Source organism: Python bivittatus, unplaced genomic scaffold (assembly GCF_059951505.1).
Source record: "Python bivittatus isolate LINGU-HERP-01145 unplaced genomic scaffold, Pbiv_v1 ctg000440_np1212, whole genome shotgun sequence".
Classification (NCBI taxonomy): Eukaryota; Metazoa; Chordata; class Lepidosauria; order Squamata; family Pythonidae; genus Python; species Python bivittatus.
In genome coordinates, this window is record NW_028277063.1 from 5,174,666 (window position 1) to 5,459,557 (window position 284,892).

At 42.2% G+C, this 284,892-nt stretch overlaps 10 protein-coding genes and 3 non-coding genes across 23 annotated transcripts; 3 read left to right on the forward strand and 10 right to left on the reverse strand.

Annotated features, from left to right (window-relative positions):
• Nucleotides 1-22,826: 22,826 nt before the first annotated feature.
• Nucleotides 22,827-47,575, reverse strand: BCAT2 (branched chain amino acid transaminase 2). Of its 2 annotated transcripts, XM_088142725.1 has the most exons (11): nucleotides 47,456-47,569; nucleotides 34,427-34,495; nucleotides 34,068-34,268; nucleotides 32,693-32,803; nucleotides 31,478-31,597; nucleotides 30,141-30,304; nucleotides 29,134-29,276; nucleotides 27,778-27,863; nucleotides 26,614-26,754; nucleotides 26,440-26,514; nucleotides 22,827-23,617 (listed from the first exon to the last, which is right to left on the reverse strand). In XM_088142725.1, the coding sequence occupies exons 1-11, from the start codon at nucleotides 47,492-47,494 to the stop codon at nucleotides 23,579-23,581; spliced, it is 1,188 nt and encodes a 395-aa protein (XP_087998851.1). In that variant the 5' UTR covers nucleotides 47,495-47,569; the 3' UTR covers nucleotides 22,827-23,578. The 2 variants fall into 2 exon arrangements, with proteins under 2 accessions (XP_087998851.1, XP_087998852.1); XM_088142726.1 differs by lacking the exon at nucleotides 34,068-34,268 and having other exon boundaries at nucleotides 47,456-47,575.
• A 3,798-nt stretch (nucleotides 47,576-51,373) lies between these two features.
• HSD17B14 (hydroxysteroid 17-beta dehydrogenase 14) lies at nucleotides 51,374-60,941 on the reverse strand. The gene is made up of 9 exons (XM_007442918.4): nucleotides 60,833-60,941; nucleotides 59,130-59,174; nucleotides 57,619-57,719; nucleotides 56,259-56,325; nucleotides 55,457-55,548; nucleotides 55,074-55,178; nucleotides 54,434-54,501; nucleotides 52,613-52,709; nucleotides 51,374-51,741 (listed from the first exon to the last, which is right to left on the reverse strand). Exons 1-9 carry the CDS (start codon nucleotides 60,918-60,920, stop codon nucleotides 51,577-51,579), a joined length of 828 nt encoding a protein of 275 aa, XP_007442980.1. The 5' UTR covers nucleotides 60,921-60,941; the 3' UTR covers nucleotides 51,374-51,576.
• Nucleotides 60,942-64,744: 3,803 nt separating this feature from the next.
• Nucleotides 64,745-121,129, reverse strand: PLEKHA4 (pleckstrin homology domain containing A4). Of its 4 annotated transcripts, none has more exons than XM_088142727.1 (22): nucleotides 120,259-121,129; nucleotides 95,015-95,123; nucleotides 90,930-91,040; nucleotides 89,702-89,774; nucleotides 88,075-88,175; nucleotides 86,626-86,741; nucleotides 85,969-86,229; nucleotides 85,261-85,825; nucleotides 84,777-84,854; nucleotides 83,971-84,072; nucleotides 82,310-82,378; nucleotides 80,946-81,026; nucleotides 79,884-80,033; nucleotides 78,845-78,943; nucleotides 77,884-77,986; nucleotides 77,061-77,143; nucleotides 75,319-75,414; nucleotides 75,082-75,226; nucleotides 72,153-72,205; nucleotides 70,685-70,846; nucleotides 69,964-70,129; nucleotides 64,745-67,674 (listed from the first exon to the last, which is right to left on the reverse strand). In XM_088142727.1, exons 2-22 carry the CDS (start codon nucleotides 95,096-95,098, stop codon nucleotides 67,076-67,078), a joined length of 3,297 nt encoding a protein of 1,098 aa, XP_087998853.1. In that variant the 5' UTR covers nucleotides 95,099-95,123; nucleotides 120,259-121,129; the 3' UTR covers nucleotides 64,745-67,075. The 4 variants fall into 4 exon arrangements, with proteins under 4 accessions (XP_087998853.1, XP_087998855.1, XP_087998854.1 ...); XM_088142729.1 differs by lacking the exon at nucleotides 120,259-121,129 and adding an exon at nucleotides 108,002-108,442; XM_088142728.1 differs by lacking the exon at nucleotides 120,259-121,129 and adding an exon at nucleotides 105,862-106,164.
• PPP1R15A (protein phosphatase 1 regulatory subunit 15A) lies at nucleotides 118,744-126,742 on the forward strand. Its single transcript, XM_007441585.3, has 3 exons — nucleotides 118,744-118,920; nucleotides 121,644-123,135; nucleotides 125,443-126,742. The coding sequence occupies exons 1-3, from the start codon at nucleotides 118,883-118,885 to the stop codon at nucleotides 125,722-125,724; spliced, it is 1,812 nt and encodes a 603-aa protein (XP_007441647.1). The 5' UTR covers nucleotides 118,744-118,882; the 3' UTR covers nucleotides 125,725-126,742.
• A 5,805-nt stretch (nucleotides 126,743-132,547) lies between these two features.
• Nucleotides 132,548-151,562, reverse strand: NUCB1 (nucleobindin 1). 3 transcript variants are annotated; one of them, XM_088142731.1, is made up of 13 exons: nucleotides 151,427-151,562; nucleotides 150,749-150,861; nucleotides 149,146-149,253; nucleotides 148,358-148,490; nucleotides 147,540-147,643; nucleotides 146,427-146,612; nucleotides 146,247-146,337; nucleotides 145,307-145,365; nucleotides 144,597-144,689; nucleotides 141,691-141,780; nucleotides 137,651-137,821; nucleotides 135,490-135,604; nucleotides 132,548-133,279 (listed from the first exon to the last, which is right to left on the reverse strand). In XM_088142731.1, the coding sequence occupies exons 2-13, from the start codon at nucleotides 150,848-150,850 to the stop codon at nucleotides 133,161-133,163; spliced, it is 1,371 nt and encodes a 456-aa protein (XP_087998857.1). In that variant the 5' UTR covers nucleotides 150,851-150,861; nucleotides 151,427-151,562; the 3' UTR covers nucleotides 132,548-133,160. The 3 variants fall into 3 exon arrangements, with proteins under 3 accessions (XP_087998857.1, XP_087998858.1, XP_087998860.1); XM_088142732.1 differs by lacking the exon at nucleotides 151,427-151,562 and adding an exon at nucleotides 151,284-151,420; XM_088142734.1 differs by lacking the exon at nucleotides 151,427-151,562 and adding an exon at nucleotides 151,262-151,401.
• Nucleotides 151,563-155,597: 4,035 nt separating this feature from the next.
• On the forward strand, nucleotides 155,598-180,145 carry TULP2 (TUB like protein 2). 2 transcript variants are annotated; one of them, XM_007431635.3, is made up of 16 exons: nucleotides 155,598-155,735; nucleotides 156,105-156,151; nucleotides 158,498-158,533; nucleotides 161,588-161,639; nucleotides 162,610-162,766; nucleotides 165,629-165,754; nucleotides 167,427-167,534; nucleotides 168,944-169,138; nucleotides 169,731-169,922; nucleotides 170,397-170,539; nucleotides 170,957-171,139; nucleotides 172,805-172,917; nucleotides 177,155-177,269; nucleotides 178,257-178,355; nucleotides 178,450-178,621; nucleotides 179,359-180,145. In XM_007431635.3, the coding sequence occupies exons 3-16, from the start codon at nucleotides 158,502-158,504 to the stop codon at nucleotides 179,490-179,492; spliced, it is 1,821 nt and encodes a 606-aa protein (XP_007431697.1). In that variant the 5' UTR covers nucleotides 155,598-155,735; nucleotides 156,105-156,151; nucleotides 158,498-158,501; the 3' UTR covers nucleotides 179,493-180,145. The 2 variants fall into 2 exon arrangements, with proteins under 2 accessions (XP_007431697.1, XP_025024627.1); XM_025168859.2 differs by having other exon boundaries at nucleotides 169,740-169,922.
• A 1,185-nt stretch (nucleotides 180,146-181,330) lies between these two features.
• On the forward strand, nucleotides 181,331-193,215 carry LOC103054661 (trans-1,2-dihydrobenzene-1,2-diol dehydrogenase-like). Its single transcript, XM_007431638.3, has 7 exons — nucleotides 181,331-181,579; nucleotides 186,199-186,310; nucleotides 187,162-187,325; nucleotides 189,966-190,218; nucleotides 190,343-190,467; nucleotides 191,857-192,007; nucleotides 193,103-193,215. The coding sequence occupies exons 1-7, from the start codon at nucleotides 181,394-181,396 to the stop codon at nucleotides 193,213-193,215; spliced, it is 1,104 nt and encodes a 367-aa protein (XP_007431700.2). The 5' UTR covers nucleotides 181,331-181,393.
• A 1,242-nt stretch (nucleotides 193,216-194,457) lies between these two features.
• On the reverse strand, nucleotides 194,458-201,727 carry RPL13A (ribosomal protein L13a). Its single transcript, XM_007431639.4, has 8 exons — nucleotides 201,624-201,727; nucleotides 200,316-200,388; nucleotides 199,368-199,433; nucleotides 196,865-196,966; nucleotides 196,261-196,346; nucleotides 195,997-196,056; nucleotides 194,976-195,098; nucleotides 194,458-194,591 (listed from the first exon to the last, which is right to left on the reverse strand). The coding sequence occupies exons 1-8, from the start codon at nucleotides 201,636-201,638 to the stop codon at nucleotides 194,505-194,507; spliced, it is 612 nt and encodes a 203-aa protein (XP_007431701.1). The 5' UTR covers nucleotides 201,639-201,727; the 3' UTR covers nucleotides 194,458-194,504.
• On the reverse strand, nucleotides 195,480-195,562 carry LOC112541050 (small nucleolar RNA Z195/SNORD33/SNORD32 family). Its single transcript, XR_003085085.1, has one exon. It is a non-coding gene; the product is annotated as a small nucleolar RNA Z195/SNORD33/SNORD32 family (small nucleolar RNA).
• LOC112541051 (small nucleolar RNA SNORD34) lies at nucleotides 196,132-196,207 on the reverse strand. The gene has a single exon (XR_003085086.1). It is a non-coding gene; the product is annotated as a small nucleolar RNA SNORD34 (small nucleolar RNA).
• LOC112541049 (small nucleolar RNA Z195/SNORD33/SNORD32 family) lies at nucleotides 197,803-197,886 on the reverse strand. Its single transcript, XR_003085084.1, has one exon. It is a non-coding gene; the product is annotated as a small nucleolar RNA Z195/SNORD33/SNORD32 family (small nucleolar RNA).
• Nucleotides 201,728-204,525: 2,798 nt separating the features above from the next.
• Nucleotides 204,526-212,827, reverse strand: LOC103055457 (trans-1,2-dihydrobenzene-1,2-diol dehydrogenase-like). Of its 4 annotated transcripts, none has more exons than XM_088142737.1 (9): nucleotides 212,563-212,827; nucleotides 211,830-211,986; nucleotides 211,329-211,383; nucleotides 210,732-210,843; nucleotides 208,489-208,652; nucleotides 207,898-208,150; nucleotides 206,413-206,537; nucleotides 204,920-205,070; nucleotides 204,526-204,746 (listed from the first exon to the last, which is right to left on the reverse strand). In XM_088142737.1, the coding sequence occupies exons 2-9, from the start codon at nucleotides 211,865-211,867 to the stop codon at nucleotides 204,637-204,639; spliced, it is 1,008 nt and encodes a 335-aa protein (XP_087998863.1). In that variant the 5' UTR covers nucleotides 211,868-211,986; nucleotides 212,563-212,827; the 3' UTR covers nucleotides 204,526-204,636. The 4 variants fall into 4 exon arrangements, with proteins under 4 accessions (XP_087998863.1, XP_087998862.1, XP_087998864.1 ...); XM_088142736.1 differs by lacking the exon at nucleotides 212,563-212,827 and adding an exon at nucleotides 212,105-212,256; XM_088142738.1 differs by lacking the exons at nucleotides 211,329-211,383; nucleotides 211,830-211,986.
• A 15,072-nt stretch (nucleotides 212,828-227,899) lies between these two features.
• Nucleotides 227,900-273,093, reverse strand: SLC17A7 (solute carrier family 17 member 7). The gene is made up of 12 exons (XM_088142539.1): nucleotides 273,032-273,093; nucleotides 242,002-242,254; nucleotides 241,193-241,311; nucleotides 239,844-239,958; nucleotides 237,977-238,064; nucleotides 237,064-237,150; nucleotides 236,456-236,598; nucleotides 235,818-235,967; nucleotides 235,193-235,325; nucleotides 233,929-234,039; nucleotides 231,377-231,504; nucleotides 227,900-228,244 (listed from the first exon to the last, which is right to left on the reverse strand). Exons 1-12 carry the CDS (start codon nucleotides 273,091-273,093, stop codon nucleotides 227,900-227,902), a joined length of 1,734 nt encoding a protein of 577 aa, XP_087998665.1.
• Nucleotides 273,094-284,892: the final 11,799 nt, after the last annotated feature.

Sequence of the window (284,892 nt, forward strand, 5' to 3'; positions counted from 1 at the left end):
TTGAGTCAATCCCGCTCCCGCCACACCAAACTGAGCTGGCTCCAACTTTGTTTGGGACTGTAGTTCCCAGAATCCCCATGGGGATTTTTAGAATCCTAGCCCCAAACCATGTGGAGGTGCCAGGCAGGGGAAGGATGCTGTCAAATATCTTTTTGAGAAATGGAGGGACAGGATGGAGAGGGAAATGCCTTGAACTTTTTGGAGAAAATGTGAACTTAAAAATCTAATTAAGAGTTAACTCTTCTTTGTGCTATATGGAAAGACAGCATAACCACCCTTTCTAACATGCATGATATGGAGAGAAGCTACTGAACATTAAGTATTAAATCTTGCTTTGTAAGAAACTTCTAATAATCATATTGGCCCACACATACATAGATACTGTAGATAATGAATCCATTAAGGCTGTTTATTATCCTGAAATGCTATAAATTCAAAAAGTAATAGAGCAATCCATTTTTTTACAAAATAGTTTTTGTATTTTGGGTTTTCCCAAGCACATATATTTTGTTTTATTAGAACTACTAAAAACTACACTTTTTAAACAATACATGTCCAGATGGGATCAACTGGGAAAGGCAAGGCTTTTCTTCCAGTATTAAGAAGTAAGTTATTACTATATTAATACTGCCTTTAAAATAATTTCTCTTCCCTTCTATTCACCAACTACATGAGTAGCTTTCATCCCAGCCACACTGTGGACTGATTCATGCTTCATGATAAGCCACAATGTGGTTGTTTCTGTTTTGCCTTAGTATGTTTGTAAACCCAGTCACTGAAATTTGTAAACCATGATTTATGGCTTAGCTTGGTATGGAAACCGATCCAATTATGCCTTGTTCAATAATGATTAACCAAAATGTGTGAACCCAGTCTGTGTGTCTTAAACTGGTGTGGCCTTCCAAGAGAGTCCTAGAAGAGCGGTCAAAGTTGGCAGGGGAGGAAGAAATATCAAGTATATTCGCTTCTTCTTGTTTTCTTTCTTTTTTTCAGCTCCACGGTGATGGCCAACCTGCACCCACTATACAAAAAACAAAACATAACAAATAAACAAACCCTTAGCTTAGAACTGTCTTTTGAGTATCAGATTTGAATTCAATATCCTTCCAATTCCTACCCCTTTCAGATACTGATCTCTAAATATCACCAGTATAATTTAGGACAGTACAGGAGAAAGGACAGTATAATTTAGGACAGTGATAGGAGAAAGATTCACTGTGCTGTCACTATTATGAAACCATTGGAAACCAGAAATCCTGGCTAATTTCCTGCAAACCACATGGAAATCTCTCAATAGATCCAGAATGATTTTTTTTTTCCTTTTTCCATCCCTGCCTTCAGTTAACCAGGTGACTACATTTAATGTATTTGTTTTATTTTAAGGCACCAACAGGGCCTGGTCTAGATCAGGACCATGGGAACATGCTTCTAACAAAACACACACACACCTGTCCGCACACTTCACATCACCTATCGACCCAGAGAAAAGTTGAAAATAAATAATCTTTTCTTCATAAAGGGTGGAATCAAAATAAGACCTTCTCAAAATGATGATGGCCAGTTTTGGACAATGTGTTTAAAGGATTCGAGGCTTTTCCCCACTGCTGAGCTGAAGTGGTCTCCAACCAGCCTTTAGTCCAGTGTTTCTCAACCCTGGCAACTTTAAGATACGTGGACTTCAACTTCCAGCATTCCCCAGCCAGCCATGCTGGCTGTGGAAATCTGGGAGTTGAAGTCCACATATCTTAACATTGCTAAGGTTGAGAAACACTGCTTTAGTCGATAGAAGACTATGTCAACATGGAATTTGCTGTCTTCTGCTCTCTGTTTCCTTTCACTGATGGTCACCTGCCTTTTCTGCAAGGTAAGGAGTGACAGAGCAAAACCAGCTTCATGTAACTTGATGCTACCTTTGGAGAGTGTTGTAATAATGACAGTTTTGTCATAATAAGGCCTTTGGATGGTGGCAGAGCTAAATTCAGCTTAAACCTGCCTTATTTGTGATTTCTGGGAATGAGATGAAGGCACAATTCATCATTTGCAGGATCCTCAGAAACAATAAGTTATTTTTCTCAGAACTAGCAGAATAATCCAGTCTCCAGACTCCACTGAACTTTTAAAGATCTCTAGATTGCTAGCATAAGAAAAATATTTTCATAAAAATAAACATTCTTTATTTATGTGCAGAATCTTTGGCCTACTTTTGCTGTGTGTTTTCTTCAAATAAACAAAAGTTTTCTTAAGAAATACTGTATAGCTACTCCAATGAGCTTATGCAAGCTGGTAAGTGTAGTGGAAACACAGTAGCAAAGGCCTGAAACAATTTCATTGGTAGGCTTGACATTTCTTAGGAACTAGCAAAGATTTAGTCCTGTGTCTACAATGAGCAAGTGTTACTAAATCTGTAAAAGGATGGATGGATGGATGGATGGATGGATGGATGGATGGATGGATGGATGGATAATGCACAAAACAGGAAGGAGAAAGAAGAAAATGCAGTTCTTTCTAACGTTTATTTCTAATTCTCTGTTACACATCCGTAATAAAAAAGGCGGAAGGGTCAAGGAAATGAATCAGGACTGGCCCCTCTGGAGATCCCTGTTCTGCTACTGGCATGATGCCAGCAAATGGTGCTGTCCTTATTTACAGTGTACAGGGTGTGTTAAGGGCAGGGATTGGTGAATTCTCCGGGTTCTGTTTTCCTCCCCTCCTATTGCCAGCCAGTGGGAAAACATCCACCAATCACTGATGAGAGGTGGGACTGAGAAAGGGGCAAGTTTTTACAAATGGCTAGATCAGTGGGCTTAGCCATCTATTAAAGCTTGCTCTAGCTAGCTTGGTGTAGCGGTTAAGACGCCAGGCTAGAAACCGGGAGACTGTGAGTTCTAGTCCTGCCTTAGGCACAAAGCCAGCTGGGTGACCTTGGGCCAGACAGTCTCTATTAGCCCTAGGAAGGAGGCAAGGCCAAATCACTTCCAAATTCTTGCTAAGAAAACTGCAGGGACTTGTCTAGGCAATTGCCAGGAGTCAACATTGATGTGAAGGCATGCACACACAAACACACACACACACACACACACACTAGTTTGCCATGAGTATTTCATATAGATGCTTCAAAGGGAGCCTAACTATCAGCTCTTCTGGAACACTGCTGTGAGAAAAATTATTCATTTTTATCACACTGCTAAGCTAGTGCCCAAAAGGTCTCCTGTTTGAATACACCACTTCAAAACACTTGTGCCAAACCAGAGCTGATTATAGGGCTCCTTTGGGGCTACAGGAGGGCTGCTCCATCCCTTGGGGTGATGCATTTGTGTTTTTATATTTCCATTATTAAGTCACAGTAGGCAGGAGGCAGGTAGGAGCGGTTGCGTGGGCACTGAAGCATTTCTTCCTGCAATGCTCAGAAAGTGGAATTTACACAAGAGTGGCACCTGATACAATATTATCCAGGAATGCTACTCCCAGCAGCCAAGTTAGCCTTTTATAACATTTCCAAGAAATAATTTAGCAAAAGATCTGTGGCATTTAATTCATCTTTCTATAAGAATCATAACTTGGGAAGTTGGGAGATATTTATACTTTTCTTATGGGGGGAGAGACAGGTGCTTCCGTTCCTTGAGAAATGTGGCTATTTCATGATAACCCAAAAGAAAACGATGAGAGAAAGCCAGTCATTGGATATTGGTACAAAAATCTGCTGGCCATGAGTGGCTTAGATTCTCCTTAAAAGGCAAGTAATGTTAGTATCATCCTTTTTTGCCTACCCTGCATTAGATCTTCATTGACTTCACTGCCTCCATCCACGCATGGATGGGAGATGGTTTGCATGGGGGAATCTATAGGATACATGGGCAACCTATGGGTCATGAGCCACATATGGCTGACCCCCAGCATTCCTTTGGTGCTGCCACAGTCCTCTAGAGTGGAGTGGACCAAAGATTTTCTCCTGATTCTTTTTATGCATTTTTCTTCTCTCTCTCTCTCTCTCTCTCTCTCTCTCTCTCTCTCTCTCTCTCTCTCTCTTTTCCATTTTGGACAATAAGGGAGGTGGCTAAGGTTTTTACAGAAGCACCCATTTTGTGCCATAAAACTCCCCCAAATCCAGGCTGTCATGGTGATGTTGCAATGACACCAGCTTTATCTTCAGGGAACCCCCAAGCTGAAAGTGCAACTCCCAAATACAAGAAAGCTGTCCATCCTTGCTTGTTCTCTAGACCAGTGTTTCTCAACCTTGGCAACTTGCAGATATGTGGACTTCAGCTCCCAGAATTCCCCAGCCAGCACTGCTCTAGATAAAGCTGAACCTGAACAAAGCCCGGCTGCTCCGGTCAGCATGGCTAATGGTGAGCAATGCAAATCATTTTAGTTCCCCAATTCCTGAAGGGCCACAGGTTCCCCATCTCTGTTGTAAGCTGTGCCAAATTAGACTGCCACTAAGCAATGGGAAACTGATGCCTTCTTAAATATTCTGAGAGCTATGCTGCCTGTGATATCCAAAGTCCCCTTAACAACCTATACAGGTAGTCCTCACTTAATGACCATTTGTTTAGCAACCATTCGAAGTTACAACAGTGCTGAACAAAAGGACTTACAACCAGTCCTCCCACTTACAACCATTGCAGCACCCCCATGATCACATGATCACAATCTGGGCACTTGGCAACCAGCTCACACTTACGATGGTTGCAGCATCCTGGGGTCACATGATCACTATTTGTGAACCTCCCAGCCAGCTTCTGGCAAGCAAAATCAATGGGGAACCACATGATTCACTTAATGGCCATGGTGATTCACTTAATGACCACTGCAAAAAAGGTTATAAAATCGGATGTGACTCGCTTAACAACCGCCCCACTTAACAACAAATTTCCTCATCCCTACTGTAGTCATTAAGTGAGGACTACCTGTATTTGAAAAGGTAATTCTGAGCTTCCTTACAGCATAGAAATGGTATCTTTCAGAGAGGGCAGAAGTTGCAAGCCTGTTATGCTCTTATCAAAGCGTCCCATTGATCTCAATAGGACATGCTTCTGAGCAAACATCAAAGAGCTGTATGCTGTTAGAAAGTTAATGATAAACCTCTTCTTTCACTTTCTCCCAGTAACCGCTTTCTGTACAGGAATCACATGCACATTGCTCGATACTTAGTCAGTTTCTGTTTTCTACTTAGGGTGGTGATGGAGGTTTTACATTACTTTTTTGTTTTTTGTTTTTTCTTGTTTCATCTTTCTTTATTGTGAAATTGGCTGTACAGTATTGCAATTCAGAAGAAGCAAAAAAAAAAAAGAGGAAATGAGTAAGAGGACAGTAAAAACAAAATTGGCACACAGGAGCTAACAAAGACGTATAAGGATGTTATGTTGCTTCCAGATGACGATGTAATTGTCCGATTATTCTACCTCATTCATCCTTCACTGTCTTCCATCTGTAATTCTCCCTTATCTTCTGACAACATCTTCCATCTTTTCACTTTCCAAAGATAATTTGTTAAGGAAGTTGAGAGAGAGAGAGAAAGAGAGAGAGAAGATGAGCTACACACAGTAGTCCTCTTACAAGCAATCTTCTATATGGATCACTTGGTTGAAAAGAAGAATGAATGAAGAATGACAGTTTCACCTTAAATGCTTACTGTAGAAAGCAGCATTTGTGAATATAACAGGGTGCTAAAGTAAGCAATTTAGGGGCAATTTAGAGCAGCCTCGTATTTATCATGTCACTTGGTAGACAGGGGTTATCGTGAATTTGTGCAGGCGAATAATTCCATGCAAGCCAGGCTGCCAAAGGAGGGAGAAATTTGGCTTCCGTACTGGTCAAAGAAGAAGGAAAACTGTCCTTTGCAATTAGCATGCAACTTTGTCCTTACACCTCTTGATTTTTTTCCATCTTAACCTGCAGAGGGGCCAGCAGCTGGCCTACCCATGGCCTATCCATGTAGAATGAGGAAAACTCCCCTCTTCTGCATTCAGCAGATGTAATGAGATCATTTTAGAACTTGGAGCTGATGCTCTTTTAGTAGTGGTTGCTTTGTAGATGGCTATCTGTATCATTGGACTTATTTCAAAATGTGGTCAATGCACCCTACTAATTTCAGAGGGCCCTCAGTTGAGCAGGACTGTGGCAGTCTGCCCAAAGTCCTTGTCTGACAGGCCACTGGCCAACAGGAGATACAGAAGCTGGTCTCTTAGCAAGGCTAGTACACCTTCTACAAGATGGTAACCCACAGTACCAGGACTGACTTGCAAGTTGCCCCTGTTCCCCTGTAAACATCCAAGCAAGCCAATCAAAGAATAAAGGGCAATAGAAAGAAATTGAATGGCAGATTACATGTCACAATGGAAATGCCAAATCTTTTGCAGGTTGTTGCTGAAACCACGTGGAGTAGTTGTACAAGAGATATTTTAAAATATAAGATGCCCAATCTCAACTTGTTGCTCACTTAGAAACCCTGCCTGTTTTTTATGTGGATTGGACCATCATAGCCACCATCTTGACTTTTTTGACCACACCCTGCAAACGTCAGCCGTGCTCATTAAAGAGAAATTAGGTTGTGTGAAATGTCCTACAAGGTGTGACTGACTGCCTGGATTCATACATTACACTAAACCACAATGTAGCTTTGCTTGATTTTGGCCTACTATACTACATGAATGCATCCAGTGTAATTTGTAAACCATGGTTTATACTTTGGTGTGACATGACAGAGAACCCAGTTACTCTCTGCTTCAGGGACAAGTAGGAGAAAAAACAAACAGAATGGTACCAAAAATAATCCAAAACATTCCATCTATTGCAGAGGATGGAACAGCAACCTTATATGTTATTTTGAATCATAGAATGATCTTCTAAGACAGGAATCTCAAACTGTGGTATTGTAACTCCCTAAAATGATAAATGCTTTTTTTTGACATGTCATGAATGATTCATTCACTGGAGTTAGGGTTGGCAGGAAATCATTACATTAAAAGTAAATCATTAAACTTTAAACTCTATATCATAGTGATTCTCAAACTTTGCAGTACTGTAATGCAACTGCCCACTGACTGCCAGTTTTGTGTAGGGGTTAAGGCACTGGGCTAGAAACTGGGGGACCATGAGTTCTAGTCCTGCCTTAGGCACAAAGCCAGCTGGGTGACCTTGGGCCAGTCATTCTCTGTCAGCCCTAGGAAGAAGGCAAGGACAAACCACTTCTGAAATCTTGCCAAGAAAACGGCAGGGACTTGTCCAGGCAGTTGCCAGGAGTCAACACTGACTGGAAGGAACCAAAATTTTTTTTAAAAAACTGCCCACTGGGATTTGCACAGACAAATCAAACAGCAAACCCCAGAACAGATTTTGAGGGGGTTTGTGCTGTGTCCACACGAGGCTGATTAGATTTAAAACAATTGCAGCCCTCTCTAAGTGGCTCTTGACCTTCCAGGGGCCCCCAATCCATCAGCTGAGCACCCAAGTTCTACATTTAGAGAGACAGAGACATGTGACCTGATCCTAGTTTGATCCTGTTTACTTGTGTAGACAAAATTGAGAAATTGGTGTGAGTTCTCGCCTCTTTATCTTATGTTCTCCTTAACCAATAGACCATGCTTCCTTCAGCTCAGAGGGATGTTCTATTTCAAAATGAACGGATGTGGCACTCACGAAAGATGCTGATCTCAACTTCATGGCATCCCAATGACTTCAGCAGAGTACAAAACCTCGTCAAGTCACGAATTGCGTTATGTATTTACCCAAACAATGCACTTGAAATTAAGGGGCTATGCCTGTAACATTTGTACTGGCCAGGCCAGGAACGATGGCAGTTTCTGTCAGATGATTTTAAACAAAGTGAAATGGGCCGCTAGTTACCTCTAAGAAATGTCTATGATCTAAACATGCTTGAAAATGTATGAATTGGGAGGACATCATGAGATGGAAGTTATTTCCTTTCTGGGAAGTGCTATCACTAATCCAGGAAAGGTGGTGTCTGGTTCCCAGGCTAAGGGAAAGGCAAAATGAAGAGAAAATGTGGCTAAGAATGTGAGCTGTCATCTAGTCCTTGATCCAAATTCAGCCATAGTGCTTTGTTTTTCAAATGGCTTCACCTACAATATTTGGGCTGCAAAAATCTAGATGATGATTATAAATTTTCAGTATCTCTTTGCTGTCATCCAACAGTTATCTGACTGTTCAGTTCAGTTACAGTAGGCCTAACCACTGTTTCCAGTCATTCATTCATTCATTCATTCATTCATTCATTCATTCATTCATTCATTCATTCATCAAGCTTGTGCCCCACCACAATTAAATGAACCTTGGTGGCATACATATAATATAAGACAAAACATCCACAATCTGATTAAAGCCCATCATAATCCCAACTGGAACTAGGGCATGAACCCCAAACTGGGATCATCAAAAACAACATCAAGTAAGGATAACAAATAGAAAGTAGGGAAAGAAAAAATAGAAGATGGTGCCATATATAAATTTAAGAGAATGCCCTCCAAAATAGTTCAACATTTTTCCTAAAAACCAGCAAGGGGAGGAGGTTATTTTGATCTTCATTGGGAGGCTATTCCAAAACACCAGTGCTGCCACAGAAAAGCAGATGTGTGGGACTATAAGTAGCTTCTCCATGGATGTTCTAATTGGTGGCATTGGTGCTGGTTGGAGTAGGCAGTCCTGTAGTTATCTGGGTACCAAGCTATGAAGTGCTTTGTAGGTCAAAACCAGCACCTTAAATTGTACCCAGAAACCAATTGACAACCAGTACAGGCTCTGCAAAATCGAGGTTATGGGTACCAGAAGCCAGTAAATACATGGGTGATTGCATTCAGGACTAGCTGCAGTTTCCAGGTAGTCTTTAAGGGCAGGCCCAAGTAAAGCACACTGCAGTAGTCTAACTGGGTTGTAATAAGGGCATGAGTTTTTGTAGTCCATTCCTCCTGCCCCAAGTAAGGCCACAACTGGTGCACCAGCTGAAACTGGGCATAGACTCCTCTGGCCATGGCTTCCACCTCCTCTTCAAGCAGGAGCCATGAGCCCAGACGGACCCCCAAGTTGTGAACCTGCTCCTTTATTGGTAATGTCTGCCCTGCAGGGGACAACGTTGGTGGCAACAGAGACCTGTATGTATCTACAGAAACTCCATCTTACTTGGGTTCAGCTTCAGCCTGTTTTCCCCCATCCTTACAACCTGCAGGCACTGGTAAAGCATCCCCCTTATGACCAGGGGTAGGGAAGTACAACCCCAAACTGTTGGAAAATCTCACCCAGCAGCTTCATATAGATGTTGAAGAGTAGGGAAGAGAAGAATCACCCCATATATCCAAGGTCATCTGGCTGATCTCTCCTCTCACCCCACCACTGAAACCAACCCCCGAGGAAGAAGCAGAACCATTGCACACCAGTGCCTCCAACCCCTGACCCCTGCAGGCATTCGAACAAGATACTATGATGTTCTATCTACATTAGCTGCCGTGCAAAAGGTGCATCAAAATAGTTTAATATAATTTCCTATCTGCTACAGGAATTCTCCTAGATTAGGGACAGGCAAGGATTTGCTGTGTGCATATTTGTGTGTGTTTTAACCACCATTGGGAGACAGATTCAAAACAGTGATCCAGGAGAAGGAGGGGGGGGCATTTTTAAAACTAAGGGACAAGAATACATTAGAACATCTGCTCTGCTCAGGAATTTGTTTTCAGAACCTGAGATGACCTCAAGCCACCCACACAAAATTCCACTCCTGGTTTTCTGACCCACAAGGAGAGGATGGGATTTATTTGGAAGGCACTAAATTGTGAAAATTGCCTGAAGTTTCCTTTTTGCTTTTAATGCAGGAAGCCCCAAAGTCTCCAGCAGGCTACTGGTTGAAGCAACTCCTTTTATATTCTATCACCTCACCTCCTCCTTCTCCTTGTGTAAATGGGGCCTAATAATTTCCTTTTATAAGGAATAGTTTGATGGTTTAATAATCTCTTTAATCCAACTGGGGAATCTTTTCTCTTTCAAGATCTGACTTGCCCATAGCCTAGTTGATCTGGGGCTCAAGGATGGGTAGTGCCACCGGTGTCAATGGGGAGGGGCATTAAGAACCCAAGATGGTGGCTGCCACCCATGTGATTGAATGTGCATCTTTTTTACACGCATTGCTTCAATCACATGGTCACAGCCATCACCTTGACTTGTTTGACCTCTCCTGCAGACAGCCCTGGGTGATGTTGAAGCCCAAATTGATGGAGGTAGATCTTCAAGGGTTCAGCACCGTGGCTTTTCTCTCTTCTTTCTCTTCATCGTTCTCTTCTCCAGCAGGCAGACATGGACAAATAGCTTTTGCCAGAAATCTGCTGTTTATTGAATCTAGGGCACAGGTCACATGAAACTAGGTTAAAGGAAGCAGATGGCCCACTCTTGGTCTGAAGCAAAAGGGGTCTTAAAAGGCTCCCAACCAGGTCCTTGTTAAGACTCTGGGCAGTCTGGGGACAGATGCTCTGTTTTCTACTCGCTTCATCCAAAGTTGCTGTAATTTTTTTCTTCATTGTTTTTTCAACACTGAAGTCAAAGGTCTAGTAAACAGAAGCATGTGGGCAAACTCAAATTACTGAAATAACATCTGGGATTATATTTTAATCCCATTTTGGGGATTGTTTGAGGTTGATAAAGCAGGGAAGATATTTCAGAAAGGAAAAAGATTTCATCAGACAGCCTGTGTTATATTATAGCAGCTTTTTTAGTCTTTAAAGGGCCATGTGGTTTTGGAGAGCTTCTCTTAAGCAACGAGCAGCCTGTGAAGAGAGGTGGAATTGTTTTGTTTAAAAAAGGGAGTTCAGAAATCAGGGTCCTCTTCCCACACACTGTTTCTTCTCGACCACAATCTCCGCTCTGTTTCAATGTTAGTCCCTGCCTCTTCTCTCACATTGTTGCTTCAGAGGGAGACCCATCCTTTTTCTCCACAACATCACCCAACTGCCAGATGTTTACACCCTGAAGTCTTAATGGAAGTGCAGTGAGAGACCCACTTCCATGTCCACAAACTTATGGGAAATATGAACAGAAAACCTAAAAATATTCCTCCCCACAAAACAGGGGAACTTTGGGTTAGCAGAAGATTTTCCCCAAACGCAGGTATCCAAGACTTGTGCGGGGCTAATAGGAACTATGGGTTCCAGAGCTGAGATGGAGTCAGGAGGCCTATACATTTAAGAAAGAAAGAAAATGTATTTGCCATAAATTAATCTGCCGTATGGATTTCCCCATTGGAAATATGTACAAAAACCTCTGATTTTTTTTGTCTTTACATATAAACAGTTAGATGATATCGTTAGGATTTTATGTCTATTTCATCTGAATTTGTTGATTTACTTGGTTAATCTGCAGAATTCTGGTCAGGAACCATAATAAAGAACTAATTATATAAAAAAATGGATTTTCTCTCTTCTTAACTGATTATTCTTCCAGCAACTTTGATATGTGCCCTTGAATTTAGGGGTAGGAAGAAGGAGTATATTTGGTCTAGACTGCTGCTCTATTCTCAGTAAGTGTCTCAGTCTTCAAAATCATTGTTTGGTGGACTGAAAATGCCCAACTTCCATCAATTACTTTCTCTTTAACTCAAACCATACACTAATACAACCAGGCCTCAGAGTGCTCTTGAACCAAACCAATATATAAGTGATCGTGTGTTTTTTCCTGAATTTGGCTTAACATCCAGAAAAACCACACAATCACTTAGCATGTGTGAGTGTGTGTATGAATCCAGCCCTTTGTTTCAACCATGGTTATATAAACTGTGGCTTGGTACAATGTCTGAGCAAAGACGAAGTCTTGTCTTTGGTGTCTTAAATGAGTAACAAATTAATAGCATAACTTTTTGCAGGCTTCATTAGTGTATGGATGGTGGCACATTTTAAGGGAGCTTATAAACAATCAGTTCATAAGGAAATGAGAAGCAGAAGATGCAATTATGATTACCTTATTAATAGTAGCCATTATTAAAACAATAATTGGGTGTTAACCCATGCTTCTAATAACAAACTGATTAGCACATGGAGTGTGATTTTTAAAAAAAACACCTTTGTCCCTATTCTAGCCATAGGTGAGAAAACTGAACCTTGCTGCTGAAGAGCTATTCTGCACTCAAATCGCTTTCTGAAAACTCCTTTCTGCAAAAATGGCCATTTTAAAGTAAGTCAGAAAAGGCACTTCAACACATAATTTTTGCTTTGCCACTCCTAGGCTTAACACAAAGACAGACTGGGCACTTTTCTCCACTCACAGGCTCGTGCATCTTGACACAGCAAACTGTTTGTTTGTGAAGCCTTGACAGGAGAAAACTGCAAGTCCCAGCTGAGGCAGAAGGAAGAAACCCTGCAGGAAATATCAGCCACATCCAGCAAACTGACAGCGACTGCATCAGATTAAGGGAAGAAGCTACGTTCAAGAAAACCCTCCCCACTCCACCCCCTTCTGTTTGGACTGGTGCTGAGCCTTTCTCTCCCAACCCGGAAGAGGGGAGTCAAGACTCCATAGCACAGGCAACCAGACTCTGCCCACGAGAAGTCATTCCCCAAAAAGCCAGGGGTGTTCCTGTTCAACTAAGAACAAACTTGGCTGTGAGAAATAGAAACAAAAATGAATTATGTAAAGCAAAAAAAAAATTGAGTTTGCATACAAAACAGGGAAGTGGCTAACATATAAATTATGAAAAGAAAAAGAAAAGAAAATGATACTGAAATTATAAGGAGGAGCTATTGTATTAATGGACAATGTGGCCATACAAAAAGCTTTTCATCAATGTTATTCCAATTTGTATAAAGTGACATCTTCTAGAGAAAATACTGTAGATGAATATCTAAAGAAACAAAATTTACAAGGGATTACAGAGGAACAGATACAGCTTATGAATGGACCTATGACAATAAGGGAAGTTTCCAAAGCTATAAAAAAGATTAAACTAGGAAAGTTGCCTGGTCCAGATGGATTATCAGGTTATTATAAATGATTTGAGGATGAACTTTTACAACCTTTACAAAACATGATGAACTCCATCCTACAGGGAGGAAAGAGGCCAGAGAGCTGGAAAGAAGCCATTAATACCCAAAGAGGGACAAAATCTGACTTTAACAAGAAACTGTAGGCTGATATCATTATGGAATAATGACTATGTTCACAACAATTCTAGCTGATAGACTGAAAATAATTTTGCAAGAATTTGTGCATGTGGATCAATGTGGGTTTTTCTCTAAAAGACAGTTAAAGGACAATATTAGAAATGTGTTGGACATTTTGGAATATTTGGAGCAACTTAATGAAAAACAAGCTGCATTAATCTTCTTAGATGCAGAGTAGGCCTTTGACAATTTAAACTGAGCTTTCTGGTTCAACGTTTTAGAAGGTATGAATTTTGGAGAAAACTTTATAAAATCAGTAAGATCGATTTACACTTCACAGAAAGCACAAATAATTGTTAATGGAGATCTAACAAAACCCTGTGAGATACAAAAAAGGAACAAGACAGGGATGCTCACTGTCTTCTCTCTTGTTTATTTTGGTTCTTGAAATACTGAGTAGAGATATAAGACAAGATGAGAGGACTATGGGAGTAAAGATCAAAAAAGAAACTTAGAAGTTAAGGGCTTTTGCAGATGACTTGGTTTGGGGAGATCCTTTAAAGGGCATTGAAATATTAATGGGCAAATTAAAAGATTTTGATGCATTAGCAGGTTTCAAGATTAATAAACAGAAGACAAAGATGTTAACAAAAAATGTGAAGGTAGAAGATCAAACAGAATTGATAAATAAAATGGATTTTAAGATTGAGAAGAAGGTATAATATCTGGATATCACTATGACACATATGAATTGTATGTTACTTCAAAATAACTATGATAAGACACGGAATGAAGTTAAAAAAAGACACGTTAAGATGGGAGAAATTCACAACTGTCATTGCTGGGGAGAATTTCTGGGATAAAAATAATGTCTTGCCTAGAATGATGTTTTTGTTTCAGACAATATCTATTTTGACAACTGATACACCATTTAAACAGTAGGAGAAGGATATATCTAAATTCGTGTGGCAGGGGGAAAAACCACGAGTTAAATATAAGGTGTTACAAGATGCAAAGGAAAGAGGAGGATTGAGTTTACCTGATTTGAAATTGTATTTTGCAGCTTGCTGTATGGTTTGGATGAAAGAGTGGGTTCTGCTGAGGAATAGAAGGCAGCTGGAGTTAGGAGGACATGACCTGAGATTGGTGGCTTGGATACTTGTCGTATGATAAAGTCAAGGTTAATGTGGATTTTAAAAATCTTTATGTTAGATGTGCCATATTGAGAATATGGAATAGGTATAAACCCAGGTTGTGCCCAAAAACACCTTTGTGGATCTCAGCACAAGAAGCATTTTATTGAAGAGAAACAACAGGCAAAGACAAATGGTTAACTTATCACAAGATACTAGAATTTTGTCAAGGGGAATGTAAAATAAAATCCTCTGAATAAGTGTAAGTATTTGAATCCAGAATTTTCTGTCTTTTTTACACATCCACCAAACACGATAAAATGTCCCTTCTTCCTGTTCACATTTCCAACATAAATTTGAAGCGCCTTTATACATTCTAGACAATTTCTCTCTTCTTTCCATAGTCTATCTTGTCTAATAGTCAAAACCATAAATATGCAACTGAAATCAGAGGTTTTTCTTTTGGAATTGATGGGCAAACAGTTGGAAAAAAGTTACGGAACTTTGTTTTTGTACATGATTACCGCGATGAGATTATTGTTTGCACAACAGTGGAAAGATTCGGCATTACCCACAATCGAGGAATGGTTGTTGAAGACGATGGAACTTGCTGAGATGGCTAAATTGACTTCTTTGATCAAAGACAATATCTACACTTACTGCTGACTGGAAATCCCTTATAGACTTTTTGCATGAAACAGAAAAAAAATGAACTCATTTATGGTTTTGATTATTAGACAACATAGACTATGGAAAGAAGAGAGTTATGTTGTAACCATAGAGTAAGAAGTAAATTTATAATTGTACTTATAAATGCTGTAAAGAAGATTGGAAGCCACTTCTTTGTATCTTCTTTCTTTCTTTTCTATTTTTCTTTTACTTTTTAAAATTTTTTTTGCACTTTTAGCTTTCTCTTTCTCTTTTCTTTTTCATACTTTATATTAGTTTATATTAGTTTTTATCTTCTTTTTAAAAAAATCTTTAATAAAAATTATAAATATATAAAAAATAACTAATTTTGCTACCATGGACTGAGAGTGCTGGAGATTATGCCAGAGCCAGAGAACTGGGTCTTCTCTTCTCCCCTTACGCTCCTTCTGCTGCTACAAGACCCATGGTGGGCAGGCCAAGAATGTAAAGTGGATGGAGCTGCTTTATCTGGATTGTGTGATGGGATGGGGGTGGAGTGTCTTCATTTTCTAAATGGTTAATCCTATTGTCAGACTTACCTTATGTTTTTCTTGCTTTCTGGCTCAAAATGGTGAGAAAGTTTTTTGCCAATTTTCAACAGGAAGGTCAGGGGAAGCTCCAGGGCCACAAAAATCAAAGCATCATGTAGATAAGTGCTACAGGTTGCTTACCCTATCATGGAATCAAGAAATATGCATTTAAATCAGAGAAAGTTTTGGAATTCTGGAGTTCATCTTGTCTTCCATCCAAAGTTTCTGGGTTAATTCTGCTTGGAGATGTTGGCATTCTTCCCCACTCTGGTGTCCTCCAAATGTGTTGGCCTGGAGGGATGATGAAATATGAAGTCACATTCATTAGAAGAGTAGATTGGAAAGGCAGCGGGTGCAAACATCCTGAACAGCAGCCTGATTCCCAGCTTTGCTTGAGCCACCCCTCAGTTTCCAGAAAGAGCATCACTTTCTCTTTCCAGTCCCAATAAAAAAAGACTTCACTTGTAAAAATGAGATCATCATCAAGTAGAAATATTTATGTTAGAAATAATTTATAACTCCATACCCAACCTTGCGCAAACAGGAAGAACATAGCTGCATGGACAAAATGTAGTGGAAAAGGAATTGCGAAGAGGAACCAAAAGAAACCAGGTGTTGCCATCTGGGCTTGTTTAAACCAGTTCTAACCAAAGGAAAAGTGGGATCTCAAAATTCCATCACACTTAGGGTCTTCTTTTCCCACTGCTGAGCTAAAGTGCCCTCCGCTCATCCTTGTGTCAGCAGAAAATTGATTATTGGATTGATTGATGGAATTGATCTTGATTGATTAATCTTGATTGATCAAGGGCCATGAGGACAAGACTGACTCTAAGCGACCACATGGATCAGTTCTCTTCAGAACTATCTGTCTTCAACCTGGTCCTCAAGTCTCTTACTGTCATGGCATTTGCTGCCCCCACCACTGATCCCTAACCTGCTGCTATTGCTTGTCTTTCAAATTGCTTTGCCAGTGTAAAGGATGGCAAAGCCCAAAAAGATGTTATGCAGCTGGCAACTGCCCTTGGATGATCTCACTCTATGGTACGAAAACACTACGGTAACACAGGTACAGCTATTGTAGACTTAAGGCAGTCTCACTTTTGGATGGGGGATGAGATGAGGGCTCTTGGGGACATGCAGAAACCAGGTGTTGCCAGGCACGCTTATGCCTTTTAAGGGGGCAGCCACAAGGTGGTAGCATATTGCTATACCCATGGTTGCCTCCTTAATTCAAATGCCTACATTCCACACGGGAGCCTAGGAAAAGATGTGGCTTCTTTTAGGAGCTGCTGACAAGTACATGAGCACATCCCCAATGCTTTCCTCGCTTTGGAACTAAATAGCTATACAGCTGTTATTTAACACAGTGTTTCTCAACCTCAGCAGTTTTAAGATGGATGGACTTCAACTCCCAGAATTCCCCAGGCCGCATGGGAATTGAGGTCTACCCATCTTAAAGCTGCCAAGGCTGAGAAACACTGCTCTAAGATGTATTCCTCGTTGGAGAAAAATGGAGTCAGTGCTTTTAAGTATTGACAGGTCACTCTGAGGGTTATAGTGTGTCTATGACATTTCTAACAGGGGTGTCTGCCAGAGGGGGGTCAGAAAAATCAAGATGGAGGCCATAAGCAGGTGATTGTAACCTCATCCATTTTTGTGCCCCACATACAAAAGGGATGGGGCTTCCACTGAGCAGTTATGGCCCCCATCTTGACTTTTTTGATTCCCTCTGCGGAAGCCCATGCTTCCTGTGCTATTTGTTGTTCTTTTTTTTACTCAAGGACTTAGCTCATACCACAAATGTAGGTTTACAGCTTTTCCTTTTGCACTAAAAGATCCTCTCTATCTGTTCTCACCTTTGCCCTCCTGTTTGTCCCCATTTTACTGATGGGAAAACTGAGGCTGCGATCCTGATACACCGACGAGTCCCAAAGTGGACATTCTTTGAAATCTAAGGGCTTTTATTTAGTAGGCAACATTTTTTTTTCCTGTTATGCTTTCACAGTGTTGCCGCCATTCAGTCCAGGGCACAAGATATTCTTAAGTCTCCAGCCCAAGAGTCAGGCCTAAGTTGTGCTTAGCAATACCAGTGTCAAAGTACAATCGTGCTCCCTCCCTTATTCTGACCCTATCCAAGGGCAATCTCAAGGTGTACAAAATCCACTGAAGCTTTGTCACCAATTACCTCTTTTGACTGCAGTGACTTGAAACAGAGGCAGGAGACCAACCAAGAGAACAGAAATTTCATGCTGGTACAAAATTCTGCCTATTCAAGGAGGAATGTAAAAAGCCTCATAATTCAGTCGTGGGTAAAGGACTCAAGTTTGACCCTCTTTCCCCAGCTCCCATGGTATTTGTAGAATCCCCACTGTGCAAAGAGGATTTCTAAAACTCAGTCTCCACACTGACACAACCAAGTGATCTATACTGTACATATTTGCAGTAAAGTAAATCAGAGATAACTTTTTCCACACACAGTCCCATGAAGACAAATAGGCGCCAACCTAAGTGTGACGTTGGTTGCAGCCTCTGCCCTATCTCTTTTTTTATATATAATATTTTATTAAAGTTTTAAAATTACAAAGTTAAAAGTTAGAAATGAAAAAGAAAATGAAAAATATAAATTATAAGAAAAGGAAAAAGAAAACACGAAATAAAGAAAAGAAAAAAGAAAGGAAAAATAGATAGCTTCCAATCTATCTCTGGTCTTAAGAATAATAAGAATGTCATAGGTGCTAGTTTTTAATGCATTTAGTAGGAATAATTCTTTGTCAAAACATATCCCATTACATTTATAATCTAATCTTCAAATCCCCATGTAAGCTTCGCCCCGCCTGCATTTTGCAAATAGTCCACCAATGGTTTCCATTCCTTAAGGTAATAATTATTTGATTTTTCTTTTAATAAACAAGTCAGTTTATCATTTTCTGCCATTCCCATCAGTTTTAGCAAACATTCTTGTATTGTCAGCATCTACCCTATCTCATTCTTCAGCAAACAGCTGTAGAAAGTGGACGGAGGGAAATCAATGACACCAGGGCAAACCAGCCACCTAGTTTGGTCTCCTGGGATGATCTGGAAAAATGACATTGGCTGAATACGAACACTTCTTTCTTTCAGCGTTGACTGGGGAAGAGGAATCCCTGTTGCAAGGCTGTTGGAGACAAATGTGAGTCCTGGGGAAGAAGGGGATCCAAATTCCTTAGTAAAGATTTTAAAAAGATCCCCCAAATCCAGCTGCTCTATCATGGTGCAACAGTTTGCCACCCATGGCGCCTTGCACCATTTGCCCCACAGTACGGCTGGGTCTATCCATTTTGCAGCTCAACCAGTGTGATTACATTTTAAATCCCACTCTTATTTCATTCAGGAAATTATTGAAGACCTGGTTGTTCTCCCAGGCTTTGGGGATTGGGTGACTGTGGAGACCTTTTTAAAATTCTTTTCTTTTCTTTTGGTTTTCTTTTCTTTTGGTTTTTTATTTTGCTCTTCTAGCTGTTGTATTCTTTTCATAGGCTGTTTTTTTTAATTGTAAGCCAGTCAGAGTCATTTAGGAGTTGGACAGCTTATAAATAAAATAAAATAATACAATTTAAAAAATAAAAATTGGATTATTCGTTCATTTCAGGTCTTGGGAGCCACCAATGCCTCTTCAGTGGCTCCCAAGGCAACTGCCCTTAGACAGGGCAGAGGGGGTTATGAGGAACTTGCTTAGATTGGTAGAGGACAAGATAAAAACGGATCCCTAAGGCCTTGTTAATCAGTGAAGAGTGTCTGGGTCATTTGTATATCATAAAAGGGAATGTCTCCTTCAGGTCAAGCTCACCTTCTGGTGACTTCATGATGGATACATGATTGCCAGGAATTTACATGGATACATCCATGTAAATTCCTGGCAATCGTTTGGCCTCAGTTGCCCTCTTAAGCAGTCCTCAAAGATTGCATTTTCTCATGCTTATGTTGTCTGTTAGTAGTAAGAGTGCATACTAAATTTTAACAGGGCTTATCATCAGCTCCATCAGTGACGTCACTTCCGGTTCCATACCAGAAGGGCCCCGATTGGCCAAAAATATGAATATTCATTTCTGTGACATCACTTCCTGTTTTCAGCCAATCAGAGGTCCTTCTGGTACGGAATTGGAAGTGATGTCACTGATGGAGCTGATGATAAGCCCTATAGAGTCTTACTACTTCTGGTCACCCAGTGGCAGTGTCCAGCCAACCTTCACTCATCTCAAATCTAAGCAGGGCCTGGTCATTTTAGGTAAGCTTCTGAAATGGATGTGATGCGAAGCACCATCTGAATTTCTTCAAAAGCAAGTCAAAGAGGCAGTTTTCTTGGAAAACATATATGCCCATGATCCATTATCAACAAACTAACTATAGACATGTCTATTCTGAGCATCTCTCCTCTCTCTCCAAGTTGTATCACTACCAATAGCTACCACAGAATTTCTTGGAAAACAGAAGTTTATTTCCTTGGTGATGGATGAACTTAAAATATCAGTGCCCCAACCCAGTGGAGATCTGTGTATGAACACAAGCTTTGACCGTGTACCCTGAATTGAAGATGAAAGACATAAATCGGTTATATATCCAACATGCTATTTTTCTGGCCCTCATCACTTTCAGATTCTATTACTGTTTTTCTGTAACAGAAGATGAGATCTGCAGGACACACAAAATCCTGTTCCTTTTACATAATTTCGAAATAATGCTTCCACTCAAACAAAAAATGAATGTTTACTTGGCTTTAATTCTTCCAACTTCTTTTTATCAAGAACTCTAAATTAAACCCTAATCCTACTGCAGAGAAATTCTAAAGCAAGTTTTCAGACATTTTTGAGTGGCTGACAAAGAACAATACCACATTTAAAACCTACACATGATGCTTCCGCATACGCCATTCTGTTCTGAAATCCCCTAACTCATTCTCAGAATTTTACACTAGGTTTAAACCAGGACTAGGCAGATGTTAGATCACAAGGTATTGGCAGATCTCTGGATGGTTTGATATAATTCAGGAAAGACACTTGATTTCTAATGAATGTAGAACAAAATGATTCTCTTCTGTCCTAAATTACTCTGCTGAAGGAAGGAAGGAGTCTTGGGGCAGCATAACCAAGAATGAATTTTAATGCGGAAGGACCATGATTGCTGTTTTGGTCTAAAGCATATTGCTGAACCCAGAATAAATGTATTATCTTGTGCATTTCAGGATGACAGATAATGAGCTTCTAATAATATTTAAAGAGTACTTCTTGCAGGTCAGCCTACATTTGGTCTCGGTATCAGCTCATCTTCCATGTATGAACTCTTACTTTTTTCCCATTACTCCTTTCATTATTTTTTTTTTTGCTTTCCAAAAAAAATTAAATAAATAAAACAAAACTCCAATGAGATAGGTGAGTTGGAGATATCTAGACATCTTTTTGATATCAAATGCTAAGAACCTTCTATCTACCCCCACCCCAGGTTTTACAGAATTCCGAAGTGCACCGAGTGTGCATCATATACTATGGGCTACGTGATTCACAATGATAGTAGTCTCACTTTTCTCTTTCTAGTATACGGTAGCATCCTTCTGGAGTTGAATTCTTAGGGGAGCCATCATCTCCACAAGTTGGGGTTGCAGCTTTACTCAGAGATCCCCAATGACATGATCCAAAAGCTTTCTGTTTCCCAATATTTGGGGACTGATTGTTGCACAGTGTGTAAAGGCCTTCTTAAAATGTACCCTCCAAATTAATCCTAAATGAAATGTCTATTTCCCATTTGAATTATGGAGCCTGTGCTGTAATACCAACTCTTAGTATGCACTCACTGGTCAAGAACATTCTTCAACAAAAACCTGCAGATTGAGAAGCTGGGGGCAACTGGATCTCTAGCCCAATGAAATCCCTTTTTTTAGAAAACATCACATTTTCTTTTTGTACTTCTCTTTTTGGATTACTTGAACAAGGTCACAGATTGACTCAGCCCAGCACATTTGGACTCACAGTCAGTAACTATATTCAAGACCAACTCACTACAGGTAATCCTCACTTAATGACCCTAATTGGGACCAGAATTTCCATCACTAATTGAAGTGGTTGTTAGGTGAAACATCACATGACTGTACTGCTTAGCAATGGCAGTTCTAGTAGTCCCTGTTGCAGTCATTTTGATCACATGATCACAGGGGCACTGCAGTGGTCATAACTTTGAGGACCAGTTGTAACTACCATTTGCTGAATGAATGGTCATTAAGCAAAGACTACCTGTAGTGTTATTTTTCTGAATACTGGTATTTAAGTTGTTAGTTGTATTATCACTTCCTTAGTTCAAAGGACCAAGTTTCAGCCGCCAGCTGATTGGAGATGCAGAGAGGCAGTGGGTGGTGTAACAAGTAGCCACTGACCAGTTAATATGATGCCGCAGTGTCCTCAGCAACCAGATATTTTATGTAAATAACAATGAGTTGTGATGTCACAGTGCAGCTTCCCCACTTATATATTTGTGTGTACTGCCACAATGTAAGTACAAAAAGAGCAGTTTTTGCATTGCAATGCTGCAACACACATTTGGCAATCTCTCCCCCCCACCCCTTTGCCCCCTCAGTAGATGCTCATGCTGGTGGTTCTCCACAGACCATTGGTGTTCCATGGACCGCTGCTGGAGATCACTATTGACCAGGAGGCAAACTGTTTCAAGGCCAGAACCAAGCGTTTAGCTGTTCTGGCGTGTTTTGACCTCCAAACAATCCTGTTTGGAGGTCAAAATGGCCATTTCAAATGAAACAATTGCAATACAACTGGATCACCTCTATGGCTATCAGACTTCTACACCCCACTAGGAAAAATGTTGTCCACCATCATCTCTAGCCCCCACACCACCACCACACCAAGCTTCTCTTTTGTGTTTTGTTCTAGACAGGTAGGACCCTTCCACAGCAAGTATTTAGCCTTAGCAACAGCCAGCCAATAATTTTATTTTCTAAAAATGCCTATGGACTCCTTCTAGGACCATTCCTGGAAAATGCTGGTACTGGAGGGTGGTGTTTTACTTTGCAGTATACCAATTTTCTATTTTTTTTTCTTAATTAAAAGGTCTAAAAACACATTAACAGTCAGACAGAGGAGACAGCTTAGCAGCTACCAAGGGAATGACCCTGGACACCATGCTGTGTTCCCCAGCTTTGTGGGATATGTAAATTACAACCCTAATGATAATGGAGGTACTTTTTTTGCTAGGACCCTCTAGTCCAGAGACGCTACGTTCAAATGATTGGCTCAGAGAATTCTGGGAGGCCATCACATGACTTAGAACTATCTGAAACGGCACTGCGTATAGGCATGGCTTGCTACGCTGAGCGAGGAAGTCAGAAATGGGTAGCAAGAGCCTTCTCCGAGATACAGTTTAATTTTAAATAGTTTTCTATCTTAAAAAGCCACCTGTGGCTCTCAAAACATAGTCCAACATTAGTTCTGAACATCTAAGGTTTCTTTTACCTATCCAGTGGATTTAACATAGAAAGTGAAGAGTCATAAATATTAAACAACAATTTCACACTTCTGGAAATTTGCAGTTTAAGATACAGGAACCCAAATTTAAAAATTTAGCCCCAACTGTGAAGATACCAAAATGAAAACTTTTATAAGAGCATTATGATTTTGAGTACATGTTTTTTTACATGTGCTTCTCTACATGAATCCAAGCAACTATTTTTTTTAAAAAAAAGGCAAACATGCACATGGAGTATAAGAGCTTTGCAGACACCCCACATTCAGATCCCCTCTCTTTCTCCCACTCTCTCTCAATATTGCACTTAAAAGCAAAAAGCAGCTGAGTTTTGGAGCTGAGAGAGAGAAGCAGAGGAAGCCACAATGTTCAAAGCTTCATTTCCCTCACAGACAGGTTTATCTGGAATTCTTCTGAGTCCGGGGCCTTCCTGACGCGGAGTGTTTCACAGCCATAAAGAGCCTGGGTTTATATCAGGGACATGTTAGTTCTCCCAAATCAGGCAGTCAGTCAGTCCAAATTCTGACAAAATGGAAGGCAAAATTGGAAAAGCTATAGAACCATATTATAAATATAACTGTGGCAAAGAGAGAAGCTGAACAGGAGCAGGAAAAGTGGAATCCCACAGTCTTCGTCAGATCGCCTGGGCCCAGTCACTGGCGATGCGTCCATACTGTGAAGAACCAAAAAATACAGTCAGACTGTGTTGTCACAGACTCCCAAAATACTGAGCAGAAGCAGGAGAGCTAATCAGAATTGCCTCCCCCACCTCACAAATTACAAGCAGTGACATGGGGAAAGGGCAATATTGTCATTTTCTCAGTGTGGGCCAGAATTTTTTTTTTTTCAAGAACCTGGATTACCATTGTTGGCATAATTGTTCTTTCCCCCACCTTTTTATTCCTTAATTTTCAACATGTGTTTCAGCTACTCATGAAGCTGAGCTCTTGGGAGGCTGGGTGCTATCTTACCCCCAGCATGTTTTGGAACAAATTCCTAAAAATTTGGGAAAAAGAAAATTAAGAACTACTATCCCATATACAGTAAGCCCAAAACTTTTCAAAGAATGCCCTTCTCGTCACTAGAAATCCCAGTTTTAGAGGGAATCATGTTTTGTACACGTAAGTCAAAAGACGTCGTTTGAAAACATTCAGCTTAGCGTTACAATCACCAGTTTAGGTAAGCAGGAGCAATGGTCACTCTGGTTTTTAAAATAAACCCAAAAAGTTCCTACTCTACAACAAATCCCTCATGATTTATAAAATCGGGCCTTATTCTCCATAACATCTGGGCACTAAATTAGGTCCCCGAAAGCCTAGAATGTAACTTTTCTCACTGTAGCCCTCTTAGGAATATAGACAACTGCCAGATTGGTCTTCTCCTACGGTGTGATCTTTTCCCCCACAACGGTTTCCAAAAGCCAGCTCAGCCACCCCGAGAGTTATGATGTGGCGGGATGAGGTGGGTGAACAGACAGACAGATAGACCAACAGATAGATAACCATGAGAGAATCAGCTGCAAGCACTATGCACTCATGTAATGCAAAGACCACCTTGGGCATCTCCAAGTCTTTTTATGCACATAGACCCCCTGAATGGCTTCAAGGAGCAGAAAACGAGCTGGCAAAAATGCAGAAGACTGATTTCCTCTAGTGCTGGAAAGATACCCCCTCTTTCTTCCTAGTCAGTTTGAGACAGAGGTGGTACCCTCATCTCAGGGAGGCAGAGGCAACAGTCCCTTTATTTCCCACTTTTCCAGGAGAAATAAATTTAGATTTGCAATTGTGCTTATTTAATGCATGTTATCAGTTTGGTGTAGTGGTCAAGGCATCAGGCTAGAAACCGGGAGACTGTGAGTTATAGTCCCGCTTTAGGCATGAGGCCAACTGGGTGACCTTGGGCCAGTCCCTCTCTCTCAGCCCTAGGAAGGAGGCGATGGCAAGCCACTTCTGAAACCTTGCCAAGAAAACCGCAGGGACTAGTCCAGGCAGTCGCCAGGAGTCAACGCTGACAAAAAGACAGGCATGCAAAAAGTCCATCACAAAGCTATTCTGCCCTCTTGTGGGCGGAACAGGGAAAGATGGGATAGGCAGAACCCTGCTTTTATCTCTAAGCTGTGGCCTGAAAATTAAAACTGATCTAGGATTGTGGATCAAATTAACTGAGTAGTAATTTTAATGAGAACTAACACAGTTTGCTGTTTATGAATCTGTATATTGGGATGGGTAACCTAACTTAGTCTGGAGCCCCCACTTTAGTACAGTGGTACCTCAGGTCACGAACGCTTCTGTTCACGAACAATTCGGGTCACGAACAGCACCGTTCGCAAAATTTTGCTTCCGTTCGCGAACTCCGTATCAGGTGACGAACAGGATCCGCGGCCATTTTCCCAGCCGTGACACGTGGTCGTGGCTTCCTGTAGGGAGGGGGACTCTCCCTCCAAGCAATAACCGCCTCCCCACCCACCTTCCTGTCCTCCACGCCAGAAGTCGCCTCGAGCAAGGTTAGCATTCTCTCTCTTCGTACTGCACTGTACTGTATTTTGTTTCATATTTTTGTGGTTTAAAAAAAAATACATATGGTTCAGAACGGATTAACCGTATTTACATTGAACCTTATGGGAAAATTTGATTCAGGTTGCGATCAAAATCGGTTGGCGGCCAAATTCGTAGGGGTCAGAACAGATTAACCGTATTTACATTGAACCTTATGGGAAAATTTGATTCGGGTCGCGACCAATTCGGGTTGCGACCAGAGTCGCGGAACGAATTAAGTTTGTGACCCAAGGTACCACTGTATTTTGATTTGGTATGTGTTTATATCTAAGTGTAGTATAAGATCTATTTTCCCCAGCACCACCCTGTGATGAGATGGGGTTGACTGGCCCAAAGTCTCCCAGTAAGCTTCGGTGGCTGAGAATGAACTAGAACCTGGGCCTCCCCACTCTAATACTTTAGTCACTACACCACACTGCTTGCAAAGAGAAAACAGAAGATGACTTCAATTGTGTAAAGTACATCAGCTATCCTCAGGATTGTCCCAGCCAGATGTCAGGTAACAGAACAGATGGGACACTCCAACAAAGAAGCATCCAGGACTGGAATGTTCACTTCCCTACTCACCAGTCCTGATCCTGCTTATTTTCTGAGCCCAAACAAGGTCAGCAAGGTGGTACCATTTGCTCTACACTTCCTTTTTCTGCCCTGCTAAGTGGCCACATAGAGCATAGCCAGAGATAGTGTGATGTCACTGGAATAGCCCATCCACCATCTCTAGAGTCAGCATTTAATTGTTTGTTTTTGACTGGCGATATGAGGAAAAAACAGGCAACTTTCACCTTGCCAAGGCTGAAATGCGACCAAATGCTGAAATCTGTACTTTTTCAAATGCAAACTGATGCAGAAAGAGGACAGAATGAAACTGGAAACGTGAAAAACCAAGCAAAAACAACCTGCCAGATTTGTTAAGTTTTCTGCCTGCTCCGGAGAGTTTTACCTGAATATCTGTCAGCTCCTTCAGAAATCGTTTTGCCATCTCAGGTCCGTTCTCCATTGTGGGGATATGATAATTCTGTTCCAAGAGAGACAGAAACCCAGTATGCATCCAGAAGGACAAAATAGGTGTAGGGAGACCAGAAAGGCCACACTGGGAGCGTTCCAGGACTCTCACCTTGCCCTGATAGAGAATTCTGTCCACAGGACACACAACGCAGGCTGTGCCCGAACCAAAGACCTCCTTCACCCTTTTCTCTTCCAAGCCTTTAATCAGGTCAGACATTGTGATTATTCTCTCTGAAACCTTGAATTCCCCCTGGGTGGAAAGAGAGACAAAGGTGTTTAAATCCTGCTCTCTGCTATTTTTTAAAATGCAACAGGACTGGATTTGGAGTCCAGTCCATCTATTTCAAGACCACTTCTTGGTTGCACTGCATAGGCACGGCATGTGAAAGACCTCAGAGTCCAGCCATTCTGTCTCCAAAGAGACAGAAAGACTGTCTAAAATCTCGGGGATTCACTGCCAGTCAAGGAAGACTAGGGACCAGTGGCTCCTGGAGTCTCCTCATCTTACACTGCCAATTTCGGTGGCAAGAAGGTTGAAAATCCATAGTAAAGCTTCCTACCGTGTTGAAAACATTTGAAAATTACCCTGTAAGGCCCACAATCAGTTTAATAAATTATTAGTATTGTTATTGTTATTCAACAATACAAAAAGGTAAGGGGAAAAAACCCATCCCACTAGAAGCATCAGTGGGGGGAGGGGGAAGAAGGCAGCGGTGACTCTGCGATCAAAGTCCCAGCCTTTTTTGCATGCTAAAAGTGGGCAGCACTTCAATTGCACAGGTGCAGCCACTACAGGTAGTCCTTGCTTAACGACCATTCATTTAGTGACCATTCAAAGTTATGGCAGCACTAAAAAGTGACTTATGACTGGCACCCGAAGTTATGACCTTCGCAGTGCCCCGCGGTCATATGATTGCGATCTGGGCGCTTGGCAACCAGCTCGCACTTATGACGGAGGAAGTGGAAATGGACAATCCCAGCCCTACTCCCTTTACAACATTGCCCATTACTATGGTCCTAAGTCACCCCACCAAAATGTGGAGTGTGATCATCTTCTTAACCTGGGATATGACATCAACACCCTCATTTTTAGCCACCAAGTTGTTCTCTCCCATCCCAACTCTCAGTTCATTCTTGAGTGCAAGAATGAATACAAAAAGAGAAATGTTACAAAAGAAAAAAGCACCAGTTACAATAAGGGGGTTGCAAACTCCCCACCCACAGTGGGATCAGTGGCAGAGCTACCCCATGCTTCTGCGTACTGAACGCTCACCCATTTGCGGGCCAAATCAAGAAGGCTTTGCCGGATCACACCAGGCAAGATAATTCCATTAAGCGGAGGGGTGACCAGCTCCATATCTGAAAATGGACATTACAGTTATACATATTCAAGGCTGGTTGTATGTCACAGTGCAGAAACATTTCTGAAATCCAAAAAGACAGAACAATCTGAGGGAAGAGAATGTAATTATAATTAAATCATGTCTGACAGACTCTTTAGAAAGCTGAATTGTATGTAAACTTAGTCCTATTTGGAGTTTATTTATCAAACTAAATGGCACAAAGTTGCCGTGGATAAATTCCATTGATTTCAACGTGTCAGTTCTACACTTAACTAAGCCTGGATCCAACCACTAGCCACATTCAGTGAGAGAAAAGCAACCAAAAATATATGTGTATTATTTTCATAAATGACAATGAGATAATATTTAATATACATTCTGTCAAACTTTCAAGAAGTTTAATTTTTTGGAACATGTAATACGGCAATACTTACATAATTTTTTTTTAAATTATTTAAAATTTCAGCATAGGCATGAATAAATAAAGCAAGCAAGCAAGCATGCATCTAGGGCTAAGGAATCCCATTTGACTAATGGGCCTGTTTTTCTTGATTAATCAGTTTTAATCTGCATACATTTTCATCTGAGAAACAAACAGGACCAAAGAAAAAACTCATATTCTTCCTGAAGCCTCCTGGTGCCATTAATGTCATGTTAAGAAGTGACATCCCTTTCTCTATGACACAAAAAAATAACATTGCTTGCCACTTGTCATTTTCAATATGTACTTGCACTGGATTTTAATTTAATGATTTTTGAAACCCACAAATCCAGAGAATGCATAGCTTGGATTCCAAGGTATTTTTTAAAAATTCACCGACATTGCCTCCTCTCCCTCTCCTCCTTCCTGCAATGGTGGATGCCTGCAGGAGAGTGGCAAGTGAAAAATACACATCATAACACAAACTTCGCCCCTTGCATGCAACAGCACAATGCAAATATGAAAGGACAGACCTTTGGTGGTGTATGTTTTGGTGACAACCATTTCATCACACTGGCATCATCGTAGTTAGGAACGGACGCCTGTGCCTGTGCACTACCCCCAAATAAATATATCCAGGAGATGAGAAGAAGAGACTGAACAATTTTGGACAGGAAGCTAAGACAAGGTTTGTTGGGTAAGTGAAGGAATTTCCTAACAGTAATTTATCTTAGGATCAAGGCACTGATATTTAATCAATGTTCTGATTGATTCAGCCCTGCAACAGCACCATGGTCCCATCAAAGCCCAAAAGCACAGAAGAACCCACCTGGACCCACTATCCCTCAGAGATAAAATTCCTTACCTCCCTGGTGGTCCTTCCAAAACATGAAAATGTTCATGGTCCCAACTTCAGTGATTTGGTGGTCGTCTCCATAGAGCCACAAAACCTGCTGACAACCCAGTTTGGCAGCCTCTGTTTGCACATATATGGTGGGGCCATAGTTGCTAAGGGTGACACAAGAGCAGGGCAAGACTCTGATCAGATAAAAAGGCAAAATGGATGCAAGGCCAGCCTGAAAGACTAGAAGGGAAAGAGGGAAGGGGCAACGGATGTATAATAAAGCACATCTCCAATTAAAACAAGGGCCTCTGCCTTGTTGAAAAGAGGCAGCCAATAAGGTTTCGCTAACTGCCCTGTTGAGCACTGAGTACTCCCCCAAACTCTTCTTCTCCCCAGATCCTTTCCTCCAGTCAAGGCCTCATTACTCTGTTCCTGCATATTTGGAAAACCTCTTTTCCAAATGCTTTTTTAAGTGTTAAAGCTGGGGTGGAACACCTATAGTCTGCCTGCGGCAATCCTCTTTTTTTTAACAGCATCCAGGGCCCTATAAGACTGAAATCTGTTGACAAATTGGCAATTTTCAGGGATGAACATTTTCCCCCGTTGAAAAAAAATAAAATAAGCTAAAGTATATACTATGCTTCTGCTAGGGTTAGGGAAACAACTGTGTTTTGAATAAGATGCGTACTCAGTTGTGACCCCATCCTCTCCAGTGTCATCATATCACAACTTCCCACAGTCCTCAGAGGCTTAAACAAAATTTAAAAAGAGAAAAAGTCCAACTCCTGACTGCAGGAAAATGTCCCATCCCTACAAAATAGGTTGGGCTAAAGTAGCCTTGCTCTACCAACATGCCTTCCAGAACTGTGTACTACAAATCCCAGAATTCCCTAGGCATTGCCAAGAATTCTAGGAGCTGAAGTTCACCCATCTGGAAAATGTCCGGTTTAGGGAAGTCTGAGTTAAACCGCCCAGCCCAAAGCAGCTTCATTCAGCCACTTAGGTTAAAACAGAAGCCCTAGACTTACCCGCCTACTTTGCAATAGCCAACGCCACCCTTCCAAGCACGGACAAACCGAGGATCAGCCAGGAGGGAAACAGGACTGAAGCTGCCAGTGGTAAAATAAGGGCCCACAGGGCCCAAGATCACAAACAGCAGTGCATGATTGGAAACGGCGACCCCCAAGGAAGGCTGCAGAGGGGAGAAAGTGAGAATGCTAGATGAGAGGCTAACAGGCAAAGAAGATCAGAAACAGCAGGCCTGTAAGGGGCAGCATCCGGCCAATTTTGTCTTGGTAGAGAAGCTAAGCAGGTGTGATGGAATGGAACTATGAAGGCCAAGCGCAGGGAGATAAACATTTTCTTAGCTCACCAGAACCGTGTGGGGGGAAACAAGAGGATGAGATTGACACCTCCCTGAGGAATTCACACTGTTGTGGCTGGAGGACTTTGGGAACTGGGGTTTTAGTCTGGGAAGATTCTTGCTAGAGGTTGTAGCTAATAAACATAGCTGGACAGAATTTACTTGGTCTTTTGGAGTTCCTTGGGCTAGGCCTGACAAGAATCTTCCCAGACTAAAACCCCAGTTCCCAAAGTCCTCCAGCCACAACAGTGTGAATTCCTCAGGGATGTGTCAATCTCATCCTCTTGTTCCTCTCACGCGGTTCTGGTGAGCTAAGAAAATGTTTATCTCCCTGCGCTTGGCCTTCATAGTTCCATTCCATCACAGCAGGCCTGCTGAGTGCTTGAGTGACAGACCACCAGGGCTACCTATAGGCCAGACTGAGAAGTTGAAAAAAATTGTGGAAGACTGCAGTGGCAAACTATTTCCATGCTATTGCCAAGAAAACTGGATGAACTTGACTTCAGCATCTCCAGAAACTGAGCTTGACTGAAAGGAGATTCAACTTTTTTTTTTTTTACACTACGGCTGCATTTCCACAACACACTTAACTAGGTCAAGTAAAAACATAGGGCCTGTATTCATATATGCTAATCTTGGTTAGTTTTAACTATGGCTAGTTTTTATTGCTTACAATGTGTGCACCCAGCCCATCTGAGTACATGGTTAAAACCCATAAAATGGCTCATTTAGTAATCAAATTAGTGAGCTAAACAAGCCAAGTCCCACAGAAGGAGAGTGAGAAATGGGAAACAGAAACACAAGCCTGATGACATTATTTCTGAGTCTATCACCTTGTTTTAATGAAATGTGGCTTTGCTAAGCAAAAGGATCAGATTTTGGAAATTAGAAGGAACAGAAACAAGGAAAAGGCAATATTTAGAAATGGCAACCTGTTTAAATCATTGTTATTTATGGAAATCCCAAGAGATCGGTGTTCCAGTCGGGAACACCAGTACCCACCTCGGTGCCAATGAAGATGGGGCGGATGTAGAGACTGGCCGTATTGGAGTGCGGGACCCAATCTTGGTCCACCCGGATCAGCTGCCGGATGCATTCAAGTAATTCAGACTGATCAAAGGCCTGCAAGAAGGAGATAAGCAAGAACATGATGTTCCTGCCATTTGTCACTGTACAGAGAATGAAGGGCCCTGTTGGGAACCTCAAAAGAATCTGGCTAGATCAGAGCAAAGCCCTATCTAATCTCTGGGATCCCTTCCCCAATGGAACCAGAGAGATACTTCTGGGAAACCCAGAAGCAAGACATGTAGCCATAAATGTCTTCTGCTCCTACCGCCCTGCAGCTCGCATTCAGAAGCATCTGATTCTGAAGGAAGCATGTGACCATCCTAGTTGATAGCAGAACACTGTTTTTCCCTCCCTCCCATAAGAAGCTACCAAGAAACTATTTCACCATCTACCTCAACCTGCCAGCTCTGAATCCAAGTGACTCCTCTCATCACCTGGTACATATCCCTGTTCACAGAAAATATCAAGGGATGTTAAAGCATTGGAAGCTGCCTCCTACTAAGCAAACCATGGAGCGTAATGGTATGTGGGAGTGACGTTGAAAGATGAGGGTAAGAGATGCTGCTTAGGGAGCGATCAGATAAAAGGGAGAGGAGCCCGCAGCTGCATAACGGACACAGAAAGCAACTAAAAAAGATTCACCCTAACTTATCAGGCAATAAATAGGGAGGGCGGGAGATTTGTACTTTCAGACTTCCAAGATTCTGTTAATGTAGCCTTACAATAAAGTAGAATTAGCTCATCTGGTCATGTTTCCTGTCTGGTCTACCTGGGAGGCTGACATAAGAGTCACCTTGATTAAGACTATGTCTCACACATGGCCCGCCTCTCCCCATTCACTTACCAACTGCCTGGTTGGAAATTATGGCAGCTGGAGGCCAACACAACTGGAGCATACTAAATTGGGACCTATTCCAGTTGGTCCTCCAGGGTTGCAGGGAGAGGCTTTTCCCAGTCTTTCTTGGAATATCTTGGGAGGGGACTCAAGTCTTTTTCTATGCCTGGCTACCCCCTACCACTGAACTCAGGTTCCGGTCTTTCAGTTTCACTGTTCCACAGATGGCCTCGGAAGAGGGATCATAGTTTAAGAGATAGCTGATCTTGGATTTAGGGCAAGAGAGAGAACAAGAGAGTGCTCCACAGACTCACAGGCAAGCAAGCTCGGTGAGAGGATCGTAACATGCGATCCATGTTCATCATGGGACGAAAAAGCCGGATGCGCTCATCTGAACCCCGGAAAGCTTTCATTCCTTCAAAAAGCTAGATAAGAAGAGGAGGAAGGGGATATAAGAAAGTAAAATGAATTATGTGGCAGATATAACCTACTGATACATGAGCTGGGCTTAAGGTTTAGCATGTTAATGAAACACAGTTGCTTACTTCATACAACACAGTACTGTGCTTATGTCCTAAGGCAGGGACGGACAATTTACATTTCCTCTCCAACCTATTTTGGCCAATCGCAGACCTCTCTCTGACCATGCAAACTGAGAATGTGCTTTTTTGCCACTTTGATCTTACAGGAAAAGAAAAACCAATTCCCAGCCTCATTTGCTTCATCATTTGCCCACTGTGGCTCTCAGGTTCCCCCCACCCCCCAATGTTAAATGCTTGGTTTAACATTCCTAGATCATCCTAAAATTATTTTGTTTTCCCATAACACTGAATCACAAACTAGGCAACTTCACTTTAGCCTAGCTGTCAGTTTTCAACTTTTGTGGATGCTGAGAACAGGCAGCAGGCTCAGAAAACTAAATGGATATGTCCATGAAGTCATCAGGAGTCAAGCTCATCTCCAAGATTTTACTCCTACTGATTTATGGAGTGCAGTGAGACTCTCCCTGTTAAACACTTGGATAATTCAAAATTAACATGTGAAGATACATACCTTCTTCCTAAATTCTAATGAGAGTAGAACTCAGGTATTTCCATCAATCAACAAAAATTTCTGGGACTTGAATCTTTATTCTGAGTTAACTTATAAAGAATAACAACTTGATCCAACAATGTAACCTAGCCTTTTCTCAATCTGGTAGTTTCCAGATGGACAGAAATGCAAAGAGTTGTGGTCCTCCTGCACCCAGATTAGGGAAGACTAACCTAACCCACCTTAATTCTGTCCCCTTTTCAAAAACGTCCTAACCACCAAACTTCTACTTTCAGTATTTCTCTCTGAGACTGGTTGAACACACCATGCTAAGCTTACTGAATTGTGTGAATCCAGCTTTTGTGGTTTGTAAACCACAGTCCATGGCTTAGTGCATGTATGAACAAAATCAGCTGTGGTTTAATTAATAACCCATGGCTTAGCACTGTATGAGGACTACCTCTAATCTGCCATACTCTCAGCTCTTTCTTTAACCCTGTGACCCTCCTCATCTGTCACTCACCTGGGCTCCATCCACTCTCCATCATCTCCCTGTTGTCTATCATTCATCAAGTCCTTACATAAGGACCCTCTCCAGCAAAGCAGATGGAGGAGGGAGGGTATGTATCTGTGACTCTTTAGATGGGAAACCATTACCTCCACTGAGTAATGCAGGGCTGAAGAGGCTGGGTGCAGAGAGAGGTTCTGGAAAGGTTTGATGTGTGGCTTTCCCCAGCCTTTTTCACTGTTCCACTCCACAGTGAGCATATGGTCAGTGAAATTTTTCCCAAAGACCAGCTTGCTAAAATCTGGTTTGGGCTTTAGATGCTTGTTCAGTTCAATCTGGAGATCTGAGGCCTGGAAGAAATGCAAGGTCATTCAGTCTACTTTTCCCCCTCAATGTCAAATTAAAAATTGAAAGTTACCACAAACATGTGTGTTTATATTCTACCCACATCTCCCCAACAAGGAATGGATTCCCAACATTGGGATGTCATGGTGTGAAATGTTCTCACCTTGAACGTGGTACTTAAAAATCTCCGAGGAGCAAGAAGTAGAACATCTCCAGCTTTTCCTCTCAAAACCTAGAAGGAAATAGGAAAAGGGCTAAGAATTTGAATGAACATCTGTCCCTGGAATAGGAAAAGAATCTTGCAGGTGTCCCTTTCTAACTCCTGTGGCTTCGCAGCTGTGTCTGAAAAATGTCTAAAGCAGATGTGCAAATATCTCTCTTGATGTGTTTGTTGATTAAGATAACCGAGGAGCTATTCCCATTTATAGGATCCTATCCCCTAGATGGGAAAGGAGCCATCCTAAAACCGAGCACATGCTTTGCAGCATGCAAGTGACCCTTAGACTGAAACCTCCTCCCAAATATCCAGTTAAAATTATTTATTTATTTATTCATCATATTTATGCGGCCGCCCATCTCACGAACCAGTGACCCTGGGTGCCGTACAAAAAACAATAAATATATACAAACAATTATTAATACTATTATTTAAAAAAACCTTTAAGATGGTAAAAGACATAAGCTAAAAAGAAAAATAAAAAAAAATTAGGTGAAGAGCAAGTATTAATTACACTGGAGTCATCTCAATATTTCACCAGTCTCCTGGGGTCCCCAGGCCTGATGGTACAACCAGGTCTTGAGGGACCTCCAGAAAGTTCAAAGGGATGAAGCCAGCCTCACCCTGGGGAGAAGAATGTTCCATAAAGCGGGGGCCATAGCAGAAAGGCCCACCGCCTAGGACCCGCCAAGTATAGTTCCCTAGTCAACGGGACCTGCAGCATGCCCTTTCTGCTGGATCTGGAAAGATGGGCAGATGTAATCAGGGAGAGGCGGTCGCTCAAATAACCCTATGATACCATGCCACATAGGGCTTTAAAGGTCAAAACTAGGACCTTGAGTTGGACCTGGAAACAGACTGGTAACCAATGCAGCTTGTGGAGTAGAGATGTAACATGTGTTCTTCTAGAAACACACATAACTGCCCATGTTGCTGCATTATGCACCAGCTGAAGCTTCTGGATATTCTTCAGGGGCAGCCCCATGTAGAGCGCATTACAGTAGTCCAACCGGGAGGTGACAAGGGCACGAGTGACCATGAGTAGAGCCCCTCAATCTAGGAATGGGCACAACTGATACACAACACAAAATTGAGCAAAGGCCCTCCTAGCCACAACTGCCACCCGCTCCTCAAGCAGGAGTCAAGAGTCTAGGAGAACCCCCAGATTGCACACAGGGTCATTTGGGGCAGTGCAACCCCCTCTAGCACCAAAGATGTTATAGTCCTAGAACCAGTGGGCCCCAAAATCCAAAGCCACTCAGCCTTGCCAGGGTTCAGTTGAAGCCTGTTTTTCCCCATCTAGAACCTCACAGCCTCCAGGCACCAGGATAAGAGATCCACAGCATCACTTAATTCACCAGGAGCAGAGATGTCTAATTGGGTATTATCAGTACACTGATGATTCCTCATCCCATGGCGACAGATGAGCACACTCAGTGGCCTCATGTAGATGTTAAATAGGAGCGGAGAGAACATTAACCCTTGCAGCACCCCACACAGTAGGGGCCAAGTGCAGGATCTCTCTCCTGCAATCACCACCAACTGGAAGCAACCCCAGAGAAAGGAAGCGAACCAGCAATACAGCACAGACCTGCCCACCCCCAATCCTCTGAATCGATCCAGAAGGATACCGTGGTTGATGGTATCGAAAGCCACAGAGAGGTCACGTAGGGCAAGGATGGATGCACAACCCCCATCCCACCCACATCAGAGATCATCCAAAAGTGTGATCGATGCCGTTTCTGTCCCAAACCCGGGTCTGAATCCTGACTGAAAAGGATCCAGATAATCTGCTTCATCCAGGGTTCTCTGAAGCTGTTGCACAGCCACCTTCCCAACTACCTTCCCCAAAAAGGGGAGATTAGATACGGGATGAAAATTGTCCAGTATAGTAGGATCCAGCAATGACTTGAGGAGGGGGCAAACCAAGGCCTCCTTAAGAGGTAATGGAACAACCCCCTCATTCAAAGAATTTACCACCACTAGAACCCACTCAGGCCGCCTTAACAAGCCAGGAGGGGCATGGATCTAAAGAGCAGGTGGCTGAGCTCACAGTCCTAAGGACCCTGTCCTCTTCACCAGGCCCAACAGGTTCAAACTGTTCCCAGACAACCAGGCAAGACTCCTCCCCAGGGATCTCCTCCAAACCTGTAACAAAGCCAGAGTCCAGCTGAGAGCAAATTCACGCAACTTTGTCTGACAAATGCTAAACAAATTCTTCTGTACGCCCCTGTAGGGGGTCCTCCAAGCCCCCTCTACCCAAGAGGGCACATGTCACCCGAAACAGGGCCGCAGGCAACTATCTGTGGATGCAATAAGGGCAGAGAAATAATGATGCTCTGCTTCCCTTACCACCACAAGATAGGCCTTAACAGAAGCTCTAACCTGTGTCTGTCAAGTCCCTTGTAGAATGCCAGCAACGCTCTAGACCAGTGCTTCCCAAACCTGGTTAAATTACCCAAAATTAGGTAAAAATGGTTTTTCTTTGGGTAACGACACATGAACCCATTATCCAATCACAACAGGGATATTTAAATAAGGACTTTCTAATAAGCGGTTTTGGGCGATGAAGAAAAAAGCTTGGAAAACACTGCTCTAAATGTCTCTTCTCTAGTTTCATCTCTCTTCACTCCTTCATGAACCACGGGGAGTGACAGGATCCCCGAGAGGAGAGAGGTTGCATAGGTGCAATCCGATCCAAATTATCTCGGACAGTTGGCTGGGAAAGACTGTTTTGCCCCCAAACTCTGAAGAAACATAGCTAGTCAGGATGGACACAGTGAGCAGATGGTCCAGTAGCTAAATTAAATCAGAATATTAAACAAAATGGCTAATCATCAATGCTGTTTCCGGACCCACGAACAAGCATTTGTGTCCAGTTATAATTTGAGAAGATCCTGATCAGTTTTAAATGGTTCCTAAAGGAAAATGCCAATGGACAGAGAATTGGTATATGTAGTTGAAATGTGGGGAAAAAGTAATCTGTTATATGTTTTCCTGTCCCGTTTGCCAGTTAACTAACATCACCCCATACACAAAAGCTCAACTATCACTTAGACATAAGGTAGTATTTATCCACTGTGATGAGAAAGATCCCAGCAGCTTTATTCGGTTTTCATTGATCCTCACCATGGATACTAATGATCAGTGTTTTATTTTCAAGTTTCAACCTCTCATGGTTTGTGATTAATTAATAAAGCTAATTAAATCATGGGTAATCACATGCAGTCCCATTTCTCCTTTTTGTAGCTCTTAGAGCCTTCACTGACCAAGATTGCTGAAACTAACCACACATTTTCCTGTCGTTTTGAGGTAGGAAGTATATGAAAACTATAGCTTTGGCCCTAAAACAGTCAAATTGTGGTTTAAAAGCACACAAACAAAAACCCTTCAAAGCTCCAGTCCCACCTACTTTCTAAAATGTTAAATGCAGCCCTTGGCTACCAATTGTTGCCCACCTAGTGTCAACAGGCCACTAGTCTGACTCAGAATCCTCCTGTGTTTAGATCAGCCTGACGGACCATACCAAAGCAGGTTTAATCTGTGCTGAGCTCAGTGGGCTTCCTCTTTCGCAAAGGAACTGGATTACAACCTCTTTCTTAAATTGTTACCAAGCTAAAGGAGAAACATCTCCAGACATTCCTGGGGGGGAAGAGGTAAGGACAATGTACATGCAGCAAGACCCTGATCTGCTAGGGCAGTGTTTTTCAAACTTGGCAACTTTAAGATGCATGGACTTCAACTCCCAGGATTCCCCACCCAGCATGTGCTAGTGCAACCGAATGCCACAAATTGGGAAGTCAACTGGTTTGACTCTGAGCCTTGCCATGTGTTCATTAGATGGCTCCTCCAGAATTGACTCTCAGCTTGGCCCTTCGCACATTTACAGTATGGAGGACGCTACTCCTCTATCTTAAAGGGTTGTTCTAAGGATTAGACATAGTAACCTTTGAGAGGTTAGTGTTGGCTCCCTTGAAAGCCGTCACGGATCCCCTGTTAGACCCACTGCAGTTTGCTTATCGTGGAAACAGGTCAGTGGATGATGCTGTTAATATGGCCCTTCACTATATTCTGCAACACCTTGAATTTCCGGAGTCTTACGCACGAGTTCTTTTTGTGGACTTCAGCTCAGCATTTCATACTATTATACCAGAAATTCTTTACAACAAACTGATCGGCTTACTGTGCCTGACCATACCTGTAGGTGGATAATCAGTTTCCTAAAGGTAGGAAACAACACGTGAGGTTAGGCAAAATTACATCCAGTACCCGGTTAATCAGTACAGGTGCCCCTCAGGGATGTGTGCTTTCCCCGCTGCTTTTCTCCCTTCATACCAATGACTGCATTTCAAAAGACTCTTCTGTTAAAGTCTTGAAATATGCGGATGATACAACTGTCATTGGTCTAATTCGAAATGGAAATGAGTCAGCATATAGACGGGAGGTTCAACAACTGGTCTTGTGGTGTGGTTGTAATAACTTGGAATTGAATACACTTAAAATGGTGTAGATGATTGTGGACTTTAGGAAGAATCCTTCTAATACTCCTCCCCTTACCATACTCAACAGCCCGGTATCAGTGGTACAGTCCTTCAAGTTCCTGGGTTCTCTACTTCCCAAGACCTGAAATGGACGCTTAACATTACAGCCATCATTAAAAAAGCACAGCAAAGGATGTTCTTCCTGCGGCTACTTAGGAAGTTTAAATTATCCCGGGAGCTCTTGGTACAGTTTTACAGGGGAATCATTGAGTCTGCTATCTGTTCCTCTATAACTGTCTGGTTTGATTCCGCAACCAAACAGGACAGACTCAGACTCCAACAGATAGTTAAGTCTGCAGAAAGGATCATTGCAACCCGCCTGCCTTCTATTGAAGAACTATATACTGTGAGGGTCAAAAGGAGGGCAGAGAGGATATCTGCAGACTCTTCTCATCCTGGATATAAACTGTTCCAACTTCTTCTTTCAGGACGGCGCCACAGAGCACCATATGTTAAAACATCTAGACATCGGAATAGTTTTTTCCCTTGTGCCATTGCTCTGTTAAACACTACATGACCTGATATGTACTGGACAGTGGCTTCTCCCTTTGGAAAAGTTATTTTACTGGGCAGTGTTATTGTTACTGTTTATTATTTTTCTGTTGCTATCCAAACGCACCGTTGATCTTGCTGTTCGTCACCGAAGACAAATTCCTTGTATATATTTTATACTTGGTCATTAAAGTATTTTGTATTTTGTATTTTTGTAGTATGAAATCCTTGAGATATCTTCAGACCTTAATAGATTACACATCTCTGATTTAACATATTCCCTGATCCCCCTTCATCCTGTCATTTCTGAGAACAATACAGCCTGGGCTCAAATCTAGCAAAACATAATACGGCAATTAAGCAGCAACATTTTGGTGACAACTGCACAATCTAAAAGACAGCAGTGACCCTTTAAAAATAAAAACTAAAGATAGACACCATGGCCTGGGCCAGAAGTGTTTCGTTTTAAGATGGTGCCCAAATTATCCTCAGACTGGTGTCTGACATTCCTCACCCTGGAGCACCATCATAGATAGTCCAAAGCATTCTTCCCCTAGCGAGAGCATTTGGGGAAGGGCCTCAAGTGAAGATCAAAGACATGGACAGATTAGGATCAGAAGAGATGCTTCTTTAGCCCAAGATTTGTTCTTCAGCTTTAAAAGAGAGTCCCAATTCAGAAGTGAACAGCCAGCCAGAGTAATGCCAGTGGCCCTCCCCGTACTGAGAATTGTAATTCCCAGAAGTTCCATCCAGGATGATAAAGGGCACAGAGGATGGACTTCAGCAATATCTGGAGGCTATGGGTTCCCCATCTCTGGTGTAATGCACACTGAGCACTTGCAAAAATCAAGTACTTACTCTTAAAAAGCACTACCACTATTATTCAATTTCCTGTATCTCCATCTAAAAAGACCACCAGAAATGGAAGAGATTTCCCCCCCACAAGGCACTGGGGAGGAGAGGGCTGTCAATAGAACAATTTAGAACCGGGAGTCACTCTGTGTAACACAATTATCTTCCTGTAGAATGAGTTATTCAGCTGAAATCTCTGCACGGATATAAACAAAACCCAACATCCAGCTCTTTTAAACAAACAACTTCAGTTAATGTGTAATCCACAAAGATAACAGAAGCTGAGGAACAAGAGGCTTATGGGAGAGCGGTGGGTGACATCTCATTCTAGTTCTGATGTGGGGAGGAGAGACTTTTGTCCAGTGCTGTATTATTTTTGCTGCCTTTGCTGTGATGGCAACCAGTGGCACAGTTTTCAGGACAGCAGCCTTTGCCAGTTTTCATCAGCAAGGCCTATGCACAAAGGGGGCAATTGACAAGTCAGGCGTGGGAACGCACTTCTGCGGAGGTGAGTCTCTGCCAATCGCAGGCCGAAGCAGATCCCTCCCCTTCGTCCTTTCGATCTTTTTTAAAATCTCACCAGGGTTGAACTTCAGCCCTGTTGAATCACAACTGACAAGAGAAGGGATACAAACTACGTGAGAAGGCTGCTGTGACAAGAATGTTCTTTTTTGGAAAAATAAAACTGCCGTTCTCGCTGGTGACGAAAACAGGGAAGATTTAAAGAGGTAAGTCTGCATGAATCTGGGAACAAGATAATTAATTGCCTTTTTCCTCCCACCTATTCCACCCCTCCCTTGATTGGGAATTGTGCAATTTGCTAGGCAGTGAGAAAGCAAGGAGCAGGGAGAGATTCGGTGCTTATGCGGAGAAAATGAAAAACGTTGCACTTTTACAGTATCTGCAGTGAATTCCTACAGCAATTAGGATTAATGGGGTTACAGGAGTTCCCAAAGTGGCTATGCTGGATGGAAATTCTGGGAGAAAGTATCCCAGTTCATCTAGAGGTCCTTTTATTGGAGCAGGATATATTCAAGATTTAAAGTAAAATGAGATCTACTCCCTCCTCTGTTGTTCCAAAAGAGGTGCAAAGATAGGATTCATACCCTATACTTAACTATGCTTTAACAGTTTCTTGAACAAGCCACAACTCACTGAGTTCACACATCACACGATGCTCTAAATGACAAGCCATGGCTTATAGGTCATAATGGTGGTGTGGACAAAGCTTGTGAAGACAACACCAAACAGTTTGCTGAGAGTAGTATGTGAACTCCACCTAAGTTGATGTCAACTACAAATCAGTTAAGCTGCTAAACCAAAAAAATGTGTTAAAGGTATCCTGGATTTTGACTGAATGCATTTATGATTTATTATGATGGATAGGCTGAAAGCAACTGACCAGGTTTATCTACTCAGCTTCCTAAACAAGTAGGGATTTGAACTCTGATCCCCGCCACTGGTGAGCAAAGTCCAGTCTTCTGCCTACAGTGTGGGAGATCAGGTTAGCCTGCAGCTGTGAGTGCCAGCCAAAGGAGCCATCACTTCTCAGAGCAAAGGCCACAGCCCTCCCTACTTCCCAGACTGCTGTTGCAGAGAAAAAATGGGAGGAGGAAGCACTATGTATGTTGCCTGAAAGAAACTCAAATAAACACAGTATAAACTCAAATCAACACACAAACCAACAGACATTAAGGACACTGAGGTGGGGCAGGAACTGCTGAGAAGCCACAATACCATTAATCATTCCATGCCACAATCAGGTCACCAATAAGGCAGCTGAAGAACACCTCCCCTGGAGCCCCCTGGAAGCTATCTGGATCCATTAACCTCTGGATCAACCAACCATCAGCTCAGTCAGAGATTCCAAAGGGTGGTCAACTGGTTGGTTAAGAGAGTTTCCCCTTGTTTTCTTGCCTAGCCTGTTCAACCTAGAGATGCCATGGGACTTTCCATAAGCAAGACAGGTATTATACCCCTGAGTTTTCCATGATGGGTATAGGGTTGCAGTTTGAAATCAGATGGAAGAGAAGGACATGGAAACCAAACCCCCTTATTTTTTAAGTAGGTTGTAGTTCTAGGACTTTAAACTTATAGGATGCCTGAAGGAACTTTCTTCCATGTTTTTCTTTGTGCTATATAAACATTATGCTACAATGGGTATCCACAGGGAGCCTTGGAAGCAACAGAGGCCACCAGAATGGTATATACCAGTGTTTCTCAACCTTGGCTGGCTAGGGAATTCTGGGAGTTGAAGTCCACCCATCTTAAAGTTGCCAAGGCTGCGAAACACTGGTATATACTGTACAATCCACTTCCCTTAAGCATTCAGAGTAGAGACAGAGAAATGTTATAGTATATCATGCCCTCATGTACAAGGTTGTACATGACTTCTACCCCCTCTCCCGGGGGGGGAGGGATGTCTCTATTTTTACACAGTGTCTATCCTGTGTGGTATTTTCAGTTACACTGACCACCAGGAGGCACCATGTTACTAATTTCATTCACGTTAGACAATTCCTAATACTGTAAGGATGAAACTCATGTGCCTCCTGCTGGTCAATGTAATTGCACACAATAGAGTTTTAAGAGCACTGCACCAACACAGACTCTAGATATCCAACAATGGATGGAAAGCATTTCTCCACTGAAATGGAAAATTTTAAAGCTATTGAACAGATTTTTAAAAATGTTGCAACCTCACATGTTGGATCCCCAGAGGATGAGTCTTCTCAAAAGGGAATGGGAGATTTTGCCAGCTAGTGGCAGATTTGAAAGGATGCAGAAAACCCTTTTAACAGTAGGGGGCAGCAAAGGCCAAGTGACACAGTAAATCTTCCATGCACAAAAGTATAATCTAGGCTCCATCTGCTTTGATGGCTTCAAACAACTACTCTCTTCCAGTTTACAGAAGGTTTGGATAGCCTGGAGGAAAATTAACTCCCTGCAGGTGATAAAGCAAATAGTTATCACAACCATGCCCAAAGTGTTTCCAAAGAGAAGTATTTTTTCTCTTTCTCTCTAAGCACAAGGACTAGAAAGTTGAGGTCAATTTTAAGATTCAAAATCTCACATTTTACCTGAATAGCAAACCTATTTACCTGTAGAATATCCTGCCCTTGGAAAAACCAAGGACAGGATCAGAAGGACTGACTAAACCAGTTTCTTTCCTCCCAAATTGGTATCTGGGATCACAGCCAGCAAGCAATGACATTTCCCCTTGCCTAAAGAAACTGCTCAGTTTGGAAATAAACCAGGTGCATTTGCAATGAGCTACAAAGATTTGCAATGAGCTAGAAAGAGTCTGCCTCGCCCTTCTGACAATCCATTACAATGGCAACAATATCAATGTCAAGAAGAGAACATGAGTATACAAGTAGGGACAGAGTTCTTGAAACATTCCAGCATGTACAGTTTGAGCCTAAGGAGCCTGAACTAAAATCCTACCTCAGCCATAGACACCCATCACTAAGAGTCGGCCTCAATTTGCTATCTGTAAAATGGTCTCTCAACCCTTTCGGGTTTACAATTTTGCTTGGGCGTTAGTAGCTGCTTCACTGGTGGCCTCTCCTCTCTCTCTCTCCAAATTCCTATCCTGCTTCAAACTACAGAGGACTTAGAGTTAATTAATCTGAGCTCCCAGGAAAATTCAGAATTCCTCAAGGGAAAGAGAAAGCAGAGAAATCATATCCCCAGGAAGAACCGTGCAGGCTGCTACCAGAGCCACGTGGCAGGGGACAGACCATCTTTACAATCCAGGTGAAATTCTATCCCTGGAGTATTCTGTCAGCCTCTAATTAAAGAGATTAGGAAGCAAACAGGAGATTATTAACAGCCCTGAGAGAGTGTGCTTAATGTCTTCTAGTAAACTAGACAGGTTGCCATCCGTCTCTTGGGGGCAAAATCTACAAATCCAGGTTAGATGGGGAGGTGGCTCAGAACCAATACAGCTCAAGTTGTTCTTGCACATATATCAATCTACCTGGCCAGATTCCCTCTTCCCTATTTTTCCTTCCAATTTTTTCTAACAAAGTTTAACCAGACCCCAGAATCATACTGTTCAGCTTTCCCTACAATTGTCTTATAATTCCCAGAAGTCCTAGCCAGCAGCTAATGCTTTCTATAGCAGTAAAGTAAGATTTGGCCACTAAATAGGCTCATGGAATCGACTTTGCTTTGTTACTAATATCCTAAACTCCACCAACCAGGGCCAGGTACGCATGGGTCATTCAAGGTGCTAGAACCAATACCCTAAACACCCCATGGGCTGTACAAGATGCAGGAACAGATACAGTTCTTACAAATCCAGGATTCTAATAGCCCAGTTTAGAAAACTATCTTTTTGTGCTTATTCAATAACTAAGAATCAGAACCTGATAGTAGTTGGTGGGGTTTTGTTTTTGATTTATCATATTATTAAGGAACGCAAGTAGTTCAATCAAGCATCCCCCCCCTTTTCCCATAATGCTCAACTTAGCATTGGGAGGCATTGTGGGAAATGTATAAAGATGATCAGACACAACTGCCGACTGCAACTTGGAGCATTCTTAGTTCAATTATGTGAGTTTGCCAAACCCACTGACAAAGGAGAAGGCTCACCCATTCACCCTAGCTTGGAGACAATCCTGTGAATTACTTCTCTTCCCATACCTCATGTAAAATAACCTGGGTTTCCTCTGCACAGGACTGAGAATTCTTGCTAAAAGCATACGTGTACTCCTGCAAGCAAACCACAAAGAATTGGGTTTGATGATCTAATACTAAGGAAAGAGGGTTTCCTAAGCTTGGCAGAGAGAGGTACCTCAGTAATAGTAGCTACCCTGATTCTTGGCCTTCAAAATTTTGGCCATAACTTTCTTTGCATTCCTGACAAGTAATTGATTTTCCTCCCCTTCTGTAGAAAGAATCCTGATCATGCCTCCTCACATAATCACCTTTATTCACCAGGAAGTTTCAGCTCTCCCAAGCTGAATGTCAAAAAGTCAAAGGTGAGGAAAGAAAAGAAATTGAAGGAACATGGTATTCCAGGTAAGCATACCACACAAGCTTAAAGTTAAAAAAAAGCACAATGCATATCATAGAAAGATTGCAGTCATGAAGGGTGGGCCAGGACCTCACCTGAGACAACAGGTCAGAAATTTACAAGAACGCAACAGCACTGGGAAAAGAACTGTTAGTCAACCTAGCACCTCCTGCAACTTTTATCAGCCCACCATGTCTAATGGGCAGGAGTTATAGGAACTGTAGTCACAAACATCTGGTGAGTACAGTACCAGGTTGACTTCAAAATTATCAAAACAACTTCTCCAGATGTTTTGCCCCTGATGTATACCCCTTAAATAAGTCTTCCCCAACTGATACCGTACAGCAGAATTGGGACTGAAGCTCTCAGAATTCCAAGCAGCATGAGCAAAGGCTTTGGGTTAACCCGTGCTTTCTGAAATTGGGTGTTATGGCATTTGCCATGAGTTTTGATGGGACTGCAAAATCCTGTTGGCTGGGAATTCTGGGGCTTACAGTGCCAATGGACCCAGAGAATGCCCTACTGGCCAAATCTACCTTCACTGAATCAGGAGAGTAAGATTATCTAAACTGCATCTTTATGGATAAGTGGTTTACCTTGAGAATAGACATGTCTCAGTTCAGCCTAAGAACTATTATTTGGCCCACCTGGGCTAGACACATGCATTGAAAGGAGGTAAAAAAAATATGTTTACAGATGGAGGGTGCTTTCTTTGAGAAATCCATACAGAAAAATTATGTCTTTATCTATTTTTTTCTTTAATGTGAGTTTAAGACTTTCTAGAAGAAAGTTCAGTTTTAGAAATCCCTCAAAATTGCCTGTACTGTAAATCAGACTTCCTCCCTAGGTCAAGCTGTTATATATCCAAAGAAATGAATAAATAATCCGTTATTTCCTCATAAACTTGACTACTGTAACTCTATTATCAAACCCACAGGAAGGTGTGTATCATTGTGACTCTTCATTGTTAGCATAAGAAACATAAAACTTGAAGAAGAATGTTTATTTTTTTTTCTTTATTCAGAACCTTTTACCCAGCTTCAAGGAAAAACTTCCTTAATGTTGCGTAAAGAAGTGAAGCCAGGAAAAAAACTGAGGGAAATAAGTATTTTTCCATTCTTAGATCTTCACTTTAGCCATTCTTAAGAGACTGAGAAGGAGGACTGTTTTTCAGAATTACTTAAGAGGATAAGAGTAAGAACATTTTGGAAAAAAAAAAATCTAACCTTGTCCTGGAAGAATTTTAAGCAGGATTGAGCTGAAGGGCTCCAATGAATGTAATTTAAAGGACTGCTATTTTAAGGAGAGGATGGGGAAATTCCACTGACTTAAAAGAAACAGTAAACTAGTATAAAAACCATCTGTCAAATCACAAATGAAAAATCCATTTGACAGGAGTATTTTTGGTGGGGAAAACTAATTCATGTAATTCCAGATGATACTCTGTCCCCATCATCCCCATCAGAGAAGCAAGCATATTCAGGGGTGCAAGTTCTAGATCTCCTTTTCAAGACTATAAAACTTTTCCTGGGTTGGGAGACAAAGAAGGATATTTTGTTCCCACCCTCATTCAGTCTAGCCAGAAGGTGCCTTTGAGAAGCAGCATGGCGGGAAACAGCGCATCTGAAAGAGATTTCTGTCTTGCTGGGCTGAGGGGAACTAGCTCATTTGGGGGGAAGGAGCCAAGGGGGCATCGAGGGCGAGTGGAGAGGAAGGGAGCCACGGGAGGGTTTTTGCGAGCTGGCAAGCCTAGCCCGGAGCTCCCCAGGGGAGGGCAAAATTGGGCCAGGGGAGGCAGGACATGGGCTTCCTGGAGGAGATGTAGAAAACGGCCCCACAGCTGGGAGGACATGAGGAATAACTGGGTGCCGCTTTGGGGACTGGAAGCAGAGGAAAAAAAGAAACCCAACGAGAGCAGATGAGCATTTGGGAAGGGAGGGGGCATTTTCTATCAGCAGCGTTTCCGCCCGGAGCGATTTATAACAGAACCGGAAGTGTCGCCCCCTCTCCTTTTATCGGAGCGGGGTGGAGGCCGTCCCCACCGCCGTTTCCTGTACCCCAACTTACCTGCCGTAAGCACCCCGGGACTCCCATGGTAACTGCCATGCTGTTGTTGTTGGGGCTGTGGTTTAATGGGGCAGGGCGGGGCCTGCAGGAAACCAGGCCCCAAAGGGTCCCGCCCCCGGCCCGCCTCTGGCCACGCCTCGGTTGGTCGCTCCCGGTGGCTGCTTCCAGCTTGGGGGGCGGGGGGTGTGGCTGGGGCGCAGCTTTGGGGATCTGGCTTCCGTTTTAGAAGAGTGCTGCTGAGCATGTACAGAGAATCTCACCTTCCCTCCCCCCTTTCTCTTTCTTCTTCCTTTTTTTTTTTTTTTTTGATGCCTTCTGGTCAAGGTTGACTCTGCCCGGACAAGCCCTTGGCAACATTTTTGGAAGTGGTTTGCCCTTGCCTCGTCCTTGCTAGGGCTGAGAGAGGGGGACTGGCCCAAGGTCACCCAGCTGGCTTTGTGTCTAAGGAGAACTCACAGCCTCCCGGTTTCTAGCCTGGTGCTTTAAGCACTGCACCAGCATGTAATCAATGCAGCGGCTCACAGCGTGGGATATTTCTGCGCCCCGCTGAGGATCTGCGCCAATTGTTCCCTGTTATGAATAAGCAAAAATGAATTAAAACGGCCGCGCTCCCTCCCGTATCCTGGAGAGTACCTAAGAGTTTGCTTTGGTATGCCCGCTTAATACCACGCCCTTGTCTGGAAGCTTGTAAGTAGAATAAATAAAAACTAGCCTATTGAAACGAGGCACAGATAATTTTAGCGGAGCAGATAATGGCCAGGATGGTGACATCGCAGATACAGGGAAAAACCAAAAAAGTGGCTGTCGCTGGGAGTTAGGAAGTGTCTTTGAGGGGCATGTACAAGGTAGTTTGTACATACGGATCTGTTAATTGCTTTGTTTTGTTTACTTGCACACGCATCTTTCTTGGCTCCCACCTCTTCCACATAGTCAAGTGGAGGGGGAGTCACAGCCAATCACACCCAGGTCCTCCATACACGCCCTTTAACACAGCCAATAACATGGCTGGCATATACACCCTTCAAGGAGCACATGTGTTTGCTTCTGCAAACTCTACATATGCAGAGCAAACAGCAGCTGCGCTGGCACCTGGCCAGTAGGTGAGGCACAAGCAGATAGAGAAACTCTGTATCTCATCTGGCTGTGCATTGTTATAGCATTTTACATGTTATAGCATTTCCAAAAACTTAGGACACGTGGAAGAGGAAATGGGAAAACATTGCACATACAGTTCCCATCTAGAATCAATGTAAGCTGGAAAATCTCAAAAGGAAGCCAAACCTATCACCTCTGGCTGGACGAAATACAACCACAAAATACTATTTTTTGTTAAAATGATCCTAGGTGGTTTTTCAAAAAAAAAAAAAATACATCCAGGAGAATCTGCTGAATTGTATGCCATTGAACAGAGGTGTGTGTGATGTCTCAAGTCTTGGTCTGGATTCTACTTAAATATTGGTTTGTTCAAAGTATAAATGATGAATTGGAAAGCTGGTATTTGATCAAGAACAACTGAATCTTCTGCTCTTTTCCACCCCTCTGTCAAAAAAAGTGGGGGGGGGATAATCACAACTGCACCCTTCCTTAAAAGGTGGTTATACTTCAAAAAATTGAAATCATCTACAAAAAGGATTTTGATCACTTACAAAGCATCCTATTTAAATGCTAAACTTTATCCACTGCCCTTGCTTTGTTATGTCCTTGAACAAATCATAACAAAATGCCAGACTCATTTGTTAAGTGGTAAAAGTTAACAAGCTCACATGACTGTTATGAGATAAAACAAGAGGAAGGCTAAAGGAATTTGAAGATACTAAAAATGCTTTTGAATTATTGTTTTTATTTTAAAAAGGGAAGTTCTGTTTCCAAGTTCTGTTTTCATTTGTTATACAACACTGCATACTTAAACCAAATGAAAAATTGCCATGAGGGAGGGAGCCTTTAAGAGAAATGGAGAAAGCAGGCAGAGACTATCTTTGAAAATTGCCTCATCTGGACTCTCTCACATGTCATCCATAGGACCTTTACCGTCATGAGCCCTTTGAGAAGAATCCCTGAAATATCCATTTAATTAATCTTCAACTTTTAAAAAAATAATTGTGTTTGTATTCAGGATTAGGGATATCAAAGTAAGTTACTTTGGCAAGGTTGGGATCCTAAAAGGTGGAATGATATTGACTGACTGACTGGATTTATATTGCACCTTTATTTTAGGAGTTCCTGTCTAATTTTCTCCCTGACAACCCTATGAGGTATTCCTGGCTAGGGAATTCTGGGAGTTGAAGTCCACACATCTTCACGTTGTCAAGGTTGAAGAACACTGCACCAAGATATCATATAATTCACACTCCCAGCATCTGTTTTTGATGCCAGGTCCTGACTAAAAAGTTTGCAAATGCAGTCACTAATATTTCTGGGTAGGGCTGTCAATCTCAAGGGAAATGTGATACCCTCCAGATGTTTTGGATATTCATTTCCAGAGACTTTGCCATTGTTCACGCTAGGTGGGCTAATGAGAAATAAGGTCCAAACACCCACAGATTGCTTATCCCTTCATTAGGCCAAGACAGTTGGGATCCAGCCCCTTCCCAAATTGAATAATCCTACTTTACAGGCCTGCTCGGAGAATTAAAGAGGAGGCTTTAATCAAATATTAAATTATTAAAGCCTAATATTTTTGGAGAAAGACAGGAACAAAATATTGATGGCAATCATACTAATTGTTTTGTTGCGTGCCAGCACCAGAACCAGCCAAGACAAATATAGGCCCCACTTCTTCTACATATTAATCCAGAGAAACAAGGGATGATAAGGCATTTCACGGTCAGTGATCAAAAGTTGCCAGTTAAACATTTTCATTCTAACAAAGGAAGCTTTTTTAAAAAAAAACAGATTTAGCCTCAAGGTCTAGTTTACCTTAGGCACAACTGTGTGAAAAACAGGTCTGTGCTGTTATCAAAGGTTTAATGTGGAATGTTCACTGGAACTGAACTTCAGAATCTGTTTGTATTGCCAAGGCCAGGACCTCTGCAGCCACTGTTCCCAGCCTGGTGCCCTCCTGCAGCCCTGGAAATGTGGTTATCAGAATTTGAGGTTGGGTGGGGGGGAGTCCTGGAAGTTGCAGTCTCTTTATCTGGAGGGCATCAAGTTGGGGAAAACTGATGAAAAGTAACATAAAGATGGGGTTTAAACTGATCTACCTTGGCAAAAGTCTTCAAGCTCAGAGTGAGCAACTCTGAACCGTTTTAATGTTTTGTGCCTCAGGAGGGTCTCAGATGGCATTGGCAGCGAGGTTGCAGATAACGTGGAGTTGAAATTTTCAGCCCAATTCTTAAGTTTGGGGGGATTCAGTAAAAACATGATTTAAGCTCCCAAAGTCTTAACTAATCTTACTCTGAGTTTTTCTTTTTTAACCTTCTCCCCAAAGTCACACTGCTAACAACTGCCATTTTGCTGTTGAACTTCAGGAGTGCAGTTTTGGGGTGCAGAGGAGTAAAATGGAGATAGAGGCTGAATCAGCACACAAGTTGGCAACTCTTTTAGCTCCATACTTCTCAGGAGTTTGAAGAGGTGCTGATTCCCCCTCCATTGCAATGTAGCTTTGCTGGGTTACTGTTTCAGCCCTGCACATAATTTCATGCATTCGCACACGCACACTTCCTTTCCCTCCCCTCAAGAGACCGGCTGCAAACTGCAGTGAAAAGTTGGTGAGCAGGAAGCAGATATTTTGGTTTCTTGCCATTATGGTTTCCTACTGGTTACGTCATGCCAATCAATAGGAAAAGTGGGTGGGCCTCCTGATTTCTGCAAGCCGGGTCTTTCCTGGCCAAGGATCAGCCGTTCCACCAATGAATGATTGTTGCCTACCGCACAACTGCTAAAGTCAAGGCAGAGAGCTTTCTGGAACGAGAAAAAGAGAAAGCCTCTTCATTTCTGTGGTGGATCAGAATTTATTAAAGCTTCAAAGGGCCACCAAGCTCTTATGATTACAGTATTTTTACCAGAACAAACCAATGCAGCAGGGTAACTGCTCCATTCAATTTCATGAAGCAAACAGAGCAGAACTCCTCCCAACTGCACTTTGCAATTGGCCAAAACTGTCCCATCTCAGAAGGCTCTTGCTAGCTGTCAAAATCAGAATTAGGGTCTTGGTGGCTCTTCCTCCCATAACCAAGTTCAGCTCCACCACTCAGGAAAAGGTTGATCCCGGTGCAAAACGTAGCATCAGAAGCAAGGTAGAGGGCAGCTTTTGCACACTCTGCTGGAGTCCCCATCCGTCCCATAAGCTACACACACAATAGAGAAGGGAAAGAGGGAAATCAGGACCCCGTATTCAGGGAGGCGCACACACTGCCCTGATACATGTATTCTGGGCTCCTGATTAAAAAGAAACATGATTCCAGCTCTTAAGGTTATAAGATGAGCTTATTATAGCTCAGTAACTCGAACAGGGGTCCCAGACATGGTGTCCACAGGCTCCAATATATCCACATATGCTTCTCTTTATAAGTACTAGAGTCTTTCTTTTAATTAAAAGTAAGTACATAAACTGCAAGCCGGCACTCTGAAAAGCCTCCAGCGTCACCTTTATTTCCAAGCATACCAAGGCACCACAAGAATGTTTAAAAAATAAAAATGATGTGTGGTTGCAGCCTGTAATTTGGTTTGGAAGCATGTCCCTTGCCCATTAAAGCCAAAAACAAAGGGAGGCCGAAGTTCAGGTTTTTGTTTCTGTTTCCTACCTCTCCATCCTTTGTAGAAGTTGGAGGAAGGCAGGTGGAACAGCTGTTGTTTTACTGCTCTATGACAGTATAGTTTTGTATTTTTATTTGGCTTTTGATAAATGGCTACAAACATGCCCCCCCCAAAAAAATTAGCTCCTCAGCCTAAAATGTTTGGGGCCCCTGAGCTAAAAAGCCAGGCTAAGGAAGAACCAGAGAGTCTCACAGAGCTTCTCCATGATAATGAAAGCAACAGCTAAATAGCTAGATGTATGCAGGAATCCTTAATGTGCACACTGCAAGAATCTTGCTGTTCTTGCTGCAAGAGCTTTGGTTGTATTTCCACAATGTTTATACATGGACCTCTGTACTATTATCTTATGTGTAGATCTGTACTGTCCAACCTTACAGTCCCATTTTCCCACAATGCACTTGCCTGAGCATCTTTGCCTTCCTTGATCATTGCCTCTGAATTGGCTGCCTGGCTTGCAAGCTTTTCCCATCCAGGAGTCCAAATATTGCTGGGTGAGATGCTAGAATTCCAATAGTTAAAGATGGTTGATGGGGAAAACATAGTGGAAGATCAAGCAAATTGATCCACTTTTATGTAAAAGTGCTTCGCCATTCTGTATTTTTATTTTTACAAATGTAACCTCATTAAATTAAATCAAAACTGCCTTAAATATGCTAGCTCAGAGGTTGGCAACACACCACCTATGGGTGTCAGGGCATCTATCACCTCCAAAAGTGCCATGTGCAAATTCTGAAAATAATTTAAAACACTTTTCAAAAAATCAAAAATAATTAAGAGGAATATCATGGGTCTGCCAAGTATCACACAGTATTGTAAATCTTACATTAGAATTATAAGATATCATGAGAATTCTGTGCATATTTATTTGGAAGCAAATTCTGCTGATTTACCCTCAAGTAGCTTAGCTGTGCCCCACTGGATCGGATATCTTGGCTGATGTGAAAAGCTAAATTGGTATTTAGTTAGTCCTTGGAGGGGAGACAACCAGGACATTCCTGTAAGCTAGATTTTTTTTTCTTCCTAGTGTTTTTCCTGCAGGTTGAAGGGTCCGCTTTTCTTGGATCAACCAAATATTGATCCATTGGTTGTGACAGGAATTGACTGCCGTCTCGTCGCCCAAGCCTGACATCATGGGCTGAGAGAAAGGGACTGGCCCAAAGTCACCCAGCCGGCTTTCATGCCTAAGGTGGGACCAGAACTCACATTCTCCCACTTTCTAGCCTGATGCCTTAACCACTAGACCAAACTGGCTCTCAGCCTGTAAGCTAGATTGGGGTAGTAAAAAGAAATACATTCTAGAAAAAGGAACTAGCAAACCACTTCTGTAATCTTCCCAGAAAAGGATATATCTCTAGGAATCAAGGAAGATTTTGTTCCATTGTTTAAAACAGGATCTATCTATCAGTCAGTCAGTCATCTCCAGGCAAAACATGGGGACGCAGTAGAACGCAGGAAGCTGGAAACAGAAACACCCAAGCCAGCTCAGGTCCCAACTTCTCTGACTATGCTTGATTTAGGGAAAACATTCTTATGAGCTGCTCCATACCCAGAAATTGTACCCAATGAAAGTTGCCCATTCCTGGATATCACAGTGATCATTCCAAGCCCACTTACAGACAACTGAAAACATCCTCTTCAGACTTCTGTGCTAAATGTGTAAAAAGTCAGAAATGAAGCAGATCTGGACAGTATGGATGGGACCAGGGAGCCTATGCCTGAATGGAGCTATTGATCTCCATTCTATATTGCTTTTCTATTTAGTCCCTGAATTCAATGGCATTTCCAGACCTATGTGTGAATACAACCTTGACCAGACATAGATGACTAAAGTAGGGGACAGCTGCCTTTTTTCTGGAAAAGGCTGCATCCCCTTGGAGTAATCTGTGGAGAGCTGCATTCCAGTTAGTGGGTGGATCAACCATTTTCTTTCCTTTCCACATCCTCTTTCTTTCTGCCTCTTATTTCTCCTTTCCCAAACACTGCTGACAAAGGGATATATTCTGCCAAACGTCTGATGCTAAGAGCTGCACAAAATCAGCAAGGGCTGCATGTGACCAGAGGGCTGCAGACTGCCCATCCCCCCCCCTAAATTACCCTACTCTAATGCTGTTCTGGGGGGGGAAATCATTTGTTGAACTCTGGAACTAAAATTCAACCAGGATGTTTATCACAAGACATTCTCCAAAGGCCATGTGCACGAACAATTGACAGCAACCATATTACCTGTTGACTCTAACGCCATATTGGCTCTCATCTATAGCCATAGCTTTAGTCATTGCAACCACAGCACCCTGCAAATTGAAGGCATTAAGAAGTTATTAAAGAATCAGCAGCTTGATCAAGCTACAACTTCTCTCCTATCAGGCCAGCTTTTCATATCATTATAATGATCGCCATGCTTTGCTTCCCCCTGCGGTGCAAGCTCCACAGAAGCAGGATCTGATAGAAAAGTTTATACTTTTTCTTGGTGACACTAGTAATGATCTTTAAATAGTTTCAGGAAACCCTCACCAATTTAACACTCATTTGCTGGTAAGCTGAAAATAAGAGCCCTTTAGCTAATTAAGGGGCTCTGCTTCTTAAAATGAATTTGCAGTAGCTGTTTGAATTCTAAGGCAATTTAAACTATAGGACAAAAAAGCTCCTCCACCCCACCCCACCGAAGGTGCTTCTGGCAGTTTAAACAAGATGACCAAATCAGAAAAATAAACCTAGCTGCTGCGTACAACTCTTGGGAGCTGCTCGATACAGAGGAATGAGCACATGTATTTTCACTGGCTGAGATGGTATGACTTGGCCGCTCTACATGGGGGCAGAATGGAAGGATGGACCTATGAGACCAGGACCTTTTGCTCTGGATTACCTTGGTTGCCACATACGGAACAGCTAACTTTTGTCCAAAGTGGCCAACGATACTTGCAACGTTAACGATGTTTCCTTTTGTTTTCCGGAGATGGGGCAGTGCAAACTGTTAACAGCAAAATGAAGAGACATGGTGAAAGAGAGTAGAGCTTCCTGCCCCTTTCACTTGCCCATTTCCTCATCATGGAGAATGTAGGTAGGTATCTAGGCAGGGAGGGAGGGAGGTCTGTATTGCTAGCTCCTCAAAACTCTGCATCAATCCTTGATCTATAACTTCAGGGTGAGAAAGGAGATGTAGACAATACCAGTGTGGTAAAAAGCAACCTTATATGCATCTGTGGCTCCTGTATGCATATACAGAAGTATATATGTCTGAAATGCTACCTTAGCCATTAAGAAACAGCTCACAACGTTGAGGTCCATGAGACTGCGGAACTCTTGTGCAGACACATCATCAATTCTTTGATCAGGAGGATCTGTTTGGCAGAGAAAAAGCAAAAGGATTTTGCATGGATCTATACAGACTGCCTTCCTGCCCGCTGGTGGATGTATTTTGCTTTTCTAGCATGGCTGGCTGGGGAATTCTGGGAGTTGAAGTCCACTCATCTTAAAGTGGCCAAGTTTGGACAACACTGACCTAGATCAATTTGTGTACCAAATAAAAGTCATGCTTAATCAACTTTGTAGTGTTATCCATACTGGTTCTCTTCCTTGTTTCTCCAAGGTGTAGGACTGGGACTGGGGAGATCTACATTCAAATCTCCTATTGACCACAGCTGACTGGGTAACTTTATACTAGTTATGCTCTCTGTCAATCCAACTATCTCTCAGGGTTGCTATGGGGATAAAATTAGAGGAAACTTTCACATATTGTGGCTTAAGCTCTCAGAGAAAAGGCAGGATATAGATACAGCAAACGAGCAGACAAACCCATTTTTTCAAGATATGCCAGATTTCAGTTTCCACCATCTGTGGCTGAAGGGGTGATGAAAGTTGTAATCTAACACACAGAGGTCTGCAAGGACTCAATGTCAGGAACTCAGTATCACTGATAAAGCACCCTCAAACAAGTTAGAAACAATTGACAAAGCCATTAAAATAAACAATATTGTCAGTATTACTGGGACGAGTAGCAGCATTTTAGATGGTTAGCTAGACAGACCCAATCATTTTGGAAATGACTCACGCCCACCAGCGTTGTTCACTAGGCAATCTAGCTGTCCGTACTGTTCTATAGTCAGCGACACCAACCTCTGTAGAGAAAGTACAGGGTAGAAAGAGATTTCAGGGATGTGGAAGGAGATCAAGAGGAGAATCACATTATCTGGTTCTTTAGGAACTTCTTGAACATCCAAGCCTGAGCATAAGCTTTTGTTATCAGTATGAGAAATGTGGACTGTTGCAGGTTACTATAGGAGTAATAATGGAAGGTAGATCAAAGGCAATTCTCCAAGGATGTGGCCTGAGAACCTGTGATACAACCATCTTCCTGAAGCTAAGTGGGTATGAGTCTGGTTAGTATTTGGATGGGAACCATGTGGGAATCCTGTAGATGATATTGATAGGTAGGTAGATAGATAAGTAGCTAGGTAGGTATCACATAAATGTATTTGCACAAAGTAAAGATTAAAGAAAAGTAAGGTAGGGATATACAATTAGTGAGAATGGGGAAAGGTTTGGCATGTTACTTATTCCTCCATAACTATTACTCAGAGGAGTGTTGTCCCCAAAGCTCTTTATAGGCAGGGAGTTGCTATTGTAACTTCAGAGCTACTGGTAACCACTAGTTCTATACATTTACCCAAGAATCAGGATAGTATAGATCAGTGTTTCTCAACCTCAGCAACTTTAAGAGGTCTGGACTTCAACTCCCAGAATGCCCCAGCCAGCATGCTGGCTAGGGAATTCTGGGAGTTGAAGTCCATACCTCTTAAAACTGCTGAGGTTGAGAAACACTGGTGTAGACAGTAGATACACATGGCCCTTTGAGCTGCTCCTGTGCTAGGTTTACCCACTGCACAAAGTCATAGTTTCTTTTAACTACAATTTGTTGAACAAGGTAGAAAAGTCTGATTTGCTCAGAATACTAAGCCAGAAGCCACAGTTTACAAACCACAATGGCTGAGTTTGCATTTCACGCTAAATCAAAACCAAATTAGTCACATGAAGTTTTAGTGCAATGTGTGAATCTAGCAGTTACCTTTCAACTTCTTTCAACTCAGCATTGTATCAGAAACAAATGCTGCACTGAAGGATCTGGGTGCGTTGGGGAGGTTGGGGTGGAATGCTTTGACAGTATGAACCAGAAGCGTTGGACTTCAATCTGAGAAGTTCCACTGCAGAAGTAAGAGGAGAAATGCAGAAGTTCAAGAAAAGCATAAGCTCTGGATATAGGAAAGAAGGCCATCCAGGAAGAAAAATGCACAAGGTAAGGAAGGTTAGAAAACAGATAACAGTTTGGGTTTAGCAAGGGAAAAGCCAATTTCAGAGATGGTATAGACGCTCCTCTGAAAAACAGCCACTTGCTTCTCTCAGTTCCAGCCTACCTTCATGTCTCCTTCACAGAGGACATCACAGAACACAAAGTGACCTTCTCCAGGTCCCCCACCTTCTGCAAGTTCCCTCTCAAGAACTTTTCCTCTTTCCCCTGCAAAGAGATGCAAAGTGGGCTCGGTGTTCCAATAGGGAAATGCAAGGGAAGAGTAGCCATTTTCTCCAAGTTCTTTATACCTGGTGTCTTTATCTGCCTCTCTAGTTCCAGCCATAGTCCAAGGGAGGTCACTCACACCTGAGAAACTGATTTCCACCAACCCCTGAAACAGTTTTCATACCAGGATTTGAAAACATGTGGCCCCGTAACTTCCATAAAAAAAAATCTGCTTTTAGAATACAGTAGGAACACTTCTAGTTATAAAAACAACAGAGTCCATTGGAGTTGGGTGGCTACAACAAATCTGAATAAATAAATAAAAATGGGAGCTGCTGGTATTGCTACATTGCCCCAGGATCTACTCATGAATGGCATTCTCAGACACAACCCATTGTGCTAAGGCTTGTCCATTTTAATGACAATTTACCCCTAAGTTCACACCACTGACAAGACACCTCACCAGACCGGTAAGCATAATTTCTGCTGTTGTTTTAATCCTGGAAAATTCACAGCCAAACAGTTCTACCTACTATTAGGACTAGCACAGCATTATGGAGTTAGAAAGGCCAATTAGGCTGCCACGGCTAATTGCCTACTTAAGGAAGGAAGGAGTTCAAACTACAGCAAGAGATAAAGGAGGGCTGAGAACTAACGCCAACAGTTAGTGCTAAGTGCAGATATCTCTTTCCCTCTTTTTTATCAATATCAATGTATTGTTCAAATCCAGAAATGGTTTAATTCAATAATAAAATTAAATATGTAGTCAGAACCTAAGCCAAAGTTATATTAGTGAGCCTTTGACGATAGGTCAGTGTGATCAATTCAGCATCATGCAGGATTAAACTGCTGCTCAGTTACAAAGGTCATGATTATATCCTTTGCTATTCCTTAGGAAGGATCACACATCCCTTTTTCCTAAATGAAAATCATCTCCTCAGAAAAATATTATATTGCTTTTGTAGCAAGCGGGCATGCCAGTGTTTTGGTGAGTGCTTTATTTTTCTGGCCAGATGCAGAAAATCTACAGGTTGATTTTTCTCATGTCTTCCATCTTTCTGCAAAGGTACACCTGTTGAATTTGTACTTCTAGCAGAGCCCAAGAAGTAGACACACTTATCTTCTTTCATCTAAAAATGAGAAAGAGTCTGACAGCAGCTTTTCAGGCTAATGGATCTTATTAAGCATAAGCTTCCATGAACTACAGCTCACTTCATCCGTGATGCATGGAGTTCATCATTCTTTCATCTACACATTTTTTTTCTTCTTCTTCCTTAAAGATTTCGTATCCTCCTACTATCCAAACCTGCATTTTCCTTTTAGTCAGTCAACCTGATTAGCTAAGTTGAGAGCAGGACTATAAATCATCAAGTAGAAAGCAAGGATAGTGACAGAGCTTCTAAGTCTCACCTTCTGATGCTGGTGCACAGAAGACCACTTTGGCTCCATGATGAACTGGAGAGGAAAGGAAACAGGGTAGAATATGTTCAAGAAAAACCCCAGTGGCTTAGTTCACAACATCAATTGATTAGGAATAGAGGAAAGTGACATAGCAAGTTATAATACAGATAGTCCTTGTTTAACAACCACAATAGGGACCAGAAAATTTGTTGTTAAGTGGGGCAGTTGTTAAGTGAGTCATGCCCGATTTTACAACCTTTTTTACAGTGGTCATTAAGCAAATCACATGGTAGTTAAGTGAATCATGCAGTCGTTAACCAAATCACGTGGTTCCCCATTGATTTTCCTTGCCAAAAGCTGGCTAGGTGGGTTGCAAATGACAATCATGTGACCCCAGGACACTGCAACGGTTGTGTGAGTTGGTTGCCAAGTGCCCAAATTGCGATCACGTGATCACGGGGGTGCTGCAACGGTTGTAAGTGCGAGGACCGGTTGTAAGTCCCTTTGTTTAGCACCAACAAATGGTTGTTAAGCGAGGACTACCTGTATTGGTTGCTCTCACCCAGTAGCAGCTTATGAACATGGGAAACTATTACAGGTTAGACTATTGGTCCATTAAGTCAATACGGCCTGGATCAACTGGCCATAGTTTCAAAAGGCGTATGTTTCATTACCTCCCAGGTAAGTGGCAGCACCTAACTGACCCTCACTGATCTTGAAAAATAAGCAGAGTAAGGTCTGATTATTATTTGGAAGGGAGATTACTAGGGAATCCCAAGACTTCGGGCTAGACTAGGATATTGGAAAACATCCCAGAAGGACATGGCAAGCCACTTCTGAGTTGATAACATGAAAACTACAAGTAATGTCCATTAGTCAGCAGGAGCGAAGGTTGACTCGAGAACCTTTCCCTTTATACATTTGATTAAAGTTAACCAAACCAATACAGTAATCATTAATTCCAAGCTGGGGAATTCTGGGAGTTGAAGTCCATGCAGCTTAAAGTTGCCAAGGTTGAGAAACACAGTACTACTAGTTAATCTTTGAACAGAGGGGCTCAAGCTAAGAAGGCTGAACTCAGTGTCAGACCCTGATATTTAGGAAAGGTACACATTCCAAAGTCACACAGTTCACACAAAATACTAAACCCTCTGATTTGGATTGGTTGGATTCACACCAAAACACCGATTACAACAGGGAACCTTATTTCAACCAAAATAAGACTCCTTCTTTTTCTTTTATAGCATCTTAAAGGCTAAGAAATTTATTATGGCAGAAACCTCTAGTTCAGTGTTTCTCAACTTTGGCGACTTCAAGATGTGTGGACTTCAGCTCCCAGAATTCCCAGCCTTGGCTGGCTGGGGAATTCTGGGAGTTGAAGTCCACACATCTTGAAGTCGCCAAGGTTGAGAAACACTGCTCTAGCTGAATGGCAACTCTGTTCAGGTGGCCTGTAGTCACCTGCTGACAATAAATGGGATTCTCTCGAACCTAGTGGTCTTTGCAGCGCAGACAATCATGCCTCTGAGCACGTACCAAGCTCACGTCTTTCACCTCAAATTTCGTCTAGACCCTCTCCAGTCTAACACTGGAGGACAAGGCTTCATGCCAGACGCTGCACTGAAGATCCGAAGACTTCCCTTTGTAAATCCTCCCTGCTCCTCTCCCCACTCCCCACCACCCACTCCACCTCCCGCCCTCCCTAATCTCACCAAATTCTCTCACGATGCCTTCGCCAATGCCGCTGGTACCCCCCGTTACTATGACGACCCTGCCCGGGTACCGCTGCCCACTTGCCATTCCAGCTGCGGTCGAAATCGCTCCTAGTTATCAAGTGATTTTGCTAATGGTTGGACACAAAGTATCAGCGACATGTGATTTCAACCCTTACGCATGCTCCTTCTCCTGCGGCATGCTGGGAAGTTGAGTCTTTTTGTTCTCTGCTGTTTTTAATGAGGGAAGTAAATTTATAATCATTCGCTCCCACGTTTGGAAGAGATTACTCCGAAGCAGTAAGTGAGAATTGGACTGCAGAAACCTCTCTTCTCTTCTCTTCTCTTCTCTTCTCTTCTCTTCTCTTCTCTTCTCTTCTCTTCTCTTCTCTTCTCTTCTCTTCTCTTCTCTTCTCTTCTCTTCTCTTCTCTTCTCTTCTCTTCTCTTCTCCTCTCCTCTCCTCTCCTCTCCTCTCCTCAATCATAGACCAAAGCAGAGTTAAATATAAAACGTCCAGCATGAAAGTCTCATTTACAGAAACCAAGCATGCCTAGATTGTTTCAGATTCAGCAGCTTCTAATAGCTGCTCTGTGGCCCAGAACCCGGCCACTTTCTGTTCCAGACCTTGTAGGAGGAGGGCCATGATAGTCTATGGTGCCAAGAAGTCAGAAGGAATCTGACAGCATCTTTTCCAACTAATGAATGTTAATAAAATAATAAAATTTGGTGGAAAAGATGCGACTAGACTCCTTCTGATTTTTTGCCACTTTTCATGAGTAGTGGCGGTTTAATAGGAAGCGCACCATTGCCTTTTTGAACCAGTCCTGATAATTTATTATTATTTATTAGATTTATATCCCACTTTGATTTTGTACAATTCTTAATGCTTGCTCCTCACATGGAACAGATGTGTAACGTCCTTTTCCCCTGCTATATCCCTTTGCCTTCGTCTCATCCCCAGCCCAGGAGGGCAACAGGCTTAAATCTGTTGGAGGCATCATCCTTCTCCACCCAACCAGAGGAAGGATCACCTGGTGTCCTACCTCCATTCTGCTGCCATTGGGTATATAGAAGGCTGAAATAATCAAAGGCCATTCCCTGTGAGACTCTGTACGTTTCCAGTGGCTCTGGAAAGTTCTGTGTCTACTGAGGGATGGGATGGGATGGGATGGGATGGGATGGGATGGGATGGGATGGGATGGGATGAGATGAGATGAGATGAGATGAGATGAGATGAGATGAGATGAGATGAGATGAGATGAGATGAGATGAGATGAGATGAGATGGCAGGCAGGCAGGCAGGCAGGCAGGCAGGCAGGCAGGCAGGCAGGATAAATGTTTGCCTTTTGTTTATCTTTTTCTCTCTCTTTGCTTATTCCTGCCTTTTGTCTCATTTTTGCCAATTAATTGTTTTGACATTTGCGGGCGTACAATAAATAAACATCAAGCTACGTCTCTTTGCTAGCTAGACTGAGTGGCCCACGCACTTGCTCTGATCTGGATATGGGAATTGACTGTGAATGTGCTGGGTTCAAACTAAGCCTGGAACTTATCCACAGAAATTGGGATAATTTTATCTCAACACAGTCTAAGGCAGTGTTTCTCAACCTTAGTGACTTTAAGATGTGTGGACTTCAGCTCCCAGAATTCCCAGCCTTGGCTGGCTGGGGAATTCTGGGAGTTGAAGTCCACACATCTTAAAGTCGCTAAGGTTGAGAAACACCGGTCTAAGGGCAGCCATTATTCTGGAGGAAAAAGAGATTACCGCCGCGATTGAGAAGAGAAGCAACAGATATGGATCAGCAACTTTCATGCGAGAATTGTTTTCTGTTGATTCCAGGGGGGTGGAGAACAATTCAGCTCAGCAGTAGGGAGAAGCCCGGAAGTGAAATCACAGCAAAAGTAGGATTCTTGAACTGCAGTCCGTAAACTGGGATATCACTCACAATGATTATTGTTTGCCTTGCCACTCGTTCTCATTTTTATGGTCATCTCTCTTTATTGCTTATGATTATAGATGCACTAATTTCGTTACATGTGCATTGATTAATATTAATGCAGGTTTTTTTAGATTTTTGATGTGCCTTTATTATTTTTATAAATAATTCAAGGCAGCGAACATGCCTAACGCTCCTTCCTCCTCCTATTTTCCCCACAACAACCCTGTGAGGTGAATTGGGCTGAGAGAGGGGGACTGGCCCAAAGTCACCCAGCCGCCTTTCATGCCTAAGATGGGACCAGAACGCAGAGTCTCCTGGTTTCTAGCCTGGGGCCTTCACCACTAAATGAAATGCAAATATTTTAGAGGATGAATGGAAAATTGCAGGAGGTAGTACAATGGACAAAGATGAGATCATGAAACTGGAAATAAAGAAGCTGTGTGGAGAAACAGGGTCAGCTGGAAAACTGAAAATCGGGACTGTTAGAAAGACTTTAGGCTGTCAAAAAAGATGAGTAGGAACCCTGAGATCTCTCACAGAATGTCTTGTTCTCTGTAAACTAATGAATTGGCTGAAAGTTCAAAGAATAGTGAATATGTTTTTGTAGGCACACATTGCTTTGCAGAAATAGTAGACTGTATGATGCAATTAGGAATATGGATCTGGAAATTATTTATCAAGACCTAAATAGTTGTGATTGACAGGGAAAATGAAGTGAATGATTGCAAGTTATAGACAAATGGCAAAAACAGATCAAGTGGAAATCTGATCAAATGTTTGTTAAAGATGGGGAGATGGAAAAAAATTAAACAAATATGGTAGAAAGGTATAGTGTGGGATCTGTTGTGAGGTAGTAATGTTTGTTAAGAGAACCAAAATGGCTGTTAAGATTCACTAGACGTTAAGCCCAACTTGAGACTTTACTTTTTAACCGAACAGATCTAATACAACTGATCAAAAATAGCAACGTAATGGGTCTGCCTAATCCTTTTCTCTAGTGATTCCTCTTTTTATCCTTTCAGTTAACAGGAATTGCTCCACAGAACTCTAGACACAGACAAATGCCTACAGCAGTGTCTCTCAACCATGGCCACTTTAAGCTGTATGGACTTCAACTCCCAGATTTCCCTAGCCAGCCATGCTGGCTGGGGAATTCTGGGAGTTGAAGTCCACACAGCTTAAAGCAGCCAAGGTTGAGAAACACTGGCCTACAGGATACATTGTCTTTTGTTCCTGGTGAAGTGTGTTTCAGTATTGCAGAAGCACATTTTGGCAAATTCATCCTATTCTCAGAGCAATTTTCTCAGAGCAGGGTTTCATCCACAAACCAGGTCACAAAAGGAGATACCTGTGGTTTGGAACTCTGCTCTTGGATTATCACTGTCTAAACACAAAATGTTTAGCTGGAATGCTGCTCTGAGAAATTGGCACATGCCGCAAAACTCAGGGGAATAGGATGAATTTGCCAAAATGTGGTTCTGTTTTACTGCATTTCCTATGAATCAAATACACATTCTATTCCCCCAAGATTCAGTTATTCCTATTTCTTTTGCTTTTTGTTAATGTATACATATACATAGCAGGAAAATTGGGTGAAAAATAATCTTAGTTAACTATTACTTGGATGCAGCGGTTATGTGTAATGCTGAGACACTTTTTCTCACATTTGTTCATTAAAAAAAAAACTTTACATGCTAAAGCAATCTTTTTAAAGAACAGATAACACAAAATATTTGGAGCATAAAGCAGTGAATGTTCTGAAATAATGATGCAGCGAGCTGATTTGAAAGTAGGCATGAAGTCCCTTCCTAGGCATTGAAGTTACTAATTTTATTTATTTGGAATGTGGAACAAGTGAGTGATCCTGGTTTTGAGACCTTTCCTTCTCAGCTGCTGAGTGGACGCCTCTCCCCGAGTCCTAATCCAAGAACACCACTCAATAAATATGCAAAGGCTCAGAAATATATCATGTTAAACTTTTATTGAGTATACAAGTTGGAATAAGTCACACATGGGAAGGCTTAGTGTTTACATGTGAGAGGAACTTCCCGCAGCAGCTGACACATTCCCCTTAAATACAGTAGAAACATTCTTATTCTTAATAGGGAATTATAGCTCTGCATGGAAAGGCAGACGCTTCAACAGAGCAAGGAGCTGTTACAACAGGAATCCTTGACTGCTTTGCTCAGAAGACTCCTGAGCTTTTGTGCTCCAGGATTTTTTTTTTTTACTATTATTATTTCACAGTCCAGAGGTTTGGGTGCTGTTTGCTAAACTCTTGGCAAAGTCTCTGTGCAAGAATCTATAAACAAGGACAGATTTCTTAGCTAATTGAGAGCTTGCATCAGCCACGTTGGTGCTGTGGCCAAGTAGGCCTACCGTATCTGGCTGCATAAATCCAGTCAAACACAAGCTGGCCGACAAGAACGAGGTTTTCTGCTTCTCTTTGCTAATATCTACTGGTTGCCCAGATGTTGTAGCCCGGATATCACAGGCTTAGGATGGAACAGCTAGGTAGTAATGGGCCCACTGCAACTACAATATGATCATCCCGTTTAGTTCTCCAGGTAGCTTCCAAGCAAGCAAATCCCTTATTTAGGCTCCTACATTTTAGACACCAGGAAAATGTCTATTATGCCAACAGTCCCTCATCATCTTTTTCTTCCTCAACTTTTCCAGCTAGCTCTTCTTCCCCATCATTTTTTTTCTGAGACCACTCTATTTCCATTAAACGTATTCTCACTTCCCACCCTTCCCATCAACTTAACCTGTTCATTCTATTACCCACTTCCCTACCTGTTTACTGCAGCTCTAGGCAAAATGACATGTCCATTCCAGTCAATTCTATGGGATGTGTTCCTGAGCAGACCACCAACTGTTTGTACTGGGAACAAGTCAGCTAGTTTTTGGTTGCCTTCACAAAATAAACCATTGGCTTTGTTTTAAGAGGCACCAACTTTCATGAAAAGCATGCCTTCTGCTTGCTTGGACAGATCCAAATGTTTTTTCAACGCAGCCATGGCCCAATCATTCTCCCACCATCAAACTATTTACGGTATACTCTTTCTCTTCCCAACTGTAGATACAACTCCTGTTCACCCATCTTAGTGGCAGTTTCCTTGCTCTGCAATGTTTTCTTCTTCTTATGCAAGCACAGCTGCTTCCTAAGTCATCTAGAAGTAGAGCTTGCATTTTGATAGGACATTCCAAGAAAATAATCCTTATGTCTGAAAGCCCATCCCTATTTACAGTAAAAAAAAAAAAAAAAGATAACCATTTACAACCCAAAAGACAACTGTAACAAACCAAACTATGAAAAGGGTATCAGCAGTCATACACAAGCAAATGCTGAAGAAACATCTGTGTTCCTACATTCACTCCCAGGGATATGCTGCTCAAATATCTTCCATGCTGATTAAGAAAGCTTTTTTTTTTTTTTTTAATCTGCAACCTGGGAGTTGAATGATGTCTCAAAAAATGACAACAGCACTGGAACACAGGTGCTTGCAAGCTGGAATGATAAACTGTCTCTTTGAAGCCAATAATTTCTGCAAGGTTATAAGCAAATATGAATTTGCAGAAAATGTCAGTATCACCCAGCTAGGATGTACAGAATGTCTTCAGAATGGTTTAGGTGGATATGAATGAGTATCTACAGAGACGAATAGGCAGGAATGTCCATTAATGTCTACATTTCTCATCAAAGATTTGTGCATCTTTAAGCATGGTAACCTTATTTTTAAGGAGCTTCCCACTATAAACAAGCATCTGTACATGAATGCCTTAGCTTTTCTTTTTTTTAGGGAAAACACTTCCTACTGCCATCTCCTTGGGCAATCTAGGTGGATTGTGTCCACCTAAAAATCAAGGAATAAGAGCATTCTGTGCCATAACTATTAAATTTCATGAATACGGGATTTGAAATGGGGTTCCCATTTCCCAGTCCAGTATGTGAATCTATAGACTAAGGTCATCATGATTTATTTCTGAGGATGTCTGGGAATGCAGCAGCAATGAAAACTAAAAAGCATTTTTCATGATAAAGCACACTTCTAGACTGGGATGAGTTAATGAGACAGTGACTGGGAAAAGTTGGTCTGGAAATGCATGTCCTTTGTTGGGGATGTTCACATGCAAGAAAATATCATGGCATTTCTGACCTTATAGGCCAAGGTTTTAACCACTCTTGCTTTGATTATTTCTAGAGTTTGGAGCTCTCATTCTGAGGCAACCATCTCTAGGGGCTTGTCCCTATTCTGTTACCATGCTGCAGGACTTCTCTTCATCCTCTACCCACATGAGTTAAAAACTTGATTTTATCAAGGTAACCTTGACAGGCTGTGCCATTTCTCCAAAATATGCTGCTACATGATGAGGCTCAGCTCTCCAATTGACACAGCTACCATTGTGTAGGCTTGGATTGCCTACTAGCTTTTGATCAGATGCCCACATCTCCAAGTCCCATAAAGGAGGCAAAACCCAATTGGCTGTTCTGCAAACACATGAGTTCCAATTGGCTGGCTGAGGCGAAGGTTCCTCCCAGTGAGGGCAGCTAAATAGGACTGGCTCCTCTCTGGCTGAGTCACACAGGTGTGATGTTGATTGTGGAGTCTTCACATTGGATGACAACCAACTTTCCTTGCAAGGACAAGGCAAGGACCAATCAGAAGCTTCTGAAGCACTCAACGCTGGATTGGTTGCTTGGGATGAAGCTAGCACCTGATTTGCAACTTCAGAGTTAGTGCTGCAGCTTGGATTCTGAGCAATTGTTTGATCATGTTCAGCTGTTATATTACTAGAGTCTGGCTTTAGGGAGGTGCCATTCCCAGGACAATGGTGATGGTTCAAGCCATCTTGTGAGGCAAGCAAATCATCTAGGGAGGAGCGAGAGCTGGACCTTCCTGGGGAGAAAAGGACATTAAAAACATTAGGAGACCTTGATCTACTAAGTTCTAAGTTATATGGACAATAGTCATAATCATCTGACATATAAGATGGTCAATAATTTCAGTAGGGGGGCAGCATTAGCCAATCTTGGCTGATGTTGGAAGCTAAGCAGAATCAGCTCTGGTTAGTACGTGGATGGGGAACCACCAGAGAATTCCAGGGCAGTTGGTTAGATTAGATACTATACTGAGGCACGCTGCAGATGAGAAGCCCTCAGCCCAGTACTGTGGGCTACAACATTGCCTCATTCACATCTTCTGGCAGTTAGTAAGGCCTTAACTGCAAGGCCCACAAGCACCAAAGCCAACTCTCCTGACTCTGTATGAGAGCCAGGAGGCAGCCACAAACCCTATTTTTACATTTCTAACAACACTGCACAGAAACTTAGCGGGCCCCTGCGAATGAAACTGCGAAGAGGTGTTGCAGAAACAGGAGCTTTAAAAGCTCTCAGATATGCTAAGTTCATGGTGTTAGATTTTTCCACTGGTAAAAGAAGTACAAAAAGAAAAATCCAGCGATATTATCTCACTGCCGGTATCAGAGAATTGGTGGGAGGCTACTTCTGGTTTTATTTTTAAAGTTCAGCAAATAGCTTTAATTAAAAATGTCCTGAAGACATATATTAGTCATACAGGAGAGAGCAAGAATACGTGACGAAAAAGCAGAAAGGAGGAAACTATCTCAAGCAGTCAATTTTAAACACCCCCTCATGTTCCAGGCACAAGGCTGTGCTTTTATTATATTGCATAAGTGGTGATAGATTTTCATCCGCCATCTTGTGATGGCTTTAGTTGCAAATCGATCTGGGAGTTCAACAAGCAAGCCGATGGGAGGTCCATGCGGTGATAAGGGCTTGGTGGAGCAAGGAGGACAGCCTCTGTAGCCTTGGTTTGAACATACAGGGCTCCGTGGCTTAAACAGAGTTGTATTTGCTCATGGTGTTCATTCATCTGTATTTATTCAACTAATTATGCATGCTGAAAGTAGGTTACCGGCTTCTGCTTTTAAAGCACTGGGCCTAACCTACTGAGTGGGGACCCCACCAATGGAAACTCCATGTGTCATAATAGATAGTACTAGGACTACAAGGAAAGGGCTACAGGCTAGACTGGGTAGTTGAAAAAACTTCCCCAAGAAGGGAGCAGTGAATCCCTTCTGTATTGTCACCAGGAAAACTAAAATCACCAGAAGCCGACTCAACGGAGCCTTTACTTTTTAGGTAAGAACACTTAAGCGAAATAGTTATATGTGGGACTATATCCTCAGCAGCTAATGAGGTCTGCATTGCATACAGGGTTTTCGATAGGAAAATGGACTGACCGTAGAAAAAGTACAGATAGTCCTCAGTTAACAACTATTCATTCAGCAATCAAAGTTATGATAGTGCTGAATGAGGAAACTTAAGGCCAGTCCTCAAAGTTGTGGCTGTCACAGTGTCCCCACGGTCACGTGAGCATGATTTGAACACTTGGCAACCGGCTTGCAATTATGACAGTTGCAATGTTCCACAGTCACGTGATCACCATTTGCGACTTTCACTGCCGGCTTCCAACAAGCAAAGTCAATAGCAAAGTCAATGGGGAAGCCAGAATGACCATGTAGGATTCACCTAATGACTGCAACTGGAACTCCCAGAACTGCCGTCATAAGTCAGTGCGATCACATGACATCGCGCTTTATGACCACATCGCTTAGCAACCGAGTTCCCAGTCCCAGTTACCATCGCTAACCAAGGACTACCTGTACTTATTAGGAAGCAGTAGGTAGGAGAAGAAAAATTATGAGAGTCTGTCCAAATAAAACACAAAAGAAAGTCTTGTGAAGTTTAAGGCTCTTGCGTTGTATGTAACACAATGATGATGTCCTGGGAATGCCTTTGAAAATGTGTGAATGAGGCACACCAGTGTCCAGAAGCTGCAGCACAATACTTTTGTATCACCTGACCAGTGCATGTTAGAACAAGGCATTCACTTTTATGCAAATAAAAGACAGAATGAGAACACTAAAGAGGAGATGCACAATTAAGGAGGCTGTGAGTTGTACATTTTGGATCAGGTTTTGCAAAAAGCAAAATATAGCCTCCAGGGATGATACACTTGCCTATAAGGGATCTGAGTGGGGACTGTTTAGGTGCATCACCACTCTAACGTGGGGCTGTTTGGAAAAAAAAAAAGTGGGGAGATCAAAAGGCAGGACATACATGCTTGGGATAAAGAAACAAATGCCGTGGCCTCTCCTAGTACCTGTGATGAGTTTTCCCCGCTGCGAAGCCTCTGTCGCCAGCGCATAGGAGAGCTGGATTACTCGCTGTCGCTCCCACTCAGGGGTTGGGGGGCATCGAGGAGGCTTGAGTTCCCCAATTGGCACTCCCTCCTTGGGTGATGACTCAGGGGGGGCATTGGGGAGGGGCTGAAGGAGAGATTAAATGATGGGAGGGGAGCGTGGCATGAGCAACAGAGTTCTAGCCCCAGCTCTTGACAAAGCACCCCTCGTTACCATCTAAACTAGAAATTAAGCACGCCAATCAGCACCATCCTTTCCTTCTGGTTTTGATTTAAAAAGCCTGGAGGACAATCCTAGAGAGACTTCTGTTTCACTGGATAAAAGTGCACTATCAAAACACGGTTGGTGGAAACCTTTCCTTTCCTCAGCCCCCGCCTCCACCCCCTCCCCACAAGTGGGATGTAGCCCCCTTCACTCCTGTCTCAAAGGACCAGAAGACCCAGCTTTCCTGACCTGATCCCTCTTCCAGCTTCCTCTTAGCAAACTCAAGGAGCTGGTTTCCACCACGGCAAGAGAGTCTAGAAATCTAGCCTCCCCCCCCCGCCAATGTACTCTGGCTCCTCTCTGGGCCAAAGAGCCTCTCTTCCGCTAAGTGTCAAGGTGTTTCACTGAAAAATCCGCCCGAGACCCTTGCCGCTCTCCTGCACTCCAAGTCCCCTCCCCAGAAGGCTTCACACCCACCCGGCTAGACCCACGCCTGAGAGAGTCTCGCCAGTGACCCAGGGGAGAGGTCTGGGCAGCCTCAGATTTTCGTTTGGCCTCCTGGTGCCGCTGCATCCTGTCCAGCTGCTCCTGGGCACTCATGCGGGACCGGCGAGGGACGGTCGCGTCAGAAGAGGCCACCTGGACGTGAGGGAAGAGGGAGGGTTGGGAGAAGTCACTGCCCGGGTGCCACACTTTTACCTGAGAGGATTTTTTTCTATCAGTCCTGTGTTGCTACAATTGCAAGATGAATAAGCTGCACCCCAGGGCTACACAAAGCCACCCCAGCACCCTATTTGCTTCCCCTGGACCGGGCAGGATGGAATTTCAGACCACTTCTTTCAATAAGGGGATGAAATTGGTGGCTTAAGCTTTGCAGAAGCTGAAGAGCTCTGTGGCATTCCTTTAAAATCGCAAGCCAGCTCCCAAATCTGGCAAACCTTAGGCATGAAAGCTGGCTGGGTGACTTTGGGCCAGTCACTCTCTCTCAGCCCAACTCATCTCACAGCGTTGTTGTGGGGAAAATAGGAGGAAGGAAGTATTAGATATGTTCGCCGCCTTGAGTTATTTATAAAAAAAAGAAAAGTGGGATAAAAAATCTTTAAAAAAACATCGAGTTCTGGAGGTGGATTAAGGAATGCTATACCACCACCCCCAAAAACTTTGGCCCTGCCCACTCCAATGATACCATGATGTTGTAAGACCACACCCCTCACAGCTTCCAGGCAAGGCACAAAGAAATGTGTGGCCCCTTGGCCTATTTTGAGCCAATACTTTTCCACGCTGGCATTCTTTTACCACCCTTCACTGCCTTTGCCAGCATTTGTGGCTTGACTGCCATCTATTCATTAAGACTTCATCCCTCTCCTCGCAAGTTCCAGAAACTGTTAAAGCAAGTTTTTTCAATTGTAATTCTGTTTTATGACCCACTGAATCTTCACGGAAAGTTGAAATGAATAAATGATTATTGAAATCCCATCTTCTCCCTTCAACTGCCATCCCTACACTAACCTTCTCCAACCAGATGTTTTAGGACTACAGTTCCCAGAATTTCCTGGTCACATCTTTAAAGCACTAGACGAGAGCCAGTGTGGTGTTGTGGTTAAGGAGTTGGCCTAGACCAGTGTTTCTCAATCTCAGCAACTTTAAGATGTGTGGACTTCAACACCCAGAATTCCCCAGCTGCTGGCCACTGGCTGAGTTGCTGAGACTGAGAAACACTGGTCTACCCCGATGGAGATTCAATTCAACTCCATCCTCACCCTCCTTGGGGGCCACTCACTATCTTCTCAGCCCAACCTACCTCACAGGGTTGTTGTTTGGAGAAACAAAAGGGAATGCTATGGATGACACTTTGAGCTCCTGAAGGAAAGGGAGGGTAGAAATCTAACAAATAGATAAATAACTAGATGAGGAAGGCAGCAATAATTCTGCCACCCAATCCTACCTTGATGACACTGTGTTCAAGATCTTCACTCCTATGGATGCAGCCTTCATGATCTATGGGGTGGGAGGGAGGCAAGGAAATAAACCATAACTTTCAAGATCTAACTTTCCTGTCCTAGTTTGTGCTTCCATCCCAGAAGAGACCATTCTGGGAGGCAATCCAAAGTCAAGTCTTATAGATGCCATCCTGTTAGCTGCAGGGCACAGAAGGATCCATCCTTCAAGGCTAAGGCAGGTGACAGCTGTGTCCTGCTTTCCCCAAGGGAACACTGCCTGACCAAGGGGAAAGCAGCCAGAAATGGGAGGGGAAAGAGGAACTGTGGGAATGAAGCAGGAAGAGATGAAAGGGTTAAGGGAGGAAGAAGATGACCTGGCCATCTTCTCATGTCTTAGTTACACTGAGGCTACAATATTTTAATGCACTATTTAGAAAGATGATGCCTTTATCCTAGCCTAAAGTGATACAGTCTCCTCCATTACCTCAGGACTCTACCACTTCATTCTACTGCATGCTGCATGAAATCCAGCCATTTGTTGTTTCAGGTGGGAATTCCCATTCAGGTTTTTTTTAACGTTGCACTGTCATCATCATCATTATTACTATTAATAATAATAAATATTAGTTCTACTACTATTGCAGCTCCTGTTACTTTTACTGTGGAGTTTTTTGTTTTTTTTGCTTAGGTGATTTCTACTGACTGATTCTTATTGGAGCTTTTGTCTTTATTTCTTGTTTTCTCAGCAGACTTGTGGGACCAGATGGATGGAAAAGCAGAGTACAATCAACCATATACAGGTAGTCCTCACTTGACAACCACAATTGGGACCGGAATTTAGGTCACTAAACAATGTGGTCATTAAGAGAATCATCATGTGACTGGACCCAATTTTGTTATCTTTTTTGCGGCAGTTGTTAAGCAAAACACATGGTCGTTAAGTGAACCATGCAGTTCCCCATTGATTTTACTTTCCTGAAGCCGGCTGGGAAGGTCACAAATGGTGATCACATGACCCTGGGGACACTGCAACTGTCGTAAGTGCAACCTGGTTGCCAAGTGCCGAGATCGCAATCATGTGACTGCGGGGGCGCTGTGACAGTTGTAACTTCGGGCACTGGTCATAAGTCACTTTTTGTAGCACTATTGTAACTTTGAATGGTAGCTAAACGAACGGTTGTTAAGCGAGGACTACTTGTATACCAGTAACAATCCTGATTCTCCAAATGCTAGTTCCAATGTAGGCAAAGTGGCATCCATGCTTAACAGGGAGGTCTGAGACAGTTACAAAAGCTCAAGGTTTGTAGAAATATCAAACCTCTTGTAGGATAAAATACCATCCCTTGAATTAGGGATATATAGGGACCTGGGGGGGTCTATCACACACATATGTTAGTGTCGGGCAGAGTGATAATCACAAACACTCCTGTTTGTGCAGAGCGCAGCAAAAACTCCAGGAAAATATTAGCCATGAAAGCAAACACAATGCAATGTCCCTAGTTTCATGGACTGTAAAGGCAAGTGGGTTAAGGTTGTACTCTCAGCCTTGGCAAGATTCTGTTAATGTAACCTTACAATAAAGACAGAGCTAGTACTTCTGGGTGTGTTTCTTGCCTGGACTGTGATGGAATGGAATTATGAAGGCCAGGCTCAGGGAGATAAGTGTGTTCTTAGCTTACCGAAGGAGTGTGGGAAGTTCAAGAGGATGAAGCTGGCACCTCCCTGAGGAATTCACGGTGTTGTGGCTGGCTGGCTGGGGAGCTAGGTTTCAGTCTGGGGAGATTTCTGTCTAGAGCAGTGTTGTCCAAACGTGGCCACTTTAAGACGAGTGGACTTCAACTCCCAGAATTCCCCAGCCAGCCATGGGGAATTAAAGTGGCCAAGTTTGGACAACACTGCTCTAGAGGTTGTAGCTAATAAACACAGTAGAACTGAATTTGCATCGTCTCTTGGAGTTCTTTGGGCTAAACCTGACAGGACTACTTCAAAGCCTTAAGTCATCCATACTTGTTCCAGCTTTAAAAGCTGTGTTTTCCCCTTTAAGCAGGCAACCGGCCACAACAGGCTGGCAGCATGGAAACCATCAGACAGATTTGCCTGACCATAGTATCACAGTAAGCTAATCCCTGAACAGTGGGACCAATCAGGACCCACTGGCCACTGAGACTGCTGTGGGCACATCCTTTTCACTCTGGGGTCTTTCATAACCATTCTGGTCTAGACAGCAGGAGAGTCCCCATCTTTCAAACCCGTCTTCCTTGTGTATTTATTGATTTGTTCAATTTATATAGTCACCCATCTCACATACATGACTCTAGGCAGCTTACAAAGTTAAAAACAATACCAAAAGTAACCAAAGACATAACAACAAAAAACCATTAAAAGACTATTAAAAGCAATAAAAACTATTAAAAACATAAAAACATAATTAGAGGGACAGCACAGTCAATTTCACTAGCAATAGTTGCTTTGGAATTCTCACTCTAGGCACAAATGACCCGGCTCAAATTATCTTATTTCGGACACGTTATGCAAAGATCTAGCTCTCTGGAGAAAGCTCTAAAGCCAGGAAAGGTGGAAGGAAAGAGAAGAAGAGGATGACCAGCAGCAAGGTGGAGGGATTCAGTTACAGTGGCATTGAGTGCACCATTGGAAGAGCTGAAGGACCAGGTTAGGGAAAATCATGATGGAGAAAATCTATCTATATGGCTGCTAAGAGTCAACAATGGCTTCAGAGCACATAATCAATGAACAGCCACTTTGCAGGCTCCACACCACTGCTACCAGATTCCTAGCACATTTGATGCTGGTAGAGTTTTCTGCTGGCTGAAGGATAGGTGGATAGCTTTTCAACTGAGTCATGGGAAAGAATCGTTAGTGAATCGATGCTCAAACTCTGACCCAAATATGTATATATTTCTGAATTTCATTCACCTGGTCTAACAGAATCTGCTCCTCTCCCAAGCTTCCCTTTCTCAGGCTCTGGGGGCTCAATGGAGGAATGCTTTGGGGACCCCCTGAGTCCATCCAGATGTTGAGATGCTCCCAACTGCCCTCTGCTGGAGGTAGATGGACTTTGCTGGAAGGGAATACAAAGGTGGTTAAGTTGAGAGCACTGCCTAGAGGGGAGGGCAGAACTGGGGAAGTCTGATGTCCCAGAAACAGCCTTACCTGCCAATCTGCTGAACCAGGTTCATCCTGCTGTTTGCCCCCCAACTGGCCCCCCATTTTGCCTTGTTTTCCCTTCTCTGGCCTGGATGTGGATTCCTAGAAGAAAATGGAAAGCCGGCTGGGTGACTTTGGGCCAGTTGCGCTCTCTCAGCCCAAATCACCTCACACGGTTGTTGTTGTGGGGAAAACAGGAGGATGAAGGAGTATTAGGTATGTTCACTTTGAGTTATTTATAAAAAATAATAAAGGCAGGATAAAAAATCTAAAACATTTTTGGTTTTTTGGAGAGGCTGTTTCAGATTCCTCCAACTGGTTTCCACAGCAAGAGAATATGGTTAATTAATGCCACATCCTCAGGTTACCTTCTGAAATACCCCAGCACACTTTCCAATGGACAAAATCAGAATTATATCATCATATTATTTATAAGGGGAAAGCAGAAAATGTACAGAAAGGATGTGAGAAAAACACTGAATGGGATCAAATATTTACAAAATCCAGTAACTGTTTTGGAGAATGACCAGCCAGCTGCTTCAACAAAGCTCAGACTCATGTCGCCAAGGAGGAAGCTGGGACTTTTGTGCAGCTTCAAGAGTTTTTTCAGAGCAAAGCCTTATTTGTTTTATTTGTTAAATTGATATCCAGCACCATCTGCTGGAGTATTAGAGAAACTGGTATATCCTTCTTGCTCAGACAAAATTGGTGGATTGGCGATTGGTGGATTGGTGATAAAGAGTTTTCACGTTTTACCACTTTTTATGACCACTCTGGCACAAAAAATCAGAGAAAGAATAAAATAACCAAGCAGAAGCTAAGTACTTCTTTCCCTTCAATGGAGCTTCTATTTATCACTAACACTAATCCCTTTTGCAAAGTTATTTGCTTTTCTAAGCAAAGCTAAAGATTGCACAGCATCTGCATAAAACTCTTTTGTAACAAACTGAATCTGTTTTACAAACCGAAAGTCACAAGGAAGTACCACAGAGCCCAATGAAGCTCACTCCCAGGTAACATGGTTTTGTCAGCTGGCCTGGGGATCCCATGATGGTTACATGATAGTTAACTGGAATGCACTCTTTCTGTGGGTTTTCCCCCCGTCATTTTGTTTTTTTATCTTTTTAATTTATTTTGGTTGTATTTTAAATTAGTTTCTATCTATTTGGATTGTTTGATTGTGTACGCAGCCCAGAGTCACTACATGAGATGGGTGGCTACATAAATGTGATTAATAGATAGATAGATAGATAGATAGATAGATAGATAGATAGATAGATAGATAGATAGATAGATAGATAGATAGATAGATGTGTAGCAAGACTCCAAATAAATCGGGTGTTATGCTTTAGGGAAGGCTATATATTAGTGCTCTTTGGATGTGTACAATTATACCCACACACACACACAAACATTGCCACATCTTCTGGTAGGATATTCCCAAATTAAATACGCACTCAGCATCAAGCAGAGAGAATGCTCAGCCTCTAAAGCAGTGTTTCTCAACTTTAGCAACTTTAAGATATGTGGACTTCAACTCCCAGATTTCCCGAGCCAGCCATGCTGGCTGGGGAATTCTGGGAGTTGAAGTCCACATATCTTAAAGTTGCCAAGGTTGAGAAACACTGTTCTAAAGAATGCTTATAAAAATACAGCAGGACAGGGATCTAAAAGAAAGACAAAAAGGGAGAATCCATCTTGCTCTGGAGCCAAAGCCCAGATGATGTGACTTGTACTTTTTAAAGTACCTCTGTTTCGGTGCAAGGAAGCAGAGGGTGATGATTTGTGCCCAAATGAGAGTCCAGAGATGAGGGTGAGCCTGGAGACACACCTACAGTGAAGAAAGCAAAAGGTGTTACAGTGGATTCTTTTCTCCCAACTTGCTCAGGCTTTAAGATTTTCAAGCGAGGTCCTTCTCTTAGTCAGCACACCATCAGAGATTCCTCTGCTGGGGGTGCCCAAGAGGTCCTTCTTGGTTGCTGCTCTCAGTGTTTCAAACACCTCCCCACCACCGCTGAAGTCTACCTCTCGGTCACCTTCCCACCAGCAGACCAAAACATTTTTCATTTAAGCATTCTTAGCTGATGCCTGATTGGATATGCCCGCTGTTTGTCCCAAGATATGTTTACACCTTCAGTAGTGTTTTAATTACAAGGGAGTTTCAGGAGATGGCAAGTTGGACATTTAGATGGGTTTGGATAGTCTTCGGAGGGCACATTCCCCCTCCAGGAATAACAGGACTGTAGGTTAGACTGGGAAGCTGGAAACCATCTCAGAAGCATGAAAAAAATCTGCATGTTTGGATCCAGGTAGTCACCGAGAATCACATTGACTCAAGGGTATCTTTACCTTCTCAACCGCATCGGTGATTTTATTTCTTTGATAGTAATCCACAAGGATTACTCTCATCTGTTGATGGAAAGGTGGGGTACCATTCCCAGGACCAAATCCCAGGTATAAAAATGGGATAAGGAAAGAGCGCCCTTGGCTGCAATGCTGACTATCCATAACAGAAAAATATCCCGCCCTGCCCACACCTAGTGCAGTGCTGATCACACTGTATTAATGCACCTGATCTTCGGTTTTCCGGGGTGGGACAGTTTGCCGGGCTGCATCTTAATCCTGCCAGGATGTCATGGATTCTCCACAAATCCTGCTGAGCCGCCGCTTGGTCCTAAAGGAAGGGAATGGATTGGACAGATGGAGCCAACCGACACACCTCCTACTCTTCCGCCTCTTCCCATCACCACCTGGATGAGAGCTGAAAGCTCTCAGTGAGAGCAGCACTGCCATCGAATACACCCCTAAGTTTGTAAGGCAGATCATTCCCGTGGCAAATTATTTCCAAAGCTGCACAGTTATTTCTTCCGTGGACAGGAATTTTCAGTATGTGGAGCATTGATATCAAGTATATGGATCTTGACATCTTTTTAGTCTTTCTTTCTAGTTTTTAAGACAGCAGTTAATCAAAGAGAAACAGGAGTTCCTATACGTGAAAAAGGGGCGGGGGTGGGTGGACCCTGAAGTTGAGCATCCAGGGATCTTCTTTTTATCCCCATTTTTAAAAATTGGACTAGGAATACACCTGTGTGTCTGTTGTATAAACACGCCCCCTACCCCTACCGCAATGCAAAATAATCTGTATAAAATGAATTACTTATCTTTTTTAGGGGGGTAAAATACCAAACTAATTGTTTATTAATTCCATGCATTCTTTTTAGTTATCAATGAGATTCAAAAATTGGCCTATCAATGACACTCTCCCACAGTGGCCTATGACCACTAAAGTACATATACAGTATTTAACATTTAACAATGAAAAAGCCAGCAAATTCTGCATTATTAAATTCTGAAACCAGAAACACCTTATATATCGTTTCGCCAAATGAAGTGTTAACTCAATCAAAGGCCCCTGTCAGTAGAGGCCACTGGCCTACTTAGCGTTGCAGCCTGGTAGGCATCTCCTGGAACAGAGTTCTGTATGTTTGGGGCCATTACTGAGAAAGCTGTGTCCCTCATACTGAGGATTTACCTGCGGATGTCCTGAAATCCGGATATGCTCTAAAGAGCCCTTCAGCATCTGTACGTCATTTTCCAAGGCCGTATAATCCTCCCACACTCGTTCACTGTCCTGGACAGAAACAACAACTCAGCTACTTAGACAGACATTCCCTACTGAGCACATATTCATACAATAACCAAATCTTTTGATAATGGTCCAGCTTACCTGCGCTACAGTATGACATGGGAGAAAGCTGATGGGATATATTTGTCTTACTGAATCTGTGCTGCAAAAAATCAGGACAACCACTAGATGGCGAGCAGTCCTCTGGATTTTTGCAGCCCAGATCTGATAGGACACACACATGCATACATACATAGGCACACAGGAGATCAATTTGTCAGCATGGATTATTCCCTGATCAGCCAAGTCTTCTCCAAAATACTCATTCTGTGCCTCTTCCCATCTGGCTTTTCACATATTCCACCTTGTCTCCAGTCTGCCAACATTCCACAGCCACTCCTTAGTCTGTTTTGGGTATCCATTCCCCTAAAGCATTTTTCTTTTTTTTGTCCTTCTGCAAACCTCCCCCCTTGATGCTCACATGGTGCCATATTGTTCCAAATATACTGGTACCCACCCTTGACTGACAGGAATGTCACAATGTGGAATGTTCCATTCCATGCCACTCCCTCATTACTGGCTCCATGTTGGAGAATCAAAATTCCTACTTGTAAGATATTTAGCAACCAGTCTCGACTTGGAGTCTTCCAGATATGATGCACAACACCCTCCATAATTTCTAGCCAGTGTGCTAGAAATATTGGAGTTGTAATCCAGTGCATTTGGATGTCTCCAGCCTGGGAAAGACAGATACACAGTATTTTTTTCCTTTTTCCTATAACTACCAGTTGATGATCAAACATCCTGGATAGATCTGCAGATAGATCAATTGGTAGCTGTATACCTGGCCTGGTATACAGCTACCAATTGATCTATCTGCAGATCCAGTTAGGATGTTTGTACAAAAATATTTTCACCCAAGTATCAGGCATCTGCTACCACTTACCAATGCAAGATCACAGAGACGGGCACGGACATGCACCAGTTCATCTTGCAGTTGTCTTTGTTGATAGCAGATCTTCTCCAGGGTGGCATCTTGGCCTTTAAACTCCTCCAGCCTCAAGTGTGTTACCTCCAAGGCCTTTTCAAGACGTTCCTGAAAAAGTACCGCATCCATTTCAAGAACTGTCAGCCCAACACAGCTTTTCATTGCAGTTTGATGAATCAACAATGCAATGTTTGTTTCAATGCATTCTGCAGAATTACAGAAATGGACAGCATCACAGACTACTTAGCATAGGGAGGGAATCAGTCCCAAGACCTTGCAGCTGAAATTTGGCAGCAAATAACCAAATAATGACAACCGAACTTCTGATCAATTTTTGATACATGATTAAATAAAATCATCTCCAGTAGATGTAAGGTGATATAATAGTATATGGGAATGACCACTTCCAAAATCCTAAACCCATTTAATCCAGCAAGCAAGCTACAAATACTGTGCTACCCTTATAGATAGGCAGCTTACAGGATTCCAAGATCCCTGAAGACAAATGACAACATTCTCAATTTAAGGGAGCCTAAAGCAAAAGAAGAGGGAATGAGAGAGAAGTCCAGAGGGAAAAGAACATAGATAAACATGCACTCAAAAATCAGATAGTAGCTCACAGAAATCAGTGAGGTGTATTAACGACTACAACAATAGATCTGAATCCAACCCATATCTGGAGATCTTAGATAAGTGTAGCTTTCCCTTTCTCTCAACCTCATTTGAGACTGAGGCTAAATATGAATTTATTGATAAAAAGAAGCACTGTAGGAAGACTTCTCAAGGCTTGACATTGCTGTCACCTTCTGGTATGAAATAGTACATTTATAACACAGCTATCCAGCTCCCAATCAATTTAGCAGTCATGATTCCGACCAAAAGGATCTGAGAAAAGGCCCTTTTAAATCCCATCATAGTAAAAAGAGGGGAGATCCCAGAACGATTCACCAAACACAATATACTCAAACATAACAGAGCTAACCAAATGGTGATTTGTTCAATAGAAGCGGAATTAGATACCTTTTCGATACGAAGCTGCCCTGTCTCGTCTTCCAGACTTCGAAGCAGCTTGTCTTGGCCACACAATTTTGTCAAGACAGCCTGAAAACATAGAAAAAAATGGACTGATTCCAATTAAAGTCCTCAGAAGGCACTGAGGTACACACGAACATGGTTTTTAAAGGGCTTAACTTACAAGTCAAAACTCTTTCGAAGGAATATTTTGTGGTTTCCCCAATAAGGACTGCAACTCCCTACATTTCTGGACATGCTGGGTGGGAATATTGGGAGTTACACCCCCAACTCATCCAGAGGATCTAGACTAGAGAAGTTTACTACTCATGGATCCTTTGCTTTATGATGATATCCATGATTCCAAAGTTCAGTTGATTAGCCTTTGAAATTAATTCAATGAAAAGTTCCAAATTAAACAGATACTTCTGCCAGCTGCTTGACCGGCTAATGCAAACAGATCTTATATCGTGGAAAGCTTTCTCTGCTGATCAAAGTGCTGATAAGGCACGGGTGCAGGCCAGGGTTGGCCCACTTGGTCCCAATAAGCTACCCTCTATCCATACCACACGTGGGAACTTGCTGTCTGGCCACGGGGAGTGGAACACTGATTAGAAGGGTATCAGGGATAGGCAGAAACAGGTGGCCAAACGATGCAGCAAAAGAACTGCTCTTCCACCGAATGAGTCCATGCCCAAAGAACCATGGTGTGAGTGTGTGTGCCTTCAAGTCAGTTTTGACTCTTGGTGACTGCCTGGATTAGTCCCTGCAGTTTTCTTGGCAAGACTTTGGAAGTGGTTTACCTTTGGCTCCTTCCTAGGACTGAGAGAGAATGACTGGCCCAGGGTCACCCAGCTGGCTTCGTGCCCAAGGTGGGACAAGAACTCACAGTCTCCCGATTTCTAGTCTGCTGCCTTAACCACCACACCAAACTGGCTCTCAAAGAATCATTAGGCCAATGTAAAATTACTTAACTTAGATGAACTAAGATCATCTTCTGGACCTGGACAGTCTTTTCTGTGGGGGCACCAGTTTTATGCAATGTGGTCCTGGGGAAATCTGCCTAATCACCTCTCTTCCTGTTCTTAGGCCATCATGGAATACATTTCTTCATTTTCATTTTACAATTGACCTCTGTGATTTTCCTTCTTTTCTTTTTCAAATGGCGCTTTTACTGCTGCTGCATTTGGAACAATTTGGTTTAATTCAATCTACTTTTCAACACTATTTGTGCCGTTCTCAAATCTCAGCTTGGTTACAAGATGCCTGGGGGAGGGGGAAGAATGACCTCTTTCAGGGGTATGTAAATAAATAAGGGAAATTTGCAAAACAAAACAATAAACATTATCCATTGGTAAAAGAGAAACACATACGTCGGTGTCACTTTCAAACCGCTGCCTGCCAGGAGAATGGTTGTTCCTTTCCCGCAGTGGGTTTCGACCCTAGAAAGATATCAAAGCATATCCATGTTATTACCCCACAAATAGAGGAGAGAAGAGGTGGCAGCTGGTGGCTGTGGCACCAAAGCAGGGGACACTATGCATGTGCTCAAGAGCCTTCCCCAAACCTGGATCCAACAAGGTTTCTATGAGTACCTTTGTACAAGTAGTCCTTGCTTAACAGCTGTTCGTTTAACAATGGTTTGAAGTTACAACGGCCTTGGAAAAAGTGCTTTACAACCTGTACTTGCACTTACAACCATTGCAAACCATCACACCACCCCCCACAGTCACATGATTGCAATTTGCAACCTTTTTTACCACAGTTGTAAAGTGAATCACCATTGTCTTTAAGCAAATCACGTGGTTGTTTAAGAGAATTCTGGCAAAAAAGTCCATTGGGGAAGCTGGATTTGCTTAACAACCATGTGATTCACTTAACAACTGCAGTGATTTGCTTTATGACCATCGTAAAAATGGTCGTAAAATTGGGTCCAGTCACCTAGTGACCCACTTAACGACTGCCCTGCTTAATAACCAATTTTCCAGTCCCTATTGTGGTCGTTAAGCAAGGATTACCTGTTCAACCCTTGCACAAAGAAACCTTGCCAGTCAGGGAGAAGGCTAGGTAAAACCTTAGTCTAAGGGACTAGATTTTCACACATGGGGAGATTTTGATATCAAGGAAGATTATGGCATATTTATGACCATTCCCATCTCAAAAAAGGAGCTGAAAAGAAATTGTTTTAAAGCCAAATGGTGATGTTTGCTGAAATAAACCAAGTAAAAGTGACACAAACAAATGGGGCTTTAGCCAAAATCTTGCTAGGCTGTATTATCTCAGCAGCAATACAAGACTAATAACATTGAGCCAGCTTGCAGGGTTGTGAAAAGGATGATCCAGATCCTGAACATTACTTTTTTTTAATTTAAATAATTTTTTTGGGAATCATACCGTAACGTGATAAGGGTTTAAGTATTGCCTGTGGGTCATCTGCCTTTGACAAATGCTTCGTTGGTGAGAAACATTTGAGACCTTCAGATTTTTTTAATGGTAGCACATAATTAGAAGATGGAGTGAAGCTAAGCTGAACATTGTTCTCTGTTCCTGTTCTCTTCCACGGCTTATTCTAATGCAGTGTTTCTCAACCATGGTAGCTTGAAAAAGTGTGGACTTCAACTCCCAGAATTCCCCAGCCAGCCACTGAAGTCCACACATCTTCAAGCTGCCAAGGTTGAGAAACGTTGTTCTAATGGGACATTCAGAGAACTCCTTACGGGCCTTCTTTCCCCACTGCTGAACCCACAGTAGTGAAAATAACCTAAAACAAACTGATGAAGAGTTGAGTTATGAAGAACTGGTGGACATACTACTACATCAGCAAATAGCTACTGTACAACCAGGAACTAAAAGTTCCAGCTACTGGCTAATGCCTATTAGTGGTAGAAAAGAGGGGCATAAATATTATATAACAATAATAATTAGACTTTCCATGCAGTTATCTAGTTAATTATTTGAGCTGACATTGCCCATGATGGTGGTAATGATGTTGGTGCCTGAGAACAGAGGTGGAACCAAGTACAAATCTACATACCGTGATAGCTAAAGGTGTCCTTTTCCCTGGCGTGGGCCGATTGGTCAGGGGAGGAAGAGGTGGTAGGTGCAGGTAGCTTGATGAGGCAGAGTGGGGGGTTATCTGTAGGAAAAGGGAAGGCAGCATTAAGGAACATAGCCAAGAAAGATTACGAGCACGTCTGTGTTTTATACTGTAGTTCCGTGCGAGTGTAGAAAAACTTGAGTATGCATTATGCACAATGTGCTTTTCAGAAAATTCATTTCATTTGGGACAGGAAGCGAGTTTCTAGCTCTAATGATCACACAGGAATTCGTGAACGCTAAAGATGAAATTTCAGACGTGGTTAAGGACAAGGATCAGCTTCTTGCAAGACAATCAAAGCCACTATTTTGCTTAATTGGCATCATTTATACCAATTATACAATTGGGCAGCAGAACTGAACTTTCATTGGTGGAGAATTTAAATTATTTAGCCACAGAATGCCATTTTTTTAAAAAAAAATGCAGACAGCCACACACAATCCTGGTCATGATGAGTGTGGAGGACACGTTCTAGCTGTAAATGTGATACTTTAAGCCAGTATTTCTCAACCTTGGCAGCTTGAAGATGTGTGGACTTCAACTCCCAGAATTCCCCAGCCAGCAAGGCTGGCTGGGGAATTCTGGGAGTTGAAGTCCACACTTCTTCAAGTTGCCAAGGTTGACAAATGCTGCTCTAGGCCTAGCATATCGAGATTTTGCAGGCCAGGCACAGGGATGAGGGAACATAGCCAAGTGAACAGAGAAGAAAAAATGCTACACATCTCTGTCTCTCTGATACTCACCAGTCGGCCATGAAGCCGAGACATGACCAAAGCACGGGATGGCCCAACTGATGGAGAGAGGTAACCTCGGTCTGTAAACTGGCAGAGAGAAAGATTCATGAGAGGTCAAATTCAGATTATAGACCAAGTTCAGAGTTTGTTTATTTATTCAATCAGTATAGGCACCCATCTCACCTAAGTGACTCTGGGCAGCTCATCTCCATTAAAACAGCATCAACACACAAAAACAAATCAATAAACATACAAACATACTAAGCCATCAGCACAAAACATAACCATAATCAGCGGCAGAATCCAATCAATGCATCACATTCAATACAACCATTGAAGAAACTCTCCACTACCACCAGACCCCCAAGGGAGGTGGCAAAGCCCCATCTTTAGAGCCTTCCTGAAGGCCAGGAGGGTCAGGGCCAGTCTAAGCTCTGGAGGAATGATGTACCAATGATTTGCTGTGACTACTGAAGCTGAAACCTCCACTTACCCTGTTCTGTTGCTGTCTCCCCACTGAGGGGGCTAGGCCATCTTCACCTATAGGCCGGACTCTATTGGAATGAGGACTTTGAGTGTAGCGCCTGCCATAGGAGTCTTCAGAAGTAGGGAACACATCATACCGGTCTGCAGGGGTCAGAGGGCGGCCTTTGTTGACCGGTGATGCAACAGCATAGGGGTTATTGGGAAGGCATTTGCTGGGGGCAATGTCTACCCTCCCCATGGGAGTGTTGGCATGCAGGGGAGTCCTTGGAGAGGTTATGATAGAGAGATCGTCACAGGAGGCAGCCTGTGCAACTGCAGGTCGTGGAGGGTTCTGATGGGCATGTGCGTCGGGTGGGTGAGCCTGTCGCATCTGTGGGGATTCGGCTGGAGTTAGCGGGAGGGAGTAGGCACGGGAGGAACGCAGGGAAAGCAGAGGGGAAGGCTGAGATGCCCGAGACAGAGAAGAAGGAGGTGGACTCTCAGATGAAGGTGGTGGTAGGGACTGTGGCGGGGGATGGAACTTAGTGCAAGTAATAGGAGAGGGATATCCATGCGTCTGGGAAGACAAGGAGCTGCCAAGAGAAGATGAAGGAGAAGATAAAGTTAATTATGGTGATCATTAAGCCCTGTTCCAACAGGGCTTTGGAGAGCCCATGTCTGTACAGCCATCTGCTGCTACATGCACTGCAGTGAAACTTGTTCTTCCCCTTCTTACCTCAATTCTGGCTGCTCTTTGCTTTCATGGCAGTATGTCCCATTAAGTGAGCTGGATAAAGTCCTCTTAAGGCAAGGAGATCCCTTCTGGTTGTCATGCAAATGGAGACTCTCAGATGATGAGGCCTGGGCCTCCTGGGCTTCTGAGATATGGGCAATTTCCAGCGATTCAGTGCTTTTGGCATAATCGCCCTCGGGGAGCCGGATGTCCTCAAAGCTGGTGTGGGCAGACACTGACTGGCTGTGGAGACCCCCTTGGTTGCTGAGGTGGAGCAGAAGGGGGAATAAATCCAAGTAGAGTTCCAGGTCTCCCATAACATTGCCCGTTATTCCCAGTGCAAAATCTGACTCCTCCCTCTTCAACCAAACACTGCCCTGTCCAACTGGCTCTTTCAAGACCCTTCCCAGTTTTTCCACAAGGATACCTTACAAATCCAGTCTTCCCAGAAAATTCAAACCTTGTATTCTTCCACTATCCGCTTTTCCCATCCAATTCTTGCTTTAATGGTATTCACTCCCTTTTCATGGGATTCTTCTTCTCAGAACTTTCTACGATACATTATGCCCCAACTCCAAACTCCTTAGACACCTGACTACACAAAACTGACAATGAACCCAGCACAGTGCTGTGTGTCTACCCGCTGTCCCGAGCCCTTACTAGTTTCCACAGTCGCACTCAGCAGCAGCTGACTGTTTCATGGCCCTGATCCAGCTATTCATATCCAACTGGGTGTCTGCACTGAAATAGTAAATTCGCATACCAGGATGTTCAGCCTATGAAAAAGAAAAAAGAAAAAGGGAAGAATCTCCTTGTAATGGTTGAAGCATCCTCAAGAGGGCAGAAGATACACAGACACTTGGAACACCAGCAGAAAAGGAGATAGTTGACTGGTTGGTTTCCTGTACCACTACAGGCAAATAACATTACTCTACTTTACAGTAAAATAATGGATCTGGGAAGTAAGGAAACACTACATCCCAATGGTTCTTAGAACATCTCTGCCAGAGGACCCAGAAATTCAGGCTTCCAAAGCCATCAGCCCAAGATGACTCACAGACAGGACAGGCAGAGGACCTATTGTCTCCTTCTGTGTACCTTATTCTTTGGCAGTGGCTGCGCCGTTGCTCACCTCTCTCTGAAGGGTCCTTCAAGGAGATGCTCTGTAGGATGGTTACATGGCTGCCTTAGCAAGGAGACATCACATGGCTATTTCACAATCCATCCTTCTGAAGAAACCCATTAGAGAAAGCTAGCCAACCATACCGGCAAAGCATTCTGGACAGCCTCATGCCTGAGATGCAGTGAAGGACAATGAGTGGGCTTACACCCAATTTGTCCCTGTCTGCCATCCAATGTGGTTGTTTCACTGTCCTAAAGGTAGGACTGGGGCTTCTGTAAGCACTTGCTTACAGAAATTTGAACATTGCAGGGACTTGTCCAGGCAGTCTCCAGGAGTCAACACTAACTCAGAGGCGCCCCCCGCCAAAAAGGCCCAACATTAGATTCAGTACCATTGTCCACCTTCCAACAATTCTTGGTATTATGCCTCCATCTTCCTCTACTTCTCATGGTACCGTCATGGCCCTTTTTATATTAACATATAACGTAACCCCAAATTAAGTAAATACCTTAGTGGAAGAGACCATTCTTTCCATACAAAAGTCCCAAAGTTTAATCTGAGGCATCTCTAGGGAAAAGGATTAGATAGCAGAGAGGGCAACCTCTCCTTCTCTGCCTGAAAGTCCCTGTAGATTGACTGCTGCCAGGCAGAGCAAGAAACCCTGGATGAGACAGCTTTTAAGCCAAAGCGAAGCAGTGCCTTGCTGCCAGTCGGAGGTACACATACCCTTGAGTTTCTTGATGGGAGAAAAGCAGGCTCAAAGATTCTAAATCAATAAATCATATTCGACAGATGAACCAACAATGCGGGAAAATAAGTTCCTATATTTGTCACATCTAGATTTTGCTGCTTAGAGCTGTGGCAATGGTCCATCATCCCTCAAGCTAAGGAACTGATGGTTTCAAGGAAACAGTGACCATGGGCATTAAGAGAAATTCCATGTTCATAAGCAGGAGAAAAGCATAAATGAGGTCCTTTCCTCTGACCTTGAATACAAAGCGGCGGTTCTTCTTCTCCTTGGAAAATGCTGTCCGAATCTCATAGCTGGGGAGGAGGATACTGCCCAAAACCATCTCTTCACGGCTGTCTGGAACACACCCCGCAAAATCCCACCAAAAGAAACTTCAGTGTGCTTCTCAATGCTCCTCTTCAGAGCAGCTGTTCTCAGCTTCATGATCTCCAAATGTCTAGGTTACAACTCTCCATTTTCAGCCAGCATGACTGTTTGAGGGGTGGGTTACCCTTACAGCCTTCACAGAAGTAATCCTCAAAGACCCCAAGTCTTGAACCAGACGAACTGTTCCATTCATCCCCAGGTACCTTATTTTACTGTCCATTCATTGCCTGATGTTCAATAGGTGGGAATAAGAAATAGATCCTGCTTAATTCTGGATTTAGAATGCTCTCTGAAGAAAGGTTCTGACAATCAAATCAAAGGCCTCTCTAGATCAGCTTCATGTTCTCATAGCGGCCAAGCAATTGCCTACAACTAGGCCTGCAAGAGTAAAGTATGCTTTACTGAACACACTTACAGGACTCTTCTTGTGTTTTGATGCTGAACCCATAAGGATCTAGAACAGCAGGCAACTTTCAGATATGTGAAGTTCAATTACAAGAATTCCCAGCAATGTCCATGCTAACCAAGGAATTCAGGGAAGCATCTGGAAGCTGCTCTGGTTGTGAAGCAAAGATTTCGAAAACAGCAAGAAGCATAAGAGGGCCACAGTATCTGGGTTGCAAAACCAAATGGCAGCAAAGAGATACAAAGAATTCATTTTGGTGTCATGTATGACTGTGAGAGCTGGACCAAAGGAAGGCTGAGTGCCGAAGAATTTATGCCTTTGAATTGTGGTGCTGGAGAAGACTCTTAGTCCCTTGGACTGCTAGAAGGTCAAACCAGTCAATCCTAAAGGAAATCAACCCTGATTGCTCATTGGAAGGATTGATACTGAAGCTCAAACTCAGGTACTTTGGCCACCTAATGCGAAGAGAGGACTCTTTGGAAAAGACCCTGATGCTGGGAAAGATTGAAGGCAAAAGGAGATGGGAACGGCAGAGGATGAGATGATTAGATAGCATCACTGAAGCAATGAGCATGAAACTGAGCGAACTCCAGGAGGCAATGAAGGACAGGAAGGCCTGGTGTGATATGGTTCATGGGGTCACGAAGAGTCGGACACAACTTAACGACTGAACAACAACAAAAGTGGTCATCTATACTGCTGTAGCCAAGATATAGTTGCCCTACAACACGGGGAGAAGAGATGGATACAGATTACATACAATCCTAGATCCCCCAATCTAGGCATAGTCCTTGTGAATCTAAGAAACGAAGATCTTCCATTTTCCTAACCTGGTGCTCTCCAGATCTACTAGAGGGAGGAATGTACTAGGGAGCAATTAACTTCCATAATTGCTATCAACTCATCTAGAAGACACAAGGTGAAGAATGCTGCTATTTCCTTTTTAAGCATCTGTTTCCAGAACTCAGGGAATGTTGCTTTGATCTCTGACCAGACCTGATCCACAAAACAGCCCTCCCTCCAAAACCACCATTGCTTTGCTTCCACCTCAGAGGCAACTCAAATAGAAACCAGGGCAAATCCAAATTACCTCGGTAGTAGAAGAGGCAGTAATTGGAAAGGACAAACCAGCGCCGTTTCCACAGTTTGAGCCCAGAGCTATCCTGAAAGAAACAGAAAGGGAAGGTGGTGGGTTATTACAAAGCCATGTCAAAGTTTTACCTACTATAGCAGGATTACCTAATTTTAACTCTTTGAAGAGATCAGGTCTACCATGCTTGTACAATGATGTCAAGTGAGTTGGGGCCATTTCACACTCATGGTCAGAATTTTCCATTTTTCCTGGGGTTTTAAAAGGGAATTTTGAGGAGTTGTTTGGTTTTTAGATGATGTTAAACTCAATTTAAAACTTAGACTACAGTTTTAGCATGTTTCCTATCTCAAGACAGCAGGAAACCAACATTCCAGCAATAGTATTCAGAAGGGGCTTCAAGAGCCACAAGAAAAAGATTTAGGGGCCACCCCTTCATTAGAGGGCAGAAGGATCCTGTTCTGAGGAGACTCTGGTCAAAGTATCTTCTTTGCCCCCTCATCCTTGAAGTACGTTAGCATACCGACTTTCCCAGCAGAGCTTTCTGACTCCACAGAGCCCTTCAAAGCAATGATATATCATCATGAAAATGAAAATGTCAACAGGACCCAGCCTTCTGGGAAAAAAATTCTCTAAAGGGACAGCCAAGACTGTCCCCATGTCATCTTGTGGGAACCACTGGCTCCCACTTTCCTTGATTTTACTATTTTTGTCTCATCTCAAAATGAGACAATGATGCAATGTGTTTCTATATGGTCTAGATTTAATCATAAGTTCAAGGACTGAATTAATTTTATATCATTACCTATAATTATTATATGGAACTTTCTTTTTTGTTAATTAGTTTTCTTTTTTCCTTTGTCACATTTATTTTAATCACTATAATACATCTAGATCTTCTTTCTTGACTGCATAATCACTACTGAACTTTTTTTTGGTAGGTTTTTATTGTATTTCATCATAAAAAAACTCCAAGTTATGTCTCATTCCAACATCTCCCATATCCACCTCCTTTCTCATATGTCAGAGTCTAGCAGTACTTTTAAGACTAACCAATTTTGTGAAAGCTTATGTCTTAAAATAAAAATTGGTTAGCCTTAAAAGGTTCTACCAGACACTTTCTGATTTTTGGCTACCCTAGATGAGCAGTTTCCTTCCTACAGCTCTCCCTTGAGGTCCATCATCCCTCAAGCTAAGGAATCTTCTTCATTTCTCACAAACCTTTTACCTGTTTATAAAGCCAGCCACGCATAATCACAGGAGAGTTGAGGTCCCTCTTGATGGAGTTTGCCCTCTTCCCAAAAGTGTGCACCTTCCGGACAGGCCGGGCTGAGTGTGGCTATGGGGAAACAAATGGATAAATGCAAAATTAATTTACTGAATAAACAGTACACTATTACACTATTTATCTATTTAGCACAGAATTACTGCTATTAAATATAGCTCTCCAGAGTTTCAAAGCAAGAGTATTTCCAAACCTAGCTGGAGAAGCTAAGAACTTAACCAAAAAACCCGCGTTATGGAAACCATATCTCTGTCTCTGACCTATAGCAGAAAATATTTGTTTTTGCTGCTCCCAAGAATCTTAAAATCCCAAACTGACAGCTAGGAAATAAGAGGAAAGGGGTGTATTAAAAATAAGTCAAAGGCCAGGAGAAAAAGAGAAGGAATTTTACAAGAGGAGAGAAGTCATAGAAATCAATAAATTCTAGAAGGAGAGCAACAACAAACAAAATTCTTGCCTCACCTTCAAGTCAATGCCAACAGTTTTAGTATTCTGTAAAGCTTTCATAGACTTCACAATGAAACAGACTTTAATCCAACTAATTGTTACAGTTGATTCAAGTCTAAAAGAATATCATAAGATACAGAAGTAGGGGATTTAAAGACGGCCTCCTTGATTTACAGCAATAAAGAGAAAATTAATAATATTCTGCAAATAGCCATCTGCCTAAACACAAGTATTGGGAAAAGATGTGTACAAGTGATCAGACATGGAATTTTCTTCCTTTTACACTAAACTTCTTTTGCAGAAGTGGCTTGTTCTAGACACTAAAAAAGGAACAGAATATTCCCAAGTCATAATGGATGTGTGCATGCCACCAAGTTTCCTCGAAATTAACATTTAAAAAATAATGTAAACATCATTGAATGTACATCATGTACTTTTGTATATAAATGAAATCAAGTTATTGGCTCAAAATCTGAACAATTTGTAGCAAATATTAGATAGATTGTATGATACCACAAAGAATATGGATCTAAAAATTAATTTATCAAAAAACATAGGTAGCTGTGTTTGTGTGATGGAATGTATCTACGAAGGGGAGGTGATATGATGGACTGCAATAGAACAGCAAGTTCTCAGGAAGGAAGGAACGCATTCCAGGAAGGTGGACGAGACAAGAGACAGCACAGTCCGGAGCAGGATTGTGGGAAAAGGAAGAGATTTAGAATAGCCACTCCCTAGAATCTCCCAGGATATAACCACTAGGTTAGAGAAGTACAGGTTTAGTCTGGCAAGACTGATGTCAGGCCCAGTCCAAGAACAACAGGGAAATAGTCCTGAAAAAAGTTCAGTTCTTTTATTGCTTACACCATATAGGCAGAATCTTGCCAGACTAAATCTGTACAACTATAACCTAATGGATATACCCTGGGAGATTCTAGAGAGTGGCTATCCTAAATCTCTTCCTCTTCCCACGATCCTGCTCCAGACTATGCTGCCTCTTGTCTCACCCCCCTTCCTGGAATGTGCTCCCTCCTTCCTGAGAACCTGCTGCTCTATTGCAGTCCATCACAGTTTGTCAGGAAAATGGAGTGAACAACCGACTTCCAGTGGAAGAAATGGCAGACTGAAGAGACTCCGCAAAAAGCGGAGCTGATGATCATGGGGAAGAATGAAGAGCTGGTGAGTAGACCACCTCTTCGAACCTCTCCAGCCAAAGAGAGGACAGGAGATCACCCACAAGTGCTCCAGACAGTTGCTCCTCATGAGGAGACCACAAGACAGTGGTCTCTGGCAGGTTTTGAGCACTAGGAGATGAGGGAATAGCCATCTTGCTCAAACTGTGGTTGGCGCCTTTAGAAGGACACTAAGTTTGTATACTTCCTTTTATAATCACATTTGGAAATTGCTAGTTAACTATTTTTCAGCTATTAGAGACCTTTGGACTGACAAGCCCGAAAGTTTGCCTTCAATACTTAACAAAGGACAATTTTGACTACAAGCTTATGAACTTAACAAAATTGAAATAAACAGCAAAAAGCTAATTAAGACTTTGATTTTAGAAAGTTATAAATAGATTAATGGTCCAGATACATTTGAAATAAGATTTTGGAATTAATTATAAAGGATCCTTCCCATGGGAAAGTGGACTTGTTTTGAATTTTTTCCAAGACATAATACAGATAATTAATTTTAGAAATTGGACACTAGAGGGAACTAAAGATTTTAATTAAAGGAGAAGAGCACATAAACCTGATTAACATCTACAGAATGACACAAAATATTATAACATTGGAAATACTGAAGGACACTTTTGAAAAATAGAATCAGAAATTAATATCAACAATCTCAATAGCGATATTTGCTTCTATGGATAGACTGTATCCAAAAGTTGTTATGGATGAAATGGCAGAAGAGGAACAAGTTTTATCTGACAAGACAGAGACAGAATTGACACTGAAAGTGGATCTACAAATGACAGACAACAAGAATGACATGGAAAAAGATGTCTCATTGGACATACAAAAGAAATCAGGTGATGCTTTAAAAATCAAAAGGGAATTACAAATAATAAACCAAGAAAGTGACCTGGATAATTCTTTTATACTGGATTTTGAAAAGAGGTTTAATAAAGCTTGGATGAATCTTGTGAGAAGGGGTAAAAAAGAAATGAAAAGTTCTATGACATTACTTGAATAGAGTAAAGATTAAGATTGTTAGAAGTAAAAGGAAGGAATATAAAGTTGGTTTATTTGATCAAGGTTAAAATAGATGTTATTTCTGGCAACCATTAATGGACTTTTTATGACATCAGGACTGAAATGATGAAGCTTTATGGATTTGTTTATAGATAAGAGATGGGACATGGAATGAAGAGATCATTGGCTGTAAATTAAGAGGAGGTGAAAAGTTACTAAAATTGTTTATACTTGTGATGAAAGTTGAAAGTCACTTCTTTATATATTTTTCTTGTTTTTTACTATATTCTTACTTTTCTTTCTTTTCTTTCTATTCTCTACTTTTTTCTTTTTCTTTGCACTTTTTACTCTTTCTTTCTACTCTTTTTTAATTAGCATTTAGTTTGTGTTAGTTTTTACTATTACAATTATAATCTTTAATAAAATTATTTAAAAAAAAGGAAAATGGAGTGAACAACCACAAATTATACACAAATGGCAAAAAAAAACTAGAACAAGTAGATGGATTTGTATATTGTATATCTTTACAGAACATTTACTAAAGATTAGAAAATGAATAGATGGGGAAAATGTAAGAAATGCAAATGCTAGTAGGAACACAGAGGGTAGAGTATATATTTATTGAAAGAAGTGAAAAGAATGTGCACCTGTCCACTTTGTTACACTGAAGTCAGAGCTGTGTAAGTCAGGAGAAAAGCAAACATAAATTGAAACAGTGGGAATGTGGTAAAATCAACAGAATGAAGAGTGAGTGAGTGATGAATGAACGAATGAATGAATGAATATAAAAGTGAGTCATTGTAGGACATTTTTGTTTTCCTTCATTTTCTGCCTCCAATGTCTTTTACTTACTACTTTTAACTTTTTTTCTGTGCTCTGTATAATGTTGCTTACCCCCAAAGGGAGCTTCCCGCTTCTCAATGTAAGTAATGGACATGTTAGTTGCTATTAATATATTATAAACTTTAAATCAGATTTTTAAACCACTAAAATTTTACCTGAGTACATATGGGACTACTATATTATGGCCTTATGCCTTGAAAAGTGCTTTATCTTTCTAAAGGAACTGAAGGTCACAAGCCGAGATTTTCTTTTCAAACCATCAAGATACCACAAACGGCTAATGCAGGTACATGAGGACAAGAGTAAATGCTTGAGGATTAGTAATCATTACGCAAGGTTTTAGAGTTTTCCTCCTTTCTTGGAATGGGGCTCTATTATATTTTTTAAAAGCGCAAGTTTTCAACCCATGAGGTAACCAATTACTTTGAAGTTCTTTGAAAATAAAACTGAGTGATAACCCAACAAGGCTCAGGAAAAAAAAATAGAACATTGACGTCTTTTTGTGTCTCGTTTATAAGATTCCCATCAATTCCAGATCCTCACCTTTGTTCCCATGGAGACCGAAGAGATGGTGGCTGTGCTGCTGGCTATGCTCAGACCACTTCTAGGTCGGTCCCCTTCTGACATGGTCTCCTACGAACCCGATGTTAATCTGAAAAAGATCAGAAGACTTATGTTATAAACGTGATGCTTTAGGGGGACTCACAAGTACTAGACCCCCCATTTGAAACAATTGGTTTGGAAAAAGATAGAGCATATATTTTCTGCTTTTCAAAAGGTATCAAATTTAACCCCAACCAGTCAATTGATCAATTCATATTTGGTCAATTCTTTAATCCTCATTTCTTTTCCCATCTCTTTACAAAAGTTTATGTGGTCTTTGTCCAGCATACTATATTGTCCTAATCCAGGTTTGTCAAACAAACCACAGTGGCCTACTTCACATGCAAAAGGAAATATGAATCTCACTTCTCATAGCAGCCTTGTACATGAAAGTTACAAATCTGCAAAAGAATTTATTGGCCAATTGGGATCAGACAGATCTAAAGTTCAGGGTTTCTTGCGGAATTTCTCCAATGAATCACAAGTTTCTATGCTAACTTCAGACCACAAATGGAGAACAGCAAGCAACCTTGTTCCATCAGCCTGATAATTGATCTGCCTGGAATTCTTTTGTCACCTATGGCAACCAGAATAACGCTTAAACACAAAACTGGCTTATGATATCTGTAATCAGAGCTTCGTCATCCTGAATTCCACCCAAAATTCAATGCCTGAGCATATCAGCATTCTTGTTTCTGTTCTTTCTGTTTTTTTTAAGTCCCAAGATAAATTATGTTTAAAGGAATGAGTAATTTTTCTAGGTATTCTTCTTATTAGCCATTTTTCCAAAAATTCAGAGGAAATGCATATTCAGTAAAGAAATATAATGCTATCCTTTGTGTTGGTGGAATTATTGTGGAAAATATGCAGGCCAGATTTGCTAACATATTTTGTTGTTAGATCATTTTGTTAACAAAGCCCTTGCCTGCTTTAGTTAAAGTTCTTTAGTTCTGTTAATCATAACACACCAAATAGGAAAAACATTGTTCCCTGCTAAATCTTTACTTCTACCCCACAAACCTCTCCTTCATTTCCATCCCCTCCCCACAATTTATGTTTCTGAACCATTTTCTTCACATTTACAACATAGTCTTCAAGAAACAAAGAACCTCATATCAGTCAAACTTAAATAAAATCTGTATTAACTTGTTTTGTTGTCTTTCCCTAATTTATGTTGAGAACAGAATTTGAAAGGGGGGCACAGAATTAAAAGTTCTTAAAAGCAGAAAGAGGTACAAACAATTCAAATCTTTTAGTTCATTCCTGCATCTATATATTTATAGGAGTTTTTGCATGCCCCATTTATCTTTTCTTTTTCTTTTAAATGGAGCTGAAACTCAAAATGGAGTATTGAAACTATAAAACTTGCTCCCCCATTTAGCCCCCAGCCAGTAATTCCCTCTAGTTATTTTTGGATCAAACCCACCTGCTTGTGTCTGGCATCTCTTTCCAGACAGTATCGACTTGGAGATGGGAAATTCCATCTCTTTTCTTGCCAGCAGGATTCTGTGGTTAGTTGTCCCCTTTGTTGTTAAACACCGGAACCTCCACATTTCTAAGGATCTGAGATTTTAACTCTCGCAGGCCAGTTCTGATTCACACTTAAGTGGCATTTTGAACTTCCTGCTCCTCCGTTACCAATGACACTCTTTGTCATTGTTGATTTCCATGCATAATTCATACTTTGCTGAGCACAACTGTGCTTTACCTGACACCCTGCAGGTCTACTAGGCTGCAATTACAACAATTCTCAAACACCATGGCTTCTGTCTATTGAACAGGAATGCTGTTGCTGCAAATTGTATCTACATTTTTAAAAAACTTTAATGATTAATGGATCCCAAAGTGGTAAATGGAGTACCGCATGTGACCCTCTGAAACTTGTATCGAAATGTAAATTTTAATGTGAAAGAATTATTAAATACATAAGAAGTAATCTAACTGTATCGAATTAATTTTTTTAATTACATTAACACTGAAATCAAACTTTTGTCTTTGCCAAATGTAAAACTTTGTCCTGTCCTGCCCAATTTTTGGAGGGCGCCCCCCGTCCGATGATACCACTTAAAGACCAAGGGCAGCCTTTGCCCCCCCGCAGTGTCACACCTCCAGTGTAAAATATAAAATATGCTTTAAAAATCCTGTAAAAATACAGTATTTCCATACAACCAATATGAATTAAATCAATTCAATACAGGTAGTCCTCATTTAGTGACCACAATCAGGATGGGCAACTTGGTTGTTAAGCAAAGCAGTCACTAAGTAAAACTGAGACTGTGCTTATGATCTTACTTCAGCTTTCCTTTGCTTTACAGACCTGTGAAGATTGTAAATGTGAGGGTTAGTCGTAAAGTTCTTTGTCATCACCTTCATCACTGTGGTCACTAAACAGGGCAGTTGCTAAACAAGGACTACCTGTATCAAGTACTGAGAAAAGAGACCTGAGCAAAGAGATAGTAGTAGGCAGTACTGATGGCCCATTCATTAATGAAGTCTAAAAAGATCCCAAAACTAGAAGTTATTTTCTTCCAAGTAGAGACACAGTTGGCGCATCAACTGAAGTTGATAAAGGGACTTCATGGCCACTGCATCAACCTGGGAAACCAGAGTGAGATCAGATCCAGAAGCAGACCAAATGATATACTTGCTTCTGTCACTCCTTTTAAGATTTTCCAGTTCCCTTGAACTGTGACTTTTCATAGTGAACATCTCTCTGACCTGTCTGAATTCAGAAAACCATTCTCTCAGAATCACTGTAAGTTTAATTCATTACTTTTTTAACAGCAAACAGTATCTCCATCATGCTACATGGAACAGACATGACACAATTCAAACCTGTCATCCCTTGTTTACTCCTCCTTTCTTTTAAAACTAACCCTGCAAATTTCCTTGGATAGAAAATGCCCTTCTTGGAATGATCCAGTTTTGTCTGCCAAGATGAACCAGGATTAATCTACTTTAAAATTTAGCCCAGTACAGAATAAAAGCACCCATCTAGCATCAGGAAACCTTAGAACCTTTTTTGCTTGTGCCTACCTACATGCAGGGATGTTCTGTGCTCTCTGAGCAAAGCACACTTTTACTTTCCTCCTTCTACCTTACAGGTGGGGCTCAAAATCCTTTGTAGACACCAGAGAATCTTGTAGAGAGAATATGGTAGTAGGCAGTATTGATGGCCCATCCATTAATGATGTTTATCAGTAGACCAGTGGGTATACACCATCCACCATAACAAGGCGAAGAAGAAAACAATGAATGGGGCATTCTGCACAAAACTTCCTTCCCAACCAGCACAGGCTGGCAACATATTTTGTCTCATGATCCCCACCAAAGGGCACCTCCGTAACTCCTGGCACACTTTGCCTTTGCATTCCATCTCTCCCTCCCACCTCTCACCCTTGCTATGACGCCAAGTGGATGAATGGAGCATTGATTCAGGAAGGACCCCCCTACCCCGCCTTGATCCTGAACAGCAAGGGGAGCATTGAAGGCCCTTATTCAACCTCCCACACTGAATCTGAGGAACATCACGTCACTGCCTTCGCCTGCAGCCATAGAGAAAGATGGAATATTTAGCATGGGGGCAGTAAGTTGCAATGGGGGAACTGGAAAAGAACAGCTTGCCCTCCCCAAAACCATGGGGCTGAAGAAGAATCTTCCTAACAAATACATTATATATTGCAAAATGTGACACGTGGATAGGTTGCTTCCAAGCTCAGTGCTTATTTGATCCCTATGTTTAGGACTATAACGTTTAGGATGAGGAAGACACTTCATTGCAATGCAATTTAAAGTGGCGAGTGACATTCCTCTTGCTTTAACTTCTAACATGCTAATTTACACAGTTCACTGCCTAGAATGACACATCATGCAAAGCTATGATTTTGTTTTAAATTTGGGGAGGAGTAAGCCTCAATGGATGGGTTCACACTTGATATTAAGTCAAATGGCTGACTCACATATAAATGAAAACCAGTCACATGTTGGCTCAATGCAATGCGTGGAATCCAACCAGAAGCTTGTATAGCCATCCACTTGTTTTCAGATTCAATCATTTCAAGGTTATTTAAGAAAATATACCAGTTAATGGCGACAGATCACACTTTTGGAGCAACTGAAAGGGGGGGAAAAGGCAACCTTGGTGATAAAGCATTATGGCAGGTGGTAATTGGTGAACATAAGACACAACTTTGAATTTATATCCATCACATTTAACGCTACCCATCTAATGCTCTAAACAATGGCAGAACTCCAATTCCCAACATTCCCAGCCAACCTGACATGTCTAGCAAGCACCCAGTTGGGAAGGCTACTCTACCTGAATGATGGTGGGACTTCAGGACTCAGAGATAGCCCTACCACAAAGCAAAGTAAGACAGCTGCTTCAGGGGGCAGATGCTGGGTGACATGCTAAGATGCTGGGAGAAGGAACTGTATGCCACATGGAATGCCCTATGTCTCCTAAACTTGCTTTCTCCTTTCACATGTAGCTCATGATACAGTTCTATTAAAGGGAGATTCAACTGCCAAATCAGTCAAATATTGAATCTGCTTTGCCGCAGCAGAGGGCAAGAAGACAAGGGAGAGTTGCCCTATGGCTTGTTGCAGCAAAGTATCTTGAGGTAACCCTGTCACATCTCAGTCTTTCTAGCCCTTCCAGAAGATACCAGAAATTGGACTCTCCGGATTGAAATAATCTGTTCTACCATGGAGGTCCGGTCCATATTCAAGATGAGAGAAATTTAGTGTGAGGGACGGGCACCAATTCCAGCTTTAAGGAGACAAAGAACTACATGACGCAACCAGTGTGCTTAGCTGGCAGCAAGTACTGTCCTCCGAGCATTCAGAATCAGGTTTCTGAGTCTACCCACCATTTTTCATACCCACAATGCACCTGATTATAGTATCATTCCAGGTTCCCACAGAAAACCTAAGTGCTTAACTGGACTCATTGCCAAGAGAATGCCAGGAAAAAAAAGTTTTTTTTTTTCTTTCCCTGCAGGAAGTAAGGAATAAATGCCAGTTATGAGTTCCACTGAGAATCTGGGGACCTGGCAGCTCCCCAAGGATGCTTAACTTGCAGAGGACCACCCAGGTTAAGTAATGTAGTTTCATTCTCAGCTGCCAAGTATAATAAAACAGGTTGTTGTAAACATTATTCAAGAAACAAACACAAACTGCTTCAAATAGCTATATAAATATTTTTGACAGTAGGTAAAGAGCTGCTGAAGAGCGGGTGATTTACTGCAGCACCCGATTAAAACTCCCATCATTCCCAGCAGGGCAACTAGAGTTGGTAAAAGTTATTGCATGGAATCTCTCTCGAAGTTGCCAATTGCAAGAATGCTGTTTGAGCATTGGAGGTGTAATGAGGTACTGGGAAGTTTCTTTTGATTTAATTTTATGCACGAACATGTTGTCCTTCAACAAACTGGCATTACACAACAAAATGCAAATATGAAGAAAATAAAATGATACGTAATTACCATTTTTTAAAAAACTGAATGGAGTAGTTAAAAGCTAGATAGCTGTTGAAGTATTGAGGGGCATTTATGGTGGACTATACCATTATGCCCCCAACTCTGGCATGGTGCACTTCTCCACAGCAGTTCCTTGCTTCGTTCAGGATGTTAACTCACATTTCTTTCCCTCTCCCCCCCCCCCACACCCCCAAAGAACACACAGAAGAAGTTTTGAAATGCCCTAATACCGTGGCTTAGCTCTGGCACTTCACAGTTTGACCAAAGGTCAGGATGAAATTAAGTATTTACATGGTCAAATTAGTTTTTGCAGCTGTCCGGTGAGTTTAACTCTTCCCCAACTGCTTCTGAAGAGAACAAGAAGCCAAAAGAAAGTACACAAATACAGAAGGCCCTAGATAAAGAAGGAAACTCCAGAGATTATTCGCAAGAGGACACGTATTGTTCCACCCACAGCCAAAGACATACACTCCAGTCTGCCTGGAAACCCCTCATGTTGAGTTTATAATAGGACACTGTTCTTCAGTTAGAACCATTGTTGGAAAGAGAGGGACCTGTGAAGATGACAGAAATTGATCTGTTTGATTAGAGAAAAGACAATTATCTATGTTTATTGCTGACTGGAAACCCCTTATGGACTTTTTGCGTAAAACAGAAAAAAATGAATTTATGATCTATGGTTTTGACAATTAGATAGGACAGATTATAGAAAGAAGAGAGTCATAATGTAACTTTAGAGAAAGAGGTAAATTTACAATTGTACATATAATTGCTGTAAAGATCAGAAGCCACTTCTTTACATCTTTTTTCTTTCTTTTCTATTTTTCTTCTACCTTTTTTCTTTTTTTACTTTAGCTTTCTCTTTTATTTCTTCCTTTTTCTTTTTTCTTTCTTATTCTATTTTACTTTGTACTAATTTTTACTCGTTTTTAAAACTTTCAGTAAAATTATATTAAAAAAGAGAGAGGGGGACCCTATGAAGTGTTTCATCCCATCATAGCCAATGTATCAATAGGGCTGAATAATTGTTGTGGAAGGGTTCAGGGGGCTTAACCCATCTATTTTAGTGCTTACTTTGCTTGTAAAAAGAATTAACATCCCATTGGAACAGGGCAATTTGCTACAAAATTTTGGTGATGCAATCCTGGGAGATTCAGAGCCTGGGGGCCTTGTATGACTGCTCCCACCTATCCTACAGTGTTCTTCTTCATACTCAAGATATTCTATGCATGTTTACCTTGAATTTAAGTTTCATTGAATTCAAGAACATATTACATTTAGGAAAACATATAATTCTCCTTCCCCCCAAATTGAGCTCAAAATGGGCTTCTTATCCTTCCTCTAAATATACCCTATTTTCCAAGATTCTATGCTGTACATATTTTTCCTAAAGCAGAGATGGAAACTTTTTTAAGTGTTCCTGCACTTCAGTTTTCATCAGGTGCAACCAGTATAGTCAACAATCAAAGGTAATAGGAGTTCAGCCAAATCTAGAGGGCCACCGGTTCATCATCCATGCCCTTAAAACCATTGGGTTAAAACAAAGGCATAGCTTTTAACTATGTTAGTTCAATTAGAATTGTCAACTTCCAAATAATTCCATGCACTAAACACCATTTTGCAGTAATAAGCAGATACTCATATTTTGCACTACACTGTGAAGCGCTTCAGCTCTGGCTTCTATAAATGACCCTCTCCCTCCCAAATATTTCCTTGCCCTTCATGTACAAATCATTTTCTAAAAGTTCCTCTGTTGCCCTCCAACTCCCACCTCATACTGAGTAATATTTTTGATGATCTACCTCTGACCCCTTGTTTAGGCTGCACCCCTAAAGTTATGTAAAGAGAAAACATTCAAGGCATTTTCTATTATCCAATTTCAAAGCCACAAAGTTTAACTGAAACCTGTTCAAGATTTTTTCATCGCTATCCTGCTCTGTTGCATGATCTGTTTCTTGTTTCATCTTTAGAAGTTATATTTATTTAAGAATCATGATTCTAATTTATAGGTTACAAGGCAGGAATGGGGAACTTTCAGCCCATGGGCCTACTCTGGCTATGAATGAGGCCCTTCCCCAAATCTTCCTCCTCTGAGATCTCCAAAGTTCCGCGTGTAAGTGCCCCAAACAGAACACCTACAATCATGACTTTCCCTTATCCATCCTGTGGTTCTGAAAGGGAAAGTGCCAGGTCAAGCAAGTGACATCCCCAAAGCCACGTTTACAGGTGCTACAGCTGACCTGTCTTCAAAGGCAGCTCTGTCTTGGCCACCCCATAACTTCCGCAAAGAAGTAATCATGGAGGAGCCAAGACTGGACAGGCCACCTTGCCCATTTTGTGTCGGACCATATACAATAGCATGGCTGTGCTACAGTCCACTTGCAATTTCTCCAATGGACGGGGCAGTGAAAGCTACTTCCTACTCAGCAAAGCAGGGATTGCAGTCTCCCCACCTTGTCTTATGTTGACACCTTAACTTTTCTCCATACAGGATGAGATGAAGATCAATTTCTTTGTCTCATTGTGCAAGGAAAAATGTATGCTACGGGGGATGAAACATTAACTACCTTGTCCTCTGACATCATCTGGCATGCTCACTGTGTGTATGGGAGGGAGGCAGATCCAGCCTTTAGACTAATTCCTACCCCATCACTCTTTTAAGCTGGAGCAATTCTACACGTAAGTAAATCATTGTGCATCAATTATCAAGAAAATGTGTGTGATCTTTATTGCCCATGTTATTATTTCAGAACTTCCACACCGGGTTCATTTTCTTTCCTCTATCTGGCACCTTTGAGGTGGGTTGGGTCTATGATGCTCAAAATTCCAATCCAGCTTGAGGATCAGTTCAGAATTCTGGGAGCGGCAACATCAGATTGGAAAGGCTACCAGCTTCCAGGTAAGAGCTGTGCCTCCATCTCTGATCGTATACATTTCTAAAGCTTGAGTGCACTACCAAACCAAAGGCATGGTGCAGCTTTTCCAGCTCCCTTCTTTAACTGATTACTGCAGCCAATCTGGCAATGGAAACACATAAGGAGGGTTACCACCAGAAGATGATGTCCTATGGACCCCACAAGAAGATCGGGCTCACACATCATGCTAAGCTATGATTTGGGTTTTGGCTTCGCATGATAAATGAGCCCAGCAAGCTGGGTATATTTACCCAAAGCTAATTTTGGTATATTTACCAAAATGTACCTCATAAAATTGTAGCTGTGTGATGGGTGAACTCAGCATAGAAGATTTACCTGTGAACATGTCTTATCTCCTTTAAAGAAATGAATGAAGTCTGCAGCCTATCTTGTGTGTGTTTACTCAGTAGCAAACCCGAGAGTGTTCAACCAAGTTCATTTCCAGGTGCACTTAGTTGTAGCTACACACTGCAATCCTTCACATGCATACTATGCTGCACAGAGTTAACCTATAAAAGAATTAGGGCTGGAAAATAACTTTGCTTGGGCAGCTCTGCGCTTTCAAAGCTTACCTTGCTTATCTGCTAGCATGGTTCAAGAAATCACAAAAAAAGACCACATAGGTCTCCACCTTCCTAAGGGGAGAGCCATGTCCATGGAGAAAAACAGCTAAAACATGCTGTATCTCCGAATGGGTCACCCACATGGAGTTCTGACCAAAGATCTCCTGCTGCCTGAAACTCATTCCTCAAGAATCCACAGGAATGATCAATTCTATAATGTTTTCCACATGGATTCCTCCATAGGACTCGTACCAAGAACATCCCCACAAAGGTCTCGCTTAAAGAGGGACTGCCAAGCAATTAACTTGTTTAGATGAACTGTGCAATTTTACGAAGCACAGAATCAATCAAATGTACATGCATATATTTCAAAAGCAGAACGAAAAAAGTGGAATCTTTTGAAGATGGTTATTTAAGATAGCATGATTAAAAGTGCAACAGCGGTAATAATTTGCATAACACTGGAATATTTAAAGTACTTCACATTCCTTAGTTAGTTGTCATCCTTACAAATTTATACAAATAAATTTACGTCTAATAGAGCAGATGGAGAAAAGTGGAGAAACAAAAGTTTAACAAAAGTCATGGCACAGACAATAGCTGAACCTGTAATGCATTATCCCTTTTAGTCATTTTACTAGACCAGCAGTTCTCAAACGTTTTGGTCTCGAGACTCCTTTACATTCTTAAAAATGTTTGAAGACCCCAAAGAGCTTTGCTTTATGTGGGTTATAACTACTGATATTTACTGTATTAGAGATTAAAACTGAGTCATTTTAAAATATTTATTTGACTTTGTGGACCCCCTGAAAGGGCCCTGGGAACCCTCAGACCACACTTTGAGAACTGCTGTTCTAGACTATCTTCAATGAATAGAGTCACATTTCAAGTGACTCATGGTACTCTATTTGACCTTACATTTTATATATTTGTTTTTCATATTTCTAACCCGGCTTTCATCCTGAGATTCTAACACAGCATGCAGCGAGACAATTACAGTGATTAAGTGCAGTATCACCAAACTAATGCAGAATAAAGACGCCACCCCCATATAACAATGCATCTCAAGAGCCAACAATAACCTGGAGTTTAAATTGCCTGGGAAAATACATACATTATAACTTGAAGCTGAAATTTTAGAAAGCCCTTCCAAACACTATTCCAGATCACTAGGCCACTGAAAACAAGGCCCTTTTCGATGCAAGCACAGCATTTAATGCAGGCGGCTTCCGCTCCTTAGGGACGTGCAATCTATGATCATAAAATGGAAAATTACATATGATTTCAAATTATCCTGCTAGTGGCATAGATCTAGCAGGAAAAGCTGCCTGAGTTTTCATCCAATCTGAGGAAGGGAAGGAAAGGGAAGGGAAGGGAAGGAAGGGAAGGGAAGAAGATCAGCAGCTGAAATTCCCCTCTGGTGCCCTGGAAGCACTGCTCAGGGGTTGCAGCACGGGCACCTGTTTCATGCTACCCCTGGAACCAGAGTACATTGGCAGCCCTGCAGACGCCCAATCCTTTCCAGATGTTTGGAACCTTGTCAGCTCCCAGCTTTCACTGAAGATCCCGCTTTTGCCCTTCAAGTGGCAATGCTAAATCTTGCAACTGAATTTGTCCCGATGAACTGGTTAACCCTCAGCGTCCCATTAGATTAAACTCGCGCGAGCCGGCTAAAATCAGACTTAACAGCCCTGGGAGGCTAGCGGCCGGCCAGCCAACGGGATGAGTTCAACAGGTCGAGTTCCACGCCCAGTAACTCCCCAAACCCACGGCGAGCGGCCCCTGGAGCCTCCGTCTGCAAAAGGCCCCCGTCCCCTCCTCTCCCTTACTTCCAGCGCGGCTGGTTCTCTCCGGTGCGCGGCGATGTGGGCTACGAACGGGGAACCCTGAGCCTCGCGCAGGGTGTGCCGAAGTTATCCGAGGGCTGGGTGGGGTTTGCTTTGGAATAGCTGGCGGTACTTTCTTAGCCGTTGGATCGCTTCATTTATTCATCCGCTGGCATTTGAGCGCGGCAGCTGAGACAAAGGGGGCCGGGGCAGCTGGTCGCGGGGGCGAAGAAGCAGACTTCGCATCAGTCACAGGGGTTCGCCTGTCCGCATAACCCCAGCCCCACCCAGAAGCCAGAAGGCGCCTCCAGCCACTTTAGCCCATACGGATAAAAGCGTGTGTGTGTGGGGGGGGGTGTTAAGGGCCTTAGATGAGACAATTCACAGCTAGCCTAAAGTAACCAAAGTTTTTGTTTGTTTGTTTGTTATTCCCTCATCGGCCCCGCTCCCTCCAACGCTGCTTACGGCAGCCCAGCGCGGGAAAACGAAGGGCCCCACCTGCTTCAGTGTCGCCCGGCTGGTGGTGAAAAACCACAGGAGCGCAACAAATCCTTCAGCACCAAAGAATTGGCAGTCGGGCGCAGAAGAGCCTGGGAGCGCGGGGCGCTGCCAGCCGAAAGAACTAAACATAACCAAGCAGATGTTGACTCTGGAAACACTGGTCGGGCGGACAGAACATGATTACCCGGGATTCACTAACTATGGTTCACTCCGGTAGGGCTATAGCAGCTGGACTGCAGAAATTCGGGGGACCGATAGAGGGCAGCACAGGCATACAGGAGACTCTCTTTCCTGCCCTCTAATGGTCCTCCGAAGTTAAGATAACCCAAATAAACTGAATTGTTCAGCATCTGAACCACCCACTAAGCACAGGGGCCAGGCAGAATCACCCAACCCACTTGGTTAAAATTGCCAGATACACATAGCCATTGTTGTTAAGCTTCTGTATGAGATCAATGTTGTTGTCAGCTGGAGGAGCTTTGCATCTGTTTTAAATCCTGGAGGCCCCTTTAGATAACCAAATCTAGGTATGAAGCCCTCGGAAATAAACAACGTCTCATAGGAAGAGCGAACACGCATGGAATAAATGCATTTTTAAAAAATGAAGTCATGTTAGCTGCTCTCCACCCTCGAGGTTACTTTCTGATCATTTGAAACCTCCTCCAGGCTTGGATTCTGGGACTTCGGCCCTGAAGTCAAGCCTCATTAAGGGTGGGGGTCCAGCAGGGCTCCACATCCTATCTCACCCTGGACCCACTAAGGCAGGAGAGGCCTCTCCGAGTGCAAATAAGGACCTTTGTCCGTATCCCCAGTCCTTCCCATAGGCCTGTGGTGCAAGCCACAATGACATAATGTGTTTCACTGTGTCATTTGTGTGGTGATGTCACCTCCCCCCCACGTATGCCTTTCCTTTCTGGAATACACTTATCAGCTACGTTTTAGTATTCTGTGTTTTGCACACCCAGCCTGTGGTTCGTTTGCCATCCTGTGCATAACATGAACCCTGAACATTGGACTAATGCAGTAAGCCATAGTTCAGTTAATCATGGCTAATCAGCATGGTGTAGGATCACAGCCACCCCAAGGCAGGTAAAGTTGCTCTTGAACTCAAAGAATTATCTCTCTGAGCGTACAGCATTTATGGAGGCTCCTGGGAGCAAGAGCACTAGATTCTGAGGGCAAATTCCTCCTTCTTAAAAAAGTGAGACAACTTTCTTTCTGCTGAGGTACAATTTATTTCACTGCAGAGGGAAATAAGCAATAGCTGGGCCACTCTTCCCCAACTTCTGTCAAAAAAGTCAAGGTGGTGACCACACCCAACAATTATGTGCAATGCACATAAAAAGCAGTAGAGTTTCAATTGTACGGCCATGGTTGCCACTTAACTTTTTGGGACCCCCCACCCACAGATACCCCTGACCTATTCTTCAAAACCCCTTTTCTTTTTGCGGGGGAATCCCAATTTCTGTGTCTGACACCCACTTTTTTTCTTTTCCCTCCTCCCACTGCAGGAACATATCACGTTTGCACTCTGTGCAAACGATTGCAATCCGATTGCAGCCTGTAGGTCACCCACTCCCACCTGGGAGTCTGCAAACACTAAGGGCAATATTAAGAGGAAGTGATGAATCACTGCTCTTACCTGGCTCCTGGCTGGTGGCCAAATCTCTAGGTAGATTGAGGGAAGCAAGTTGGACCACCCTCCTCGGCAGCTTAGTGGACCCAGGAAACTTTCTGTCTTCCTTGGTTTCCAGAGCCGTAGCTCTTTGACATCATTTGGTATCTGGGCACTATATCCCCTCTTGTTTCCCTCTGTGCCAGTCACCTCTCATCTTCCATCTCTAATGCTACCCATTCCTTTCAGCACTCCTTCTGTCTGCTCCCCTTTCTATTATCAGTCTGTCTCTCCGCCCATTGTAGTCCTCTTATCTATCTATTCTTCTCTGTTCTCCACCTACCCATTTCCCTCCAGATCCCCCTCTTGTCTGCCTATACAATGTTTAGCTTCCTAGCGCTTAGACATTGAGGTGTCCAATCCTCTGTTATTAATCTTCCTAATCATACTTTTCTCTCCCTCTCTTCTTCTCCCTTTCCTCTGCAGCTTTAGGAAAAGAGAGGGGAGGAAGAATAAAGGAAAGCGATTGAATTTCAGTCCTGGGGATCTATCACTCCACCTTCCTGGGGGCTTGGCTTGGGGGAGGGTAAAACATACACAGAGAAGGAGGGAGGGAGGTTCATATAAGAGGTGATGGGCGCCAGAATTCCTGACCTTAACTCTGGGAAAGGAGTGGTCTCAAAGCTTTAGAAAAACAGAGATCTAGGAAGTTGACAGAGACATTTTTGACTGGTGAGGTGGAATGGGTTTGATGTCCCCTTAAGGTGGGAGAAGAAGCCACAGCCTCTGGCACCACCTGGTGGCAAAACCCTTCCAGAAATTGGGACATAGTTGCAGCAAAGATCATCCACTTCTTAAAATATTTTTTATTCTTAACCCAACCACCATGTGTCTGGCAGGGATAGGAGATTTTGTTTCAGATTGTTTCTACATTGTAGGGGTGAGGTAGCGAAGCAAATGGCAGCAGTAGCATTGAGAGCTATTTGAACAATCCACTTTCCTGCATCAAACTTCACCCTAACTCAGCCTGTTTTATTTTTTAGAGCCAGGAATAAGTTGAATGTTTTGTAAGATGATGATAAACTCTCTGTACAAATGCAGAGACCCTAAACTGGTTTTAACACAAAATACCCAGAACTTTCCAGAAGCAGCAGTAGCTAATTATGGCCAGATCAGTGTTCCTCCAAGACATGAAAAGCAAACATATTGTTTATGGAAAGTTCAAAGTAGTCTTCCCTAATCTGCTGGCCTCCAGATGTGTTAAGATTGCAACTTTCAGCATTCCAAGTCAACATGATCATGTAGGGCTGTGAATTCTGCAAATCATAGCCCTAATACAAAAGACAAAGAATGACTCTGACCAAGTATGAGTAAGAGCCCACACTAGGGAAGACATTGCAGTGATAACAGTGGCAAAATGTAGTTATTTTTCCATTGTTATTCCATTTGCAGATAGTCATCCAGTCACCTGTTCTTTCCTGGGGAAGGTTGAGACACAGTAGTATCTGCAGGCTACTGTGAAGAATATTCTAAGCATTTGGCAGATAAAGTCACTGTGATTTGCTTGGATTTGGACTCTGACTGGGCAAGTCCTATAACCTGGTCACCTATTAGATCCATGTTCTTCCTAGCTAGCGAAGGCTACCTGGGAGATGACCTGTGGTTGGGTCCTTGTGGTAGTATTACCATCTCTGTGGGAAGTGGTAGCCTTGCCTGCCTTGAAGGAGCAGTAGTACACTGCATCTTCAAGAAGCCATTGCTAGATTCAACAGTTCTGGAAAATTTCTGTCCGGTCTCCAACCTTCATTTTTTAGAGAAGTATTTTGAGAAGATGATTGGGCTATGATTTCAGAGGGTCCTGGAGGAAATGAATTATCAAGACCTTTTTCAGTCAGATTTCAGACTGGGAGATAGTACTGAGACACCCTTGTTTGCATTTGTTGATGACCTCTGGTGCAGCCTGGATAGAGGTGGTACAACTGTCCTGGTCTTCCTTGATTTCTCAGCAGCTTTTGATAGCATCTATCATGGTATTCTTTTGGACTGCGTACTTGGATTAGAAATGGGGAGCAGGGTGGTGTGGTGATTCTCCTCCTTTTTCTGTGGTTGGTTCCGCTCGGTGTTGGCATGGAGGCAGGGGAGAGATTGAGCCAGAAGCCCCTAATGGATGAGGTACCTCAGGGCTTGATGCCCTCACCCCTCCTGGGCCACTGGGCAAGGTCATCCATCAATTTGGGGATCAAGTATGATCAATATAGCAATGATACCCAATTGTATATCTTGACCCTGAGTCGACCAAGTGATGCCATGAGGTCTTGTCCCAGTGCCTTGAAGCTGTGCAATCTGAGATGGGAGGAAGAAGCTCAACTCTAGTAAGGCTGAATGGCTGTGGGTATTTGACCACCCAGGCCCAGATATTTTCTGTCTTAATGGGGTTGTACTTCCCAATATGGGACTGGTGTACAATTGTTTTCCTGGACTCGCAGCTCTTTATTGGGGAGTGGGGAGCAGTTGGGACCAGAAAAGCCCTTCACAGATTCATCTTGTGTGCCTAATGCACCTGTCCCTGAACCAGGTGGCCCTTCAGACAGTCACTCATACATTGGTCACCTTGTGTGTGGACTACTGCAGTGTGTTCTACATGGGGCTGCTCTTGAAGACCCCTCAGAAGGTGCAGCTGGTCCAGAATACAGTAGCACAGGTAGTTATGGGAATGTCACAGTATGCTTCGATAACTACCACTTGGCTTCTGGATGCAATCCAAAGTGCTGGTTTTAAAGCTCTATATGGCGTAGGGCTTGGGGGACCATCTGTTTCCTGTAATGTTTGCCCATCCTGTATGATCAGAAAGAGGTGGTACACGTGGGGTCCCATCAATTATCCCCTGTCCTCTGATGAGAACCAGAAAGTGGGCCTGCTCTCTGGAACAGCATTCTCCCCAGGAACCCAAACAACCCCTACCCTGACCTCATTTAAACCAGTCTTAAAAAGATAGCTTTTCCCCAGGCCTTGGGCTAGGGTGTGTGGTGGGTGTTTTCTGGGAACATCTTGTTTGCATGTTTTATTGCTCTCTAATTTATCAGTTTTTTCCTACCTGTTATATTGTTTCAAACTGTTTTTAATATTGCATGCCACCCAGAGTTGTTATGGAGTCAGACAACCTTGGAAAGTTGATAAAGAAATCAATAAACAATACATTTGGAGGACAGTCAATTAGGGAAGGCTACTTGAATTCCATAATAATTAGTACGACTATCCTAATGATTAGGATAAATAACTAAACATTGAACAAATGGAATATAAATAGGGTAATAGGATGGATGGATGGATGGATGGATGGATGGATGGATGGATGGATGGATGGATGGATGGACAAAAAACAAGCACCAAGAATTCTGTCTTGAATCCTGCTCCTAAAGACCTAAAGTTAGAAACCTGATTTATTTTTGCTTCCACTTCCTAGTTTGCTTGGGAAAGGCAAGCCAGCAATCATGATTTTAAAGTTACAATAAACCATGGCAGAACTGCCACAGCTTGCAGAAGGGATCAAGCAGAAGGGATCAAGCACAATGAACTAGCAAGCTTCCCAGGGCCTGCAAATGCCCCATCATCACTTCCTTCTAAGCTAACACAAAGAGGATGCATAGCAAAATGTGCTGCTTGTCACACTTCCTGTATACATTCTAGCTACATTGAAATCCCCTCCCTCCTTCAGTCAACGTCCCGTGATGACTAAGCACAGCGAGTTCTCACAGGGTTGTCTGGGGGAAATTTCTTTGGAAGTTTCTTTCTTTGTGGGGGTTCTGCAAACCTCAGTTTTGCAGTTCGGTTTATATCTCTCCCTTCCATGCAGATGGTGCTTTTTGGTTACAGAAGTAAAAGTTCTCAGTCTGAATTTCAGAAACTGATAATAGCTTAGTACCTATCTTGACATTTATCACGCTTGACTTTGGAACCCACACATTTTGTCCTTGATGAGATTGTTTTACAATGAAACAAAGGCTTTAATCAAACACAGTTGATAGGGTCATAGCTAGGTTCACACTTTGTTAAACCATGATTTGCTTAATCATAGTTTACTGAATAAATGACACTGCTAGGTTCATTTTTTATTTTATTTATTTGTATTTCAAATTTGGTCACTGCCCATCTCATACCACATCATAAACTAAAATCAAATAAACTTTGGGGGGCAATGCAGGACTATCCCAAAAGTTGGTAAAGGGATACTGAGGGATCAAAGGCAGAGATTTATTCAACTTACTCAACTGAATATCATCCAAATGCACAGACTTCCTAAAATTCAACAGCCAGCAGAGGATTCTGAGAGTTGAAGTCTCACTAGGAGGTTGGCAGATTAGAAAAGTCTGGTCTAATTCCAGCTCTGATGAATCGTGATCTACAGCAGTGTTTCTCAACCTCAGCAACTTTAAGATGCATGGACTTCAACTCCCAGAATTCCCCAGTCCATGCATCGTAAACTTGCTGAGGTTGAGAAATACTTATCTAAAGCGTGCCCAGGACAGGAACACTAGACATAAAAATCCCCATAGACAAGGCTACTAGAATGCATATCCTCTTTCAGAGCAGTCCATGTGATTGGTGTAACCCAGTCTCTTCCACCAGCAACTCACTTTGTGATCCCTGACAACATGATCCTATGCATCTCTTCACAGAATTATTGTCCTACTGACTTCAGGGGCTCTTACTTCAAGCTAAGCACATATAGGGTTACAGACTGAGTTCTGCTGTTGAAAGAGACCCTCAAGTTCCACTTCTGATCTGCTAGCCCTTTGTTATCCCCCTAATCCTGCTTTTTAAAACTCTATCCCATTCTGTTATTTCATACAATCCACCCTCATTTTTAGCCTACTATATCTCCGAGCAGCAGGGCACCTCAACTGATGTTCCTTCCCCCACTTGCTTCACACAGTTATGCATAGATTTTTCCTTATTCTCCTCAATTTGTTCTCATTTGTAAAGACATAGATACAAATTGGCATTAGATTTAGCCAGACATATTTATTTTTTAATTCAATTTAGGCACTGCCTGTCTCCAACCCGACTCTGGGTGACTCACAATATAATAAACCATAAAAACACAATACAAAACAAAATAAGATGGGATCCAGTCACTCCAGGCAAAAACATATCCAAGAAGGAGCTCCATCCATCTCAGTCCAAGATCTAGGAGATCAGCCAGGCTTTACGGTACACCAACAAGGTGGGAGCCACATGGATTTTAGAGAGGCTCTCATTCGAGAAGGCAGCACCATGACAGAGAAGGCATGTTTCCTGGATCCCAAGAGATAGTACTGTTTAATTGAAGGAACCAGGAGTGCACCAACTCTGCCTGCATGGACCAGCCAGACAGAAACCATGGGAGATAGGTGGTCGCTCAGATAACCTGGCCGTATGCCATTTAGGGCTTTACGGGTGATGACCGGCACCTTGAATAGCACCAGGAAACAAACTGGCAACCAGTGCAGCTTGTGAAGCAGAGGCATCACATGGGCATACTTGCCATGCCCCTGCCCCTGTATCCTGGACTAGTTGAAGTTTCTGAGTGTTTTTCAAGAACAGCCCCATGTAAAGTGCATTGCAGTAGTTGGGCCTTGAGATGACTAGGGTGTGAAATCTGAAGGGCCTCCCGATCCAGGAAGGGACACATCCCTTCTTAAGGCACATCCCCACTTAGAGCATCCCCACCGATTTCAATGGGACAAATGACTTTGTTACATCTCCTGCCAATTCAAGTGTATTTAGTTCACAAAATGAAAACAGATTGGAGAGAATAAATAAAAGAGAAAATTAGACTAGAAAGGAAAGCTCCAGCCACATGTATTCCTCTCAACTGTTTCCAAATGCTAGCAGAAGTAACCATACATGATTACTTCTCTCTGTTCTGTCTTGGTCAGATCATACCCAGAATGTTACATCCAGTTCTGGGCCCTGCATTTTAGGAAAGGACACGGACAAACTGGAGTATGGTAAGGAACGTGTAAGGAAAAATATACGAGGAAAAATTGGAGGCATTGGGTATGTTTAGCCTGGAGAAAGGAAAACTCCAGCACATAAGCATCTTGATGATCATGCTAAAATGGACATGTGGCATGCCATAATTGTGCAAATGACACAAATTAGATCCTTTTGCATCATTTCGCATCATGACTTGATGCAAGTACATTATTCATGTCATGTGAATGATTGTGTCACACTGTGTTGTTGCTTGCTCCCAGCATACAGAATGCATCTAATATTTTAAAAATCCCAAAAGACATTACCGACATCAAAACAACTTTGGCAGATTCAGAGGACCGGAGCTGAAGGAGCAACCTTAGGGTCAGAGGTAGTTAGAAAAAAAGAAGAAGCAAAGAATATTGATAAGAATACTTTTGTGGGGGCAAGATTTAATTAATTATTTCCTGAGCTTCAGATGCTTGCTAGGGATGTCAAACAAGTAGCAATGATGACAGATACCATTCTTTCAGAAAGAAGATAAACAAGCAAGGAGATAAAGTATTGTTCTTTTCAAAATATCAGCCAAGCTACTTTGCAAAGAAAGAATCCATTTAAACCCCTCACGGGACAGGTAACTCAATCAGGAATGAGTCAGGCTCCAATTAAACTAATAAGCTTTAAGTCACCAGACAGAAAGATAATTGTTACAACTCAAAAAATGAAACAGGCAATGATAGATTTCAAGAAAGTAGCCTGTAGAGCTAATTGAAGAAGGGACCTTGGCACACCAAAGGCTTAATAACTGCTACAAGAATGAGAGGATGGAAGAGCCAAATACTGAGAGAGTGAACAGGAATATGGACTTTGTTTTCCTTTAATCATTCTGGCACACTAGCTTTATATGGGCAATCTGCAAATACAACAGAATACAAGGTAGTTAAAGGACAATTGGATAAGGGTGAATATTATTATACGATTTGGATTAATGGGGTTGAAAGCCCTTCCTCATTAGACCAAGATCAATATGGGATCTCCTGTGAATCTACTGAAGTTCTTCTGGTCTAAATAAGAGAGGGGAGTGTTGATTATAGGAAGACAAAAAGACACATGAATTTAGAGAAAAGGGTAAAGGAACAAGAATGGGATGGAAGGGGTGGGGAAAAGGTAGAGCCAAAAAAAAGTTTGTATATTTTCTCTTTCATTTAAAGAAACTAAAACATAGCACAGTTCCTCAGGCCGAAAAGAGTTACCATCACATGTTATATGGGGAATAAGATAATAGTTTTTGTAGAAAATTCCTAATGCATAATTGTTGCAAGCTAGTTTTCCTGAATTTAAGGGATAAACTTAAGAGATTTGGAATTTTCAGATAATATATATGTTCTATCAGTAGTAATGCTACAGTGGTAATGCTACAGAAAACATACAAAACACAAGGTATAAAAGATAAATATTTTGATAAATAATATGTTGCAGCAGGAGCAAATAAGGCAAGAAGGGTTGCAATTTTATTTAAAGCTAGCTTAGATTTTAAAGTTGAAAAAGTAAGGGATAGAGTTATTTACATTAAAGGAAGGGTACTTTCGTTTTTAACCATGTTTTATGAATTGTTGTGAGCCACCTAGAGTCTTTGTATGAAATAGGTGGCCACATAAGTCCTGTAAGTATAAATGAATAAATAAATAAATAAATAAACATTGGACAATTACTTGTTTATGTTTGCTTCAATATATTCTCCAAATCAGGGCTAGACACATTTTCTTCAAAGATAATGAAACAGTTACTAAAACTGATATGGAAAACATGATACTGGCAGGAGACCTAAATAAAAATGCAGATGCAAAGCAGGGGAAATTGGATATTTGAAAAGTTATTTTATTTTATTTATTTATTTATTCATCAATCAAATTTATATGGCCATCCATCTCATGAAGAGTGACTCTGGGCGGCGTACAATAAAACTATGAGACAGTAATATATTAAAAAACAATTTACAATCCAGAAAATTTAAAAATTTTGATTGAAGGCTAAGAGAGGGTAGCAGATGTCAACAACAATGCAGCCACTTCAGTACCTTGCGGGCCCCTTGGGGCCCCCAGGCCTGATGACACAACCAAGTTTTAAGGGACTTCCAGAAAATCAACAGAGATGGAGCCAGCCTCACTTCAGGGAGGAAGATGTTCCATAAGATGGGTGCCATGGCAGAAATGTTAAACAGAAGTATTCATTTATAAACCACTGTTGAAAATTATGCAAGCTGAAAATACGTTAGAGATGAGGAATTCCCACTCAAAATGATTTACATATTATTAAATAATCATACGTCCTGCCTAAGAATAGACTACATGTGACTAATCTGTACTAATGCAAATTAAGCAAACAGTTATCATACCTGTATGTGTATCGGATCACGTACTAGTAATATTGCAGCTACGGTTAGATAAATCTACTCCCTTTACCTATTTTGGGTGGTTTAATCCTACATTAATTTTCAATCATCAGCAAAGAACATTTATTTCACTCTTTACATTTTTTGGGGAGGGGGTGGTTTGGAAAATGATACAAGGCAAAATCTCTAATAAAGTGAGAGGCTATGGAAGCAGAGGAGAATGCAAAAATAGTTTTTGGTAATTTTCTGTTTTTTATCTTTTGACTCTGATTTTCTTGGTATTCCTTGTGTTATTTATTTTTCTTCTTTTTATCTGTTTTATTTTTATGATGAAATTGTTAACTGCCTAGAGTCTTTTGGGATTGGATAGAACACAAATAAAGAGGAGCATAGTTAAAAATAGGAATTCTTAATTGTTAAAGCAATTAGATCTTGAAATAAACCACACTGGTCACTCAAAGAAGCTAAAGCTTGAATTTTCTAAACATACATAATGCAAAAGAAAAAAAAAAAGTAAGTCATCAGAAAAGACCCCAATGCTATGAGGTAATTGAAAAAGAGGCCCACAGAAGACCAGATACCTAGATCAGTGTTTCTCAACCTTGGCAACTTTAGGATGTGTGGACTTCAAGTCCCAGAATTCCCCAGCCAGTGAGTTAGCTAGGGAATTCTGGGAGTTGAAGTCCACATATCTTAAAGTTGCCGAGGTTGAGAAACACAGATTGATCAACAGCACTGATCGCACAAGCATGAACTTTACACGAACGCAAAGAAGCAGCAACTGACAGACAATTCTGGCAAAATGAGATCCATTATGTCACAAAGAATCAGAAGTGACTGAACAACTTAGCAGCAGCAGCTGCAGCAACAACAGATTACTGATGGCATGTTGTTAATGGTTTCAGAAGGAACCACCAGAGATGCTGAGTTGCATCTTCCCAACACTTTTTCCCTGTGCAGAGACAGCCTTCCATTCAGGTGCATACATGAATACACAAATGATTCAACTTTTCATCTTAATTCATGTCTGTTTATCCTTATCTCCAGATGTGCTGGCTAAGTGCTCTCATCATCCCTAGCTATCTGGAGGTGATAAAAATTGATGTTCAACACACCTCTAAAAGACAACAAGGGGGAGAAGACTGATATATAGAAACTAGAAGAATATAGATCTATGCATTTCTAGAAGAGGTGACATTTACATACCAAGTAGCACAGTAGCACAGTAGTGAACTGCTGAAACAGGTTGTGAACAATAACACTTTTAAAGCACAGCAGCTATACTTCCTATTTTAGAAGTGAATGTAGTCAGAGGTCTATTATGCAAGAAAACCATATGAACTCCTTGTGCACTTTCCCTGTTGCACTTTATTACAGCCTGCAGATTAGAGTGTGTGTATGTGTGTGTGTGCAATACTATGTATAGAATTCGTCCCTCCCAATTTACATCTATATTTATAGCTGTGTTTCTCAAGTTATCAACTTTAAGGTGTGTGGACTTCAACTCCCAGAATTCCCCAGCCAGCATGGCTGGCTGGGGAATTCTGGGAGTTGAAGTCCACACACCTTAAAGTTGATAACTTGAGAAACACTTATCTTTATGTATAGAATTCATCCACCCCCAAGAATTCCCTTCATTTCCCGTCTTGCTTAACAGATGGGAAAGGATTTTGAGAAAAGTTTCCTAAAAGTTCTTTTTACTTTGATGCCAACTATTCTTCTATTACTCCATTTATTTGTGTTCATTTGGACACTGCCGGAACTAAGGGTTTTCCTCCCGCTCCAAAATATCTGTTACCCTATCAAAGGTAGGAAGACTGAGTCCTAACTGTTTTAAACTTTCCATAGACTGAGTCCTTTCTATTGTAAGGCCTTCTGGCTCCCCGTTTACTATTTTCCTTGACATTTTGGCACACCGCAAGGAGTTGCATTCTCCCATCACGTCCGTGGTCCCTCAGCCTGCTATAACTCCTCACTGAATGCGGAGGCAGAAGAGAATTACGCAGCTACGGCGAGTTGTTTAGAGAAAGGGCGGGAGAAGATGTTGGTAAATAAATCCACGCACGGGTGATGAAATGGGCTTTGCATTTTTCAGCCGTAGTAAACCTTGTAAACCGCGGCTCTTCCCTCCACAAACAAAACGTCCCATTCTGTATATGCCATTGTATTAATTTTTGAAAACAAGAAAGCTGGGTTTTCTAAGGAACGTCCTTTCAACTTCACGAAAACGAAAACTAAAAGCATTCGGGAATTCTCCCCCCGCCGGCCGCAGAAAATTTCCCTGACGTCACCACCTCCTTCGCCCCCATCCTTGCGCCTTCGCGTGCGTTCTCGCTCTCAAACTGGCCACGCCCCGGCCATAAACGTCACAAGGCAATGACACTCCAGTATCTATATAAAGGGTCCGCGGCTTTCCCCGAACTCTGAAACATTCCGTTCTAATCGGTGAAGGAAGAGCAAAGGTCATTCTCGATAGAGGAAATGGTTCGCGCCAAGGAGAGCTCCTGTTTTGCAAAGCCTACCGTCCGGTCGCTCATTCGCGTCTATCCCGCAGTTACATGTTGGAGCGAGTTTATTACTGGCTAAAAATCCAGAGGTAAGAGGAGCAAAGCATTAGACCTTTCACTTCCCCAGGGGGCGGGGAGAGACCCGGGGAGGCCCCTGCCCCCGGATTTGTTTGCCCCCCTGGCCTCTGGAGGTCGTCTCTGCTCAGCCGCTCGATCGCCTGCTCATTCCCGGCAAATGCGTGTTTCCAAACCTTCGCTTCCTTCTCGCTGACTCCCCGCCCACCCATCTCCGGGCTTTTGTTTCTCAGATGCTTGTAGTCTTAGGTGCTCCCCGGCGGCACGCCTGTTTTCAGAGGATCCCTGGTTCTCCGAACTCGGGCCAGGTGTCCCGGCTTGGCATGAGGTTTCCCTGCCACCTCCGCCCTCTCGATTTCCTTCCCAGGCGAGCATCCATCTCTCTCCCAGACATCCACCCAAACTGTCCGCCCTTTTAATTGTTGGTAAGCCTCCCTCTCGCTTCGTGCGGTTCTCAGAACTGTTTTTCCTCCGTGGGCATCTTATCACGACGTGGTGGGCTGCCTTCCTGCAGTCCTGTGCCCCCGCCCAAAGCCTTTGGAACAGCTTTAAATGTTCTTTGCCTTTGCCCTCCCCCTAGAGCGGTAACGTGCTGTATTTTTGCTGTGAGCCTTCAGGAAGGGGCTTTGTATACCATTCTCTTCTCTAAATTGTGGGTCTCTCTTTCCAGGCAAGATGAACCTTTCATGTCTTTTCTGTGGTTCTCCAAAGGCTAGGATGGCTTTCCCCAACTTGGTGGCTTCCAGAAGTGTTAATTGAGATTCCTCATCCGGGAGATATTCCTCATCTAGAGGAAGACTTGCTGTAGAGTAGGAGCCTTTATTTTACTCTCTGGGGTCTCTTTTCTCCCTTCCCTCCCCTTTCTCTGTCCCCACTGACCAAAGTACGTTAGCCTCCTCTTCCTGGCTAGGCTTTCCATTATACCAGCCACCCACCCTGTTGCTGCCCCCAAATGCTACTGCTTGCTATCTGCCAAATGCTTGTTAGGAAACTCTATCTGATCTTCCTTACTCTTCTCTTTCCAAAGGAACCAGGCGTCCTCAGGAAAGACCACCTTACAATTCCCTTTACTGCTCTCTTTCCATAATATTACTCTACATCCCATTAGGATCTTCTCACTTCTAGTCTTGGAGAATCTAAGCTGTTCGTACTTTGATTTGGTAATTTCCTGTGTCCCTCCCCCCGCAGTAACTTCTGATCATTAAAATCTTCCAGCTGTCAAAAAATATTTCAGTACCAAACATTTGCAATCCCTTATGTTCTTTTTCTTTTTGCATATAATTCATTCAGAATTCATACAGTGAATATTCTCTTCCCCTCCTCCCCTCCTCCCCCCCCCTTCCAGACCTAACCTGTTGTTGGTCAGAAGGGTTGTCTCTCCTCCTCTCTTCCCGGCAGCTGCACACTCAGCATCCAGACTCTGTGTGTCTGTGTGTGTGTGTGTCTGTGTGTGTGTGGTTCCCCCCTTTCTTCTTCCGGACTGGGGTGTTGCCAGCGTTCCAGGGGCACTTGCTTCAACTTGTCTGGGGCGCGCCCTGAATTAATTCAGCCTACACACCTCAACCAGTGAAACCATCCCTAAGAAAGCTGGGAGATGAACTGCAGTACAGGTAGGGGGCAGAAGGAATTGTGCTGGAAGTTGGGAGTCAGGAACCTAAGAATGCTGGCTTCCAGCCTCTTCCCTTCCCCGTGCCTCCACTTGCCAGCTCTTGTTCCTATTTCTGAAAGCTTATTCTTGGTTGGCCTTTGCTGAAAAAAAACAGATTAGCAAAGGAACAGGATGCCTTTGGAGGGAATTTGCTCCACTTTGATTTCCCAAAGAATGCTTGAGTTGTGATTTTCCAAACACCAGAACCTGTTCTCCTTCAGGGCTTCAGTTGGGTTTGAGGCTTAGTATATGAATCTGATACCAGGAACAGGACTTAGTAAAGCAAGCATTGGGTGCCTTTGTTTTCCCACTGAATATATAAAAGTTATTCTTGCAGACTTTGCATTAAAATAATATCTCATGCATTTTGGCAATATTAAAAATTATTAAAAGCCCTGTCAGAATGCCAGTTATTTCTCTGGACCAACTAAGGTGTTTTAACCAGAATAGCTTAAGCTGGTGGAAAACCTGTGGTTTTCCAAATTTCTTGAACAGCAATGCTCAGAAACCCTGGTTAGTGTTGAGGGATGCTGGGAGTTATAGACCAGAACAGAATGAAATAAGCTCCCCATTCATGGTTTAGAGCTTGATTTCAATCACAGCATGACACCTTTACTTACTGGGTTCACATAAAGAATCATCTTTAGGAAAGATGTCAAAATGTGTATTTTTACAAACTGGTCCATTACATTATTTCTTCTGTTAATTGGTGTTTTGATGTATTCTAAAATGGCTTCATTCTTCTTGTCTTTATTTTTTAATGGCTTCCAGCAGAAAAAATAGAAAATAATAATAAATGAAAATGTTTGGTAGAAGGAACTGTATGCAAATAGTAGTATATGCTCTCTGCATGTAGAAAATGCTGAGTTCAGCCCTAAGCTTCTGTATTGTTAAAAAAAGTTTTAGTTAGCAGATTTTGGGAAAGAACTGTATACGAAAGAAACCAAGGACAGACAGTGCTAGATTTGATGCACAAATTAGACCTCACGTAAAATAGTTCGTTATAGTCCAGAAAAGCAAAGAATCTTGAGTTCATAGAAGCCCTCCGTGTTCTCATTCTAAATTCTAATGTTGATTGTTTCTTTTCAGCTTTAAAATGCCTCCTTGTATCATGTCCAGCCAGTTCACTTCACACTTTGAAGCCCGAAATATTTTCCTCAATAGTTGTTATCCCTTTGGATCTGGAATGGCAAGAATTCTACCTCCTGAACCAGTCAGCTCCACCCCTGCTGGCAAATTTACAGTTCTTGGACATATGGCCCAGATCACTATGGTCTGGTTACGAAGATTTTTATACTTTTGGCAGCATTTCCCTGCAAACCTGGTGAAGATTGTCTTGATGGGCATTGCCAGAAGGGCAGTGCCCGTCTTAGAGAAAATGAAATTAAAGAAGGCTGGAGAACTTAAAAGAAATGAAAATGACACTGAGAAGAAGATAGGGAAAGGCAGCTGTCTAGAAAATCATTCTCTGAAGAGTCATAAAAACTACCTTTCGGAGGAAAGTTTGGTTATGGAAGGCTATTTTGGAGAAGGCATTGAACAACCTTTGATTAATTCAAGCAACATTACAATGAATAACATGTATTTGGAAAAGGATGGGATTTCTGAGTTGTGTTTAATAAGTCCTACTATAATATTGGATTTGGGAAATAATTGGGAAAATTCTTCAGGAAAAGACATAGAATGTGTGATTATAAAAAGTCCTGGACATGTTCCCCCTAAGTTGTTGGATGATACTTACCATCCTGAAATCTTTACAAAAGGCTTGGACTTCTGTGAATATTTTGAAAAGACTTTGGACTGTTTCAATCGTAATGGAAAGCTAAATTTTGATAAGGGCCTTGGTCAAATTTTGGAAACTACCGTAGTTCCCCAGGAACTGGAAAAGAACATGAAATCTAATCAGAATCCAGTAACATGTGGAGAACAAAGCTTAACATGTTCACTTGATTCTTCAAAGGATGAAGAACAGCCAGAAATGAACAGGAAGAGTAGAGAGAATGAAGATACATACAGCATGGAATCCCCTACCATCCCCAGTACTTTCCAAAGTCCCTTGGTTCTCTCCTTATTCTATAGTCCATTAGAAGAGGAGGAGGACAACAATGATGACAATTCAGAAGACTGGTGGAGTGAGGATGAGATGGAAGAGAGTGGTCAGGACAAAACTTACTCTGATGGCAATAATTCAGGAGAAATAGAGGACTGTCTGGAAGTAGAAGATGACTCTGTACACCAGGTTGTTTTTGAGAATCTCTGTGGAGCTCTATCCATGGACAATGATCACTTCCACCCACTCTGTTTTTCCAAACCCATTCGGGCCCTCGAAGACCACACCACTGCTTCACTGAAGCCCAAGAACCTTCAAGAAACTGTAGTTTCTTCTTATCTGACAAGGACCAATTCTAAACTTGAAGAATTGTGTCATCTCCCAAAGCAGTCATGGCCCAGAGAGGACCAAAAAGTTGCAAGTAATCAGGAGACCCACAGATGCTACCAACCAAGTCCCAGGAAAAATACTTCTCCCATCCCTGCAGAAATACCACTAGTTTTGCAGCAGGAAATCCAGGTGAAAAAGAAGGTGAGCATCTTAAAATATTTGTGTGTGTTCTTTGGATGAAATTGGAATGAGGATTTTCAAAATCCACCTTTGTTTTGTTTTTTGTGGCTCCATAATTAGGAATCATGAAAGCTTGTATTTCTGTGCTTTGCTGTGACTGATTTAAATTTAGACTTGCCCATTTGATTATGTTTGAAGAAATATTCATGCTTTTATTTTAACTATTTTCACCATGGTGATGAAGAATAGAGATAGAATGCATAGTACTGCTGAGTTGTTGCTGTTGTATTTGAAGTAGTAATGGGCAAAGCTGTATCAGTTAAATCTACACCTTCTCAGTTTCCAGAGGAATATTTCTTGTAGAGGTTAAAAACCATTTTTTCTCCATTAATTAATTAATTTAATATGCCACCTGACTCCCAGTGATTCTGGATAGTTTATGAAATGTTAAAAAAAAATCAAGAAAACAACATAAAAAAGAGCAAAGATGGTAAAGATAACTAACCCAGATGGGAACAAAGAAAAAGGGGCTTTAGTCATACTTGCCAAAGGCCTGGGCAAAGAGCCAGGTCTTCAGAGCCCTTTGAAACATCAGTAGGGTGGGAACCATTTGGATCTTGGGGGAACTCATTCCAGAAGGTAGGCGCTGCTACAGAGAAGACATGCTTCGGGGGTCCTGATCAATGACATCGTTTAACTGAAGGAACCTGGAGCACGCCAACCCTGCCAGATCGGATTGGTCAGGCAGATATTATGGGAGACAGACGGCCCCTCAAGTAACCAGGCCCTATGCTGTGTGGCCCATTCGATTGGAAATAAATATAGTAATCATTAAGGTGTTCTGTATTTTATGTGTTGGGGGCATAGTGGAGGAAAAGGTGAGCTGTAGTCTGTAATTGAAGAGATATTAGAATAAAGGCAGATTACCTGAGGGGCAACGGGAAGTATTTAGCATTCTCAGAATGCCTTTCCCATCCAATAATTTCAGACAATTGAGCTCTGAGTGAGCAGACGTCTGTGGGAAAGAAAATAGGGAAAAGATTTATGTGATGTGACAGTCATGCTTAATTTTTAGTCATCAGATCAGTGCCCGAATTAGGAAGAAATGGAAGTCTTGAGTCATATTTTTTAAGTTTTACAAGTTACACATTCACCCCACTCCCCAAACCATGTAAAAAGGGAAGCCTTCTTCCAAAGCCTTATCTTTTACAGTATGTTAGAGTCCTCAGCCTTCTGCTTTTTCTCACCCCCAGTCCACATCGACACCACTACTGTATGGAATTGATTTTTGATTTGTCATCTTTAGCTCTCTTCTACCCCACCCCTGAAACCTTGGCAATTCTAAAATATTTAGCCCTGGCTATGAATCACAAGACTATCTGAAAGGAAAGAAATGATGTAAGATTAGGACATTTCCTAGTCCAGCAGACTCATTTCCCCTCTTCCCTTTAAGAGATTGCCTATTGCAAATTAAAAATAAAGGTCCTTAGCTTTCTGTTTTCTACTTCCTTTTGCCTTACCAGCAGTTCCACACTAGTGTGCCAAGCCAAGAGAGAGATGCAGAATCTGTCCTTATTTAGCCACCCTAAATGCACAAACTCTGTGGTGAAGAGTATGAAAAACAGAGCAAGCGCAGAAGGCAGACAGTTTTATTTGAACTAAGACTTGGCCTCTGTTTTTAAATCATTTTTGAAAGGTGGAGATTGTGGGTGGAAAATAGCATCTCTTTTATTAAGGGAAAAGTTAAAAAGTCAGTCAACCACACTTAGATACAGACATGGGGAGTGATCAGGCTTGGGCACTAATTGGGAAGGATGGTGGTTACCTTTTAGCCCTCCTGACCTCATGGGGCTGTTGTGAGAGTGAAATGAGAGGAACCTTAGGTTTGCACCGCTCCCAGAAAAAATATGGAATATAGCTCTAATCTCAAATTACAGGAAGAATAAAATGAAATGAAAAGGCCTGGTACTGCTAAGAAGAAACAGTGTCAGAGCTGTTGTGAAACCACCTAAAATGAGTAAGATGTTTTCTTCCCTGCTGTAAGACGCCAAGGGAGTATACAAAATACTCTTGCCTTCAGTTGTATCCTCACAGCAACCCTGTGAAATAGGTTGGAGTGAGAGATGATTGGCCTAAAGTCACCTAGTGAGTTCCACTCTTAAAGGTGGTTTTGAACCTGGGTCTCCCCAAGTGTCTGTCCAACCATTCTTATATCTAAAAAAGTAGGTGTGGCATAATGTAATTGTCTTTATATTTGATTTATAGCAACAAACACCCTCCTAGAAATGTTGGCCTGAAAATCTCACATCATCTTTCCTCAATTCATAGGTCCGATTCTCCCCAGTGGTCACTATCCACCCACTGGTGGTCTGGGATTATGCTTCTCGGGCTGCCCGTCGGGGCCCATGGGAGGAAATGGCTCGTGACCGCTGCCGCTTCCACCGAAGGATTGCTCAAGTGGCAGCCATCTTGGAGCCTTGCCTGGCAGTGGATCATCGGGACAAAGTCTGGAAGAAGATCCATGAAGTTCCAGTGTCTCTTCTGGAGGAAGCTGCTGACAGCGTGCCCTTCTGTTCCAGTTCTACCAGAAAAGAGGAGTTGGGACTCTAGAGTTAGGAATGAAAAGCTTCTTCAAGATAAATGACAATTGGTGTGCAGATAGAAGTTGAGGATTCTGCGGGAACTCTGGTCCAGGCTTTCCAGCACTAAAGGGGAAGAATGCTGCTTTTGCTCTTCTTCCATTTGGTGTTTGAAAGCATGCAGCAAACCAGAACCTCATTGTCCATAAGTTTGAAGCAATTTCAAACTGGTGTGTCTTGGGACACAGTGTAGTGAGGTTTAGTCCAGGCAAAACTATCAGTGAAAGTGCTCTGGGTGAGATAAGAATGTTGGATGAGTGTTGACTATGTGGGGGGATAACTTGAGAGAAAACATCAAGGCTCCTGTTCTCTGAATAAATGCAATCCTAGGTTGCTACTACTACTACCTCTTTTGGTTTGGAAGGTGATGAAACATGGCCATTGTAATGAATATATGTGGGAAATAATTGCTTTTAATTACAATGTAGGTACTATTGCAGCTGCATTTCACAGGCATTACTTGTTGTTGAAATGGCCAAGTGAGATGGAAGGGCTCCATCCAACCTGGTAGCCTTCTGAATCTTTTGGATCACAAATCCCATGATTCCCAGTCAATCTGGCTTATTGTGGAGCTGGGATTTGAACATTTTATTGGAGGGGCAGCTTGAAGGTTATTGGGAAAAATCTATTGCTAGACAAACAGTTGAAAAGATCAGTCAAGGTCTGGTTCATATTTCTTCACCTCTGTTGTCTGATCACATGGCTAGGCCCCTTCATATGGATCAGTCAGAGGGCAAGAATCTGGATCCAGATTTTGACAATATAGACTTTGTATGTTTCGGTATCCTGTTTCAACCAAGGGTTGGTTTGCCTGCTTTTGTATTTGCCAGTTCTCTGGTAGATTGTATACATTTTAGTTGAAGAAAAATATTTTTGAGAGATTTATACTAATTTATATTAAATTGTTCCTTTGAACTCCCTGATATGTCTTGAATATATAATAATTGCTTGATTACTGAATTGTGATAATTATAATTATTTTTAAAGAATGTATGTCTTCATTATTTTCTTGATACTTGTGATAGATGGTAATTTAAGAATGTAAGAAAATCCATTTGGCATCAAGGTAGAAACCTAGCCACATCTGTTATCTTCTGTAGTAATAAGAATGATTTTGGAAAACCCACAAACCCACAAAGGATTTAAGCACAATATCCTGGTTATATTCTGCACCATCTGGTATAAGGTATGTCATGCATAAGGATCATTGATAATTTTATTGTCCAGGAATCTGATAGATCACCCTTTAAAAGACTGATTCCCAATCTTTTTCATTATATAAATGACATTATTGCCATTAAAAGCTTTTGTGGATTACAACATCCACTAAGAATTGGTAACATGATGCCCCCATAAGGATCATAGCAGATGTGATTCTGCTAGGAGGGTTAATGGAACCCCAAATATTAAATAATTGTTTAATAAATTTAGATGGCCAGAAGAAGATTGGCAGATGTTGCCAGATATTAGTGTTCTTGCTCAAGCCTAACATGCTGGAATTTTCAGCACAACCTCTCACCTTCTTTTGTCAGATCTAACTCCTCCCCTTCTGCACCACCCACTTGTTATTTAACATACTGGTGATTTATCCATATGTGGTACGACCAAAATATTTTGTTTTTCCTGTCCTTAATCTCCATCTTCATTGGATAACCCCAGTTCATGATAACAGCAGTGCTCTCTATAAAGCTACATTCATAGATTCTCTGCAACCATGATTATTTGAAGAAAATATATTTGCCTAGATTTATGCAGCATGTTAAACCACAACAGTGGTTTACAAAGCCCAGTGGGTTTATGTAGCACTCTGACCCAAAACCAAACCAATCAAAACCAGCCAAGACCTCTTATGGCTGACATAATGTGATGGGCAAACCAGATCACAGTGTGAGTTTGCTGGTGTAGTAGCTTAGTATACCCACACCAACCTTGGTCACTTCCAGATTTGCAAACTTCAATCCTTGATGTTCTCAGCAGTAGCTATGCTGGCTGGGGAATTCTAAGAATTGAAGACCGCATATGTGGAAGTAGCAGAGACTGAGAAATGATGGTTATGCAAGCAGCCTTCCAGGGCATGATAAGATTCTTTTCCCAGCCTACCTGGAGGTGTTGGGGACTGAAACTGGGAATTTCTCCAGGCTGTTTTCAGAGCAAAGGTCCTCCCCCACCCATCCAGCTTCCAAAAATGAATTGCATCTGCAAGTGTATTTCTAGGGCTGTACTAAAATTGGTGTAAATACTAATTTGGTATATTCAGATCTGCCAGTTGAAGAGAGGCTGCTAGAGACACTCAGCTAATATCTGGATTGTTAGATTATTTGAGGCTCCGGCGGGTTCTTTTTTCCCTCTCAAAACTTTTACACTTGGATTTAAAAAAATATGCTTTTTAAGTGGTGGGTAGGTCATTTTTTGTTCAGCTTGTGTGTTGATTCTCCCTATGAACTGCCCCTAGAACTAATTGGTGGAAGACATATCACGCAAGACATAAATAATGGCAACTGGATATAACAAGAAAGGTATTTCCTGTCTTTTGCCAGTTTGCTTCTCACATGGACACAGCTGATTTTATAGGTGTAAATTGAGTATTTGGGAGAAGCAATCGGCGTAAAGGAACCCGAATCATTTCCACCAAAATGACTCGTGATAATGAACTGTGGAGTCTGGACCTTTTCATGCAACAGGAATGCAGGCTTACATACCAAGGGTGACTCACTCATCAGCATTAAAAATAACCTGAGCCAACGCCTGGTACAAATAGCTCTGAGGGACCATCCTAAAATAACTGAGATGGAAAAATATAAGAGTATTATTACAACTTTTATTAGGTAACCACCAGCGGGAGATAGACATTCATCCGTACTACAATATTAGTATTCCCCAGATATCTGGAGGCTTTTCAGATGAGCTTAGACTGCAACTCACAGAATCCCCCATGTTGGATAGAAGTTATGGGAACTGTAATTTAAAGTCATCTGGAAGGCTGATGACTGGGGAAAACTAATGTAACCCCACTGAAAGGAAGAAGTGAAAACAGCAATAAATTTGGACAAATCTACATACATACATATATATATATATACATACACACATACCAGTCACACTATATTCCCTTTCAGAGTAAGCAACATTATAGCAAGTAAGGAAAAGGAGTAATAAACAGCAAGCCAGAGGCATTGAAGACATGAAATAAGAGAAAATAAAAGGAAATATAATTAAATTTAGTTTAAACCGTCATTCACCATAACTCTCCACACTTTTCTGTCCTTGCAAACATTTTAGCTTTTAGTTTTCATATTTATATATTGGTTGTTAGCTTTTATTTTTTGTTGTTATAATCATCGCCCTTATTGTGTTTATGCTGTTTGCCACTCAGAGTCACACAATTTGATTTGGGCAGGCTTAGAAATCTTGAAATAAATAAATACATCACCATCATTATTGTGTGTTTATGCTGTATGCTGCCCAGAGTCACATGGTTTGAGCTTGGTGGCCTTATAAATCTTGAAATAAATAAAACCCTCACTTCTTCCATGCACATACACCAGTTCATATGTTGCCTTTGGTTCTTAAAATTTACCTCTTTCTCTTTCAGGGTCTCACCATCTCTGACTAATCCCAATTTCCTTTGTCTCCCCCTTCCTCTTAACCCACTTTACTTTCCCTTCATGGGGTAGTTTTGGGCCATGATCCTCATTCATTCTCTCCGTTTGAGCAAACTACTTTGCTGACTCATTTCCTTCAACCTGGCCATTCCATTTTGTATTCAGTGCCCATTCTTGACTCTTTCTCCTCTTGTATCGTCACACAAACTCTTTAAAGTAACTCATTCTTGCGTCATTCAATTTACTGTTTCTTCTGGCGTCCCACTTCTTACTCCATGTAATTAAGCAGAAGCACTTAATACACAGCTATGTGTGCTTCTTTTGACAAACCTTTGTTCCTTGCAACAGATTGCATACAGCATTTGGAAATTCTGCCTGTTTAAATGTTGTGTTATCATTGTAAGAACTCTTCCTCCCCTGCAATGAGCAGCATATAATAGAATTAAAAGGCTTGGACATAAAAATGGCTTAATGCCTTTCCTCTCCTGGGACCCTCCAAATGTGTTGGGACTATTAACTCCCATCAGCATTAGGCTAGTGATAATGGAGGTGTAGTATAAAATGCCAATGCTTCAAGACAGCACTGGGGGGGGGGAAGATTAGTTTAATTCTTTATCTTATCAAGACAAGGGTTGATGTAATCTGGCATAATTTATTCAGGCACATCTCTGGTTAGCCCAATTATTTCATGTGAGAGATTTTTCTTCTCCTCAGCAGCCAGCTTGAAGGAACCCTTCACCCTACACCGTTTTCCTGATTTAAATTTCCTATACAACACTGCAAACAGCCACAGAGAACCAACAGGCATCCACATTATATACATCCTGTTGATTAGTTCTCTGTGGCTAATGCCACCTTTTCAATATTTGATCTGTGGAAATTAGAAACCCAATCCAAGCGGATCCAGCAGTGACAATACCGCAGTCAACGATTCAATCTCTTGTCAAAGGATCCATGGAATTATATAGGTCCAAAAGATTGTTGGTTCCACATTTTTTAAAGGGGGTAAGTGGGCCTTCCCAGGTAGCATCGTTTCTTCCTTGCTCTGAATAACCTTAGCCTCTGAGAAATCACAAGGGAAATGGATAATATCCTATGTCCTACTTCTTGCCACTGACTCAGAAGTGGTTGAATAGGCTGCAACCATAAAAGAATGATAAGCTTCTTAGGTCATTAGTAGGTTCCATGTGGATCTGTATCACCTCTGGTTTCAAATATACCTTAGAAAGGCAGGCATGTGTGTGTGTGTCTGCACACGCACATGGACCAGGTTTAGCTTTGTGGAAGTCCAGGAAGATAATAGGTCTGATTTAGCAAGTGACCAGCTCTAAGGCTTTTAGAGTTCAGAAGACTTTAAGTGAAAATACTAGAAATACTACATAAATAAGGAAATAGTTATAGTTTGAAACACAAGCTTCCTATGGCTCACTGTAGCCCTCTCAATCATTCTTAGATGTTGTTGAGCTCCTCTAACAAGTCCTAACTATGACTGGATTGTTGGAATGACTGTTGTAAGATATTTCTCAATTAAGCAAGTATTTTGCAGGTGATGTGACATAACGTCAGGTTTGAAATAACATCAGCTGCCCTATGGGAAGATGCTGTAGAGAAGTGTTTCTCAACCTTGGCAACTTTAAGATGGGTGGACTTCAACTCCCAGAATTCCCCAGCCAGCATGGGAGTTGAAGTCTACATATCTTAAAGTTGCCAAGGTTGAGAAACACTGCTGTGTAAGGAGGAGGAAGAGACATATCCACCTCACAGAAAGCTGAGTGGGATTCTCCCAATGTCCTGGACCACTGCCACCAACTGACCTTTGGGAAGGGTTCTAGAAATGGTTTCATGTTGGGCTTTAAATAATATATTTATTATTTAACATATATAAATATTATACACACATGCGTGCGCGCACACATTAAAATTAAAACTGTAATGTTAACTTTAAAAGTTTCACAATTAAAGTTTAAATAAACTATTTGAAAGTATTATTTCAATGTTCAAGAAAGCCAAGTTCATTTATTCAAAACATGCCATTGTTTCTACTGCTTGTAAGCCCTGTCGAAGAATTGGAATCAATAAAATAAGTTACAGGGTCAGAGGTGAATCGCCTCCCACCAATCTTCTTGAAGACATTCCAGAGATTCGAAGTTGAACCAATAGGGCAAGGCAGGGTTAGACAAAGGTTCTTTTAATCTCTCACACACTTGCATAATTACTTTTCCTGGATCATCTCTGTATTTTCCCTTATTTCAAAGGCTAGGCTTAACATATTTGGGCTGCACAAATCAGGACAACAGCTAGATGGCCGGAAAGAACTCTTCTTCTTCTACCCCTTTGCTACTGCCACCTAGCAATTATTTCAACTTATGCAACCTACATATGGAAAACCATTCAAAGCTGTAGGGTAGGAACCATTCTTAAAGCAAGCGGATACAAACTGTGCTTTTTAGGGCATTAGAATGATGTAGGTGGCCTAGGAATGTTGCACTCCCCGTACACCTCAGGAGCGGAGTGCATTATTCTCAGTTACTCCCACAACATTCACTTCCTCCATTGGGAGGAGCTGCATGTGAAAAGAAAGGAGGGGCAAAGACTTACTCATACAATATCACAGGCTCATGTTGATTGATTCGCAGCTGCTTCAAACTCCATCCTATAGCAGGATGTGATTGTTGGCAAGCCGCTGGCACTTTTTTCCAGAACCTGTAGGTGATTTTATAGTACTGCACCCACCCCCAGGTGTCTTAGCAGGTAGCAAAACTTGGCCCACTTTGTCTGTGCTTGGAAACAAAGCCCAGTTGTACCTGGTTGGTACTTCAACAGGAGACCTCCTAGGAATATGAAGGCCATTGGCTATCTCAACCTTATCTCAACCTTAGCAACTTGAAGATGGGTGGACTTTGACTCCCAGAATTCCCTAGCCAGCAGGGGTATAAGGTGGGTAAAGTGTTACAGAAGTTAAGATAGGAAGAAATGGGCTCTTTCTAACTCTTGTCTTCTGGACTAAAGGAAGCTGCGGCAAAATAGTACGAAGAAGAAATGTCAAGGACCATTCAGCTTAAATGCTCCTTTTCATATGATGGAGTAAGTTTTACAAACTCAGTAGGACATACTGCCAAGTATACAGACCGTGAAACAGTGTCACATACGAAGGGAGGATGGTGCACCAGGAAAAAAAAATGCAGAAAAGGCTTCAAGGGGTTCAATTTATTAAATAAAAGGACTCAAATTGTTTCAAAACAAAATCCAGCAGCTCTCAACACACATTTTGCAAAATGGTGCAATACTGTAATTCTATCATAAGAAGCCAATCGTGGATACAGAGGAAAGAGGGGAGAGCACAATACACTAGTTAAGAGGTATAATGTTCACTTATCTTCCCTTTTATTTACCCATAAGCATTTCTGAAATTGTAGGACAAAATTACCCGAGAATGTCAGGATGGCTAAAATTACCCGAGAATATCAGGATGGCCAAACTTTGCTTTCTTTCCTCTTTTGCCTACCCCATCCTTCTAAATAGCAAAGCTATCCTTATTATCTCCCCTAATTACATCCCTCTGCCAAGGTATCCCCAAGAGAACCACAGCCATCTGTTTCGTAAAAAAGAGTCTGCTTGCTTGGAAAAAGTGGAGGAACAGGTGGAGACTGGGCTGGGGGTAGGACAACCAACAAGCCTTCTCCTTCTGTAAACAATGCCCTGAAAGGTCCCTCCTCCACTGTCCTGGGGTGAATTCTGATTCTGATGCCCTGACTATGAGAAAAGAAGAATACGCAGTCCCCTCTGTGTATGCCATAGCACTGTTCTATTGGACGGCAGCATCTGGGTGTGGTTGGTTCTGAAGAGCTTCTACTGGGTCTTTCTGAGCATCATGCTCTGGTGCTCCGGGGGATCCTGGATGGGACTGAGGTGGAGAAGCATGATCTGGAGAAAAGAGGAAAGAGTTACACCTCCTGCTGCAATTCCTTGGCCATCTGAAGAACCTTGTTCCTTCAAATACCTACTCATCCACAGGTCTGGGAGTTAAACCGACTCCTGAGGGATGGTACGTACTCCCTCTCTAGAAGCATCTTCTCAGATGCTACAGTGCTGGAGATGGTCTGGTGTTTGTAGCCTGAACTTAGTAAGGGTCAGGAAACAGATGGGCTTTCAGATGTTGATTAACTACAACATCTAGCAGTCCCAACTGTGATTGCAATGACGTAGCTCAGTAACAACTGTAGGAACACAATTTCCCATTTGAGTTCCTATCATTTCTATGATTTTATAAATTTGGTTTACTGGAGCCTGCACTGCCACCCTGTGGGATGATGTGCAACCAGCCTTCCCATAGTCACTGGGTGACCATTAGCTTTATCTCAACCCAAGCAAAGTTACAGGATTCTTGGATGAGTAAAACAACAGGTGGGCCCATCTTGAACATCTTAGAGGAAAAGTGGGTTGTAATTAAATCATAATAATTGTTTAAAGGGCAACAGTGCATGGCACAAGCTCTTTTAAATATATAAGACCAGCCAGCAACCTTCTGATGACCTCTTCCCCAGGACAGGAGAAGGGGGACACTAGACTGCTGCATGGTTAGTGTGATGTCCTGTGCAAGAGCTACGCTCCCACCTCTTCTTAGTGCCAGAATGAGGGGCAGAGAACCTGCTTCACCACCCAATTCAAGCATTAGCTAAAGCTAGAACAGTTCATGCCTGGCTTCCCCCCCAAAAGAGAAGGGTAAGGAGGCTTTTACAGTAAAGTTTGGCAGAAGGGCTGACTGATGGCAAAGCTTTATTCTTATGAAGAAGCACTTCTATCAACCAGTGAGGGAACCAACTTGCCTCCACTGTATCCCAACATTTTGGATGAAAATCCTACATTATGATTCTGATTCTCACATTCACTAAAAAAGGAAAGCAAAGCAAAACAAAACAAAACACCACAACCCTAGCCTTCACGAAACCAGGATTCTTCCAGACATTTGGGACTATAACCCCGATCATCCCAGCCTGCAGGACAAATAGTCTGGGCTGATACAGGTGATGGTCCTAAAGACCTGAAGAGATTGAAGGCAGATTCAGCTAAATTAAGCCAGAACAAGTGAAATCTGCAGTAAGACCGAAAATGGGATGATCCTTTTCTGGATACTCTTATCCTATTTTCCCTTTGCCCTGGTTTTCCACATTTTCCCTTGGCCAACCTGCACAGCCATACCAAACGCTTAGCTGTCTGAAGATCTTTTCCCATCTTAAAGGATTCTTTGACCCTCAAGGTTCATCTTAACAATCTTTGAATGACCCTTGGTATTTAACAAGGAAGGTGCAAATTTTGGGCTATATAAGAAAATTAAGCATTATTTGTATTATAAATTTTCCTAAACCTGGTGCTGCCAGATATATAGTCAGCTATAACTCCCGGCCAATTCAACATATCTGCAGGCACCACGTTGTGGAAAGCTGCTATGTGAGTTCCCACCACACCACTCATTTAAAAGGACTGGAACCATAACACTGTGCTTAAAAGTACACGAGGCAGGTAAAATAAAACAGGCCAGAGCAGATTATAGAACCTGGTTGACCTTAGCTGATCTTGAAAAGCTAAGGGGGGTTGGACCTTGCTAGTACTCTGATGGGAGAACACCAGGAAATTCCAGGAATGAAGGCTAGATTGAGAAGTTGAAAAAGAAAAAGGCAATGGCAACCCACGTCAACACTGTAGCGAAAAAAAATACAAAAGTACAAAAAAGTACAAGAACACTTCATGGAATATCCATGAAATCACCTGTTGCTTGGAACCTATAGAGGTCCATATTATTATATGTCATGGGCCTTTTAGTTTAGAGGTCTGTTATCTTATATGATGATGTCATACTTGATTGTAATATATTATTGTATCAATTGTTTTATTCTATGCCTATACCGAGTTGAGTTACAAACGCATAAGAAATAAAATTAATATGAACACTGGAACTCAGATCCAAAGTTGTAAGGTAAGGACTTTGTCTTTACTGACAGTGAAACAGCTTTAGGAAGGCACGTGCTCCTAACCCTTTTGAAGAAGCGCAGAATCCCGGCCTCCCATCTCTTTCCTCTCTCAAATGGGCTTGAACTGCCATCACTTCACAGAAATCCCAGCTCTCTGCCTCTTACCTGCTGGGGCCGCATGAGGTGGCTGGGCCTGGAACTTCAGTTCTCCCCCGGGGCCAACCTGGGGCACTTGCTCAAGTTGTTGTTGAGATTTTCTCTGTTCCATTTGAAGCACAACCTGGAAGGGGTGGGAATGTGGAAAGAACGCCATAAGGCACAAAGCCATCATTTTGCTTTTCAGCAGGCTAAACGTTTTGGCCCCACCTACTGTGATGGTATGTGAGAAAGGCTTTGGGAGACTGGGCCAAGAGACGCTGCCAAGGGAACGGTCTGATAAGAGACAGCACAGCCTGCAGCTAGAAAGTGGGCAGGGCAAGAGGCTTAGAAGGGACCCTCCCTAGTTTCTCAGGCTGTAAAGGAGACGGTGGGAGAACTGTACTTTCAGACTTGCAAAATTCCGTTAATGTAGCTTTACAGTAAAGTAGAATTAGCTTATCTGGTTGTGTTTCCTGTCTGGTCTACCTACTGAAGAGTCTCTGAGATCCACAGAAGTACTAGGGGGCTACCTGCACTCAGAGGTTGCCCATCCCTATTATAAACACTGGCTACAGATTGCAGCAAACAAAGAACCAGAATTGTAGGCCCCACCAGAGACCTGGCATGTTACAATGAGACATTAAGATTCAAGGGGAAAATTCCCCATGACCCAATTTACGAGCGGAGACCACACAATCTGTTTGAGCCAAGTTTATTGGAACAGCGCTGGGGACAGAATACGAGGTGCTGCCTACTTAAGGAGGGTTCAAGCAACCTTTATATAGGAGTATAATAAATGCTGACCAGCAATGATGTCAAATGTCAATCATCTCATTTTCAATCACATGGTTTAGATTTTCTGCTTATAGTAAAAATCCACAGTTCATAAAGTGGAGGTTGGCTTGGATCAGTTTTGGTGATTAGTTACTTCCTAGTTTCCATCTAAGAACACAAGTGCTGATTTAAGATAACTTGTGAGTCAGCATCTGTAAATGCCTAAGCGAGCTATTAAGGAGGTTTACTTGACTTCAGGAGCCTTGGTAGTTTGAAGGTTTTGGTTCAAGTACAATGGTACCTCGGGTTACAAACGCCTCTGTTAACGAACTTTTCGGGTTACGACCGGCTCCGGCCACAAAAATTTACCTCGGTTTGCGAACTCCGCCTCGGGGTATGAGCAGGATACGCGGCCATTTTCCCTCCCGTGACACAGTCCGCGGCCATTTTTCCGCCCGACACGTGATCCGCGGCCATTTTCCGCCGACACGTGGTCCGCGGCCATTTTTCTGCTCAACACGTGGTCAGTGGCCATTTTCCTGCCCCCGACACGTGGTCCACGGCCATTTTCCGCCCCCAACACGTGGTCCGCGGCCATTTTTCCGCCCCGACACGTGGTCCGCGGCCATTTTCCGCCCCCGACACGTGGTCCGCGGCCATTTTCCCCCGACACGTGGTCCGCGGCCATTTTTCTGCCCGACACGTGGTCCGTAGCCATTTTTCCGCCCCCGACATGTGGTCCGCGGCCATTTTTCTGCCCGACACGTGGTCTGCGGCCATTTTTCTGCCCGACACGTGGTCCGCGGCCATTTTCCGCCCGACACGTGGCCGTAGGGAGGGGGACTCTCCCTCCAAGCAATAGCCGCCTCCCTGTCGTCCACACCAGAATGGATTAACAGTAATTACATTGAACCTTATGGGGAAATTTCCTTCGGGTTGCGACCAATTCGGGTTGCAGCCAGAGTCACGGAACGAATTAAGTTCATAAACCGAGGTTCCACTGTATTTGTTTTACTCCTTCAAGATCCGTAAGAAACAGCTCCCTATAAAAAGATCCTAAGGAAATCTATGGTCCTCCATGTTACTGAACTACAGCTCCCATCATTCCTTTCTACTAACCATACTGCAGAGCAGTGTTTCTCAACCTTGGCAACTTTCAGACATGTGGACTTCAACTCCCAGAATTCCCCAGTCACCAATATTCTGGGAGTTGAAGTCCACACATCTTAGCTGCCAAGTTTGAGAAACACTGTGGTAGACTTATAGTTCAGCAACATCTGGAGATTGCAAGATCCCATCTTTGTTTATAAATGTTAGCACTACATGGAAATTCTGTTTCCCATCATCAAAGGAAAGCCTAGCATTCTGACTTCCATGCTACAATACGTAACCCTCCAATTAAAATATCCTGTACCTGTTGATACTCCTTCTTCTGAGCATCAAGTTCCACCTGCCGCTGCTTAAGCTCTTGGTGCTCCTGGTGAAGCTGCTCTGCTCGTCGGCTTAACTCCTCCTCTTGGGCCCTGAGCTCTGCCTCAAAGCGCTGGAGCTCCGCCTCCGAGTAGATCTGGGTTTCTTCCACTGTCTAGATAGGGGGAAAAAGGAGAGACTACTGCCTTGAGACGTGCAAAAATACCAAATCTGGGAGCCAACATAGCATAGAAATATTTCTGGGCAGAGAAACTTGTGACAGGATTCTGTGACCCTCAATGCAGCTCTTTACAAATCACATGGTTGTTAAGTGAATCCAGCTTCCCCAATGGACATTTTTTTGCCAGAATTCACTTAATGACCACATGATTTGCTTAATGGCCACAGTGATTCACTTTATAACTATTGTAAAAAAGGTAGCAAATTACGACCACATGACCACAGGGGGTGGTCCAATGGTTTACGATGGTTGTAAGTGTGAGTACAGGTTGTAAAGCACTTTTTCTGAGGCTACTGTAACTTTGAACTGTCATTAAACGAACAGTTGTTAAGCAAGGACTATGGGAGGGCGGAGCTGGCGTCGCGGCGATACGGCGGGCGATCCTGGGCTCCCAGGATGGCAGCCGATATCTCCTCGCCCGGACGGTCCCGATGGACCTAAGCCGTCCCGTAGAGATGGCGAACGCAAAGGGCGCGTCCCGCGGATCTCAGGGACGCCGCAAGTCCCAGATCGATCCGGGGAGAAGCTCTTGAAGCCGGTGGAGGAGAGGCAGCCAAAAATGGCTGCGAAAGCCGGGACAGCTCCAAAGGAAGATGGAAGAGAAGGGTGTCAACTGGGTGAGATGGACTTTTACTATTCAACTATTCTTAGAGAACACCTTAAGTAACTTAAAGAGATTTTTAAAAGTGAAGAAAAGTGGATTAAGCGGCGAGATTGAACCCTATTAAAAAAAAGAAGGGGGAGAAAATTTTTCTTTTCAACTTTCCCTTTTTAGTGGAATTGACAAGATGTTTTTCTTTTAAAAAAAATATATTTTTAACTGGATTGGCTTTCTCTTTTTAATACTCAATAACTTTATATTTTAAGCCTTTTTTTTTTACTAAGATTTTTTTATTGTTATAAGAAATTTATATCTTTTTGACTTTGAAATGGGGAAAGTGGAGTTAAGAGAAAGTAAATGAAAGAAAGTTGCACTGCCATTTAGAGGCGCGAATTAGTGCTTTTTTTTTTCATTGTGACGCACGCTCAAAGACCCTGTGCTTTCTAAAAAGATAGTGGGATGTGCATGTTTATACAGGTGCCATCCGTAACTATAAACAAGAAAGTGGAGTTGAAAGCGACTTTGAAAACATTAAGATGGAAAGTTTGAGCCAGTCACAAGAGCCTTGATTAGTGGCAGTAGCTCTTTTTTCTGCTAGAAGCTCTGCTTTGCTTTCTATTCACCCCCCAGTTGGATTTTTTTTTTAAAGAGGCTTAGCCTTTTCCTTCTTTTCCTTTTCTTTTTATTTTTTCTTCTTTTTTTTTTTCTCTCCTTTTGCTTCTCTTTTTCTCTTATTTTTGGCAAGAACAAAGATAAAGAATCCTTTGACTCAATGAAGGTTTATCAAGATAATAGACTATACGAGAAACACAATGCAGAAAAAGATCTCTAAACTATTGAGGATGACTATAAAAAATTGGAAGAAGAGTTGCAGAAACTCTCAAAAAAAAAAAAAGAAAAAAAAAAAAAAAGATATTAAAGCTAAAATGGACTTAATTAAACATAAAACGGGATCATTGGAAAAGGAAGAAATAGTACAAGAAATCAGAAACATTAAACGGAATTATTGTGAGGCCTATAAACTGAGAATTAAAAGGGTTAATCAACTGATAAATGAAGAGAGACAGATTTGTTCTTGGCACTGAGGGTGAGAAAAAGATTATACAAGATTATAATGGAAAATCGTACTAAGAGAATGTACAAAAAGAAGAAGTAAAACAATATTGAAAGAAACTATTGCAGATGTTTAAAGAGAAAATCAGGGGAATACAACAATGATGGAACTGACAGAAGCTTCCAAAAGCAGAATGTTCAAAAGGACACTTATTATTGCTTTCTCTTATCCAATAATATAGAAAAAAGGAATGAACAGCCAGATATTTTGGGACATTGAATGAAAAGGGTGAACTCAAAATTATGCAAGCGCTGGAATAAAGTATAAATCTGAGATATATAGTTAAAAATTGTATAACATGTAGTGAAATCTGGTTAGAACTGTAACTTGGTTAGAATTGTAATTGATACTGTAACTGATATTGGTTAGAATTGTAACTCTTAAGAATTGGAAAAATTAAAAAGTACTTATGCAGGAGGAAGTTATTCAAAATTATGGAATGTGCAGAGATGAGTTAAAGTGAGATTTGAAATTAGAGTAAGAAGATAAGCAATTTTATATGACACGGGATTTGTTTTTATTAATGATTAGATGAGAAAATATAGTAATGTAATAGATTAGGAAATTTTATAATAGAAATTTGATATTAATTATTATATATATACACATATAATAGATAGATGGAGATGTATTACTAATCCTATTGAAAGTTAAAATTTTTTGTAATATATGATTTTATAGATTAGCTATGAATGATTAATAATTGTTAATTGATAAGTATACAAGTATATTTTTGAATAGATGATATGAGAATTTAAGATTATGAAAGGGGCACCAACGAGTTTAACTGGTTGACACACGGTATAAAATGGAAGATGCTTTTTTATGCCTTTTTATGTTTTTGTTTGTTCATGTTTGTTTTGTGTTTGTTGTAAAAATAAAAAAAACATTATAAAAAAAAAAAAGCAAGGACTATGTTAATTCTTTCCCTTGGCCATGGTGGGTGGGACTGTTGGGAGCTGCAAGTCTGAAACACCGCAAATTGCTGAGATACTTTTCAACTCATACATCAAGCCTATCTAAAATGAATTTACCGTTACCTCCATTCATCTTAAATATTCTTTCCCCCTGAAATATTTTATTGGGATTTGCAGTCTGATAAATAAGTGATTTCTTTCCCATAAGAATACAAGGAGAGCCTTCCTAGATTATTTATCTAGCCCAGCATCCTGTTCCTGCAGAAGCCAAATGGTGAATCAACACTGGGAAGTCTAAAATGTAATGGGATGTGAGAATGACCTTGGGAGACAGGAGGAAGAGCCACAGCTTGGACAATGGTCAGACAAGAGATATCTCAGCCCACTGAAGGAATGGGGGCAGAGAAGCCATCTTAGAAGGGACCCTCCTTAGTTTCAAGAGAACTTTCCAAATTAAAGGCAAAGGAGATGAGAAGTGCTTTCAGACTTCCAAGATTCTATTACTGTAACCTTACAATGAAGGCAGTGTTAGGACTTGCAGTTTTGATTTCTTGTCTGGACTACCTCAAAGGGCTACATAAAGCAGGGCCCAGCCACGACAACATGCTCCCATCCATCTTCTCTGACAATCAATATTCAAAGGCCTCCTGCTTTTGTTACTGCAACCAGAGCTATTAAGACTAGCAACCACCAAAGGCTGCCTCCTCTCTCAGTGTGCCTAATCTCTTTTATATTTTTGGATATAGGAATGTTTAAGAGCTTAGAACAGCGTTTCTCAACCTCAGCAACTTTAAGATGGGTGGACTTCAACTCCCAGAATTCCCCAGCCACCCAAATCATGCACTAGAGTATTTAAACCATAGAAGTGAACCAGAGGTTACCTTCTTTAATAATTTTTCAAAGGGCAATCTCTGGTTGCAGAGGGAGAAAGTTAGAATAATCTACCATAGCTTATCCCAACCTAGCGTTCTTCCAGTATGCTGGAATTCAATTCAAATACTTCTCCAAGGCCATACTAGCTGGGGAATATGGGAGTTGAAGTCCAAAAGACTGGTGACGGTGTACCAGCTGGAAAAATGTAACCATCTCCTTGCTGTTAGCCAAGTGCTTTCTCAACCCTTCCAACCAACACTCAGGATCCCACTTGAGTTGGCAGTGTCCTTTCACACACCTCCCATCCATCAGCTTCATTAAATTCCTTCCTCTGAGTGGATTTAAGAAATTCATCCAGGGTCACCAGCCGATCCTTATTAAGATCCACCTGCAGGAGGAGAACAAGTGGAGAAATGACAATGGCAATTGTTTTCTTCCTTTTGTATTTTCCCTACCAAGCCTATTAGACTTCAAGAAGCCTTAAAAAATTATTAAGAACTCATCCCCACTTCCCTACTTCCTTTGGGTTGTAATGCAGCTGCAAAGCGCATTCACTTTCTCAAATCACAAACGAAGGGTGCTTTATGGCAGTAAAACAGGTTGTGACAGTATTTAGAATATATATATGTTTATAATATATATAAAATTCCTAGAAGAATATATATATATGTTTTCTTTCTACACAAAGGACAGTAGCCAAAAACCAACACAAAGTTATGATACACACACTGTAACAGAATTATAACCAAACAAATCCAACACTGAAAGTATAGTAAGAGCCATGCTGGATTGAGCAAAGTCCTACGTATCATCCTATTTTCACAGCGGTTGAACACCTAGGTATGAGGTAGCTAAGAATATATCATGCTAAGCCATGATGTTTGGTTAGCTTTGGCTTGCATTATATGAGTCAAGACACTGTGATTTGGAAACCATGATATACAGCTTAACCCACTGTACAAACCCAGACAAATTTATTTATCAGTTAGCAGGTGAGAACCCAGTTTTTCTGAACCAGGGTGTGCATTAAACTGCTTTTATCCAACGGTATTATAGTTCCCCAAGTGTTTCAGTGCAATGCATACAACATTCAAGGTAGGCTAAAATCAGGATGAGTAGATTTTGATTCAGTGTGTTGACAAAAACCATTTATTGTCCAAACTCTCTCACTAAACCATAATAGGCTTAGGAACATAGCAATTGCATTTTGTTAACCAGGATTTAGGGATTAGTGTCCTGGGGTAAATTCAGCCTGTATATATTTATGCACAGAAAGATTTAGATTAAGTAAATATAACCTACAAAAATAAAATTCCTAGAAGAATGTATTTTATTCAAAATATACATAAATTGAAATGTTATGCAGGATTTAAAAAAAAATTAAATGATACAGAAATAAGGAATACAATTTTAAGTTGGGGTGGGGAGAAAGGCTACAATTTCTGTTCTCCCTGAAGACTGGATGTAACCTTTTACCAACAAAAATCTAACATTTCTCTGTCTATAACCACTGACTCTTAACTGCAAGCCTCATGGCTGAAACATCTGGGTTAATTTTTGGGATTCTTTAAGATCTTGCTTGATGCAGATTCTGGAGAACTAAGTTCTACACACCTTTTGTCATTTTGGTTGGTACTAATAAAGTATATCAGTCCAGGGGAAAATAAAAACTGAAATTGACATAGACATTCCCTGTAACTTGAAAATTCATTTGTTTCCAATAACCATCATTAAAGATTAGCCAGACTTTGTTCCAGTGTAGAAAACATGGCAGCTGCAGTTAATAAATAACAGAAGCTAATGAATTCTTCTTCCAGAAAAGGTAAACTGAACTAGACTAGGGTGGGGGGAGTTAGCCTTCCTTTCTTAACGCCAAAGTATGATTTACGATTCCTCCGAAGCAGACCAAGGAATTTTTGAGAAACGAATTCCCAACGACTGGTCCCCACTAACCCCATACACATTTAGGGTCAGTTTTCTTTCTGTACAGCTTTCAAAGGCAGCCCCATATAAGCCACTGCAGAAAAACTACCTCCTTTTGCCCAGAGGCCCTCTCCAAGCTCTCAAGAAAGAAACAGGAAAAAAAAAAGGACAGGTCTCTTCTCTTCCCCACCCAGTGGAGCAGGTGGAAGAGATTTTTGGAGAGGAAGAAAATCTCCTGTTCTGCTTATGGACTGACGATGTTTTCCCTGCCACAATACACACTGGCAGAGAGGTGGATTGCTCTCTGTTTCTCACACCAAGGTGGTGTGTGATGGTGGCAGTATCGTTAGGCTTGTAGAGAGCTAGTTTTCCTTAGACCGATGTTTCTCAGCCTTGGCAACTTTAAGCTGTGTGGACTTCACACAGTCCACACAGAGTTGCCAAGGCTGAGAAACACCGCCTTGGACATTTCAGACTATCAATATAAAAACACTGAATATAATAAGATGAAATCACAACCATTGATTGCTTTCCTATGCATTCCCTCAAACATGGGATATAGGCTAACACAGTGTTTCTCAACCTCGGTAGCTTTAAGATATGTGGACTTCAACTTCCAGAATTCCCCAGCCAGCCTGCTGGCTGGGGAATTCTGGGAGTTGGAAGTCCACATATCTTAAAGCTGCCAAGGCTGAGAAACACTGGGCCGGTATGATGATTCCTGTTCTAAAGAGGGTCCACGCTTGTTAAGACAGCTCTTAAACTGATTGGCTAAGTACAAGCTCTTGACCTGAAAAAGATTCTCCACCCTTGTGCTAAGCATAAACCATAGTTATAACCACGGTAGCTAGGTTCCCATATCCTAAGCCAAAATGAAACCACCCTGTGGCTTAGCATGTTTGAAGAACCTTGTTGTCCTGGTATAAGATATGAAGCCATCATTCTAAGGTTCTGACTGACTCACGAAAAGGCAGATTGCCACAACCAAGTCAGGACCTCTATTTTCTCTATCTGAAATAAGCTAAGAATTAGAAGCCAATCACTTAGGATTTTTGGGTTGCTCCTCCTAGGAAGAAACTAAGCCAGAGGTCCTCTAATATGCCACAATGAACAACCCAGAGCTTGTAAATTGCTGATCTCATACACTGAACTGCTAGACGCTGCCTTTTAAGCAAACAGAAAGAGCAATGCAACCTATACAGTTCTGGTAATCTCATTTCCTTTGCCTGCCCTGAGCACAAGGAAGGGATCCTATCTTCATCCCACAGCTCACACACTCACATTCTTCATGACGTGCTCCCGCATACGCAGTCTTTCTTCTTCCATTTCTAACATGTCATCCTCCTCATTCCGGGGATCGTATACTTTCTCCAGCTGCAAAAAGAAGACTCCTTAAACTAGTGCCCTCCTAGTATGTTGGAACAGCAATTCCCTAAATTCCCCCCACCCCAGGACAAAAAGTCCAGGAATTGATGCTGTCGCTTTTTGTATACAAAACATGCATTCTATCACCCAGCTTTAGGCCTGGAGGACTCGGCTTGCAAGACTGCTCAAATGCATTTTAATATCCCCCTCCCTGCCCCCGCTTTAAATCTTACATCACTCTAGCCTAGTGTTTCTCAACCTTGGCAAGTTTAAGATGGGTGGACTTCAACTCCCAGAATTCCCCAGCCAGCATGGCTGGCTGGGGAATTCTGGGAGTTGAAGTCCACCCATCTTAAACTTGCCAAGGTTGAGAAACACTGGGCTAGATGTAAACATGGAATAAATAAAAATACTACGGTTGAACATGCCCCTCTACACAAAAAAAAATATCTAACCATACAGAAGGTAGCATGCCAGGAAAAAATCTCTTCATTATCCTCCTTACCTTTCTACGTGCAACTTTTTTTTTCTTAATGGAGGATCACTGAAGCCCATAAGTTGTCTAAATTGTAGTGACACAGCCCAATCCCAGGACAGTCATCAGGAAGACTAAGTAAAGAACTTACCTCCTTAGTGAAAAGGGCCTCTAATTCTTGCTCGTCTAGCACCCCATCACTATTGGTGTCTGGGGAAAAAAAGGGAAGAATGTAAGTGAAGGACATCAAATATGAACAACTGATCTTTTCTTACATCCACATCCACATGCCTGTTTGATGGATCTTGGTGTTGCAAGTGGTGCCAAACCTTGAGTTGGTCCAATAGGCTAGAACAAAGTAGGCTAACAGCTACATTCAGATATAAGCCAGAATTGCTAGGAATTCTGGCGTCTCAATTCAGGAGCCATGTGCAGTAAATGCTTAGACTGCTAGTTTCTTCTGCTTAGATCCCTCCTGCCAGCAAGAAATATTAATTAACCTGGAAAAAAAGCCTCCTATTGCATCTGAATCCAAACTCTGAACTGGCTACTGCTCTAGTAATCAATATTTTGAAATGAGAGTTTAAGACTATGTTCTTTACATCTCACAAAAGCAACAGAGCAAGAATTGGGCCATAATAGAAGGGGTAGTTGATTTATTTCTAGTTGGCTACTTTCACTTCACCTGTATTAGGTTTCCCCCATGCTAGTGGCCAGCAGTTGTCTTAGAACTACATAGAGATAAACAACATTTACACACTATTCAAAAGAGACAATAAAAAGGAAACAAAAAGACCAGAACACCTCCTCACCAGCAATCAACACCCAGATAAGCAGGGATTAATACCAGGATTAACACCAGACAAACAATCAAGCAGTAAACAACAGCCTAATCAAGGAACTACCAAGGAGCAAACAACACCCCAACCAACACTGACAGGGCAAGCTACTGTACATAATCAGCAAACCCCACTCCCTTCTAGCACGGAAGATGTTACCTAGCCGGGTAACAAAACGTCTGCAAGAAAACAACCAAGCTCAGAGAACCCCAATGACTCCATAGTTAGAACTACACATAAAGACTTCCCTACCATGAAGTTTGAAGAATGTCTTGGGGTTAAATTCACTGGGGTCCAAACCATCAGTCTCCTGCCAGACCTCTTTGAGCTGATCACGGCTGCCCTGCATGGAGTAAGGACAGAATGAAAAACTCAAGCCAAAGTAAGAATTCCCCACCCGATTCCCTGGAAGCCCAAGAGAGGTTCTCCTACCGGGACATTGACTTTGGGGTGCTCCTTATGCTTCTTCTTGAGTTCTTCAAAATGTGCTTCCTCCTCGCGACGCTTCTCCTCATCCAGAGATTTCAGGTATTCCCGACGCTCATGCTCCTTCATCATCTCGTAGCGTTTGAATTCCTCATGGTGAGCTGCATCATAATTCTCCAGATCCTTGGTAGCCTAAGAGAGAAAGATAAAGACAAGCAAGAGCCATCATTACTGGCATGGGAGGAAACCACCTTCCTTCTGTAATCCCCCCATCCCACATGTTTCCAAGTAATTCTGAACAATTGCATCACTCCCACTGGCCTCTACTCTGTGCCAGAGACCCCAGCATTGTCTTCATGCAGGCCTGCCAGGTCTGGCTTCTGAGCAGCCTCCCATATATTGTGGTGGCTAAGATAGTGGACTATGAACCAAGAGGTCCCTAGTCTGAGTTTATATTCAGTAATAAACTCACTGAGGGATCTTCAGCAAGCCTCTTGCACTTATCTGTCTGCCTAATATAGAGAAATTAATGCTGATCCTGTCTTCAAAATAAAAATATATTACTGGCCAGGGCAGTCTGTTCCAACCTCATGTCTTTCAGTCTTTTTGGACCCAAACTCCCATCAACAACAGCAATCACCAAACTGGAAAATATTTTATTGCAAGCTCTCCACTGCTGTTTGGTGAGGTAAATGAGACAAGATCAGTTTTAATCTCCAGGTTAATGCTCCTAGGATAGAAAAGGGGTGGGAGGGAAGAAGCATGGATTATCTTTAGAGTGTTTCTGTATTTTGGAAGGTGTCTGGAGGCTGGGGCTTCCCATTTTAGCACAGACCTAACCAGGCCCTCCAAGGCCCAGCACCAAACAAAGGTGAAAAGGAAAAGGGATCAATCCTGCAACTGCTCTAAATCAAGAGCCAGGGCCTTCTAAGCACCTCTCACCACCCCTACAGCATTTCTCTCTTCTGCCAAATCTAGACAGGGGAGAGAAAGAGAAGGAAAAGGGAATACTCTCTGGGCTTGTACCACAATATACAGACAGGAAGCAGGGGCTAGAGTATAGACAGCAGATTCAGAGTCTTACTGATTTGAAAGAAATAAAAAAAAGTTCAAACATACGGCTTTAATGAGCAGTTCCAAATCTTGGGCTTCAAATGTGTGCTGGTTTTGAGAGTCTAGATGTTCAAACTGCCTCAATAAGGACAGGTGATCTACCTGGACATCTGATGGGAGAAGATCAAAAATGGAGATGAAGGCCATAGTTTCAGACTTCAAGCTTAAGCAGAAATCAGACAACGCTGGGGTTCACATACTGCACTACACCAAAGCTGGCTTAACTGTTGTTTATTGAATAAATCACAATGCTAAGTTCACACAACGTGCTCCTGCAAAGCCAGATAAACTGAATTATGGCTTAGCGCATTCAACAAAACAGGTTAGTTGATTTCAATCAATAGAATTTTCTTATTTAAGGACACAATATCTATGATTACTTGATTTTGATGGGGCTTTTGAGAAGGAGCCCCCTCCACTCCCCTTTAATATCCTGAGACACAAGGGGACACCCATCAGCAGTAATAGAATATTAGAGAAAACTGACTTGAAGATAAACTAACAAGTTTTCATCAACTTAGCCAAATAACCATGTTATTAGTATTAGTATATGTATTAAACCCAAAAGAAGCAGTTAGGAGCTGTTAATCCAGTGATTAGTTTATCTGGCAACTTATTTGGAATTTGGGGGATACAATAACAAAATGGCTGCCACAAGAAATCCACCTGTTTGCACAGTGATTCCATAGCGGACATGACCAGCCACCAAACAGCTATTCATCATCTGTCTACAACAACAGAACCCAGGATTTGTGGCTTCAACCATTCTCTGTTCTCAGCACTTCTAGGAACCCCACCACCACCACCCGCCTATCTCAGCTCACCTTGTTCCATTGCGGCATCCATTTTGGCTTTCAGGAGCATCCGGAGCCGGGACACCTCCTGTCTCTTCAGTTCATCTAATTTCGTCCGGACGTGGTGGCTGACAAAGTCCAGCTCTTTGCTGAGTTTTCCACTCTGAAAGAAATACAAGAAAGCAGATAGGTATTTTATTTTATTTTTAACCTAGCCCTGCACTAAGGAATTCATTGTATATGTGGTCCCTCCTCCTTTTATCTCACAACAAACTTGAAAGGTACACTATTTATTTATAATTTATATCTACAATTTCAATTCATAAGGCTGCTCCAACTCACAGACTCAGCTGTGCTTGACCCAAAGTAATTTAGATAAACACTGGGACTTGAATCCAGCTAGGTTTTCTCAGTTGAATTGGTCACTACATCACACTGATTCTGTTATGTACATATCACTGCCTTGTATTTCACTTTAAGCCACAGAAAAATAGGATCACTTTCCCTTCTGCAGGTGAAAGGCACTATAGCAGTGTTGTCTAAACTTGGCCAGTTTAAGATGAGTGGACTTCAACTCCCAGAATTCCCCAGCCAGCCATGCTGGCTGGGGAATTCTGGGAGTTGAAGTCCACTCATCTTAAAGTGGCCAAGTTTAGACAACACCGCACTATAGTAAACATGATGTGTAGCCATCATTGACCCCAAAATCCAAGTTCTCTATCCAGGAAAACCATGTTCTCCTATTTACCAAATCGAACTTCCCACAATAGTGGTAAGAGAGGACTCGGCCACCCTGCCTTTTGTATATCCCAATTCACCTTGATGTCCTCAGCATTGGCCGCTTGCAGTTTTTCCCGAAAATGCCCATCAGTTTCCAGCACATTGATGACTTCTTGGAGGTAACGGTGGTAATACAAGCCTGTGTCCTGCAGAAAAACAAGTCAGATCATCCAGTTGTTCCACTTCTGCAAATGATGCTTACTGAAATTTCTCTTCTGGTTAGAGATAGTGCTACCCAGGATACATTAGCACCAGCATTCACAACTGAACCTCAGAAATAAGGAAGTCATATCACACTAATAAAATGCATAATACATTAAGCACAAGAAGGCAAAGGTTATGCCTGGAGGACTTACAATCTAAAACTGAAAATAACAGAGGAGGGAGGAGAAAATAACAAGGGTGGCTAAAAGTAAAGAGAATGCATTTAAGCTTGGTTTGAGAATAGCAGCCTTTCCCAGCTTGAGCTGATCGCAACAGCAGGTATGCTAGCTGGGGAATTTTGGGAACTGAAGTCCACATCTAGAGGAGCTCAGGTTAGGGAAGGATAAAGTAGAAGGTAAGAGCCAAGTGCTTTTTGCCAAAATGTGCACTGAAAAAAAAAAGGTGAAGAAACTTAATCACTATGTAGTATCATCCGGGGATAAGGAAACAATTTGAAAGGATAACTTCTGGTGTCCAAGGATAATTCATTATGTGTTTAGGGCCTAATGCCTTGTGGATGAACCCACATAATTACCATTAACACAAGTTTGGGAAGAGAGTATTATTGTCCTTGTATGTTATGTAGGGCTTCACTTTGACTTCTTTTGGAAATTGTGGGGCACCAGGTTACTCTGCAATTTGGTCCAACAGAGTTTTCCATCTTATGTTGTCTGTTAGCAACTTTGTCAATGTATCTATACAGTCTGTATCTGTGGCTAGTTCAGGCAACCAGAACAAGATGATCTCAGGCCAGTTTGTCACTAAGGAACTGAGAAAACCTTGGGAACTCTCCTTCCAAATGCTAGCTAATGCAATACAGCTCATGAACTGAACAAAACAACCCAATTCAGTCATACCATTTTAGCCACATATTTCTTCTGTAGACACTCACCATGACGCCAAGTTCCAAATGTTGCCTCACTTCCTTCTGTTCTCTTTATCCTCCCATCCCACATTAAATCTTTGACCACAATTAGCATTGCTAGAATGTAGTAACAGGGAAGCCATTCAGGCTGGGCATAAAGGAACAGATTCCATTTTTGTGTCAGAATCCCACAACCCCAGGTTCCAGGACAAGCTTCTATAAAGGCCTCTGCAGTTTGCAGAAATGGCTAAATTGACTTGGATTGAGGGAACTGCCATTACTTTTTAAAAAGACTGGAAACCCTTTATGGACTTTTTGCTGAAAACGGATACAAATGAACTGGTGATTTTGAGATTTATTGATTAAAAAGGTATGTTTACAAGAAGAAGGGAACCATGATATACAGGGTGGGAGGGTTTACTCTTTTATATTTTCTTTCTTTTTCTACTTTTTCTTTTGTTTCTGAAGTTTTTAAAATCTATGTAAAATCCTCGTATAATAAAAATTACATATATAGATATATAAAGGCCTCCGCCAAGCAGAGGATAAAGGACAATCACCAGAGCACTTACTGGCGGTTCTGGGGCAGCCTCTTGTTTCTCCTTGGGCCGTTCAATGGGCACACAGGTAGCCAACCCTAAAAGGGCAGCGCCCATAAACCACAGTAGATGCATCTTTCTGAGACCTGAAATCACATAAAGGAGAGAGGGTTAGGAACATAAGAAAGGAGAACAAGCCACTTTAACAGGACTCAACTTGGAACAGGGGACTCCAGTTGAGGAGGGGGACCTAGAAAGCCTAAAATGGAAATCCTTTGAAAACTGCTCAATTCAGACAGGAGCAAGCAACGAATAAGCTCCTGGATCACCTTCCTCCACTTCCCCGAAAAGAAAGCGAAGGCACCCACATGGGAAAGTTTTCTCAGCTTAGATCAAGCTCCGACCCCACGCCTAATCCTACAAAATCGCGTTGCTCAGACACATAGAAAGAAGCTTGACCCTTTCTTTGTTCTTCGACAAACTAAACATCAGCTTCCAGATCAATGAATGGAATGCACCGTCCCTCGCAACCGGGGCCGTACTTACCGTCTGACCTACAGATACTGACCCTGAAGTGCTAGAGTTGGAGAAGGAAACGTGAACAAAGCGCACTCTGTACATGAACAGACGAACCCTTAGGACGCTACTTTCTAACACCCAACACGGGACCCAAAGCTCTGCGGCGCCGGGACTGCCCGCCGCGTGACCCACCTCTCTGCTCGCGAACGTTCCACCAACCACTCGACTCCACTTCCTCGATCCCGCTCTAAGCCACGCCCCTATATCTACCTTGCTAGCCACGCCCCTTTGCCCCTAGTTTCGGATACGCCACTTTCCACAGTGTCACGTCCGGCGCTCCATTTTGCGTCATGCTACGTACTTGAGGCTCTTTTGCATAGAAGGCCACGCCTTCGCTTCCTTTCTCTTCCCCTCATTTGCAGGGGGCTATGAGAATCCGCCCCCTTTTTCCGGGAGAAACGCTCCTCCCTTTTTCCTTTCTAGAGCTTTCCTGTAGGGACCAAAACAAATAAGGGGAAAAAAATAATAAAAGCCAAGGACGGGGTCACTGAGTATAGTGTGTTGGGATACAATCTGTGGCAGGGTTTGCCTACGTATTTATTTTGAATTCAAGAAATCAGTTGAAGCCAGGGGTGAAAAAAACTACCAAACGTGCTCCTGAGCATGTTCAGAGTGCATGAAAATAGGGCTATCAGATCTGGGCTACTAAAATCCGGACAATAGCTATTTCACTATTAGTGAAAACTAACTCTTTGCTGCCATCTAATGGTGCTGCCCAGATTTTTTGCCACTGATACATGGGGTAGCCCTAATTAAAAACTGTATAGGAATTACTTCTTTACAAAATTCAAATTTCTTTATGTTGACCACAGGAAAAATGTGGATCCTTACAAGGTGGGCAACTGAAGATTTGGACTTTTCCAGAACTCATCCTTAGGTTACATAGATAGAAAGCAAACATCAGGAGGGGCAGGGTTAATGTTTAAACCAATGTTTCTTAATCTTGGCAGCTTTAAGATGTGTGGACTTCAATGTCCAGAATTCCCCATGGCTGGCTGGGGAATTCTGGGCATTGAAGTCCACACATCTTAAAGCCATCAAGGTTGAGAAACAGTGGTTTAGGCCAAGGAGTCCAGTCCTAAAATGGAATCTGGGAATTAGACTTTACAATCTGATTGTTTCTGCTTCCCAAGCAGGCCTCCAAGTGGGTTGCTGTTCAGAGGTTTTGGTGGGTCATTGTGTTGTGCAGGAGGATTGTGTGGGCAGGAATATTAGAAGGATAGAAAAGCACAGTATAAGTTTTGAAAAATTGCATCAGCGTTCTATTTTGTTTTATATCTGCAAATAATCCACTGGAAAAGCAGACAGCAAAAAGCTAAGCAGCACATGATGGAAGAGAGGAATGTAGGGATCAGCCACTGCTATGAGGAGGTGATTAAAAAGGTTGGTAAGCGCTGGCCTGGATAATTAGCTAAGAGCAATTTGATTCAGAAGAGTCAGGGTAAAAAGGGAAGGAACAAAAATGAAAGAGAAGAGAATTGATAGAAGATTTTTGATGGACAAATGATATAAACCAACCAAACAAAATCAGGGCACATAAAAAGCCATAGAAATCAGGTCACGCTATGCTAAAGTTGGTTTTCTAGATAGTCTTTAAGCTGGTGCCAATGACCGTACTGGCCAGGATTGATGGAAACTGCGAACCAGTCCATCTGGAGAGTACTAGGTTGTGGGAGGGTAGCAGTTGTGGTAGGCTGCCTTAGGGGAATTGTGATAATCATTGTCTATACATTCTGGAATTCATCATTCTAGAACGGAACACCATTTTTAATCCTTTGTGGCTGACTGGCACTGTCATGGTTACCCATTGTTCAATAAGAAAACAGTAACCTGTTTGGCAACCCTAGCCCTTAACATTAGATGTACAAATGCTTAAAGCAGCTGCAGTGAGTTGTAGAAATAAAAATATTAATTAGCAGGGAGAAAGGCAAGTGAAGTAGCAACTTCTGAACTCAAGCTGATCTATTCCCTACAGGATTTTTTTTTAAACCAGCAGTAATGCAACCTAAGTACATTGGGTATCTTCGTGGAGTCTAAAAAGGCTGCTTTGCAAAATATATTGGCAAACACATTTTTAGGATTCCTACAGAGGATAGAAAAGTGTGCTGGCCATGCTCCACTGGGAAGATGATATTAGCATGTCAAAAAGGCTGAAATCTCCAGATAAGGTAAGTTAATTAAAGGAAGAAAAAAAAGAAATACTTGTTTTGTTATTTAAAGTGTAAGTACATTTGGGACACTCTGCATGTAAAAGGCTTATGTAGAAACATGACCACTGTGTTCACATAGTGTACTAAGACATGCTTTTTTGTAAACCATAATTTCTTGAATAAGCCTAGTAGTTGGATTCACACATGACACCAAGTCATAAGCCCTGGTTTACAAACCATTATGGGTTCAAAGATTATACCTAGACAAAAAACCAGACATGTTATGCTAAGACATAATGTGAACCCAACCGATAACAGTTTATAATGTTATGAATATGGTTAAGAAAGTAGTTAGGTATCTTTCTCTTTCCTTATTCATTTCTAGAATTTGGAGTTTCCTATCAAATAGATCAGCAGTCAGGTTAACAAAAAATATATACTTTAACACAGGGTCAACCTCAGAAAAGCTAAGTGCAGAATCTAAGTAATTAGTCACCATGGATTTTTAAAGGGTTAAATAAATGAACTGAAACTACATTGATCACTGCATCTTAGCCCGGATAGCTAAGGGGAAATTCACATATTCAGAGATGGCATGCTTCTGAATATCAGACTCTAGAGGTCAACAAGAAGAAAAAGCAGTCACCTTAAGTCTCTGCTTCTGAGCCTCTTAGAGACACTGATTGGAAAGAATTATGGGGTTGTAGTCCAATCCAGCAAAATAGCTGTAATGTAGATGAGGGAAGGATGCACCTGCCTTGATGAGATATAGTTGGTTAAGTAGGCAGACTAACAGCTGATGACCACAAGATAGAAAAGTATAGATGACCAGAGACTTCAGTATTAAAGTCTCCTTTCAGACTAATTGGCTCCTTGTAACATCATAGAAATCTATTGTTTTCGTGGCAATGAAATGTGTTGCCATTGCCTTCTTTTGAGATGATTTTTCAACTTCTTACTAGATTGTGCAACCCTGGGATTTCATGGTGGGTGTCCCCTCCAAACATTAATCAGCCTGACATTATGAAGCTTTTTGAGATCAGCCAAATTTGGCTAGACACTGCCATCTGTTGTGACCACTGAATAGTTTAAACACTGAAGCCTAGGACAGTCTTTCCCAACCTGATGCTGTGCAACTCTGAAATTCATGCTGAATGGGGATTATGGGAATTAAAGTATAATAATAGATAAAGGAAAGCTGATGTAAAGAAATTCAGATGGGCATTTCTTGGACATTTAATATTGGGTGTGAAAGTATATGCAACTGGTCTGGTACAGACTTCCTCATCTCTCCATGACAATACATAGAACATCAGGAGAGCCCTGAATGAGGTTGGCCGCAGAACTGGGAAGAAATGTCTGAAAATTGAATGGAAGCACTTTGTAGGAGCAGCATTCATCTCACAGAAGACGCCTCTACTGTTTTTTCAGGGATTCCTCCCTTCCATCACAGCCAGCGGGATTCCTTGATACAGCATGTAGCATTTTCCTGAGTCTGCAGAAGCTTCTGTGGGAAGAAAAAAGTGGGCTATTGATTTATAGCTGCCTGGTTGCATGAAAATTCAATCTGAATTGCCAGTTATGCCAAGCTGCTACGTGCATCATGATGCTTAACAACTTATATGATGCTTGTGTTCACACATTCTCATTGGCACATAATTTCTGCATCTGCTTGTGTGGACAAATTTATATACCTCTCCTTATTTGGGGGTCTCAATACTCTTATACATCTTCATAGAGAAAGGCAATTAGTATGCTCACATGTAGGTCACTGAACACACTCCTGCAATTGTCTGTTCCTGTTTCTTGCACATCCAAGATCTCATGCACAGCCAGAGACATTGGGGGACCTAATTATACAAGTGCACATGTACCGACCTGGATTTCTGAAGCTAATCACTCTTATATCCACTTTCTCACTTTGAACTACAGACAAACATGGTGTAGGGAAATGTCATATATAAAGGCCTACTCGCACAGTCAGTAGGCCTTTATATACCTAACTGCAAAAGTCTCCATAGAGAAGACTCTTTGCCAGCTGCAGGACCTGGAGACTTAAGTCAGACAAAGCTGATTAAGCAAGAGAGAATGTGATGCCGTTTTTTGGTGGGAGAGGGGGAGGGACCATCAACTGCCCTCCCACTGAGCCAGCTGCAATTTGAAGGCAACGTCAGAACTGGAGAGGAGAGAGAAAGAGGGAGGGAGAGAAAGAGAGAATGGAAAGGAGGGCAGGATCCAACTTGGATATCTGAGATTTGAGGACTGGGGTTCCTGGATACTGTAGGAAAAAGGTAAGTAAAAAGGGATCCTGATCTCTTTTGGTGTTGAATGTCATTCTGTTGTATCGATCAGTTGGCTTTGTTTGCATTCCATACCAAACGGCGGGATACAAATATTTGAAACATGTTTTTAGTGTGCGTCAAAAGTGTCGGAGCACACAGGGCAACAGCGGATTCTGGAGCTTTGTAACACAGGGAAAAAAAGAGAAAAAAAAGGGCAAGGACTCCTTGCTTCAAAGAGAAGTGAGTTGAGTCTAGTGATTTAGAACAGATACGCTTTCAGAGTCAGAGCTAAAACTGCTGGGTCGTACGCGAAGGCATATAAAAACTATTTTGCAAGATATGCCTAAAGATCTGTTTCTTTCTTTTTCCCACTTCCAGTTGCAGTTGGATCCTATTTCAGTGCAGTCGTCTCCAAGACACACGATGTAAGTTATGGAGAGCATTCTCTGTATGTGTGTGTGTCCCTGTGAGGTTTTATTCATGTTAATCTCTAAGGAGGCTCTGTCCTGTCCATCTTGGGATAACAACAGATGCCTGAAATGGACAGCCTTGCTATTACCTTCATGCTTTTAATCCACATTCTTAGTCTCCAGAGGTCATCTTTTTAAAAGACCTCTGCAGGCAAAACCAGTTGAGCTGTTGTGAAGTCTGCCACCTAAGATAGAAATGGGCAGATTTCAGGTGTGTAGAATCTGCTGAGCTTTTTACTCAAATCTTGAGATCTACCATGTGGAATCAGATACAAAAACTGTGGCTCAGGCAAAGAGACTCACAGTAAGAATAGGGCACTTTGGAGCATATGCAAAATTCCAGTCCAGTCAAGTTGGGCTAATTTTTTCTCAGCAACCTCATGGGCGGGGGGGGGGGAGCTTTTTCATTGTTATTTTTAGACACTGGGGATTAAAAATGTTTAATAATTGTCTAGAAATTATCCAAGAAATCTAGTAATAGGTCCCCAACTGCTTCCTAACCACCCATGCCCTCAGAATAAATGTAATTGCAATAATGTCCTACACCAGTGAATGTATGTAAACCAGGTAATGTATATAAACAAGAGTTAGACAGTTCTTCAGATTCAGTATGATCTTTACTGCCTTGGTAGTGGTCCTCCAAGACTTCAGATAATTGATTGAAAGTGTGTTCAAATACAATCTTAGCTTTTTCCAGGTAGGGCTAGGTAGGACCATTGTCTGAGATCTTGTTGAGCTCTTGATAAGACTTTCTCTGCTGTGAGGTGAAATACTCCTCCCCAGTCCCTGACCTAGTGGGAAAGTGTACCATCATGTAATCAGCTGTTCCTATGGCCAATCCCTATCATGTCTCTATTGCCTCTGTCCCTAGTCACCTGACATCCCTCCAAGGTAATGGGTGACGAAGCTCAACAGATTTAGCCCTCTAGAAGGATGTCCTTGGATGGTGCCAGAATAAGAAGGAAGATCTAATGCTGTACAATCAAGGACAATTTGAGGCATTGGTGGAGAAAAGATGAAGGAAGTGTCAAGGGTCACAACAGCAACAACAACAACAAAGTGTTGCTAAGGCATGTTTGTGCTGCAGCTGGATCCATGTGGGGAAAGGCCCATGGACAGTGTTAACAGTACTAAGCTTGGTAACCAAGTTTGACACAGCATAAGGCAGCTTTGTATATCTTTCTAACATCTACAACCTGAGATCTTTTACTGTGATTACTGAGGGTAAAAGCTAGGGCTTTGGGCTTGACTGGCTAAGTTAGGAAGAGCACTGGACCAGAAAATAATTGCCTCGTCTTCTGCTTTCCCTCACCAACTCACCATTAACCCACCCCAGGAAAGAAACATTACAGTCTTATGCTTTTCTCCATCCTGAGTTCTTTACTGATCATGAGAAGTCTCTTAAAGCATCAGCCTTAGCTTCCAATTTCCTGCAATTGTTGATCCTGTATTGCAGGGTTCCTCAACCTTGACAACTTTAGGACAGGTGGACTTCAACTCCCAGAATTCCCCAGCCAGTCTTGCTGGCTGGGGAATTCTGGGAGTTGAAATCCACCCATCTTAAAGTTCCCAAGGTTGAGAAACACTGCTTTAACCACTGCACCAAACTGGCTCTGTACAATAATTAAGCTGCAAAAAACCCAGTTATTGTACAGATGATGATCCTTGATGGCAAAAGAGAGTTAAAAGAGTTTCCCCCATCTTGTCAAGCTCTTGGCAGCTACTTCTACGGAAAGCAAGATCCTTCCAGGGTGTCTTTTCACACTATGCATTAAAAGAGAATAAGATCAAGTTACCAAAGTCTTAGCAACTGGAATACTTTCACTTTTAGGACCCATTTTCTCTCTTGACTTATTAAGGAAGGCAGAAACCTTTTCAGCCTTTTACTGATGGCCTCTGGATGAACTGGCAAGGAGGCTGTTCTCTTAAATGACAAGCAGAGGCAGCTGCCAGAGGGGGGCAGGTCAAAAAAGTCAGGGTCACAACCAAAGGATCTAAGCTTCACCCTTTTTATGTGCATGACATGAATCTCTCAGGCTCTGAACATAACATTACCGATCACTTTGCTGTCGTCTAGCGGTCTGTAGGTTTTTTGCAGCCCAAATGTAATAGACCTATGCTTAGACTAGAATGGCTTGGAGCAATATCTGTGTGGCCTACTTAAAATAGGAGCACTGAATATTTGTGATAAATATTCAGACTAGTCATTAATGTTAATGTATGATTAGGACCTGATTTAGCACGCAGAAAGCCTTTTTAATGTTAGTGATTTCATTCTTCTGTACTGATTTTCCCCCCCAGCATCATGGAATCCTCAAATACATCCACTCCTGGAAGGTAAGGAAGGTGACAACAATGACATGTAGTGGGAATGGATGTTTAAATCTGTTCATGATAGTGACCAGAGTCTAATCCTATCATATCCTGGATACACAAATGCAGACAACCAGTAATGGGCAGCAAAAAGTTGGGGTTTTCTGTATTCCTTTGGTGCTATTTAGTGATTGTCCAGATTTTTGCAAACCTCGGTCTATGTAGTACAGGTGGTCCTCGTTTAATGACCACTTGTTCAGCAACTGTTCAAACTTGCAATGGCACTGAATGAGTGGTACTTGCAACCGTCGCTTGAAGTTCTAGCTGTCCCACAGCAACCCCACGGTCATGTGATTGTGATCTGGGTGCTCAGCAACCGGCTCAGATTTCTGACTGTCGCAGCGTTCCATGGTCGCGTGATCACGATTTGAGACCTTCCCTGCTGGCTTCCCACAAGTAAAGCCAACAGGGAAGCTGGCAGGAAGTCAGAAGTTGTGATCATGTGAGTCCTCGCTTAAAGACCCATGGTGATTCACTTAACGACAGTAACTGGGGACTACCAGAACTGCTGTTGCTAAGCAATGTGGTCACGTAACGTCACGCTTTATGACCACATTGCTTAGCCTTGGAAATTCCAGTTCCAATTACTGTCATTAAGCAAGGACTACCTGTACTTAATGTTTTGAGAGCAGCTGTGGAAATTAGGGAAGGAAGGTAGAATAGGTGGGGCCACGTCACGCCTGTGAGCAAGGCTGAGATTTTCCATTGGAAGGTTCTTTGAAGGACTCAGTCTTTATTTTTATTTTTAAACAGTTACTCCTATTTTAGCATCAAGAGCTTTCATTTTTTCTGTCCATATGGTGACTGACTCAAAATGCAAAGAACAAACTTCTGCCATCTTATTGAAAGGGAATAGCACCTACAGTATCTGCTTTTTCTCAGACAAGGCTGTGCATAGTTCTGATTGGCTGGCCCTTGTATGAGTCATGAAGCTGCTACCCACTCAGAACAGGTTTCAAATAGGAATAATGTGCCACTTTAAAAAAAAATGCAAATAATACTGAAAATCAAATCAAATTGGATTGCCAGTCTGAAGTGATTGGCATAGGAAGGGGTTCAGGAAGATCCGTTCTGATCTGGAGGCTGCAGATTGCATCCATTTTTGGAACAATTGTGGGCCAATGGATGGATGGTCAAAATGAAGACTGCAGGTGTTTTCTAGTACATCAGTAAGTAGCTACAGACAAACAGTAGAAGAGATCAAGTAGGTCTCACATATTATTTATTTATTACATTTCTATCCTTCCTTTCCTCTAAAGAGTTATAAAACAGACCGAGTGGTTCCACCTTCCTGGATTTTATCCGCAGAACGACCTTGTGAGGCAAGCTTGGCTTCGCATCACCTAGCGAGCAACATGGCTGGACAGTTTTTTCCCAGAGGCCAAGAAGTAGAGTTTGGATAGGCCTCTTTCACAATCTCAGGGCCACAACTAAAAAGTCTCTGCTCTTCCCAAGAATGGTGGAAACGTCTTTGGGAGATGGAAGAGATAGTAACAGAATGCCAACTATTTTTGCTTTAGTGGTATTTGATTATAACTTCCACAATACATTTGCTGTATATGTACTAAAATAATATGCCAGTGTTTTGATAGGGGATTTGGATGCCTGTTTATCTGAGGAACCGCCTGCCTCTGTTTCTGCCCATCCAGTGAGATCAAGCAGAGTGGGTGCACTCTAGGTCCCATTCATTAGGCAGTGTCGTCTTGTGGGACCCAGGAAGTGGGCCTTCTCTATCATGGGGCCTGCCTGTAGAATGATTTCCCCTGAGATCCACATGGCTTCCACTCTGATGATGTTTGAGAAGCTAATCTGGCTATTCTCCCAGGCTTTGGGGCAGGGTAATGGTTGAGTCCCTGTTAAATGGTGGTTTTTTAGTTTATGTGTTGGTCTTTTTTTACTTTTTAATTATAAGCTGTCCGGAGCTGTTGGGAGTCAGGCAGCCTATAGACCAGTGTTTCTCAACCTCAGCAACTTTAAGCTGTCTGGATTTCAACTCCCAGAATTTCCCAGCCAGCATAGCTGGCTAGGGAATTCTGGGAGTTGAAGTCCACACAGCTTAAAGTTGTTGAGGTTGAGAAACACTGCTATAGACTGTATAAATAAACAAATTGTTGCCCCACCTCAAATAATTGCACTTTGCCCTCTACTTCAGTAAATATTGTGTCATTAGAAGTTCACATTAATTTATTTCACTTTTAATCTAAACATAATAACACAGCCTGGCCTTGCACTCTTGTTCAGTGGAGTTTTAGGATGGGACATCTCATTGTTGTTGTTCTTTCTAGGTTAGTAACTCTACTTATGCTTTGGGGGCTTCTCAGTGCTTTGTACGTATTTTGATTTTATACTAGTTTTACTGTCAAAAGGACCTTGACTCCTGACTTTTTGTGAGGGCTCTGAGATGTCCCTGGAGACAAGAGAATGACAGCTTAAATATGCAGCACAGAACAGGTCGTCTCTGTCTTCTAAGTCAACATCCCTGGGAAGGATAATCCTCCAAAGCTCATCCATCATACATAAGATTTAATGGTTTCAACCTGCTTAAACACATGATGCATTGAACCAGCCTTTGCTGATCTTGCATCTAAAGATACAGAGGGGCCACAACTCCTATATCTCCCATCCATCACAGGTAATCATGCTGACTGGATGTGATTGGGATGGTAGCCTCAGGTGTCTGAAAGACACCAGGTTGGAGAATAGAATGGAGAATAGTGTTCAACTAATGAGCTTTGGGTGGAGAGAGCATTGGGGGGAAGGATGTCTGGATACAGGCTCTTTCCCCAGCCCAGACATGGATGTCTTTTGAGGCTTTTGTGAGGTCACAAAGTCCCTGCAATGCCATGGCATTCAGAATCTTTGGGAAGCAGGTAATCCTGGGGGCTGACCCGTCAGCAGGTGGGGCTGCCCTGGAGCTGGCAGAGTGATGCCACATCTCAAAATGTACCAGAATCTGTATCGCCGCCTCCGTGCCTTCTCCAATTCACCTCTTAACACTGGTACCTCTTTTCCTTCTAGCAATGGCAGTGGCGAGGCAGCATTGATCCGGAAGCAGAAATTGGAATTCCAGGTATCTTGGTGGGAAAAGACTTTTCTGAGGCAGATTCTGTGGTGTTATTGGGATTAGAAGAAACAGCTCTTGCTGTGGAGAAACATCTGGCACAATGAGAGGTGAGGTGGGTAGGCTAAAAGCGATGTGGGACGATGGACGCATAAGGGACATGATGTTGTCCAAACGAAAACTGCTGGTAAGGTGCAGAACACTTAAGTCTGTTTGTCCTTCCATCGTGTTGCTTGGAATGGTGTTTGAAAAGCACAGGCCAGTCCTTCTCCTTGTGTGCGGAAGCTTGTTGCAGGGGATTTGGCTCACACCTTCTAGAAATGAGCCTTCTCAAAGATTCTGGGTTCTTTTGAGAGGAAAGGTGATATATAAATAACACAATTAGTATGAGCAACAACAACCTAATAAAAATAACACATCTTAGTAAGGAATATCGGTTCAGGGCTAGGGGGTAAGAGAGACTCATGGGGCATCTTCTCAACCAGGTAGACTGAGATTTACCACTGGAAAATATAGCAGGGCCCTTATTTTATTTTAAAACAAAACCTACATCATATTTCCTTGTGACAAATTACCAAAAAGGAAAAGAAAATTAGGCAGGCCATATCTTCCTACAGAATTGCTTCCTGGCTAAACAGGTCTACTTGCACCTGCTCAGAAGCCAGTCCTATAGAGTTGAGAGCGGCTTACTGTAGGTACGCATGTATAGCTCTGCAACTAAGATGTAACTCCGTTAAAACATTTTAAATATCTTATTTAATGGGGTGCCTATATTTTATATTTCGCATGATTTTCTTTTCCTCTTTGCAGCAAAATGTATTTCTGTTGACAAAATGGCAGTTTCCTATGGGATGGATCGGCTGCTGATGTGTCACTGAATGGCAGAATGGGCATTTAAAAAATGAATTATGCGTGCATATTGGTAGGCACATAAGTAGTACTTTTTCCTTAATTACAATCTCTCTGAACACCTTTTCAGCGCCGTATCATTGAAAAGAAGCAACGCCGAAAACGCCAGGAGCCACTTATGGTTCAGGCCAATACAGATACCAAGGTGAAGGGGTGCCGGGGGAGGCAGAAACCTGAGGAACGCATCCCACTCATGGAGTCTTGCAGTGAGCACAGCCTGGGCAACAGTGAGTATCCTTGTTCTTTCCTGCCTTGTGTTCTCTCCTTACAGAGCTGCTCCTTCTCCTCTGTTGGGCAGGGCTAGGGGAGCCCTGATTTACTCATACCTACAGATTTGGAGCTACGCTACGGAGAAAGACGATTTTGCACTTTCCGAGTAATGTCACCGTTACTCATCTTTCACTCCCAATTGACCTATGTATCATTTGTGTCACTAATTAGCCATAGCCTTACCCTTTTGCCACTTAAGGTGATTGTTTTGACAAGAAAAGCTAAATGGTTGGCAGAGTCGATGAATTTGATGGGTAAACAGAATAAAAGAAAAGGTGGTGAAGGAACAACGACAACTATTCAGGAAAATATATGCTATGAAATAGTGATTATTTTCAAGATTAGTCTTAAAGAGTTTGGAACTGACATCCTTTGAATATTTTGTTTTAATCAAGAATCAAGTATCTTTGCTAATTTGTTACTTTTGGTTTTCTCCTCTTATTTTCTTCCAGGTATGATTTGGGGTTATTATTTGTGATGGTGGCACCAGTCTAATCAGATTGGATTAAAAATAGTGGGCACTGTTGTATCTTTAATGAATAGTCTCCATTTTGGTATTAACTTTTAAAATGACTGCTACAGTGTTGCCTCTTCATTTGATCATGAACACCACTTTCCTGAACTGCTTTTAATTAGTTTTTCACTTTGGAGTTGTTTTTTTTATCAGGAAGCTTTGCAATTTAGAAAATTGGCTCAGAGACAAGTGTCAATGGATTTATTTTTGTTGGAGAGCCTGCCCTAAGTAACTGTATTACAATTATTTGTATTCTAGACATTCAATTCTTATTCCAGTCATTTGTAGAAAAACATTGGCTCAGTAACAGTAAGCAGATTTCATATGTGTGTGCATGCGATATATGAACTAGATTGCTAAGGTGATTACATTACTCAAATATAGGGGGCTTTTGCCCTCTACAATTTCTCATGAACCTTCTTAACTACTAATTTAGAAGGCTGCAGTGGCATGTCAAGACTCAGTTGACAAAAGACACTGTAAGTGACAGAGGTCAATATCTATGGGCCCATCTGGTGATCGCGGCATACAGAAAATTGTTACTTGGAATATAAGAAGAGTAAATAGTGAAGAGCATGAATTAACAAGTGAAATGAAAGAGGTTCTAGGTTTAGCTATGAATGAAGAACCTTTTGCATATGTCAGAGAATATGAATTGGGGTCATCTCAGTCATTGGGAGGACATATGAAAATAAGAATCCATAGGCTGATGATAGAGTTACATGTTATACCCTAGTGAATTGTGAATACAGACACATGAATTTTGGAAAAAATGTGCAATCTTCTGAATCAAGGTGATCCAGAGAAAAAATTATCCTGTTGGGTGATATAAATGGATGTGTAAGAACCAGAGTGCAGAGAAAGTGATTGGGTCCTTTTCTGACTAACACATTTTATTAAAAGGGCCAAGCGAGCTGCAGTTTTGTGAGCTGCAGTTCACTTCATCAGATGCACAGAGTGCTTAACTGATGTAGGGTTAAAATTGGGATTTCCTCCCATCCCCTCATCCCAAATTAAATCCTACATCAGTCAAACCATTCAATGCATCTGATGATGTTAGCAGCAACTCATGAAAGCTTTCAATTAAATTTGTTAGTTGGAAAAAGTGCTACCAGAATCCTCTTGGTTTTTAAAGGGAAAAGTAGTGAGAGTGAATGCAAAAACTACAGGGAGACAAGTTTGTTAAATGTGCTTTGGAAGTTGTTCATCAGATACCTGATTAAAAGGATACAAAAAGTTACAGTGTGCAAAACTGGGGAACTGTAGTGCAGCTTTATGCCAGGCAAAGGCTATGCAGACCAGATTTTTGCTTTTCAGTGGATCATTGAGAAGTGAAAAATGTGAATGAATGTGAAAAAAAAGATTATTATACATATATTGATGTAAAGAAAGTATGTGACAAAATTAATAAGCTTGAATTTTATGAGACATTTTACACAAATATGGGGTTGAAGGTTTGTTGCTGAATGCAATAAGTGTGGTATATGAATGGAAGAGTGCACAAGTGAAAATAAAGGCAATGTTTGCAAATGGTTCGATGCTGAGCAGAGCACAAGACAAAGATGTGTGATGTCTCCTTGGTTGTGGAAACATTAGAAGTGTGTTGGTGGGGTTGTAAATATGCATGTGTTTTTGTAGCTGTGTAGTGTTTTTGTACACTCAGCTGTGTAGCTAGCTGAGAACCCAAGTGGTCTGCACTGAAAGTGAGATTGTATGGTGCACTGAGAAGCATAGATCTGAAAATTAATTTATCAAAGACTGAAGTAGTTGTATTGGACAGGGAAAGTGGAATGAACAATTGTAAGTTATATCTAAATGGCAAAAACGCAAGAGCAAGTAAGTTTGTTCCCACAAACTGAGTGGCAACTGAAAATTCCCATGAGGGTTACCATCTCTTTACTGCAAAAATCTGGACCATCTCTAGATAGCAGCCAAGAGATATAAAAATGATAACTCTTTGCTGCTATCTCATTATCATCTGGCATTTTGCAGTCCAGATAGGGTAGCCGTACTCTTCTTCCAGGTTTCCATTTCCTTGAGGAATGGAAAGCTGTAAAGGAACAGGCCTCTGCTCGGAAGCCCATCCGACCATCATTACTTCAACAGGTCTATCTGGGCAAGTTGCCAACATTATTGGGCTGATATGGTCTATGGGTCCCATCTCTCAGAACCGTATCCAAAGCCCCTTGGTACTGGAGCAATTCTTCTCAGCTAAATAGAAGAGGGGATGGATAAATGAGACTAGGGATCAGGCTGGAATTTTTAGAGAGTAAGAATTAATGTCTAACTCTTTGTCTCTCCAAAGGTACAAACAACCCTTTCCTTGTGGAGTCTGTTCCAGAGGCTCACCTCGGTGTCCATATGTGGGGTAACTCTATCCAGATGAGCCGGTCGCACAGTGGCCAGGGGGAAAGCCAAGCAGCTGGTCCAGGTAACTCAAAATTCTGAGCCACCAACTCCAAATGTCCTACAATGGCCTCTCCTAACTTGAGATGCACCAGTTGCATCTGCCAAAGTTTCCAACAAGCCAAAACTGTCTTACATTAATCATTTTATTTCTTCTTTCCACTTATTCTCTGTGCCACCCTTCATTTGAAAAAAAGCTTCTTGGGGCAGGTGAGACCAGGATAAAATTATAGGGAGATCAGCTTGTATATATGTGTGAACAAATCTGGTATCACAGAAACCCCACAAGCCTTCGGTGGCTTCCTTTTACAGAAAATGAATTGTGGGTATGCGCTGTCATCCCTGAAATATCTCCTTGCATCGAAATAAGGCACCAGTACATACCAGTATGTTCTTTTGAGATAAGCTCCATCCTGAAGTTTTTGATTTATGCTTGGAATATGTGCGTTGTGGGAAGCTTCAGCAAGCAGATGGCTAATAATAAACTTCTAAAATAGAGCACAGGCTTCTGAGCACTTCAACTATACACATCTTTTGTGGAGCCAAGAGTTGCACTGTGCAAAGCTGTGGGGTCACATAAAAAGGCTCTAAAAGTGTATAGAGGGTGAAATTTGAATTTAAATATCATTACTTTTAACTTAATTATTAAACTTTAAATTTAACCCACATATCCACACCATTTCCCCACATCTAATTTGATTCCTAGGTTTAAAATAAATTATATATGTGAACCAAAAAGTGGGGGGGGGGAGAGAGAGAGAGTCATACAATTTGACTGGGTTCATATAACCTGGTAGACTAAACTAAAATTAAGCTGGGTAGTTTGTGGGTCACTGTCAGATTGTGCCAGGCATGAAAATACATCCCAGCTCTCCAGCAACTCACCTGTCTAATTTTGTAACTAGCTAACAGCAGAAGTTTCAAGATTCAGCACAGCTACTTTAGTTGCTATATTACAGGCAAGAAAAAAGATATAGGCAGAACACAGGAATTGAGCTTTATATAAATCAGTCCCAGGGTTTAAATCCTAGCCCTTTTCTTCCCACCCTTTCATGTCAACAGACTTTTAGCTGTTCTTTTCCCAACCTTGAGAGTTGGAGACTCCTCTTCCGTGTTAACATAATGGCTCTGTTTGGCCTGAGAATTGTTAGTTCCTGCCTCACCAGCTTCAGTCCTTAGAGTAAGCATGTTAGGGAAACCATATAAATCAAATCAATCAATAATAAAAAATCCAACTGTTTAAGGATGTTGTGTGAATCAAACTGGTATGTCAAGTCTATGATAATATGGCTTATTTAGATCTGGCATGCTATGTGAATATTCTCTCTCTCTCTCACACACACACATCTCATCCAAAGAGGAGGTGACAGAGAAGCAGAGGTATGGGGGCTGCTAATAGGCAACAGAATCTGGGAGAGCCTAGGGGGGCAATCCTGACTTCCTGACAAGCTATGTACAACATCTGGGGCACAGGTGGTGCATCTATGATGGGGAAGGCTCATTTTGATCCCCACAGTGCAAAATAGGATGTTCTAAAGATGTATTGGATTATAGTCAAGCCCATCTGAAGGGTGTTGGGTTGACAAAGGTTATCAAGTGTGCTCTGCACTGTGCCTTTTCATAAATGACCACAGATCCTCACACCATTCATTTCTATGCTTCTTAGTACCTGTCCTTCTTTTCACCCCCCTGAGCAGATTTTTCTGATGAGGCAGAGCTGGAGGTGGCCATTTTGGAAGAAACCCAGCCTATCAACAAGAATGAATCCATTCCCAAGAATGGCTGGCAGGCCAAACAAAGAGAAGGTGAGGCCAGGGAAGGGAGGAGTTGCTAAGCAGTTGGCACTACGATGCCATTCTCCATTGCTAAGCTACTGCATTTGGAGTAAAGCACTTGGTTGCCAAGCAACAAAGCTGGGTCAACAAGTCAACTTGTTTGCACCCGACAAGGAATGAATTCCTCCTTCGTGAACCAGAGTGACCAAAAGTGGAAGCAATGTAACAGATATCATGCTAAGCACGACGGTACCAATGGACCTCTATCTCAGTGTTCCTCAGCTGGATTTCCAAGTTTTTCTAGTCACTACAGATGTCAGGCCTAGCTCAAGGAACTCCAGGAGACCATACAGAATCAATCCAGCAAGGTTTATTAGCTACAACCCCTTAACAAGACTCTTCCCAGAATGAAACCAGTTCCCAGGCTCAGCCAGTTCACACCGATGGAATTTCTTAGGGAGGTGCCAGTTTCCTCCTCTTATCTCTTCCTCGCTCCTCTGGAGATGAAAGCACATTCTTTACTCCCCTCCCACCATTCCAGTCCATCACATCAGAAGTTTCCAGAGCTCTTGTGCCTTTTGTTAAAAGCTTCTTCCTTCTGCCCATTTTAGTTCTTCCTTTTTAGCAGGGATTGGGAAGGAAGGCTAGTGATGAATTGTCCCTGAATTAGCCAACTTCAAAGATGTCAGCTCCAGGATTTAATTGCTAATTTTCTGCTTTTAGGCTTGCTCCAGATTTAATGTAGAACAGGCTTATAATCAGCAGGAGTTAAATTAATCATGGCTAAGCTATAATAAGGATGGTCCATCTGGACAGCTCTTAGTACTATCCATCAGAAGGTACTGTATAGGTATTCTGTCTTTCTCTCCATTCATTTGATTCTGTTACATGAAAAAAGATGGAAGAAGTGGCAGGAAAATGTAGGTTGGATTACAAAAGGAAGGTAATGATATCTGGACACCCTTCCCCTCTCTAAAGTTCCCTTCACATCAGTGTTTTAAATATTACTGTTGCAGCTTTTCATAGTTTGTTGAATATCTATTCAGTAGCAGAATGTGTGTGTGGGAATGTATAATAAAACTATGGATGGAACTCTTTCCAGACATTGCCATGTTAGTGACTTGTTTAACAGAGGTGATTGGAAAAATATTTTTACATTATTCTTTTTTTAAAATCAGTATTATAGCCCTATAATGGTATTTTTAAAAAATGATTTTAAAAAATCATATGAACAAGGCCTTTCCGAACACCACCATTAACATTGCTGAAAAAGTTCCAGCCATAGGTATGATGCAGCTGCACCCAGCTTACATCTTCATCAGACCAAAGTACAAGTGGCTTCTGACCACCAAAAGGTTGCCTCCCTCCAATCTTGTTTCTGTATCTGAGACTTAATACATTTCTCCCCTGGATATGATGTCATCTTTGATCATCTACAGGACGACCAAATACTCAACGGCATGGCCAGACTTCCAGATCAAAGAGGGAAGGCTTATCCCCAAGACATGACATTCCATCTCCCATTGTGGGTATGGAAGGTGAGGTTCCTGAGCATGTATCCCAGGCAACCAAATCAAAAAAGGAAAGGTTAACCCCAGTACAGAAGGTTCCATCAATCATCATGGATATGGAAGGTGAGATTTCTGAGATATGAGTTAAATAAGAATCCAGGGAAATTGGTGGAAAGGACTATACTAGCATGAAATGTAATGAGAATGTGTGTTGGTAGCCCATGCTCCCTGTTGCAAATAAGTGGGTGCATGAAACGTGTTCTTGGAAACAAATTATCTTAAATTGTAGGAAGGCAAATTGAGATTAAATGCTAGGAAGAACAGTTAAGCAATGGAGCCAGTTACCAAGGAACATGATGGGATTCTCTTTGTTGATTCATCAAAGCAAAGGCTGGATACCCTTTCTTGGAGATACTATAATGTGTGTCCTGCGCTAAGTAGGCAGTTGGATTCAATGGCCTAAATAGCACCTCCCAACACTAAGATTCTACAGTATCATGTTCATTTGGACTACTGGCTCCAGACAGTGGAAGCGCACCAGGACATACCTTTCATGGATTCTGTAATTGTAGTGGGGAAAGAAGATGTTTATTTAAAGCTATATATATATATGAGGGTAAGGCAACTAGACTCTAAAGTACTAAACATGTAAAAATATGACATCAGAATAATCCAGAACCAGGCAGAAGGAGAAGTGATGGATTTCACATCTTAGCTCATTTAGTTTTGAAGAATGATCTTCCCAAAGAAGACCCAAAGTCTACAGACTCCAAGAAGGCCACTGGGGACATGCATAACATCGATATGCTCCACAGCAATTCTGAAAGTGAGGGGGAGTACTCCCAGGAGCTGACTATACCCCCTTCACCTATGAAGAAGCCCCGTGACTGGATGCTTACGCACAGAGGTGAGTGGTCTTTCAAAGGCTGGATGGGTGGGAGTAGTGGTTGGAAAGGGCTGATCTAGGCACTGATCAAGCATGGCCCTGCTTTGCTTTAGATGTTTGTTGTATCATGTGACTTCAGAACTTGAGTCCTGTTCCATGTGATTTCAACAAATAAACCCTGCTCCATTTTTTGCAATTGTTCTTCTTGCCCCGGTTTTAATATCTCAATTTATTATGATTTTATGGTTTTAAACTCTGGGCTATAATCCACTTAGAAATTATGCTGGTAATGAAGAGCATTTAACAAACTATAAATAAATAATCAAAATATGGGAGCCTGGATTCACAGGAAAGCAAGCACCAGGAGTCGGGACTCCTGGCTTCTCATTAAGAAGCTCATAGTCTATTTGGGTGGAAATAAAAATGAGAAAGGGGAAAAAGAGGAGATAGCTCATTTCCTCCTCCACCTTCTGCAATTCTCCTTGATTTTCCCAGGATCTCTCACCAACGGGAGGAGGAGTCTGAGTGAGGAAGAGGAAGAAAATGATGAAGATGATGAAGATGAAGACTTCAAGGATGAGGATCAAGACATTCTCAGGAGTGTCATGTACATTCAAGAAGAAATTGACATGTCTGCGGTAAGGGGCTAAAGTAAAAACTGGATGTGTTTTAAAGACCCCTTGGGAAACCTTCACCATTTCATCTAATTAACATTTACCATTATTTAGTAGAAAGGGATTTTTTTTCTTATTATTTTTCTTCCTTGAAGACTTTTCTCCCCACCATCACCCACTGCATCTCCCTCTGGCTGTTCCTCTGCCTTTTCCTGCATTTTCACCAACAGAGAAAGTGTTGACACATTTGGTAGAAAGCAGAAAATGAGTACCTTGTGAAGCAGAGAAGGCTGTCTTTTACCACCATTTAGTCCCTAGAGAGCAGGGAGAGTTCCCATAGACCTGCAACAGCTGGCATTCTATGGGTGGAAAAGCAAGTGGGTTGTAATGTAAACCTGGTCTTAGATTTTATTACAGCTTACCCGTTCTTCTTCCCGGCAGTCTCCAAATGGGGAACCGAGTGCTCCCTTGTCTCTCAAAGTGGATGACATTGAAGCATTTGTTTTGCAACCTGCCCCTCAGGGCAACACAATCCAGTGTCGCATCACACGAGACCGGAAAGGGATGGACAAGGGCATCTTCCCCTTCTACTACTTGCACCTTGAGATGGAAAATGGGAAGAAGGTATCAGAAAGCAAACAGTAATACTGTGCTTTAAAAAAAAAAAACAGTCGAAAATATGTGATTCTGAATAATTTATTTGAATTTGCATCCCACCTTATCCCAGAAAGAGCAAAATTTTCTGCTAATTATTCTTTGGAGGTGCAGTCCTAAAACAAACCAGTTGAAAAGAAGCCCAATATTGTGACCCCTTTCAGAAGAAGCATGCATTACATTCCATTGTACAGGTGGTCCTCAGTTAACAACCACTTCTTTAACAACTGTTTGAACTTACAATGGCACTGAACGAATGGTACTTACGACCAGTCCTCAAAGTTCCAGCCATCGCAGCATTCCCGTGATTGCAACCCGGATGCTTAGCAACTGGCCCAGATTTCCAACCATCGCAGTGTCCCATGGTGATATGATCATGATTTGTGACCTTCTCTGCCGGCTTCCCACAAGCAGAAATGATAGGGAAGCTGGCAGGAAGAAGTCGCAATCACGTGAGGTCCTCAGTTAATGACCCATGGTGATTTGCTTAACATCTGCCATTACTAAGCGGCACAGTTATGTGACATTGCGCTTTATGACCGCATCGCTTAGTGATGGAAATTCTGGTCCCAATTATTGTTGTTAAGTGAGGACTACCTATATATGTTTAACAGATTATGCTATTTTAAAAATATTGTCTGCTAGATGCAATGTAAATTAGGATTTGGCTTGCAAACAAGTGTCAGATATCAGAAATAACTGTCAGAACAGTAAGTCTTTCAAGGTACCCATCACACTTGGGTGATATTGTTGTTTGGTCTTTGAAAGTGCCTACAATGCCTTAAAGACTGATTAGTCTCATGTACTTGAAGTGACAATGCATTTACCTAGAAGTTCACAGCACCAGCAAGAATGCTGTCATAATTACTAATGTGAATTAATTAACTCTTGTCATGATTCCCAGCCACAGGAGGTGGCAGCACCTGGCCATCATTGGCCAATCTTGAAAAAGCTAAGTAGGATAAGACCGGTTTAGTATATGACTGAAAAAGCTAACCTGGGAAACTGAAAAACATGAAGGAGGTGGCAAAATCCTTCTGTTTTATTAATTTGAAAAAGTACATGGATGTGTCTCCTTGAAGTCACTTATTCTAGGAAGTCTTCACCTTTAATAGTTTTTATTACCTTATCCAGGCTGATAAAATCAAATACCTTGATTTATTTTAATTCATGATGTAGTCTCCCTTGAACTTACTTTCAGGAAGGTGATAGATTGTCTGAAATCAGCCAATAAAGAGAAGGGACATTTTGTTCCTGCTGAAACATACTTAGGGTGGACTTCAGCTCCCAGAATTGTCACTTTTGGCCATGTTGGTCGAGAAATTCTGGAAATTAGAGTCCATATGTTTGGAGGGTACCCTGACTGGGGAAGGCTGCCATGGATAAACCCAAGTAGCTGCGTTCACACAACAAATTAAGTCAAAGCTGAGCAAATTGTGTTTTAGTATGACGTATGAACCCAACCTGAGCAAAAGGTAGTTCTATAAAGGTGAATTTGCTACTATAACGATTTACATCTTTGCCATTTTAATCTGACAGTATACCCATCCAATAACATTGAGACAGCAATGATGGCAATTAAGGAAAAAGGCAGATAAGAATGAATCACTCTGACAGCTGGGTGTTCTCTTTCAGCGGTTCCTCATGTCTGGGAGGAAGAGGAAAAAAAGCAAGACTTCAAATTACCTTATTTCCTTAGATCCCATTGATCTGTCACGAGGTGGTGAAAACTTCATTGGAAAAGTCAGGTGTGTCTGTTTTCTGGCCTATTGAAAGCAGATGTGAGTAGTGGATAGCCTTACATCCAGTAATACAACCTTCTCTAATCTGATATCCTCCAGAAGTATTGAATGAACTCCCAGAATTCCTAGCCAGAATGACCAGGTTGGGGATTGTGGGAGTTGAACTCTAACACTCTATCCCTCTGCTAAGCATTAGAATCTCTATGTTCTTTAGTAACTTAGGTGCATGTTACCCCACTGTTTTACTTATCGGGTAATGTACATAATTACTTCCATCTTCTGAAGCAGGGATAGGCAGACCATTGGCATCAGTGAACACATTTAGATATTTGAGGACATGCTGTGGGTGCTGCTACAAAGTGGTTTCCATGGTGGCAGGAGCTTCTGCAAGGAGGGTCACTGTGATCGAAATGGTGAGGCTATTGAATTAGGCTATTGAAATTTGATGCACATTAAAAAAGGATGGGGCTTCATTCACCCAGTTGCACCCACCATTTTGACATCATTGATGCCCCTGCTTGATAGCCATGCCAGACACAAAATATGCATTTCCCAGAAGACAAGCTGGTGACATTGCTCTCCAATACAGGTAATTCTCACCTAGCAACTGCCTTGGACAGCAACTGTTCGCAGTTATGACGGTGATGAAAAAGTAACTTTGCAACCAATGCCTGCATTTCTGACCTTTGCAGTGTCTCTCTCTCAGTCATGTGTTCGCCATTACAGTCAGCAAGTGTTGTCCTATGCCTGAGTCATTTTTTCTCCCCTTCCCCCCCACAGAACAGAGAGATTGCCTAAACAAGCGATCGCTTCTTGAGCTGCTTTTCTTGGCAATGTGTTCCTAAAAACTGCTAACCACAGCTTGTTAAAGCTCGGTTCTATGACCGTAATTAGCTGGCTGGCAGCTAATTAAGACTTTCAAACTTCCCCTGGGGGTGGGAGCCTGTCAGCGCATTGCTTTCAGTGTGTATTCCCATTGTGGGCCTGCTTACTCTCTTGTAATCCCTTCTAGTGAATGTAAATACAAACATTAATTCCCCTCTTGCTAATTATCCCAGCACTGGGGTAAGCATTCCAAAGCACAGGGGAGTGGGGAAAAGGGAAGCCCTGTCACAGTCACATGGTTTCCCACTTAGCAACTGCTTCACTTAGCAACAGAGTTGCCAGTCCCAATTGTGGTCACTAAACAAGGACTACTGTAACCTGTTCTGTTTCAAGGTTGCAGACACACACACATGCAGACATAGTTACTAAGGAGTTGAAGTATTTACTACAGCTTATGCAGATAGTAATTCAAATGCCTAACTGAGAGCACTTGCCTGAAAAGTGCCAATTACTGTCCCAGAAGCAAAAGAGTAGTCCAGATACGTTCTAAGAGTCACAGAATGCCAAATTAGGTAGTCATCCAGAACAAGAGTCACAAACTGGGATACTGAACAATTGTTTCCAACAAAGACTGAAAGCAAAGCAACTACATAAAACTGACTACCGACAGCTGGCTGCAATTACTCATACCTCGCCCTTTGCCTAGTGGGGAACCTCTTCGGGGGAGTGTTGCTCTGCTCGCCATTACATGCATCTAGACTGGGGCTCTGGGGTTGCACCTCGTCATCTGACTGCTCTAGCTGAACAGGAGATGCCTGTGGCTGATCAGCCTCAGATGAATCCTGGCTTAATGATTCCTGAAGCTGACAATCCACAGGCTCAACTGGAGCAACAGCATCAGAGTCAGATTCTGAATCATGGCTCATAACATAATCCCTCTAGCTCCCTATCCCAGGATGCTCTTCATTAGCTCAGCTTTTTTTTTTTTTTTTTGGCAAGTAGACTGGCTTCTGAATGAAGTTCCTGAGCTGTAGCTACCAGTCGTTGTTCTAAAGCTGTCAATGCTCTGGCATACAAACAGACATTCTTGGAAGTTACATGGATGCTGACCTTTGGCTTTTCTGCATGCCAGATTCCCATCTTAGTTTTTATTTAAAGAACCAAAAGAGAAAACAAGTGTCCCTGGTAGCAAGGGGAGATTTCATAGATATGACTGCAGACTCCATGTTGCTCTGAGGCATCATTTTGCATCTGTCTTTTACCCACACTAGATTTATGGAGGAAATGCTGTTTGTTGCCAGTTGATCAGGAACGTGATTAGAGCAGGTGCTAGTTCACATGTTCTGTTTGTGGGCTTCTCATATTTCTTTACGTAACAGAATGGAGGATTAGATGAGTTTTGACTGATCTAGCAGAGCTCTGGCCATGCTTGCTGCAGAGTCATAGAATATTTATTTAACATGCAACCTTGCCCAGGTCTGATCTCTTCCACTTCCCATTGCTCAGTTTTCTGGTAGCAGCAGCTGATTTCAGAAGTATCTGAGATGTTTCAGACCCATGGTTGGTCAAAACTATGTTAGACAGTAAACAACTAGATGGATAAATCTGACCGCAAAGAAGGAAACTTCCAACATTCTAGATGAGGCAACCATCTGGGGTTCTCAGAAGAAAACAAAACAAAAACTCTAAACCAGGGATGTTATCTTTTTACTGGAGCAACTAACAATGACAACCATGGAAAGAGTCTTTTGGATTACATAGTAATCCAAGACAGACTTTTTGAAAAAATGATTCCAATAAAGCCTCGTTGAGGCCTTTTGTTACCTTGCTTTCAGAGAAGTGGGTGAAACCCGATCTCTCTTCAGCCAGCAAGGGCCAACAATTTACAGGAACACTCCCTATTGATTTTATCTTCTATATCTGTGAGAAGCCAAGTACACAACTGTCAGGGCTTAGAAATGGGAACAGTAAGGCAGCCATTCAGACTGGCATTAAGAAGCACCAGAAGACTTCTTCATAAATCATAAAAAGACAGCCCTTACGAGGCTGAAAGTGCCCTCCTTTCCCCTACAGTGGTACCTCGGGTTACGAACGCCTCTGCTAACGAACTTTTTGGGTTGCGACCAGCTCCGGCCACAAAAATTTACCTCGGGTTACGAACCGGATCCGCGGCCATTTTCTGCCGTGACACGTGGTCTGCGGCCATTTTTCCACCCTGCCGCGTGGTCCGCGGCCGTTTTTCCGCCCTGCCGCGTGGTCCGCGGACGCCGGAACAGATTAACGGTAATTACATTGAACCTTATGGGAAAATTTGCTTCGGGTTGTGACCAAATCGGGTTGTGACCAGAGTCACGGAACAGATTAAGATTGTAACCCGAGGTACCACTGTATCTGTGTTTTACTCCAAGGAAGCTGAAGGTTGCTAGGCTGTGCAGTTTCCAGCAGAAAAATAGCACCGTGGAAATCAATACAATTCTTCCCTTGTACTTGATGTTCTCAAGGTGGCATCGTTCTATATATATCAGGCATGGAAATACACATATGTGAAGTTCATTTTATTAATATTTGGTCCTTTACCTTCTTCCTTTGGTCCTTTCTCTCTGGTATCATAAAAGCTCAGAGGCTTTGATTGAAAGGGAGAGAATGGCCAAGGATTGTTTGCTTCCTAGTTGAAGGAGGGTGTTTTCCCACGAGGAGAATTCTAGTTTACCCATTTGCAAGTTTAGCATTTAACTACAGTACTCTATGGAGGAGTGGAGGACCTCTGGAATTACTTTTGAGTATATTTGTTGAAAACTAAGAACACAGTTTCTTGTGATGTTGAGGTGAGAAGCACATGAAAACCCTAGGGCAGTGTTTCTCAACCTTGGCAAATTTTAAGATGTGTGGACTTCAACTCCCAGAATTTCCCAGCCACCATGCTGGCTAGGGAATTCTGGGAGTTGAAGTCCACACATCTTAAAAGTAGCCAAGATTGAGAAACACTATCCTAGGGTGTGCCTTAGGTCACAATGTAAAAAGCAAAGGACCAGCCCTGAAAACTCCCCCTGACCTCCTATCTTACCTCTATGGGTGATGCAACACTATTTGAGGGGACACCCAAACATTAAGGACTGTCTTTTGGTAGCATAGTACTCTGCACCCCACTACATACATTTTCATTATCAAGCCTTTCTCCATAATTAATACAAGTTTCTTTGTTGGAGACTTTTGCTCGTAACAGCACTGCAATTTCTAGGATTTCTCGGTATAATTGATTTACTTTTTATGTTCTTTGTGGGTGCTGCTCTGTAATTTTCATACTGGCCTTCGGTTCTTACTTAATTAGCTTGGGAAGGGTGGGAGGGATGATTGAAGAAAATAAGGCAGGATGTAAGAAGCTTAAAGGAAGTAAACATCTTTTTTGCTTGTTTTCTAGATCTAACATGCTTGGGACCAAGTTCACTGTATTTGACAATGGAATCAATCCAGACAAGAAACCTTTTGTTCCAGAAACAGCCCACCTGCGACAGGAGTTAGTTGCCATTTGCTATGTAAGTATCACGGGTGTGCCAGAGGAGAGCAACTGATACGCTCCTACATGTTAGGAAAGATCCTAGTGCTAAGAGATACCCAGCCCAAAGCAAACAAACATAAAATAATGTAAAATAAAAATGAACAATTTACCACACACAAAAACAAAAGGAAAAAATACGTAACAAGAAAATACATAAAAAGAACAAACAAAACTGTAATTACAACTATGTTCTAAGTTCACCTGATTTTGTAAATCTTTTTTTTTAAGTTTTCAATGTTGACCAAGCCTGTCCGATAATTTTTTTCCAAAGGGAAAGATAATGTGGCATTTCCTGATTAGACAAATAAATAATTTTCTCAAAAATTGCTAAATCTCTGAAATTGGTCTTTGTATAGTCACATGGTTTCCCCTTCCCACCCTTTGGTCATTATTAGAATATCTGGCATTTTTCTTACTTTGATATGAATCCATGATAATCCTGGCAGGGCAACAACATTCTTAGATCCTTAGACAATTGGCCTGATATACGTTGGGACTGACTCCTACAAGGCATTTAATCTTGTTAAATCAGGTGGCTGGCTTTTTAAGGTGATCAGGGGAGGTTCTTCTCCAGTAAAATAAAAGGATATGCTGATGTATAATGGATAATCTTTTGCAGAGTTTTCCATTCTAGCCAGGAAAGAAAAAAGCATTCCAAATGCTGCACCTTTTAAAACCACCTTCCTCAACTTAGCACCTTCAAGTGCATTGGGACTGTAAATTCCAGACTTACCTAGTCAGATTGAGCACCGGGCGGAGGGGGGGGAGAGAGAGATAGTCTTGCTTTATTTGGAATGATGGGATATTTTAAAATCTGGGGAGAGAAACTATCCAGTACAAAAATATATGGCTGAACAGGAATGCTCCCCATTTGTCACAAATATGAACATTTCTCAACAAACCAATGGCAGAATTAAAAGCAGAAGTTAATAGAGTCTTACCTCCCATCCCTGTTCCCTTGCAGGAAACCAATGTTTTGGGTTTCAGAGGTCCACGGAAAATGACAGTGATAATTCCTGGCATGAATTCGGAGAATGAGAGGATCTGCATCCAACCTAAAAATGTGAGTGGTTCCCCCTGATGACTTACTGCTACTATTTTTGGAGAAAAACTGCCAGCACAGGAAATCCATAATGTTTGTACTTCTCTGCCTGCAGGAACATGAAACCTTACTGACACGATACCAGAACCGGAACCTGCAGAACCTAATCAAACTGCAGAACAAGATGCCTGCTTGGAATGAGGAGACCCAGTCATATGTACTCAACTTCCATGGGCGTGTCACGCAAGCTTCGGTCAAGAACTTCCAAATCATCTCAGAAGATGACCGTGAGTAGTGGCCAGTATTCAGGAGAATGCAGCAGGTTTTGCAAACTGGTGCTAACTATGCAGAAGTCCCATTTAGTGAGACTAAGTTCTATGTAAATATACTGTGGCCAGTTTTGCTGACAAATATGAAATTATTTAAGGTGATTAGAACAAAGAGGGACACCAGAAGGTTCTCTCCCAGTTGGGAGAGAATGAGCATCAGCATAAGGAAGTGTAATGTGTAGTTTTGTACAGTGGAGCAAATCCCCTGTAGATTTACAGATAGGTGAATCAGATTGGAGTTGGCAAGAGTTGGCCAAGAAAGGGTTAGGGTTAGGAGATGAACAGGACAGCACTAGCAGTGGCATCTGTTGGCTGCTTTGGTCCGATCTAGAACATTTTTCGTCCTCAATATGTATTGGGCAAATTATTTTCTAATAGCCCTGATCCAAACTGAGGTAAGAGTTCTGATGTGCAAGTTTCATCTCAGTGTGAACAGGTGCTGCAAACAGAGCCCCAGTCTTGTGTGAGGATTTCCATATTGCCCTTCATCAAGCTCCAGGAGTAGAATGAAAGACAGACAACTCAGGATAAGTCTGGGGAACAGTTGGATCTACTCAATAATCAGGGAAGGAAGCCCTTGGGGAATTCTTTTGAGGAAGGCTTGGGGAAATAGACAGGCATATGGGGTGAAGGAATAGAGTTTTTGGTGGATCCTCTCCTTTGCCTCAATGGTCTTTTCTCTCTTCGGCTTGCAGCTGACTACATCGTGCTACAATTTGGCCGGGTGGCCTCTGATGTCTTCACCATGGATTACCGATTTCCCCTCTGTGCTGTTCAGGCCTTTGCCATCTGTCTGTCCAGTTTTGATGGGAAGCTTGCTTGCGAGTAGAAAAGGCCAGGCCAGCTCAACCAGATTTTTTATGCCCAAATCCTGTGGCTTTGCTCCAGATAGCTTCCTGCTGCCTTGTAAAACCAGACACAGTTCCTTACATTGCCAGTATTGCTCATCTTTGTCCTTCCCATTTTTTGTTAGGCTGGATTTCCACACAATCTGTTATTGTCAAACTGGCACACACTTTCCCATTGTTCTTGCTCCTTTGCATTCCAGCTAATCCTTCTCCTTGCCAAACGATCTTAGTCCTTTCTAAAACCTTTGATTTCTCTTCCATTTTCAATTTTGATTTTTCATTGGCTTTAACTTCTCATTCTTGCCAACCTGTTTCCTCTTACACCAAATCACCTTTGAACATTGCTACTCTTGTTCAGGCTTGTCACGGCCTTTCTTGCCCTCTCTTCCCCTCCAAAACTAATTCAGGAACACTGACAGAAAAGAAACCATCTCAGAAGATGTGGAAGACAGCTCCATTACTGAACGAATACCCACTGATGAAACAGCCAGTTCTGCCAGCTGAGTTAATTCAGACCAAGGGGAGGGGCAGCCAAAGGAATGGGAAGGAGCAGCAAGATTGAAACGGTGGACCGAAGCTGCCACCCCACACATCTTCCCTCCTTTATCAGATTGCAAATAAAACTTACTCAGAGACCAAACACTCTCTTGACTTCTTTCTGGGAAGGGGTAGAATTATTTCCAGGACCATTTCTGAAAAGGATTGCTTATATCAGCTGCAGATGAAACAAAAGAGGAAATATTCAAAACTGCACCTAGGTTTTTAGGATTCGCATTACAATTAGGCATGGATAAGTCTCACCGAAAGAATTAGGTGGATATTCATCACAACAAACTTGCCCCATTGTTTTCAGTGGGGCGTGCAGCTGGTTAGAAGTGATGGGAACACTGATCTTTTCTGTTGTGGCACCTGTCTGTTAAATAACCTCTCCTTTGTGCTATTAGGGTTTCCAGAAGTTCAGATGATCAGTAAGTAGCAGCAGTGAGGTTAAAAAAATAATAATAATCCCCAAATCTTTGCTGATATCTCATGGTCAGCTTGATATTTGCAGCCCAGATATTGTTTGCTTAGTGAATTTTTCTTTAATATACCAAAAAACCCCAATCCAACCCAGAGTGAAAGAAAACAGGAAAAAGAAAACAACAGAAACATATTACGTTGTATACAGTACAGAAAATAATTCATCCCGATGTTTAAACTTTGGCCACATAACATAATATTGACCAATCTTTCGATTACATCAACGCCCAGCCAGAAAGTAAACATTTATCACTCATGGAAAATGATCATATATAGATGATCCAGGACTGTAATTCTGGGACTGCACATTCTAAGGTTGACGAGCATTCTTTAATGCTCTTTAATGCTACCCCTGTTCTCATCTTTAGCTCCCGCCCCTCCAAATATACTTCCATCTCAGCATCTTCCCAATGCACCTTATAGCCTTTAACGCAGGGAATACAAGGGCACCAGGCTAAAATTGGAGCCCAGCCCTAAAATTAGAGCCCAACATTTGTTATGCTATCAAAGGGGCCACCTCATCACATTTTGACTGTGCCCATAATGTTTAGCTGTGATGAAAACCCTACTGCCAAGAAGCAGAGAGGATGCTTAGTTAAATGGACCCCAGCAGATTGACTGGATCACAGGTAGCTCCAGAGATCTCCCCTTCCAAGACTCTGAAGGCCAGGGCAGGCAGCTCTTGGCTAAATGGGTCATGAGTTTAATTCACTCAAGTAAGTAGGGGCTCCTATCTTTGTCTTGCAAACGTTTGCCTTAACTACAGGCTTAGTACTCCGCCCCAAAAGCACAGAGAGAAGCAGTCATGTAGAGCCTCTCCCAGCCCTGGAGCTACCCAGCCCCTTTATCAAGCCAGTTGCCTATGTGTAGGCAGCTGCCGACCCAGATTCTTCACACAGACCAAAACAGGCGGAATAGAAGCATATCACTTCTGCCAGCCACCAACCCTCCAAAATCTTCCATGACTCTCTCCTGGGGAATCTGCTCTGCTGGGAAGATTTCCCATGATTTCATTGTGGCCTTGAAAACTCTATCAGCGGATCACAAGGTTGGACCCCATGCTAAGGATGTGTGAGTGTATGCGAGTGTGTTGGCACGGCGGGTGGGGGAGGGGGGGAATGGTTGGTTTTCTTCTAAAAAAGCTGACGCGCCTTGAAAAATTGCCTGTTGCTAGAAACGTAGCCAGGAAAGCTTTTCCCAGGATTACAACTCGGGGCTGGGAGTGGGGGGGATTTTAAAAACTACAATAACTCTGCCATGAGGGATCTGTTTTTCATATACAAGGACTTGGGATCAATTGCTGGCATTGCCAAGTAAAAGGATCAGGTAGCAGGAGGTATGGAGGACCTTTCATTGCTGGAAGTACAGAGAGCCTCTGTCAGTTAAAGTGGACTGCTTTAAACTGGAGGGATAGCCTAACTTAGTTTGAAGAGCTTGCTGAGGGAAAGGGCTGTACTTTTGTAGCAGAAGATGTACTTTCCATGCAAAAGGTCCCAAATTCAGTCTCTGGTCTCTTGAAGCAAGCACGAGAAGAGTCTTGCCAGAAACCTGGGATTGTAGCTGCCAACCAGGGTTGACAGTGCCGTGTAAATAAGCTCAGTGTGCTGATTGTGTTTAAGGCAGCCTCGGACATTCCCACGTTTCCTCTTCTGTGGCTCCTTAAGGGACTCACATGTGTGTGTGTACAGTATGATGCACCTCGAATGGGCTTGACGTGTTGTCCTGATTCAATATGCTAAGACAATGGCTGGGTTTCCCCAACCCTGAACCTCAAACTGTTGAACAATTTAGTGATCCAGCTGGGAGCACAGCTGCTGCTGTTGGGATCGCCCAAATGAAGCCATACATCCAGGAATCCTCCTGAGGTTTGTTGAAATGCAAACATTATTGAGAAAACAAATTTTAGCAATCTGTAAAACAACGGTTCCGGGTGCTGCTCCCTTCCCCCAAAACCAAATTCGGCATTCTTGGGGATTACAGACTGATGGGAAGAAACTTGCTTGAAGGAGGATGGAATGGAACAGCCTATGGTCTTCATATCTCCACTGCAACACCACGTTGCTTTCTGGCTTTAATTACTTTGAACTGAAACAAAGCAGCATTTAATTGAGACAAAGGTCCCTTCGGCAAGCAATTAAGACAGCGAAGCAATTAAGACAGCGTTCTTAGATTACACCCTGGGCTATGCTAACATCAGCTAGAATTTTTCATTCTAATACATACATTCACTCTCTCTTTGGGAAAAACTATTGTAGTGCTTCTCTCTTTCCTCTGAATAGCTAGCAGGAGATGCGTTTGTCCCTTTCAAGTGCAGATAGGGATCTCATTAAATAAAAAAGCAAAGAACTGAGACAGTGCTAATTATCAAGACACCACTCCTGTCTCAGGGCTTCCATTAAGAACAGATTGATTCACCATCCCAGATTCTTTTCCTTGCATCCTCCAGGAAAAAAAATATCAGCTAACTAACTTAGCTGGGGCAAGCAACTTGAGGAAGCAAACCCCACACTCTCTTGCACTGCTGATGTTATCTGAACAGGTAATGAAATGTCTGCAAGGAAACAACCAAGCTCAGAGAGCACCAAGGACCCCACCACTTGGTGACCTTCTTCTCATTAACTCCAGAGAGAAGAGCAAATGGCCGGTGGTGTTGCAGGGATTGCAGGAGAGAGCACCTATAGAGCCCAAACTGCCCGCCCCAGTCTTGATAACAGGGCACAAACAGCTGCTGATTTGGGAGAACTTCCACCACATTTATTGATAGCGTGTGACAGCACCTAGCCTACTTTGATTGATTTTACAAAGCTCATATTTGGAAGAGAGGCTACCAGAAAATCTCACAGGGTTGTCTGTATGGGGGGGGGGGGGGTCAAAGAAGTCAAGATGGCAACCACAACCATGGAGTTGAAGCCCTGTCCTTTTTTAATGTGCATCCCAGGGTATTTCTGTCTTGGATGCAGGCGAGCGAGATATGTGTCTAACTGCCTGCTGCACAGTTACAACGGCACAGAGAGGAAACAGCCCCATGCAAATTCTGAAGAAACTCCGCTTTCTTCAATTGAAAAAAAAAAAAAGCCAATTTATTCCAAATTTCTGCTGTTTTCAATCAATGAGGCATCCATAAAAGGACAGATGCTCTTATTCCCTAGCCACCAAATTTACTCAAGAGCCTTTGATGACGAAATGTGTTAGTACTTAAAACAAGATGTGGAAGCCCTGCTTTTTTGCAGCCTCCCCCCACCCCCCAACAGGACACCTGCTGAAAACCAATAGCAAAATAAGAAAATTGGACAGGACTTTGCATTTTTTATTTAAATAAACAAGCAACAAAACAGGCCCAATAAACTTGTTTCAGTTGGCACATCCTGTTCACCGAATTCTAGCTCTTCTGATGATACAACAATCACCTGCCACACCATCTGAAGTCTTCCAAAACCATTAAAACTAGTACAACAAAATGATTATGATTCTTGTAAGTGTAGCCTCTGACTACCCCAGGTTAAAATCTATCTTGCCAGCTGGATGAGCGTAATTGGGTCAGTGCATCATGTTATAGTTCTTCGTTAAACTATAATTAACTGCATTTCTCTAACAATCTAAGCCATAATCTTGGTTTAGAAACCACAGTGGCTGGGTTCACATTCTACTGAAAATATACTGCCATATTATAGCTTAGTATGATATGAGAATTCATTCTGAGCAAGAGATCAGGAGAGAATATTAGCATCTAGCAAAAGAAGTTCTATTTGTGCTAGAACTGAGATACCAACAGACATGAACATGGTCCGGAGATTATTGTAAAAGACAAATATATTAGCCATTGCTAAATGCTAGCATCATAGGCAGGAGTACTGTACTGTCGTGACTGCCATCTTGACTTTTTTGACCATACCCTGCAGACACTCTTGATCCTAGGACAAGGGATGGTAATCCAATTAGCTAGAACAAATGCATATTTGTGTGTTATCAATAGCTCCCACGAATCTTCCTGATAACTAATAGCTAAAGGTTAGTTAGGGCTTTTCTAAAAACAGTGTGTCTTCCTTGTTATCAGTTTAAACCAGGAACTCTCCGGGCACAGCCACTGGAAAAAACATTAACTTGGGCTGACTAGTTTAACCTCCTCAAGGTTTTTGTTAAGGTTATCTTCTTGTACAGCCCTTGTAAGAGATTTTACTCCCTGTTTTCACTGGTTAATTCCTAGTGAAAAGATACATAAACATGAGAAAAACAGAACGTGGGCAGAGAGAGAAAAGCCTAACGCTGAGGGTGTAATGTCCAACTCATCCCTTTTTCCAGAGCTGTGTTCTTAGTGACTCCGACTAGGCATAGTTTTTGTGTGGATTGATTGATCAATTGATTATGTGCCATCAAGTCATTTTCAACTCCTAGTGACTACATCGTTTGATTTTTGCCACTGTAACTGAGTCCATCCACCTTGCTGCTGGTCCTCTTCTTCTCTCTCCTTCCACCTTTCCAAGCATTAGAGCCTTCTCCAGAGTGCTGGGTCTTCACATAACGTGTCAAAAATAGGATAATTTGAGCTTGGTCCTTTGTGCCTTGAGTGAGAATTCTGGGTTGATTTATTCAATGATCCATTTGTTTGTTTTCTTGGCTGTCCACAGTATTCTCAGGAGTCTTCTCCAACACCAAAGTTCAAAAGTGTCAATACTCTTCCTATCCTGCCTGTTCAAAGGCCAAGTCTGTGTGGATTAAATCAGATTTAAAGGTTAAAGCTTAAGTATAAATATAAGGCTTAGAACTTGGAAACTGGTTATATTTTATTTATTTATTCACTTAGTTATTAGATTTATAAGGGTGCCCAACATAATGTGACTGGGTGGCATACATCACAAAAACAAACAATAAACCAAACAACCCTCAAACCAGGTAACATGAATACTTGAGCAATGTATAAATAAAATACAGAATATAAAATGGCAACCAAGCGACATAACAGAACAATCACACTCAACTGGCCTCTAATGACATCAGAACATGCTTATTGCGATTTTAAGCATTATCTCTCCATTCTACTTCCTTGGAGTCCATATGATTCTTGTTTTTAGTAAAGAACTTAATATTATTACACCTCTGCAAATAATCTCTGTCTTCTAAGTGTGGCTATGCACTATTCCATACGATGAAGCTAAGAGAACACAAGCCCAACAGGTCTCATAGCGCAACGTCTGATCAGAAGCCATTGTTTCTGCATGAGGTACCCAAGGAATAGCTTGATCCTAAGAAATCACCCCAGGTGAGTCCTGGGAAGAGGTGTATTATTCGAGCTATGCCCTGGCAAAACAATGCTGTGGCCAATGGCCAGAATCCCACCACTAGGCAACAACATGAATACCAAAATCAAAAATAAAATCAGCTATACCATCGCCTCATACACCACACTTCTGTGCTTCCATCTCAATGGCCGTTCCGTGCTTCCCTACCCATCATGCTCAAAGGACATGATTCCTAAATTGCATATTCTCTTTTGATCAAGTGTAAAGATGAATGGAAAATTCATCATCCCTTTAACCCCTTCCTCTGAGCCCAAGGAAGGCCAACTTTGTAAGAAAAACTATCTAACTGCATTTAATTTTCAGGGGAGGTGGTTGCAGGCATTTAATCTTTTGTGAGTCTTTTCTCATTGGCTGGTTTTTCTTTTTCCAGGTACATGCTATTGCTTCTAGCAGTCTCAAGCGTGCCCAGGACTATGCCAAACAACATGGCATTAGCAAGGCCTATGGCTCATATGAGGAACTGGCAAAGGATCCTGACATAGGTGAGTTGAGGGGGAGCCTGGGGACAAAAAATTGGTTCCAAAATGGGCAGGGTAGGGTGGGGTTGTGGAAAAGAGCAACTGGAATGCTCTCTCCCAAGTGGATTTGAGATCTCAAACTAGGAGGGATCAGTTTAGGAAGATACATGCCAGATGTTTGTCTAACCCAATGTTTCTCAACCTTGGCAACTTTCAGATGTGTGAACTTCAACTCCCAGAATTCTGGGAGTTGAAGTCCACACATCTTAAAGTTGCCAAGGTTGAAAAACATTGGTCTAACCTACTTCATAGAGTTATGCAAGGGATAAATAGTAGGTGAATAAGAGCATGGAGGACTGTTGTTCTGAGCTCCTCAGGGAGAGTCTGAATCAGTCCTGACTTCTGCAAATTCATGGAGGGGTCCAGCCAGTTTTCTTGCCAGCAGAACAGAAAGGGTTTGCCACTCCTTCTGTTTTGACTTCCTGGTCTAGTCTTAAGCTCTAGGAAGTCCTGGTAATCTTCCATCTGAATACTAACCAGGCCTGAGTTTAACCTCTGGCCCTGCTACCCACTGAGGCATATTTGGAGAGAAGGTGGGATTTAAAAACACACACAAAAAGCATATAAGGAAGGGAAGAAGGAAGGAAGGAGAGAAGAGGGCATCCCTGGAGGCTCAAAAAATCAAGTTGGCGGTTTTGATTGTGTGGCCACCATCTCTGACTTTTTTGACACCCCCCCCCCCTCCCCGTGGAGGTTCCTGGCATCTCCAGCCTATAAGAAGATTCTCAGGCTCCAGTGAAGTCCTGGTCTCCCTCTTCACTTCCCTCCCGGTTTCTGTTCATCTGCTGAGATGTCTTCCGCTCCCCCCCCTCCAGATGTGATCTATGTGGGTTCTATCAACACCCAGCATCGTACTCTTACCATCCTCTTCCTCCGAGCTAAGAAGAATGTTCTCTGTGAAAAACCCATGGGCATGAATGCAGCTGAAGTGAGAGACATGATACAAGCAGCTCAGGAAAATAATGTCTTCCTCATGGAGGTAGGAAATGTGATATTTTAGGAATCAAGCTATAATTGGGTTCACACGTTGTGCTAAGTTCATAAGAGGTTTCTTTCAATGTGATTTTTAGCATGTGGTGTAAACTCACCCACTGTGGTTACTGAACAAACTACAGCTTAGAAGCCATCATATGTGCACAAAGAGAGGTAGAATGTTTTTGAGACATATATTCAAGTACTGAACCATTTTTGTCACTTTATGGCTGTAGAAAAACTATGCTTTTTAAAAAAACTCTAGATCACTGGCTATAAATTGGAAATCATATTATATTATAATTAGGTAGAGGTGCCAGTCACTCAACTTCCTTCCCTGCCCCATTTTTAAAAGGTTTGTTTTGCTGCTGCACAAATCACTAAAAACAGTTGTGGCAACTGGTGAGATTTTATGCATTTGTGTTAGCACCGAGAAACCATTCAGTTTATTTTATACACCTCACTGTGCATTATGTACTGGTATATTAAAAATACACATGTAAAATATATGACTTTGAATCATGGTGGCAAGGGAGGACGGGTTATAATTGCTTTGCTACTGGAGATGCAAGCTGGAACGTTAAACATATGATTTGGTCTTGTCCTATTATTCTCATATTTGGGCTGTATCAGCATGATTGTCGTTATGATTATGATTAACACACAGTTACAGATGCATAGGTTCTTTTTGGCTATATCCATGATAGTTAGCATCAAGATATCAAGAACTACAGGCATGGGGTTGGCTTAAAAGTTTCTCCATATAATACTAGAATGAAAATCTACATCCACCCATCTTCAGCAACGGATTGTTGCTAGATATTGTTGGTTGACTTTTGATATATTTTTTTCCAAACCAAGGAGCAAGCAGTAAATTTTTCATGCAATCCAAGTCTGTGTTTTGGGAGTTGCTCCACTCTTAACATAACTTTCAGATTCTTTTCTCCCTTTGAAAAATGAGGATTATTCGTTTTGAAGTTATATTGTGTCTTTAATACCATCGTATGTGCTTCTGGTTTTCTTTTGTTAATAAGCTTAGCACCGTGTAGATGCATGGTTACATAGACATTACCTCTTTCTTCCTTCAACCCTAGTGTAATTTAGGGGTGGGCTGTCATGTATAAAATCAGCGGGCAATATCAAACTGAAAAAGCAGAGAAAAATAACTAATTCAGTGATGAAAAACAGAAGATTAGAATGTGGATGCGTCCAACAAGCAGATAGTCTCAAGATGGCTCAGGAAGGGAGAATCAGAAAAAGTCTGCCTACAATCTGTACCTATGGTGTGTTGCAGTACCATTATTTCAAAGAAATTCACATACTTCCTTAAGAAACATACACTCCATATGGGAGAAGCATAGCAGGAAAGCACCTGATTTATACTGCAGAAGGTCCCACATTCAAATCTTTACCTTTCCAATCAAAAGGAACAAGTAGTTGGCATTAGGAAAAATTTCTACAGGCTCAGATGAGCTGGACAAATAGCCTTATAAAAATGCTGTTTTAAAGCTTCCTGGTCTCTAATCCACGATTGCTTTGGTAATACAGGTAATCCTTATTTAGTGGCCTTGTTTAGTGACTGCTCACAGTTATGATGGTGATGAAAAAGTAACTTTAGAGCCAGTCCTCACATTTACGACCTTTGCAGGTCTGTAAAACAAAGGAAAGCTAAAGTACAATCATAAGCACGATTGTGGTTTCACTTAGCGACCACTTAGCTTAACAACTGAGTTGCCAGTCCCAATTGTGGTCGTTAAATGAGGACTACCTGTATGAGTTTGGTTTTATAGCTTACCTTTAAATCAAGGTGGCCCACATAGAAGAGACTCGATTTTTTTCTCCCACAATGACTCCCCTGGAAGTAGGCTGGGCTGAGAAAGAAACTGGCCCATAGTTTCGAACCTGCATCTCCCTGCTCCTAGTCAACACCTTAACCACTAGCCCACACAGTCTGGTTTTCTCCAGCTACTGACAAAGGGCAGTTTACAAAGGAAGCTGTCCTAACCCAGGTAAGAACTGAACCAGTGCCTTCCCTTTTCTTCCTGTCTTGGCCCAAAGCTCCTATGATCAGCAATCAGGCAGCGTTAGATCTTTTTCTCTCTTTTTCTGACTCAGAACAGGGGGAAAGTTTCACTTTAACAATTTGATCACCCCCAACTTGTACACAGACTCAGGAATCCTAATCTAGCTGGCAGGAAATTGGCAAACCTCTGAAAGAAACAAGTAGATGCTTGAAGTTTGCCAAGTAGGAGCAATGTGCAACCCAACAGTTTTTAACAAGTGATTTTCCGGGCAGCAACAATGCCTGTTTACCAGTCTGGGCAGCAATTCTCCAATCCCATTCTGCTAACTCCCACCCACCCCCTTTTTTTTTAGGGTGGGTGGAGGTGTATTGCATTATGCTAATCTGGTTTCTGCACTCCCTAATCCAGTGTTTCTCATCCTTGGGAACTTGAAGATGTGTGGACTCAAACATGCTGGTTGGGGAATTCTGGGAGTTGAAGTCACAGATCTTCAAGTTCCCAAGGTTGAGAAACACTGATTTAGACTAAAAAAATATGAACAGCAAAAAAGAGGTCTGTATCCAATGCTACTTCCCTTGATGTATAGGATACACTCCAATCTAACAAGCTTTGGTTTCTTTAAGGGCTTCTGGACCAGATTCTTTCCTGCGTCTGAGCAAATCCGTACCGCAATAAGCCAGAGATCTCTTGGGAATTTAAAAGTTCTCCGAGCTCAGCTGGGCTTTCGGATGGACAACGTTCCAAGGCTGCTGGATAAGAAATTGGGTGGAGGTGTCATCCTGGATTTGGGGTGCTACTGCATCCAGTTTGCCTCTATGATTTTTGGGCCTGAAATGCCCAAATCGATTGTGGCCTCAGGATTGTTGGCTAAAACAGGTAAATTATTGAACTGCTCCTGCAGGAAAGGAGATAAGTTCAGTGTGGCTTGGTGGGTTCTTAAGGTTATTGTCATGGCTTGAGGGAGATGGCTGAGGCAGGTAACCTTTTCTGTGCCTTTCAGGAGTGGACGAAACCGTTTCCATCATCCTCAACTATTCAGAGAACCGTCAGGCTGTGCTTAATGTCACCATGATGATTGATCTGCCAGGAGAGGCAACAATTGGAGGAACTCAAGGAATCATCAAGGTATTGGCTGAGGGGCAAAGCCAAGGCAGAAGCTGTGAAAGTCAAAGACATCATCCACCACAGCCTGATTCCAAATGCTACTTTGGAGATGGCATCAAGTACAATTGGGATCTGATTACGGGCAGATGACTGACTCAGAAAGAGTGGGTAGTCGGTGGCCATGCTGGGGCATGCCAATTCTGATATACCTTTTTCGTCCATAGAAAAACAACAGCCATCAGACTGCCCAGGTTCTATGAGGCTGTATCAGAAAGCCTTAAGTAGCTTAACTCAGTTTAAAAGACAGTTCAGAGCAGAAAATCAGAGCCTGCATGGCCACAGCCGTCCTCATCCCTAAATAGCCAATGGCTGCCCAGCCCTGTTCTAAATGCTTGAGGCAAAGAGGCCCCCTTGCTGTTACAAGAATTAGGGGGCTTCCCAATAGCGCTCACTCTGTCTTCCACACACTTCCCGGTGGGCTCACTGTGGATTTAGAAATTGAGTTACATTGGGGTTGGAGTATGCTGTTATTTAGAAAGTCCTCTTAATTATTACTTCTCTTTCCTGCTTAAGAATGCCAAGTGGATTTTATAACTACGTGAGGGATTTGCTGTGGAATTTTTGAGAGCGCAAAAGAATTCAGGGAGATTTTAGGTGTGAGCAATGGGAACTGTGTGTAACCCAGCAAGTCTTTAATCCACACACTGCAGTGCTGTTGTCATATTCATTTAGATGACTTTAACAAGACTTTAACATTCTCAATTAGCAGGTTCACACATTTTGTCATAATACTGTATACTCTTTGCTTGGTTTTACTTACTGAGTTTGGGGAACATAGCCAATTTTAGCTTGTCAAACAATTATGACTTAGTTTGATATATGGACCGACAGTTTTAATCCTATGATGTAGATTAAAATACAGTAACAGAAAAATTACTGCTGCAAGATCTGGATTCCTTGGGGATCTGGATTCCTGGAAGATTCCTGGAAGATCCAGAATCCTCCAAGATCTGGATTCCTTGAGTAGCTAAGACATCACTGTCACATCTTGAATCTCGGCAGTGCAGTCACCAACAACTGGACTCTGCTTCTCACACTGACCAGCATGTTAATCAGCAGATAAATTCAGCACATTAATTCTTAGTGGGGTTGTATGATTTTTGTATTATAGCTTAATAAATTAGATTATTTGTTGGATGTGCATTGATTACTGGCTTAATATGTTTTTATATACCATACTCTTTGTGTCTTTCAAATTGCAGTAAAAACACAATGGATATTAATGAAGTCACATCTGGTTGGTGTAGGCTGGGTTATAAACATATTACTGTCTGCCATCTGCAGATTTCCAGAGCAGATAACATGATTTCAATTCTGCCATTGGAAAGACCATCCTGCTTTTCTTCCTAGATTCCAGACCACATGAACAGCCCTACAATTTTGTTTATGAAAGGGAACCGGTGGGAATGGCCCTTGCCACCTTCTCCTGAACCCCTCTACTTTAAGCACGGTATTGGGTTGCGGTATGAAGCTGAACATGTCCGAGAGTGTCTGCGAAAGGGTAACGAAGTGGTGGTGGTGGTGGATCTGACAAGTACTGGATCAGACTGAAGGCCCATTTAACTCAGCAGTTCTTCTTTAGTTGATCCACAACCCATTCCTTTTTTCTTTTTTTTTTTAATAACCCCACATCTCTAGTATCTGGCTTATTTTACTCTCAGCTCTGCTGTCCCCTATAAAAACTACGGCATCCCTGGTGAAATTGTGTCAACAAATCCTTTAGTGAAGGTGGTACAGAGATAAACACATCTTCCTGCAAATATAAGTGCCATGCCATTTATATGCAATTGCTTATGGTTTCAAAATAAGTTGTTTAGACACCCTCTCAGTCACAAGTAGTAACAGCTTCCCAGTGTTTCTTGCAACCAGCTAAGCGTCTTCCTATTCTTGTTAATTCCCCCTACTCTTCCTTGCAGAAATCTCACTTGGAAATTTCCTTGCATTCCAGAGGCTTTCAATAATATTCAAGTCTGGGGACTGTAAAAACAATTCAACACCTTTAAGTTATTTTATCAAAATATCCACCCTCTTTTCAGCTTCAATTTCTTTGCTGAATGTATACCATGAAGAGGTTATCTGCTGCTGTTCTCTGAGGGATTCACTGAAACCTACAATTTGATCAGGGGCACCTCAACTTTTCTGTTTCTCTTTTCCCATTTGGATTACTTTCTTTTCTGTCTCGACTATCTTTGCATTGAAGAGTTAGTTCTTCCCCCTACTGGAAGGATTGCCATGGAATGCTGTATCTGTTAAATTTCTGCCTAATTAAGTTGCTCCTAAAAACCTGCCATAAAAGTAATTCTTACTTCAGAAGACAATTTCAAATTACATCTCGGGTTGACATTGAGATCTAATGATTATGTGGCCAATAATTAAGTTATTAAGTGTTCACATTTGAAGCTAAGGATAAAGCTTTTATTCTTCACACCAAGATCAGATTCTAGGAAAGGGCAGAGAGCATAGAGCTTCCATGCAAATCATATAGACTGAAGCTGAGGACAGTTAGGAGTCCAGCAATATGAAGCAAGCCATACAGTCCTCCTTCACGCAAGGCCCAACTTATTTATTGCTAATTCAGGTTTTATTTTCCATGCAGGTTTGAAGGAAAGTCCTATCATGCCTTTGCGAGAGAGCAAAATGATTGCCTGTATCATGGACGAAGCACGAGATCAGGTGGGAGTAACCTACGAACAAGACCATAACGTGTAATGCTGAGGTTACCTAATAAATGTTTCAATTCTACTAAAACTCTAGTCTCTAGACAATGGTTGCATATATCAATTTAAAACTGTCTGGCTCAGAATAGGTGAGATTGGTTTTGGCCTGGAAAAGCATGAACTCCGTGAAAATATTGGCAGAATGCATTCTAGCTCAGAACTTTAAATGACTTGCTTTAAAAGGACTGCTTTTAAAGAAAGCCAATCTGGCATATTGTAATGGCAGACTAGAAGTGGGGAACCCAAGTTCTAGGCCTTCCGTAGGCATGGAAACTGGCTGGGTGAATCATTCTCTTCCAGCCCTGGACTAGGAAGTCAAAACCACTTCTGTCTACCAACCTACACTGGGCCTGCCTGGTAATGATGGTCCATGACTGTAAACAAGGAGGCCCTCATCCTGGAGTGGCTTGATCTGGAATGATGATGAAATCTTGTGTCATCAAAATATCCAGAGTTGGCAATATTTTTACATTAGCTCTTGCAGGATTTCAGGTGAGAATGTAAAATTCTTATCAGCTTGTACAAGATTTCAGCATTGGCTCATAACCGATGTACAAGATCTTAGGACATCCTGAAAGACTTTGGCCATTTTTTAGAACAAGTATTTTGAGGTACTGGGGACTGGAAAAGCTTGCCAACTTCCAAAGTAAAGTCTGAAGATGCAAAAGTACAATCTTCAATTCAAAGCATAAACCCTCAGTACTGCTTTCATGGTGTTAGCCTGCTGCTCCAGTTGCTGGCCACCACATCAGCAAAATGTGAATGGGTTAGGCAAACAGCATAAGGTGGTACAGTACCTATAATACATTAAGCGAGAAGGAAACCAGATGAAACTTCCATCAAGCTGTCTAAACTGATAGCTAATCTATAAAATTGCTGCCGGCAGCAGAGAGTTTTAACAGACAGCTAACTTCATGGGGTTATTCATCTATCAAAACTCACTTGGGACTCTGCTTCTGGTTTGCACACAAAACGAAAGCACTATCAGAATTCATTCTGTAGTTTAGTTTGCAAAAGAATTGTGATTTTACTCTGAGTGGCTGAAGACCCACACTTTGAAAATCCCTGGATTAGAGAATGGACACCCACTACTGTTCGCGCCTTGAAAATAAATCTAAATAATCTCTCTCTCAGAAAATCTAATATTCATTCCCATCAACTGGAGTCACTGTTATCAGGAAAAAACTACTTGAAATACTCCTTTAAATAATAAAACGTAAACATAAAACCACAAGACTGTAAACCATACTTTTTTATTGTGAACTGATCCTAGACCTTGATTTAAACCAAGATACCATACTGCTTCAGGACATCTGTGTATTTAGCAATCTTGCTCTCCACATTTTTCTCTGCTTGCTTTCGGAGTTTCTAAAAAGGAGAAAGAGAAAGAAGAGAAACTCAGTTCAGCCACAGGATCTTAACAGGCAGGTAAATACTGAATGGTAGAAGTCCAATGCTAGGAAATCACACAGTCAAACTATCAGAGAATCAGTCACAGAATAATTCGGATTCCCTTTATAATTTCTTTTTTACAACTTACTGGACAATTAATAGTCTCCCTTTGTGGAAAATCTAAAGTTATTGCCCTTCCCCTTCATTCTAATTTATCTGTTCTGGGACTTCCAGGCATAAACATTTCTCCACTCAGCCTTTAATATGAGAGATTTGGGGCGGGGAAAAGACACAGCTGTCTCTTTATTAACTCTAGTCTGGAACACCCTTCACAACAATTATAAGCTAAGGTTAACTCACCATAAGTTGCTTCTTCTTTGTATAATGAAGCTTGGCCTTCTCTTTGCGTTTCTCTTCCAGAGTGGCTGTGATGGCTTGGTACTTCCAGCCAACCTCATGGGCAAGGCGGCCCAAATAAGCAAACTGAATGGAAGAAAAATGTAGCACTTTATGACCATTCCCAGCACGGCCCCAAATTTCCACTAACCAGACCTTCTATTCTTGCTCAGTGAACTTCATTTTCCCAGAGATTCCTATTAACGGCATTCCTAGTACTCCACACCCACCTAGACTACATAGACAACTCAGCCCTTAAGTGCAGCCCTGCTCTTCTTTTAGCAGAGTCTTTCCCAACCTGTCTTCCAGCTGTGCTGGATCTCCAACCAGCATGGCTACAAGTGACCAGGCTGGAAAGACTTCCTCAGCAGAATCAGAATTCTTGTCCTCAATCACAGACTTGCTAACCCAGAAGGGCTACTGTATCCCCAGACGTCCTCAAAATCTCATAGAGCATATCATGAAAGGCAGGTCTCAGATGGTAGTGCATGAAATGCTGTCTCATGGTCCTGAAACTCGAACTATGGTGGAATGTCATCATCACAGACCTACCCAAATCAATACCCTTAACAAATATAGCAGAGATATTATCCCACAGCCAGCTAATAAGGCCAACATTCCCAATCCCAACAGGCACCAATCAAATAGTGACACCGTAGGATAAAATACCATGATTGACTATAAGAGCCCCTACTACATTTTCAGGTACCATAGAGAGGCTGGGAACTGATCTGGATGGACATCCACTAACGTCAATCGTTTTGCTTGATACCATTTAAGCAACTGAGGTCTGCAAGACCTCAGATCGCTTTTCCTTATCTCAATTCTTTTAGCCAGAGAAAAGGACCTCCTGAAAACATACTTTGCACACTTAACATGGGAAGCTAGGGGTCCTCCTTAATTTAGGATTGTATGGCAACAGACTGCAACAAAGACACATTGTACTAAATCCCTACTGGCAACTCTTAACAGTAACAAACATTACCTTGCGTGTGGGTTTGAGCCGGACCACTTTCAGGGCAGCTGGGACCACCATCCTCTTGCGCTGTAGGAGAAAACATGCCTCATTAGCATACTTGCACAAAGAAGGTAGCTCTGAGCACCGCTATGGATGCTCAGGTCTGCCTCAGTGTTAGGCTTTTTCTCACATCTCAAGTCAAACAATGTAGGTAAAAAAGAGGAACATCACTGACAGAACAGGAAGCTAAGGAGTCAAGGTATTTCTCTTGTGCATCAGGAAGAGAGTTACCTTATCATAAGGTGGTGGGATGCCATCAAAAACCTTCAGCCTCTCTAAGGCAGCCTGGCCACGTTTGGTTTTGTGAGGGAGCATTCCTAGTGGAGTGGGGGAAACAAATGGGAAAAATGTAGAGGATTAGCAGAGACCCCGAGATACATAAAGGAGTAGATCAAATCTCTTCAAAAAACTCTACAACATATAAGCAAATGTAAACAGCTCCCTTCCACTTAATGGACAGATCAAAATAACATCTGCAATGCTGAGCAGAATGAACCAGGACTAGATGTGATCACTGAGCAAACGAATACGAAAGCAACCTGGATCAGAAGTGCTTTAATGGACCCCAACTTCAACCCAGTCTTTGCTAATCTGGACCCTTCAAGGTGCTGTGGACTGCAACTGTTCTAACTGCTAGACTACATAGTCATTGATCCTAATCTGGAAGGAACGAGTTAAAGAAAGTTAACCTTGTTCAAAACACAAAAATGAATGGAAATGTGGACCCCCAAAGAGTATCAAATCACATATTCCCCAAATGTGTGCAGGTATTTTGAAACTAGATTTATTCTTTTTAAGAAAACACTTCTGTTTTCAATGAGAAAACAACACTCACCTCGAACTGTTCTCCAGAAGATTCGACTGGGAGCACGGAAGTGGTATGGGCCACGGGATGGGTTGGTGTTCATACGCTTGCGAAGGAAAGCAAGGTATTTCACTGTGAGAACAGGAAAAGAGAAAGGCTTAGACCAGATCAGAAAGATTATTATTGTTAGCTGAACTCCACAAACCACACAGTTCATTCATATGCTTTGTTCCTAAATGTGGGGAATCAGATTCCTATACAAACATACAAAATCATCTACTGTGATTATGAAGAACTACCTTCAGAATACAAGAGCCCCCCGGGTATAAGAAAACCTTCAGGGTCTTGTGTAGACAACAGATGTACAGATTTTGGAATCCTTGCGTCACTGTTATCTTTATTAATTGTTAATCTTATTACAATGGTTAGGGATGCACCCAGGTAACACCTCTGCAAGCTGCATTGGTTGCCAATTAGCCTCCATATAGAATTCAAGGTGTTGGTTGCCAATGATAAAGCCTTTCATGGCTCAGAGTTATTTGTGGGGCAGCCTCTGTCCATCCTCCTAGAACTAGTACAGTGGGAATGCTCCAGGTCCATTGTTAAAATTATGTCATTTTGTGGGGCCTCAGAAATGTGCCCCTCCTGTAGCTGCATCTGACTGTAGGGCAATATTCCCCCCCCCCACTTCCCCTAAACTCTGCATGGCTCCAAGCCTGTTGCCATTTAGGAAAGCCCTTAAGACATGGCTCTTTTACTAGGCCCTGGGTGGGGCCGTTTATATGAATGGAATAAATGAATATTATCCCAACATCGTGCTCCTCACCCCAAGCAACTGGGTGCCGCAGTGCCTTAAGTTCAACATGGAAAAGAGAAGTGAAGTTGTGCAGGCAGCCCTCCTGCTCCTTCAGGGCCCATGCATATCATATGGATAGTTACAGAGCAAAGAAGGCTGTAGGAACAGGCTGGTGGTCTCAGATGGTAGTGCATGTACAGTCGTCTCATGGCCATGACACTCGAATTAAAGGTGGTAAGACATCATCACAGACCACCTTCCACACAGACACTGTTCTTCATATTTATCGCATCATGCAGCCTTACTTTGTGGTTTCCACTCTTATCTAGTCCTTTCTTTAGCGCAGAATGGGGAAATTATTATTTAAAAGCATCCAAAATCTATGATGCAACATACACGCATTAAACTGACATGTCAGCACAAGCTCCCAAGGAGGATGAAGAGTTAACTCCAGCACTAAAGGTTTCTTCCCTGCCCACTCATTCATTAGACTGTGCCTACATTTTTCTCAGGCTTCTCTGCAATGAAAAAGACATAAGAAAGCAGCAACTTTTTATGATCCAAATGCCAGCTTACACAGCCCAACTGTGCAAAATGTACGGGTAGTCCTCGACTTCTGACGACAATTATGACCGGAATTTCCATTGCTAAGCAATGCGGTCATAAAGCACGACTACATCGCTTAGCAACAGCAATCCTTGCAGTCCCAGTTGCTGCCGTTAAGTGAATCACATGGTTGTTAGATGAGGTAACTTCCTACCGGCTTCCCACAACCAATGTCAGTGAGGAAGCCAGCAGGAAGTTGTAAGTCCCAGACCTGCCAGCAAGCAAGTAGCTGCTGCTGGGTGGGGGAGGGAGGGTGTGTGTGGGAAGGGTGAGCAAGAGGTGCAGCACGGGTCAGAAAGGATGTGTGAGAGGTATAGCACAGGAAAGGGGTGAGGTGCAGGTTGGGACCATGGGGATGTAGTGTGGGCTGGGAAGGGCATGCAAGGTTGTGGCGTGGGTTGGGGAGGGTGTGGGGCACGGGTTGGGAAGGGTGCACAGGGGTGCACAAGAGGTGCTGCATGGGTTGGGGAGGGCACATGGGGGTGTGGCACAGATCGTGAAGGGTGCACAGGGGTGCAGCATGGATCAGGAAGTGTGCGTGGGTGGGGGCACTGCAACGGGTGTAACTTTTGGGGACTGGTTGGAAGCCCCTTTGTAACATCAAACGGTCACTAAACAAATGGTTGTAAGTCGAGGACTATCTGTATAGAATTCTAGTTCCAAATTTTCAACATGAGTTACTGGCACAACTCTTCCACATGCTACCCTCTAGCTGTGTTATCAATTAAAATGCAGTTTTCCAAGGAAGAAAAGCAGCAAATCTCCAAATGCAATGCTTGTCAATATGATTATATTGCATTTTCTGGAAGAATGAATGGCCTTCCCAGATGCTTATTCATTCCTTTAGTAGACCCTCTTTCTCCTATGGGGCCTCAGGGCCTCCAAGCTTTTGAAACCACTACTACTAGGTCTCAGATTGTATAGTCTTGCTACATTTATGCCAAAGCAGGACTACCTTTAAGGAAAACAGATTGTTCTAGACTCTGGGTCACTGTTTTAAGAAAACACATGCCTTTAGAATTGGCCATAATTGCCAAAGTTAACTAATTTGCTTTATTAGTCATTTGGTAGCTTAGAAAACTGTCTTCCCCAAATCATTTTGACAAGTTTAGAAGCCTCAGTTTTACTTACATTTGTTGCGATAGAAGTTGCCAGATATGTTAATCCCTTCACATCGCACAACCACAACTTTGCGCCCTGAAGGAAAAAGGAAGCACATGTTTAGAGCATGTCCTTTGCCATGGAATGCAGATTGGACATACTGTAGAATTTTCAAAGAGTGAAGCCTAGTATCTGTTACAAATTGTAAGTTTGTATCCCCAGGAATCTATATCACACTTCCACCACTTTCTTTAATCCACAGATGAATAAATTAGTTCATGTAGCAGAATGGTTGGGAGAACCTAGCCAAGCTTGACTGATCTTAAAGACTGAACTGGATTGAACAGGTTAGTACTTTGCATAACAAACACCCAGAAAATCCCAGGTCTGTAGGCCAGATTAAAACACTGAAAAGGCATCCTGGAAGAAAATAATGACAAATTACTTCCATATAGTTGCCGAGAAAATTAATGGACAATTCCACAAAGCTTCCAGGAACTGACCACAATTTTAAGGATACTTTAAGTTCCAGTAAGACTAACAGGTAGTGTAGAAAATTGCATACATCATGACTAGCCAGTGAACTATACAGACCAAAGATCTAAGTCAATAGAAAAAATCATAATGTGCTTCAAAATGCAACCTATGTTAAGACAAAGACTTTAAGGAAGCAGAATCCTACAGATCCTGAGTAGGCAGAAGATATATACACTGAAATTATGAACTTTTCTAGATGTAGACTTCTATCAAAATAGCAGCATTAAATTTAAAAAGTTACATTCCTTTAGCTATGCTAAAAAAAACCCCAACAACATACAAGTCGTCTCAGAATTTGCTCCAATATTTGCAAGATTCAAATATCAAAAAGCATCTCCGTACATTGTTATGCATCCTCAGCCTTGCATACAAGCTACAATACACCCTCCATACATTGAGGTGAGAGTGACAGAATTCCCACATGGACAGATCAAACCTTACCCAGCAAGACTTGTTTAGCCACAATGGCTGCGAGGCGGCCCAGCAAATGGCCACGTCCATCAATCACCAATACCTGGAAAAGAGAAGTTTTTAAATGGGACTTGTTGACATTTACAAAGGAATATTTCTAGGATGAAACAAAATAAATAATCTTCTCAAACCACAGTGATTTAAATATTCTAAGCAATCATGAAAATGAGGGGAGAAAAATCATTGTATAGGCCTTAGATATGATAGGGCTGAAACTATAGAGTTTCTCCAATCTATAAAGCATCACAGCTTCTGTTTAGCAAGGCTAACACCATCCATGCAAGCAAATATTATTCCCCTGCTTCACAGCACAGGAATTTTGTTTAGCTTTTCCAAAGGTGTATCTTTCACAGCCCTTTTACTTATTTCCTACAACACTAAGTTTCTGGTAACAACTTTTTTTTTTTTTTTTTTGCAGTTTCCTCTTATCAATTTCACATCCATCTCTTTTTCTCTCATTCATATTATCTTTCCACCTAGCTATCACAACTGAGCAATTCTATAATAGTCTCGAGTACATACAATCACCAGCTCAGTACAAAATAAAGCCACAGCTAGGCAGAAAGACCTGGCCTACTGGTTTGCAGGACAAGGAACATATTCAACAGGCATACAATTTTAAGCCTCAATTGAAAATGAGAAACCAGGGAGGGAAGTAATGACAGAAAGTAGTTTTCCTGTTTCTAATACCTTTCCTGATGCGTTCAACTAAAAATATATTTCCCCAGGCTTTGGCCACGTTGGTGGGTGGTGATGGCACTTGTTAGGCACCAACTTGGGATAATGCTGGCATGGAGCATCTTGGCCGACTGGCAGATGCACCAAAGTGCATCACCGAAGTGCACCATTAATCCAAGTCTCTCTCCCTTGTCCTCTTCAGAATGAAGCTACACGGGCCGACATTAATCAAACACCTAAAACACGGTCCTCATAACGTTAAGCCTTCTTTAAATACTAAACCCGACTAAAGTGGGGGGGAAAAGGTTCATAAAAGAACATTGTTACACATTTACAGTCTACAATGAAGGAAAGACACTCGGTAAATGCCCTGGAGTTAGAACCTAATTCATCCACAGACACGCTAATTCCAATCCATTCCCCCTCCCCCTCCAGGCTCGGATCATCTCCACGTGATCCCTCTCCCTTCTCTCCCGACAACGGCCAAGCTCCGGGAAACCGGCCAGGAGCCGCAAAGGGACGCCGCTGGAGCCCTGCCGCCCGCCCACCTCTCCAGCTACCCCGTGAATGAAACAAGAAAGGCGCTAAAGACCCGCGCACCTTCGGCTCCGTCATGGCTGCTTCTCAGCGGCCACAGGGAAAGAGACTCCGCCCAGCCAGCGCCACGGGGTCACCCTTTCCGGCCGGTTTAAGAAATGTTAAAAAGCACAGGGGCGGATATGACGTTGACGCCTAAACCAAAGATGGGAGCGGTGCGAAGCCAGTACTTCCGGTAAAAGCGATAGCGTCCGGAAATGGTGCCGCTCTATCATCTTTCTTCTCTATGGTGAAAGTCCTGTCTCCTAGGCAGTTGAAAGTCCCCGTTGGAAAATCTAGTTCAAAACTTGACGGGAAGTAGTAATAGGGTAGGCTGTTCAGGCGCAGCTGGAGTGACCGGAAGAGAACTCGAACTCAGGGCGGAAATAGTGCGTGATGCCTTCTCTGTAGCTGCCATGTTGGGAAATGGCTTTCATTTATTTGATACATTTGTATTATGCCTTTCCTTTAGGAGAGTTCAAGCTGACCTATGTAGTTTTGTACATAGTACAGATTTTCCATCTCTCTTCACAATTACTACCCAGTGAGATAGGTTAGGCTGAGGGACAGTAATCAGCCAAAAAGCATCCAACCCAGGATGATTTGATCCTGAATCTCTATGATAGAAGCCTAGATCCAACAGTTTAATTGCTGCTCACTTTTTCCATGAAAATTATTTTTTCACTCACTCATGTTATTTTGTCTGTCAGTGTAAGTTGCCTTTCTAGTTTTCAGTTGCAATCGATTTCATATTTACCAAGGTGTAAATACATGTAAGATTAAACCAGTATAGAATTGTTCTGTTGATGGCCTGGCCCACTTGATCTGCTGGAAAGATTCTTATAATTGTAATAAATAGCTTAACTGGGAAATCCCTAATCCTGAGTGTCAGTGGGGAGAATTGACCACAAATGGCAGCTTTTCTTCATTTAATAGTCAGCAATTGCTGAGCCAAGAGACTACATGGCCAATAGCCCCTTGAAGCCTAGTTATATATCCCAAAGCTTGCAATCAATACTTTAAACCAGTTATATATCTCTTAAACACAGAAAAGCCATAACAACCAAGTGTGGGATGGCTTATACCTGATCCTAAGAATAGGACACCTTCAACTACTACTGACTTTACCCAGGCCAGTATAATAGCTGTGTTGAACAGAGATGTGGGGATTGTATTTTGCCACTTCTGGGGGGTCCAGGCTGGAGAAGGCTGACCTAGGTTTCATTACATTTCTGACATGTTGCATGTTTGTCTGACCCAGAAGTATTTCCCTCTTGTTACCACTTTTCCCTCTATCATAAAAGTTAAAAAGCTCTTGGGTTTTAAGTACTATTTCATGTAATCCAAAAAAAAAAAATGTTTAAATTGATTACACACACACACACACACACACACACACACACAACAAGGATGGGGAACCAACAAAAACAAAAATCAGCTTAAGCAATGGAGCAAATATTTCTCATTTAAACCCCAAGTTCTCCAAGGCATTTAATGGTTCTCTGTAATCATTTTAACCTCACAATAACTCAGTAAAGTAGATTAGGATGAGAGGTCAACCTGTCCGCTGATAGCTGCTTGGATAATGACAAATTGTTCTGCTTTCCCAAGTGTTTTCTAGTATTGCAAACAGTGCAATGTTTGCATAAATCAAGGCCCAGGGGGGAGATAGGACCAGTTTCATGGAGACCCAGGGCAAACTTATGCTTGTCAGGTCATTCTGGTGAGCTCATGAAGAAAGGCTCTGAAGTCTGTTCCTCGTGTTCTGCTTTTAGTGGTACAAAAGACACTTTACTTTTTTTTTAGAGGCATGTCTTGTGACATCATCTCTATCTGATCTCCAGCCCACTGCTTTAGCTATTTCAGTTTGGAAGTGGTGTTTTCCTTCTGACATGTGGATAATCTAGAGTGCTTCAGAGAAGAGCCCGGGTGCCATGGTCAAGGACAGTGATCTGCTCTGCTCAAGCTGAACTGGCAAGTGTGCTGCAGAAATGCTCCTTCTCTGCCTGGTCTATGGACACTGCACTTCCATGGCCATTTTCACAGAGACCCCAAATACCTGATCTTTTCCTCTGTACATTGGTATATCAAACACCCAAAAGATCAATACATCTGTAACCAGAAATCCTGCTCTTTACGTGGTGTGTGTGTGTGCTGGGAAGATCTGTAAAGCAGAGATACACACACAGAGACACATGAGATACACGCACAGAGACACAGATGTAGAATAGGGGTGGGAGTGAAAAGAGGCTCTTTGCCCCATAAAATGATTTGCAGGAGAAATTGACTCCAGGAGCTTTCTGGTTTGGGCTTCTCTGCTTTGTATTTCAAGTTAGCTCTTCCAGTCACTCAGGTAGACTTTGGGGGGATGGTGGTTTGACACAGTTATATCAATTTTTTATTTCTCTGACAGGACTGTCAGTCTCGTGGGAGATCAATGGTCCTGTCAGATGAAAGAAGCAGTTAATAAATATTAAGACTAAATAAATAGCAAAAATTAAGTCTTAACCCCCAGTGTCAGCCTGCTACAAGTCCATGAGAGAGATTGTGGCTGGTTTTCCCTCTGGTAGGTAATGCTGGGAGGAAGGGAAACAATGATGGGGAATCTACCACTCACTGCCTTGAAACTACCTCTTATTAAATTGTGTGAAGGCCGCCATAGTGCCCAGCCTCATTACTAAGGTGTGATAAGGGTTATGCTTTTTATATGGATGTCCTTTCCTTTCCAGCACAAAAAACTGGGAGGAAGGCATGTTAATGTAGCTGTGAGAAAAGGCCCTGAAAGTGGACAGTTGGACAAGGCCATCAATGAGCTAAGAAATAAGAGAGGAGAAAAAAGAGAATCTAGCATTCCAGTTTTGCAAAAGCTCAATTTGAAAGGTGAGGGAAGAGGAAATAATGAACAAACTAATGCAGAATGCTCTGTTTAATTACATCCAATGGAGAGCTTCAACATCAGTATTGACAATGTTGCCAAATTTCATTTAAAAAATAGCGCTTCTTATTTCTGTCTTTTGTTATCCACGTCTGGGATGGGTCATGCATAATCCTGAGAATAGGAGACCCCCATTTGCCTACGGACTTCATCCAAGATGGAGTGGATCAGCATGCTGTCTGCAAGCGACATAATAGGGCTCTCCTTCAGCCCTGAGGAAATGAGATGGGTGGAGAGGAGAAGAAGATCAAAATGAACATTTGCCTGTGAGTTGCCTACCAGGGGAGCTGGGGGAAGGAGGAATTGCTCCCAAGGGGACTCTTTTGCAGTGAACCATTTCTCTCTCCTCCCCTCCAGCAAATCCCAAGATGTTTGAGATTTTTACCCAGAAGAAGACACTGCCGGACATGTTGTGCTTCATAGCGTAGGCCAATACTGTTGGAAAAATTAAGTTTTCGGGGTGAAGGAGGAACAGGGAAATTTTCCTCTTCTCCATCAACAACCAGCTTGGTTGGGCTCCACAAATGGCCTGGAACCTGCAGGAGAAGATAAAGTGACAACAAATGCATAAAATATCTAGTTGCACCAAAAAACATTGAGGGAAGGAGGGAGGGGCATTAGTAATTTTTTAAAATGTATACTTCTTTGAAAATCTATTTGACTGAACATGCTTCAGCAAATTCTTCAGATTTGCTCAGGCACATAGGAAGGAAAAGTCTCAGCACTTAATTTGTAAAAATATGGTAGTCTCAAATTTCCCCTTGGATAAACCCTTGGTTGTACATCTTCTGAACTTTTTAAAGCTAGAATGATGAATCAACCCAAGTTTCCACCAAGAAAAGCCAATTTCTCAGTGCTATATAGATCAATTAAAATGCACCAGTTATTTGCTAGCTCCTTGGGAGATAAAATCATTGGTAACCCTAGCTATTGTTGTGGACTTCCTGAAGAGAGGAAAACTTTTTTATAATCCTCTCTTGCTCTACCCACAGGGCCTTGCTCACTGGGTTAAAATGATATCCACCCATCCCCTCTCTTTTAACCCAGATAAAATAATGGAGGCCTGCTCTCCTTTCATATTCCTTATTGGAAACCTGGAGAGAAGTTGGTGTCAAAAACAGTATGGGGGAGAAGTGATGAGGATGAAAGGAATCCACAAAAAATGTTAATGAAGTTGGCAAAGAGTGGGAGAGGAATGGCTGTGTTGAAGACTGCCTGCTGACCAGAAGAGAGAAGTGTGCTACAGAAGTGTGTGACGTCAGCTGATTTCAGCTCCAAAGTTATGGATGCCAAAGAATTACAGATTTTATACCCCTTGAGGCTGCAAGATTGGAATAAATAATAAAAAACTATTTTTATACTTCTATAACTAGGAACCTCTTAAAGCTATATCTCTGATGGGTGAGGGCAAGATAAGGGCAATTCGTTGAGACAAAGGGAACATGTATGTTGTTGGGGCATGACTGCAGCATGAGCAAGTAGAAACTGGGCCCTATTGTCCCTTACCAGCCAAGGATTTGATGGGTCAAGAAGGTTTCTTCAAAGAGTCTCATTTAGGTTCCTTTCAAGGCTAAACTCTGGAGCTCCTGGGATAGGCATCCAGAGAGGGAACAAGGGCTGTGGAGGTGGGGAGAGGGGATAATTAAATATGCATTGTGATGTCATGATGAACACACTGCTTCTTTTATACTTGCATTGTGATTTTGCATGCAAGGGGCAGAGCTTGCATTGTGATGTCACAAGGCATGTTGAGTCATTTTGGCAAAATCGTGGCTTGCTGCTGACATCCCTGCTTCTTAGGTTCTAGTCTTCTTGAAGGTTCCTATTTTTCTCTCTCCAGGAAACTCCTCTTACTCATCCACTTGCTCAAACACTTACCTCAATTACTCCTTTTGTGCAGCTAATACTTGCTCGATTGGGCATAAAAATTTTTGTGTTGTAAGTAAGGACTGCTTGGCGTTGCCCAGAGTAGTTTAGGATGATAGAAGCAGCTTCATCAATACCTAACATAGAAAATGCATTTGTAGGTCAAGATAACTCTGAGTCCTCTATGCAATTCCCCCCCCCCCACAACACACACACACACCTTGCCATTCTGTAGGTACTGTATTCAGTTTATTTTCTTATTCACTAGCATCTGTGTCCTGCTTAGCTCCAAAGACTCTGGGCAGCTAATATTCAAATAAACATTAACAAAATAGTAGTGATTACCCTAACGGAAATATTACAAAATGAATGTAAGACAAGGGATGACAAAAACATATATGAGGGCTATCCAGATTGCAGTTCTTCCAAATCTCCAAACACTCTCTTAAACAGACAGGCTTTGTTGCTCTGCAAACAAATAGGAACATGGTTCCTGTGTGGATTTCATGGGGCAGCATATTCTAGAGGGCTGGGACAGCTTTTTTCCAGGTCCAACCTCCCCCACCCAAGAGTGGGAACCTAGAATGGAGTGGGAACCTAGAATTCAGGAATGGTCCCACAGGCACCTTGGACCTAAGTCATGTAGGGCTTTATAGGTCATAACCAGTTCCTTGAACTGTACCCAGAAACAAACTGGCTACGTGCAGCACCTTGTAATATTGGTGGTAGCACAGTTTAAACAACTTAACTGCCACCATATCAGCTGCTACATTTTCCAGTTGTTGAAGTTTCTGAGTAATCTTCAAGGACAATCCAAGCACAGCATGTTATAAAAGTCCAGCTTTAAAGTAATAAGGGGGTAAGCGCCTGTAACCAAGCTGAAGCTGGGCAAATTTCCTCCCCACCCCCACCCCCACCCCAACCTCTATTTACTATTCTAATAGGAGCTATGAACAGAATAGACTTGCTCCTTCAGGGAGAATGTAACAACATTCAGAACTGGCATAGGGCCATCAGAGGATCGGCCATGTTGTGGACAAACCACAATTCTGTCTTCAGTTTTAGCCTGTTTGCCCTATCTAGGTCTTTGCAACCTCCAAACACTGGGTTGGAACCTCTCCAGGTGATTTCATACAAATGTGAAATAATATGGGAGACAGCACAGAGTTTTTTGGTATCCCATACTGGAGTGATTACAGGCTCAAACTTTTTTTTCCCACTAACATAGTCTTTTACACACCCATGCAAATGCACATTTCCTCTTTCCCCAAGCAGGTGCCCTCTAAATCTGTAAGGCTTCAACCCTTCTCTTCCACCATGCTGGTGTGGGACAGCAAGACTGGTATCCAAAAGGCCCGAGGGCATTATTGTTGCCCAGCAATGAGTCACAATGGCTTTACATTCATTTCGAAAATAGAAATTCTACAGCTGCAGCTTCAGAGTTTGGTCCTCAAGAGGGAATGCCTTGGCTAGAATCGCAGTCAGCTACAGACTAACCTGTTTCATTCACAAATCCCAAGGCCACTATGGATTCTGGTGTCTCCCCATTAAACACCATGCAGGCCCATTGGACGCAGTACAAGCCAATAGAGAGCAGGCCACCTGCTCCTAGCTCTTTCTGCTGCCAGCGGGGAACTTTTGGCAGAGTAACCCCAAATTCAGCATGAAAGATCACTGCATCCCCCAGGACTCTTTCCTTCAGTAGGGAACGGATCTTCTCAGAAGCAGGGAAAAAGCGGGGCCAGAACGCCTACAAAAATGGAAATGTATGATAAGCAGGGTGGAGAAATTAACTCTCAGGGATGCATAAAAAAGAAAATGTCATTGGCCTATGGCAGTGATGTGGATTATGCAGCCTTTCAGTTATTGCAGGATACCATGCCCAGGATACCAATATGGCTCCTCTACAAATTGTATTATTAGAAACAATTTGTTTAAAATAAATTGCATTTTTTAAGCAAAGGCTTTCAAATCAGAGAGAACGAAGGGTACGAATGAAAAATGGAACTGTCAGGGAGGAGAATCTGACAGACAGTCCCACCACTTGTTTGCAAATGCAGCCAGGAAGGAAAGTCACCTACTTCTCACCTCCATAAGAAAGACTTGTTTTTCCTCAGCTGCCTGCACCAGTGTCTGGACCTCAGTGGAATTCATACACAGAGGCTTCTCACAGAGCACATTCTTCCCAGCCTGGATGAAGAGGAGACTGGCTGGGCGGTGGTATGGATGAATGACTCCAACATACACCACATCTAGTTTTTAAAACAGAGGACAAAATAAAAGTTGAGCCGAAACACTGACGAATGTTGGGTATACTCTGGAGGAACCTGTTATTCCCCTGATGCATTGGGCACAATCCTTAGAAGCCCTTGTTAGCATGACTAGTGGATCAAGGGTTGGAGAACGGTAGCACCATGTTGTCCTGTCTCAGGCCACACACTCAAAAAAATCAGAGTGTTTTCAAGCAAATAAACAAGTGGCAAAGGAAATGAGCATGAAATCGCATACACACATACGCAAGAGAAATCAAGTCCCCCAAAGTCCAAATCCAAAACAGCAGTCATAAGAGTGGTCAGGCAAAGTCCAAGGGTCCAAACATCATAGCAGGGTCATCAGCCAGTCTAGATCCAGAGTCACAAACACAAGAATTCAAGTTGGGAATCAAGGCATACGGAGTCTAGGTCAACGAATGGTTGTTGCCAATGAAGAGGCTTGAGCTCGCTGCTCTTCTTCAAGGGAAGCAACCTTGGTGTTGCTCATTTGGAAGGGCAAGGCTCCTTTCTTGCGAGGAGCCTTGCAGAGCACCTTTGCTCTGCTCTCCTCTCTGCACAGCAAGCCCTTGCCCTGGGAGGGGGTGGCAGCTCAGATTCCACATCTGCTGAGATCAGCGGGAGCTGTGTCTCCTGATTACCGGGTGGCACAGCCTCCTCTGCCTGCAGCTCCTCAGGCAGCGGTTCTCCTGGCAGTTTGGGAACTGGCTGCTCACTGTTGGTTTCCTCATCAGAGTCCGAGCTGGCCATGACACCATGCATCTGGAGGGCATCAGTTACAGTAGCTAGCCATAGCTATTCCAAATCCCATGAACTCTCCAGAAACCATAGGAATTTCAGGAAGAGTTTATGGGAAAACAGAAGCGCAGGCCATGGGGATCAGTCTTCCCTGCATGCTGATATGTGGCATTTCTACATAGCCTTCACCACGTCCCTTTTAATTTCTTTCAAACATAGGAGAACAAGGGGCTGCTGTCATAGCAAGTCTTGGGGATCCTATTCTGCAAAATGACCAGGAAGGATTAGCGGCCAGAAGGAATTCTATTCAAGTCCCCATGTGCTGCAGCGTGTCCATGATTTCCCCGCATCATCAGCTGCATTCTGAGGTTCAGATACTAGCCTAGCCTGTCCCTGCAAGAATTTGCAGCTGTGCAACACATCAGTCTGGTCTTACCTCATCCGGAAATAAACGAAGTAGATCATCTTACCATCTAAGGAGGGCAGGAGAACACAATGAAATTCTTAAGTTCAGAATCTAAATTACCTAACTGCACAACTGGAAAACAACATGTAAATCTTATTATATGTGGTACCTAAGATAAACCCTTCTTTTTAAAGAAAAGACATAAATGATTAACTACATAAGCAAGCAGAGAACAAAGGCTGGAATCTTGGTGACATTAAATTCCCATTTTTAATCATCTGGATATGATCCTTTAAAATATGGGAAAATATGGGAAATCTGCCCTGGGGGAGGCAACTTTTCTCCCCAAAAGAACACATCTTCATGATGTGGTACTCTGTGTACCAAGCAGGGGGAGTGGGAGACACAGAATCTTCATGGGAGAGCAAAGATAGCAATAATCATGAAAGTAACATATGGAAGTATCTGGGGTTGGTTTCTTTGTTTAAATGAGAAGAGCTTTTCCATGTTTCCTCCCTCAGAATCTGGGGAAACTATGCTATCAATTTTTTATCATTGTGCTGTCAGTAGAAAAAGGGTCCATGAGCTGTAAGCGTCCTTGGGGTTACAGGAAGCCAACCTGATATATGACCTGCACAGAAAGGATTTCAAGCATTTGATTTTGTCTGCTTCTGTCACAAGGTCTCCAGCAACAAAGTTGGGAAATAGCCATCTGGACCAAAGATCTGGAGAATCGCTACTAAACAGATGGGAGAATATGGGGCAGAACAGACTGATGGCCCATCTATCAGACAGGTTTCTAACAGACTTGAAACATCCCTCCTGTATGCCTGGCCTTTATTCTGTTTCTGTGCCATTAAAGTGGATGTGGGTTTCTTCCTTCCAAAATCCCCAAATTTTCCATTAAGGTTTCTCACCAACATCTGGATCCTGAGCCAATTCTTCATAGGAACCGTAGGCTTTAGGGATGCCATGGATCTTGGCGTACTCTTGAGATCGGCTCAGATCTTGAGAAGCAATGGCCACCACCTTAGAAGAAAGAAGAGGAAGGGTTAACTTCGATAGAACCCCTGCTTTAATTTCTCAGAATTGCTACAATGAATGATTTCCTTCCTGATGCCATATACTCTACATTTCCCAGGCCTTCATATCTCTTACAAAAACTCTCTTGGGTTCACTCTCTGTGCAGCATGAAATGAGATGAAATGAGACAGAGATATATGCACAGAGTAAGATCAGGGGAAAGTTTTCTCTTTTCACATGCTCTCTGATACCAGCTCTTAATGCAGTCAGCATCTGTTATCAAACCTGAACCTCTGTTTCTTCTCTGGAAGATCTGGCATTGTGACTTCTAGCCTCTCACCTCTGGATTTCCACACACTGTCTCTTTCTTCCCAGTATTCCAGACTAAGAATATTTTAGAGACCTTCTTCTTGGAAGCTGCTCTGAGCTTGCCTGAGCTCTATGGGAATTATCCCATCCAGAGGTTCTTTTTCATGTGCTCTGAGTACTACCTTGTGATCTTCTGCTGGCAGAGTCTTCAGAGCCACAATAAAATCGTGACTGATCCTTCCAGCAGAGCAGATCCCCCAGCGTGTGGTCCCCATGGTGGAGAGGAACAGAGAACAGAACAAGAGAACAAATGAAAGTGAGAATGTCTAAGTTGGTCAAGAAAGTAAAGTGCTGGGTGGGAGGAGAGTTGAAATCTGGACTTTGGTATACACCAGCTGTGGCAAATGGAAATCAGTAGGCAGCAGCAAAGCCCCCAGAATGGGAGAGGAGAGGCATTCTAGAGATCAAGTAGCAACATGTCATCTCTACACTTTTAGTTCCAACAGTTTTGAAGTCCTCCTCTGCAGTATTGTTCTCACAGCAGATCTCAGCTGTGGAGGTCACGTTGGAATTTCTCCTTTTCTTTTATTTCCCCCTAATGATTTGGTTGTCAATTGGCAGGAAGGAATAGCTCACTAGACCACCTTAATGCTTTCAGACAATGATCACATTCTTTGAAATACCTGAATACCTGTAGACCGAGCTCTTGCCAGAACAACATTTAAGGATGGAGGTTCCTAAAAGGTGGCAGCTTCACCTGTTCTTCTAACTTCCTTTTCTTGTACTTTTTGCTTTGCCCTTTGTCATTCATAGACTGCTTAGCAGAGCTCCCTGGAAGATCTTGAAGGAGAGGAGCACAAAGAAAGAAAAACAGAAGGTTGAAGCTCCCAGGGCGAACTTTATTTTGCTAACAGCCATTTGTGATTCTCTCTGAAGCACCACCTTCAATCAGCTGTACCTGCTGAACCAAGGCGTGTTTAGCGTGTATCCCTCTAGTTGTCCAGGCTGTCCTGCTGCTGAACGTGGCATTTCTGAAATGCAGGAGGGCATTGCCCGGCCCACAGGAAGAAGAAGACAACAGCGAGCCAGGGCTGGGTGGCAAACACTCAAGTCAAACTTGGCATGTCAATGCCACGTTCAAATGAGTGTTCAACCTGCTGCTTCCCTGTGCCAAGAGAATTAAAAGTTAATTTTTTCCCTCCCCCACCCGAGTTTCTTTTGCACCGAGGCTTCCCATCCGGCTACCTGCCGAGAATATAACTGCTCCCCCAGCCCCGGATCGTTTCTTAAGAAAAATTCAGTTATTGAGGGCATCAAGGAAGACTACGTGGGAACTCCATTTCAGGGACACCAATCCAAGCCTTGCAGCCGAATTTAGGCCGGGGTCGCTTTCCCTCCTTGTGGGAAGACCACTACCTTGTGGTCTTCAGGGGGCAACGTCTTCAAGGCTACGAGGAAATCGTGAGCGATCTTGCCCGCAGCGCAGATTCCCCAGCGGGTGGCCATCGCGGCCGAGCCGGTAGCGGAGTCGGGAAGAAGGGCAGGCGAGGACCGAGAAGGCGGCGATCTGCAGCTTTCCGGGTCTGAGTATTTGGGGCACCTCGCAAGTCCGCGCGGAGGAAAAGGATCGGCAGAGAGCAGCAAAGGCTCGCGGATGGGCGTAGGACAGCGGCGTCCTCTGGCTGGCAGATCGCATGGGTGAAATCGGGGCGAGGGGAGGTGCCAAAGTCCTAGTTTCTTCCTTAAAGAGCCAGGATAGATAATTTTTCCACCTCAACAGGATACCCGATCACTGTACAGTATCTAAGAGCCGCCTGGCTGGCATTCAACGGGTGAAGCTTCTCTTAGCAGGGAGATAAGAGACGGGGAGAACTTCACCTGTTGCATTTGCACCAGCCAAGCGTTGGAGCAGCATTACAAATTACAGATACGTTCTGAGAAGCCACACTCTATTTAGGACGCTGATGGATTTAATTCATCTGCTTTTCCTCCTTGAATAGTTGTTTTCTCTTTATGCATTCCAAAACACGAACGTTGGAAAGAAATGATATAACTGTGCTGAGAACTCTGTCCATCAGCCGAATAATGCTCCGAAGCAGAATACGGTAAAAGGGAACGAACTTTGCTGTGGCAAAAGGAAGATGAGTTCTGGAAGGAACCAAATCCATCTGGGAGTGCAGAGAAAAAAAAAATCCCCTGTGCATCCCTATGGAACAGGCAGATCTGAGGATGCTACTAACTGTCCCATTGTAAGTGCTGGTCCCTCCTGCTTCTTGGTCATCTTCCCCCAGGTGTAGGTACGCAGCCTGCCCTGTGCATGCTACAGACAAAAATATCAGGGGAGAGTGTGCGTGAAGAAAAACAGCCAACACGTGCATACCCACTCTATTAAACTTCTATTAAACCGAGCAAACCCCCCTCCCTTCTAGCACTGAAGATGTTACTTAGCTGGGTAACAAAATGTCTGCAAGAAAACAACCAAGCTCAGAGAACCCCAAGGATGCCACTATTAAACTTCTCTCACACATACACACAGGCAACACTTAATTATCTGTTACATTTCTACACATGCACACACCCAGAGGCCACATATACCTGTACTCTGATTACAGGATTTGGACTTCAATTCTGGGAGTTGAAGTCCACCCATCTTAAAGTTGCTGAGGTTGAGGAACCCTGTCATATAGGGTAACCAAGGGGAGGCCTTTGAAGCAATGCAGCCCCTTGGAACGAGCTGCTTCCCCTCCCTTCTCTTTTTGCAAACAAGGGAAAACATGAAGATTGCAGAACTTTGCTGGAAGACCATTCAAGTGCTGCCGTTTTCTTTTAAGGAGCTGAGTGGATGGCCTGTCCTCTGCTAGGGTTGCAGATAATTGTCTGAATAGGCTGCACAGTTGCATCGCCTTCCTTTTTATCCCAGCTGGAGGGATAAAACTCTGATTAGTTCCTGGGGAGAAAGTGCATGAACAGACAGAGGAGAAAACCCCAACACTGCCTATGGTTACTGCTGGTTAAAAGGGTGGGAAAGGATTCAAGAAGCCACAATCTACAGCAGTGTTTCTCAACCATGGCAACTTTAAGACGTGTGGACTTCAACTCCCAGAATTCCCTAGCCAGCATCCTTAGCCAGTTACTCGCCCTCTCCAGCTGTACTCATCCAATGCTCTTGACTTAGTTATTGAATAAGCTCATTTTCTGAGTTTGCAAAATATATTGAACATATGGTAACAAGTGGGTTAGCGCAGCATGCTAAACCACAAAAGCTCGCCAACCACCTAAGCAGCATTAACACTAGCCAAGCCTACCATTGTTCAACTGCTGCTATCCGATCTTTAACTGGCCTGGTTAAGTGTGTTGTGTGAATCAGCCACTGTGAAGTAGGATTACATTCTCAGGCTAATCCATATTGTACGGTTATGGGCTATAGTGAATTGTGTCTTAGGTAGCCATGTTTTGGGTTGGCCTTGTGAACCTCCTTTCTGTCTAAAAACTTTTCTAGCTGGTTAAATTCTTAGAGCATTTCCAGACAAGCAAACTGAGTCTCATCAGATACAGAAGAAGTGCTATTTTGCATCAAGCAAGTTTCCAAAGTGCTGGAAGGAAGGGATGAGCAAATAATTATTGGAGCCCAAGTTTTTAAAATATAAAACCAAGTGTGAATTATTAAGGGTTAATAGTAGTAACTAATTGGCCATTGGTGCTCCCAGGTTCTTGGGTGAAAGAAGTGGGGCACAGATATCAGAAGCAAGAGTGGAGTTAAAGTAAACCTATATTTTCCGTGGATTGCAAGAACAAGTGACGTTCAAGCTGTGATCACCTTGTCCTCTCCTGTGTGCACAAAGGGCTGATCTAGGCAGTGTTTCTTAACCTCAGCAACTTTGAGATGTGTGGACTCCAACTCCCAGAATTCCTCAGCTAGCCTGCTGGCTGGGGAATTCTGGGAGTTGAAGTCCACACAACTCAAGGCTGCTGAGGTTGAGAAACACTGATCTAGGGGGTGGAGAGCTTCAGTGCTGAGCCTGATGAAATCAGATCTATGTGCCTTGGCCTCCAGCTGGGATAAAAAGGAAGGTGATGCAACTGTGCAGCCTATTCAGACAATTATCTGCAACCCTAGCAGAGGACAGGCCATCCACTCAGCTCCTTAGAAAACGGCAGCACTTGAATGGTCTTCCAGCAATGTTCTGCAATCGTCATGTTTTCCCTTGTTTGCAAAAAGAGAAGGGAGGGGAAGCAGCTCGTTCCAAGGGGCTGCATTGCTCCAAAGGCCTCCCCTTGGTTACCCTATATGACAGGGTTCCTCAACCTCAGCAACTTTAAGATGGGTGGACTTCAACTCCCAGAATTCCCCAGCCAGCATGGCTGGCTGGGGAATTCTGGGAGTTGAAGTCCACCCATCTTAAAGTTGCTGAGGTTGAGGAACCCTGCTATATGAAGCATCCTTCTTTCCTTGTTCCTAGCTCTGCTTCTGTGCTGTCGGTGTTACTCTCCCAAATAGAAATGTAGTAGATGAACCTTTCCTCCATCCTTGTTATCTGCATGGCAGGAGAGAGAGTTTTTATTCAGTTCAAAGAAGAGTTGCAGAGTAGTGTGGAAATAGGGGTCAGGGATGAAGAGCAGCCCGTGAGCTAAGGCACGAAGTAGTGCCCAGCAAAAAGACTCAAAATATTCTGTTGTCTTTGGCAGCAGTTCAGTATGCTGTGAAAGTTTATATGGTAGTGGAGATCAAGCTACAGAGGATCTCGCTGGTAGGGGATTAAACAGCTGGTCCCAGAGTCAGCAGCAACAATTCCTGCCTCACTAGTCAAGGAATGGGCTTGATACCTATCATGTTCCACACGATTTATCCTCGTATCCTGTTTACCATGGCATGAAGACACATCACTAACAGCTTTTAAGGAACGTGTCCTCATGACGTTGCTCCCATCTTGTCCCAAGCCTGCCATGAGAGCAGCCTGAAGTTGTCTTTAGTTCTGAGGTTAAAGTGGTATTTTCCCTCTTGTCCTATGTCAGATCTTGCCCAACAGTCCACAACAGCTCGTGATGATGCTAGCAATGATATTGTTGGGGGCAGGGCTCTACCCAGGTCTGGTTGTTCACGATAGGTGGGCCTCTCCCTGACCAATCACTGCTTCTTTGGCTTGGCTTGTAAGAGAGACTGGACACTTCTCTTGTGCAGAGGCATCTGCCCATTTAATGCCTAACAGGCAGCTCAGAAGTACTGGTTAAACATTGCATGGACTTCCCATTTAGATAGGTCTACTAGTCTTCTGGAAGACCGGTAGACATGCATTCAAACCTATGTAGAAAAGGTGGCTAGACTAATTGGCTAAATTGACTAATGTTGGTCAGTTTAAACAGAAGCATAGGAGAATGCAGGACGGAGAAGAAGATAACTTGTAGGCACAACAGGGCTCCTTTCCACATCAGCTGATGCCCTTTCTGTGCCCTACCAACCCCGTGAACCAGGATATATTTTTTTTCTTGACAATGGGATAGCAGCCTTCCAGAAGACTAATAGACTGGTGTCCACTTGGGTAACTTGAAAGATAGCTAGATTCTCAGCCTCAGCATAATTGTAGAGCCCCGACCCCACCCTACAATACTCCACAATACAGTATGAAAAGTGGCTATTTTTCTTACTAGCAAACAAGCAAGCATGACGATCATGTGTATTGGCAGGTAGGAGTGGTGGGCGGAGCAAATGACAACGTACAAGTAATGAAATAGTCACACAAATCCTGACACAAGTATGTAATCGTGGCCTTTGTATAATTCTGTCATCATGTGTGTGACTATGGTTTGTTGTGCCCAGTACTGCCTATGCTAACTGGGGATTCCCAGGCTGCTAACAGCCTAAGGAGATTTTGACCCCTTTGCTTTGGGGAAGGCAGCACTTTAACTATTTTAAATGTCTATACCCACATTAGGCCACCCAATCCAGGTTACAAAAACTTCAGTGACCTCTTGATGGCAGCAAAGTTAGACTTTCTTAAACATTTTGCAGTTGAAGGAATATCAGCCTATCCTACTGTGCAAGTTTGTTGAAAAAGTAAAAAGCTGGGTAAATAGGATTGTGAGATCCTTACGATGATGAGGAGGAGGATGAAGATGATGATGATGATATAGAGAACTTGAATATACAGTCTCTTTTCTATTCACGGTAGATAAAAAATATTAGAAATCTGGAGTTGGACTGACAAAAGTTGCCAGTTCTCCTCCCAATCCTTCCAGGATAGGCAGAAATTTGGTATGTGAAACAGTCATCTGAGTTTAGCAAAAGAGTCACATGTTTTATGGTAAGCTACTGTTAAAATCACATAAGTAAGGCCAATGAAAGGGAAATGCTGCACCAGTGGATCTTCTGTATGAAGGCATGACTTCTGCAAAGGAGAAAGGTTTCAGTTTTCTCTTGGAAATAGGCAACTCATCTTCAAGTCAACACTTCTTCCCTTCTAGCAAGCTTGTACCATGGTGTTTTCTGCAACCTTCTTAAATTGTCTTTCTGTGAGCCTTGCTCCAGTGTGGTCTACAGCCCCACTGATCCATTTCTTAAGAATCCTGAATAATACAATTACTGACACAACTACTCTACTGGCTAATGGAAAAGTTCTAGGGGGGCCTATATCTGATTCTTTTGCTCACTTGTTATGAGATTATTATTCTTTGCTTTCCCTACTCAGATCCTGTTAGCCATGTGCACCCTGACACACAGATGGTGAGAAGCTTTAGGATTTCCTTGCTGACCTAGAGTTCACTTCAGAAATGACATTGGTCATAAAGTTGCTCCACTTATCTCACCTTTTCTGTTGCATTTATGCACTGAATTCCAGATATGAAGCCTCTAGGGGCAGAAATGTTGGATAATATGCTCTGCTCATATAAACAAATTCTAGTAACTCATAGCCCTGGAAGGCCTTGGAGGACTTTCTGAGTACATATGTACCTTGTGTTCCTTCTTAGAAGAAAGCTAAGAGATTAAGATAATCTTCTTGGGTGAATCCTCATCGGAGGAGGAAGAAGAAGGGCTGGATGAGGATCCCTTGCTCCCTGTTTGTCTAAGTCTCTATTTTGGTTGGGAGTTTGGGCAGAAGCAATGTCTTCCACTTCTGAGCCACCAGCTGAGACCTTTGCCTTTCAGAACCTTCTTGACTCCCTAGCTAGGTGACACAATAAAACACAGAATGCTAGAAGTCATGGGTTATCAAGAATCACTCATGAGTAAATCACGTTCTGTGAAAGTACAGGTTCCTAGACCTCCATTTCTCTTTGGCTTATTTATCATGCCTGATTCTTTGCCTCCCTGGCATGGGTCTGACAATCTGGTTCTTGGGGTGGGACTTTTGACCACTCTTGGTCCCTTCTCCCTACTGTTTAGTGTCCCCTGTGATCTGATCTCCCCTGTGCACCTGATCTTGGCTTACTAAGATTAGGTACACTCTCTGCTGATACCACTTGAAGAGGATACGACCTAGAGCCCATTTTCATTAGTAATTTATAATATAATGGGAAGGCCTGACATTTCCAATTTTACCCCAGGCATTGTAATGTTGCCTTCATTTCAGATGGATGTCTGCAGCATTAACCCGCTATTTTATGTACTGCCAAATATCCCTGCCAGAACCGTCATGGCTAAAATGTGTGGCACTTCCCATGCTAATTTAGGGGCGGCGTTATCTGCATAGGTAGGCAGGTAAGAATTTGAAGCCACCAGCTACAAAACATGTGGGATCCTAGGGATTGTTAAGTTGGGACATCTTAATGTGGAATCAGCAAAATGTGGATTCTGCCAGGTTCCTGTGGTGTGACAGGATCCATTCTGGGATGTGGAATCTCCTTTGCAGGCTACAGTCATTCTCTTTAGTTTGCTTTTTCTGGAGGTTCTTCAGAGAATACAGGTTACAGTCTTGCTGCTACAAATATCAGTCTTAACACAAGCACATTCTCTCATTCCCCCCCCCCCAGGGGAGATGAAGATGAAGAGGTTTGCTATAGACTAGTTTATTGTCAATACTTCCTTTCTCTTCTGTGAGGCTGTCCTGAATCTTACCATCCCTTCTAATCCTTTGGCCAACTGTCTATTCCTGGATTAATCCCACTGCAGCTGGCCAGCCACGTGCAAACTCAGAGCCCTACCCCATGTCATGCCAGCCTGCGTACAGAGTTGCCAGCAGCAGGGGGGGGGGGGGGAGGAAACACCTGGCCTACACCTTTCCCTTTAAAAAAATACTTGACTGCAAGGAATCAGCAAGTAAGGTTTTGGGTGGGGGCATCTGGGGATGAACATGTCCCCCCATTACTGTCTCAAAGCAAGCTGCTATTCTAGGGTTGACTGATTTGAAACTCAGTCCTCTTATGTACAGGCACCTAAGTGGAAACCCCTCTGACTCATTTTAAGTTCTGAGTCTTGTTAGTGTTAGAAGGTCCAGAGATGCTATCAGGGCAAGATTTGGTGGCCTGAAGGATTCAAGACCTTCGTTAGCAGATAAAGACCCCCTAATCCAGCCAGACTGGCTGGCCATATTTAAGGGAAATGCAGCAATACACATTCATAACTATGACTAGGCAGGTGATTGTAAGACCAATATATCCAGAGGCTAAGAACGGATTCACATATTGCGCTAAACTAAGGTTTGTTGAATAAAACAAAATTAGTTTTGCATGCAGTATGTTGAACCATACACCAAACATTACAAAGGACAATTGCTGGGCTTCCAGGACATCCAATCTCAACCATATGATGAATTAGTATATTGCTGCCTCACTAATTGGGGAGGTTCTATGCTGTAGGGTTCACCCCATGGCCACATGCTGAATCTCCTCCCATTTCCTAAATAATCTAGGCCAGACAAAAAGGCTGGTTTACCAAGGATAGGTTCATGTTCGGCTCTTTCAGACAAGATCAGTCTTCTCCCCATCAGGGCTCCCAGGAAGCCTTCAAGCAAGATATCAGAGTATTGCTTTCCTTTCTGCTGTTCTTCTCTGAGAGTGAATAGTCAAGGATGTGCTACCACGGCACTTGGAGGCTCCATCCTCCCGCCCTCCTACGGTGGGGAGGGACTCTGAGAGTTATAAGACCTACATGTTGGGAGGGAGTCTATGGAAAGCAGAGGAACATTTCACTCTTCTGTTACTCAACCTGTTTAAAGAACAATAACAAGGAAACATTTCACCATTGCGCCACTGAACCTGTTCAGAAACAAGGAAATGGACTGCATTTTACCATCCCACTGCTGAACCTGTTGAAAAAACAAACTCCATGGTCCGGCCTTTCATGGCACAGGCAGATAACCCAGCAGTTCAGGATAACTGGCCCACAAAGGCATAGAGCAGGGATGGTGGGGGATATTTCCACCAGAGCATGCAACAGCCTATTGGAACTGAGACATTTGTGTAGCACAGATGCTGCTGGTGGACTGGACTGCCCCCTTGCACCAGTGAAGTGCGGAGAAACACTCCTTTTGGTGGGGAGCAAGAAAACCTAGGAGAGGTCACCTTCCTGGGAGGCTGGGATGGACTAAGGATGATGTCATCCATTCTGGCAGTCCCAAAATGGTAGCTCATCCATCCTCATGCCGGGACCAGCAGGAAGTGCAGATCAGCCCTTAGTGACTGATATCCCTGTCCTTTTCCGAGGACTTGTCTCATCCTTGTTTAAAGCTAGTGGCCATCTTGGGGCATCCAGGTTTGTACATCCATTATTATGCTTTGGGTAAGTTTTTTTCTTCTTTTTTTCTGATTATCCCAAAGGCTTCTTTAATGCTACAGCAGTGTTTCTCAACCTTGGCAACTTTAAGAGGTGTGGACTTTAAGAGGAGTTGAAGTCTGCATCTCTTAAAGTTGCTAAGGTTGAGAGTCACTGTGCTTCCTGGTCCTCGTTTAGCGACTGCCTTATTTAGCAACCATTCATAGTTACGACGGTGATGAAAAAGTAACTTTATGACCAATCCCCACATTTATGATGGTCTTCGCAAGTCTGTAAAGCAAAGGAAAGCTGAAGTAAGATCGTAAGCACAATCACAATTTCACTTGTGGTCACTAAATGAGGACTACCTGTATAAATATTTTCAGTTTTCCCTTCCTTGCAAGTTTTTGCATATTCAGTATTCTGAGTGGTGTATGAGTGAAGGGATTCCACCCTGAGCCTAGGGTGCTAATGCCAGCCTGCGGACACAAAATTCTGCCTTAAAGGCTTCATTGCAAAAAGATGCCCTAGTATGGGAAAGGACCTGTGCGGGTTCTGTGAAGAGAACCCCCCGCCCCATAATGGCTGTGCTCCTTCTTTTTAGCATCATAATTGCACAGGACAATCTTGTTGGCCCAAGTTCAAGACAGAGCTGCCTATACGTTAGTCTCTTCATCCACATAACCTGGCATTGTTGCCTGGAAGTTGACAGACTTCCGATTATGGTATCTATTTTATTCTTTATCAGAGGCCCCATAATCATCACCTGGAAGAATGAAGGAATCTTGAACTCAGGAATCTGGTTTGGCTGCCCAGAATAGAAACTCTCCTTAGGCTTACCCACAAAGAAAAATTAATTTTAGCTTTAAAATTAAATGAAAATTTAGCTTTCTTCATTTGTGCCATAAAATATAGGGTGGGACAAAGTGAGTTGCAGCTACTACAAATGACTGAGAAACAGAAATCCTCATCAAAGTTTTATAAATCACCGCAGGTGTTTTCAAATGAGGTTTATAGGATGGAATAATCTGGCTTCAAACACAGGATATTTGTGTGTGAGTGTGTGTTACAGATGATCGTCTTTTCCATTTATCACTCTGCCCCAGGTTTTCCCATTCCTTTGATTTTGTTTTTCAATAAAAAAATCAGTTGAGGGGAAAAAGGCATAGTTGCCCAACCATTTTTGTAAAGATATATTCTAGGACTCCTCCTTGCCATAGTGCTTCCCATCTGCTTTCTCTTTGCCCCCTCTTCTATTTTGGCAACGTGCCCCCCTTTCCTATGATCTGTGAAAGAAGTGAGATTGAATATCAGACCAAGCCTTGGCGGGCAAATGCTCCACCATTGTGCTACGAAGAGCTACTGTCTGAATGGTTAAGGCCCTGGAGTAGGACTGGGCAGACCCAGGCTGAAATACATCCTCACCATAAAAACTCACTGGGTGACTCTGGACGCTCTCAGTCCAACTCACTCCATAGGCTGGCTGCTGTGGCGATAAAAAGAAGGGAGACCCTCTGCAAACAGCTTGATTTCCTTGAGGAAAGATGGAGTATAATAAATAATAATATATAAATACTAAAGAGATGTTGAATGAAGGTTTTCATGGCTGCTATTTATTGAGGAAATGACTTCTGGGTAACACCGTGTGAGTCTATGAGCATGAGGAATATGGCTTGTGAAACACAGTCTCACGCAGTATTACCTGGAACACATTTCAGATCTCTTTATCCTTCAGGCCAAAGGCCAACCCTACTTGATAGGGTCCATGCTGCAAATAAAATAAAATAAATCAAATCCTCACAGCCAAAAGATAAAGTGAGTGGGGCCAGGATTAAAGTCAAACTTTTATTTTCTTTTATTTCTTTTATGCCTTTGAATCAGTGTTGACTCCTGGCGACAGCCTGGGCTAGTCCTTGCAGTTTTCTTGGCAAGATTTCAGAAGTGGTTTGCCATTGCCTCCTTCCTAGGGCTTAGAGGATGTGACTGGCCCAAGGTCACCCACTGGCTTCGTGCCTAAGGTGGGGCTAGAACTCATAGTCCCCCACTTTCTAGCCTGGTGCCTTAACCCCTACACCAAACTGGCTCTCCAGTTTAATTTAGATGAAATGAAAAATGAACAGAATGTATGATTAATATGCTGATTGTACACATTAATAGGTTTACTGCACATTAGAAATTACAGTCTGGAGGCAGTGTTTGGAGAAGATTTGGGAGTCATCTAGGCCTTTCAAGGCCATATTGAATCCTGAGCTTCAGGTTATGCAGCCCCCCCAGTCTGGTGGCAGGAGTGGTATAAAAATACTGTCAGTAAATAAGGAGAACTACCACTTGTTGGGTTCCCACTGCAAAAGTGCCACCTTCATCTTCCACCAGAGTCCCCTGCTGGCTGCAGGGCAGTTGTTTTTGGAATCCTAGGAAGGCGGAATAGGCACATTTTAATAAGAGAAGGCATACGAGAGGAAGCTTGGATCGGTGAATGAAGTCATTGTGGGAATGGCACAATGTAGGAAGCAAATCTATGGATGAAAAAAGAGGATAGAAAGACATCTTCCAGCGCCCAGGTCCATAATGGCATGCACATTCTTTTCCAAACCATTTTCAGTTTCATATATAATATCTATATTTATATATTTACACAAGAACAAGGTACTTCTTTCCAACTTTGGGGGGGGGGATTATCCAATGAGGGAGGCTACATGTACAGAGCAAACACCAGACAGACCAACCAACCCACAGAGAGAGCTACTGGAGAGAAGCAGGAGGGAGAACTGAGAGCTTAAAGGACTGGAAGAGGAAGAGGGGTTAACGGACACCACCCGTCTTTTGCTATTGTTGGAACAGCCTTCATGAAATTGCAAGAACAACGGGATGTACGGTATGAAGCCACTGAGAGGCTGAGTTGCCTGAGAACATTCCAAACAATCTAATGCTTTATTGCAAACTGATTTCGGACATAAAAAGCCGGGTAAGTTTATATGTCGGGTTATAGTTGTGCTGCAAAATTACACAGAATTGCTGGATGGGTGCCATACAGCAGAAAAGAGGAAAACCCAAGTGGTTTTCTAGTGGTTATCCAAATTTTTCATCTAGTGGTTATTATCATCTAGTGGTTATCATCATTTTTGCAACCTAGTTCTGGTAGTCTTATTTATGTGTTATTTTGTGTTATGTGTGTCAATTATGGGGTGGAGAGTACTATCTCATCTGCTGTCCCCAGCATGATGGTCATAGTAATCCTTGGCTTAAGAGTGCAGAGTGCTTTACAATCCTTTTTCATTCACAAGACTCTTGTGAGGTAGGCCACAATATTATTATTATTCTTTTTTTTTTAAATAAGTCCTGAAGACTATTATATACAGAAGCTTTCTCAAAATAACCCAGGCTTTTCATACCCTAAAGCCGTGTTTCTCAACCTTAGCAACTTTAAGATATGTGGATTTCAACTCCCAGAATTCCCCAGCCAGCCATGCTGGCTGGGGAATTCTGGGAGCTGAAGTCCACATATCTTAAAGTTGCTCAAGTTGAGAAACACTGCCCTAAAGCAACATTTAGGGTAATTCTAATGCACTGTGCTGCAATAAATACATTTTTTTTTTTTGTAAAATCCCCAAGCTGTGTTTACTTGAGGGCAGTTCGAGCCCTTTTAATAGCTTCTGGGAACTGCAACATTCATAACTCACCAGCCACATCTGACAGGGACGATGGGGGAGGAAAGCGATGGGGCAATTCCTTGTGCTTTACTAGGGGCCATGATGGCAGAGGGAAGGTGGGATACCCCCAAAACGGATTTGATCACCATCCTCACCCTGTTGTACCTGCAGAGTTAGCACTGTAATTAATATATGCCCTTAGTGCATCAGTGCTACATCTTCAGCCTGAGCAAAGACGTCCAAGAAATAGGGATTTTGTATTTTAAGAGCTGGTATAGTGTGATGTATAACTGGCTAATTAATAGCTTGGCTAATTAGACCTCATTCAACTCCCCAATAACATCCCATTTGCCTTTGGAAACCGAAAGCGACATACAATGGTCAAGGATTCCCCGTTTTTATCCCCGCAACAATTGGGTGAGGTAGGTTCAGCTGAGAAGGGCTGATCCAATCTCATCCAGTGAGTTTCCACGACTGGAGATTTGACGCCAGTTCTCTGTGATTGTGCTTTCTCAGCCTAAATTCATCATACAGGATTGTTGTAAGGAGAAGTTTGTACACCTCTTGAAAAAGAAACAGCCCAAATATAGTAGGCTTGTTTAAAAGAAGCCCACCGGGTTGAAAGCAACATCAGTCTTCTAACTGGTAGAACATGATTGGAAATATTTTATACCCATTCACAAGTGAATTGGAAGCTCTTAGCATAAATATGGACATGTAGCCTGTTTAAATAAGAATCTGGGAAACACTAGGCCCAAGCTATTTGAAGGGACTATGTCAGTTTCTTGAAGAAGAACAAGGAGTTCTAAAAACTACAATCCATCTAATGGAGGGACTGTGATGAATAATAGCTTAAGGGATAATAATTGGTAAGCCTTTAAAGTGCCTATTTCCTGAAACCCTTTAGTGTTTTAGAACATAGTGTTTCTAGACTTCTGGGGAAGAAATGGCGAACTGAAGTCGGCGGAGCCAATGACCGTAGCAGAATGAAGAACCGTTGAATAGACTGGCTCTTCATAATTCCTCTCCGGACAAGGAGAGGACTTGAGTGCTCCATATAGTTGCTCCTCATGAGGAGACCACAAGACAGCAACCTCCAGTGGGTTTAGAGTTATGGGAGATGAGGGAATGGCCATTTTGCAAACCACGGTTGGCACCTTTAAGGACACTGGGTTCGCATACTTCCTTTCCTAATCACTTTTGGAAATTGCTTGTTAACTGCTTTTCAGCTATTAGGAACCTTTAAACTGACATGTTTTACAGCACTGGGTGAGTTTCCTTCAATCCTTAGTGAAAGAAGTTTTAAACACAAGTTTAAGGACTTAAAAAAAATATTTTCTAGAATAAACAGCAAAAGGGTGATTAAAACTTTGATTTTAGAAAGTTACAAATGGACTAAGGGTCCAGATAAATTTGAAAAAGATTTTGGAATTAATTATAAAAAATCCTTCCTGTGTGAAAATGCTTTTGTTTTGAATTCTCTTAAAAAAATGATAGGATGAGACTTTTAAGGTTGGACACTAGAAGGAATTAGAAGGAACTAAAGATTACAATTAAAGGAGAAGAATACTTAAATTTGACTTACTAATACAGAATGGAGCAAAATGTTTTAACATTCAACATATTGAAGGATATTTTTGAACAATGGACCCAGAAGTTAATTTTAAGAGTGTCTGCTTCTGTAGATAGACTGTGTTTAAAAGATGTTATGGAAGAGGAACAAGTATTACCGAACAAGACTGAGACTGATTTGAAAGTGGATTTAAAAATGGCAAGCTGCAAGAATGGTATGGAAAAAGATGCACATACAAAAGAAACCAGCTGATGTCTTAATAATGAAAAGGGATATACAAATAACAAACTAAGAGAGTGACCTGGATAGTCTTTCTATATTGGATTTACAAAAGAGGCTTATTAAAGCTTTGAAGAATTTTGTGAGAAGGGGGAAAGAAAAAATGAAAAGAAATCAAGTTTTAGGACATTATTTGAAGGGATTAAAGACCAAGATTGTTAAAAGTAAAAGGAAGGAATGTAAAGTTGGTTTATTTGATCAAAGTTAAATATGTTGTTATGTCTAGTAACCCTTGATGGACTTTTGCTGATCAGGACTTATCATTTAAGGATTTAGGAGTTTTTAAGGATTTGTTTATAGATAAGAGATGGGATATGGGAAGAAGAGATCATTTATTGTATTTTAAGAGAAGGTGAAAAGTTACTAAAATTGTTTATACTTGTTGTGATGAAGGGGGAAGTCATTTCTTTATATATTTCTTTTCTTTTTCTTTATATATTCTTGTTTTTTTCTTTTTTTCTTTTTTTTCTATTTTCTTTTTCTTTTCTGCACCTATTTTTTCTTTATCTTTTTCTTTTTTTTTAGTTTATATTATTTTTTTGTTGTTGTAGCTGTAATTTTTAATAAAATTACTATTAAAAAAATAGAATATAGTGTTGCCAACTGAAGCCTTCGATTTTGAAGAAAGCCTAGATTTTTAGCCTTGTTTGAATGTAAAGTGCATTAAATAAGTTTGAAGTGCTATACATTAAAAAAAACCTGGAACAAAACAATATGAATAAATTCCAAGAGGTTGATTGGGCAGGAAGAGAATGTAGCCAGCAAGTACAGGATACTTTTAAAACTACCAAGGGAAGAGAGGGAGAGAGAGAAAGAGATCAGTTGAAACTGTCACACAGAAAGTGATTTACACATTAAGAAAATATCAACCCATTAAGCATAAAAATAATTTACAGCTCAGGGAAAAAAGTTGAAGTGCATAATACAGTATTTGGAAATGCGTGGGTGCATTTTGAAGGCCTATAGATTACAGCAGAAAAGTGGGCTATTTTTTAAAATATGGGAGCAAGCGGTTATCCTAAGGGCTAATGTGAACTGTTTCTCCTGTCTTCAGTTCAGGATCTTGGTTGGGGCACAGGTGCTGAAGGCATAAGATGTTGAGGGAGAGGGAGAATCTTAATGGACTAAAGTTCCCAGGAGAACAGTGTCTAATTTATTTCTAAGAATGAGAAGGGTCTAAGGCAAAATTTAAAGTACTGAAAGGATGAGATGCAGAACAGGGCTACCCAAATAATTTAACTCACCCCCTTGGTTCAAGGAGCATCAACCTGCAGCAGGAGTGGACAAGGTGGGAGGTACAGTGGCCTGTGGACAGGAAAGGTAAAGGTTTGAAAATAGGTGCTTGTGGATCATTACCAAGGTGTAGGAGGCTGCTGGGAAGGGCAATTTTCAGTGGGTCCAGACAGTTGTTGCCAACACACCAGAAATGGGATGGAGGTTGCAGGATAGGATGATAAAGTGATGGGTGGAAGGTAGAGAAGAAGGCTGAACATGAGGCCTTCTCCTCACTCCAATGGATTGTAACTAAGGCCCCATCATCACATGAGGATGGAGGATGGGGTATCTCTACGACAAATCCCGTTGTCCCAGCATGCCATACATATAGGAATCTTTCCCAGGCTCCTGTATATATTCCTCCTTCTTGTCCCAGTCAGCCGTCCAACCTCCGTTGGCGAAACTGGTACTTTTGGTGGCCCCATAGCTGCTGCCTGCCCCTGCTGCCACACGGGCAGCTTCATCTTCCTCATCAGCCAGTTCATCCTCGTTGATGAAGCCACATTTCTCTTCAGTCAATTCTTCTGGCTCAGCCCAGGGCTGCTTCTCCCCAGAAGCAAAAACCCCATAGAAGATGACACCGCCATAATGTACTAGAGAAGCAATGAGGAAAACGTACTGCCATTCTTCTCGTGTCTGTGGAAAACAAAGGGAAAAATGCATCCTTCAGAAGTTATTTGAGGAATCTCTCACTCCCATATTCTTCAGCCTATGGCAGAACAGTGAACCCCCCAAAAGGAGTACACATTTTCTTGTAAAGCCCCCTTTCTTACTAATAATTATTAAATCATTGTAGCATCACAGCCCTGAATGAGAAAAGGATGAAGTTAATTATAATCAAGTAAAACTGAAAATGTATAGGATCTACATACAGTATATTTGGATATAAATATTCAGAAACTTAAAACTCAGGATTGCAAAAGCGAGGTACAGAGGCCACATCTGGCACCCCTTCTATGTTTCTAGACTCAATCATAGTGGGTGGGGTCCAAACTTTTGTCTGTTTTATATAGGTTAAGCAGCTAAACTGTTCTTGCAAAAGCAGCTGTGGCCTTCAGACCCATGGAAATTGTGCAGTCTTTGATAGAGAGAAAGCAGTGTTGTTGCTACGATCTCTACGTCAAGTCCAAGTCCTGGTTTTCTTGAAAATAATATAGAATTGGCTCACCATTGCTTTGTTGCAGAGTTTTATTTTGTTTTGTTTTACTTTCCAATTTTGCCTATACTCCTGGGATTTCTTGTGGTTTCACATTCAGGTTCTAACCAAGTCTTACCCTACTGAGGTTTCTTTGAGTTCAGCCCTGGTTAGGCTCCACTAGAACAATACAAGATACCATGTAAACATTCAAATACTCCAGAACTCTTCACCAGTTTTGGTAGTTTCAAAACCCAGGAACATATGGAAAACATATGATGACATTAGACCAAATGCCATAATGTTTCAAGAAAGAAACTGCAAACTTGATTCATTATACAGTGGTACCTCGGGTCACAAATGCTTCTGTTCACGACCAATTCGGGTCACGAACAGCACCGTTCGCAAAATTTTGCTTCTGTCCGCGAACTCCGCATCAGGTGACAAACAGGATCCGTGGCCATTTTCCCTCCCGTGACACGTGGTCGTGGCTTCCTGTAGGGAGGGGGACTCTCCCTCCAAGCAATAACCGCCTCCCCACCCGCCTTCCTGTCCTCCACGCCAGAAGTCTCCTCGAGCAAGGTTAGCGTTCTCTCTCTTCGTACTGCACTGTACTGTATTTTGTTTCATATTTTTGTGGTTTAAAAAAAAAATACATATGGTTCAGAACGGATTAACCGTAATTACATTGAACCTTATGGGAAAATTTGATTCGGGACGCGACCAATTCGGGTTGCGACCAGAGTCACGGAACGAATTAAGTTCGTGACCCGAGGTACCACTGTACATTGTTTAACCATGGACAGTTGAATAAAACCTAATTGGCTAAATTTACATATCCTGTTAATTTTTCCAACCTTTATTACGGTCACTAACCAGTACAGGGAGTCCCCTAGTTAAGAATACCTGGGTTACAGATGACCCATAGTTAAAAACAGAGCCTATTGTGGCAAAATTTGAGTTAAACACACAATAATTTGAGTTAAACGCACAATGGTTTGAGTTCATTACAGAATACTACTCACACAGTATTTTACAATAATACTGTTCCGGCTTACATACAAATTCGACTTAAGAACAGACCTTGGAAACAGAACTTGTTCTTAAACTGGGGACTACCTGTATTTTGTGTAGCTCCATATCAAAAGTTATAAAATGCAAAGAAGGATTAAAAGGAACAGAAAAATTACTAAACAAGTCTGTAAAAATATAATACAAATAAAACACAAAGTGAGTTCAAGAAGAATGAGTGTAATCAATAGCATATAAGAAACTAAGAGGTCAAGTATTGTATTAATAATATTAATAATAAACTGCTGCTAAGAAATATACTTACTTGGATGCTAAAACTCTAAACTGGTGGCCTACTAACATACTAAAATATTAAAATGTTATTCAATAAACCAATGTTCTCTTGGTGAATTTTATGACAATACTAGGATTTCATAAAATCAGCAAAAATCCAATAAAAAAGACAGATATATCTTGTTTAGTTTACAAATCACAATGGCTGTGTCCACACAACCTGTTAAGCCAAAAGCAAACAACCCGCATTATGGCTTAGGATCTGCTGGGCGCAGTGAGTACCAGGTTTATATTTAAATATTCTGCATCAGAGAAAGGATGTCTAACCCCTGTTGAATTTAGTTAAGCACCACTGTGGGTAAAAACACCAGAGGGAAAAACTGAATATAGTATTGAGGCCATGCAGTCACCTCCTTCTTCCACCCAGACAAAACTTCTTGAAATCAACCATGATAGAAAAAAGATTTAATCAAGCTGTTCTAAGTAAATCACAATTAGCTAGTTCTATATAACATACTAAACCAAATTCAAGTAAGCTACATTGTGACTGAACATGATGCATGAACCACATCATAAGCTCTTTACATATCTAAGTGTCAGGCCCAGCCCAAGAACAACGATGAACGGTCTAGTACAGTCCCTTTTATTTGCTTACAGCTTACAGACAGAACTTTGCCAAACTAAATCTATACTACAGCAACTAGAGGATATACCCTGGGAGATTCTAGGGAGTGAACCTGAACCTCTTACTCTTCCCACGCTCCCCCTGTGGACTGTGTTGCCTCTTGCCTCCTCCCCCCTGCTGGAACGCACCCCCTCCCTCCTGATAGCCTTGATCTCCCACATCACTCTCCTCCTCGCAGATACATTCCATCACACTAAGGGCCTTTTCCTAATTCTGAATGAAAGTACTCTCCATCCATCCTTGAGACAGCAGAGAATTAAACCAGCATGAAATTTGCTGCCCCTAGTACCAATCCTTATCCAACAGCTATTACCCCCATTTGCAGACACTGCCAGTCACCTGACGTCCCTCCAAGACAATGAGTGACAAAGCCTGATGTATTGAACATGCCTTTGGGCTCTCTTTGGATGATGTTGGGAGAAGGGGGAAAACATTACTTCAAAACCAGTACAACTAAGGACAGCTTAAGCCTATCTGACTCATGAGATGCCAGAAGAAGTTAACTGTGCATTTTGGGTCATACTGAAGTGGAAGTAGGGAAAAGCTCTACATACAATAAGCCTTATTGGTACAAAAATAAGAACTGGGAGGACAGGAAGAATATAGAATAAACACTCTCCACTTTCTAGAAACCATTTCTTACCTTATGTTTAGTCATAGCTCCAACAATGAGAGGGCACACCATACCTGACAGGGTCCCCACACCATTGGAGATGCCCATCAAGATACTGGCATATCGGGGGGCAATGTCTAAATGATTGACATTGAATCCTGGAAGTGGGGGAAATAAAAATGAAATGAGTATGACACACTCCCTGAAAGCTTGGAGCTTATATAATTCGATTGCATTATGGCCACACAGCTGCAGTTTACCAACAGAACTGTTACTGTGTTCTTCTCCAACTTAATACTCTCTCGAGCAATGTTCCTCAACCTTGGCAACTTGAAGATGTGTGGACTTCAACTCCCAGAATTCCCCAGCCAGCTTGGCCACTTTAAGATGAGTGGACCATGCTGGCTGGGGAATTCTGGGAGTTGAAGTCCACTCATCTTAAAGTGGCCAAGTTTGGACAACACTGGCTTATGAAGTAAAAACCGCCCTTGCTTATTGGCTTTCGCCATTAGCCACAACAGGAAAATTATCTAAAGCCCAAGAGAGGAAGCAAACAAAAAGGAATACAAGAAAAATGCACATCATCGTAAATTCCTGAAGGCTAGCTCTATTCAAGTGTAGCAAAGGCAAGTTTGTGATGCGTCCAAAGAACAGATTTGCTGCACCATGAACTGAAGTGAATCAGGCCCCACTTTGTCTTGTATGTGTGCAACTCATGACCCACTGGTGAAAGGCTCTATACGTATCAAAAATTACACAGGTTTCAGTGTGTTTCTAAGTTTATGTATAGAAAAAGATGCTGAACATAACGTGAGGATTTGCAATATTAAGATGCCAACCATGTCTGTCCTCCATCAGATTTCTAAGCTGGCTGGGGAATTCTGGGAGTTGAAGTCCACACATCTTCAAGTTGCCAAGGTTGAGGAACACTGCTCTAGGGGGGTTGTATTTCAATTCCCATAATCAGGTTGGAGAAGACAACCATAGCACTGTCTGGCTTTAGCTGATTGGACCAGGATGGGTGAGGGGCCAGGCAGGGAGCTTGATGCACAAAGATATAAAGGAAAAAAAAACACTTTTTTTTTAACAAGCATGATCAAATCTGCAAAAATAATTGCATTTCTATTGGTCTGCTAGGACAAGGAGATTATGCAAACTAATTCTCAGAGCCATTAAATAATGAGTTTCTTTGAACACAAGCATAACATGCTTCAACTAGATGGTGACTGTGGAACAATGCAAGAGGACAATTCTAGTAATTTTATGGGACGAACAGTGGATGACAGTGGATCAAGATGTAACCAAACTGTATCATGTCTGACTCTGTAATTATGTCTAAAATGTCCTGAGCATAGCTCAGTTTGGCAATGCCTCTTGAGGCTTGACAGAGGGCAATTGATAGCCATGACTGCATTTCACTGGCCCAAGACTCATCTCCCAACCAGGAGTTGAAAGAGCTTATTGGGGCTAAGCAGAAGAACCTCTGTGTTAGAACTGAGAAAGAAATGAAACCAGAAATTTCTCTCTATTTTCTCCAGAAAATTAAAAAAAGAAAAGAAAAAAGGATGCAGTGAATTTCCTTAGAAATCTGATGGAGGACAGACATGGTTGGCATCTTAATATTGCAAATCCTCACGTTATGTTCAGCATCTTTTTCTATACATAAACTTAGAAACACACTGAAACCTGTGTAATTTTTGATACGTATAGAGCCTTTCACCAGTGGGTCATGAGTTGCACACATACAAGACAAAGTGGGGCCTGATTCACTTCAGTTCATGGTGCAGCAAATCTGTTCTTTGGACGCATCACAAACTTGCCTTTGCTACACTTGAATAGAGCTAGCCTTCAGGAATTTACGATGATGTGCATTTTTCTTGTATTCCTTTTTGTTTGCTTCCCCTCTTGGGCTTTAGATAATTTTCCTGTTGTGGCTAATGGCGAAGCCAATAAGCAAGGGCGGTTTTTACTTCATAAGCCAGTGTTGTCCAAATTTGGCCACTTTAAGATGAGTGGACTTCAACTCCCAGAATTCCCCAGCCAGCATGGTCCACTCATCTTAAAGTGGCCAAGTTTGGACAACACTGTCATAAGCAAACACAAAATATTTCCCAGGAGGTAAGCCTGTGAAAGACAACTTGTGGGACTTGGAGACAGAGCAGAGTGAAGTCCATTTCTCCCCTCCCACTGTTTTCAGGCAACACAACAAAGTCAGAGAGATTCAGAAATTTGCAAGGGGACAGCAAAATGGAGAAAAGATGGTGGCAAAGCTTGATAGTGACGATACAGGAGAGTTGGGGGAGTTTGAGAGTTGGGGGAGGAGGGGACTGTTGTGCTAAGATATGCTACTGTTCATCCCAAAATATGGGTGGTGGGATGGCAACACTTATATAGTGCTTATATCTTTTCTGTCCCTGAAATCCTCCCAGATCAGGCTTAAGAAGTTTGGGGAAAACACCTGGCCCACTCATATTGATGACTATGAGGATTCCTAGCCCAGGTAAGCTTGGGAATGCAGTGGAGAAGATTTACTATGGAATACAACCATGCCTAAAAGTCAGCCCAGCTGCTCAAGGGCTTACCTGAAATAGCAAAGCCACTGAAACCCACAGCCAGGACAAGAAAAGAAATCGCCATCCCTCTGCTGTGGGAATAACCAACTACTAAGAGCAACGTGGCTTCCATGCCAAATCCTGATGAGAAATGAAAGCCACACATAATCTATACAACTATGGCTTATAAACAACATTAGCTGTATTCACACATCACATAAAACTAAAATCAAACAAATCATGTTATGGCTTAGTGTATGGTATATGAACCCAGTCAAAAGATCCCAGTTTAAACCCAGTGATCACAGCTGGAAGACCTGAAAGACCAGGTTAGGGACAGATCATCATGGCAAAAATCTATCTATGTGGTCACTAAGCGTCGACACCGACTTTATGGCACATAATCAAATAAACCCAATTGTAAGTACTACACTATACCAATCATTTTGATACTTTGAGATTTTAAGATCATTTCAAGCCTTTAACTAGTTGGAAGCTACCTAATTACCTAATTTTTAACTAATTGGATGTTACCTAATTTAAGGCACACATATAGAAGTTTGGAAGTTTCTGAAGTAGTGGGAGAAAATCCCCCTTAAGAGAGAACAGACAAGATGTACAAGACCCATCACTCTGGCTCTGCCCAGGCTGTTGGAAGCTCCACCTGGACTTTGTTAAAGCCAGATGCAAAAATTTAACAGAGATTTTGTTCTGTGAGTGCTGGAAACCTATCTTTCTTCGTCATCAAATATGAAAACAGGATTTCTCTGAATCGCCTGCAAACTTTTTGGATTTTGACAAAGTACAGTTAGGGACCTGTGGCCCTCCAAATGTTGAATTAGAACTCATCAATGCTGACCATTACTGATATCAGCTAGGGAGGACGGGACCAGGAATATGACATCATCTTGATTGTAGTAGGCTTCTCATTCCTACCTTAAGAAATGCAGTGCAAGACATTCTGTAGCATTCCTTCCTCTAAAGTAGTGTTTCTCAACCTTGGCAACTTTAAGATGTGTGGACTTCAACGCCCAGAATTCTTCAACTAGCATGGTGGTTGGGGAATTCTGGGCGTTGAAGTCCACACAGCTTAAAGTTGACAGGGTTGAGAAACAGTGCTATGAAGAATTCAAGTGCCTTTTGTCTACGTCCAAACAACCATGAGAACTCGTCCCCTCACTTTGGGTATCCATCAATCTCAATTTTCTTGAAAATGATACTCTCTGGAGGGAGCTACTCAACCCTAACCCTTGCCCCAAGCTTGTGCTGGTATGATGATGCCTTTCTTACTCACCCCCACAGTTCATCATCTTGCGGACATTTGTGGTAGACATAATTCTCCGTGAGCGCAAGAAGTCAGCAATTTGGCCTCCGATGGGTACCACGATGGTCATAACCAGGTGGGGCAGAGCAGAGAGCATCCCCACCTGTGTGTGAAAAACAAGAACAAACACTCAGGATCCCAGGGACCAGAAGGTGTTAAAAGGCGGCTGAACAAATCCAGGTATCCCTTAGAAGAAGGGCCTGGGGAAGCCAGGTTCTCTCTCTCATTCTTTTTCCCAACTAGATTTATTACATTATATAATTATTTAACAAAATAACTCTAATCCCACTTTCCAACAGCAAAAAAAAAAAAAAAAAGTTTTAGGAAATAATAAAAATTTGGCACTTTCCCAAATCTTGCTTCGTCCAAATCTTCCTGCTAAATATTATAGCGGACATTTGATTTATGTTGCTTACACATGCCTAGAGACACTTTCTACAGCTATTAGTCCTTAATCAAAGTGTAAAACAAGATGGGACCATCTAAAATTTAGATATGTTTCCAATTTCTAGGGCCAAGGATGATAAGCATCTCCCTGCAGAACACATACATTTGCACACATATACACACAAACCAGAAAAAAGCCTTTTCTTACCTTACTGATTTCAAAGCCAAAGACTTCTTCAAAATAGGCTGGCTGGCTGATTAAGAGCAAGTAAAATGTCCAGCTTCGGCAAAAATTGGCTACAATAATGGCATACACCGGCATGGATGTGAAGAACCGACGCCATGGAGTTTTGAATTTCTGTAGAGAAGGAGCAAAGGTCTCTCATTATCAGCTTTACCTAGTCAGATATCTTTCAGATGTGCTGTACTACAACTTCCATAAGTTCCAGATGGGAATATTCAATAGACATGCTAGCTGGGGTTATTACCACCCAGGGCTACTGGACACTATGCTAAACAAATAATTTAATAAATGAAGATAAAATTGCTGTGTTTTGAAGTGAGAGCCCAGTTTGGGGTAGCAGTTAAGGCATCAGGCTAGAAACCAGGAGACCATGAGTTCTAGTCCCATCTAGGCACAAAGCCAGCTGGGTGACCTTGGGCCAGTCACTTTCACTCAGCCCTAGGAAGGAGGCAAGGGCAAATCACTTCTGAAAAACCTTGCCAAGGAAACTGCAGGGCGGTCTCTGAAAATTGGACACGATTGAATGGATGAAAAAAATTGGGGAGGGCGGGGGAAGTACCACAGATAAGCTGGCTAACTTATAAATATTACAAGGTACCGACCATAAGGGGATTCATAAGGCTGGCACTCTCTCCAATGCTTTCTTCTATGTATTTCCTCTCTTCTTCTGTGATGGTTGGGTGCTGTGCAGGACTCTCATAGGAAACCATCAGCCAGAATAAATACCAGAAAATACCAAAACTGCCTGCCAAGACACAAAAGTGCAAAATGACTGGTGGGATCTATGGAACTTCCTTTTCCCCACTCTTGGATGAAAGTGTTCTCTGCCCATTTTTGAGTCAGGAGGTAACGATCTCGGCATGAAATTTGTGGGTCCCTTTGCTGATCCTTATCTGGCTTCTACTGCTTCTATTTCCCATCGCTATAGTCATCTGACTTCTTGCCAAGCTGACGGGGGACAAAATGTAACAGTTTTAACACACCTGGACACTTTCTGCAGATGGTGTTGGAATAAGTGGGAATATATTATTTTAACATCTGTATGGCGGGGGACGGCTTAAGGCTGCCTCATTGGGCTGGGGACGAGATGAAGGCAATGCCATGGGGCCATGGGAGATAAAAAAGTCTGCTAAAGCATGTTTGGGCTGTGACTGAGTGCCAGGGGGGAAAGGCCCAATGCCAGCCGTGACTCTTGTGTCGATTCACTTACCATAGACGTAGAATACGGAGCTCCATCCTGAATACTGAACTAGAATCCCAGCAAGAGGCATGGCCACCACTGCCCCTGCATAAGAGCCTGGAAAGTTATGTAGGAAATGTTAACTAAAGACACAAACCAGGATTCCTAGCTCCCATCAGCCCTTGCACGGATACTACGATTGCTCTTTGGTCTGAAATGCCATTCTTGGTTGTAGCTGTAATTTTTAAACACAAGAGAAAACCAGATGATAAAACCCTACCCACAAAAGAGGAATAGAAGCTGATAAATAATGAAGAAATTAAGGGGTAATTCTTTAATTATTTACCAGCAATGCCAGTTGAACCGAAAAGGGAACAAGAAGGGTAGAAGCTGCAAAATAAAATTACTAATCATAATTGCAGCTGCAGGAGACCATATTGTTCCTGAGTAAACACTATAGAAACACCTTGCCTATGAATATGAGCACTGCTGGATGATATTGTATTCAATGCTTTGTGCTATTTTAATTCTGTTACTAGATTATTATGGAAAAGCAATAGCTCAGCATCAATAAGGGAAAAATGTGAAGGCAACTTAAACAGTCATTTTCAGTGAGTTCATGAACCAGTCCTGTGATGATTCAACTCATAGGATGAGAGGGGAAAAAACAACAACAGTGAAGTGTTTTGATCTAGAGTTTTACACAAAGTCTAGATCAGCGTTTTTCACCTTGGCAACTTTTGATGTGTGGACTTCAACTCCCAGAATTCCCCAACCAGTATGCTGCTTGAGGAATTCTGGGAGTTGAAGTCCATGTATTTTATAGTTGCCGAGTTTGAAAAACATTGGTCTAGAATGAAGATCCAACTCTCCAGAAGTCAACAACTGTCAACTTTAAGAAACTGAAAAACAGTTTTCACGATTAGTGACAAGGTTACCTTACCACAGAAAGCTGTTGTGGCCAAGCGGCTACGTTCTAAAGGGGGTGCCCATTTGCTCCAGATACCATGGCATGCTGGGTAGGTGACTCCCTGGAGGTAAAGGGCAGAGAGTTATATAAAGAGGAAAGCCAGAAATTAGTTTCATTAATTTCTCAGCTCTTTCCCATTCTGACTTTTCTGTAAGAAAGAGATAAATACCTGGAGACTGACGAAGTTGCATTGAGAGATAAAGCCTGTTGGCCCTGAGGAAGTAGACAGGATCCTCAGAGCTGTCAGTGTGACCACCTGTGCATTAGATCCATGTCCTTCCTGGTTGGTCAAAGCGTCCCAGGAAATAGTGAGTGGGTGGGTCCAAGCAGTGGTAAATTTATCCTTGAGAGAAGGAGTGATTATCTGTCCTCTTTTCAAGAAGTCATTGCTGGACTCTATGGTATTGGATAATTTCTGACCTGTCTCCACACTTCCCTTGGGAAGACTGTTGAGAAGGTGGTCATTTTGCAGCTTCAGAAGGCTCTGGAGAAAGTTGATAACTGGATCTCTTCCAGTAGGATTTTAGGTTGGGTAGAGTACCAAAATGGCACTGATCTCACTTGTTGATAATCTAGGGAAGGACTGGAACGGGGGTTGTTTCTTGATCTCTCAGTGGCCTTCAATAGTATCAATCATGGTATCCTTCTGAACTGACTCAGGTTGTTGGGAGGCACAGTGCTACTCCTCCCAAGTCTGGGATTGTTCTGACTACCTGCCTGCCTTTTAAAAAGCTCTAAAGACCTGCCTTTTCCCTCGGGACCTTGTGAGGTCATCTTAATTATTCTGGATGTGGGACTGTAAGAAGTTGCCTCGTGTACAATATGTCTTATTTTTATTTCTCAATGGTTTTTAAGGTTTGCCCTGAGTTGTATCAGACTGGACAGTTATATAAAGAAAAGAAAAGAAAAGAAAAGAAAAGAAAAGAAAAGAAAAGAAAAGAAAAGAAAAAAGAAAATGAACAGGGCTTGCTAAGATGAAGAACAAGGGAATCTTTCTCCCCATTCCATGTATGAATCTGTCTGAAGTGAATCTCATTTCAACTCTAGCATGAGAACAGCATCTAAACTACGCCTACAAGCCACCAGTTAGTTTGGGGGCTTATGACAGGCCATTTAGCATTCAGAGCTGTGTCTTCCAACCTCACTTTTTTCCTCCCCAGGATCTGCCACCTAGAGAATCTAACGGTTGGGCTGACCCTACAGCTGAAATATAGATGAGCCTTCCCCTTCTTTGCTGCCCCTCAGCTGGCTTGGTCTTCACTTCCCATAATGTTCCCGTCGGCATGGACTTTTGTCACGGTGGCAGGGTAAAAGCCCAACACATCAGGCTGAGGAAAGATGGTACAAATAATACAGGAAAGCAAATCCCCAGTTTGGAGCTGTTGTAAGGTAGGAAAAATATTATTGCCAGGTAGATCAGGAACCTCTTTATAGGGCAAAACAGGATTTATCCCACTGAAGGCAATAGCATGGCACGGTTTGAAGTTCTTCTTATACTTGTATGATACTGTTTAGCCATTTGAATATCTCTCAGTGCTTCTTACTGTTAGCAGTAAAATGTTCTCAATTGTTCACAGCCAAGCTGTTTATTTTTTATTGGATTATCCCAATACCTTACTAGCTAGAGATTCAGGCAGGCTTTATTTAGTGTAAAGTGCAAGAAATTCACAGAATCATAGAATTGTGGAGTTGGAAGGAACTACAAGGATCATCTAGTCCAACCCCGGTGGGAGATGAAGAAGGAACATTTAGGGATCTTGGGTAAGCCAACATCTGGAACTCCAAACTGCTCCTGCATCATGGCTGCAGAAGCAAACACATGAAGCAAAAACAGCCTTACCTCAACGAGCCCTTGCAGGATCCTCACAAAGATCACACAGCCAAAATGGATCCGAGCAGCTGAGGGAATGAGCATGTTCAAGGTAGAGGTTGCCACAATGGCAAAGCCAAAAACCCTGCAACCAATACAAGAGGGTGTTAGCAGGAGTAGCAGCAAACAGTGCTGTTTACTTTGTGCGTGGAATTTCTATTGCATTGTTCTTCTAAAAAGATGTTCTAGCTGAGAGTGCCCCTGTTCACTCTTCCTGGCTGTCAACTATGCCCTTGCTCCATGATACTCCATTCCACACACTCAGACCTTGTTGACCAGTGTTTTTCAAACTTGGCAACTTTAAGATGTGTGGACTTCAACTCCCAGAATTCCTCAGGCAGCATGCTGGTTGAGGAATTCTGGGAGTTGAAGTCCACATGTCTTAAAATTGCCAAGTTTGAAAAACACTGTTGTAGACTATTTTAGTGGTCCATCTGCCCTTCATACTCTTCTATAAAATGTGGTATCTACTGTTCCCTCTTCCTTTTTGTAGATGCTTCAGCTGTGATGAAGACACAGCTTGCCTCTGAGCTCTAGACTAGGAGGGAATAATACTTCTGCATACAAATTTCATGACTGCTGACTACCCTCACTCCAGTGGCATCTCATGAAGTGCAGAGTGACAACTCTTTTCTAGTATTTTAAACACCACCCTGTGTCCCACTGTTTCTGATTAAGAGGAGGTTTCTATTTTTGGGGGGACAAAATTGACCCTTGAAGACTTGAAGTGATGGCATCTTTTGAGGCAGGATACTCACTAATGACTTTGGGCATCCTCTGGAGTCATCCAACCATTGTTGTACTGAAATAACAGCAATGAGCTTTGCATTGTCTTGGGGTAGGTAAGTGATGCTAGAAGATGCTTGAAGTCTCTAGTGGAGGAACGGCCTGAAGGTGGTGCAGTCTGGCAATGTGAACCTACATAACAGACTCTTTTTCTTACCTGGTTATTAATGACTCAACTTCTGCTCTCATTAAAATCATTCCAGGTAACTCAAGTTCCATTGCAAAGTTAACCCAGCTGACTCTTATTGGCTTAAAGCCTCTGTATCCTATATGATTCAATTTGAGCCACATCTTTAGTAGAGAAGATACAGCTAGAATCATAACTGTTCAACTATAATATACATTCTTGGATAGCTGAGATATGATTTAATGCAACTTCCAAGAGTTGCTGGTCTCCCAACTTTCATTAGCCCAGCCAGAATGGCCAGTGGAGATGGGCATCAGAAGACCAAGATACCAACATCTTGATGGTCAAAGATTCTCTAGCTCTCTACACACAAACATATATTCACTTTCCCACTCAAATCATTTACCTGTTAGCTGCAAATTTCTGTGCTATGAACCCCCCTGGGATTTGGGTGACAATGTAACCCCAGAAGAAGGACCCGTGGATCATGCCCACTGTCTCTGGATCCCAGTTGAACTCAGCTTTCTAAGTAGGAAAGGAGAAGAAACAAATGACAGAGGACACATAAGCAGGCAATCCCTGATTAGAACCAGCTATAGTATAGTGTCTCCAGGCAAAACTTGGAGTCGGGGGACAAATGCAGCTGAGCCAACTTGCTGCATTCTGTGGAAAAGAAACAGGAAGAGGAAGACTTGCAGAAGACCATTTCAGGTATATGAAATTGTACACGGACCATTAAGTCCAGAAGTTAAATTTATCTGTGTGCACAGCTGACAGCACAGATCAATCTGAATGAAGACTGAAGAGAGTGTCTTTGAGAACGTGAAGAGTGCACTTCTCTCATACATGACACCAGAATTCCCAGGCTTACGGAAAACATATAGTATGTGGTGATCAGGCCTGTTCTCTCTTCCTTATGTCTCTTTTTAGAAATTAAGATTTAGAAATTTAGAAATTAAGGTTCTGTTTAGAATTCTCTACTTTCTGTTCTCCATGTGAGCAGTGACTCGCATTTTTATAAACCCAGACTTTGCATGTGTCAGCATGGGAAATTTCTCAGCTCCTGCTGCTTCACCTGTGGAACTGATGCATCCTGCACAACTGGAAGAAGGTGCAGAATGTCTGTTGATACGAAAGCCCCCCTCAAAAAAAAACAAAAAAGAACCTGAACCAAAACACAGCTACCTTCCATTAGGAGGAGGTGAACAGTCTCACCTTCATGACGACTTTATCCCCTTCATAAACAGTGTTATTATTAACCATGCTGACAATGGCCACGCCCAGGTTGCATCGGATGCCAAAGCTGATGCAGAAGCCCAGACCACAGAGAATGGCAATGATGTAACGGCGAGGGAGACCAAAGCAGGTGCAGTCTATGACGGGCTGGGGATTCTCGATCACTTCCACAGGCCGCCCCTCTTCGGTCAGCTCGATGGTCTCCCCAGCAGGCTGCTTCCGTTCTAGAATTCTGGCAATGGAGACAGCAAGGAGGGTGGAAACAAAATGGGGCGGGGGGTGGTGGTTAAAGTTACCACTTTGGTGTAGCGGTTGAAGGTGCTGGACTGGAGACCAGGAGTTCTAGCTTTCTCTTAGGCATGAAAGCTGGTGGGTAACTTTGGGCCAGTGGCTGTCTCTTTCAGTCCAACCCACCTCATTGGTTTGTTCTTGGGACAATAGGAGCATTATGTACACCACTGTGAGTTGTGCAAAATATAGGTATGATATGATGATGATGACGTGTCAACCTTCACGGTAGATCAAACTAGGATTCCAATGTCATGTAAATCAGTATTATTTTTATTGTAAAGCTATAATAACAGAATCTTGCAAGTCTGACTGTGCTTCCCCCCGCCCCCATCCCTTTATCTTTGTAAGAACTAGGTAGGGTCTTGTCTGAGACATTTACTCAGGTTATATTCCTGCCCTGGACTCAGTCCTCTTTTATCTGACTGTTGTCTTGGTAGCGGCTCTTCCTCCTGTCCCTCAGGGCCATTCCCTCTTCCCTCTACAGGATGATGATGATGATGATGATGATGATGATGATGATGATGATGATGACAATAGCAGCAGCTACCCAAGCATGAGATCTCTCCACATTCCTTCTCTGTTGGGTGGACATGCCCTGCCCTGCCCTCCTTACTGAACTCAGATGGAAAAAGGATAACTTTGCCAATTCTAATAACGGAGCTTAAATAGCACTGCACCCCTTTCAGTTCCTTCACTTCATTTGTGTTGCCTCTCCCCTCCATGTTTGTGTTTCCTGTGTGCATGTGTACGTTGTTTTTATAAAATTAACACTAATGTGCTTGTGCTTGTTTGCTTGTCAGTCTGAAACATCGATATGCCACTTTTCTGGGCAAAGGCCTTCCAAGGCATCTTACAAACAAGACAACTTGGCTTCATGTACCTAACAGGTGCTGAAATATTCTTCTGCATTTTTCTACCAGTTCTCATTCAATTTAGTGAAGGAGATGTTGCATTTGAGATGATGCTTAAAAGAGAATTTTTGAGCAATTACCCTGGGAGGATTGGGCGTTCTTGCATTTATTTAGTTACATGTCCTGCCTTTCTTGCAGTCATCACTAGTGGACTGCAGTTGATTTCCTAGCTTCAGTTACATCATGGTAGAACTTTCACTGAGCTTTTTTCAGTCATGCTGTTAAGGGACAGTCCTGCTTGTACAAAATTATTGGAAAATTTCTTTTCCTCCTGGAGAAATCATTCTCCACCCTATTTCTGTATCCCCACTCCAATTTGAGTGATAACTTCAAAAGGCCATTTGTGTCCCGATCTTCTTCAAATTGATTTACTGCGCAATCCACTTCCAACCCATTAGGTTCAAGCCCTCCACACAATGATCCTTCATTTATCTGGTCACTTCTGGTCCTTTCTGTGATGTCATTCAACAAAGGTATAACTTGCTGTTAGATTTCCTCCCATCCTAACCATATTTTGGACTACATTTCCCACAGTTTCCAGGTACTTAGCACCTTGGTCAGCTGTTAAGGATACAGTGGGATTATGAAAATTATATTCCAAACATTGGAAAGAATCCAGATTGCTTGCTAATTTACTGATGCACTTATGCCCTTCCTCTGTGCGTAGGTAATAAACCACACCTCCCAAATCTTGATTTAAATACATTCTTCCAAATATTGTTTTTATTCTTTTCAACCCAACAGAAAGTTGGAAAGAAATTGCATAAACAGGACTGGGACTTTTGTCAGCAGGATAACTTACTGAAAACTGGACCATATTTGGTGCATGGGGAGAAGGTAGCAAAAGAAAAATAGAATTTTAAAATGGGCCAGATCCAACTGGGGGTGCAGAGAAAACAAAATCCACAACAATTCCCCTCTGTGCATCCGTATGGGAGAAGCAGCTGGGCAGCGTCTCTGAGTGTTGTTGATTATTCTATTCTAAGCAATCCCCTCTCTCTCTTCTGTCAAATGACCCATAATGGACCTATTATTCAGGGCCTAGAATAAGTCACGCAAAAGTCATGTTCTCCAAAGTACTTTCCCTACTTGGTTTAATAGTGTTTTACCGTGTATCAGTAATGTAATTACCACAATAGGGTCAAAACGCTATTAAGGTCAATGAAAAATCTAGCCAGCTTTTGAATATGACAGAGCTCTTCTTCAGATTCAGTATTAAATTAAAATATCTTGACAGGGATGGGGACAGAGGAAAAAATACAGCTATCATAGCAGAAGGCTCATATTTAATGCATAACAAGTTTGCCCAGACATTTTTCATTTAAGTCTACCATATCTGGGCTGCAAAGACCCAGATGGCATTAGATGGCAGCAAAGGTGTTTTCTGTATTTTGTAGCCTGAATAGTAGCCTTATTCTTTTTATTTTATTTATTCATTGGAAAACCAGTCAGTTAATTCACTCTAAGGCAGTGCTTCTCAATCTTAACAGCTTTCAGATGGGTAGACTTCAACTCCCAGAATTCCCCAGCCAGCAAGGCTGGCTGGGGAATTCTGGGAGTTGAAGTCCACCCATCTGAAAGCTGCCAAGGTTGGGAAACACTGCTCTAAGGTGTACAGGAGTACAGCTGGCTGCAATTGCACAATCAAAGCCCCGTCCTCTTTTTTCACACACATCGTACGTTGCAACATGCCTAAAAAGAGACAGGGCTTCCATCATGCAGATGTGGCCTCCATTTGCTTTTTTTTTACCTCTCTCTGTGAACTCCCCTCAATACAGCTGTGTGTTTTACAAGCTTCTGTCAGTTTTTCTCCTGAGCAGGGAATCACAGCATTCCATAAAACATATTGGGAAAAAGAAGAGCACCCACACCTTCTTCCTTTGCAAATACAAAATCCAGTAGGCAGGGATTCAATTTTGCCCCTCTGATGCTCATCAGAATTTGCCGACTCTTGGGAGTTGGTGAGCAAAAAATAGAGAAAAACACAATCGCTTTTCTATATGCAAAATAAGAGGTTTCTCTCAGACAGTGCTCACTAGGCATAGAATCAATAAAAGCAAAATCAATAATGCAGGGAAGAGCATTGTTTTGGTGACCGGAGATGCACTTAACATTGGAGGAGGTCACACCACAGGAGGCAGGTCAATGCCAAGTGGGTCGGACTGTCCCATAAGTATGGGAGGGGGTGCTCATGAGCAGGTCAGTTTATTCCCTATGCTAGGGAGAGCTTGATAGGGTTGCTTTATTTTTAAAAAAAACTAAACTAAATCTATTTTTGGCCTTACTTGGCAGCTTTCATATATGCCTTATCTCAAACGGGCACCAATTTTGGGCAGGGCTGGTCCAAGGGGTCTGCTGGTGGCCCTGGGACTGCTTACAGGACCATCCTGGTCTAATGGGATGTCTGATTTTGCTTAGCTCTTGACTTGTATTGAAGAGTTCATAGAGTCGCTTCAGTGAAAGCAGAGTGACCTGAAACTGGGAGCCTGTGAGAAGGAATTGCAAAAGTTCTCTCCTGCCAAGGATTGTAGAGAAGTTTGGAGCGCTCCCAAGTCCTTGTCCATCACCAGCCTCTTCCTGCTCTTCCATACCGTCTTGTCAGCCTGGTGGAGAGGCGGGCGCTACCCACGCAGAAGCTGTTCTGATCAGAGCCGATGCAGATGGGCTGTGAGCTCAGTCTCGGCTCTAGGCCCAAGAATTCTTTCCCTTGCTTAGCAACCAAGGAACATGGTCCTTCTTCCCAACCCTGCTTTGATTAACCCCCTCCCCTCATTCCAAAATTCTTCCTGCCCTTCTACTAAGTTTTCTATCTCCCATACAGTTCCTGTCTTCCTCTGGCCTGCTGGACTGGTTATAACGGGCAGAACAGTGTTTCTCAACCTTGGCAACTTTAAGCTGTGTGGACTTCAACTCCCAGAATTCCCCAGCCAGCATGCTGGCTGGGGAATTCTGGGAGTTGAAGTCCACACAGCTTAAAGTTGCCAAGGTTGAGAAACACTGGAGTAGGAGCTCCAATCCTGGCACAGAGGACATTTTCTGCATCCTTCCAAATCTCCCGAGTGCTTAGACCACCAGATGGACAAGATGACCCATTTTCATTTTCTCATCCTTAAATTCATTGCATCCCATTTCAGCCTATTTTTTATCCTTTTCTTTCAGGCATACATACTTTCATGTCCATTTCTCTCATAATTGCATTTTTGCACACAGTTCTCCTTTTTTGTATTGTCACAAACTGAATACAATGTATTTTAATGCCATGTCCGCAAATATATGCATCGTTTCCCTAACGTGCACATTCTGTGTACTTTAAAAAAGTAGGAACGCTATATTCAGAATTCAGAGAAGTGTGAATATCAAAGAACAACTGCATTTCTGTTTAGCTCAGGAAGTGCTAATTTGATAAGTTTAGTAAATCCCACCTCCATTTCTACTTCTGGCCTCTATTTTTACCATTCTCTGTTCCTTTAATTACTTACTGAATTACTTATTAAACCAGTGAAACTAGTTCCGATGTATCTAATATTAGTGAAAAAGAAATGGGACGTGGGACTTGGGGATGGGACACCCCACTTTGTCTTCCCAGATTTTCAACTCTGAAATGTCCTTTTCCCTATGAAGCCTATTTTTAGCTTAGATTTCCAGGTCCGAGCAGCAAGTATAAGCACGCTTGCCATCAGTGTAATAAATGCCCCCTTTATAAATGGGGACCTTTATAGAGGGTTGGACTACAGTTCCCAGAATTCCAAGCAGTGATGGCCAATGGAGATGCTACTTGTTTCTAAGGTCTGACACAAGGTCTCCCCCCACCCCCTAGAAGAGATTCTATGCATTGATTGGCTGAACTGACTCTACTGGGAGAAATACCAGCAATTCTGTAATTTTCTTCCACAGGTAACACAACCACCTATTTTATGAGTCTACCTCCCATGCCTTTTAACGAGTCAAACACACAAAAACTTCACTGGTGAATTCCTGTCAGTACAGTAAAATGCTACCCCCCCCCCGCCATTTTTTCTAAAAATTAGTGAAGCTTACCTAACCAAGTTACCTCCTAGGTCTAAAAAAAAAAAGCACCTGAATATTTTGCAGTGGGGTTTCTAAATATTTATAATTGTAGCTGTTTGTTGTCCTGTAGAGAAATGATGCAGAGCTTTGGTAAGGAGTTTTGAAGAAAGTGGGTAGGCTTTGCTGTCCTTAATTTTTGGATGCAGTCAAAAAAGTTATTTCACAAGGATGATGGTGCTCTGTTTTACTTGATCACTGTGAAAAGTACTGGATGTTATTTTATTCAATAGCTTTTGGAAAGTATTGATTTTATCAGCACGTAGGTTTATTATATTTATTATGCATTATATTGATTTAATTATATATTATTGATTTATTATATATTAAATGATTAATATTCTAGAGATACGCTGGATTTTATAGTAATTTTATATGCCTGTTTTAATCTTTATTTATGTACTATGTACTTTGGGGGGGATTTCAGGGGGCCTGTTGAAGAATTTATATCTTATATCAAAGGACCATAAGCAAATATTTTCCTATAATATCTGAAGAGTTTCATTTTTTGTGAATAGTTGCTATCCTCTCCTTCCCTCCCTCCCTTTCTTCCAATGGTTGCCAGCAAATTGTCTCTGTTACCTCCCCTGTAATCAATCTGTTGTGGGTAGAAAGGACCTAACCTTGGACAAATTATAACAAAAGCAGATTTTGCATTAAAATGCTTAGGAAGAAGGCCTGTTCAAAAAGTCTCTCTCTTGCTGGAAGAATGGGGAAAATGCTATTTTAACGCTGACACAGCTAACGAAAGCTTAAGGCTGTCTCAGTCATGAACGAGGAACGAGATAAAGCAAACACACGGGGAAGAAAAAGATATTTGTACCATGATTAGGGGTCATTGGGGAAAGAACACTAACATAATATTTTCTTCCTTATTCTGACACCACCCAAGGGCAGCCTCGAGCTGTTTAAAATCTATTCAGCTTTTGTCACCCATTACCTTGAGGGAAGCTAAGTTTCCGCCATCAGGGGTGTCCAGAGGGTGTGGTCAAAAAAGTCAAGATGGTGGCTATGACACTGCAATCAAAGCTCTGCCTGTTTTTTATGTGCATCACACATGCAACATACCCAAAAAACAGGCAGAGCTTTAATTGCACTGTCGCGGCTGCCATCTTGACTTTTTTCACCACACCCTGCAGACACCTCTGGAGGCCACAGAGGCAGGAGGGGGCAAAAGCTTTCATGGCAGTGTAGTGTTCTGCCCTCTCAATTCATCAGTGCAGAAATGCCCTAAGGCAGTGTTATCCAAACTTGGCCACTTTAAGATGAGTGGACTTCAACTCCCAGAATTCCCCAGCCAGCATGGCTGGCTGGGGAATTCTGGGAGTTGAAGTCCACTCATCTTAAAGTGGCCAAGTTTGGATAACACTGCCCTAAGGGCTGTTTCTTAAAAACTTTGCTTAGCTCAGATTATGACAGAATGGGGTATAGGAGGAAGAGCCCACGAAGAGGGTTATCCTGCAGTGCCACGACTATTGGACGTCTTCCCCACCAGCTGGCAACATGCAGAAGAGGGAGGCCAGCAAAACTGGAGGAATCAACCAGTCGCCTTGCTTATCATGTGCTACACAAGCAAAATCAGGACAGCACCGGTGGGCCTGCATCAGAGCAGGACAGCACCGGTGCATCAGAGCAGAGGCAACGAAGGTAGGGTAGAGGTTAGCAATGGACAGAGCAAGTCTCGTGGTGTATTTTCTGTCAGTTCAGAGATGGGGATATAGCATTTTAATGAAGCAGTGGGGAGAGGCCCTTGTCTCCCCAACCTTGTCACTGCCTGCATCTATGGACAGGACTGGGGAATTGCAACAATAACGAGAAGGGTCCAGGATGGCTGTGGTGGACCCTGGCAGAGGCCTTAAGGTGCTGAGCCCTGGCATTGTGCACAAGTGAACTGTTGAACTGGCCATATCCCAAGATCCATTTTCATCCGAATGAGTAATTCTCTGTGTGTGTCCTGAGCAAGATTTTCCTGTCGTCTGGGCTCTCTTCCCCGCTTTTTGCAACAGAGCACCCTGCCTACCTCTGGACGTTGCACAACTCTGGACGTGATCCCTTGTGCTGACGTCAGCTCTAGCTGGTGGAACTGGCTGCAGCTTAGCAGGAATGGTTTTAAATATCCCTGGCTATGCCGTCCACTGCCAGTAGCTTTGCTGTGACCTTGAATAGTACCATAAGCTTATCAGACTCCAGAATCTTGCTTCTCTTCCCCCTTATAATATCCATTCTAGGTACTAGATACTAACCGGGGGGAGAGCAGAAACAAACACAGAGGCTGAGTATTTTCATAATCATGCAGAAAGGCTCAGCACGGACTGACAAAACCTAATTTTCAGGGTGGTTTCTCAAAAGTAAATCCTATCAATTTTGCTGGACTGTCCTCCAGAGTAAGAGTTCATAGGGCTTCAGCCAAAGAGCTTTGATGCTGCACAGGCCTGTTGTTCAAAGGAACCCATCAAGTCTTTTCTAACTAGGGACTTCCAGGTGTTTTGTCTAACTAGGGACTTCCAGATGTTTTGGACCTATGGATCCAAAACATTCAAGGTGCACCAGGTTGAGGAAAACACATCCGTGTTGGCCTATCCAACGGATCTTTTTATGTCTACCAGTCACATCAAAAGCCCCACAAAGAAATAACACAAAATATTCATTGCAGGCATTTCACACTGGAAAGGTGGGATATTAGTCTGTGGTTTTGAACTATAAGGCAATGCTATAAGATGGTACAATATCAATGTTCTCCAAAGTGCTAATTTGCCTCTAGTGCGACTACATCAGTGTTTCCCAACCTTGGCAACTTGAAGATATGTGGACTTCAACTCCCAGAATTCCCCAGCCAGCATGCTGGCTGGGGAATTCTGGGAGTTGAAGTCCACATATCTTCAAATTGCCAAGGTTGGGAAACACTGGACTAGAGGGAGCTTGGATATAAGTTGTATTGCATCTAGAACTTCACAGATTCCGTCCAGGTGGGGCAGGAAAAGCTCTCCCTTGAAATCTTAGATATTGGCTACCAAACTGTGATGACAATACTGGACTACATGGATCAATGTCTCAGTTTCCTGTGTTCCTATGCACAAAACTTCATCTTCTTGATTTATAAAGTGGGCATACCCAACCAATGAAGCTAGCACTATCTTGCTACATAATGCTCCTTTTTAAATCTCTGTGCATCTTTAAATCTCTGTGCATCTTTCTCGTTCCTCAACTTCTATTTCCCCCCCCTCTCTTTTTTTTAAAGCACTTTTTTTTTTAATCATGGGAAAATTGACACAATATCTGCTCTTCAGGGCATCCTTTGTGTAGGTCAGTACACTGCAAATCCCTCTTAATGCGATGTGGACAACACTATTTAGCTTCAAAGTGGACTCTAGATTAGAGTACCCAGTTACATAGAATAATGTGAGCATGCTTGGAATAAAGTTGGGCTCTAGTTGTGGTTGTGATGTGAAGATACCAAAACAGACCATTACTGTCCTTGCCATTAGCACGGATTGCTGCATGTGACTAAAGCTGGTAACTTGGTCTACATCTTCTCTGTCTTATTAAGAAGCATTATTTGAAAATGTCTATTGGCCAAAGGCATGACAGGTGCAAAGGTCAATATCCACAGCATATAGAAGGCTGTAGCTTGTAATATAAGAGGAATAAATAGTAAAAAGTATTATAAAAGGACAAGAAGGGAAAAAAGCAATGTTGTGTGTCTGTGAAACAAAGAAAGGAGAAGGATCTACCAGAGCTAAATCAAGGTGTTCTAACATTGTAGAATGGAACTGATCAATGAATGCAGAGAAGTGAAGATGTAGGTTTAATTATGAATGAAAATGTTTCAACATATGTCAGAAATTATAAATTGATATCATCTAGGTTATTATGGATGCATATGGAAGTAGGAATCCATAGATTTGTGACAGTTGCATGTTACTCTCTAATGAATGGTAATAATGGAAAAAACAGATGAGTTTGGGGACAAATTGTGCAACATTTTGAAGGAACGTAATCCTGGGGGTAAATTATTCTGACATGAGTAGATGGGTGGGAATGAGATGAGGCTACACAAAAAAAAATTGCTCTCAGACATTTGGAGACTCAAGAGTGAATGAGAATGATGACTGGTGAGAATCCGCTTCGCAAAAGATCTGTAAGTTTCTAATATGTAGTTAATGCATAAGTTTACTCTTTGGACACATGGCAGAGGAAATCAGAAAGCATGGCTGATGCGATTGTTGATTATGAAAATCTGAAAGAATTAGTAAAGTATACAAGGCTGATGAATGTGGAACAGGCCATATTTGGAAGTATCAAGAGCAGATCTTGAGGAGAAAATGGACATGGAAAAAGAGAAAGAAACTGGAGTGAAAGTAGAATGACTGTAGGAGAAAAAGCTGTCATGGTTATGGTCCTCCAAGTCAAACTTGGCTCCTAAGGACTACATGGACAAATCCATGCAGCTTTCTTGGCAACATTTTTCTAAATGGTTTAGCAGTACCCTTTTCTGAGATGTTTTCTGACTTCTCTGTCTAGGGCAATGTTTCTCAATCTTGGCAGCTTTGAAGATGTGTGGACTTCAACTCCCAGATTCCCGGTCCCAGTGGTATGACTGATGCAAATTACAGTTTTCACCTCCATGAATATGTCATAATGGGTGGTACTTCATAGGTTCTATCAATGCTTATGCTTCAGCCTAGAAAATGTGTTCTATCCTGTTCCAGTACAAATAAGAAATAAGAAATTAAAAGTAATTCACAGAGGGTACCTGTCAAAAAATAATAGGTGGGGCTGCAACAAAACCTATATTGGACTTTGTTTCATTTCCTTTTAATTAAAATTAAATAGATCTGATATGATTACTCTCCAGTCATGTATTTAATAATTCTCCCTATCAGTCATATGAAAATTACAGTTTGGCAATAACTTTAGGTTGTTCTGGAGGTCTATCTATCTAATCACTAGCAATCAACACCAACCTGATGGCACATAATCAATCAATAACTTTTGGAGCTTTCTGGGCCTACATGCAAATCTTTGGGAGCCACGTGCAGCTTTCATGTTCTTTTGATTTACAAATTTATGTGTCTCTGGATACCTAAACATTATCCTGAATATGAAGAAATTATCTTACTTTTGGCTGGATTTGTTTGACTTCCAAACTAATAGGCATTAGACTTCCTGAATTTTGTTATTTTTTGCAAATGTGCAAGTTAAGCTGAGTTGGAAACTCTATCTGTGACCAATACATAACCCAAGTATTTCATGTTCCCCCAATTGCTCTAGTCTTCTTTAAATTCTGTAAACTGATCAGATTAATTTCTTTCACTAGCATTCAAACTTTCTAAGCACACCATTTCCACACCACTTCCTTCCATTCTTTATTTATCAGTTGCTAACTTCACCAATCACCACTTTTTCAAGTCTCCTTGATCTGGGATAATTAGCGAGGCTTGCAAGTCAACCTGCATTTTACTTTGAAAAAGCCTTGAGTATTATTTCACCCCGTGGCATTTGACTCAATTTCTGACTTCAGAGTCCCAACTCTTCCTCAGTGTGGTTACCTACAGACTGATATGCTAGCATAGGGACTGTGGGACCAGTTTTGGAAATCCTCCTTCTCCTTCTCCTTCTCCTTCTCCTTCTCCTTCTCCTTCTCCTTCTCCTTCTCCTTCTCCTTCTCCTTCTCCCTCCCCTTCTCCTTCTCCTTCTCCCCTTCTCCTCCTTCTCCACCTTTGCCTTCTTCTTCTACATTGTTGTTGCTGTTGATTATATTTCTGATCTTTGAAGATTGAATAAACATTCTGGGGGTGAGTAAATTAAAGAGATTTATGTTTTGCAAAATGCCCAAAGGTAACAGTTTTGGGTGTGTGATTGTTTTATCAATGTTATTTTCATCCTCCCTCCCTTCCTTTCGCAGTGTTAACGGAACAGGTGCCAAAAATGGCACCTTGTCAGATTTCACACTTAAAACTTCTAAAATAGAACATGGAGACAAGGAGGGATGCAAATCAAATAAGGCAAATCTTTCTCCCCTTTTTTTTTTCTTACAGCTAAGTACCCTCTGCTGAAACTTTGGTGTCCTGTTCTTTGCAAAACGGTGCCCTCAGACACTAAAACGTGAGGCCGTGAGGCAATTCTGATCATAGCAGACGGTGTGTGTGGTTTTTGTGTGTGCGCGCACAAGGTTGCTGGTGGGAACATATGGAAGTAGTGTTAAACCTCAGCATGTCACTACTGTGGCCAAAGCCTCCATCACTCCCATTTCCGCCCTACCCTCCTACATCTTCTCTATCAAATATGCAGCAAAAAGCTGCGAATAACGCAGGATGCAGACATGCAAGCACGTTTAGTTCCCCTCCTCTCCAGAAGCATTTTGCTAACAAGCTGTCCCTGGCAGACATTCTGCATGCGCTTACATTTATGTGAACAACTTGAGATTGTGGGTAAACTTTATCACCTGCATTTTGTTAAGTGTAACACAGAAAGAGAAGGTGACAAGTGAGCATGGAGAATAAATGTTGCACCAAATAAAACCAAAGTAGCTTTGATGAGGAGGTCTTGCAGAAATATGGGGATACAAGCCATTCCAGAGTCCTGGAACTGGTTCGTGAGACTTCTTTCCTCTCCACTATTAAGGGCGTTCTTTTGTGTTGTTCCTTTTTGTGTTCTTAAGAGTGGGCTGTGAAAAAGCTGAGCCATCTTGTCTCCCGGCCTTCATAGATCAGAAATGTTCACCAGATCCTGGATTTTCCCAGAGATCTTTCAGACCTAAGTGTAGCATTGACACCAGAAATTCACCAGGCAACAGAAAGCTAATGCTGAATTTTATTTCAACATTCTGGTATTTCTGTTTGCACATGTAGGATAGTGAAAAATATATATTCTGTCATATATTGTGAAATATATTGTTCTGACTATCCTAAGGTATTTGTTCAATTGTTTTCCATTGGACCTGTATAATTGAAAACTTCCTGCGGCTGCTCCTTCATTTCCTACCATAGCCATATTTGATCTGTTAACCATCAAATGTGGTGGAGAAAGGAGTTTAAGGCCCAGCAAGATTAAAGCCCCACCCATGAAGCTCCTATGATTGTTTTAGGCAAAAAGGTAAAGTCTCCCTCAAGTCAACCTCAGTTCCTGGTGACTAATGAATACATCCATGAATTTTCTTGAAAACCTGGACATGGCTTGCTATCATCTTCTCCTGGGAAGTTTTTCGACTTCTCAGTCTTAGGATTTCCTTGTGATCTTCCATCCAAACTTTAACCAGGTCTAACCATGTTTAGCTTTTTGATGAATCAAAGGATTCCAGTTTGAAAAACCTGTCATGATAAGACTTGCTGAGAACAGACATAGAGGCAGCCAAGGATGACAATATTTATTGTAAAGCTATGGGCACTTGCCTTTGAATTTGTACCACTGAGAGGGCAGCTCCTATTTTAAACCCCTGGGTGGAGAAAGTCACTATTCAGCAGGTAAGAACCACAATATAAAAGTGGGGAGTGCGGGGGGTGGGGAGGGGTTCATAATTCCTTTCAGGGAATTATGGATGTGGGAAGAATACAGACTGTATGGAGATAATATGTAGTTTTAAATATAATTGCCTTTTTTGGTAAAGCTGGTGTACTTTTGCTAGTTATGTAAGAATTAGACATTCAGCTGGTAAAGTTTTTCACATCACTATTTCTACACCGGAGAGCTGAACCAGCTGAATTTTCTACTAGGCTCTTCCTAATTATTATAATAAGTAAGTCTCTACTACCGGAGCCATCAGAGGACTTCAATGGACTAGTAGTAACTCTGTCCTCCTAGGATTTAATTTTAGCCTATTCTCGCCTATTCAGACCCTCATAGCCTCCAGATACTGACACAAGACCCCCATAGCCTCACCAACATATCCTGGGGTAGAGATGTAAAGCTGAGTGTCATCAGCATGCTGATGAGGCCACACCCTGGACCAGTGGATGACCTCACCTAGCAGCCAGCAAGCAGATCTTTCCTCTCCTACCACCACCAATTGGAACCAACCGAAAAGGGAAGAGCAGAATGCCTGCCATACAGTGCCCCCAAACCCCAACCCTTGAAGTCACTCCAAAAGAATACCATGGTTAATGGTACCAAAAGCTGCTGAGAGGTCTAAAAGGACCAGGACAAGTGTACTATTCCCATCCAGATCCTGACAAAGGTCATGCACTGGCATAACCAGTGCTGTCTCCATTCCCATGCCCAGGCTGAACCCTGACTGACAAGAGTCCAGATAATCCATTTCATCCAGGGAATTCTGTAGCTGGTCCCTTACTACCATCTCAACAACCTTCACTAAAAAAGGAAATTGGAGACCAGGCAATAGTTATCTAACACCTCTGGATCCCAGGAGGACCTCCTTAGGAAACCATCTGGATGCATGAGGCCCTTGGGGTGGACCATCCAAATGGTCATGGGCAACCATCAATTATAGCTGAACCAGGTAATGATCTGAGCATGACAAAGGAGTTCTGGGAGTACCCTCCATATCCAGATCACAAGACAATTGTTCTGGAGTAAAAGTGAGGTTTAAAACCTAGCCACCTATGTGTGTTAGAGCCAATATTACCTGGGACCAACACATTGTTGCCATGGGGGCCATTAATTCCTGAGCTCTCTCAGCCCCAGCCCCAGCCCCAGCCCCAGCCTCCACCACATGGAGATTGAAGTCCCCTAATACCAACAGGCCATTTGCAAAACCACCTGTCTTCTATTAATTCTGCTTGCCCCACCAGATCCAACAGAGTTGACATCTGATGGAACCCAGAAAGCTTATCTTCTCTGTTGCAGTGCCTGCCTGTGGAACAGCTCCCCCCATCCCCCAAGCCTGCTGGCTTTTCAAAAGGCACTGAAGACCTAGCTGTTTTTAAGAGGAGTTTTATGGAGTTGAGTGATTATCCTTGGTTACTAATTGCTTTGTTTTTGTGGTTTGATGTCTTTATCTGGTTTTAAATTTGTTGTAAGCCACATAGAATTGTTTTGAATTGGGCAGCCATATAAAATGAACAAATGAATGAGCGAACAGATGGGGAGACTCAACCACCAGCCTGGTGATTAGATCAAGGAGCCCAGGGAAGGATTGTAGAGAGTAAGAAAAATGACCTTGATGGAGATATGCAGAAGCTGTTGCCTTGGCAAAAGGGTCTAAAGCATTCCAGAAAGTCCAGAATCTCCACATAATGTTTGGAGGCGGCTCAGGCAGACATCTCCCTGATTCACTAGAGTATAAGAGGCGAGGTACAGCACAATCAGACTTGCAGGATTCTGTTATTACAGTAGTTTTAGCCTTCCTGTGGACTTGATTTCATGGCCCGTCTACCTAGTGGGGCTAGCAGGGATCCAGATGGACAGCAGAGTGGTCTGCGCAACAAGAAGATCCCTAGATTGTTCAGCCTAACCCAAAGGCAGTCACATCCCACTATCTTGGAAACCGTGATGGTTAAAGACCAGATCTTGCAAAAGATCAATGCCCTCTTACTTCCTCAGCCTCAGGGCCAGATTTGAAGGCAACACTACTTTTTAAAATTTCCAGCAGTCCAGCTAGTAAATGCACTTTTGTAGACATTTCCAACTATTTGAAATTATGGTCTGTAGATAAAATAGAAGTAGGGAGTTTATAGACAGGAAGGTAAAATTTTGGACAGTTTATTTGGAATTTTGAAACGAGATTGTATCATGCCAAGGAAATTGCATGGATGTCTCCATATCAGTCACCAGGAATCAAATTCAGCTCAGGCAACTTTGCTTTTTATTTTCTTGTAGAATAGAAAATAAAAGATTGCGGTCCTTATTCAACCTCTTTGCTCTGTTCTACTGTAATGCATATTTTTTCACAAAAATAAATTTATTCAATTTAAGAGATGGACTGAGAAAGAGACGGAAAGAGTTAAAAGTTACCCAAATGGTAAAACTCTAGAAGCCCATTTTACTTATTTATTTATATCCACGTATAAGCTGCCTCAATCTCCAAAGCAACTCTAGGCAACATACAAAATATTAAAATAATGCAAGAGAAAACCAAAACCAACAGCAAATACTATGTAACTACCCCATTGGAGAAGATAACACCATAGATGTCGATTGGTTAAAATATCCAATATCAATCACAAAATGTCCCTTGTGAAAAAAGAGTCAGGCTTTGATGGTATAGCCACAGCCACCATCTTGACTTTTTGGATTCCCTCTGTATATGAAACGAGCAAACAGAAAAAAGATCCCTCATTGGGTATAAAACATGCGATGGTGGGCAGCTTTTCTCCAAAAAGTTCCCAAGGATTTGAAGACATCTCAGCAGATGGGCCATGGCTGAGGTTTGGAATTATTTGATGCAACCATTCTGATAGGAGTATCATAGCTCTGGAGCAGTTTCTCAACCTTGGCAACTTTAAGATGGGTGGACTTCAACTCCCAGAATTCCCCAGCCAGGCTGGGGAATTCTGGGAGTTGAAGTCCACCATCTTAAAGTTGCCAAGGTTGAGAAATACTGCCCTGGAGCGACCACTAGTTTGTTTTGGCAAGCCAGAAGGTGGCATCAAGGCCAAAAAGCTGTGAGTTCATGACACCCTGAACCACAAATTAGCCAAAGTACATTTTAGCCTACCATGTTGTGTGAAATTTGTATGCTTAAGCTATGGTTCTGTGTATCATTCAAGCTCCGAAAATTGGGTTAATTGAAAAAAGCCATGATTCAGCTAGGCATGTTGTGCAAAAGCAGTGCATGAATTCCAGTCTAAGTGTGCTGCTTCAGAGCTTGAGATTCAACTGCCTTATCTCGCAGGCTTCCCTACCATGCTGAGTTACAAAGGTGGCCAGTAACTGCAGGATGCCTTTTAAACCTGCCCCAGGCCTAGTTGAATAATTCATCTCATTCTAGCACTAAATGCTTCCTTCTTCATCTATATTTCATGTAATTAAACACTGAGCATTTTTCTACCTTTTTCTTTTTCTTCTTCATTTTAAAAAATCACAGTGTGTTTAATTATCCTAAATTCTTTAGACATGGGGACAGGCTTCTTGGGGAAGTGAAATATGAAGAAGCATTTCTCCGTCAGACCCTGTTTATAGATTACCAAGGGCACCTCTTAAGCTACTGTACTATTGGAGATACTTCATATATTATTTGGAGATTTGCTCTGATCCGTCCTAGAAGAAAGAGGAGGAGGAATATAAGAAGCTTACAGTCTTGGACACGTTTGCAATTTACACTGTTTAACCATGGTTTATTCACAATAAATTGTATTTGCACATCACACAAGTCCTGGCTTAGAGACCGCAGTGATAGAGTTCACACAACATGCTAAAACCCAGCAATCTTACTGCAGTTGTATGAACCTAACGATGACTGGCTGACCAAGTCAGATAAGTTGGATTGGCATTGACCTGAAGTTTGCTCATCAATTAAGCTCAGCTTGGTGAGAGCCATCCTTCTCGGACCTGAAAGATGTTCATGAGGGCATGGTTCCGATTCCCTTTCTTTGGGAAGCCGGGAAGCTGGGGGATCAGAGGCCGATCGTGGTGGCTGCCCTGTCTTTGTCGAATAGCCTCCCTCCCAAGGCTAGGATATCCCCCACTTACCCTTTTGAAGAAGGGTTAATTAAGACTGCAGAGCCTTCAGATGTGAGATGTGAGGTCTGTGACTCTTACGTTTTTTATCTGGCTTTTGCATTTTTATATAGTAAGATTTTAGCCTGACATTTGATATTTTTATGATTTTATAGTGTTAGTTCTATGATTGTGAGCTGCACAGAGTCTACAACTGGAGTGCAATATATATTTGTGAAATAAATGCTGTCTCTCCCAAGGAACATATATTTGGCTTCTGTCTAGTTTCTTTCTAGTGAGTTTTGAAGACCTTTTTTTAAATTTCCAAATGCATTTAATTGAAACATGACTTGGATTTTTAACGGTATCCCCCCACATATATTGAACTGAATTGAACCAGCCTGAATCAATTCATTGCATGTTGAAGCCTCTCCAGTGAAGATTGTGAACGGTAATCAATCACCTGGGGTATATGCACACATATACATACATACACACAAACATATATATTCTGTATGTGTGTGTGAGAGAGAGAGGGTGTGTGTAATATAACAATATTTTTTTAGAGGTGTGTTTTTTCATGTTAAGTAGAAGCAACTTGAGAAAAGAAATAGATTTTTTTTTATCCCACCTTTATTATATTTATAAATAACTCAGGCCGGCAAACATACCTACACTCCTTCCTCCTATTTTCCCCACAACAACAACCCTGTGAAGTGAGTTGGGCTGAGAGAGAGTGACCGGCCCAAAGTCACCCAGCCGGCTTTCGTGTCTAAAGCAGGACTAGAACTCACAGTCTCCTGGTTTCTAGCCTGGGGCCTTAACCACTAGACCAATGATATGAATTATTGAAAAAGATTGTAAGATTAAAAACTTTGGCTTTAAAGGGGATTAGGTGAAATTTGGGAGTAAAGGTCTACAAATGGCTAATGGTGTAAAGCATGTTGTCCAAACTTGGCCACTTTAAGATGAGTGGAATTCTGGGGGTTGAAGTCCACTCATCTTAAAGTGGCCAAGTTTGCACAACACTGGTGTAAAGGGATTTCCTTACTCACAGGCTGTATTCTCCTAATACCAGCTGCTGGAAGAAGAAACAACTGGAGAGGTTTATTATCTTCATTGTCTGCTTGTGTAATTCCCAGAACATCTGATTGTCCTGTGTGAAAACCAGTGGGATTCTGAACTCTTTTTTGGATAGAAGGCACTATCATAAAAAGTGAAGAAGCAGAGCCTGTCCTACTGTTAGGTAAAGGGAAGTAGCCGTTTCAGGCAGCTGAACCGAAGTATCATAAATGGGTAGCAAATGATTAGCTATTTAGTATAGTATCATCATCTCTTTAGAGAAGGTTTACTTCTGGATTTTTCCTCTTCTGATGCCAAAAAAGTGGGGTGATCCTTAAACACTACTCCAAAAGGGCTACCTATCACTAGGTAGACCAGACCAGGAAACCAACCCCACAGAAAGGTTAAAACTACTTTCATTGAGATTGGCTATAATAACCCAGTCTTGCAAGTCTAATTATCTTCTACTTCCCCTTGCCCCATTCTTATACTCCAGTGAATTAGTGTCAGCCTCCCGGGGTAAATCAGATAGGAATCACAACCAGATTGTTGTGTTATTGTAAAGTTACATTGACAGAATCTTGCAAGTCTGAAAGTACAATCCTCCCGCTGTCTCCTTTACAGCCTGAGAAACTAGGGAGGGTCCCTTCTGAGCCTCTTGCCCTGCCCACTATCCAGCTACAGGCTATGCTGTCTCTTATCAGACCGTTTCCTTGGCAGCGTCTCTTGGCCCAGTCTCCCAAGGCCTTTCCTACATACCGTTACATTTAGGGAGGCATCTGCCTGATCCCCTTCTGAATGTTATCTTGTTCTCCGGGCTAAAAGATGTTTCAGCCCCCTTTGCTTAGGAAATGGTCTCTTCATATTTCCATCAAGGTCGTTGTCCTTACTCTCTACACCACCAGATCTTGATTGCAAAAATCTGAATAACCCTTAGATGGTACCACAGAGAGTGTTTTCTGTATCTCTTTGCTGCCATCTCAGGATATCCACTGCATATCCTAGGTAGCATATGCTTGGCACCTATGAACCCTTGGTAGGTTTGACTCTGCCAGACGATGTCTCTGAGACGTTGACATTAAATACAAAAATAGTTGGATAGAGCTGATTGGATTCTCAAAAAGAAAGAGGTGAGACTTTTCAGGGACAAAAGGCAAAGTATGTGTTAGTTGTTGGCTATGGCAGAAGCAACAAAGATAGTTTGCAAGGATAGAAAGGTATGGAGAAATATAGCAAATACCAAATTCAATTTTGGTTTCTCTTTTAGCATTTATTTATGTTGCTTACTATTTCTTACTTTTTTTCTGCACTATGCAAAATGTTGCTTACTCCAAAAGGTGTAATATCATGTTGGTTAGTTGGTTGGTTGGTTGGTTGGTTGGCTGGCTGGCTGGCTGGTTGGAGGGTGAATGAGTGAGTGAGTGAGTGAGTGAGTGAGTGAATGAATGAATGAATGAATGAATGAATGAATGAATGAATGAATGAGATATGGGCTATTTAAAATATATATATTTTTAATTTGGTGCCCATAGCAGGGACCACTGGTGGCATCTTCACGGACCACCAGTACTCCCTAGGCCATAGGTTGGGAATGTTATGTTAAGCTGTAGACCCTCAGTTACAAACCACAATGGCTGAATTCACAGAATTCAATTTATATGACCACCCATCTCATGATAATCACTCTGGGCAGCTAACAACAGTTTAAAAATAACAGTTACAAAATAAAATACCGAACTGGCAGCCATTGTAAAAACTAACCAACAACAATTAATATAACCATATCATGGATTCTAGTTGACAATCCGACTTCCATGGCCTGGGCACACAGCCATGTTTTCAGGGCCTTGCAAAAGGCTGGCAGGGTCAGGGCCAATGTAAATTCCAGGAGGATGATATTCCAAAAGACAGGGACTATGACAGAAAAGGCTTACTTCCTTGGTCCCAGAAAATGACAATTAATGGGGGTCATAGCATGGCTTTTTTACTGGATCTTAGGGAACAGGGAGAAGTGATTGAGGAGAGGTGGTCCCACAAATAACCCAGCCCCATGCCACGAAAGACTTTATGGGTGACCACCAGCACCTTTAATTGCACTTGGAAACATACTGGTACATCCAGAGCAGAGTTGTAATGTGAATATCCCAAGGAGCGCTCTTAACAGTCTGTGCCACTGCGTTTTGAATCAGCTGCAACTTCTGGATGCTGTTCAAGGGCAGCTCCATGTAGACTTCATTGCAGTAGTCTACCCAGGAAATGACTAAGGCATGAGTGACTATGAGCAGAACCTCTCGGTCAGGAAAGGTCACAACTGGCAAACAACACAAAATTGTGCAAAAGCCCTCCTGGCTGTCCTCCTTGAATGGGAGCTGCAAGTCCAGGGAGACCCCCAGGTTGTGCACCAGTTCTGTTTGGGGTAATGCAGCCCCATCCAGGAGAAGAGATCGACAGTCTTCAGAACCAGGGGCCCTAAAACTCAGAGCCACTAGGTCTTGCTAGGGTTGAGTTGAAGCCAGTCCTTCCCTATCCAAATTCTCACAGCCTCCAGACACTAAGACACAGCCTCCATGGCATCACTTGGTCTGCCCAAGGTGGAGATGTAAAACTGAGTAACATCAACATAGTGATGATACTTCACTCCATGTGATCAGACAACATCACGCAGCAGCTTCATGTAGATGTTAAACAGGAATAGGGAAAGTGTGGAGCCCTGAAGCACCCCACAAAGCAGGGGCTGTGGACTAGGCCTCTCTCCCCCACATCAACACCCAACTGGAACCAGCCCAGAGGAAGGAAGAGAACCAGTGCAACACAATGCCACCCACTTCCAAACCCTGAAGCCGGTCCAGAAGGATACCATGATTGAAGGTCTCAAAAGCCACTGAGAGACCAAGAACAGCCAGGATGGATGCACCACCTCCTCCCACTCTTGCCAGACGGAACTTTAATAAGTAGTTTCCTTGTTTCTCACTGCTTTGCCAATCCTTCTACCTGTAGCTTTTTCAGTATATCAAAAATTTGTTTTGTAGCATGAAATGTGAACCTAGTCACTCAGCAGGCCAGTTGAAATCAGTTGGACCAAGTTAATGAAGACACTCTTAAGTCCTATTCAGTAATACATTAAGGCCGGGTTGAATCCAGCTTAATTATAGCTGAAGGAAATGCACAGAAACAATGGAATTAATATTAGTCATTAAGTCCCATAGATTTCAGTGAATCTGTTCTAACTAATTCTGGATCCGACTCATGGTGTCTTTCTTCCTTGAGATTTCTGAAATATATTACTTGCTAAGATTTCGAAAGCCAAGTTTCACAGCAAACCAACACTCTTTGCCAAAACTCCTCTGCAAGACTATCACAATAAGATGAGTAAGATTAAGAGTGAACCTTGCAGTCCCCGCAGCCAATCTTTGCAAAACGTTCCTCGACAAGCTCGCTTTGAAAGAGCCCAGCTGATTAGACAGGAGCTGCTACAAGAATCGGCTGACAATTCTTTCAAGAGTTCCTCCGCACGTTAACTGAAGCAAGATCAGCTTGGCAAGGAGCCAGTGACATGTCAGTTCAAATAAAAACTCATGAACAGAAACAAACGAAGCCTTCATTTGCGGGTTGGCATCAACAGATGGGCAATGTGGTGTACTAATGATTTTGCTTTTTGCGTGGGGGGGGGATGCTAATATTAAAACCCTGCACTTGACTTTTTGATTGAATGAAGTTGAAAGATACAGAGAAAGGCCATGGAGAGGAAGATAGGAGGACAAAATGTGTAGCTACGTATGCTTATTAACCACAATGGCTTGGCTTGCAGGATCCCCTAAACTGAAACCAAATAAACCAGATTATGGCTTAGGCTGTTGGTGTACATCCAGTCATTATGTACAATTCCTTTCCTTTCCTTTTTTCCTTTTGTATTTTTAAATGAAGTAAAACCATCCTTCTTATTCGGGGCATCATTTTAGATAACAGAATAAATAGATGAATAAACAAACATCAAGGAAAGAAAACAGAAAGTCAGAATAATCAAGATTAGTAAAAGATATAACAGTTTCGATAGATAGATAGATAGATAGATAGATAGATAGATAGATAGATAAATATAAAAAAATATTAGACTACACATTTATATACTGAAACAATATAATTCTGTGGAAGGGAATTTGTATTTCCATTTATCTAAAACAATTGCTTTTAGAAACAGGCCTCTTTTACATAAAGCATAATTTAATTTGGGATTAATTATTATTAATTAATCTATGTAACACATGAGATTTGTTCTCAGTAATTATTCCCAATCATTCATCATACTAATTCTGGATATTACAAGGATGTTTTTATTTCTCAATTTTGCTACAGTTTCGGAGTAAAAAATGGCAATGCGTTTTCTTCTAATTCATGGTACTGCTACCTTGACCATAACAACTAATAGCATTGTCAAGGGATCAAAGAACAACCAAGTTTTGAAAGCTTTTTACTCTGTGCAAGTCAGAAAATAAGGTAATGCAACTCTTAAAGCAGTCATACTTTTTTTACACTAACATGAAAAAGGAACTGCTGAAATAAATCCTAGAGAGATGCTGTGTACGTGTGAAGTCTGAAGCCCTTTTTCCTAAGAAATATGCACAGCCCTAGTGTTTACTCCTTAATGCCTAAGTTCACCACACCTTGAAACTGAATGAAACTGATTTCTGGATTTGCATGATATATTGAATCATAAACTACCCAAATGGGCTGGATTCATGCAACAAACTAAGCCACTACAAATCAAAAGAAAAGCCAGAACTGTGCCAGTGCAGCTGATGATTTATGTGACTTATATCCCACCTTCTTTCTGAAGCTCAAGGTGTGTAATGGTATGTGGGAATGACTTTGGGAGACAGGAGGAAGAGCTGCAGACGGGGCAACCAGCATGTAAAAGATGTCTCAGCCCACAGAAAGGGAGAGGGCGTGGGAAACATTTCAGAAGGGACCCTCCCTAGTTTTCTGGAGAGTAAAAAGAAATGCGGGGAGAAATACTTTCAGTCTTGCAAGATTCTGTTAAGGTAACCTTACAATAAAGATTGAACTAGCATTCCTGGTTGTGCTTCTTGTCTGGACTACCCTGCAGGGCTAACAAAGTGGCTCCATCCTTTTTTTCCCCCCAAAATAGCAGCCCCGTGAGGTTGTCCAACACCTTAACCGCTATACCACCATGACTTTCATTAGGCCTGTTTTGTGAATACATACCTTAGGATTGCAAATTCAGCTTGTCACCCAGGCAAATGCCTTGATCCCTCATTAAACCTCAATAAACCGCAGAGGAAAAATCATTTTCAATTTTCTGATAAATGATTATCACAATCAAATGTTGTGAGAAAAGGGGCTAATACCACTTCTAAGGCTAATTTTGCTTAGTGTCATACTGTAAGTCCAGTAAGTGTCATACTGTAAGTCCAGTAAGTTAACTGTTAACTGTGTGGCCCTGCATAATTGAAAACACACAACTTCCCCACCCGGTAAAGTTTCTTTTGAATTAGAACTGGACAGGGTGAATTTCCACTTATTTTTCTCTTCTGTGGATTTGTTTTTCAAATATGTTTCCCCACCCCCAGGCCCAGATCCGGTACTGGCAAATTTGAGTATATTTCTAAACACCCCATCAGCCGGCCTCTCACACACAGACACCCAAAATGCCCGCATCCTGAAACACATTATATAAGGGTTAGGCTATTGGGGGCAGGAAAGCCAAACAACATCTATGAAAAGATTTTATGCCGGATGCTAGACAGAGGATTAGCACTGGGGCCAGCTGTCTTATTCTCTGCTCGTGTGCGCAAAATGCTACAAGCACCCGCCCGAAATCGAAATCCTATCTGGCAAAGGAAAGCTACAACACCAACCCTTTTGTTCCAACTGCTGAATGCTCAGAAATATATTTACTAATGATTGAAATCACTTTGAAGGTCGGTGTGTCTGAGCCAGGGCTGCAGTTTGCATTAGTGGAAGGCAAGAAGGGCAGAGAACTGGGGGGGAACCAATGATAAAGTAGATTTTTCAGACCGCGTCCTCCCTAACCTCTGTTTCCCAGGATCCTTTAGGAGAGGAATGGACAACCTGGAAGCTTCACTTAACACGTGGGAACACAGCCAAGCCCACTAAGTGGAATGATGATGCAGGCGGGTTGGTCAGCATCATACCTATGAGTAGGACCAGAATGTTTCCCTTTTTCCCTTAGTCTTTAAACATGGTTAAGCCTATTTTAGGTGCTACGTTAGAGTTTTGTGTGTTTACTACTTCAGGGAGTGCTGATTTTAAAATGCTGAAATGTGGTTCAGCAATGCACCCGGGGTAGCTTGTTAATTACTCCTAATGTGTGCGCATGTATTTATGTGCCTTCCAGTCAGCATTGACTCCTGGCAACTGCCTGGGCTAGTCCCTGCAGTTTTCTTGGCAAGATTTCAGAAGTGGTGTGCCATTGCCTCCTTCCTAGGGCTGAGAAAGAGTGACAGGCCCAAGATCATTCAGCTGGCTTCGTGCCTAAGACAAGACTAGAACTCACGGTCTCTCGGTTTCTAGCCTGGTGCCTTAACCTCTTACACCAAACTGGCTCTCACATTTACTCCTAATAGAATTAGTATTTTTATTTGGCATGTGCTTATATCTAAGTGCAGTACATGGACCTATTTTTTCCCCACAACAGCAACCTTGTGAGTTAGGCTCTCCTGAGAGAAAATTAACACCCCCCAATCACCCAGTGGGTCCAATGCCTTAGTTCCTACATCACACCAACTCTAATAGAAATGATTGCAGTATATAGAATATGAAATTAGGATGTTTTGAGGAGAAATACAAAAGGTTTTGATGGAAGAAGTGGCATACTGTTCTTTTGCAACAGACTGGGGACAAAAATGTCCTAGATTCAGAACCAATTCTCATCTGAATGAAAAGGCACTTGAATTGATATATATGCCAATAAAAGGCTAGAAGAAGAAGGGTACAGATTGTTTTGTTTTGGGTTTAAACCTTGGTCAGAATCCAGAGAAAGTATGGACCCATTCACACAATCCCTTTGCAAAGCCTTCTTCACATCCTGCAGCTGGGAAGAAATCTTCTTGGCCTTATCATGCTGCCCCCCAACATGCCCTTTAAAGTATAGGTGCAACAGCTGTCCTGGGTTATTGGCTGTACAGTTCTATTATGTGAGACTGCAAGAGCGACAACTGATGGCTTCCCCAACTGAAATTCCAGCCTTGCACAATGTCACCAGCAACAGGGAAATCTGTTGCAAATTGCCCTGTAGAACATGTGTTGGAGTCAGAGCAGCGCTTAGTCTTTTTTCTTCCTGGGTTGTTTTCATAGGAGGTCTAGTTCCAGAAAAAGAGGGAAAACACCACTTTCACAGCAGAACACTTACAGCTGATGTGGGGCTGCCTCAGCAGTATGCTGGTGATGGGATGAGAACATATCCTCTACAAATGGCCAGTGGGGCATCTTAACACCTGACAAGCAGGACATGGGGGTGAGCCCTTAGTCTAGCAGATAAAATACTGTTGAAATAAAGACTAGCTCTTTGTTTCATGCCTTGGTTGGTAAATGGGAGCCTTTCAGCTTCCACATTCACATATAACTGATTTAGCAAATTAAGAGTAAGAAAAGACCTTATGGCCATATGGCTCATTCTCAGCTCAAAAAACCATATGTTATATTTAATTTGGTCAGTGTGGTGTGACTCACTTGGTAGATTGGGTTGAGTCAACCAAAATCTGGCCATTTTCTTCCCAGCCTTGAGACTGGAAGATATGTAACCATAGATTACAGTTCAACCTAGCCCAGGTTTTTTTTTTTCAAACTTGGCAACTTTAAGATGTGTGGACTTCAATGCCCAGAACTGATGCTGCCATCATCTAGTGCTAAATATGCACAGATGAACCATCCTTTAATATATACTTATTAAAATCTAGAAATAAAAATGTGTACAAGTGTGAAGTCAGTTAATTAAAGAGTCGGGATCAGTTTGGTACATTTTAATTGTTAAAAAACTTCAGCCCTTTTAGTCTAGCTTTCTGTTCCCAGCAAGGCATCTCATGATGGTTCAGCATAGACTGTTGAGAGTGTTCTGCCTTGTTAGCATGAAGTTGTCCCAGCAGAAACAAATACTGTAGAGCAGTGTTGTCCAAACTTGGCCACTTTAAGATGAGTGGACTTCAACTCCCAGAATTCCCCAGCCAGCCATGCTGCCTGGGGAATTCTGGGAGTTGAAGTCCACTCATCTTTAAGTGGCCAAGTTTGGACAACACTGCTGTAGAGAATTCTAAGCACCAAACTAGGATTCATGGAATTCTTTGGGGAATCTTTAAGAGTTCAGCAGGCATAACATGGATAGTTTGTATGTAGTATAGATTATCCTCCTGAAATATAACAGAACCAGGAAGGACCGGAGTTTCACTTCTGCCAAGCAATAGCAAAAATGTTCCATTGCTCCTCTGGGTCTTCTGAAGAAAGCATCAACCTACTGAGTTGGCCATCCTCTCTATTACTCAGAGCTGCTGTGTGCTCCAGACCAACTTGGCATCTTCCGGATGAGTTGGACTATAGCCCTCATCGCCCTTAGAAAACCATGTTGGTGAGAATTATGGGAAACAGTCCAGCACATACAGAAGACGCAAGGTCAAACAAGGCACAAGTTCAGACAATAATTGAAAGGGGCTGGAACAATTTGGCTATCTGGCTCTCTAAAGTTGGCATAAATGAGAACACTTTATTTATTTTACTTGTTTAAAAAAAATTAAATATACCCAAATCCTCAGGGCAACCAAGGAGGGACACAATACAGTAAAAGGAAAACAAAAATGGAAACATTTAACTGAAGGAGAGGTGATATTATGAATCAAAAGCCTCCTGTACAAAGATATTTTGCATTTACTATTGAAATACAAAAAATAAAACAGTAAATGATAAACAAGCCATACTACAGAGAAAGGTTTGTCTCCAGTCACTTAAATTCTGGTGGCCAGTCTGCAAAGACAATCCTACTAAGCAACAGGCTTATTGATTGATGCCAATGCTACAGTGGGGGAGAAGATCTTTCCCTCCTCTTTCTGAATGTCTCCCCCCTTTGCCAGGTCACTGTCGCCCATGTACTTCCCATTCAATCTTTCCTTCCAGTTCACAGCACTGTATGCTGTTGCTCCATGCTCATATCTACTTGCACACTTGCAGAGGACAGTGGACAAGGGGAAGAGTAAGAAGGTGAAGCAAAGCTGGGATTTCCCCATTAGACTGGGGTCCTCAGTTGGCGGCAGCAATGCCAATCTCTGGTAGTAGGAAAAATGTCCCTCAAGACTTATCAAGTCTTGATCAAGGCCACATGTCTGGATAACATAAAGTCATTGGTAGGGTAGTGCTGAGGATTGAAGATGCTTTCTCAATCTCAGGATGCTTTCTCTTCAATCTGTCTCTCTGAGGGACAGATTTAAGAAATGGCTAGGAGACAGCCATAAAATAAAACTTACTTGAAGGATACAGAGGATGGAGTCACGCAATAAACCCTAAATCCAGGTTAACAAAAATGCAATTGCTCTGTCCATGCCCAAACAGCTAAACCACATGGCTTAACATGATAGCTTAGTTCACACAAAATGCTAATACAGACCTGGGTGCCTACAATATTCCAAATTACAATCTACCCATCCACATTTTAGATAAGGAAGCTGTGTCAACTGAGCCACAGGCCAACTTACTGCTTTGCTACATTACATGAAAAACTGAGGAAAGTGGTTTATTTTATCAGGCTTTATTATAGTGTGGGGGAGCCACCTCTGGCCAAAAACGTTTGATGGACACCTTCCCAATAGCTGTTTGTAGCTATCATCTCTCCTCTCCCCATCCCAACCCCAGACTTTTGCTCTTTATGGTGGTTTCTAACTTTAGCATCTTCCAAGGTGTGAGCTTTAATTCCCAGCATCTCCAACAATGGCTGTGCTGGTTGGGGAATTCTGGGAACTGAAGTCCACACATCTGGAAATTGCCAACATAGAAAACATTGGCTTATAATTACATAGCCTCACTCTGACAAGCTTCTGAAAATATATAGTGACTGCTAGTGAGGGAAGATCATATTTTTTTCTTCAGGGAGTTTCAAAGACCTCAGTGGGGCTAACTTTCAAAATTCCTCCCCAGTTTGTAAGGGCTGAACCTGGTGAGATGAGAACCAGTGATTCTCAAATACACAGTCACAGATGCACAAGCACATGCCTTCAGTGTCTTCTATCTTGTTTTCAGTAAAACAACGTATCTGGCTGTATCACGTCTGTGAGCTTCTACTGTAAGTAAGTTTCTGAATACAGGTTTTAGTGTTCAGATTTATGGCCATGCTTGGCACGCAAGCTGGCACGCTCTTGAACATTGATGAGGAATTTAGTATCATCCCTAACCCTAACCCTAACCCTCTCCCCCGTTTTAAGCAAAAGAGCAAAAGTTATCTTAGGATTGGGTGCCCGTCATTCCTATGGGGGCTCCATACCATCCTTTTTAACTGTGGGTCACATTAATGGCTGTTGCTGAGTCATAGTGACACATCTTGTGCAGGAGACGCCATAGGCCGTGACTCTGGGCTCCATCCTATGCCTTGATTTCTTTAAGTGGTAGATCATTGATTGGTCCTGAAGTTCAAAGGGCTGCTTATAAATAGATTATACGCATAGATGCATGTGCTCGGGATTTAAAACCATCCTGGGACAACTGAAATTCAGCCTGAAGAAAAACAGATTCTGCACCTGAATTAATTATACAAATGAAGCACATTTGCATATCTCTTCTATAATTTAATCTGTTTCTGCTACTAGGAAATGCGCCTGTCCTCTAGCTCTCTTGTTCAATCTTTTCCTGGCATCCGAGAGTACTGTCCCTTGTTTTTCAAATTTAGCCTAGAAACTTGGCTTCAATTTCCTTTTTTAATAGCAGAAGGTATTCTAGATGCTGAGAGTGGACCTGATTAATTTCATTGAACTGGGTACTTCAAATTCCCATACATTCATAGAGATGTCTTACAAATCTTTAGGCAACCATATTCAGGGGAGGGGTGTTTTGCTCTCTGCACAACTATCTGTTTTAGACAAACACATCAAGAGTTATGGAAGATGTCTACATCTAGGCGAGTTTAAATATACTTTTAGAAACGGGGGAGAGAGAGAAAGAGAGAAATCTCTTTAGCCACTTATAACCCTGGTGAATATTTTATGTTGTACCATGACGGTGCATATTTCAATCTGGAATCCATGCCAATTATGTAAAGCAATTTTGCTGTGGCTGTCAAACTCCTCCCTCTCTGTCTCTACGGTGGGCTGGGATTTATTTTAGTTTTTCTTTGCTAGGCTTTGTTTATTTTAAAATAGCAACTATCTTCTCAGCTGCATCGATCGGAACCTTGTTTGACCTCCTGGAACTTTGGAGGGCCTTGCTTTGAAGGAAGTGGAGTGGGTGTGGGGAGGCTTCAATGATAACTGATAAACCATTCCATAGAGAAATATACCATCCTACACTGGGTTTACCTTAATGGGAATTTGGCCATTTTGATTGTGGCTACCTAAAAGTATCAGAACCTACTGATTTTTTAAAAGACTCTGTTAGATTGTTGAGAATTTGATCCCAGCGTGTTTAGTATTCAAACACTCCTTTCCCAGTATGATTTCCTATGTACTGCCTTTCCATTCAGGAAATGACAACTTTTTGAATCCCTTGTCCTGCAAATTGAAGAAACTAATATGGGTTTGACAAACTCATATCACCCCTTACTGTTTTAAAACCCATTTTCTGCTAGCACAATTTTTATTCCCTGTGCTGATAGAAGATTGACCAAATTTAATCAAGTCAAAGAAAATATAATATTCAGCCCAGAAAAAGGTTTAGATATAATGGGAATGTCTATGGATGTGTCATGGTGGTGGTGATGGTAGTAGTAGTAGTAATGCTGAGTGGAAACATTATTGTATGGGGTGGGGGGGTGGCTAGGTGAAGGTTAAAAATAGAAGTATTTCTCTTTTCTTGTTCTTTTCATTGTTACCTCTCTCCTCATCATCACATTCTGGTGGCTGAACATAGTGTTTGATAAGTGCTAAATACTGAAGATGGGGAGCAGGAGGTGGTATGAAATATTTTAAATGTGATTTGTAGAACCAGAAAAAATGATTTGCATATGTATTTGAAGCATGCAAACACAGTGATACAAAATAAACCCAAGTGTTCAGGTTTGTAGCCAAGAAACTCCATCTGGCTTTAGAGCAAAGGAGAGAATTTTTAAAATAAATTAGATAGAAAGTGGATTCTGTAAACAGGGGTGCACATGAAAAATAAAAATAAAAATGGAGAGAGAAAGAAAAGCAGTTTGTGGTCTTGGGTGCATGTATAAAAACTGTTAGAAAATATATATTATGCTGTGTAAGAATGCCAGTTAATCATGGCTGACCTCCAGTAAATTAGCACTCAGATAAGTATGCACTTATGTATGCCTTATATATTTTAACTCCACCTAATTAAATCAAGATATCATATATAATTGACACACTCCCCATTTTACTTGTACGCAACACTCCTGTGAGGTAGGTTACTGACCTGAATTCACCCTCTCACCCCCCCCCCTGCCCCCCACCAAGCCTGACAACTGTGTAGTGGGAATGAATCAATTAACAGGAGACTGTATTTTTGAGACCTGAAGCATTAGGATGAGGCAACCTTGGTGATTATTGTGAGAATGTACAAGAAATACAGTGTCAGCATGCACAGGATGGCATTACTTTAAAGACCACACTGTGTGCATGTGTATCTGTTTTAGTGCAACCTCAGAACTGGAATATGTGTATAAGTGAGAAACTGAGGATACAAGTATGTGTAAAGTGTGGGCATTGCCTATGACAATTATAATCCCCTTGCAGCCCCCCCCCCATTCTCAATTCCAATTTACCCTACAGTTCAATGAAAACGTAGAGCATTTACATCTACTATTTTGTACAGTTACCATTTACGATTCTGACCCCAGTCTCTCTTGCCTACATGTCAGTAAACTTTGTTATAACCCCCCAAATCTGTTCGCAGGTTCAGAGAGAGGGAGAAAGAAAGGGAGAAAGGGAAGCAAGCAGGCAGTGCGGAATTCTTACCTGTTTATCTGCCCCAAGGTCCTCCCAGCCAACTTCTTAAACTCTTCTTTCCGAAACTCCATGGCGTTTTGCTTCCTTTGCTAAAGGAAAGAAGCACCAGGACGCCCCCTGCCCCGCTCCTTTCCCAGTGTCACCTTTGGAGACACGGAGGTGAACAGTTAAAGACTCCGCCGCAACATCGGGAAGGCTTCTTGGGGGGAGAGCGGGGTTGCACAGCGATCTCAACCCGTTCCTTTCGCCTGGTGCCTTTATATGTCTCGTTCCGTGGGCTTCCTTCCCTCTCCCCTCGATTTTCTTCCCTACTGTTTCCTTCCTAGCTCTGCTTCTTCCCCTTCTTTCCACTGGTTTCTCGGTTTTCTCTAGGACCCCCGAGATCTCTCAACTTGAGGAGCGGTGCGTGGGGATGCGACCATCACCAGCGCTGCCGCCTGGCGCCCTGCCCGATCCACCAACACGGCCTGAAGCGTCATGGGGGCAGCTCTGCCGCCGCGCACTAGTGCCCGCGCCCTGCGTGGGACGCTGCGGAGGGTCCCACTCTCTCCCCACGCTTCCGCAGGCACCTAACCACCAGGGGTTCAGCCTCCGGCAAGGGATCTGCGAAGGCGGCGGCTGGGGGCGCCAGGGCTGGCCCGGAGTGGCGGCGCGAACTTTCACTGTCCCGAAAACCAGGGCGCCGCCCAAGGTTGGGGTTTCAGCACCACGGAGAGCGACGTGGAGAGCGCGCTACGGCGCCCGGCGAGAGATTAAGGGAATCGCGACCTGTGTGAGCTGGGGGGGGGGGGGGGCGGGGCGGGCAGATAGAAGAGAGATTATAGCCCGGGGGGGGGGGCGGGTTGAACATGGATGGGGAAATTAAAGGCAGCGAATGGGGAGGGAGGGTTGTTGGTATCAACACTGAGGTTCCGAAAGTGGGGCAAGAGATTCTGCGGAAGGGAAGGATACCAATAGAAGAGAGAGAGAAAAGAGACAACGGGAAAGCAGAAAGCGAGAGATGTTGGTAGGAAGGAAAACTAATATACTGAAAAGAAATGACAACTTTTACTTAGAACCCTCCGTGGATGGATCGAGGTCCGCTGAAAAGATGACGATGACGACGACGACGATGATAGAGAACATGAAGAGAAGAGGGAAAGTGCTTGGGCAGGACGCAGAGGGAGGAAGTAAGTGACTTCCCTACAAGTCGTGCCTGCGTCCCGAGTGTCATTAATCTTTCAAAAGTACTGAACTAAGAGGAGACAGGAGGAAGCGGGTTGGCGTTGGGGCGCAAGGCATGGCAGACCTCGCCAGTCGGAGGCAGGGCAGCCAGTAACGGAAGGAGAAGAGGAGGAGAGGGCAGCGGGGAGACAAAGATTTCCATCTCGCAGCCTCCCGAGGTTGAGAGCAGGTGGATGGGAGAGAGTTCTCTCTCGCACATCCAAATGTAAGCAGGCCCCTCAAGAAACCGGTGAAATGGGACTCCATTCCCACGAGGCATCAGCACCAGAGTTCTTGGGGAGGGCCGGAGTGTGGAATAACGTGCAGGAGATCCCACTTGCTTGGAATATTGCTCTTCTTGTCCTTTTGATGGACTGTCATAGCACATTGGCTATGAGAAATGAAATGCTCCAGAACAGTCTGGGGTCGAAGGAGATGCAGCTGATCCTCTATCTTGACAGCGAAATCGTCTGCCTGCAGTTCAGAAGGAAGCCCCATTCCCTTCAATTCTGCATTCTTGCATTCTATGAAAAGATGTTTTTGACTGGTGCATACTTTTTTTTATGGCTATCTGTATTTTCCAAAAGCAGCTGCCCCCACCTGGTGTCCTCCAGTTGTGTTGGACATCCATCATCCCAACATAGTTTCAGAGTGGTGAGAGCTATGTTACAAAACATTGGGAGAATTTGGAAAAGGCTGCCTTGGGACATCTTTTATAAGAATTATATTATTAGTTTTGTTGTTCTGGCACCTGTAGAATTCTGTGATTTTATACCCATGTTCAGTTATTTTAAATATATTTATTCAAAATAAACTTGCAGTGAGAAGAATAGTAATTATAAGCATTTTAATTTGCTAGTTCCTGTATCATCTTATATTTAGTAAATGTTCAAACAATTCCATAATACACTTAAGTTAGAGAGAAATGAGAATTCAGTAATTGCTACAACTTTGCTTGATTAATTGATTCAGTTCCCCAAACAATCTTGTTAATAAAATAAAAATATCAAATGAAAAATGGCTCTTTTTCAATGTGGTGGCATTCTTCCCAAAATATATAATATTATTAAAGAACAGTGATTTGGCTTTCTGCATTACACACAGAGGGAAAAAAAATCAAGGTTTTTTTTACCACCCTGGCCAGGTATATGCAAGCTATATAAGTGGGTGCAGACATGCAAACCTTTCCAAGAAAGAAAGACGAACAACAGTCACATTGAGCAATTTTCTGCTTTTGTATGCAATCTTTCAGAATTAATATGTGGGTTATTTTTTTCTCCTCCCCCCCCTTTTTTTTTTGCCTTTTGAAACTTTTAAAAACACAGTTTTTAAAAACTGTGAACCTAGGTACAGGGTCTGCCTGTTGCCTTTAAAAATAATCTGTAAGTTGCTTTGACAGCCTTCCAAGCTGAAGAATAGAGGGTGGGATGGATGGGTAATAATAAAGGCTTTACTTAATCAATTACATTATATTAATTGTGACTTATACCCACTTACTTGGAAATAAATGCCATAGCTTAATCCTTGCTTGCAGCTTACTTTCATGTACTCCTGATTGCAATACAAACATGCTTTGGTGACAATTTTTATGGCATGTTCTCATTTTATTGTCTCAAACTTAATTGTCAGATGAGGAACTTTAAAGTCACCAATAGTTTGATAGGACCCCACTGAGAATTTGCACTTTCCTTGACTTTCTTTTAATAGTGAAAAAAGAAGTATTAGTTAAAATCAAAGCCAATCCAGCCCTTTCCAGTTATATTTACAGAATTTACAAGTGGAGTTTGAATCTGTGCATTTAAAAATGCAAATAGAAAGCCTTGTGTTAAATGCAAATAGACACATGTATGGGTTTCCTTGCACTGCTGAAATTCTCTCAATGTTTCTTAAAAGACAGATTACCAATCTCTTTTCAAATGTATATGAACATAACAACAGTTCTGCTGGATCAGGGCAAGGCCCATTTTAGTCCAGCATTTTCTTTCTCACAGTGGCCAGCCAGATGCCTCTGAAGTGCTTGCAAGCTGGAGATGGAAACAATGGTTCCTCTGCATCTGGTCCTTAAAAAAAAAAACCAGAAGTCATCTACAATCTACAACATACAGTGTAAGGACTGTAACAACCATTGTGTAGGACAGACAGGCAGAAGGCTAGCAGAGCACATCCTTGAACACCAACTAGAGGTCAGAAGACATGATGAAAACTCCTTAATCTCACAAACATGGACAGACTTAACCATAGTTTCAACTGGGATCCTGTCAGCATCTTAGACCAAGCTAAATCCAAAAATGCAAGGGAATTCTTGGAAGCTTGGTATTCAGACAAGGCAGCCATCAACAGGCACGTAGAGATAAACAACATCTACACATTATTCAAAAGAGACAATAGAAAGGAAAACAAAAGACCAGAACATCTCCTCACCAGCAATCATCACCCAGATAAGCAGAGATTAACACCAAGATTATCACCAGACATACAGTCAAGCAGTAAACAATACCCTAATCAAGGAACTACTAAGGGGGGGGGGGGAAACACCCCCACCAACACTGGCAGGGTAAGCCACTCTATATAAACAGAGAGCAAACCCCATTCCATTCTAGCACTGAAGATGTTACCTAGTTGGGTAACAAAACGTTTGCAAGAAAACAACCAAGCTCAGAGAACCCCAAGGACTCCACAGTTCAACCCTGAGCTGCATATATTCTCTTCTATTGGTACCTTGGAGGGCTATTGCCCCCATTCCAAAAGTCACATGGAATCTTCAAGATGAATAGACCTGTCTTCCATAAATGTATTCAGTTCCCCTTTACATCCCTCCAGATCAGTGTGTATCACTATGGCATGTATGGGATGAATTCCACAGGCTAGTTATGTGCTGTGTGAATAAGTGCTTTCTTTTGTCTACTTTAAATCTTTCAGTCAGCTTCACTGGATGATCCCTCACCCTAGTGTTTTAAAGCAGTATTTCTCAACCTTAGCAATGTTGTGTGGACTTCAACTCCCAGAATTCCCCAGCCAGCATGAGTTGAAGTCCACACATCTTAATGCTGCTAAGGTTGAGAAACACTGTTTTAAAGGATGGAAGACAAGCTCTTCTCCCTGTCCACGTGGTTTTATGCACCTTGATCGTGTGCTTCCTTAATTTTTGTTTTTGCTAAACCAGAAGCTCCAAAGTGTAAATGTTTTAGTTTTTTTTCTCCTAGGGCCTTCCTAGGAACTAATATAGCTGGGGAATTCTGATTTACAACTTATACAATTTACAACACGAGGAGATTTACAACCTGTTGGCAATTGGATTGTGTGGATTTCAGCATAGTGAGGGCGTGAGATGCAATACATTGGGAAGTCACAAAAACATCCTGGAAAAAAATTGGCAACTCACTTCAGTATTGCTGCCAAGAAAACTGTATGGAAAAGACACCAAGAGTTGAACTCAACTTTAGTATATCTTCATCTTTTAATACAGACTCACCCAACAAAGTTATGATACCATTTGCTTGCTTGATTTGGTATATGGTATAAACTCAGAAACTTTAGTTTTAAATCCTGGTTTATGGCAGTGGGGGTTTTTTAGCCCAGCTTTAATAAATTGTGATTTATTAAATAAATCAGTGTTCAATAAAGGTTTTTTAGGGAGTTGAGTGGCCTTAACAAATCTTATAAATAAATAATGCCTGAATCTGCAACCTGAATTTGTAAGCCTAAAATAGGTGTCTTCAGGGCAGTGTGTGCAAATATGCATAAATACGGATGCATAAATATCAATCAACCAATCAGTCAATCAACTATCGGCATCTGTTGGATCCAGTCTCTTCATCCGAATGAAAACAGCATTGCTCCTCCCCCTTCAGACAAGCATGCAGTGTCATGATCCCTGTACAAAATGGGTGGAGCTTACATTGCACGGGGGCAATGCTGCTTTTATCCTCTGCCCCACACCCACTCCTGTGGCAGACGCCCATCCATCCATCCATCCATCCATCCATCCATCCATCCATCCATCCATCCATCCATCCTTTTAAGATACTTACCTGATGGAGCAGCAAGCATCCACATATACCAGAGACTATTTTAAAAATTAGTGGACAGCTTCACTTCTGAGGCCAGCAATTTGATCCCGGATGCATGTTTGCGGAGATGCAATCCCACTTAATCTTGAGTCAGGCATTAGGTCAGCAGCTCCACCTCTGGGGAACCTGAGACTCCAACAAGGCCCTGAGGATAATTCAGCTCCAGGCGCTGGAGCTGAAAGCACCCTTTCAGTTGTGAAACAGGAGGCAAAGAGGCAGGTCAAGGCGGCAGGAACATGCCAGAGTTTGTCCTGGGTTGGCTCACTTCTTTGTCTTTCTAGACTCCGGGGACAGACCAGCTGTCAGCTGAATCACAGGCGGTCAGGGAGTTGGCAGCGGCGGAGGCGATGTGTGACTTCGGAAGGGAAGGGGGACCCAACAGGGCGCAGATGGTGCTGGGCAGGAACAAAGGAAAGGCTGAGGGACAGAGCAGCCTTCGGAGCAAGTGGAGAGGAAAAAGAATTTGCTTTGACCCAGGTGAGACAGTTCCCTCCATCTTGGGCCTTCTAGCTGTGTTGGACTACATTTCCCATTATCCCCAGAGTGGTGATTCTCCGATCGTGCTCCATTTCTTTTTTAATCCCAGTTTGTTATTTTGTAGTAGATACAAGAAAGGGAAGAAAGAATAAAATCATGGCACACTCCGGCAGTTGCTCCTCGTTGTGCCTGGGTAGCACTTTAGTATCACAATTTTCAACAACCCGTGTGATCTGTAGATTATAATTTAATTATTAAAAGTAAGGAGAAGAGTTATTTCTCGGCCAGCCTGAGCCTCAAATGGAGCAATTAAGTTCATTCAGGCTGGGGATGGAGGTTGCAAAAATTCATTTCTAATTATAAAGGGTCATGATGCCACCACATTTGAGAACCCTTACACTGAACCGTACCTTCTAGTTTAGAGAGCGCAGGGGCACTAAGCCAAAATCAAATGAACCATACTGCTAACTGTGAAATGTGAACTATCCCTGGGAAACTGTGAAATGGGAATATGTGGAAATGCCAAATCCCCAGCATATTTGTTCCTCAGCCTCTGCATGACTGGCTCTGACTAGCAACAGTTCTCCCGCCAAACGTGTTGCCCATCACCTCCTACTTCAACCTTTTCAGTGGCCATCCCTGGGACTGTTGGCATGCAAATTTCCATCCCACCCTATTCCATATCCTCTCCCCTTAGTAGGAGCTGGATTGGAGTCTTAGGTTTCTTGGATTCTCCAAAGAGCAACGGTGCTTGAAAGGACTCCCATTGCAGTCTTGTGTCACAGAACACTGTTTCTCATCCTCAGCAACTTTAAGATGTGTGGATTTCAACTCCCAGGATTCTTCATCCTGGGAGTTGAAGTCCACACAACTTAAAGTTGTTGTGGTTGAGAAACAGACCTAGAAAACAATAAGTTACCTTTGTAACCTACTCAACCTGATCCTCCTTGAATGAACTAAGAATCCCCCATTCATCATGCCACCCCCCTGACCTGCATTTAAGCATCTGACGACATTGAGTAGCTTTGTGGACCCATACATGTTTGAAGGGGGCACCAAACTGAATCCCACAGCCAGCATCATCCTTATTGCACACTCCCGCCTGCCCCCTCCTGCTTCAGAAACCAGCAGCAAGGGTAGAAGGAGCGTGGAAGTGGTGCAAACGGTGAGCTGATTCTGAGAGAGGAAATACCGCTGGCTGTACAAAGCACAGGCAACAATGTGCTTGAACAAATTGACAACACCCTGCTGTCTTGGTGGGAGGGGTGATGCAGGGTGTCTCTCAGTGGAGAACATTTAAACAGGCTCTTTTAGCTGCACCACAATAGAACTGCTACAAACACAAATCATCTTCCCAGATACGGTTTGCCTGTGATGCAACACCAGGCTTGCTACACTTCATGTTTCAAATGTGCATGCCAGTGCATAGATGTTTCTCTATGTGTTGAAATATTGAAGTATATTTTGTTTGGAGCTTCTTTTGAGGGCATAATATAGGGGCTACACCCTTGCTGCTGAATGTAATGTAATAAGTAGAACAGGCTACAATAAAGAACGGAAATGATTAGAAATCCACAGAATTAAGGTTGACATTGGCCCCCTCTCTCCATTAAAGCCCACAGTGGTAAGGACAGGAGCACGAGTAGCTGCATTCTCCTTTCTCACCATTGCACTTAGGCAGCCTTTCCAACCTTGTGCCTCCCAGCACGTTGTATGTTGAGCCGGCATGCTGGAAAGAATATCCGAGCAAAAGGAAAACCAGCCAATCTGGGAATTGTGGTAGCGGAAGCTTGGCTCCATCTGGAGACCCCAGGTTGGGGACGGCTGCACACAGGAGTCAAGGAACAGATGCTTTTTTTCTTCTTGGACAGAGAAAAGGGATTTAAACCAACCTATCCAGTCTTCTGAACCAGAGAACCTCCATGCCAGCCATTTGCTCTTTCTCAAGATTCCAGACACTTCGCCAAGCAATAATTAACAAGTATCTCAGCAGGGTAAAGAAAATGCCCCACAATGTGAGATGCAGCATATGAATTAATAAGATGTAAATGTATTCATAGTGAAATAGTGTTGGCAGAGGATAGCATGGGGGAGAAGGCAGGTCCCCTGTCATTTTTCCAATGCTAGATCAACATTCCTCCTTCTCCCTCCTCCCAACCTGTTTGCTTTGATGAATGGATCAGGGTGGGGAGAACAAAGCTATTACAGAAATCTATCCATATTTTTAGCTTGCCCAGGATCATCCTTAGGACGCATTCACAGAAAACATTGACCCTCCACTGGTTCAACCGGCTAGCTACACTCAACATGATAAATCTTATCCAACTTGGGCGTCCTCCAAATATGTGAACTATGAATACTCAGAATTATTGGGCATCGTAGCCATGCTACAATTCTGGATGCTGACATCCAAACATCTGGAGAAAGCTACAGTAAACTATAAACCATTATTTACTAGCTACAGGGGCTACATTCACCCAAGACCAGTGTTTCTCAACCTTGACAACTTTAAGATATGTGGACTTCAACTCCCAGCATTCCTCAGCCAGTATGGTGGCTGGAGAATTCTGGGAGTTGTCGTCCACATATCTTAAAGTTGCTAAGTTTGAGGAACACTGGGTTAGACAATGCTTCTTTAATCTAGGATTAAACAGAGCTGAGCCTTATCCAAATATTGGAAGCTTCCTTATATTAGGTCCAATTATTTATCAGTTTAATCCGGTATTGCTTTGACAAGGTCAGATTTGCATCTAGACTAGTTTTAGCAATGACATTCCAAGGAGAAATCTTTTCTAACCTCTTCTTCCCAATTCCTTGGACTGGCCATGTCAAGGATTAAACCTGGGGTCTAATCTGCACATAAACGTTCACTTGATTTCACTTCATTTATTTGTCATATCTATATATTTGATATACATTTATATATTTATATTATATATTTATAATATATACTATATATATATATATATATATATATATAATTTATTTGTATATTTGAGCAATGAATATATTTATATACTCATTGCTCTGGTGTTGGGAGAATATATACACACTGACTTAGTACAAGGACTCAATCGCATTGTGTCTCACTCCTCAAATGACAAGTTACCATCCAGGGGAGGAATTGTCCCCAGGCTAAATGCAGACGCATTTCTATGCTGGAATTCATGGGAAGACTGGAGGAAAAGTGTGCCTATGATCCTATCCCAGGACAGGCAATTGGAAAACCTCCAAATGTTTTGGACTTCAGCTCCCATCAGCTCTACCTGCCATGGCCATTGACAAGAACTTGTAGGAGACACTGTCCAAAACATCTGAAAGGTGATGCTAGGTTGATTTCTATTCCATCCTGCAAATAAGAATTAGGATTAGCCTTGATTCTCTTCTCCAGTCCTCTGCATTCCTAGCACTTCCTTTATCCCCATTCAACTGGATGCTCCTGGACCATACTAGTGTGTTTTGAAACCGTAATCTAAGCTTTCCACATAGATGCTGCTAACCAGGGATTCCACACGGAAATCCTTATGCTTAAATAGAGTGCCACTGCCGTGAAAAAGCCCCTACAGGGTTAAATCAGCTGGGCTTGCTCCTTTTCCTAGTAAAAAAGTGGCTAAGGTCCCTGTCTCGCTCCCAGCTGAAACCATAGAAAGGAAAAGCAACCTGTAGTAAATTTCAAATATACCCCATCTCCCTCCAGCTCATTCCTTCAACAACACGGAATGGAAGAGAGAACAGGTTGTATCAAGGAAAACGAGAGACAGACGGTGTGAAGGGGAGCTGGCGGGGGTGGTGGCGATGGACATGTGCTGATGGAACAGGCTGTACGGAAAGTGGGGAAGAGCATGGGTAAGGATGGGAAGAGGAGGAGTTCGGTATTTGTGTGTGTGTGTGTAAGTTGGAAAGAAGAGATGGGAGCTGTAAATGAAGAGAAAGAGAGATGGGAACTCCCAGAGTTCCCTGGTAATACACAAACTTTACACATCAAGGGTCAAGGATTCAGGTCCCAGCAGATCCAGTTAAAAAGATGCAAGCAACAGACAGCAGATTGATGAAATGGTCCATCTTGGTTCAACTCAAAACTGATTTCCCTCTTAAGTTTGGCTTGATTTTTTCTGCTTTTTAAAGAAAACTTGCACAAATCTCATTGTAAATTTCATGTTAGTTTCCATGCATGTGTATTTCTATTTCTATTCCTGCAGGCCATAATATATTTACCCAAAAAATCCCTAATATCATGTACTCTTGCATATTACCACAAATATGCACGGCTTTGTATGCATTTTCCCCAAACACAGGTATCTTTTACTATGTCTTGCATGCAGGACAAGCCATAAAATTTGGATAAGTGCCAATCCAAAAAATTAACAGCATTTTAATTGGTGTATTGGTTCAAAAGTGCCAAATGATGTCAGTTCACATTAATCCACAAACGAAATTCCTCCTCCATTCCTAGAAATCAGGACTGGCCAACATGGAATGTTGTCTGGGCAACATGCTGGAACAGATATAGCCAGATTTATGGTCGAAAATGAATTTGATAGTCTTCACTGCACGGGTGCCTAAGTTCAAATCTAAGAGGGTGGGTTAGCCACTGTTAGAACAGAAGTCTAAAGAATTAGGGCCATTTGAGAAGTTTTCTGCAGCTTTGTTTTGGTTTAGAAAGATATTCTAATGCAGTTCAGCCCTCAGGGCATCTCAGTTTAATCTTTAAGACCAGCTTTTGTACCCTGGCAGCCTCCGATTGTTCTAAATCAGGTAATGAAGGAAGAAAGGTGCCATCATTCCCAGCAAGATGGAAAATCTATTTTCTTTCCTCCTCCTCTCTCCCAAAAAGCCCAGTGCAGAAATCAGTGACAAAAATCTGCAGGAACTGTTCGTGGGAGGCGTCATAAAAGTCAAGATGGCATCTACGATAGAAGAATCAAAGCCCTCCCTCATCTTGACCTTTTTGGTCCCTCCCACAGATGTCCCTGCGTGTTGCTTCAATTTCACTTGCTTTGAAATCTGCAAATTAGGTGAGGAATTTTTGAAGACAAGGTTTCAGTTACTGGATCAAGGCCTACATATATAGTTCATGGTTATTACACATTTTTTAAAAACCAAAGCTCCCTATGCTTAAATGCTCACTTAGCACACTACAGCCCTATCATCTTTCAGATTTTGTTGAAAACCAGGAGGACTACAAACTTTTGTTTTTGGTCAACTTGCCAGAAAAGTACAACCTTGCATAAGGGGTGGGAATGGGAGCCTTCAATCATGAAGATTTCACAATTGGCTCAGAAATTATGGCACCCATGAAGTGTTGCAAAGTATTTTGGCAGCAACGTATAAAGTCAATTCTGAAAATATCACATCTGCGAACAAGACATTCACACGGGGGTGGAAGAGAAAACACACACCTTCATTTCTGCAAGGACCACGCAACAGCAGCAGCAGCTACAGAAGAAGAAAGTGTCGCGGGAGAAGGAAGTTGGCATCTTTGTCACAATTAAATCCTCAATTATAGCATAAGCCAGTTTGGTCTAGTGGTGAAGGCCCCAGGCTAGAAAGCAGGAGATCATGAGTTCTAATCCTGCCTTAGGCATGAAAGCCAGCTGGGTGACTTTGGGCCAGTCACTTTCTCTCAGCCCAACTCACCTGACAGGTTTGTTGTTATGGAGAAAATAGGAGGAAGGAGTATTAGGTATGTTCGCTGCCTTGAGTTATTTATAAAAATAATAAAGATGGTATAATTTTTTTTTTTAAACTGATTGAGCCATTAGGTGAAGAACGCCTCAGTTTCCCTCAGTTCAGAACAAGAAAGAGGACCAGAATTCTCAGCCCACAGAGGAATTTGGGGGATTATAATGCTGACAGATCTGGACAATACCAGAGTGACAAAGGCAAGCCTAGAGCTTCATCAACCTTGGAACCTTGGACCTTGGAGTTTGGCCAAACAAGAGCATTAAGATTGCTGGGTGGACCTCCAAATATGGCGGCAGAGTATCTCTTGAGACAAGGGACTGGAATGCATCACCTCAGCTTGCTTGTTGGAATATTTTCCCTGAATCCAGATACAAATGAAGCAGATGAGAGAGATTGGGGGGGGGGGGCTGGGAAAGGAACAGAGGAGTGAGTCAG

Excerpts from the sequence above, each read along its gene's own strand:
- NUCB1 (XM_088142731.1), bottom strand. The coding sequence starts at position 150,850 with ATGCATCTACTGTGGTTTATGGGCGCTGCCCTTTTAGGGTTGGCTACC. Across the intron at positions 146,613-147,539 it reads TGGAACTGCTCATTAAAGCC|GCTACCAAGGATCTGGAGAA; the intron begins GTATGTTTGAAC and ends TTTCTCTCTTAG. Across the intron at positions 141,781-144,596 it reads GGGAGCACGTCATGAAGAAT|GTGGATCTTAATAAGGATCG; the intron begins GTGAGTGTGTGA and ends CTCCTCCTGCAG.
- PLEKHA4 (XM_088142727.1), bottom strand. The coding sequence starts at position 95,098 with ATGTCAGAAGGGGACCGACCTAGAAGTGGTCTGAGCATAGCCAGCAGC. Across the intron at positions 88,176-89,701 it reads CTGCCTCTTCTACTACCGAG|ACAGCCGTGAAGAGATGGTT; the intron begins GTAATTTGGATT and ends GGTGTGTTCCAG. Across the intron at positions 72,206-75,081 it reads AGCAGATTCTGTTAGACCAG|ATCATGAAGGCTGCATCCAT; the intron begins GTGAATGAAATT and ends CCCACCCCATAG.
- LOC103054661 (XM_007431638.3), top strand. The coding sequence starts at position 181,394 with ATGTGTAGGCAGCTGCCGACCCAGATTCTTCACACAGACCAAAACAGG. Across the intron at positions 186,311-187,161 it reads GGCAAAGGATCCTGACATAG|ATGTGATCTATGTGGGTTCT; the intron begins GTGAGTTGAGGG and ends CCCCCCCTCCAG. Across the intron at positions 190,468-191,856 it reads GAACTCAAGGAATCATCAAG|ATTCCAGACCACATGAACAG; the intron begins GTATTGGCTGAG and ends TTTTCTTCCTAG.
- SLC17A7 (XM_088142539.1), bottom strand. The coding sequence starts at position 273,093 with ATGGAGTTTCGGAAAGAAGAGTTTAAGAAGTTGGCTGGGAGGACCTTG. Across the intron at positions 235,968-236,455 it reads GCCTTATGAATCCCCTTATG|AAATTCAAAACTCCATGGCG; the intron begins GTCGGTACCTTG and ends CCTTCTCTACAG. Across the intron at positions 228,245-231,376 it reads GAGCTATGACTAAACATAAG|ACACGAGAAGAATGGCAGTA; the intron begins GTAAGAAATGGT and ends TGTTTTCCACAG.
- PPP1R15A (XM_007441585.3), top strand. The coding sequence starts at position 118,883 with ATGTTGGAGCGAGTTTATTACTGGCTAAAAATCCAGAG. Across the intron at positions 118,921-121,643 it reads TACTGGCTAAAAATCCAGAG|CTTTAAAATGCCTCCTTGTA; the intron begins GTAAGAGGAGCA and ends GTTTCTTTTCAG. Across the intron at positions 123,136-125,442 it reads AAATCCAGGTGAAAAAGAAG|GTCCGATTCTCCCCAGTGGT; the intron begins GTGAGCATCTTA and ends CTCAATTCATAG.
- LOC103055457 (XM_088142737.1), bottom strand. The coding sequence starts at position 211,867 with ATGTTGTTCTGGCAAGAGCTCGGTCTACAGGTATTCAG. Across the intron at positions 211,384-211,829 it reads CTCGGTCTACAGGTATTCAG|GATCAGTCACGATTTTATTG; the intron begins GTATTTCAAAGA and ends CTCTGCTGGAAG. Across the intron at positions 210,844-211,328 it reads TGCCAGCAGAAGATCACAAG|GTGGTGGCCATTGCTTCTCA; the intron begins GTAGTACTCAGA and ends CTTTCTTCTAAG.
- BCAT2 (XM_088142725.1), bottom strand. The coding sequence starts at position 47,494 with ATGGCAGTTACCATGGGAGTCCCGGGGTGCTTACGGCAG. Across the intron at positions 26,515-26,613 it reads GAATTCTCTATCAGGGCAAG|AATTATCATATCCCCACAAT; the intron begins GTGAGAGTCCTG and ends CTCTTGGAACAG. Across the intron at positions 23,618-26,439 it reads AGGAGCTGACAGATATTCAG|TATGGACGCATCGCCAGTGA; the intron begins GTAAAACTCTCC and ends GGTTCTTCACAG.
- HSD17B14 (XM_007442918.4), bottom strand. The coding sequence starts at position 60,920 with ATGGCAAGTGGGCAGCGGTACCCGGGCAGGGTCGTCATAGTAACGGGG. Across the intron at positions 56,326-57,618 it reads TCTGTGAAGGAGACATGAAG|AGGTTGGTGTCGCTGACTAT; the intron begins GTAGGCTGGAAC and ends CTTTCTCTACAG. Across the intron at positions 55,179-55,456 it reads GCTGTTTCTTAATGGCTAAG|TTTGCACTGCCCCATCTCCG; the intron begins GTAGCATTTCAG and ends TGCTGTTAACAG.
- TULP2 (XM_007431635.3), top strand. The coding sequence starts at position 158,502 with ATGGAATCCTCAAATACATCCACTCCTGGAAG. Across the intron at positions 161,640-162,609 it reads AGCAGAAATTGGAATTCCAG|CGCCGTATCATTGAAAAGAA; the intron begins GTATCTTGGTGG and ends ACACCTTTTCAG. Across the intron at positions 170,540-170,956 it reads AAGAAATTGACATGTCTGCG|TCTCCAAATGGGGAACCGAG; the intron begins GTAAGGGGCTAA and ends TCTTCCCGGCAG.
- RPL13A (XM_007431639.4), bottom strand. Across the intron at positions 196,347-196,864 it reads CTTCTGGAGAACAGTTCGAG|GAATGCTCCCTCACAAAACC; the intron begins GTGAGTGTTGTT and ends CCACTCCACTAG. Across the intron at positions 196,057-196,260 it reads TCCCACCACCTTATGATAAG|CGCAAGAGGATGGTGGTCCC; the intron begins GTAACTCTCTTC and ends TTTCTCCTACAG.